This window comes from Lithobates pipiens, unplaced genomic scaffold, assembly GCF_037356315.1.
Source record: "Lithobates pipiens isolate NorthernLeopardFrog02 unplaced genomic scaffold, aLitPip1_a1.2 Scaffold_8, whole genome shotgun sequence".
Taxonomy (NCBI): domain Eukaryota; kingdom Metazoa; phylum Chordata; class Amphibia; order Anura; family Ranidae; genus Lithobates; species Lithobates pipiens.
This window is the reverse complement of record NW_027507903.1, coordinates 128,850,003-129,106,022: the sequence shown is the minus strand read 5'-3', so window position 1 is coordinate 129,106,022 and position 256,020 is coordinate 128,850,003. Positions and strand designations below refer to the sequence as shown.

Below are 256,020 nucleotides of genomic sequence, written 5' to 3'. Positions count from 1 at the left end.
CGGTGTCCTATTTCTACTGGGGCTGCTTATGATATCCCTGTGCTGTGCTGACTTCCTCCTGGGGGTTCTTATTATGAAGGGATCACACTATCCCTGTGCTGTGCTGACTTCCTCCTGGGGGTTCTTATTATGAGGGGATCACACCATCCCTGTGCTGTGCTGACTTCCTCCTGGGGCTGCTTACGGTGCTGCTGTCAGTGCTGTATGTCACGGTGCTGCTGTCAGCGCTGTATGTCACGGTGCTGCTGTCAGCGCTGTATGTCACGGTGCTGCTGTCAGCGCTGTATGTCACGGTGCTGCTGTCAGCGCTGTATGTCACGGTGCTGCTGTCAGCGCTGTATGTCACGGTGCTGCTGTCAGCGCTGTATGTCACGGTGCTGCTGTCAGCGCTGTATGTCACGGTGCTGCTGTCAGCGCTGTATGTCACGGTGCTGCTGTCAGCGCTGTATGTCACGGTGCTGCTGTCAGATGCCTCTATCACGGTGCATGTGTCATTCCGGTATGTCACGCTGCTGGTGATCATCTCCTGCACCCTCTTCTTTGCCTACCCTGGTCCCTGACCTTCCCTCTCCTCCATTGCCTTCATTAGCTCCATAGTCCTGAATTGTTAGAACAATTTCCCAAATAAAATAAAAATGCTTGTAGTTATCGATCCCAAATTCACCTCATACATGTATTATGTCATTGTCCAGATGGTGGGACTACGTTTTACCCCCTAATAATTACCACGTGGCCGCAAATTCGACATGAAGGTTTGCAAAGTTCGCCTCCCATTGAAGTCAATGGGGCCCGCGGCGAACGTTCGGTTTCGCGAACGTTTGGGTCCGTTCGCATTTCGCTTTCGCGAAACGTCCCGTCGGAAGTTCGTCCATCACTACTTCCCTGCACTGATCAGGAGTTGACTACAGTGGAATGTCTCCCAGCTTCAGGACTGGTACGTACAGCTCTCCCTGACTGGCAGGGTGGAGCAGCTGGGCATTCCTTGGGAGGTCGATTTGGGGGCCCCCCTCACGCCCTCTCTCTTCTCTCCCCTGTCCCTAACTCCCTCCTTTCCCCGCACTTGTGATGAGCGATGTGTGTGTGTGTGTCTGGGCTCTCACCTGGGGTTTTTAGCTGTGCTGGGTCCTGAAGCTTAGTCCCGCTGGATGCCTGTGTAGTCATTCCCCTGTGTTGGTTGCAGCGCTGTGCCTGCCACATGTTCTCTCTAGTCCCTCATAGCGCTGTTCGGCAGCCATTTTAAGTATGGCTTCAAGTCAGCCATTTTCCTGGTGATTCCCTATTGAGAACACTGGCGGACATTTTCTTGTAGCCAGACCATGTTTTTGTGCTCTAGCAGCTGCCCCTGTTCCCTCTACTTCCTGTTTGGTCATCACAGGGCACTGGGAAGGTTATCCTGTGTTCTGAACATGTGTGTGTATGTGTTCGCCCATTGATTGTTCACCGATCGTGTGACCGGCCGGCCACCGACGTGGTTTTCTGCTATCTCTGCATCTGGGAGCGCTGGGGATCACCAGGCATTGCGGTAATACAGTGCGGAACGGCCCAGGGTGGTGAGTCCAGTGGGTTAGAGCCCCTCAGCCAGCGGCAGCAGGAGGGTGGGACTGTCATTGCCCTATGTCCCCTTCGGGTGGCAGACAGGGTAGGGTCAGCATGGCTTCAGAAACTGGTGTTTCTGCCCCCGAAATCCAGGCAATTGCAACCGGGTCACCTGCGGACTGCGCGGTCCCTATGGACACCCTTATGGCGGTCCTCAGTTCGTTAGTTGCCAAGATAGAGGCGGTACATGGGAAGAAAGGTGCCTGCCCCCTCGTCCTCTGGGGAGAGCTCTGAAGCAGACCCGGGTCCTGCTGAGGCCGGTGACCCCTGTTCTATCTTGTCAGATGACGCTGACCAGGACCGTTCGGACAGCGAGAATGAGTCCCCGTCTGGGTCCGTGCTCGATACAGAGCTAGTTGGAGCACTTATCACAGCTGTGCGTGATACCCTGAAGAGTCAGGAGCCAGCAGATCCCTCTGCTGATGTACCGGTCCCCTTTGGGTCCTGCAAGCCAGCGTGTTCCCGTATCTGACTTATTTTGATAAGTTCATTTACAAGGAATGGGGTCGCCCACAACGGACCTTTTCAGTCCCCAAATACATGGCGGTGCGTTACCCCTTTGAGGAAAGCCTTCTCAAAAAACGGACGGCTCCTCCGGTCGTGGACCCCCCAGTATCCAGGTTAAACAAAGTAACCACGATCCCGGTTGAGGGGACTCCTGCATTCAAGGATCCCACGGACAGGAAGGCCAAGACGGTGGCTCGTTCCTTGTTTATGGTTGTGTGGTCAGCCATGCGACCTGTACTGGCATCCGCACTAGTGTCGCAGACACTGACTGAGTGGGCAAAAGTTTTGCACCGCGAATTGGGAGAGCAACAGGCCTCCCCTGTCTGCGTCGAACTAGCAGATAAACTAGTGTTAAGTACGTCTGACGCGGCCCTGGATACTCTACCTCTGTTATCCAGGGCTTCAGTGTCAGCTGTGGTGCTGAGGCACCTGATTTGTCTCAAATGCTGGTCTACTGACCAGGCATCCAAGAAAGCCCTGACGGATCTTCCCTTCCTTGGTGAGCGGCTCTTCGGAGCCTCGTTAGATGACATTATTAAAAATGCCACAGGTGGTAAGAGTACTCTACTCCCACAGGCAAGGAAGGCTAAGGAGCCATGAGGCCCTCTTTTTCCGCTCACAAGTGGCTTTTTCGTCCGCCCGGTGCTTCGACAAAACGTCCCCAGCCCGACAGGACGCCCATGGACGGTCAAAAACTTTCCCGGAACCGCAAGCCTAACAAGCCTGCGAACAAAAGTGCTACCGCATGAAGGTATGCCCCCCACCCATGCCTCGGGTGGGGTGTCGCCTTTGGGAGTTTGCAGCCCGGTGGTCCTCCCGGTTATCCGACCAATTGGTCTGCGACCTGATTTCCACAGGCTACAAGATAGTTTCTCTCTTGGCCGCCAAACAGATTCTTTCCCTCCAGCATACCCGTATCCCCGGTTCACCGGGAGGCCCTGTTGGGGGCGGTGAGGGACTTGCTGAATCAGGGGGTGATTGTACCAGTTCCGGAATCGGAACGCTTCCAGGGATTCTACTTAAATCTGTTTGTAGTTCCCAAGAAGGAAGGGGTATGTCCGATCTTGGACTTAAAAGCCCTCAATCACTTTGTAAAAGTGCAGAGATTCAGAATGGAATCTGTTCGCTCAGTAGTCGCTGCACTCCATCGGGACTCCCTGGCATCCTTAGACATCCAGGATGCATACCTGCACATACCCATATGCCTTTGGCATCAAAAATTTCTGAGTTTGGCAGTAGGGGAAGCCCACTACCACTTTGTGGCTCTTCCTTTTGGCCTGGCATCAGCCCCCCGAGTCTTTACTAAAGTACTGGCTCCAGTATTGGCATTGCTGCGACAACGCGGGATCGCGATCGTGGGCTACCTGGACGATCTCCTCCTGAGACCATCTTTCGCCTCGAAATTAGAGGAGGATGTGGCGATCACCATGCAGACACTGCAAGAATTTGGGTGGCTGTTGAACCTAAAGAAGTCGGTGAATGTGCCGACCCAGCGTCTAGAGTACCTAGGTTTGCTATTGGACTCCAGGGAAGCGAGAGTTTTTCTCCCTTCAGACAAATTGCAGACTCTCAGATCTGCGGTCATACTACTGATGAACCGCAAGTGGTCGTCGCTCTACTTTTGCATGCGAGTACTGGGACTCATGGTAGCCTCCTTCGAGGCAGTACCTTATGCAGTACCTTATGCCCAGTTCCACACCAGGGTACTGCAGAAGGAAATCTTGTTGAAATGGGACAAATCTCAATAGATCCAGGTGAGCCAGCCAGTCAGGGACTCTGATCTGGTGGTTGAGGTCCCCAGTGATTCAGTCTGGAAAATCGTTCCTTCCTCTGAAATGGATGGTGATCACTACAGGCGCCAGTCTATCCTGGGGTGGAGTGATGGGGATTCAGTTGGCTCAGAGCCTCTGGTCGACGGAAGAATCTGAGTTGCCGATCAATCTGCTCGAATTGAGAGCGATCAGGCTGTGCCTCCACACATGGTCAATGAGTCTTCAAGGGCGTCTGATCAGGATACAGTCGGACAACGCCACGGCTGTGGTGTACATAAATCACCAAAGGGGAACAAGAAGGTCAGCTGCTGCTCGGGAGGTCGCTCACATACTTCGGTGGGCAGAGCGACACGTACCGGCCCTGTCGGCCATTTACATCCCAGGGTGTAAAATTAGCAGGCGTACTATCTGAGTCGACAGATGCTGGACCCAGGAGAATAGGCATTGCATCCGGAGATATTCAGGCTGCAGTGCCTGAAGTGGGGCACACCAGATGTGGATCTATTGGCCTCCCATCTCAATTGGAAGGTGGCAAGATTTGTGTCCAGGATAAGAGATCCATGGGTAGACGCGTCGGACACGCTGGTGGCTCCGTGGGATCAGTACCAGCTGATCTACGCCTTTCCTCGAGGGGATTCCAGTAATCCTGGTTGCCCCAGATTGGCCTCAGCGGCCCTGGTACGCAGAACTGGCACGTCTGGTGGCAGACGCTCCCTGGCGACTGCCGTTGCAAGAGGACCTTCTATCTTGAGGTCCAATCTTTCATCCTGCTTTACCATCCTGGCTTTAATGGCATGGCTATTGAGAGCCAGGTGCTGAGGAACCGGGGTCTGTCAGACTCGGTGATTCCTGCTGTGTTGAGGGTGCGGAAGTCTTCTTCACAGAAGATATACCATCGTACTTGGAAGGCCTACATCTCCATGTGTGAGGAGAAAGGGTGGCATCCACGTTCCTTTTCCATAGCAAGGATCCTGCTGTTTCTCCAGCAAGGAGTAGACCAGAGTTTGGCATTGAGCACCATCAAGAGGCAAATCTCAGCCTTGGCTGTCTTTTTTTTTTTTCCAACGACCCCTGGCATCACACTCCTTAGTGAGTACCTTCGTCCAGGGGGTACGACATGTTGTCCCTCCGGTGCGCCCTCCGTTGCCCCCATGGGATTTGAACCTGGTGTTGTCGGTGCTTGAAAATATCAGGGAGATTCCCCTGTTGACTCTTTCCCAGAAAGTGGTCTTTCTAGTGGCCATCACATCGGCCAGGAGGGTTTCGGAATTGGCAGCCTTGTCTTGCAAGTTGCCTTATCTGGTCATCCATAGGGATAAGGTGGTGTTGCGTCCGCAACCGTCCTTTCTACCGAAGGTGGTCTCAGCTTTTCATATCAATGAGAACATTGTATTACCATCATTGTGTCCTAAGCCGAAGCACCCCAAAGAGGTGGCCCTGCATGCTCTTGACGTGGTGAGAGCTCTGTATTTGTCTTCCACGGCTCCCTTTTTGGAAGCCAGACTCGCGGTTTGTTTCGGTGGCTGGTCCAAAGAAGGGTATGGCGGTCTTGTCGGCCACCATTTCCAGGTGGATCAGACAGATTGTAGTACAAGCCTACACCTTAAAGGGGCAGGTGCCCCCCTTTGTGGTCACGGCCCACTCTACAAGGGCAATCAGAACAACTAAATGGGTTGTTAGCCCTATCACTGGAGATACTAGGCAAGTTGTAATACAACACTTCAGAACTTTTAGTTCTGCCCATGGGGCGGTCCCTAGGCCACAGCCTGCACAGGCAGGACTCAGTACGTCAACAAGCAGTATAACATAAAGAGAAAAAGGAGGGGCGGGTGCTGTGTCGGTCGGTGAATTACAGGGAAAATGATTTTACGGCGAGTACAAAAATCCTATTTTCTCTATGAGAGCCGACTTAACCAGTCCAACATAACTCGGTCCGACTTATGAAAATGCTCCCTGCACTACCTTGGTCTGACGTCAATAATATTCAATGGGCTGAAGTAGGATCAAAGTCGGATCATGGTCTTAACTGATCCGACTTTGGCTTGCGCCTTGTGCTCCGATGATCTTGAAGGGGAACCCCACTCCCAAATAAATAAAAAAAAAACAGAAGGGGTCCCTCCTCCAAAACCATACCAGGCCCTTTGGTCTGGCATGGATTTTAAGAGGATCCTTCACCCTGAAAAAATGGCATGTGGTCCCTCTTCAAATCCATACCAGACACTTCTCTGAGCATGCAGCCCAGCAGCTCAGGAAAGGGGATGGGGATAAGCGAGTCCCCCCCCCCCCTCCGAACCATACCAGGCCACATGCCCTCAACATGGTGGGTGTGCCCCCCCCCCACCCCAAAGCACCTTGCCTTCATGTTGATGAGGACAAGGGCCTCTTCCTGACAACCCAGGCCGTTGCTTGTGAGGGTCTGCGGGCGGGGGGCTTATCGGAATCTGAAAGCTCCCTTTAACAAGGGGAGCCCCACCCTATGTGAATGAGTATCAGGTAAAAGTGTCAAAAAAATGTCTTCTAGCACTCTCTGGTTCTGGTCATTCTGTCTGCTCCCTCTGTTCTTCTTTTGATGTTGACTCAATGCTCTCTCCCACTCTAATGCTGGGTGTGCGGTGTGTACTACTTTTATTGGCATGGGGCAGGGTCACCGCCCCATCATGCCCCGGGTGTTGATGTCATAAGGGGCAGGCTTCTGGAAGACATGACCCGCCCCACACCAATATGAGTAGCACACCGCACACCCAGCATTAGAGCAGGAGAGAGCGTTGAGTCAACATTGGAAGAACAACAGAGGGTGAGAGCTAGAAGACATCAGCAGAGAAGTGTGAACCCAGCCTAAGAACTACAAGCTGACAGCCACAAAGCTGTTGGTACTCTTAGTTTATCCATTCACAGAACTCTGAAAATGAATGTGGCCGTGGGTGGAGCCCTGCACAATCACACTTTTAAAAAAGTGACATCCTGTTTACGGGGAGCTTCTCATCGTAATGCTGTCACACAGAGGCCTCGGATTGCTGAGTGGCTGCAGGAGCAGGTATATGTTCCACCCTAAAAATGGATTTAATGTTCTCCAAGATAAACATCCTTTAACCACTTCAGCCCCAGAAGGATTTACCCCCTTCCTGACCAGAGTGTTTTTGCGATTCAGCACTGCATCGCTTTAACTGACAATTGCGCGGTCGTGTGACGTGGCAAAAATTTACGTCTTTTTTTTTTTTTTAACACAAATAGAGCTTTCTTTTGATGGTATTTGATCACCTCCTGCGGTTTTTATTTTTTGCATTACTTTTTGCTATAATAAATATCCCCCAAAAATATATAAAAAAAAAGTCTTTTTCCCCTCAGTTTAGGCCGATACCTATTCTACATATTTTTGGTAAAAAAAAAAATCACACAGCCATTAATGTCTAAACTGCTGGCAACAAAAGTGAGTATACCCCTAAGTGAAAATGTCCAAATTGGGCCCAAAGTGTCAATATTTCGTGTTGCCACCATTATTTTCCAGCACTGCCTTAATCCTCTTGGGCATGGAGTTCCCCAGAGCTTCACAGGTTGGCACTGGAGTTCTCTTCCACAACGACATTCCGGAGCTGGTGGATGTTAGAGACCTTACCCTCCTTTACCTTCCATTTTGAGGATGCCCCATAGATGCTCAATAGGGTTTAGATCTGGAGACATGCTTGGCCAGCCCATCACCTTTACCCTCAGCTTCTTTAGCAAGGCAGTGGTCATCTTCAAGTTGTGTTTGGAGAATGTTGTTTTGGAATACTGCCCTGAGGCCCAGTCTCTGAAGGGAGGGGATCATGCTCTTCTTCAATAAGTCACAGTACATTCATGGTTCCCTCAATGAACTGTAGCTCCAGTGTTGAAAGCACTCATGCAGTCCCAGACCATGACACTCCCAACGCCCTGCTTGACTGCAGGCAAGACACACTTGTCTTTGTACTCCTCACCTGGTTGGTGCCACACATGCTTGATACCATCTGAACCAAATCTGTTTACCTTGGTCTCATCAGACCACAGGGCATGGTTCCACTAATCCATCTCCTTAGTCTGCTTGTCTTCCGCAAATGCAGGCTTTCTTGTGCATCTTTAGAAGAGGCTTTCTTCTGGGATGACAGCCATGCCGACCAATTTGATGCAGTGTGTGGCGTATGGTGTGAGCACTGACCCCCCCACCCCCCACCCCTTGAACCTCTGCTGCAATGCTGGCAGCACTCGTACATCTATTTCCCAAAGATAACCCCTGGATATGACACTGAGCACATACACTCAATTTCTTTGGTTGACCATGGCGAGGCCTGTTCTGAGTGGAACCTGTCCTGTTAAACCACTGTATGGTCTTGGCCACCATGTTGCAGCTCAGTTTCAGGTTCTTGGAAATCTTATAGCCTAGGACATCTTTATGTAGAGCAACAGTCCTTTTTTTTCTTTTTTTTTTTTTTTTTTCGGATCCTCAGAGTTTTTTGTCATAAGGAAAATGTTCATCTTCCAGTGACCAGTATGAGAAAGTGAGAGCAGTAACACCAAATTTAACACACCTGTTACCTTGTAACTCTAACGAGTCACCTGAAACTTGGGTGGGAAAATAACTAATTGGGTCCAATTTGGACATTTTCACTTAGGGGTGTGCCAGGGGTTTAGACTTACATGAACGGCTGTGTGTTGAGTTATTTTGAGGGGACAGCAAATTTACACTGTTATACAAGCTGTACACTCACTACTTTACATTGTAGCAAAGTGTAATTTCTTCAATGTTATCACATGAAAAGATATAATAAAACATTTACAAAAATGAAAAGGGCATACTTAATTTTGTGAGATACTGCACATACTCCTGGTACAATAGGGAAAAAAATCAACACAACATCACTTGCTATCTACCCACAATGGTGAGTCTTCAGGGATGGAGACAGGATAATGGTGCCAACTGGAACACAGATAGATTTTTCACTGCTGACCACAGGCACATTACAGAGCACACCAGTGTATACTTAATTAAAGAGGAGCTGCACCTAAAAAAAAAATATTAAAAGCCAGCAGCTACTAATATTGCAGCTGCTGACTTTTAATATCACACTTACCTGTCCCAGGGTCCAGCGATGTCGGCGGCAGATGACGAGCGATCGCTCGTCTCGCTGCAGCCACCGCCGCCATCCTCTGTCAGGGAATCGGGAAGTGAAGCGAGAGGGCTTCACTGCCCGGTTCCCTACTGCGCATGCGCGAGTCGCGCTGCGCTGGTTCCCCGCTGTGTCTCTGGGAACTGTGTGTTTCCCAGAACACAACGGGGGGGGGGGGGGGGGGGCGTCGCCATGCGGGGGTGGGCGGAGCCATGCGGCGGTCTGGCCGGAAGTGGGTGCAGTTACCTGGATTATCCAGGTAACTGCACCCCCCTCCCCCCCCCCCGAAAGGTGCCGATTGTGGCACCGGAGGGAGGGAGGGATAATACTAGCGGAACTTCCCCTTTAGGGTGAAGAACCGCTTTAACTTAATGTTCCTTCTCTAACTGAAGACATTTCTAGGATTTCGAACATCCAGCCTAAATTTACCAGTAGCTGTTGATAGTAGAAGAAAATCTTCCCATTCAGCAAAAAATAAGTAAATAATTATATATATATATATATATCACATACATAGAAACAGTTGTGCTCATAAGTTTACATACCCTGGCAGAATTTATGATTTCTTGGCCATTTTTCGGAGAATAGAACACAAAAACTTTTATTTCATGCATGGTTAGTGTTTGGTTGAAGCCATTTATCATCAATCAACTGTATTTATCTTTTTAAATCATAATGGCAACAGAAACTACCCCAATGAAAAGTTTACATACCCCAGTTCTTAATACCGGGTATTGCCCCCCTTTAATCAATTACAGCTTGAAGTCTTTTGTGTTATTTGTGGATGAGACTCTTTATCTTCTCAGATGGTAAAGCTGCCCATTCCTCTTGGCAAAAAGTGTCCAGTTCCTGTAAATTCTTGGGCTGTCTTGCATGAACTAGACATTTGAGATCTCCCCAGAGTGGCTCAATGATATTGAGGTCAGTAGACTGAGATAGCCAATCCAGAACCTTCACTTTATTCCAGGGTGGATTTGATTTAAATCACTAGTAAAAAGGCTTGATTTAAATCAACTTGTTTTAAATCATAATTTTTAAAGAGTAAATGTAATCACTGCCCCATGGCGGCTCCTCCTCAGACCCACTGTTGACTCAACAACAATCTCATTCACTTTAATGGGACAGCTGGTGATGCAGTAGAGACACAACAAGGTGAGGGACTCCATTTCATGATGAATAAATGAAATTATTCATTTATCTTAAATAGTAAACTAAGTACATCCCATGCGCAGCTTCCTGGCGGATGAATGCAAAGTTTCCTCCAGTATTTTTTGATAACATACTGCATTCAACTTGCCATAAATTTTGACCAAATTTCCTATGCCTTTGTAGCTCACACATCCCCAAAACATCAGTGTACCACCTCCATGTTTCACAGTAGGAATGGTGTACATTTCTTCATAGGCATGGTTGACTGCTCTCCAAATGTAGCATTTATGGTTGTGGCCATAAAGCTCAATTTTGGTCTTATCACTCCAAATGACTTTGTGCCAGAAGGTTTGAGGCATGTCTCTGTACTGTTTGGCGTATTGTAACTTGATACTTTGTGACATTTGCATAGTAATCGCTTTCTTCTGGCGACTTGACCATGCAGCCCATCTTTCTTCAAGTGCCTCCTTATTGTGCATCTTGAAACAGCAACAGCAGTTATTTGTGGGTTTTTCTTTGCATCCCCAACAATTGTCCTGGCAGTTGTGGCTAGAATTGTAGTTGGTCTACCTGACCGTGGTTTGGTTTCAACAGAACCCCTCATTTTCCACTTCTTGATTAGAGTTTGAACACTGCTAATTGGCATTCTCAATTCCTTGGATATATTTTTATATCCCTTTTTCTGTTTTATACAGTTCAACTACCCTTTCCCGCAGATCCTTTGACAATTCTTTTGCTTTCCCCGTGACTCAGAATCCAGAAATCCCCCCACTAATTACAAGCAAACAGATCACAAATGAGGATGGTTACCTTTAATAGCCATTCAAAGCACTTCGTGTCAGCTTGTGTGCATGTTATCAGGCCAAAATCACCAGGGTATATACATTTTTGATTGGGGTCGTTTGGGTAGTTTCTGTTATGATTTAAAAAGAGTAAACACCGTAGATTGATAATAAATGGCTTCAGCCAAACACTAACCCTGAGTGAAAGAAATGTTTTTGTGTTATTCATATTCTCTGAAAATGGGCAAGAAATAATAAAAAAAAAAAATCTGCCAGGGTATGTAAACTTATGAGCACAACTGTGAATAAAAAGGAGGAAAATAACACAAATTCTCCTAAGGTAAACAGAGCATGTGGCAGCAGGGGTTATAGTCTCTAGGGCACCGGCCTTCGGTTTTCTATTTGCTAGCTTTTAATTCTCCTGTAGATGGAATTGATAACCCTAGGTGTCTTATTATCTCCAAGCTGTGTTCCTCGCTGAACAAAATTGCAAGTCAACTCCAGCCCTAATCTTTAGATGAATTTCCAATTTGCAGCCAAATTGGGATAACAACTACTTTAGATTTGTTACATTCACAAAGTATCATTTTAAAAGTATTCTTTTTCTGAAAGCTCCAGGACTAAAAAAAAAAACCTGCCTAATCTTTATTTCAGTGTTTCAGCTAACCCTGTATGTTCTGGCAGATACCTTTATCAGTTGTAAACTAGATCTGTACACTATCCTAACACAAAGTTAAAGTGGTTGTAAACTCTCTGAGGAAAAAAAAGACATAAAAGTTTAGGGATCTGGCAGTAAGGTCTTTGCTGCTGACCTCCATTGTCTGTGACCAGCCTAAAGCAGTATTAAACCCAAAAGAATACAATTATTATATTGCAACTTACCAATTCTTAGAAAGGAACCCAATACAACCAGTAGATACATTTTTAACTGGTTATTCAGTCAGTAAGTCTGTTGTTTTTCAACAGAAAAGCTCTCTTGCAGCTACAGGGATAAGACGGGCTATTTACCACTGACGGAGGTGCTTAAAATGATCAGCTTTTATTTATGTAAACCTTTAACCCCCCCACAAAAAAAAACTACTGTAACTGATAAAAAAAAAAATATTAGCTTCAATTTGTTAAAGAGGAAGTAAACCCTGATGGGTTTACTTCCTCTTTGATTCCCTGCAAAGGTAAAGCATAATGGACTACTATGCATCGCATAGTAGCCCATTATGTGTCACTTACCTGACACAGGAGCCAGCGAAGTCACCGCTGTCCCCTTGTGTACAGAGCCTCCATCTTCTCGGTGGGTCTCGCTGCTCCGGCGCTGTCATTCAACGAAGCCGCAATTACGTCACGGGAGCTGCCGCTCGCGGCATATCGCCGTTTGCAGCGTGCGCTCAGTGCGCCTGCGCGCCGCTGTCTAGACAGTGGTGCCAGTGTTTTGGCAAATATCTCCTAAACTGTGTAGGTTTAGGAGATATTTCTTGGACCTACAGGTAAGCCTTAATCTAGGCTTAACTGTAGATCAAAGTGGTTGGTAAGGGTTTACAACCACTTTAACCACTTTCAGACCGGACCAATTTGCTGGTCAAAGACCAGACCACTTTTTGCGATTCGGCACTGCGTCGCTTTAACTGACAATTGCGCGGTCGTGCGACGTGGCTCCCAAACAAAATTGACGTCCTTTTTTTCCCACAAATAGAGCTTTCTTTTGGTGGTATTTGATCACACCTGCGGTTTTTATTTTTTGAGCTATAAACAAAAATAGAGCGACAATTTTGAAAAAAACGCATTATTTTTTACTTTTTGTTATAATAAATATCCCCCAAAAATATATAAAAAAAACTTTTTTTTCCCTCAGTTTAGGCCGATACGTATTCTTCTACATATTTTTATAAAAAAAAATCGCAATAAGCGATTATTGATTGGTTTGCGCAAAAGTTATAGCGTTTACAAAATAGGGATAGTTTTATAGCATTTTTATTAATAATTTTTTATTATTTTTTTTTTTTTTACTAGTAATGACGGCAATATGCTATTTTTATTGTGACTTCGACATTGTGGGGGACCCATCGGACATTTTTGGGACCATTGTCATTTATACAGTAATCACTGCTATATAAATGCAGTGATTCCTGTGTAAATGACACTGGCAGTGAAAGGGTTAACCAGTGGGTGGCAGTGTAGGGGTTAAGTGTTCCTAGGGGTGTGTTACTAACTGTGGGGGGGTTGGGCTTTCATTTAGTGTACACTGATCTCTGCTCCAATCACATGGAGCAGAGATCAGCGTCACTAGTTGCTAGGCAGAATGGAAAAATTTTGTTTACACAGCATTTCCTCCATTCGGCTGCTCCGTGAGACGATCGCGGGGATGCCCGCGGCGATCGAGTCCGCGGATCCCGCGACCGGACTCACGGGGGTCCCGACCAGCGAGGGAGTGCGCCGGCGCGCTCCTGATGGCTGGGTGGCATCGAATATTGGACGTACCTGTACGCCAATATGCCTGCCCGTGCCATTCTGTCGACGTACATCGTCGTGTGCTGGTCGGGAAGTGGTTAAGATGTAAATTTCAGCAGATTTGAATAAACCTCCACTCCCCCTCAGAGTGACGAGGCTTCTGTTTAAATTTACTCTCTGTGCTTCTTTATCCGGAAGGGGGGGGGGGGGGGCACTGTAATACAGGAGATGTGGTACTGGCCAGATCACCAGATATAAACACAGGGGAAAAAAGCCTAAAAAAGGAAAACTGATGCAGCCACCACATCTTACATTGATGTGTTATATTGCAACTTACCAATGTATTACGTTTTTGATTTAATTCCGCTTTAACTGTACCAGGATCTTGCTATACTATGGGGATTACATGCCCCATATACTGGAGCAAACAGGACATTTACTTAACTTTTTTTTTACCTGAAACCATATCAAATTAACATCCTTACTAGTTCTTTAACAAGAAAAAAAAAATCTGATTTTTCATTACAGTGTTTGCTACTTTATTTCCCATAAACATCTGCACTGCATTTGTAAAGAAGGCTTGAGGGGGCCCAAGAAAGTCCACTAGGACCGTTTCCTACAGTTGATTCAGCTGTGGGGTCAGGGCACCACCAGTGCAGAGCTTACTCAGGAATTGCAGCAGGCAGGTGTGAGTACATATGCATGCACAGTGAGAAGACTTTTGGAAGATGGCCTGGTGTCAAGGGCAGCAAAGAAGCCACTTCTCTCCGGCCCCTTTCACACTGGGGCGGTGGGTGCATCAGTGGTAAAGTGCTGCCATTTTTAGCGGCGCTTTACCATCAATTTCTTGGTGCTAATCGACCACTAGCGGGCGCTTTTCCCCCTGCTAGCAGCCAAGAAAGGGTTAAAACCAACGCAAAGCGCTACGCCGGCGGTATAGCCACGCTGCCCCATTGATTTCAGGAGTGTATACACCACTCCAAAGATGCTGCTTGCAGGAGGTTTTTATTTTTTTTTTATGTCCTGCAATCGCTCCGCTCCAGTGTTAAAGCACTTGGGCTTTCACACTGGAGAGACAGGAGCGGCGCTATGCAGTCGCTATTTTTAGCGATGTAGCACCTCAGTGTGAAAGGGGTCTCCAGGAAAACATCAGGGACAGACTGATATTCTTCAAAAAGGTACAGCAATTGGACTGCTGTGGACATTTCCGATTGTTTCCGGCATCCGGGAAAACAAAGCCTTATCTGGAGAAGAAAAGGTGAGCGCTACCATCAGTCCTGTGTCATGCCAACAGTAAAGCTTCCTCAGACCATTCATGTGTGGGGTTGCTTTTCAGCCAAGGGAGTGGGCTCACTCACAATTTTGCCCAAGAACACAGCCATGAATAAAGAATGGTAAAAAAAACATCCTCCGAAAGCAACTTCTCCCAACCATCCAAGAACAGTTTGGTGGTGATCTATGCTTTTTTTTTTCTGCAGCGATAGGGCAAAAGTGATAACTAAAGGGGTTTGGGGAACAAAACATAAAACATTTTGGGTCCATGGCCAGGAAACTCCCCAGACCTTAATCCTATTGAGAACTTGTAGTCAATCCTCAAGAAGCTGGTGAACAAAATAAACCCCACAAATTCTGACAAAATCCAAGCATTGATTATGCAAGAATGGGCTGACATCAGTCAGGATGTGACCCAGAAGTTGAATGACAGCATGCCAGGGAGAATTGCAGAGATCTTGAGAAAAAAAAAAAAAAGGGTCAACACTGCAAATATTGACTCTTTGCATAAACTTAATGTAATTGTCAATAAGCCTTTGACACTTATAAAATGCGGGTAATTATACTTCAGAATATCATAGGAACATCTGACATAAAGATCTAAAAACACTGAAGCAGTAGACTTTGTGAAAATTAATATTTGTGTCATTCTCAAAAACATTTGAACAAATATATATATATATATTTTTTGTCAATTCTACCAGTAGAAAATGCACGCCAAGTATTTTTAAACATTTGTTAGTTTATTTCTCTGGGTATATTCCTGTTTTCATATATCTAGGCACAAACCAAAGACTGTATGTTTGACACAATGTACAAGAACCGATGTATTCTACAAAAACAGGAAGCTTCAGCCTGAGAATTGTATTATGTACAAAGAGCAGCCATCTCTTAAAATGGGCGCACTAACTGAGCAATTCAGACTCCTGTGGCGGGAAGTGGAGGAATGTGTTAACCCTTTCACTGCAAAGATGTGATGTGCCCAATCGGGTAAGCTACACTTCAAAACTTTAGTTTAAAAATGAATGCCTTAAACAGGCTTTAAAAAATTCATAATTGCTTGTAATTATGAAGGTTTTTTTCATTTTGACTTTTACCACAGTAAAACAAATGATCAAGGAGTGTTTTAGACAACCGTATGAAAAAGTAAGCCATGGAGTGTTTAAGGGACAGAAAAAACTGAATCCAAATGGGTGGATGAATGTTTCTGAAATAGTAAAAATGCATCAGCTTCTCTTGGCTTGCACATATCTAAAACCACCAGGGAGCATCATGAGCATGGTGCAGATTGCATGACCCACGGCTTATATATGAAAGCAGAGGTCTGGCTCTACAGGGTCCATCTAGCACAGGGGATTTTAACCCCTGCTGCAGCAAAAAGCAAAAATGTACATATATATGCAGATTGACTGCATTATGGTAATACAAACGAAGACTTCAACTGGGCTTTAAACTTAGCCAGTCTTTTAAAATCTGCATTTGTTTCCCAATCAGAGAGAAAAGCATTGGCCAACCAATCCTCCTTTCTTGTCCAAGCAGGCCCTGAAAGTGGCATAAAGATGGCTGGCAACAGTCTTGCTAGAGGGATAAAGGTTGTTGTAGACTTATGATTGTGTGAAATGGCAGCCAAAACCTTGTTTTTAATTAAACTCTAGGTAAACAGCTAATACACTGATGAGTTATTCTATAGAGATTTCTAATTCTGTTCAGCCCAAGTGGTAGGGCAGCAACATGGCACAGCCAGATCCGTAATCTGACTGCCCTGCAATTAAACCATACATCCTGGTCTAGGACCTGCCCCAGCCAGCGACTTTCCAGTGAACAGGAGCCTTCTGATGAGGTAATATCTTTTATCCCATCCTGTAAGTATATTCTCGGTAAACAAATGACAGTACTTTGCAATGCAGCAAAGTTCAGCTTTTTGTCCTTGCTCTTTCCAGTAAGGTAAAACGGAGAATGTAGAGGGTGCTAATAACAAAGATTTAAAGAACTTATATAATTCACTTTTTTTTTTTTATGTGTCAAATTGCCATTGGTTATTTACATTTTTACTGAGGGCCGAGTATACTTCCAGAGCTCCAAAATTAGATCCTCAGGTCAGCCGCTCTGCCTGCCCCTCCTTTTTCTTGCCCAATAACGGACCGTTATGTAGTGTCTGAACCCATTCACAAAAATACAAAGCCTTCTGTGAATTGACAGAGGGGAGGAGCGGACAGAGTGGCTGTTGTGAGAAAGCAGCATCTCTCCTGGCAGAGCACAGGGAGTATAGCAATAGCTGCACTACCTGTACTACCTGTGCTTAGTAAAACTGTACATTGTCAACAAGAGAAAAGTCTACAAGGTGACATACAACTCGTTGGACTTAACCCATTATAAACTGTCAGATTTTAAAAAGTGATGGAATTCCTGGACTTAAGTTTTAAAGATATATGCCAACTGCATGGAAAGGTACCCTTTTAATGAATGCAAAACTGGATGAATGTGTTTCCTGCTTAGAGTTGAGCTTTAAAAGTAAATGTTTTGGATAGATAGAGCCTCTAGTGCAGTGATGGCGAACCTTGGCACCCCAGATGTTTTGGAACTACATTTCCCATGATGCTCATGCACTTTGCAGTGAAGATGAGCATCATGGGAAATGTAGTTCCAAAACATCTGGGGTGCCAAGGTTCGCCATCACTGCTCTAATGTGTAGTGTGAGATCTATACCCTTGGTGGCACTATTACCTGGACCAGAAACTCGGATAAAAGAGGGATAAAAGAGGGATATTAATGTTAAAACTAACCATAAGACCCCTTTCACACCGAGGGCGTTTTGCAGGCGCTATAGCGTTAAAAATAGTGCCTGCAATCCGCCCTCAAACAGCTGCTCTATTGTCTCCAGTGTGAAAGCCCTCAGGCTCCCACACTGGAAAGGTGTGCTGGCAGGACGTTAGGGAAAAGTCCTGCCAGCAGCTTCTTTGTAGCGGCGAAGGAACGGAGTGTTTACCGCTCCTCCACCGCTGCTCCCCATTGAAATCAATGGGGCAGCGCGGCTATACTGCCGTCAAAATGCCGCAATTGTGGGCGGTTTTCTCGGCAGCTAGCAGGGGGGGTTTCTTTAACCCTTTCTCAGTCAGGGTTAAAAGCACCCGCTAGGGGCCAAAATGCGCTGCAAATCCGGCGGTAAAACGCTGCTAAAAATAGCAGCGTTTTACCGCCGGCGCTATGGGTGGCCTTTAAAATGATGCTGTTAGGTCAACACTGTTATTGATTTCAATGGAGATGAAATAGAATGACTGCATTAAGGAGTTAGGACAATGTTTTAGCAACTCTTGCTCTTAATACTTGAAATACTGAGAAAATGTGTTGTAGGAGCTTTCTGTGCATACTTTACTTGCTGCCCAAATGGATACATTTAAGGGGAGGTGGTCTCTAGAAGGGAAAATAAATATGATCTTCTATTAGTTAGAAAAGTAAAAATGGATTTTAAGTAGCAGTAGCATTAAAGCTGAACTCCAGGCAAACGTAAAAAAAACATTTTTTCAAGTATTTGTTCATTACAAATCAATCAAAGTGTATTTAAAAAGGATATATATATATATATTTTAGGTACTTCACTGTGACTCCTTATCAGCCTCTTGCAAATTCCCCAGAAACCAGAGTCCGGTGGTGCTGCATTGTTCATGTACTAACATGGGACATGCTGAATGGAGGAAAGATCGGAGATGATCTCATCAGGCTGTTGCTTCTCCTTCAGACTAGGTGTGTTGTTTGGCAGGGGTAGGTAGGTCACAGGAATGAATGGAGAGAAATTCAAACCCTTTTGTGGTTAAAACAACTCTATCTACATGCTTAACTGTTTTCCCAGAGTTCAGATTTTAAACAAGGCTTTTATCTTGGACACCTCATTGGTTATAGCAACAGCGTTAATAAAATGTCAATGTATTAAAGTAAAATAAACACACACCAGTTGCTGGAGCATGTCCAGGAGATAATAGATCTTAGTTGGGGTTAGGTTAATAATTCAAAATAAAAATAACAGGAAAGGGAGAACTTTTTTTTTTTTTTACAGCAACAGAAGTTTAAAGCTTATCTAAACTCCAAAAAAAAAAAAAAAAAAATCTACATTAAAGCTTCCCAAAACTATGATGCAGCGGCTGCAATAGTCTTCTTTTATTTATTTTTTTTAGTTTTACCCGGTGATCCGATCAGTACTACACTTTCTGTCTTTCGGTAGCTGTGCACACTTCTACACTATCTATGGAGGAGCAACAAAGGAACCCTTGAACAGCAGCACTGATAACCTGTAGAGGGGGTAGTGTTCTATGCACCATTCAGAGTCACTTTTCCTAAAGGAAACTAATAAAAAGCATAACTCTAGCTAACACTTAAGCAGTTACAGCAACCATTTTTTTTATTTTTATTTTTTTACTTTTCAGATAAAGGTTTTAACTTAAAGCAGCGTTCCATCCATTTAAAAGTCAGCAGCTACAAAAAGTGTAGCTGCTGACTTTTAATAATCAGACACTCGCCTGTCCCACAGTCCAGTGATGCGGGCACCCGAAGCCCAGCTCCTCTCCCCGGAATTCTAACTGTGGGAGCGCAAGCCGAGCTGTGAATGGCTGGGCAATCTTCTGGGACCTGTGACAAATTCCCAGAAGATTGCAGGGAGAGGTGATCTTCCTTCCGGTGCCAGGGGAAGATGTGGGAGCTGGGTGCCTGTAAAAACAGGGTTACACCCCCCCCCCCCCCCCCAAAAAATGGCATGCCAGCTGTGGCATGTCGGGGGGGGGGGTCACAACACTTAAAGCGCAAGTTCCATTTTTGGGTGGAATTCTGCTTTAATGAATAAAAGCTAACCATTGTAAGTGAGTGCCCCTATCAGTATTACATAGTTTGTCTCAACCCCCTGTTAATTTTGCTGGACAGCTTAGTCTGTTAAAGGAAGTTGAAAGGATAACTGACTTAATTGCAGGATCAACAGGTAAAAAACTATGTTACAGGGGGCTGTGCTAATGTTACTGTCAGTTTGCATCTTTTTTTTTTTTTTCTTTTTTTTTTTTGCATAGTGTGACTTTAATTTCCATTTGGGGTTAGTAAAGTATTCTGTATCTGTAGTTCATGGTCAGTGCATCCAAGGCAGCACTTTCCTTGTCAGTGACCAGACTAAGGCCCCTTTTACACAAGGCGGACTGAGGCAGTGACCCACTTTCTCAGCAGTGGAACTGTCCACTGATCCCTGTTAAGCAGGCAGAGGCGGATGACAAGCCTGTGTCTGTTCCACTTATGCAGAGTGGACACAGACACAGACCGCTCATTCTCTATGGACAATTGGTTGAAAAACAGACTGCCAGTCTGTTTACACCTGAATGCCATCCAATCTGATCCGCTGAACGGAAGGGGAATGGATGCCCATCTGGATAGGATTGGATTAGATATAGACGGGTGTAAATGTACACGTCTATTTACACCTGCCACTCCATAGAGAAGAAGAGAGGTTCCGATCAGATCCAGCTGCATAAAGGACCCGATTGGAACATCGATGTGTAAGGGGCCTAAATTCTCATCCACACAGTATACTCTGGGCTTGCAAATTAAGGTTTTTGTTCTAGTTGGATGCATTTCAGCATTTTCAATTTTCGGTTTAATCACTAAACTATTTCTGCATAGCTGACAACTGTCCCTCACACTCTCTCTTATGCAGTTGTCCATCTTTTGGCATAGCTCCTTATAATAAACTGGACTAATAATACATAGGTTGTAGTAATCAGTTCATTCTCTAGATTACCAAATTTCAGATTTTCCAAAACTAGTTTATGGGGAACGGGGACAATAGCAGTTAGGGGGGTTTAACTGATAATTTTGGCATGCAGGAATTATTTACAGTGCTTTTTCAGAAATACTGGTGTCACATTGTGTCCCCTTACATCTTCACCCTGAAGTCCATACAGTGGTTTTTATGCTTGACCTTTTAAATTCCCCTCAATCACTGGCTATTGTTTGAGGAAATAAAACTGTTTCAATAATGCCCAGATAAATACATATATATCTATGTGTAACAAACAGTGTAGAAACAGGATTTAATAGATGGCTTATGAATCATGATTGGCTGAGTTAGTGTACAATGAATTAAGAACCAGAGCTAAATAACAGAATGAGATCGTATTTTTGCAGTGAAAGTGTTAAAAAAAAACCTCAGTATTCCCTTCCCAGCCAACCTCTCCTTCAGTATCATTGTGCTTTGGACGTTCCTCTATATACAGCAATATACAATAATAATTATTATTAAATGAAGTACAATAACCACAGAGTTAAAATACCATTAACGGTTTAACAATGTTCCTGTTAATCCAAGTGGCACACATAGTAAACACAAGATGATGTCCCTGCTGCGATCTTCCATAGTGCACAGCTGGCTAGCTGCTTCGTTCACAGTCCTGGTGACAGTCGACGTGGTCCAGAAGTCCTTGGGGCTCATGAACAGAAGTTTCTGAATATTTATATTATTTTGTGAAACTGTTTTACATAACAACATTTCCTCCCTTCTTTTTTTTTTTTTCTTTTTTTTTTTACAATCTATTATACATCAGGAAGAAATAAGCAAGCAAAATCCTATTACATACAAGTAGTAATAAAATCCTTAGTGGTTTTCACCTGGTTTCCTAAGTCACAGTCTTCAGAGTTCAAGCTCCAACCCTCCTGGGGCCAGTGCATGAGGACTGGAAAATAAAAATCCTTTGTGCAAATGTCCATCCCTTTGGTGTAGCCCCATTACAGCCGAATGGCATCTTCTATTAAGAAATAATGGATCTCCATGAGAAAAAAAAAAAAAAATGATGGCGTCAAGGTTGTTTTACTAAAAAGTAACTAGAGATGTATTTTATGCTGAACTCTTCTACCTGCAGGGCTTGTTACATGGATGTGTAGGTCTGCTGTCTAGCTATTTATCATTTCAAAATAAGTTAAGATTGAAAAAGATTGCTGAACCAAATATAAGCAACAGGTAAACATTCAAAAGACTAACCAGATGCAAATCGTTTCCAGGATATTACAGATCACTTTAGTTGGGAACCGTGAATAAAAAAAAAAAAAAAAAGTGTTTGGCGCCCATCAACTAAGGACATTTCTTCTCTTCTTTTAATTTAAAAGGGCACCGGGCCATTGAGCTGACAGATGTTCTCAGGAAATACCAAGCACAACTCTGCATACTCTGGCTGAATCATTTCTTGCCAGTTACAGTGTCTACAAATCTTTTCTTTTTCAGAAGACCCGTAAGCCATAGTCTGTGTGTTGCTCTATGATGACTTCAAAGGACTCATTGGATGCTTATATAGCTTGCCGAAAATGTATAAAGAGGCCAAGGTGTTCTCTCTCTGGAAACACTCACTTGACACTGGTGATCAGTTCAGTTTAAGCTGCCATGTGGTACTCCAGAGTTACTAACACTTCAGTGACATATTGACATCTTTGGATGATACTACTACTGAAGCCTCACGCATCGGACAGGCAGTTCTGGATCCTGTCAATCCACTGCTGGGCCAGTAAAGGGTCTGTGGCACAGAAATTATAAACCCGCCGGGTTGTTTTCACCTGCAGAGAAGAAAAGGTGAATGCATTAGGAAATTTGTAAAACTGAAAAGGAAGAAATCATATATGCAAAGTATTATGAGAATTTCTTTTATACTTACATCAAAAAATGACCTTTCATCCACATTTTTGGGAGCACCCAGTGTTGGGGTACCAGCATAGATAGACTCCACCTCTGCCAAGTCTATCTCCCCTTTACATTCAGTGTCTGTACGGCTCTCATAATAGCGCAGCTGATTGGGGGAAAGGAAGGTACAAATAAAGCACAACAATTAAATTATATTTCTTTATAAAACAAGATTAAGCTAAGAGGAGGGGAAAAAAATAAAAAAAAATCTAAAAACTTGTTCTCCTATGAAACACATAATGAAAGGACAAAAAAATACATGCTAACTCTGGTCAAAAGGAGGCATTTCTTCCCCATCTTTGCCCTGAAATGATATGGGAGACTGACAGCTCACACACCACAGTGCACACCTTAGCCCACGTTCACACTGAGGATCAGTTTGAACTCGCACGATTTAAAAACGGCATTTCAATCCGACTTCAGGGGCGATTTGACAGACATCTGTGCGGGTTCATGCACAGATGTCTATTCAAATCGCTCCTGAAGTCGCCAAAATAGTGCAGGAACTTCTTTTGGGAATTGGTATGGTGCTGCAAAATCTATCTGACATGTCAAAATGGCCCAATGTAAACATGGGCTAAAACATAGAAACCGATTGATTACTATGCATAGTTGCACCAGTTTTAGTAAATCTACCCCCATGAGTCCCAACTTCCCATCACCACATTAGACACATATCTGATCACTGACTAAAGCTGGGATTTACAATTATCAACATTTGGCTGGTTCAGCAGGAATTGGCTGAATTTCAATCTGTGTGTACCCCACTCAGCCAATCATTAGATCGGCTTCTGTCAAACGATCCTGCTGGAAAACCAGCATTCGATCAGTTGCTGCAGCACTGATTAGTGGATTTTGACAGAGGGGAATTCCCGCAGTCAGAATTCAATAGCACAATGGGGAGTTTACTGCATCCACATCCCTTGTTTGTATGAAGATCCAAGTTATTTTTTTCCATTTGGCCCGCTGGTTGAACAACAAAAATGAAAAAAAATCTCAGTGTGTACCCAGCTTAAAGTGGAATTCCAGTTAAACATGAAAAACATCCCTTTATTTCTATATAGAAAACTTTTATATTACGCATTATTGTAATGGCTCGATGTCAAATTAGAAACAGCAGTTACATAGTAGGTGAGGTTAAAAAAAGACAAAAGTCCATCAAGTCCAACCTATGTGTGCGATTTTATGTCAGTATTACATTGTATATCCCTGTATGTTGCGGTCGTTCAGGTGCTTATCTAATAGTTTTTTTGAAACTATCGATGCTCCCCGCTGAGACCACCACCTGTGGAAGGGAATTCCACATCCTTGCCGCTCTTACAGTAAAGAACCCTCTACGTAGTTTAACATTAAACCTCTTTTCTTCTAATTTTAATGAGTGGTCACGAGGCTTGTCAAACTCCTTTCCGCGAAAAAGTTTTATCTCTATTGTGGAGTCACCACTATGGCATTTGTATTTTGAAATCATATCCCCTCTCAAGCATCTCTTCTCCAGAGAGAATAAGTTCAGTGCTCGTAACCTTTCCTCATAACTAATATCCTCCAGACCCTTTATTAGCGTTGTTGCCCTTCTTTGTACTCGCTCCATTTCCAGTATTCCTGAGGACTGGTGCCCAGAACTGGACAGCATACTCTAGGTGGGGCCAGACCAGAGTCTTGTAGAGCGGGAGAATTATCGTTTTATCTCTGGAGTCCTTTTTAATGCATGCCAATATTCTGTTTGCTTTGTTAGCAGCAGCTTGGCATTGAATGCCATTACTGAGACTATCATCTACTAGGACCCCCATGTCCTTTTCCATCCTAGATTCCCCCAGTGTATAGATCGCATTCACATTTTTGCCACCCAAATGCATTATTTTACATTTTCCAACATTAAACCTCACTTGCCATGTGGCTACCCACCCCTTTAATTTCGTCAGATCTTTTTGCAAGGTTCCCGTATCATGCGGAAAAGTTATTGCCCTGCTTAGCCCTGCTGACCATTCCAAGTACCCCCCATTTATCACCACCCTCTGAACTCGCCCTTGTAGCCAGTTTTCAATCCATGTACTCACCTTATGGTTTATGTCAACAGACCTTATTTTGTACAGTAAACATTTATGGGGAAGCATGTCAAATGCTTTTGCAAAATCCAGATACACCATGTCTACTGTCCTTCCTTTATCTAGATGGCAACTCACCTTCTCATAGAAGGTTATTAGATTGGTTTGGCAAGAACGATTCTTCATGAATCCATGCCGATTACTGCTAATGATACAGTTCTCATTACTAAAATCTTTTATATTAGTCCCTCATCATCCCCTCCAAGAGCTTGCATACTATTGACGTTAGGCTAACTGGTCTGTAATTCCCAGGGATGTATTTTGGGCCCTTTTTAAATATTGGTGCTACATTGGCTTTTTTCCAATCACCTGGTACCATTCCAGTCAGTAGACTGTTAGTAAAAATTAGGAACAATGGTCTGGCAATTACTTTACTGAGTTCCCTAAGTACCCTCAGATGCAAGCCAAAGGGTCCCAGTTGATTTATTAATGTTAATTTCCCAAGTCTAATTTAAATTCTGTCCTCTGTTAACCATGGAGGTGCGACATGTCATAAGGATAAACACTGCAGTTTTGGTTACTAAAGCCCCCCGATTCCCCTGTGAAGACCGAGAAGCATAAATTCAATACCTTCACCATCTCCCCATCCTTTGTAACCAGATGTCCTTCCTCATTCTTTATGGGGCCAATATGGTCTGCCTCTCTTTTTTTTTTACGGTTTACAAACTTAAAGAATTTTTCTCTCCTCCGCTATATGTCTTTCGTGTTCAATCTTAGTCACCCTAATTGCACCCTTACATTTCTTGTTGCGTTCTTTAAAGTCTGAATGCTGACGATGATCCCTCAACCTTGTATTTTTTTGAAGGCCTTCTCCTTTTATATGCATTTTTACATTGGAGTTAAGCCATCAAGGACTTTTGTTCGCAATGGGATGCATTGGCTAATGCCCTTATTTAATATGCTCCTAAAGCAAACCTATGTCTTCTCCATGTTCTTTGTTCCTTGATTTTATCCCAATTCATGCCTTCTAACAAGGTTTGTAGTTTAGGGAATTTGGCTCTTTTGAACTTCAGTGTTTTTGTATTCCCCTTATGTTTCCTATTTGCGTTATTTATACTGAAACCAATTGACCTGTCTAATCCAGACATTCAGTAATTCCCCTGTGCTTCACCAAAAACAGTGTGCATGTACAGGTGAATGTGGCTGCTCACAGGCACTTCCTGGTACTGTGCAAATAGCAAAGCACAGCCCTGACCCTGTCCTGCCCATGTTTCACCCATGTCTCACCCTACCCACCCCACTCCATCTATGATATCATATATTTTTTCATGAACGAGGGGTGCACAAGCGTCCTCATTCATGAGAGTGGTCGGAGATGAAGAACAGGGGGAAGGAGACATGCACAGGACGAATGGAGACTAGAGGTCGACCGATATATCGGCCGATATTTGGCTTTTTTAATTATTCAGCATCAGCCGATTGTGCTGATAAAAAAAAGGCTGATTATAACTTCAGCACAACTTGCAAATGACTTCTGTAATAGAAGTCAATGCAAGTTGCAACTTGTTTCTCTTCTCTGGGCAGTCTGCCAAGAAAAGACCAAAGAGATGCAATGTTTCTTCTTATCAATGGACTGAACTTGTGTGTAGGAGTTCTCAGTTTAAACATTTAAAGACTTGTTGCTTACAAGTAAAAATCCTGTATTTTCTGCTAGAATCCACAAAAATTATATATATTTTTTAGCAGAGACCCTAAGGAATAAAATAGCGGTTGTTGCAATATTTTATGTCGCACGGTATTTTGCGCAGCGGCCTTTCAATTTTTTGTGAAAAAATACACTAATGATTTTAAAAAATAAACTAAAACAGTAAAGTTAGCCAATTTATTTTTTGTCCAAAAGTTTTGATTACCTGTTTTTTGTGTATTTAATATTCAAGATATATATATATATATATATTTTTTTAAATCTAAATTATACATACAAGTGAACTGATTGGAGGTTTGTTTTGTTTAATAAATGTTTAAATGTAAGAAATTTTCAGTATCAATTATTTAAGGCAGCTTTCACACTGGAGCAGGCAGGCATTGACGGTAAAACGCTAGTTTTAGCGGCACTTTACCGGCATCATATATCGGCCGCCGCGATTTCTAAATATCGGCATCGGCCAGAGAAAAACCCATATTGGTCGACCTCTAATGGAGACTGTAGTACACCGCTATCAACGATTCTCCTTTTTGTCTCTTGAGAATCTTTTCGCCCTTCTTTTCATGCTGCTATGATCATTATCATCATTATTAGTATATAGTTTTCAGCATGTTCCTGGTAAACGATAACATGGCAAGGTAATGTAATCTTCACAATTGTCAGCAGAAGACCGCTACTATCGGGTTTAGCTATCTATATAAGGTTGAAATGGACTTCTCTTGTGCTGATGGAGAGGATCAATCTGTGAAAACCACATAAAATAAACTACAATGCATAAAAGGTACCATTTTCATTTTTTTTACCTGATGTTTTGTCTTGTCCAGCACAAACCAACGTGGTTTCCAAGGTTTCATAAAAGCTCCTCGCTTATACAAAGTCCCTTCATATGACCTGGAATGACAAGACCAATTACCATTCTAGCATTTTCTACAATGGCCATGTGACATGAAGCTTGGTATGCAGAGCCATAAGCACTGCACAGCACACTGAGGGACATTTATTGAGCAAATTAGCAACAAATGAAGCTACAAATCAGGCCGTCTGTCAAAGTCTATGCAACCTGTGACAGATTTTTCACTAGATACAAGGCAAGGTTTTTTTTTTTTTCTTGTTTTTTTTACCATGATGCATTCTTTGCATTAAGGTAAAAACCTCCCTTACCCGAGTCCTCTCTCAATCCCACACTGTCCCGTCTGCAGCAGCACAGCTCCCTCTTCCTGCATTCACATTAAGCTCTGTAAGCCATTGGCACCTTCTGCAGTTAGTCAAATCCTGTAAGGGGGGAGCAGGGGGTGTCTCCAAACCACACTGTGTGTTTCTATAGAAGAACATAGCCTGGCTCTGGAGCGTGCCCGCATGGATGCTCCCTCAGCACTCAGGCTGCTGAGGGGGCACTTGGAATAGAGGAGTGGGCAGTGCTGGCAGGGGACTCCAGAATAGGAGGTAAGGGAACGCTCGTAATAGCATTGCACAGAGCAGGTAACTTTGACATCTTTTTTTAGTTACAAAAATTGTACCTTTATAACCAATTTAAGCAGTTTCAGGGGAAAGTTTTACTTTTTTGCACTGCCATGTGAGCAGCTGAGAGGGAAGTTATAAAAAATACTGCCCAGTTACAATAAATCTGCTTCACTGCTCGTTTCGAAAACGTAAAACCAACCAGTACATAACAGTGATGAGTCTGCACTGAATTTTTTTTAACATGCTACACTACGCCTCAGTCCTTTCCTCCTTTCATACTACTCTTGTTTAGTATTGCCTAGTTGTGTAGCAGAATCTATATATGTCCCTCCCACTGTTTCATAAACATGGAGACCTGGACAGGAAGGAATACGGAAAGCAAGTGTTCCGAATCAAGGCAAGTACACACTATAAAAGGATATGCTTTATTAAATTTTTAATTTCAGAGGTTTACAACCGCTATAACTGCTTGCGACCAGCCATCATCATTATACTGCGGCAGGTTGGCACGGCTGTGCAAATCACCGAAGGTGTACATCAGCCGCTTTAGGAGATTGGCGGCGCACGCGCCACCAGAGCCGATGTCCGCTGGCCACCCACGACCGCTCCACTGAGAGTCAGAACAGGGATCTGTCAATGTAAACAAACAGATCCCCGTTCTGCTGCACGTAGCATACTTCTCCTGCAGGTAGTAACATCAATCCCATCCATCATAAAAATCTGGCTGTGTCCTCCAATGAACAGAAGATAAATTATTTTATTTTTTCCCCTTGGGTTTGGAGAATGTTAAGCAATGTCAGCAAGATAGAGCTGGTGTGCTTACAAACAAAAAACAGAAATGTATCAGCTGGGTTAATATTGAAAATATCACTAACATGCAAAATTCATAAATCACAATAGTGCAAATGATGTGTAAACCCATTTTCCATCTAAATTAATAGTTGACAACAATGTATTGACTTAAGTCTTGGTTCACACTTGTGCGTGGTGCGACATCGCATGTGATTCACACCGCACTGCAGTGCAAATCACATGCGATGTCCATGTGATGCGATTTCAGCCATACAGATAGTATGGCTGAAATCGCATCGCATTCTGACCAAACTCGCACAGGACCTTTTTTTGGTTCGCACCAGAATCTGATCGCATGGGTGTGATCCGATTCATGTCCGAACTGTCAGTTCGCAGTGCGATATGTGAGCTGAAATGGGGGTGTCATTAACATTGTATTGACACTCCCAGTCGTTCACATATGGCAGTGTGAACTGCCGTGTGAGTCGGGTGCGATGCGGTAACCTGCAGTGGATTTGCAGGGTTCCCGCATCGCACAAGTGTGAAGTGAGTCTTAGACTGCATTGATACCAAATGTGTAATGAATTGATCATTTGACATCATCCAGCACAAACATTTACACATTACAAGCCTACATTAGTTGTTATAACAGACTCAAAGCAATTCCCCTCATTTATCTCCAAAGTAGTCAGATTTTATTGCATGCATAGAGGCTACCAAAGTCTCTACAATACCCTAATATGTGTTATAGTGCACACTGTAATGTCATTACCTGTTTTCTCTCTCTGCAGTGTTGAACTGATTGTATAAGGTGCTAGTGCTGTTGCGAGCCCCCATTTTCCCTGAACTTGTAGGCGTACTCGTTGTGCTTGGACCACTTTCTAAGCTCAGGTTCAGCGTAGATCCAACACCACTCTCCTGGAGATATATTCCCAATGACTGCCGCTGAGAGGACACATTTGATGACATTAATAGAGCGCTTGACTTCTGTGTTGGAGGGAGAAAAAAAAAAAAAAAATACTAGTCATGCTATACTAACAAATGTCCTTCCACTTGATCAGAGTAACTGACGTTTGTAGAAAATCACCAGAAACTCTCACTGTCCAGTTATGTTGCAATATACAACATAAGGACACAACAAGCAAGAAAGTCTTGTATAGGTATACTTACTCGACTCTCATGTCGAACTTCTGTCCTATGGACAGCTTTGACCTTATCCCAGGCATCTTTCCAGCGCTCTGGTACAGGCCGCAAATCCATCTCCAAATACTGCAACTCCTATGAACAGAAAATATTGCAGTAAGACTACCATATACATTACAGATCTCCCTCTGCCTAGTGATATTGACAAGCAAAGAAAGAAAAAGACTAATTCAGATTTTGAGTGAGATACTGTATGTATAGCGCTTATGAGTCAACAGTGCTTGAAGAATACTGTAGCATTTGATTCAATTCACAAGTCTCTGCAAGTTTTCCAGCATGTACAACAAAACCTTTAAACATTATTCACACTTTGGTATTATATTTAAATAATCTGACCTCTAATAAGCATGTGATGGCATCGGGCTGAACACGCTGTGGTGCATGATACGAAGGCCAAATAATCTTGCGTTTGGTCTGTGGGGCTGAACTGTCCGTTTTCTCAGGTTCTGCATGCCGAGGTCCCTGTAGAAGCTCCCAGTCATACGAAGGCCCTTCACTCATTGCCTCATGAGTATAATAATCCCATACGCGAAGACCCCACACTGAGCTGTATGGACGCAGCACCTATAGAATGAAACATTTTCTTAGGCCCCTTTCACACTACCATGACTTCAAAGTCACGTGATTTTGCCGTAATTTCAGGGAGACTTGAGGTCTATGAACCTGAACTTGCATCAAAGTTGGACCAAAGTACAGCAGGGACTACTTTTAAGTCGGCACGAATTGAAGTAGTACTAATATGAATGGTTGTCATTGGAAATCATGAGGAACGATTGTCAGGCGACTTTGCAGTCCTAAGTCATAGGACAAGTCATGCAAGTGTGAATGGGGTCTAAAATGACATACAAGTCTACCACACTCTACAAATATAGTATACATTCAGATATGAGACTTCAGAGATGCCCAAATAAAATTTATTCTTTTGTCCTTACTTCTCCATCTTCAGGGCTGAACATGTAGTTGTAAAATACTGGATTCTTCTTATTCAGCCGTTCCATATAATCCCATACTGATCTGCATACTTGGGGGCCCCTTCGATCACCCTTCTCCTCATAGAGAATGCCTAGAAGGAAGACATTGTGACAGCCTGTTAATGTGATTTCACAGACTGGTCAAGATAGCGCAATATACACCTAAACTGCTCAAAGATTAGGCCGCTGCTCTCACCTTTCTCTATTCTCTCACAGTCCGAATCCAACAAGAAGGTGCGGAAGCGGTTTGACACGTAGTGATATGCCAGAAACTTCAGATAATACTGACTGAACTCAAACTCAGAGGGGAACTGCAAATGGATCTGTACAAAATGCAAGCTTTGTTTACTTTCCATGATTTAATAAGGCTGAACCACATAAAAAAAAAATAGAAATGTAAAAAGACAAGGACTACAAATAGAAAACACACCCTAAAGAACTCACCCTCCTGTCCTAAAATAATCACAAATTAATGAACACTTACCTGATGCACACAGTCCAGAAACTGCAGAAAAACAGGAGTAAAACCATTGCTCTGACTGGCTGCAGTATGCGCACCCCGATGGCTGAATCTGTGACCAAATGAAAGCCATTCTTTCTCCAAGAGTAGCCGAAAACCCTCAATAGTCCGGTAATATGGGTCAGAGAGCAGTTGGACTAGGGACACCACCTAACATTAAAAAAAAAAAAAAAAAAAAAAAAAAAAAGAAGGCTGCCTTATGCATTTAAAACATTGCAGTAAATCTTTCCAGGTCATAAGAATATTGAGGTTGTTACCAGAATTGGACAGTGAACCTGATCAATGCCAGTACCTGTGTAGTAAGATCCCACCCATCTTCCAATCCAACCAGAACAGAAGATCCGCTGTCTAGTAACTCTACAACCAGCACAGAGACCTGAAGGAGCTTGTGAATCTGAAAAGAATCAGCATATATATGAATGTCAAAAATCAGGAAACTACAGCACTCAAAACATCATGTTGTATTAAAAGAATTAAAGAGTCCCAACACAAAGGAAACAAAGTCAGCAGATGCTTTACAGAGCAGAAAATTTTGGAAAAAAGTCATAAGTAGCACTCCAGTGTGTACATCAGACAGACCTGTAAAAGCCATTCGGAGTCTTCCAGTGTGCGCAGGTACGACAGGTTGGGGTCTGTGGAGGGGGCACTAGGTACACAAGCTTTCATCAATTTTTTAAAACTAGCCTTCACTTGTCTCACATCAAAAAGCTCAATGGGGACCAGTTCCCACTGCTGAAGTGGGTCTTGCTTTACTCCCTAGGTAATGCACCGAAAAAAAAAAAAAACACATATCAATGAAAAGAACATACATGTAAATAATACTGCATCAGCACTTCTTTTTTAGTTTCAACATAGGTTGAAAGTACTGATTCTTGTATACGAGAGGTTAGGGTTGCACGGATACCGGTATCGGTGCCCATAATAAGCATTTGTATGAGTACATGTGCAAATTCTCTGATACCTTTGCAGTGCAATTTAAGTCCATACAAAATTAATGGGCTCAAATCACATTGCAAGGAACTGCATCTGATTTGAACAGGAATGCGATGCACCACTCCTGTGTGAACCCAGGCTTATCATAGTGACTTCAGCCCGGGTTCACACAGGAGCAGTGCGGGAAACTGCATGTAATTCGGACAGTAATCACACCACATTCCTGTGCAAACCACATGCAATTCTTTGCCATGCATTTTGTATGAGCTCAAATTGCATTGCATGGTATCGGTAATTAGTATCAGCAAGTACTTGAGCACAAGTATCGGTATTCACACTCACTTATAAAAAACAGGTATCTCCTCCCATTTATCTGTGTCCCCTGATCTATCTTTATATGTTCCATCAGTCATATCTGACCCCAGTTCGATTGCATGTAACGCATCGTATACCAACCCCTACCTGCACTAGGTGTACCTACCCACGTGTGGACTTCGCACATATTATGTGGCTTTGCCCAGTCATAGCGAGTTACTGGCAGCAGGTGACAGAGACATTAACTGCAGTTTTGGCAATCCCCGTTCCATGTACACCATTGGTGTGTTTGTTGGGAGTCCTAGACGAAGCGTTGTGAGACATACTAGGACCATGTTAATGGAAACATTATTTATGGCTCGTAAAGCTGTGGCACTTAAATGGATTCAGCCCACTCCTCCATCTATATGTCCATGGCTTGGTTAGTAAATCAGTTATTGCCTTATGAGAAGCTTATTTTTGAACACAGAGGTTGCCCAGCTAAATATAACAATGTGCGGTATGCGTGGTGTCCTTCTGATCTCACTGTAACCAATCCGGATTGGTTTAAAGAGTGCTGTATAATTATACTTATGCAAAATATTAATGCACTGTAAATGTACCTTACTTTTCTATGTGCTCATGTTGAGCGCATTGTTTGTTGTCAGTGTTTTATACCTTTTTCAATAAAAAGAATAAAAAAAAACAAACACACACACACACACACACACACACACACACACACACACACAGTATCGGTGCATCCCTACTAGAGGTTGTTCCTGGTTATGCCAACTTAACCTTAAAAGACTTACTTTGAGCTGTGACTTGTCACCTATGATGTACAGTGCAGCTCTGCGTGGGGTCAATGCGCTCTCTGAGGGTCCTCCATTTTGATGGGTGGTCAAAAGCTCTCTTGCAGCCAATCGTGTTCCTACATCTGCGTTCATACCATAGGCACTAAGTCTCCCAGTGCCACGCATGCTGCCCCATTTACCTATATGGATATGAAAGGATTAGAAAAATATACTGAAGAGATTTAGGTCATTGGCTCAGCAATCATCCAACATTCCTATTAGTAGAACCATCTTGTCAGTACATTAAGCTCAAGCTTAGCAAACATTAGAAAAGGGAAATGAGGGGATGCCAACTGTAATTAGGCAGATTAGATTGTGTTACTGTCAGACTTTGAATAACAATTGAGCTTATTTGGAGCAGTTTTTGCTGGAAGGGAAAGGTAGGGAGGGATATAATGCTCATTTTATTCTCTGGCATCAACACGACATATGCACTGACCTTGCTCAGCATAACTTCGTTTCACTGCGGGGTGCTTAATACCCCGTACAGAATAACCTGGTTCAAGGAGAAAGTGGCATGTGTGTCAAGGAAGAATGTAATAGGGAGGATAGGGAAGGGGGCAACTGAAACAGTATATGACTGGCACACAACAGTAAATTCTGATTTTAAAGGGCAAATGGGACCATATCTCAATTCAGTGATTTTAGCTTATGCATAGGAAGATTGTTATAGCATGATACACTATATAAAACACTAGAAAAATGAAGACCAAGATTACTAAAGTAAATCACAATAGTGGGCAGGATGGAACTCATAGCATAAAAAGCCAAAGAAAAGTATGTGGCCAAACTTAAATTAATAGGAAGCTCTGAATGTGAAAAACAAGGTGAAATAAGCAGAAAGTTTATCCTGACATGCTGGAAAGATATCTGAATAAACCATAGTGACAATGAGGTCCTGAAATTATTTGAGATGAATGGCGCTTGTATCCAGCATTCATTCTTTAAATGCCCTAAACACATTACACTCTAAAAACTCGAAGCACCACGGGTCACTGCTCAGTATAACCTCCCAGCCATCATATGCATTCATGTCCATACAGCCAAACAATTTGGAATCGTACCTCCTCGAACGTCCTCCTTCCCTCCCATCACCTGCTTCATCAGAGAACCCAGTTTTGGTTGACGTTTGTCAGGAGAATCTGCAGTAGAAACACCAGCTTACATTCCTTGGACAGAGCTCAGCTTATTCAAAGCACCACTCAGGATATCCTCATCCTGCTTGTTCATTTCTATTTATTTGTTAAATACATCCTTATGAGAAATAAAGACCTTATACTATTTTCATATACTGTATACTAAAGCCCATCTTTTATATCTTGTAGAGTCAACTGATGCAGCAATAACAGCATTAGAGGGACCCAGTCACGCTCGTGAATAATATTCTGAATCTCTGTTCTAATTGTTAAAAATAGTGAAACCTTACTACTTTGGGAAGGCTTTACGTCCCATTATTTATCTGTTATCTCCTCAGTCAGAGGGTGACCCTTCTGCTCTCTCAGTCTTAAAGGCTACCCTCTCACCAGTCTTTTCAATGTTGAGGATTTACACCCTCTACAAGATACTGCAAGCTCGGGAAACATTGATAAAATGGCCTAATAAAGCTACTAGCAGAATTACAGTAAAGAATATATAAAATGATGTTATGGTTTTACAGTGCCTTGCAAAAGTATTCACTCATCCCACCCCCCCCCCCCCTTATAACCTGTAATAAAAATCTAATTAAAATAATTTTTTGAGGCTTTGTAACATGTATGTATACAACATGCCTATAGCTTGGAATGTGCAAAGTATTTTTTGTGACACGACTATTAAGGCCCTATGAGCTTGTAGCCATAATGTGCTAGTATGCGTAGCATATTAGCACATTATGAAGACTTACTCTTCCAGCTTGACAGGCTGGGCCCGTAAATGTAGACCGAGTTGCAAATGCATAGCTCAGTGTACGCGACAGCATTTTTTGTTTTTCCTATTTCCATTAAACAAAATAAAATAAATACACAGTGTGAGCAAGTATTGCGGAGCAACTCTTTGCTGCAATTGCAAGGCTCTTAAGGTATGTCTCTTTCAGCTTAGCAGACACTGGGACTTTTGCCAATTCTTCAAGGCAAAACTGCTTCGGCTCCTTCAAGTTAGATGGGTTGCGTTGGTATACAATCTTCAAGTCATGCCAAAGATCATCTGGATTGAGGTCTGGGCTTTGGCGAGGAGATTCCAAGACATTTCCTGTAAATATTTCTCTTTAATCCCCTGTAGAGTGGTACGTTCAGGGTCATTGTTCTGTTGGAAGATTAACCTCTATCCCAGTGTCAATTCCCTGGCAGACTAAAATAGGATTTCTACAGGAAATGCCCTGTATTTAGTGCCATCCATTGCATGATGCTGCCAACGTCATGCTTCACTGTTGGAATGGTGCGCTTAGACAGATGGGTAATGTTGAATTTATGTCACACATAGGGTTTCCCATGATGGGCATGTGTTTAGGAAGTCTCCCACATGCTATTTGGTGAACTCCGAGTGTGTATTCTTAGGTTTTTCTTTATGCAATTTTTTTTTTCTGGCCAATCTTCAATAAAACCCCTGTTTGTGGCCTAAAGCAGTAACAGATACCCCCACCTCCATTTTCCATTTTGTTATAATGGAGTGACAATTCTGCGACTGAGCTCAGTGATGTGCGAACTTGGTGCTCTATTGACTTTGGTACGGATCAGGCAGCGCCCCCAAGATTCAATTTATTGGAGCATCTGGTATGAAAGTAGAAGTTGAACACAACAACCCCTTGGCATACTTACAATTATTTCTCACCGATGAGGTTATTGAAAAAATAGTTAATGAGACAAACCAGTATAAAGAGCAACAATTAACTACTCTGCATCGGAAGTTTCCAAGAAGAAAAAAAAGTGGGAACCAGTGACCAAAGATGACATTTGGAAATTTCTGGGCCTAATAATACTTCAGGAAGTGGTGGGGAAACCCCTGCAGAAGTGGTATTAGGACAAATAATAAATTACTTGCCACTCCATTCTTTGGCACTGTCATGTCAGAGTACAGATTTTCCCTGATCGTGAAATTTTTACACTTCGAAAACAATAAAGAATTTGATTAAACTAATTATCCTGCACCACAACTCAAATTCAATCCAAAATAAAGCAACTATGGAATGGCAACATCTTCCGTTCTTTCACACATTGAGCCATTGCTAAATTGGGGCTATTGCGTTACAACTGACAACTTTTATATGTCTCCTGAACTTTAGGAGTTTCTTCTGCAAAACAAAACAGGTGCCTATAGAACCGTTAAGGCTAACCGGAGCGACATGCCGCCAATGCTTGGCAATAAGAAGATGAAGACTGGAGAAATGGTTGCCTGGCAGAAAGGCAAAATGATGGAACAGCGATGGCATGACAAGGAAGATGTGTGCCTAATGAGTACAGTTCATAATACCTCCACTGTTATGGTATGCAAGAAAGGTGGGAAAGAAATCATGAAGCCACAAGTAGTGATAGACCACAATAACACCATGGGAGGTGTTGACAGAGTTGACCAAGCAATGACATGCTACCCAGCAATGAGTGAACAGTAGGGCTGAAACAACTAATCGATTAATCGACAATTAATCGATTATGAAATTAATCGATTACTATTTTCATAATCGATTAATCGGCCAGTAACATAATGGGTTAAAAAAAACTAAAATGAGCCCTTTATAATACAAAGAGCAAATAATCGCTACTGTAAATATTACTTTCACTGTACAGTAAAAAAATGAACCTCTTTCAGTAGTGATTATCTTTTTCTACCATAAAGGGTATGTTACTAAACGTGTTAGACCTGGTTCACATCTATGTGTTTTTTGGTGCTTTTTGCAGAAATGCACTACAGTTCATTTACATGGTTTCCTATGGGACACGTTCACATCTGAAAGGGTCAGGGACTTTTAATGCAAAATAGTGCTTTATTGGTTCAATATACTTCAATGGAGAAGCTGCAGAAAAGCATGTAATGCGTTTTTGCAGCAATTTGTGTTTTTTAATCTGCCCAAAAAAAATGCAAATTACAGTAAAATCACGTGCGCAAAAATCAAAACGCACAGCAAAAGGCACTGCAGAAACAGATCGAAAGCAAACTGCATAAGTGTGTACCGAACCTTATGCTGGTCACACAGATCAATTTTCGGATGAGAATATTCAGATGAAAAATCTTTGTATGTTCGCTGAATGAAAGAATTTTGTTTGAAATTTTCACTTGTTTTTAAAATGAATGTAATATTTGAACGAAAACCACATACACTGTCTGTAAATTCCTTTGACTAAGAAGTTTTCTATTATTTCTAAATTTTCCCGTCACCGTGGTTGAAAATTAACATCAATTTGACCCACTTTTTTTTTTTTAAGGTTATTAACTGATTAATCGAAACAATAATCGGCCAACTAATCGATTATGAAAATAATCGTTAGTTGCAGCCCTAGTGAACAGCAAGAAATCTTCAGGCATCTTCTTGCGCAATGCTTGTGGAATGCCTACATTCTGCTCAAAAAAAGTGACAAGCCTGTGATTCCTTCCAACTTCATTTAGAAAGCTGCTGATATCTTTGTGAACCATTAATGGCTGTGAATAGAACTGGACGTTGTGCTGTTCGCGTTGTCAACCCAGCATGCCTGACTGGTCGTCACTTCATGGACTACATCCCACCAACCGAGAAAAAGTCAGCACCTACAAGGATGTGTGTGGTTTGTTGCTCAAAGTGAGATGACAGTGGAAAGTAAATCAGAAAGGAAAATAGGTTCCATTGTCCCGATTGTGATGTCAGACTTTGTGCAGTCCCATGTTTCAAAAATGTTCATACCCGGTATGTTTGCTAAACAATATGCAGTGTCTAATATTAGTGACTAGTAATATTGCACCCTTGTTTGGACAAATTTCAATGTCCAAGTACGTCCCATGCGCAGCTTCCTGGCTGATGAATGCAAATGTTCCTCCAGTATTTTTTGATAATATACTGCATTCATCTTTCCATAAATTTTGACCACATTTCCTGTGCCTTTGTAGCTCACACATCCCCAAAACATCAGTGATCCACCTCCATGTTTCACGGTATGAATGTTGTACCTTTCATAGGCCTTGTTGACTCCTCTCCAAATGAACCATTTATGGTTGTGGCCAAAAAGCTACATTTTGGTCTCATCACTCCAAATGACTTGTGCCAGAAGGTTTGAGGCGCGTCTCTGTGCTGTTTGGCGTATTGTAAGCGGAGTACTTTGTGGCATTTGTGTAGTAATGGCTTTCTTCTGGCGACTCAACCATGCAGCCCATCTTTCTTCAAATGCCTCCTTATTGTGCATCTTGAAACAGCCACACCACATGTTTTCTGAGAGTCCTGTATTTCACCTGAAGTTATTTGTGGGTTTTACTTTGCATCTGCAACAATTTTCCTGGCAGTTGTGGCTGAAATTTTAGTTGGTCTACCTGACCATGGTTTGGTTTCGACACACCCCCTTCATTTTCCACTTCTTGATTAGAGTAGAACACTGCTGATTGGAATTCTCAATTCCTTGGATATATTTTTATATCCATTTCCTGTTTTATACGGTTCAACTACATTTTCCCACAGATCTTTTGACAATTCAGAATCCAGAAACATCAGTGCAGCACTGGATGAAAGATGCAAGGGTTTGCCAGGAGACCAGAAACTCATTGACTTTTTATACATACACACCAATTACAAGAAAACAGCTCACAGGTGAGGATGGTTACCTTTAATATCCATTCAAACCCCTTTGTGTCAACTTGTGTGCGTGTTATCAGGTCAAAATCACCAGGGTATCTAAACTTTTGATCAGGGTCATCGGAGTAGTTTTTTGTTATTATGATTTAAAAAGAGTAAACACAGTTGATTGATAATAAATGGCTTCAGCCAAACACTAACCATAAGTGAAAGAAAAGTTTTTGTTTTATTCATATTTTCTGAAAAATGGACAAGAAATCATAAATTCTACCAGGGTATGTAAACTTATGAGCACAACTGTAATAAAAAATATTTTGCACCTTTAAAGCTCTTAGGTCCCTTTCACACAGACAGACTGATCAGATCTGTCTGTCAGTTTTTGCAGTGGACCCGATCAGTTCATCCATTGCTCTCTATGGAGTGGTGGATGTCAACAGACATGTGTCCGCAGACATCCAATCCTGTCTGCTAAAAATAGAAGGATGGGGATCCAATCCCCATCCATCTGGTGGGTCAGGTGTAAACGAACAGGTGGTCTTGTTTCCATCCAAGAGCCCATAGAGGACAGCGAGCTGTGTCCGCTCTGATGTACAGTGGACATGGACCTGCCATCTGCCTGCTCAATGGGGATCAGCGGAGAGATACTCCACTGAGAAGGCAGATCCGCTGGCAGACTCCACCATTGTGAAAGGGGTCATAGGCATGTTGTGTACAAAACATCGTACAAAGTCTCAAAAAAATCAATATTAATTCCAGGTTGTAATGCACAAAAACAGAAAAGAAACACCAATGGGGCTGAATATGCTCCTTCTGCAGCAACCCAGCAACTAACAGTAAATGTATATGTAATGTAGGAACAGAAAAAAAAAGGACTCTTGCACACTGCTGCCTAAAAACACAGTGTTCTTAGGCATTTATTTTTTTAAACTGATTAAATGCATACCATTGTTTTCAATACAGCTTTACACATAGAAAAACATGCGTTATGTATTAAAAATAAACAAATAAATCTGCGTTACTGTTTAGTATTTTTACATGCATATGCATGTATGCCACACTATATTGTATAAAATAAAGCTAGGAAGATTTTTATGCATGTGTACACATACGCACAAATATGTGAAAGTGCTATACAGCCCAGCCATATTATTTTTATTCCATGGATGTCTGATGTTCATACATGAGTACAGTGTGCAAGAACCTTAAATATTAGATATATGCAAAATGTCCCCTTTTACACATTAAATAGGAGAGCCGATGTTGTGTCAATTCTGGCAGTTTATGAATGGTGGTTGAGTGGAAACTATTTATGTCCTTTGATGTGAAGACAATTCATGTGTCCATCCATTAAAAATAAAATGATTGTGAGCTGACAGTCACACTCTCTGTTCAGTGAAGATTGAGAACTGAGCGGTCAGTGGTGTTTGATCGCTCAGTTCTCAGTCTTAGAAGTGGCGAGGGACATTGGATTAATGCTGCATCCACCTAGGTAAGTATATATTGTTTTAAGAAACTTGAACTTATTTTTTAACAGATAAAAGGACATTTACATCTATGACTGCAAATTTGATACTCAAATGCTGCCTGTTTTTCTGCCTCAAGCCCCGTTTGTATTAGGGGTGTTGGATATAATCGCTGCATCTCGATTCAGACGTTCCTGATGCTGCAAGTCGGCCGAATCGATGTCTGGAGACATCATCCGTAGCTCCATGCGGTGCTTTGCCTCTCCGGGAGAAACACAGAGGCAGAGCCTGCATGGTGGATAAAGCCCCCTCCCCTTCACTGAAGCAGAAAGTCAGCTGATGAGCCAACAGCCAGTGCAGGGGGAGGAGCTCAAGGAGACCCAACATGGAGGCACCCAAGGAGAAAAGGTAGAATGGAGGAGGGAGAATCAACTGACACTGAGTGCAGGCGAGTGCCAGTGTCCCTGAAACCATTCCCTCCACTCCCAGCCATCCCCCTGCCTCTGATCCCAACCATCCCCCTGCCTCTGATCCCAGCCATCCCCAATTGAGTTTTCCTGACTGCTTGAATTTTTGGATAAAAAGTTTTTAACCACTTGCGCAGTAATCGTGATGCATTGCCAAATCTAATCAAATTGTGGACAGGATAATCATAAATTAATCAAATCACCCCTAATTTGTATACAGTTAAGACTGGAAATGGATCCAGTGTAATGTCAACTAATGCAGCAAGAAACAGGAAAGGAATTAAACATTTTTAAAGTACTGTTTTATAGCTCTTTAAGAAACAGAATCATAACAGCCCTCTACCTAAATATGCAAATACCCACATCTGTCTACAGACTCAAGCATACTGAATACTCAGCACACATGATTATCATTCAGTGAGCCAATGATGAGCACAAGATGTAGCGTAAAATGGAGGGGAAAAAAAAAAAAGAAGAGCGAGAGCACAGTTTCCTAATGTCAAAGCTGTGATTATGGTCCAACAGGAAGACACTAAAAAAGGCTCTTATGCTGTGGAGATTTCACACCCTGACAGACAGTGACATATTAGTGAGACAGTCTATTAGCATGTCACTCAATTATGGTAACTATGTGATAAATCCATACAGGACTTTGCAATATAAATAAAACATGTTGTGGCCACAGAGCTACACCCAGCAGCAAGCTTCATGAAGTTATGAGGCTAAAAATCCCTCTCCTTCTTTTCCATGTAAGCCATGCAGAGGACTTATTTGCAAAGCCAAAGGAAGAACCCTAGGACTGCAAAGCAGACCGGTTAAAGCGGTACATAAACAATATAGTTAACATAAAAATCCAGAATGTAATTTCAATGCAAAGGTAGTTATTTCAGCCACTGACAGTCAGACAAGATCTCTCACCATAGAGATGTGCGGATGGGAATGCACTGAGGGTGTTGCGCCCACTCATTTCTGCAAAGCGAGGCATCGAGGTCACTATGGCTTGGAGGTACTTCTCTTGCTCCAAAGAAGTAGAGTCTGTCTGAGATTGACCTGCAAACACAGATGTACACACAATGCTTACGGCAGTTTTTTTTTTTTTTTTTTTTGCCAAATGAGACCGGCTGTATACTTATTAGGGATGAGCTTATGGTTTGAACGCCTGAACATTTACTACATGACATCTTCCCACTGTCAATTGTTGTTAAAGCTGAACCCAAAAGAGGAAGTTCCACTTTTCTATTTGTAATTTAACAGGTACTCACTCCGCACTCCAGCTCTGACCACCTAGCTCTCCCCCTATCCAGCAACCCCTGCTGACGGACTTCATTTTTTACACACGGACTGAAGCTTCTTTTTTTTTTTAATGTTGCCAGTGGGTGCAGGTACCACCAAGTCCTTAAAAAGAGTAACATTACCAGCCCCAATTACTTACATGGTTGGATATTTCCAGCCGCATAATTGGATGGGTGGGATGGTGGTGACATCGCTGACCAAATATGGCCATTTAGCATTGATTTTGGTGGGCAAGGAGGGCATCATCTCATTGTATTTTCTGTGGGAGCCCTCCCTTCAAAATCCATAACATTTTGGTTAACATGCATAGCAAAAGTGTGACATATAGGAAAAATGGCTGTTAATGTGCGGTTTCCTGCAAATTACATACCAGACCCTCTTCCTCCTTGATGGTTTGGTGTGTATTTTTTGGGAGGAGGGTTTACAAAAAAAAATTTAAGCTTGCCGTTAAATCTAATTTAACCACTTCAGAAGCAGGTGTTAGGGGACTCACCCATACAAAGTTTTTTGTTTTTGTTTTTTTATAGAATAGTGCATTTTTAATGTTGCACTTTCAGCATTCCTAAATTTACTGTTCAATGCCAAATTATTTTTATTTTTTGCACTGGTACAGGTTTCCCAGGGGCAGTGACCAGTACCCATGCACCCCCCTCCCCCCCAGACTAAAGGCCATTACCCTTAAAAATGGAGAATTGATCTGACAGATTTAGCTTCCATTGAAATGAATGGGGTAAGGATGTGGAATCTGAACTTCTGATATGTTCAGTCCAACCTCTACGAACTAAACCCAGGTGTGTTGGGTTCATCCCCAATACCCATACCAATAAAAGATGAGCACTCACCAGTGGCAGCGGTATTGGTAGATTTAAAAAGTCCAACTACGCCTTTGCCATGAAGCCCCCCTGAGCGTAGCAAAACGGCTTTGGTCCGAGGACTGCGCCAACACACTACTGGAAATCTATTTTGCCTGTAGCAGCGGGATATCTTCTGTAGCGTGTTGTCCTGGATACTCTGTGGCACTATAAGTAATCCCGGGTAGCTGAGTAATAAAGACAGAAAAAACAAACACAAGGAAACATAGTTAAAAATGAACAAAAACCTCATTGGCTGCTTGCTGGAGATGCTCTAGTATCCCTGCTGGCTTCCTACATCCCCTGACAATTAGTGACAATTTCCCCTGACAATTAGGGTCTGTCTCCTCGGCCTTGTGGAATAGTTGCCATTAGATAAAGCAATCTACACCCTAATAGGTATCCTACTATTTTATGCAAGCAAGGAAAGCCATAGTACTAAAATGGAAGTCAACCATCCCCCCTACCTTGTCATCATGGAAAACATTAACAAAATGATACCCCTATACAAAGCAACAATTTATCCAGAGGGTGCCCCAAAAAATATGAAAAAGTCTGGCATTTGTGGAAAGACTCAGAGTCCACGATGACCAGCCTGTTGGGGACTGCCCTGGTTATATACCCTGAATTTCTACCTGGTCCTGTTGAGTGTTACATAGTTACATGGTAGGTGAGGTTGAATAAGGACACAAGTCCTGATTATATGTCAGTATCACATTGTATATCCCTGTATGTGATGGTCGCTCAGGTGCTCATCTAATAGTTTCTTGAAACTCTCAATGCCCCCCGCTGAGACCACAGCCTGTGGAAGGGAATTCCACATCCTTGCCGCTCTTGCAGTAAAGAACCCTCTACATAGTTTAAGGTTAAAAGACTTTTCTTCTAATTTTAATGAGTGGCCATGAGTCTTGTTACTCCCTTCTGCAAAAAAAGTTGTATCCCTATTGTGGGGTCACCAGTATGGTATTTGTAAATCAAAATCATTCTCTCTGGAGAAGAGACGCTTGAGAGAGGATATAAGTTCAGTGCTCGCAACCTTTCCTCATAACTAATATCCTCCAGACTCTTTATTAGCTATGTTGCCCTTCTCTGTACTCGCTCCATTTCCAATACATCCTTCCTGAGGAGTGGTGCCCAGAACTGGACAGCATACTCTAGGTGCGGCCAGACTAGAGTCTTGTAGATCGGGAGAATTATCGTTTTATCTCTGGAATTAATCCCCTTTTTAATGCATGCCAATATTCTGTTTGCTTTGTTATCAGCAGCTTGGCATTGAATGCCCTTGCTGAGCCTATCATCTATTAGGACCCCCAGGTCCTTTTCCATCCTAGATTCCCCCAGAGGTTCTCCCCCCCAGGTGTATAGATTGCATTCATATTTTTGCCACCCAATTGCATTATTTTACATTTTTCTACATTGAACCTCATTTGCCATGTAGTTGCCCATCTCATTAATTTGTTGAGATCTTTTTGCAAGGTTTCCACATCCTGCAGAGAAGTTATTCCCCTGCTTAGCTTAGTATCATCCGCAAATACAGAGATTGAACTGTTTATCCCATCATCCAGGTCGTTTATGAACAAATGATATAGGATTGGTCCCAGCACAGAACCATGGGGGACCCCACTACGAACCCCAGGCAAGTCAGTGGTGGTGTTAGTCCAGAGGTCGAATGATTTCACTCGACTTCAGCTGTCCTTGCAACGTCCGGCTCTGACAGATAAGAGGGATGAGAGGTTCTACAGGAATATCATGTTGAAACTGGTTATTAGATATGTTGTTAGTAAGTTTTAACTACAGTTAGATATGTTTAGTTTTGAGATACATGGTGAGTTGTACGCCATTATGCACATGGCTATGTGCACCAATTGGCCGAGGTATGCCCCAATGGGCCCTGTTTTGTACCTCCACAGTGAAATTTTTCAATAAAAAGTATTTTCAAAAAATGAACAAACACGCATTCTACTAAATATCTCAGTGCATAACTAACATCAAAGTGCACAGGTCAAACAAAATCATCATCAGAAAACACAGCTCACCTGTTACAAACTGCGTACATGCGATTTACAGTTGAAATTCTAAATGGTTCATTTTTAGCACGAGTCAAGCTGTTACTCAGCGTACCGAGCCCCATTCTCTGGTAGTCACGGCAGCACGCTCTCTCTGCCAGATTACCCCCTGCCTGTTTGTCAGGAGCCTTCAGTGTGGAAATGGTCAGTGTACTTCTTTCCATATCCTCAGACACTGCAATAAGAAACCATGACAATATATACTCGGCATAAAGATTTGTGAGATCTTGCATAAATGAAGGTAACATACTAATACTATTTACTTCCTCTATATCTTACTGTAGATGGATTTGCATCTATAATTGAAATGAGGTACGCCGCAAAATTTTTGATTTAAGGTTCATTCAGAATTCTCAGTTTTAACATGTGTGCCTACCTCTTAACACCTAATGTGTTATACATAGGTAAGTTATTTGGCTTTGAGTGCAGACATCTCTCCAATGATCAAAATAACATGCCGCACTAAATTCAATTCAACCGATATGAAAAACTGTAACTAGTGATTAGTATGACAGTAAAAACAGCAATAATCGAATAATAGTACGGTTTTGCCTCGGATTGCGAGTAACATAGTTAATGAGCGTTTCACAATACGAGCTATTATTTTTTTTAAATCCTGCGAGTGTTGTCTCGCAAAACAAGCAAGATTCAAGCCTCTGCGGTGTGCAGTACTGCATTTGGCCAGAGGTGGGGGCAGGCGCTGGTGACACACGGAGCCATTCAGATGCACTCGTAAATACTCGGGAAACACTCAGATCCCGAGTGTTTCTGAGGCTTTCCAGGTGCATCCGAGCGGCTCCGAAAGGTCTCAAGAGTCTCTCTAGCGCCCCCACCTCTGGCCACATACGGTACTGCACACAATAGAAGTCAATGTGGAACAAATTATCTTAGTTTCCGTTGACATCTATGGGGAAACTCACTTTGATATGCAAGTGCTTTGGATTACAAGCATTCTCTTGAAACGGATTATGCTCGTAATCCAAGGTTCCACTGTAGTAATGACAGATGATGCTTTCTCTACACTTGAAGCGCAGTTTGAAGGTTTAAAGAAGATCTGTGTTGATGTTCTCTGGATTCACCTTGAACTACCTTTATTGGTGTTGGACACTTTCCTTTTGCACAATTGTTATAACAATCATTTCATAATATTTTAGTTTTTTTCACTTCTTATATTATTAGCTTATCGGCATTTTCACTGTCATACTAATCACAAGTTACAGTTTTTCATATCACTAGAACTGAATTTAGCATGTTATTATGAATGCCTTCAAATATGTACTTTATCCTATACATCTATTGTTGCAGCTTTTCTTATATTTTTATTTACATTTTTACACCATTTGCGCAGTATTTTCTTTGAAATTGTATCTCTCCATTCCTTTTGAAGAAGTACACAGAAACCCAGAAGCAAAGTCACAATCTAATTTAGATCCAGAAAATGTTATGGGATTCTGGTCATCTCTAGGCACTCACCACTGATTAAACTTTAGTGCAAAATAAACTGCCAGAATTACACCCTACATCAGTGATGGCGAACTTTGGCACCCCAGATGTGTTGTAACTACATTTCCCATGATGCTCATGCACTCTGACGTGTAGTTGAGCATCATGGGAAATGTAGTTCCAAAACATCTGGGGTGCCAACGTTCGCCATCACTGCCCTACAGCCTCAAGACTATGGTAGGTTGCAGGGAAAAACATGGCAAACTGAGTCGTCTTTTAATAGTCTTAAGCTGGCAATACATGGATTAAAATTGCCTGCTGAATCAGCCACATTTCGATCCATGTATGGCAGGGTGATTGTACAGAAGTCGATCAACCAAGCTACCACCCTCTTGGATTTTTGCTGCTCAATCAGTACCACTGGCTATAGCCGGCAACACCGATCAGTGTTTTCTAATGGCAGGGAAGTCTCCCCACCATCAGAATACAATAGCTCAGTGGGAAGGATTCCCCCATTTTTTTTTTTTTTTTTAAACATGCTGGCTAAACAAACAAAAAAAAAAAGACCCATCTATGGCCAGCCTCAGAAAACCAAAGGTTGGAAGAAGGTCCCCCTTTTTCACCACATTAGACAGCAATGCAGGAGCTCACAGTTAAGAACTGAGAGGCATTTATTCCATTACCCTTCAGCAGATATACCTGAACACCTACCAGAAATGTCATCACCCTGTTGTTCCAAAGAGTTCTGACTACTGCGGAGATCCCAGGATGGGGGGCTGTACTTCCTGCGTGTCACATACTGTCTGCCAATTGTCTTTTTGGCATTCTTCACAAGGTTCTTAGATAATGTCCTTGAAGAAATAAAGAGTAAATTCCACAAAAAGGAAAACTTTTATAAATGAAGATGAAAAGACGGATGACTGCAGAGACATAGGGATTAAAGCTTGGTATACATACGCAAAATGTGAACTACATAAGAAAGAGTCCAATAACCTGCAGAATAACAGTCCACCATTACACCTTACAGTTTCCACACCAGCAGGAGTAGCCAAATAAATGCAGGATTTATAGAAAAAGGAACCGCAAATCGCAAAGCTGAGGTCAGCTGTACCGCTTACGGTGGAATACTAGCTGATGTTTATGAAAACTGATTCATGAACAGTGCACAAAAAGATGCTTTATCTAATACTCTACAGATAATAACACACACCAGAGGCTTGTATTTGGACATGCTTGATGATTATTGCCTATAAGAAGGGAACAGACAGCTCCGGGGGTTTCCCAAACATAGGGATAGTAAAGTCAGGAGTTATTTAATTAATGGCACCGCTAGTGCCTACGCCTTGAACTAGTTCACACCTTCATGGTGGAAGCACAGGTCACAAAGCACCAGAGTGCAATGTAAATGTTGTGAATGAGTTTTAAACAGCACGCCTATCATTGCACTGTATGTAGACTGCATCGGAGCTGCTGAATGCTGGAGTCTGAGAGCACATCGTCTATGGCCACCTAATGTGATCGCACCAATCTGAACTGAAATACTGAACAACAGGTTTCCCTGGTAATACACAGTATGCCGTGTACCAAACTGCTCAGATGTGAAAAAGCATTTATAATACTTAAATTGCTTGGAGATACAGAAACAAAGTTTCCCACACTAGTTTTCATAAACATCCTCCAGTATACCACTTCTAATTCTATGCAAGCAACATTCAGTTTGGATACGTTTATGTACAAAGTATACTGGTTTCATCCAAACACATTGCTTGCACATAATGCTGTACTGACAGTCACACCACAATTTACACTCTACCATTGTAAACATTTCTCCTAGCGCTAGACATGTTACATTAGCAATGGGTGATCAAGCCAGGTGCAATCAGATATGGCTAAGTAAGCATTACTCTTAAAGGGTATTTGCTAAAAGATCAAAGGATGAAAAAAAAAGCATCAAGTGATATAAAATGGATATGGTACTGCATGAAGCACATAGTTTAGGTTGGTCACTTTATACCACCAGAAGTGTAGGTGCTATAATCCTTCACTTGATACAACAGGATCATATGAATAGTATATATTGTATACAATTAATGTGCAGTATAACGCACGGTTTCTCAACTAGGGTTCCTCCTGAGGTTGCTAGGGGTTCCTTGCGCAATTTCTGCCTCTCAGATACACTATATTACCAAAAATATTGGGACACCTGCCTTTACACGCACGTAAACTTTAGTGGCATACCAGTCTTAGCCCATAGGGTTCCATATTGAGTTGGTCAACTCTTTGCAGCTATAACAACTTCAACTCTTCTGGGAAGGCTGTCCACAAGGTTTAGGAGTGTGTCTATGGGATTGTTTGACCATTCTTCCAGAAGCGTATTTGTGAGGTCAGGCACTGATGTTGGACAAGGCGGCCTGGAACACAGCCTACACTCTAATTCATCCCAAAAATGTTCTATTGGGTTGAGGTCAGGACTCTGCCCAGGCCAGTCAAGTTCCTCCACCCCAAACTCGCTCATCCATGTCTTTATGGACCTTGCTTTGAGAAATGTCCAAATCATTTGGTGGAGGGGGATTATGGTGTGGGGTTGCTTTTCAGGGGTTGGGTTTGGCCCCTTAGTTCCAGTGAAGGGAACTCTTAAGGCATCAGCATACCAATACATTTTGGACAATTTCATGCTTGCAACTTTGTGGGAACTAGTAAGTATGTACTGACTCCTTGGCATAAAATATACACACACACATACATATATATATATATATATATATGTATATAATTTTTTTCGGTCTATCAATCAGATCAGTCACTTACATGTGTTTTATCATATCTTGTTTATGCTATTAGGTAAATATCGTGGCTTAGGATGACATACTAATGGCCAAGGAATCTTTGGCTGTCCTTCCTATCTTTATGCCAATATACCCCTTTTTGTCCCCGTGTCTCCTTCTTTGCCCTGTATCATCCCTTCTGGGCGATATTTTGGTGGCATACGGCACGGTTTGCTGCAATTGACATGACACTTTGCTGCTTTCCATGTGGACACACTCCCTCTCTATTATTGCCTTGAGCAATTGATTTCCAGTACTAACAGCATACTGACATCATGAGGTCCATTTTGGATATTAATACACATGTATCCTTACTGTTTAACCTGTTCTATATTTGCATGAATCTCATAACATGATATGTACATTTATGATGTCTGTATTAATCTTATATATTGCTCGTAGCTTTATGGAAGCTTTTCAACCCTTTCCTTTCCTGAAGAAGACCACAACTCCATATGTCCGACAGTTGGTCTCGGTTTCTTCCATTATTGCATATTCTTATCTCATATGCACTGCAGTATTACCATGTGTTTTAGCTCTTTTTTGATCTAATGTCCATTATTTGTAATAAAATTTGTACTTTTTACTAAATCTTTTTTGAGTGTTCATGGTCCTCAAAAGTCCCGTTTTTTTTGTAGGAAATGTATTTTACATGTTGTACAAAGGATGTGCACCTGAACCTCTTTTTTCCTATACAATTAGGCTCAACTACCTTTCTGCCAGTGCACAAAGCAAGGTTCACTAAGACATGGCTGACCGAGTTTGGGGGGGAGGAACTTGACTTGCCTTGAGTCCTGACCTCAACACGATAGAACACCTTTGGGATGAATTAGAGCGGAGACTACGAGCCAGGCCTTTTTGTCCACATCAGTGCCTGACCTCATAAATAGAAGAATGGTCAAACATTCCCATAGACACACTCTTAAACCTTGCGGGAAGTCTTCCCAGAAGAGTTGAAGCTGGTATAGCTGTAAAGGGTGGGCCAACTCAATATTGGATCCTACGGACGAAGACTGGGATGCCATTAAAGTTTATGTAAATTCAGGTGCCCCAATACTTTTGGTCATATAGTGTAAGTTCCTTCTGACACAACTGTTTTTATTTTTTTAACTATATGTATGGGGGTAAATCTTCCCACTGACCACAAGAATAAGATGCATTCTTCCGACTGACCATCACACTAATGTATCATGTGTTGTAGATAGTCATTTTTTAGCAGAGGTCCCCTAAACCCAGACAGCTAATTGTTTTGAAAAGGTTGCGTAAGGCTGGTATAAGGTTTCAATGAATTAATCACAATACAATGTAAATGCAATGACTTTGAGATCTGTATGTCCCAAAGGATTAGCTGAAAAAATATGATCAACTAATCGTAAATGCTTAAAATTTTACTTCTTTGGTAAGTATAGTCACATGTTCCACAATATTCAATATATAAAATAGAATATTGTGTAAATACATGATAATCGTGAATGAATACCTTAGAAGACCTCCACAATGGAATGATGCAGCATTTATCATAATGGACCCATTACTGGATCAGGGGCATGACTGAATGGTCCAATAAGATTTAAGAACCAGATAATCCTTAATGATGTGATTTAGTAGAGCAGTATTATTTCAGTTCCCTCTTTTGAGCTTTATCCCTATTACTGTTTGTATATCACGTGCTGCCATTCTTCTCATTATTTCTACTTCCCTATAATCCATTCTCTATTGGCCCTTCAAAACTAGATACATAGTCTGAAAAACAACTTTCCAGACAGTATGAAGTCCTAAACTTAGGAATTATAGGGTGTTGAAAGCCGCAGAAAGTTTTTTTTTTTTTTTATTTATTTTTATTTTTTTACAGTAGACATCGCTTACACACAATAATAATGTAACAACAATAATGAAGCCATGACACAGTATTGTTGGCAAGTTTCACCCAATGCTATGCAACAGAAGGACAAAGCTTCCTATTTATATCTCCTTATCCAGTAGGCATTTTACTGTTAACCATTTCCTCCATTGCCCATACAGAAATCAGAGAGTTAAAAAAAAGCTGCGCACCAAGAAGCTTGGTTGGCACCATAAGACCATGACCAGGCTGGGTATAAATGTGCGGTCTTACGTTTCTGAATGGAAGAGGCCAACAGATAAACCCACAGCTAGGCGACCCTGGAACACGTCACTGACATGAAGGGAGCTACAGAGAAACACAGGGATCACTTTACAAAAAGGCCTAAGGTATGACAAGGATCAGGACACAGCAGGATATTTCAGAGTTGGTATAAAATGTAACCTCCATTAGAAAGTTGGAAGAGAGAAGTAGATGGACAATACAGAGAAACATTTATATAGAGACACTAAGGGAAAAAAAGCATAATAACAGGAAGCCTTGAGGGGCCAAATGCAATAAAACAAAGCCTTTTATCTTTATATAAGCATTCATTAGAAGCTGAAAGGGATAAAAGACAAATTGCAGTTCTGCACAGTTGCTGAAGTTATGAATATTAGGACATTTGTGCTTTAAATTAATTGACTGGAGTAGAACCTTTACTTACTTGATAGAGGGGTTCTTGTCCTTGGTCCTGGGTTGGGAAGCATGTGGGAGGGGGAGACCAACACTCAATGGAAAGGTCCCAAGGACATCCTGAGGATACCTAAGCTTGTGAAGTTGCTTGCGGAAACCCTCAGACACTTCAGATGGAACCTCCTCATCAAAGGCCACTCGCAAGAGCTGGAGCCAACAGAAAAATAAAAACGAGGGGTTTAAAACTCAGAATGTCAATCAGAAAAGATTATTTCTGCTATAGCAGCAGATGACCTCTCAGTACTGTCCACAACAACTGAACAGTGAATGTATAAAAGGTGCAATATTAAATATAAGGTGATGGTCTTTATTGACCACCAAATCAATGAAAGACTATATGTCAGAAACATTTACTAAATTTCTCCAATAAGTCAAAGTTCATATCGGACAGCAAAAAGCTAGAGGTCATGACACATATTCAAGTTAAATAATGCATATGATAAAGCACAAGCAGTGCTGCTGTAGCTCTAGTACTGCCCAACAGGGCCCAGCGAATGTGATAAACCTGTCCGAAAGCTGATGAATTACATCACTTTATAGCTTTCTACTTGAAGAATGATCAAAATTCAGCATAATTATTAATATTGCAGACTCACCTGAAAAGTACATGAGCGTAGCTGAAGTCCTTCTTGAACATACTGGTCCAACTGAGCTGGAACACTGATTTTCTTTTCCTTAGTCAGAGAAGCAATAGGAAAGGACCGCACTACCGTCTGCTCCGACACTGACAAAACAAGACACTTCTGTTCATATCTCACTGTAAGTCATTATGTAGATTCTGTATTTTCTACAATGAAAACTATGCTCACATGTTTCTGTAACTTATAAAAGCATGCATTTTGTGTGGGAATTGTACTTTCACTGCACGTTGGCATGTTTTAAGTATAATATATCAATAATATATCATTATAACCAAAAAAAAAGTGACAGCTACTTACTAGGTGATCTACTTTTATTTGTAAAATAGGCTTTCAAATTATTACAACACTTTTCTAGTTACCTAAAGGATCAACTGGAGCACCCTTGAAGATGCAGCGGTAAGTAGTGAGGAACAGGGCCCCTTCGGCAGGAAGCAGTGGTGGACCTCCAAGACTGCCACCCGAGGCCTCCTCTCTTCCATCTGACAGTAAGTAAACTCTGAGGCCCTCCATTAGCACTTCCTCACCAACTAGCAATGCGGGCCGCAAAAGTTTGGGCTGTAAGAGATAAACAAGGACACAAATGTAAACTAAAGACATACACTACTCCTGGGTATCTTAAATGAGGTAGAATTGGGTCGTTATGTTAAACTGTTTATCTTCTATGCTTTTTATTATGCCCGTAGTGAGATTCTCCACAAATGGACATTTCCTCACGCGTCTACTGTTTCTTCCTGGCGTGCCACTATGGATACAGCTTTGCTGATGTATAAATTAAGCTATGCAAGTAAAAATTATCCAAAAAAAGTTTAATAAGATTTGGTCTGCTTGGATTGACTCTTGGGAGTTCGGCTAATCATTGACACAGAAGTAATCCCTGTAGCCCCTCTCTGTCTGCTAAATGATATTTGGGTACAGCACCAGCTTCAGCCCCTATAAGATTACATGCCTGTTTGACTCGTATGACATGTGTGTCCACCCCAGTTGGTAAGAATGTTTATTCATTTACTTTTGGAGTACTGCGGAGAGTGACTACAGACAAGTTGTTTTCCTGCTTTCAACTGTTTGGTGTCACCCCACTAAGAAGAGGTTTTCTTCATTTTCACATTTTCATGGACTGTTACCTCATATTGTTTTATGCACTTTATGTGTTTAAACACTAGTCTTCTAGTGGATATACACAATTTATTTGTCGCATCAAGATAGATGTAAGATGTCACTTTATTGTTCACACTAGGGCTGCATTTTTTGATCTACGATATTTTGTCATTCTCTGGTTATTACAGCTTCTCCTCCTCTTTCCCCCCTCCCTATACCCTTTCCCCTTTGTGTGTTTTCTTCTCATGTCTTCCCTCCGCCATACTTCCCTTCATGCTCTCTTTCTCCTGCTCCTTAGTGAATGTCCTGATATCAGACTTCTAGACTGGTTAAGTGATGTACGTTTTGTTTTTTTCACCTACACCAACTTGATGAGGCTATCTTGTTCAAATATGATGCTGAACAACTGCCAGTATGTTAATGTTTGTTTGTCGATTATATGTACTTCAGTTGTTATGGACTATCCATGTGATTAGATTGGCCTATGCCCATGTCTCCTCTATTGACTATCTGTACAGATCTTGTATGCTGCTTTGTTTGTACTTTGAATATTTAAGACACGCTGAGAAACAAAAAGGAAGCTCAAAGAGACAGAACGCAAATGGTAAAAAGTCTTTCTCAAACAAACAACTGAATATACAGCTAAGGAAAATCTCAAACTATCTTCTTTGCAACACATAGTTCTACATCCCAAACATAAAAGAGGAGCTGCCTTGCTGGGTAAAGTAATTTAGTGACTGGAGAAAATGATGACACTTACCTTCTGAATAGGAGGAAGCCTCTTACTCTCTCGGTGTACTGCATCCAACGTCTCTATGTGCATCTGAACAATATCTATGACAGGGTTACAGAAGGATAAGCTAAGTATACTATATACATTATAGATCAGTCTTTGCCAACCATGTTTGTTGGAGTGATGCTAAAACACAACACTTAATGCCCTCAACTGCAATACATATATCATCACCATATGCATTTATACATTCCCACCATCTTCCATTGCACTGTGCAAGGAAATAATCGGCTTTTGCTAATTACAGTTACCAAACACAACCCCTGTAGCTGATATTTCAGGATTATTTAAAGCAGATTGTCCAGGTTTACTTTAATTTTAAATAGTTTGTTTGGGCCAAGCTGGAATGTGTGCCTGCTGTATAAACTGTATGTAACTAAGGCTACATACAGTATACAGCCCTGTGTTCCTTGTTTTCTCACACCCGGAGCAATAGAATCGGGCTGAGTTTCACTCAGCCATTCATAAGCAGCATTGGATTCTATCAATAAATACAAAGCTTCTTCTGATTGGCAGAGTCAGAGATACTGATATTATCAGCATGCCTCTCCGGCTCAGCCAATCGGAAAAAGTTTTGTATTTATTGATAGCATACAAAGCTGCCTATGAATGACTGAGTGCCACTCAGACCAAGGCTATTTTGTTCCGGGTGTGAGACAGGAAGGTCTCTTCTCACACCCAGAACACAGTGCTGTAGGTAGCTGAGGCTAGATACGGTTTATACAGCTTGGCCACTGGGTGTATGTTAGTGAAGGAAATAGGTTGTTTGGGACAGCTTGGACAAATTAAATATTGAAAATGAAAGTAAACCTGCATGCACATCAGCTTTAATACAAAACTATAAACATTAAGTATTAAAGTGGGACTAAACCCACCGATTTAACAGTTTGCAAAAGCCGGCATATTTAATGCATGCCTTGAAAGTTAATTGTTATAGTTACTAGTGTGCTTATGTTAACGCTCAACCAAACCATCAAGCCATCAATTAGCTGGTGTCATAGCTGATCACACATGTAGTACCATGTCAACTGCAGATCAAAAAGAGGCAAAGATGGTAGCTTTCTTAGCGGTAAAAGACGGGGAGTTTAGTTCTGCTTAGATTTTCAACCTCTATGCCAACCTTGGTGCACCTATCAGAAGAATGGGCAGAGTTTTACTTAACTCAACACTAAGTAGCATGGATATGTGGGATTAGAGGCATAAAAAGCATGTGTATGTGGCATGGTGTCCCCACTTTGAGACCTTGGTACAAATCTCCTGTGCCAACATGGCTTTTTTAGAAAAATACTGCATGCGACTGAGTATCTTACAGCTCAGTGATCTGCTGTTCACATTAAATCTAGACCATTAAACATTCCTTTACTCAAAAGCAAGCCAAATACTCAGGATATTTAAACCGCTTATAGACTGCAATGAATCAGTTGGCAATAGGATATAATTAAAGGAGAGGTCCAGCCTAGGCTCATTAGGCTGGGCTTCTCCTATAGGTCACAGGAGTGAAATTCGTTTGGCACTCATGTGACCCATTTTCACCAGAGAGTGGTCTGAAGTCCACTCTCTGATGACGTCACTGGAATCAGTCCAGGCAACGCGTCATCTGACTCTGGAAGTCTGGATCCGCCAGGTGCCTGGACTGATGGCAGTCTCAGCCACTCAGCGAGCTGCTGAGACGGCTGCTCCCAGCCCCCCCCAAAGCTCAGTGATCCAATGAGCATGGAGGAGCAGAGCAGTAGAGACAGGCAGCAGCTCTCCGCTCGGGGAGTTGAGAGAACCAAGCCATCGGTGATGTTCAGTGGCTTGGTTCTCAATGAAGAGGTGGAGTGGGAAAGATGCAGCATCGGTCTGCATCAACCTAGGTAAGTATGAATCTAAAGATAAAAAAAAAAAAACCCATACTTCTCTTTTAAAGATTACATAGAGAAAGCCAACACAAGTCTGTGTACAGCACTTGAAAAAACTGCAGATAACCACATTATATTATAGCATCCTATATGAATATGACAGAGATTGACCTGCCATATGTATTCCAATAAACCCGATGCATTGACAGTGAGGTATTTAGAAAAGTCAGCTTCATTTAACACAATTGCTACTGTTAAGACTTTGTACAACATACCAGGAATCATGGTGTGAAGCCCTTTCAAATGATCTGATGTGACGCCACTCTCTGTGCATACTTTGTCGACAAACCGTGTGATGAATCTGACCACACAATTTGCCACGTCTGAGCTTTCTGACTCTTCAAATCCACTTTCTGTGTCTGCACTTTCCGCAACACTGCCTGCCATGCTAGAAAATCAGAAAGAACAGTTTTTAGCAGGCGATAAAGGTATAGGAGAAAAATTCCCCATAAGTTTCATGTCAAAGTTTCTAACCTGTTGGTAATGAAGCTGTTGGACACACTTTCAGTATCTCCGAAGCCTGCTCCCCCTCGCAGAAGACGATTTTTAGAAGTATCCAATGGTAGGAGGAGGTAGCTCATACGATTGGCATAGTGGATGGCCTGGCTAAATACTGTGCTCTCCTCCTTCTGGATTAGCTCTAGCTGTTTTTCGCGTGGGAGTGTTGGCCACAACCGACACTGCTCTGCGGCCAGCTCCAGTGCTGACCGTTCTTCCACTTCATCCTTGTAAAACAACAGTATGGCACATAAATAATATACAAGAAGCACTCACAAAAGGGGTTTATAAAATTTCAGACTGACCTATCCACACTAGCTCGGGCCTAATTTGCAAAAGTTATATTGGCAGAAAGTAATCTATGGCACTTGCTACTCTATTTCAAAAAGATTTAAAAAAAAATGTAAGGCATGGTTCTATAGCCGACAGATCCAGCTTTTAGAAATGGGTGGCAATTGTATGACCCCACACACAGGCAGGTCCCTTCAAAGTATGTCTGTGCCTACCATCTTGCCCAATGGATAAACACTGTATGTAAGAATTTATTGGGCTCAAAATACCAGCTTATAGTAGCATTTTGGTTCTAAAATAAACTAAGCCTACATCTTTACACCTCCTGCAGAAATACCCACTGTAATTGAATATTCTATCGCCTCCTTTCACGGATTCTTTCATGATGCATGAAGTGTGTAAATCACTGTACTGAGGTGACGTTATACAATATAATTACAAAACAGGTACTGAATAGTTACCGAGTTCAATGAAGACTCTTCAAAACTTAGGTAAAGGGAGCGAATGTGGTTTTGCACATCCTCATAAAACATGGATTCCCAGAACTGCATGTTGGTCCAGACATGGTGCTCCTGCACACAGCTGTAAGCAAACTGTGTGATGCCAGGGCTCAATTTCTGCAAAGATGAGAGGAAAATAATATAGAGCAAAATAATATAGTAAACAAAACTGAAAATGTAAATGCCTTTGATAATGAAAATGTATTGATATGTCCTTTTAATGTCTATACATGATCAATACTCTTGCTTTAGAGAAGGTAAAGCACAGACACACACACACACCAGGTTTATACTACTAAACTCACCCTGCAGAATGCTGTAACGAGAGGTAAAAGAGCAGCAGCTATAGCATGCTCATCAAGAGGAGTGCAATCCTGTGAATAGGGAAGACATACATTATGAATATAGTACATAAGATGAGATGGGTAATTTTCTCTGTATGCACCATGATGCCAATAATACTTTTCTACCTTACCTGGTGAAACTCAGGTTAAAAAAAATGACACGTCTATGCTAAAAATAACTGCTTACCTGTAAACAGCAGTTCATCAGACGCACAACAAAATCAAACTGTTGGTGATCCAACACTGCTCGATTCTGCTGTACATGAAGATTTAGCTCCTGTGTCAAACACTGTCTAGCTGCTCGTCCCTTTAGTGCCCGAAGTACTGCCGGGTGCAACTGCAAAAGGGAAAAAGAAAAAAAAGAAATCCCAATCAAAACAAACTCAACATCCATACTTATGAATCTGACCTGGCCTAAGGGCCGGTTCACACTGGGGGCGATGCGAGGCGACACAGACTTGCCTCGCCTCGACCTGCCGCGACCTCAGCGGCGATTTGCAAATGACTTCTGTATAGAAGTCAATGCAAGTCGCCCCGAGGTCGCCCAAAAGTAGTACAGGAACCTTTTTTCTGAGTCGGAGCGACTCGAGTCGCTCCTCTCAGAACGGTTCCATTGTACAGAACGGGGGCGACTTGTCAGATCGCGGCGAGGCAAGTCGTGTTGCCTCGCATCGCCCCCAGTGTGAACCGGCCCTAAAGCATTTTAAGGCTTCATGCACACTGGGCAACTCTTCTGAATGCCTTTCCTCCTGGCAGGAGAAAAGCAGCCAGAAAAATATACCTTTTACAAAACGCGTTTAAGTGTGTCAAGGGTTTTGGGTGTTCATTCATTCCATTGGCCAGGCCAGAATATTAATTTATTCCGACCACTGGGATGAACGTACGCTCAAGTGCCAAATACACCTAATGTGTGCATTTACACATGTCTACAGGCATTTAGGCATTTCGAGTGTTTTGTCTGCTAAAACGCTTCTATTCTGAATGCTGATTTTAAAAGTGATTTTAATTTTCAGCCTCTAAAATGCTCCTCTTCTATAACATTATGGACACACATGGATACCTAGGCTAATATAAATGGGGCATTTAAAGGCTGAAAAGAAAAATTGTCAAATGCATGTAAAAGAGAAGTTTTTTACATCCTGTGTGTCTGAGGCCTAAAGGTAACAGTGTAGATACATGTATTGTATAAACAATTCCTCTGCCCTTGTGAAGCCCCTCAGAGATTAAAGTGATTCTAAATTAAAAAAATAAATAAATGTGTTATACTTACCTGCTCTGTGCAATGGTTTTGCACAAAACAGCCCCAATACTCATCATCTGGGGTCCCCCCACTGGTGCTTCTGGCTGATATATATACATACACACACACATACACACCATATGCTGCACTTAAGTTAATTTTATGCATGATTAATTCATTTGTGTGCTGGCTGCTTACACTTAAAGAGGAAGTAAACCCTGATGGGTTTACTTCCTCTTTGTCTCCCTGCAAAGGTAAAGCATAATGGACTACTATGCATCGCATAGTAGCCCATTATGTGTCACTTACCTGACACAGGAGCCAGTGATGTCAGCGCTGTCCCCTGTAGTCCGGAGCGTCCATCTTCTTCCGGGTATCGCTGCTCCGGCCACTCATCGCTGCTCTGGTGTATATCGCTGGATCGAGATCAGCCTCAGGTAAGTATTAGGGGGGCTGCTACACACAGAAGGTGTTTAACCTTCATGCACAGAATGCATGAAAGTAAAAAACCTTCACCCTTTACAACCACTTTAAGAAGGGCAAGTGAGGTTTCAGTTTGAAGTATCTCTAGCCAATTTTTTTATTCAGAAAGTTGGGAACAGTTAGAACCTCTTTTTTCTGTCTGTAACCGTGTCCTTTAATGACCAATCATAAAAATACAAATTTGATTCCAGAATACTTTACTAGTATAACCAGAAACAAAAATTCAACATATGGTGGCAAAATAAAAATGATTACCAGTTCGCCTACAGACCTGTGTAGTGCAAGGATAACCACACAAGCATGTACGAATTGCCTCTTGGTGCACACTTCATGCCTACAATCGGTGGACCCAAATCGAAAAGCTATGGCTAGCCCCTACCCACCAAAACTCTACTGATATAAATCTTGGAGGGTCCCAGCTGTTAGGATCAATGGCACTTGTACGAACGTTGTGGCATTGCGCTAAATCAGTGTATCCACTCACTTCCACAGCATCCCTGGTCACCTCTTTTCTGTTTAGCCCCAATGCCCCAGAAAGCTTGATATCACAGATGTCTCAACATTGGATCAACAGGGCCAAGTTTCGGTACGGTCAGCTGATAGACACTAGGATCAGAACATTAAGGTCATTTCAAGAACTGAAAGACACTTTCTATCTGCCCAGACAAGCTTTCTTTAGCTACCTACAAATCCGACACTTCGCACAATCTTTTACGCCCAATCTACAATTCTCCCCCTAACCGAGTTCGAGAAAATATTCTTGGGGGGTTTGCCAACAGGACCGCGGCATACCTATATGGACAAATGGGAGCGGTATATGGCGGCAGGCCATACCTCTGAAGACATGGCAGCTCATTTGGTCACAGGCCTCTAAGAGCTCCATATGCACCCTATACAAAGAGAATCAATATAAGATTCTACTTTATTGGTACCAAACCCCTGACCTGCTCCACTCTATATACCCATCAGCTGATCCCTGCTGTTGGTGATTTCGCGGAGAGGTGGACACGCTATACCAGAAAAGGATAAGTGATAAAAGGGTAAGAGAGAGGACGACGCCTACCTGACCCTGAGCCCCCTCCCCCACCGGCGGTGCAGGGGCTCAGGGTCGGATAGGCGTCCTCTTCTCTCTTACCCTTTATCTATCAATTATCCCGTTTTCTTCTCTTGCCTTTGTCTCAGCTAGCTTTCTTGTCCCTACCTACTCTCTCTACTCTTCTCTACCCCCCCAGTTTATCTCAGTCATATAATTAAAACAATGTTTGGAAGAGTGGTAATATATTGACTTTGATTCTCGCCTTTAACGTGCTTATATGGATATGCAATGTTTCTTTTTTTCCCCGTGTTCCCATATTGCAGTGATGGCGAACCTCGGCACCCCAGATGTTTTGGAACTACATTTCCCATGATGCTCAACTACACTGCAGACTGCATGAGCATCATGGGAAATGTAGCTCCAAAACATCTGGGGTGCCAAGGTTCGCCATCACTGCCATATTGCATTCCACAGGCTCCTGTAGCCCAGATGGCATTTCTTTACAGGTGAAATGATGTATAGACGGACCGTTGGTTGTATACCACTAACCACGCTGTGAGACTTTATATGTGACATCCTTTTATTTCCTTGTATTCTTGTTGAAAATATTGAAACTCAATAAAATGTCTGTTTTAAAAAAAAAAAAAAAGCATGTACTTGTTTGTACTGCTAACAGAGCTGCAACTATAAGAAAAGCTACAGATGACTAAGGAGGTATTTCAGCACAGGAATCCAAATTCTTTGTATCACTTAGAAATGTATGCTGTCCATAACTGAAGGACACATGTACAACAACTAGTATCCCTCTGAAGCTATTGAATCTATAGCCAAAACATTTCTTTTAGTATTTGATAGCGCGGGAAAGACTCAGTCTTTTATTGCTGTCTAGGTCCCCAATAAGGAGAAATCTTCCATTGGGGGCAGCTGTTCTGGATACAGTGGAGTAATTTAAATTCTCTTTCTCCAGAAGTGAAGACAAATTTCTCCAACAGGCAGAAGGCTCCAAATACTCATTAACCACTTCAGTCCCGGACCATTTTGCTGGCTTAAGACCAGACCACTTTTTGCGATTCGGCACTGCGTCGCTTTAACTGACGTCCTTTTTTTCCCACAAATAGAGCTTTCTTTTGGTGGTATTTGATCACCCCTGCGGTTTTTATTTTTTGCGCTATAAACAAAAATAGAGCGACAATTTTGAAAAAAACGCATTATTTTTTACGTTTTGTTATAATAAATATCCCCCAAAAATATATATTAAAAAAAAATTCCCCTCGGTTTAGGCCGTTACGTATTGTTCTACATATTTTTGGTAAAAAAATAAAATAAAAAATCGCAATAAGCGATTATTGATTGGTTTGCACAAAAGTTCTAGCGTTTACAAAATAGGGGAGTTTTATGGCATTTTTATTATTATTTTTTTTTTTTTACTAGTAATGGCGGCGATCAGCGATTTTTATTGTGACTGCGACATTATGGCGGACACATCAGACATTTTTTACACATTTTTGGGACCATTGTCATTTATACAGCAATCACTGCTATACAAATGCAGCGATTCCTGTGTAAATGACACTGGAAGTGAAGGGGTTAACCTGTGGGTGGCAGTGTAGGGGTTAAGTGTTCCTAGGGGCGTGTTACTAACTGTTGGGGGCTGGGTTTTCATTTAGTGAACGCTGATCTCTGCTCCAATCATATGGAGCAGAGATCAGCGTCACTTGTTGCTAGGCAGAACTTCGAGATGCTGTTTACAACGGCATCTCCTAGTTCAGCCGCCCCGTCAGACGATCGCTGGTATGCCCGCGGCAATCAAGTCTACAGGACCCTCGACTGGACTCACGGGGGTCCCAACCGGCAAATTTAAAGGGACGTACAGGTACGCCCATTTGCCTGCCCGTGCCATTCTGCCGACGTACATTGGCGTGCGCTGGTCGGGAAGTGGTTAAGCATTGCTTTATAGAAACTTATGTATGCATTACTCCTAATCATTAATGTAAAATTTTAAAAAATAAACAAACAATTTAAATAGACCCGTATGAAAAATAACTACTTGTAGTCACCTTCTTGGCATCCAGCATTTTGTTCTCAAAGATGTAGGAAATACAGTTTCTCACAACTTCTAGCCGCCGGTTGCTATTAGCCAGAGCACTGCCGTTTCGATCTACTATTGCTTCTACAATGACAGACATATAAATAATAAGAGAAGGAAGCTACAAGAAAAGACAGAAAAAAAGAAAAGAAAGAATAGTAAAATAAATTAATTAGGGTGGGTTAAAAAAACTTAGAAAATCTGCATAAAAAGTGCAGCAAATGGCACAAGAAAATGTTTGGACAAGTCTGATAAAGTGCCAGAGAACCAATTTACAAACCAATGGGTGGTCCTGGAGGCACCATGCATTTCTTTTCGGCTTTAACAGCTGGAGGTGCATTCTGCATCTTGGCAGCAGCCTGGTCCAAAATCCACTGTATACTGCTTTCATCCAGCAGAGGGAAAGGCTTGTTCTGGGGTCGTAAATGACTACCCTCTGCTGGTCGTTGTACTTTATGCATGCTGACAGCTGGGTAAGGGTTTTCCTATGATAAAGAGGAAATAAAGAACACAATCAAATATTAGGCAAATAACCACACTTTTCCTAATCCTAAGGCAAATATGTAGCATAAAATAAATCAAGTCAGACAATTCATGAATATGGGCCTGCTGAGCATAAGACATAACCGTGGTATGAAAATGGTCAGAAACAAAAAAAGCTTCTAAAAATGTTGAAACTGAAAAAAAACAAAGAGATTATGTAGCGTGAAATATAAAAATACTCTGCAACCTAGACTGATTTTAGTTTCAGCAATCTTTCCTCAATACACTACAGGACTGTTACTGTTATGGCTACAAAAAGTTTGATAAAAATCCCTGAATTCGAGCATAGTGGTGAGCCAGGAATCTACTGCAGGAAACTTTTGAGTGCAGCTCTGGCATTACTGCAGAACATGTGGTCAGGTGCGTGTTTGGTTTGTTATGACCCTTGTACCAATTTCTCAGAACCTACGCTACTCTTTCCTGGTTCCTCCTACCTATTTCAGCTTACCTTCAGTGTCACCTACTGTACAACTCTATCTCCTCCTCTCCCTTCTTCTGTAGGCATCGTCCAAGGCTGTGTCCTCTGGGCCCTTCTATTCTCTAGCTGCACCTCCTCCCTGGGTCAGTTGTTAACCGCCTGAGATTTGCAAAACCATCTCTATGCTAATGACATTCAATCTATCTCTCCACTCTTCAGCTCATCCCTTCTGTCTACTCACTCATCACTGACATATCTGAATGGCTGTCACACCACTTCGTAACACTCACTCTTGCAAAACTGAACTCATAATATCCTACACCCCCCAACCTTCTCCATTGAGATCAACAGCACTGCAATTAATCACTCCCCTTAGGCCAGGGTGCTCAGTGTAATCCTGGACCCTGGCCTCCCATTTTCAGATACATATCATATAATCACTGCCAAAATCTTGCGGCCTTTATCTTCACAATATTTCCAAGAAGTAGCCCCTTCTTAACAAGTGACATCACAAAGCTTCTAAGTCACTCCTTTGCTATCTCTCCTTGTTGGCCTACCTCAACACAGACTATGGCACCTTCGGTCTATCATGAATGCTACTGCCCGATTCATCCTTCTATCCAACTTGTCCATCAACTCTATCGACAATCCCTCCACTGGCTTCCACTCCCCCAACACAAAATTTAAAATACTAACTACAACTATATAACAAGCCTTGCTTTAAAATATCACTAAACTATCCTCTTTGCTACTCCCAAGATCTCATGCACTCTTGCTACCTTGTCACTTCCTCCAGTGCCTGTTTCCAGGATTTTTCCAGATACTCTCCCTTCCTTTGGAACCCTTTATTTCAATGTATCCAGCTATCTCCTACTCTGTCTGCCTTCGGACAATCCTTGAAAAATCATATTTTTAATAAAGCATATCCCACCTTTACCTAACAACTTGAATTTTACTTTCTCCATCAACTTATCACCCCACATTTACTACGTTTTTTGTATCACTTGCTTCTCCCTTTTGTTTGTAAGCTCTCATATATTGAATTTTATTGTAACTGTAATGACTTCCCTTAATTTCCTAAAGTGCTGCACAAACTTTTGCTGCTGTAGACATCCTGTATCATAATGAGAATAAATAACCACATACATTTCGATAGAGCTTCTCGGCCAAGTCCCGAATATACTTCATGAGATATTTCTGACTTCCCTCCTCGTACTGAAGTTTCCTCACATCATACGCAACCAGCTTAAGAAAAAAGAATTTGAATGAAAGTGGTAAGTGCATTATTTTGTTCGACAGCTAAATGCTACCTTCTCTTAGAAATAAATATATGGCCTACCTCATCAAATAAATCCAGTGATCTGTATGGGGGACCTCTCTCAGTGACAAATCCAGCAAAAGCCATGCCCTCCAGAACCTTGGTCAGAAAGTCATCTTCGACTAATCCACGCTGACCTAAAAATGAGGCCTGAAATGGGACATGCAAAGTCATAACATGTGGCATTCAAATGGCACTAGCAAAAATAAAAGATATGAGAGATCTTCATGACAGAAGACCGCATTAACCTTGTGAAATCGTATAACTGGCTCTGGATGTACTCTGATCAATTGCAGACAACAGCGATATCCTTGCAAGATTTGAGCAAAGAGACGAAGGAACACTGCACGTACTTCCATATCCTGCCACAAAATAATGCAATGGCACATAACTCAGGTGTCCTAACATTACAATATAATGCCAATGCATGCAATGCACTGTTTATGGTAACAAAGGTAAAAATTATATACCTGCATTCTAAGAGTGGAGGCAGTGATGGAAGAGGGAGGGAATGCCAAATCGGCTATCTGAAGAGCAGGATCTAGGACCTGATAAAGAAAAGTGCATGTTAGCCGGTCTGACTGAAATGAATAGAGTTGAAAATGTACATATGTCCATTCAGTAAATGCTCACTGGTTAGCATTAGGGATGAGCTCAGACATGTTCACATGGTCCACATGCAGAGCCCGCCGGGAAGTCGGAGCAGTGCTGCGCTAATCACAGGCAGTGAGACATTGCCCCGACTGCCTGTGATTAGCGCAGTGCTGCTCCAAATTCCTGGCGGGCTCTGCACGTGGACCATGCGAACACACCTGAGCTCATCCTTAGTTAGCATCATTAAGATTAAAATCAATGTGAAAACACTCAAAGATTATGAGATGAAGAAAAAATAATGAGAGAAGATGCTAATAGAGCAGCAAACATTACTAATGGTACAGCCTGTAGTTCACATATAGGTTGATTTACTAAAACTGAAGAGTGCAAAATCTGGTGCAGCTCTGCATAGAAATCAGCTTCCAGGTTGTTTTGTCAAAGCTTAAATGAACAAGCTGAAGTTAGAAGCCGACTGGCTACCATGCACTGCTGCACCAGATTTTGCACTCTCCAGTTTTAGTAAATCAACCTCTCAGTTTAAATGCACTGCTTAACACAATTGGCTGAGCATTTACCCCATACAAGGTATCCCCTTGCTAATCTAACCTGAAAATTCTAGCTGGCTGTCTCTCATATTGAACCAGCAACTTTGATCATTTCTAAAGTACCGACATGGAACAAGTATGCAAATTAGGAGTGCTGCAATTACTCAGATTTTCTAATTTGCATGCTTGTTTCAGGTAAATGACTCATAGTACAGAGGCCTGAGAAAGAAAGGCACTTAGGAGTTGCTTTACTAAAGCTAAATCCACTGTGCAATACAAGAGCACTGTAAGTGCAGTCTCTGCAGATCTGAGGGGAAGCTCTGAAATGAGGAGTACCGGTAGCTCTGCTGATTTTATCATCCAATCATGTGCAAGCAAAAATGAAGCTTTTTTCTTTTCCTTGCCTGTCCCCCCCTCAGATCTACAGCGACTGCACTTAAAAGATGACTTGCAATACACTTGTAGTGCAAAGTGGATTTGCCTTAAATAAACCCCTAAGTGTTATTAGGTAATTCATGGAAATTCCCCTATATTTCTCCCAGTTCTATAAACACATCTCACAATTCTGTTAAGCTGTAACCACAAGACCACCATGGTACTGCCCACACCCAACACTCAGACTATATGGCTGTTGTCACAGTGATCATCATAGGAGACTGCTTGGAAAAATCCTATGAAGAGGTACGTATGGGGGCTGCTACTGCCAATTTCCTTGCGAAAATGCTGGTTGCCTGTCTGACATTCTGCTAGCTTTTGTTTTTCCTTTTCTCTCATTCATTTTAATAGCACACTGCTTCCTTTAAAGTCCTGAAACAATAAACGCATTAAGTATATTTGTAAAGTACATTATTGAACTGCTAAATTACTGCTTGTTCTGGGTGACTGACTCAAAGTACTGCAGCCATTGGCAGGATAACAGCCCAGTAACAAGCATCTTTAGGATCCTTTCACACCTTACTGCTCTTAAAAACGCACTGCAACGCATTGGAAATGCATAAGTGTTGATGTGCATTTAACATGGATTTTCAAGATTATTGCATCTTTATGAGCCTGGGCATGCAATTTTATGTTGTGAAGAGACAGGACCCTGGAAGGGTCAAAATACGAAAAACATTATTTATTTATTTTTTTTAGATATTTACTTTCAGTTGTATTGCGTTTACTTGCAATAATGTGCAGTGCATTAAAATGCAGCCAAGTTGCACTTTAACGCAACGCGCAAGCCTAAATCATGAGGTGTGAATGGAGCCCATCGAAAACCATTGTTTTGTATGTGCGCTTGCAGTGACATGCATTGATTCAGTGTAGAAAAACACAACGGTCACTGCACATGGTATGAACAAGCCCTCCTGGGCTAATGCGGCTAACATTATTATCAGCGTTACCACCGCCCGTATTCTTCGCAAAAGGTACAGCAGTAGTTAAAACAGAGGGAAGGCATCAGCTAGGGAGAATTGGTCTGTAAGGTGTTACCAGTGCATCCACCCCTATTGCCAGTGGGACTCTCGTTCCAGATATAACCTGTCCAACTTGTTGTAGAACTTGGAATCCAGTAGATCCACCTGTAGAGTTCCCCAACGTTGGCAGATTGCCCAAAAAAAGTCTCAGGATGCAGGGACCATGTGGTCCTTGCATTAGTCGCTGATGACTGCCATTTTTCAATACCTGGAATACAGTATGTACTTGCGACAGAAACATCCCTATTGTTCTGCCCCAGACAGAATGTGGTTCACCTTTCTGGACCGCATGACTCTGCCCTGGTGGTTGATATATGCCACTGTAGAGGCATTTCCGGATTTAACCTACAACTGGTTCGTCCCCTTAGGGCTCTTTCACACAGTAATGTCCGTTTTCACTGACTCTGCTTGCTCAGCAAGGATCAATCCATTGATCCCCGCTGAGCCGGCGGATGACAAGTCCGTCTCTGCTCGGTGTGCTGAGATGGACCTGTCAGGGTCCCGCTCTCCTCTATGGGGTAAATTGGATGAAAATGGATTCTCCTGTCCGTTTTCATCTGATCCGATAGACGGATGGAAAATAAGGTTTCCATCCATCTGGATTTAGCGTAGCGGATTGGATCAGATGTCATCGGACATGTCACCACTGACATCCGTTGCTCCATAGAGGTACATGGACCATCCGTTCAGGTCCGCCTAAAAAACTGACAGGCGGATCTAAACGGTCTGCATGTGCTTAAGAGCCCTGTCAGACACTGGCAAAAAAAACTGAGGTACTTCCTGTGTAGAAGGGATTCTATAGAGGAGGACTTCCTGTTTGATTAACCCAATTGATCTACCAGTGTCCATTCACCTATAGGTGGCGTATAACCCAAATAGTTATAACCGGCTCTGTGTCCTGTAATGTGAGATTAAAGAAAACATTAAAAAAAAAAAGCAAACTGTGCAATCCACCGACCTCAGTGCTTAATCACTGCGCTGAGCTCAGTCAGATCACACCACACACCAGCCGCTGATGTGAAACAGCCCTAAAACAACCTTGTGTACTACATTTTCCACAAATAATTTGACTTCCCTGTATTTCTACTCTGTAGTGTTGCAATAATTGTACCTTTGTTGACTATTTCCAGTGTTGCATTGGCGACCAAAGGTGCAAAGGCTCCCTTATGTGTCCACCAAGAAATCCTGCTGGAAGGCAACCTGCAGCATATTTATCTTTTTCATCCCTGCAGTTCTGGGATACTGCCAAATACAACACTAGGTGGTGGAATTCACATTCACACAAAGCAATTAAGGGTGTGTTCTGTACAAGGTCATTAACGGTGATATAGAAAAGCTAGTGCAAATGAAAAACAGTAGCACTGTCCAGAGAAAACAGTTGCATGTACATGGCTGTGCTGACCTTCTAAACTGTGCTAAAAAAAACGAGAGCTGGGAACTGACACGTTCCTATGGGCAAGACATTTATTTTTCTTAGGACCAGGATGAGATGATGAGCAACAAGAAAAATACTGTATATGAAGGTGACCAGAAAGAAGCTTCTCCTACCCGTGACAAGGCCTCGTGTGTGTAATGGAGCAAGGGCTCAGGCAACAAAGGAAGCTGAACACATTCTGGGATTGTTACAGTGCCACCGTCTAAATCTGCAATCACCACATCAAGCTGAGGAGGAAGAGAAATGTTAGAGAAGATTAATAATCAAGGAAAACAAAGGGTGAGAACCAGGCTGTCCACAGACAGAAAGATCTCTCACTGAGAACAACCAGCAATGGCACATCTGCCTGTTGACATTCAACAGACACAAATTCTGCATCTGTATTCTGACAGAAGCACATTTTCTGATGTACAACTCTGTCGGCTGCATATGCTTAATATTGCTAGGCCAGTAACCTGCATACAAACCAATTATCATAAATGATTCTCCGATTGGTCATCAATGGATACAATTTAATAACGTACTACGTGTCCAAAGTAAAAAATAAAAATCACATTTCTAACCATCTACAAAATTGTACTAGGAAATTTCCCCACTATTCTCTTTTATACTATACTGACACAGGTGAAACTTAATTAGCAAAATCTATCTTTACATTTGTGAAAATGTTCTACGTTTCTATTTTTCGTCAAGCATTGGCTGAACTGAAAGATTTCAACAAACTGGAGAGCTTGCTTTTTTGACCACATTTGCCATTCTGCAACTTTTCTTCATCTCGTGCAATTTTAAAGTAGAATTCCTGGATTAACCTAACTATTCTTAACCATTTAAGCCCCGGACCATTTTCCAGCTAAAGGACCAAGCCCTTTTTTGTGATTCGGCACTACGTCGCTTTAACTGACAATTGCGCGGTCGTGCGATGTGACTCCGAAACAAAATTGACATCCTTTTTACCCCACAAATAGAGCTTTCTTTTGGTGGTATTTGATCACCTCTGCGGTTTTTATTTTTTGCGCTATAAACCAAAAAAGAGCGACAATTTTGAAAAGAACGCATTTTTTTTTAACATTTTGCTATAATAAATATCCCCCAAAAATATATATAAAAAAAAGTTTTTTTCCTCAGTTTAGGCCGATACGTATTCTTCTACATATTTTTGGTTAAAAAAAATAATAAAATCGCAATAAGCGTTTATTGATTGGTTTGCGCAAAAATAGGGGATAGTTTTATGGCATTTTTATTAATAATTTCTTTTTTTACTAGTAATGGCGGCGATCAGCGATTTTTATTGTGACTGCGACATTACGGCGGACACGGACAATTTTGACACATTTTTGGGACCATTAGCATTAATATAGCAATCGGTGCAATTAAAATGCACTGATTACTGTAAAAATGTCACTGGCAGTGAAGGGGTTAACCACTAGGGGCAGTGTAGGGGTTAAGTGTGTGTGTTTTTTAACTGTAGGGGGCGTGGCTTGGCGTTTGACATCACTGACCATCTTTCCTTATAACAGGAAACAGACGACCAGTGATAGCCTCAGTAGGAAGCACGAGGAGAGGTTTGATTACTTACCTCTCCTTGTTCTTTAGCTCTGTGACCCGATCGCGGGACCCCGGCGGTGATCGGGTCCTGCGGCCACAGTCACGGAGCTCAGGACTGGGTCGTGAGTGCGCCGGCGCACTCACGACCCACAGCTGGGCACTTAAAGGGCAACGTACAGATACATGCTTGTGCCCAGCTGTGCCATTCTGCCGACGTACATCGGTGTGAGGCGGTCCTTAAGCGGTTAAACATGTCCCTTCCACCTCCTAACACCCAATCTTAGTAACCTGTGTGTTGTGGAAATTTTATGATGTGCATTTTATAGATTGTCATTTGTCTCCCTGTGTCTGATTTAACCAAGGAGCGCTTTAGCAGAGAGCACTTGGGTTGAATCGGGGCCAGTGGTAAAACCGTCAGTATGAAAACCTTCTCATAGGCTGTTTTCTGTGTGTGTGGGCGCTTGCCGGTTTGTAAGTATGAAGCGCGATGCGCTGGGCTTCTTCCCTTCAAATGTCTATGCAGATTAGAGAAGCGAAGTCCGCAGAACGAGAGAAACAGGGTATATCTCTGTTGTGGCTACACTATCCCTTTTGGATACATATCTGCTTTAATAAGAGGACATTGATATCAGTCTTGCTGTTATACTCGTATCGTATATTGACAACACCAGTAGCAATGCCCCCCCGCAGACCTTCTCAAGCCTGTAAGAACAAGTAGAATGATCTCACTATATACTGGTTATTCTGAGCAGTATTGAGTGGGCTCCATGCTGACCAAGATGGTGGATGCCCTCCCCTATAGTGTAGTCATTTCCTGGGTAATAATTTTGCATGGAGGAAGCAATTGGCTGTTGGGGCCATGACTTCCTGTTTGTAATTTCCTTTTGTTGCCGATGAATAAAGGTGCCTATGCTCCTGAGGGCAGGCAGTCGATCGATGGAGTGGAGGATGTAAGAGGACAGTGACTATGTTTACTTGGGGAAATGCAGGAGACAGGGATTGATTGCATTATGCCAAGAGGCTGAAAGGGCGCTCAATAGCGCACGAATATAGTGGAATTTCCACAACAGTTAAAAAAGAAAAATCTGTATACTTACCTATTCACAGGCTGAATTTGTCCGCTCCCCTGTTTCAGCCAGCGGCTGGCAATGCCTGGGAGCAGTGAGGTCAATGATAGGCTGCTATGGCCCATCCACTGTCGGCATTCTCTCCTCTCCCCTGCAGTTGCTGCTGGCTGACACAGGGAAGACAGATCATGTGCCTGGTCTGGAGTGGCCTGAAAATAGGCAGATTTTTCTTTCACAGGTTAATCAACATAGCTTTTAGGAGGGAGGGAGCATTTTTAGGATTAGCTAGGTTTATCCCAGAATTCTACTTTAAACACCACCCCCAACATACATACTTTTTACATTTTACAGTTTAATACTTGGCAAGCACAGCTTTCCATTTCACATTTTTATATACAATATACACTCAAAGGCTACTTTATTAGGCACACCTTGCTAGTACCGGGTTGGACCCTCCTTTTGCCTTCAGAAATGCCTTAACTCACTGTGGCATACATTCAACAAGGTGTTCGAAATATTTCTTAGAGATTTTGGTCCATACTGACATGATAGCATAACTCAGTTGCTGTAGATTTGTCGGCTGCACATCCATGATGCAAATTTCCTGTTCCACCACATCCCAAAAGTGCTCTATTGGATTGAGATCTGGTGACGTCGGAGACCACTGGAGTACAGAGAACTCATTGTCATGTTCAAAAAAAAACAGTGGTGAGATGATTGGAGGGTTGTGACATGGTGCATTATCCTACTGGAAGGAGCCATCAGAAGATAGGGACACTGTAGTCATAAAGGGATGGACATGGTCAACAACAATACTCAGGTAGGCAATGGCATTTAAACAATGCTCAGTTGGTAGTAAGGGGTCCAAAGTGTGCCAAAAAATATCCCCCACACCATTACACCAAAACCATCAACCTGAACCATTGATACAAGGCAGGAGGGATCCATGCTTTCATGTTGTTTACGTCAAATTCTGACCCTACCATCTGAATGTCGCAGCTGAAATAGTTTTTCCAATCTTCTATTGTCCAATTTTGGTGAGCCTGTGCAAATTGTAGCCTCAGTTTCCTGTTCTTAGGTGACAGGAGTGGCACCCGGCATGGCTTTCTGCTGCTGCACCCCATCTGCTTCAAGGTTCGATGTGTTGTGTATTCAGAGATGGTATTCTGCATACCTTGGTTGCAACGAGTGGTTATTTGAGTTACTGTTGCCTTTCTTTCTATCATCTCGAACCAGTCTGCCCATTCTCCTCGGACATCAACAAGCCATTTTCGTCCACACAATTTCCGCTCACTGGATATTTTCTCTTTCGGACCATTTTCTGTAAACCTTAGAGATGGTCGTGCGTGAAAATCCCAGTAGATCGGCAGTTTCAGATGTCTAAATGTATTGAGTTTCTGCCGTGTGATTGGCTGATTAGCAATTTGTGTTACCAAGCAATTGAACAGGTGTACCTAATAAAGTGGCTGGTGAGTGTATATAAAGAAAACAAAGATCAGCACTAAAATAAAGTGAATAATATTCCAAACTTTCTAAATAGGCCCCTAAACTGTACAGCAATTCACAGATCTAGTTCTTACCAGGTCTTGCGTCTCTGACCGGAAGAGAGCACTCACTCCAATGATGAATGGTGTGGGGGTGCTGAGGACTTCAAGAAGCTGAGCAGGTAGAATGGGTACATATGTGAAACTGCAAAACAGACAGAACATGTGAAAAAAACATATAGAAGTCCTGTATTGAGACATATCTATCTTTAGTAGGTCTTGCCACTCTATGCCCAGAACAGAAAGCAGGACTCGAACTCCCTATTAATACAGTCGAGTTGTTGGCCACTGTTAGGTCTCTCCCTACTGGAAAAAGCCATGGGCCTGACGGCTTCACCAGGGCTTATTATTTAAAGTTTTTTGATCAGCTCCAGGCCCCTTTATGCACATTTCTTAACTCCCTAGCTACCAATGGGCATCTCCCACAGGTAGCCTCACTGGCACATATCACAGTCCTCCTGAAAGAAGTAAAAGACCCTACCCTACCACAGAGTTACCGCCCTATTTCCTTACTAAACACGGACCTCAAGATATTCTCTAAAATTCTTGCCAACTGCCGCAAACACCTCCTTCCTGAGATGATACATGCTGACCAGACAGTTTTTATTGTGGGACAGGAAGCTAGGGATAACGCTATCAGGGCTCTTCAACTAATCCAATGGGCCTGCACGAGCGATCACATGCCTCCCTATTTTATTCCATCTACAGATGCAGAGAAGGCATTGGATCGCATAGACTGGGATTTCCTTAACGCAGCATTGATGCGAATGGGTTTAGGCCCCTATATGCTAAGCTGGATCTCAGTGTTATACGCATCCCCTACTGCTCAGGAAAAGGTGAACGGCGGTCTCTCCTCTGTTTCCTATCCGGAACAGCTCGAGAAAGGGATGTCCGCTTTCACCAACCACTGTTGCAAAAAGTCAGATCCAACCCGAGCATTAAAGGGGTGCAGGTGGGCTCTCTGGAACACAAGCTCTCTGCCTATGTGGACAATGTCCCTTTTTATGTCGTGGATCCCCTTGTCTCGTTACCAAACCTGATGGGGGAATTGTCCACCTATGAAGAAGTGTCCAACTTCCAAGTGAACTATGCTAAATCTGAGATTCTGCCGATCACAGTTTCCTCTGCCCTGGCCTCCTCCCTGAAGGGATATTTTCCCTTCACATGGGCGTCCCCCTCTATGAGATACTTGGGTGTTTAGGTTTCAGATCGACTATGCCCCTCTACTCAGGAAGATCTGCCAAGATTTGCAGTCCTGGGACAGAGCCTCATTCACATGGGTTTGGCTGCATAACTATCCCTAAAATGACGATACTAGCCCGCATACTCTTTCTCCTGCAGATGGCACCTGTGCATTTGCCCCAGTGCTTCTTCATAGAGCTCCACAGCCTTTTCGTTAAGTTTGCGTGGGGTGGTAAGAGACCACGTCTCGCCATGGTGTTACTACATAGATCTAAGCTAACGGGGGTCTAGGTATACCCAATGTATTCCATTACCAGGTGATTGCACCGCAGCGTCCCCCCTCCCCCCGCCTATATATTGCTACAAAATTTAGTGCTCTCCTCCACCTCATCAATGCAGCTAGACGCCTCATACCAATACTTTGGAAAAGCCCGCACATTCCAAGTGAGCTTGACTGGGTTGGGAAGGTGGGAGAGATCATGGAGGCAGAAGACTGGCTCGTGACTTGTAAAGGCACCCGAGAATGATTTGAACTTACATGGGCATCCTGAAAAAACCATGTACATGACATGACCACAGTTTCATCTAGCCTAGACGTTGCTTTACTGGCCTTAGCAGATCCCTGCTTTAAGAGACTTGTCCAAGCGAACCAACTCCCTACGACTAGCAGCTCTACATAGGATGTGCCCAATCAGCCAATGAACCTGACGAGAATTTTTTTTTTTGGTCTTTTCTTTTAGTACACTCTTGTGACCATTCATGGTACCAAAAGTTCTCCTATTTAATTAATGCACTTTGAGTCATATATACACGCTATGATACAATACGATTAGGATCGCCCTACTCTCGCCCCACACAGGTCAAGGAGGGTACCTTTGCAAACACAACACACTGATATGACTCCCTGCTATTATTGTTGTTTTCACTGGGGCCATGAAAGATGTATTCCTCGTCTCCCTCCTTTATCCATTTCTCTCCCCTCCCTCTCCTCTTTCTTTGTGTGCACGCCCTTGTTGTAATGATAAAATGTTACTAAATTAAAGATTATATTTAAAAAACATAGAATACTACTCCCACTAGACTAAAACAAAAGAAAAAACTGAATAAACATAACAATATCACAACAAAAATGTGTTTAGTTTATGTTTGTTCCTAGGTATGTGCGTTATGAAGTAAATCGTTAGGATAATAAAGGCTCACGCACATGGGCGCTTTTGCTCATATAGCCTAAAAATGTAATAAAAAAAAAACAGCTGGAAGTATACTTGCATACAAACACAAGTAGATGGTCACCCTGGGAGACTCACTCCAGCTGTCAGTGTCCCTTCCCCTCCTAAGCATACTCGCATAACCCAAGGAAAGCTGAAAAACACATTGCCCAGCGCCGCAGCAAAGATGCCCAGCCTGGCTTCACAGAAAAAAACTGCTGCTACTACTTAGCCACCCATACTTGCTAAATAGCTGCCATCAGCTTTTGAGGCTTCTACTTACACTTCCGGTGCCTGGCCTCAGCATGCTTTCATGTGCAGTGCTGGGACAAGGTCATTTAGCACCCAGGGCAAAGATGCCAAATGGCACCCCCCTCAAAATGTATGAAATTATGTGTCAGAAAAAATCTCCCCCTCCCCAAGAAAATTGAGCACTAATCTGCATGCTTATCCCCAAGCATAAATTCCATTTGCAACAAAATTCTCCCCAAACAAAAACTCCCCTTCTACGAGTACAACCACCAACCCAACACAAAGCTTTGCCCCCCACTATCCAGACCCCCCCCCACAACAAATCCTCTACCACTCACATTTCCCCTCTGAGAATTAACTCACTTCCCTCTCTAAATATCCCCTCCCAGCACAAATCCTAATCAAACCTACTAGCACAAATCTTCTCCCCAAATCCCCCTTTAAAAACACAAATTGCATGTCACTGCCCCCCCCCCCCCCCCCAATTTCCTCTTCCCGGTACAAATACACCACCCACCCCAAAATTCGCCTCCTAAAACCAATCCTCTTCATGCTCCCCCTCCTACCACAATTACCCTCAACCTCAGCATAAATGTTTGTTATTCTGAAGCTGCTGTCCTGCCAGCTCGTAGGTAGGAACTCTACATGCAGCGCCACCTACCTCACATGATAACACTGCACCCAGGGTAGTAGCCCCTCCTGCCCACCCCTTGTCTTGGCCCTGCTCGTGTGCACTCCTGCACATTTCCCATGTGCCTGAGAATTTTCCAGGTTGCCCCAGTAATTAAAAGAAAGAAGGAAGATGGCAGCGAGTACATCACAGTAACAAAAAAGTCTTCCCTGCCTATCAGAGGGACACCTGCTGTGTCTAGAAAGGGAACACGGGAGAAGACAGGCAGCAAAAATCAAACAACAGGAATGAGCTCCCCAGGACTTACCATTCCCACCACAAAATCGGATTACAAAAAAAATAAAAAAAATAAAAAGTAAAAAAAAAAAAAAAAATCAAGATCCTAACTTCTCCCATCACAGCAGGCAATGTCTGGCCAGACTTTCAGGGACTCAATCCCCCAATTCCTGGGATTCACTGCCCTGGACATATATAGAACCCAGCCTGAAGTGCCTTGGTCAGTTCTGCTGCACAGGGTTCTGTATATGCAGGGTCCAGCACCAAAAAGTCACATTACAGGCAATTCCCGGACATTTGTCCATCTTCATCAAAGCGGGGCCAGGGTAAAATTTGCTGCAGCTGAAGTAACGGATTAGGGATACCAAACTCTCAATCCCTATAAGGAACCAATGAGAATCTGGCATTGCTTGTGCAGAGTGCTTGCTGCACATCAGCGACCATCACCTTCTCACACCGGCGAAAAAAACGGATGCTCTCCTTGGGAGACCGGGTTATATAGAGGATGATTTTCTGTCTTTTTTTTGCCAGCGTCTATTCACCTATAAGTGGCACATAACCCAGGTAGGCATATTAAGCCTGCTCTGTGTCCCTTGACATACGAAAAAAAAAAAAGAGGGGGGGGGGGCATACTCCAGCACCTAGGAGACGCATGCTGTTTCAAATGGTTCATTCACACTGAATGCTGTATGCATTCAGGAATAATTTCCCCAAATGCAAAATGTCTGTGTTTGGGGCATACATCCCTGAATGCAAGTACCACCTAGAACAGCGTATAGCTGCATATTTCAGCTTGGTATTGATTTGCTAGCAGGAATACAGGCATTTTTTACACTACACTGGCAAAGGAACCCAAGTGCATGAGCACTATAATAAACGTATAGATACAAACATATTGATTAATAAGATAATGTGAAACATTGTACCTGTATCTAAGAGGGAACATTATAGCCAGAAGGGCTCTGCAGCCTTCTGTCAAGCGTTGGTAACTCCGGGAAAGAAATAAGATCTTATGTTCCGTGAGAGCCGCACAAAAGAGGCACAATACATTGGTGATGCCTAGGAAAAGAGGAATTATAACCAAGAGAAGACAGGCAGACACTGCAATTATTTTCTAAAGGAGAGGTTGGATGGTCTATGGTCTTTTATAGGTAGACAAATGACACTTATGTGGGAGCAAGTATGTGAGTGTAATAAGGTATGTCCATCACATAATGGCAAAAGCTAACCATTTACATTAGATCTCATGTAAATGCATAAATGCAATGCATAGTCGCATAGTATGCAGGCATGGGGGGATTTCTGTGACTCTATGTGATCACTTACAGCCCACAAGTTTCTGATGTCACAGCAAAGTTTTCCAGAAGTATTTAAGCATGCTCCTGCCAGTACATAAGATGTCCATTCTCATAATTCACATTATTTACAGCTTCTCAACGAATGACTACCACAGGAAGACATGTAGAAAAATTAGTACACAATATGCTATCTAGCCAACTATAAATGTAACACATTTGTAATACGCTGTTCGGCTATACTGGTTATATGTATATTGTGTGGCTAAGTGTAAAAGACATACCATCATCACAAACAGATATTTACAGACTAGATATAGATGCATACCAAGCTGTCGAAATAACAGGGCCACGCTGCAGTTACTGATTGGAAGAGAGTCACATATTGGGGTTTGGATCACTTGACGATCCCCGGCTCCCAGTGATATCGTTCTCTGCAAATAGCACAAATTGAAACAATCAGATATTGCAAATACAGGAGTGATATCTATACACCTACAGTATAAGATAAAAGGCAGAACAAGGAAAGATACTATATTATGCTAAATAGTACTACAAGGCACAGATTGGAGGGAAGGATGGAAGATTTTACAAAGCAATAAGGCTCAGAAGAAAGTGAGTAAGGACAGGGAGTGTCAGGGTGGACAGCAGAAAACCAATTTACTATTAAAGATCAGCAATAGAGCAGCCATGTAGCTGAAGAGGAATATGCTTATGTCAATTGTGATGGAATGCAATTTTAAAACTTAAACAGAGTAAATAAGCTCTTGTGTTACTCTACTGGCATCACTGACAACTACACTGCCCAAGGGTAAAACTACCTTTAAAAATATAAAAACGTTTTTATTAACAAAGCTCTATAAAATGAACACAAGTATAACTTCATGCAGGTATCTGGTCATTCACTAAGTTTGCATGGAGTATATTCTAACTTTGCTGTCTTCACATTACAGATATGTGTAGGACAGATGGAAAACATTAGGGTGCGGCCTTTACAGCAGAGAATAAACAAGGGAATTTATCAAACCAGGCGCATTGAGAGGCAGGGCAGAATTGCAGCAACCTACTATTAACAGTGAGATCTAATTCAAGTGAGCAGCTTAGTTTGTAGTGAGTAAAAGCCGGCCACACACTATACAATCTCTTGTACAATTTCTGAGCTTTACGAAAACTATAAAAAAAAAAAAAAAAAAAGGACAAACCTAAACAACCCTTTGCATATTTGTATCTAATCAGGCAAGCCCTCATACTTTATAGTTATTGATAGATTGTGCAATCAGATTGAATAGTGCAGTGGTCTCCAAACTGTGGTCCGGGGGCCGGATGTGGTCCTTTATCCGGGCCTTGGAACATTATTCCTCCCACCGATACGAGGCACTAGTCCTCTCACTAAGGCCAATGATAATTCATAATTCCTGTCACTGATACCAACAATAGGACACTGTTCCTTTCACTGACCCCAATGATTGGGCACTATTCCTTTCACTGACCCCAATGATTGGGCACTATTCCTTTTACTGACCCCAATGATTGGGCACTATTCCTTTTACTGACCCCAATGATTGGGCACTATTCCTTTTACTGACCCCAATGATTGAGCACTATTCCTTTTACTGACCCCAATGATTGGGCACTATTCCTTTTACTGACCCCAATGATTGGGCACTATTCCTTTTACTGACCCCAATGATTGGGCACTATTCCATTTACTGACCCCAATGATTGGGCACTATTCCTTTTACTGACCCCAATGATTGGGCACTATTCCTTTTACTGACCCCAATGATTGGGCACTACTCCTTTCACTGACCCCAATGATTGGGCACTACTCCTTTCACTGACCCCAATGATTGGGCACTACTCCTTTCACTGACCCCAATGATTGGGCACTACTCCTTTCACTGACCCCAATGATTGGGCACTACTCCTTTTACTGACACCAATGACTGGGCACTATTCCTCTCACTAATATTAATGATGGGGTACTCTTCTTCCCACTAACACCAATGATGGGACACTCTTCCTTCCACTAGTACGAATGATAAGGTACACTTCCTCCGATTAATCCCAATGATGGGGCACTATTCCTTCCCATGATACTAACAATGGGGAAATACCCCCTCCCCAAATAATACCAACGATGGGGCATTTTCTACTCTAACTGATCATAGCTCAGCCCCCTTGAAGTCTGCAGGACAGTAAACTGGCCCTTTGTTTAGAAAGTTTGGAGACCCCTGGTATAGTGTATGGCCACTTTCAGGCCTGCCCCTTATCACACCTACCATGTGCACCTTGCAAACACTTTCAAGTGCAATAATCATTTTTTTCTCTAATAGCAAACATATATGAAATAGTTACAGATGGATTTTTAGACATTCTGGCCCAAAGTTTGCAAAGCCAAAATAAAAACGTTAACCCCTTGAAAAATGGCTTATAGCTTAATAGCAGTTGCCCGGTTTACTTTATTAATACTCCACCTAGATGCTCAATGCCTACTTTAATCTCTTTATATATAAAATAGAAACATGTTTTATCATCTAGGCCCATTTAATTGTTTGACCCAAGCATTCCAGTAAATTATGTGATTAAATGACTTTCCTTCTATCTTTCAGTGACTCCAGTAGTGAGATCCCAGTGTGTGAAATTCCAGATCTGCTGAACCAATTAGGAAAGGTACATTCTCCCCATAAGGAATTTGGTATACTACTAAAACATTTGTTTTAGCAAGACAAGTATAAAATTAGGAACTATGGCAGGGAGATCTCCATGGTGGAGACCCCAAAACATTTACTGTAAAAAAAGTAGGTGAGCCAATCAGACTTCACCATTAACTGAAAGGCATCTGTGGGAAGCCTTTTAAAATGAGTATACAATGAAGATATTAAAATGTAATTCTAGGCAAAAATGCTACTCTTCCCTATATTTCTATGATTACTTATCTCTATTTTTCGTATTATCCACTTTTTAGCTTTATGAATGGCCGATTTGTAAACAAATATCTAATCAAGCCATTTAGAAGCCCTCTTTTCTCTGTCCCTTTTCTCTCCAGCAAGCCAAATCCACCACTTAATTCCCCCCCAACCCCCCCCCCCCCCGTCTTGTGGCGTATGCACATCACATACTTTCTCACGAATGAGGGTGGTAGAAGAGAATGTACATGCCCACTGGTCGCCTTGTGTTTGCCAATGCAGGGGAATCACGGTTACATTAAAGGGAGCAATAATACCTTTTGGGATTATTGATTCAAGACATTTAACGGTATACAACTACTTTAAATGCTGTGCAATGGCAAAGTTTTGTAGGTGTAGAACATATTGTGGCACTAGAGTCATTGGTTCGAATCTGAACGCACAACCCTAGCTAGGGTTTTCTGTTCTCCTTGTGCTTGCATGGGATTTCTCCCACACGCCAAAAAATATGCTAATAGTTTAATTTGCCCCAGTATGTGTATTTATGTTAGGTAGGGCCCCTACAATGTAAGTGCCTTGAGGGTAGGGACTGATGTGAAAGTACAATATATGTAAAGCACTGCGTAAACTGTCGGTATATAAATACCTGTAATAATAATTTTAGGAGCTGAAATCTAACCTCCAGGCAAATGCCTAGTTAAAAATATATAATTCTTTTGTGTTTTGGATTTCCACATCTCTACCAGAGAGAACAGCTCTAATTTTCACTGCTGCAGTTAGGCAACACATGTCTTGTCTCTGCTACAGCATGTGATTGGACAGTGAAGGAGAAGTAGAAGATGGAGGAGCCCCTTTATCTTGTCACTTTGCTCTCTCCTATGTGACTGGACAGTGAAAAAACGTAGAAGATGGAGGAGCCCCTTTCTCTCATCATCCTGCTCTCTCCTATCAGCATGTCCCTCATGAGTACTACATGACAACAGAATGGCTTTATATGCTGCTCCTACCTCTCCCAGTCTGAGCTACTGTGCAGCAACTGCAAGAGGCTAATACCAGGTCCAGTTCAGGTTCTTACATAGCTTCCGTTTAAGAACATGAAGAGTCTAATACCTGTGCATGCGATGCCAGTGTTTTTGTGTGCCATAGAGGCAAGGGTCCAGTCTGTTGCCTGCAGCCAGACAAAGTCTATGGCATGCTGAAGTACACGGGACAAGGCTGAATGCTGTACTGTACTCATGTTTAGGGCCTTCTGCATTCTGGGATGTAATCCTCTAAAAGGAGACACCCGTTTTTAGTGATAACACTCTAAGATGGAAATGTTGTTCACCTTCCCATTTCTTGTTACATCTCCAAAACAGGAAGTAAAGGGAAATCTCTCCAACAAGAAGTAATAACCTGATAGGGACTTTAACCCTTCTTAAAGAACTCTTGATTGTGGAGCAGAGATATACTCATCGAATCCATCAATTCTCCAAGCACCAGACTGGTCCCTGCCTTACCAGCACCCCCCATGCTGTGAATGGACTGTTCCTGATGCCCTTACACCCATAAACTGGCTCTGGACATGAGAACGGCAGGAACAGTCCACTGCTGGACAAGGGGGAACACAGTTTTATGAAAGATCAAAGGATCCGGTAAGTATAGCTTTTACTTGCACCCCCAGACAAAACGAGCAGTTGACCCATGCAGTGAGGGCACAGCACCACAGCATGGGAGAATACAAATTTTCATTGAGTTAGGTTTCCTACGTCTTTCTGTGATCCATGAAGAATTTTCCCCTACCTTTTTACCTCTGTGACACCAAGACAAGAAATGGAAAGTGGAGATGGAGGGTAGGTGTCAACAAGAAAGGAAGGTACAGTTGTAGTCAGAGTAATTTTTTATCACTTCCTGTCCCTCTGCCCCATGACCAGGACATGAAGTGAGAAGAAAGCAATAAAACCATGTTAGGTCCTAACCCTTTCACTATTATTAAAGGAAAAAAAAGTTTTAGCTGTAGTTTAGTATTTGGCTAAACCCCTTATATTTTATAGCCCAACCTTGCTTAACAACCAATCTGATAATAGCAGTTATTCCTGCAGCAGTATAAAACAAAGAGGCAGAGATGTTTGGCTTCTGTGGTCAAGTCATGTCTATCTCCTCTAGTTTTCTAGATCTGTTGCACTAAGGTTGCAGGTAGATGTTTGCTCTTCTTGGAAGGGGCTTCAGAAATAGGATTTTTACAGAAATGACATACTTTTCTCAATATAACGAGTAACTGCTAAAACTATATAAATGTTGTTTCTGTTCTTATGTTTATTAAGGTTTAAAGCAAATTCTGTGGTTCCATGTTAGTTAGTGGCTCTTATGCCTTCCCAAACGTCTAATTGAAATCTTAGTGCTTGGGGATAGGATGCTTCCCCCATAACAAAGGATGTGATGGAAGAGGAGAAGCAGGCAGTGTGCAGTGTGGCAGGAATTATAATGAAGTGCATACCATACCATCCTGCTCCAGGTCAGACTGGGAAAAAAAAAACATTAACACGGAGTCAGAAAGCAACAGACACAATCTTGAAGCAGCTAACAACTACTAGGTCCTAAGAGGTAGAAAGCGAATGCTAGGAGAAGCCCCTTGTGACAGATCTCTGGAATAATGAGTAAAAGATTCAGGAGAGAACACTGACCTGGGACCCTCCAGCGACCGGGACAGTGCAGGTTAGCAAATTTCCAACAACATTCTCCAGAGACACGCTTAATCCATCCGTATGAATGGTATAAATCAGGCCCAGGGAATCCTGAAAAGTAAAATGTGCTGCATCAGTACATCTTTCTGTTAAATATACAAGGCATTAAAGCATAAATTAAGACAAAAAAAAAAAAAAAAAAAAAAAAAAAATAAAACTTAAAATGCAAGTTAATTTCCTCTCTCAAAAAAAATAAATAAAGTGATCTTCCATTTACATTTTTATTTTTTATTTTTTTAGAAAAAATGAAAAAGGTGAACAACCCTACTGACTCCCCACTGTACTACAGTGCACACACAGTATGTAGCATTCCAGAGAATTTGGAATCCATACCCTTTTTACTCTTTCTGTAAAGCTTCCAGGACAGATCAGAGCAATTCTGACTGGCTAAAGTCGTCACATGATAGTGATGACCAATCAGACGTACTCTGATCTGTCCTGGAAGCCCTACAGAAAGAAGGGCAACAATAGTGGGAATTTCATTTCCCCACACCTATACACTGGCTGCATGGGCACTGACAGCTCATTGCTCATGAAGGTAAATGCTGCAGGGATCGACGGGGTGGGAGAAAGGCGGGTGTAGGGCATTAGTTCACCTCTTCATTTTTTCTGAAAAGGTGAACTAACCCATATTAAGAGCAGGTAGGCTGTTTAACTAACCCCATATAACTAACCCATATTAGCAGGCAGGCTGTTTAACCACTTCAATACAGGGCACTTATACACCTTCCTGCCCAGACGAATTTTGAGCTTTCAGCTCTGTCGCACTTTGAATGACAATTGTGCGGTCATGCTACACCGTACCCAAGCTAAATTTTTATAATTTTGTTCCCACAAATAGAGCTTTCTTTTTGTGGTATTTGATCACCTCTGGGATTTTTATTTTCCGCTAAACAAATAAAAAAAGGCTGAAAATGTTGAAAAAAATTTTTTTGTTTCAGTTAAAAAACTTTGTAAAAATGTAAGTTTTCTCCTTCACTGATGGGCACTGACGGGGCCACAGTGACTGGCACTGATAGGCGGCACTGATATGTGACACAGATAGATACTGATAGGTGGCACAAATAGGCACTGATAGGTGGCATGGATTGTCATGGCTAGGTGGCATGGATTGTCATGGATGGGTGGCACGGATTGGCATGGATGGGTGGCACAGATGGGTGGGATGGGCACTGATAGGCGGCACGGATGGCCATGGATGAGCACTCATAGGCGGCACGGATGGGCACTGATAGGCAGCATAGATGAGCATTGTAGTGTAGAGTATTGTATAGGGATGGATGCCAATCAGTGCCAAACGCACAGCACAGACCCCCCGTCAGAGGAGCAGCCGATCGGCTCGCCTCTACTCGCGTCTGACAGACGCGAGTGAGGAAAAGCCGATCACCGGCTCTTCCTATTTACACTGATCAGCCGTGATTGGACACGGCTGATCACATGGTAAAGAGTCTCCGTCAGAGACTCTTTACTGAGATCGTAGTTGCGGGGTGTCAGACTGACACACCGCAACAACGACCACCGTAATGCACGCCCCCGGGGGCTTAATATCCTGATCACGTCATATGACGTCCGGTCAGGATATTAAAACCACTTTGACACCGTCATTTTGCTATATGGCGGGCGGCAAGTGGTTAACTAACCCCATATAACTAACCAATATTAAGAGCAGGCGGGCTGCTTAACTAACCCCATATAACTAACCCATATTAAGAGCAGGCAGGCTGTTTATCGTGCAGTACACTCTTGGAGTGGTATCTGAGTGCCGGGTAAACAAACTCTTGTGAATGCGCAGTTACATTATGCCGCACCAGCCAATCTAGGCGTCAAATGACCCAGTACCTAAAAGAGGCTAGGAAGATCATGTCTATACTGGTGAGGGACTTTGCAAACATTGGAGTGGAGGCAGGTACTGCGGATATTAGTTCTGCTTTGGAACAAAGGGAATAGAACAAAAGATTTCTCCTCATCCCCCAGCCAAAGCACATACAAGATTATCACATATACACATTTTTCCTTGTTTGCCAATACACTTCACAATGCTACAGGCATATAGGTCCGATTTAAAAACCTGATGCAAAGGGGGGGGGGGGGGCAAATTTTATGTTTCACTTTGTCAATAGGTTGTCACTGAACTTTGAGCAAGGCTATATGTAATTTTATGTACATCTCATCACTGACACTAGTTAAAACACATAATGCTTATGTTTAGCTAGTAGGAAAATAATGCGTTAATGTTTATTCATTTATTTTTTGCATTACAAACTCGCAAATGAGAATCGTGGATTCCACCGTGGGCTTGTAATAGAATGTAGTACACAGGTGCTTAAAGTGGAACTTTAACCATAACAAATTGATAAAAAAAAAAAAATGTTCTTTAGCAAGGAACATACATTCTACATTAATAATTATGCTAACAAAATGAAAGTGTGCTGTAAATTGCCTCCAGCATTGATCCTGTCTCTTCTTGCTGGGGGCTGCCATTTTGTTGAAGCTCAGAGCCCGTGAACATTAGTGAATCTTTGGGCTGTCAACAGATCGGCCTCTACAATTTCAGAACAGTCCCTAAGAATAGAGAGCAACTGAGCATGTGCAGAGCAGGGAGGTAGAGTGTATTACTGTATTTTTAACAGTATAGGCACTTATTTTTTTAACGTTTTGCATAGCTATACCTGCAAAAGGAACCAGTCTAAAGTGATCTAGCAGGACTAAATTTTCTGACTAATGTTCCACTTTAGATTAAGTGTCATAAACAGTGTAGCTTATTACAAATGTTCATATGTTTGTCATACATAAAACGTAAAGGGAATCTTATAATGTAAAAAAAAAAAAAAAAATCAGATGCTGCAATTGTGGACATGCTTGTTTCACTTTTTACTTTGAGTCACTGGTCCAGAATAAATAACTATCAAAGACTGACTCTCACTTTCCCGATCTGCATACTTGCCCCACGTCAGCAAAACAGACAGGTAATAAATCAGAAGGAAGTTAAGCAGGCCATAGACGGTACAAACTTCTTTTCTGCAACCACAGGTTGCAGGAAAGAAATTCACACAATTCCCCCATCAACACAGACAGTGCTGACAGGGGAACCCCTATTGCCAAGAAATTGTCTGCCACCCCCACTGGGAGAAGACAGTGATTAAAGCAAAATAATATATTAAAAAAGAAAAAAAAAAGAAAAAAAGCTTCCTCCATGCACAGAATCTAGGTGGATACACTGATCTGCAGTCACTGATCAAAAAAATATTTGAACCAGGTCCGCTTGACAGAAGTCAATCGTTAAACCAACATCTGTGAAGCGGATACACAGCCAGCTTTACTCCAACAGAGATGCTAGGAAAGTGAAGTATGTGTCTGAATGGACCTTTTTGTTATGAACTAGTGCAAGGCACACCTTCCTCTTGCCATCATTTACTATATGGGGCGAGAAAAAAAAAATCAAAACTGCTAAGATCTCAGCGTGCCAAAAGGTTCAAAACAGGCTTTTCTTTAAAAAGTATCATTATATATTCACTATATCATCATCATCAGCTTCAACACACTTCATTGCTAAATGCACTGAAAACAAAACTTACCAACTTATACATGGGATATTATAGGGCTACCTTTTCATAAAATATAGGTGTGACTACTGATCACAAACAAAAAAAAGGAAGGCCATTTAAAGCCACAAAAAGCTGCTCACCCTGAAGACTTCCGGATGGTCCAGACGTGATACAAGCACCAAAGTCTTAGGAGCATACAGTTGAGTTGTAGATGGTAAGGGGGAACCTTCTTCTGCTTCTCCATCCCTCTGATCAATAAGATTCTAATATAAAAACATTTACAGACAAATTGTCACAGAAAAGCATGTCCAAAATATAAATATTGGAGGGGTTATGATTTTTTTTTGAAGATTGAATGAAGAATTATTATTTTTTTTTTTACCATAAAGGCCTCTTTTTCCTGAGCATACTAAAGTGTGCAGAGGGCTGTTTTTGCTTGCACAGGTGTTCCGTGCATTTGCACGCAGGCAGTCCAAACCACCGATATGTAGAAGCTCCACAAGCACAGTTGCTGCTCCTAGACGGTGTGAGTTTGGGGGGACACAACCATATGGATATCCAACTGTGAGTCTGTGTAGCCACTGCATCCTGACAGACATATGTGGTTAGCACTTCCACCTAGCAGTACTAGGGTCAATGGTTCGAATCCCAACCACAGCACTACCTACTTGAATTTTACATGTACTCCCTGTCCCTGCATGGGGTTCCTCTGGGCACTCCAGTTTCCTCCCACACTCCAAAGACATGCTGGCTCCTGTCTAAATTGGCTCTAATATGTGTCTATATGAATGTGAGTTGGGGACCTTAGATTGTAAGCTCTTTGGAGGGCAGGGACTGATGTGAATATCTAATATATGTAAATTGCTGAATTGATGGACCTGTAATAAATGAATAAATATATGGGGCTGCCTGCAGGGATGCATGGCAGACTTGTGCTTATTGTGCAGGCCCTTTACACATTATGCCTGTGTTAACAAAGCCAAATGCTAAAGAGTAGATAATTCTGTACACAATATTCACAGGCTAATTTTTAATTTACAGCAAGCGAAAAGGGGCATAGCAGGGACACAGCAATTATCCTGACCTATTATTATATCCTACAATATACAATGTCAAGGCAGTGGATCTAGCCAGGGATAAAACTTCTGAGACGGTATCTCTGAATATTAATACGTTAATCCAGTTGCTTCCTTGCATGCCAAAGCCTCTTAATTTTCTCACAATGGTTGGGAGAAGAAGCTGCTGTGTCATTTATACTTAAGCTATATTTCATAGCTAAGCTCCATCAGCTGCGTTTCCCTGTCAAGTGTCCTTACTGTCCAATGAGGCAATCTCAGAACAGACTTCCTTGTGTAGTGCTACAAACAATGCAAGCAGAAACAACCTATTCCAGGAAGACGAGAACCATGGGTGGAAAGCAATGGGATAAAGAATACATACCGGTGCACACTCTTCCCAGAAGGTGAAGCAGCTACAGTAATGACGTTCTGAATTGATGTCTGTCAGAACAGCGATGAAGAATGTTGGAGCGTTCTTCTCTGTGCATAGCTGCCATCCACTGGGCTGACAAAACTATAATAAAAAAGGTGTGAGAGACAAACAAGGATCACAAGAGGACTTCAAATTAACTACTAGTAAATATCTAAATATCACAATACAGAATATTATATACTAAGAATAGTCCGATTCACATAGTGATATATGCGTGTGTTAAAGTGGTTGTAAAGGCACAAGTTTTTTTTTACCTTCATGCATTATATGCATGAAGGTAGAAAAACCTGCATGCAGCATCCCCCTTCATACTCATTTGAGCCCCCTCTCGATCCAGCAATGTCCACGAGAGCTTTGCCTCTTCAGGGACTCACACTCCTGACTTTTGGCAGCAGCGGGCACTATTGGTTCACTGGCTGTGATTGACAACAATGGGAGCCAATCAGGAGACAGAGGGGGTGGACCCGAGCCACGGCTCTGTGTGTAAATAGACACACAGAGCCCTAAACAAAATTCAGGAATACTAAACATACACCTGATCCCAGCGCTCTATGGAATATTTTTTTTTTTTAATTACCATGAAGAGATTACTCCTCACACACCTACAGCAGCGGTTATAAATAAATTTGTATAATAAATGGTATACAATTAGAGGTCGACCGATATGGGTTTTTCTCTGGCCGATGCCGATATTTAGAAATCATGGCGGCCGATAGCCGATATATGATGCCGATTTTTTTGGGCCGATATGTTAGGCCGATTTTTATTTTATTTATTTATTTTTAATCCCCCTTGATCTAACACACCTTTCCCACTGGGGCGTTTTTTAAGGCGCTTTTGGGCTAAAAATAGCGCCTGTAAAGTGCCTGCAAAATGGCTCCCCTGCAGTCTGTGTGAAAGACAGAGTGCTTTCACACTGAGGCGATGCGCTGGCAGGATCTTAAAAACAAAGTCCTGCAAGCAGCACGTTTGGAGTGGTGTATACCGCTCCTCCACCATTCCTGCCCATTGATATGAATGGGCACCACTGCCGAAGCGCATGCAATGCGATTTGGCAGCGGTACTTCATGGGCGCATTTAACCTCTTCCTTGGCCGCTAGCTGGGTTATATGTGCCCCACTAGCAGCCAAATAGCACCGCTAAAATGATGGTAAAGAGCCGCTAAAACTTGCGTTTTACCATCAACGTCTGCCCGCTCCAGTGTGAAAGCAGCCTTCATAAGTGATACAGAAAATTTCTTACACTTAAAGCGGAGGTCCACCCTAAAATGGACCTTCCGCTCATCGGATTCCTCCCCCCCTCCGGCGCCACAATTGGCACCTTTCAGGGGGGAGGGGGGTGCAGTTACCTGGATAATCCAGGTAACTGCACCCACTTCCGGGCTAGCTATCTGCGGAAAGGGGCGTACATTACGCCCCTTTCCGCAAGTGCCCGCCCCCTTCCGCAAGTGCCCCGCTGCCTGCTGGGAAACACACAGATCCCAGAGGCAGCGGGGACCGTCCTCATTGCGCAGCGCGGCTCGCGCATGCGCAGTAGGGAACCGGGAAATGAAGCCGAAAGGCTCCATTTCCTGATTCCCATACCCAAGATGGCGGCGGCAGAACTCGAGTGTCGATCTAGAGATCGGCTTCGGGTGCCGACATCGCGGGCGCGCTGGACAGGTAAGTGTCACTATTTTAAAAGTCAGCAGCTGCAGTATTTGTAGCTGCTGGCTTTAAAAAAAAAAAAACGCGGAGTCCCGGCGGACTCCCGCTTTAAACATTTATTAAACAAAACAAACCTCCAATCAGTTTACTTATATGTATGATCTAGATTAAAAAAAAAAAAAAAAAAAACTATATATTAAATAAAAACGGGTAGTCAAAACTTTTGGACAAAAAAAAAAATGGGCTAACTTTACTGTTTTTATTTTATTTTTATTTTTTAAATGGTGTATTTTTTTCCCAAAAAAATGCATTTGAAAGACCTCTGTGCAAATGCCGTGTGACATAAAATATTGCAACAACCGCTATTTTATTCCCTAGGATCTCTGCTAAAAAAATATATATAATTTTTGGGGGGGTCTAAGTGATTTTCTGGCAGAAAATACAGGATTTTTACTTGTAAGCAACAAGTGTCAGAAAAGATTTAGTCTTTAAATGGTTAAACTGAGAACTTCTACACAGAGATGACTTCATTCATTCAAGTGTAAACATTGTATCATTTTGTTCTTTTCTTGGCAGTCTGCCCAGAGAGGAGGAAAGTGTTGCTATGACGACTCAGGCAACTCACACTGACTTCTTACAGAAGTCATTTCAAAGTCCCGCTGTAGAATCGGCTTTTTATCAGCACAATCGGCCGATGCCGATTATTTAAAAAACGGCAAATATCGGCCGATATATCGGCCGGCCGATATATCGGTCGACCTCTATATACAATGTGGCTAATTAAGAAATCAGACACTAACAGCGCTAAATATATTAACTAAGAAGTGATTATATTAATATATTTAGCGCTGTTAGTGTCTGATTTCTTAATTAGCCACATTGTATATCATTTAGACACACAGAGCCGCTGATTGGGAGCACGCCTGCTTGGTTGCCCCCCCCCAGAGCAAGCAAGAGGGAGGAGCCACGAGCACCAGCATGGGACCCGAGAAGAGGAGGGTCCGGATTGCTCTGTGCAACACCATTGCACAGAGCCCGGTAAGTATAAAATGTTTGTTATTTAAAAAAAATAAAAAAAGGGCTTTAATAATATCACTTTAAAGTATGAAGAGCTTGTCAAAACTGAATATACCGTAATTTTATAATTAGAAAAATATTATTATTTTTTTTACTTACTATAAAATCTTTATCTTGAAGTCCAATGAGGGGCCCAGGAAGGCAGTAATTCACAGTCCTGTATGATCCCCACGTCTGTCATGTCTCACTTTGGTGAGAAAGCAGTTCATAAGGCCATAACACAGAGGAGCAGGACCCATGTACCTCAAATAGACTTCAAGAAAAATATATTTTTATGGCAAGTTCAAAAATCTTCTTTGCATTATCGTCCAACAATGAGGGACACAGGAAAAGTAGTAATTCTGAGAATTTGGGATGTCCAAAAGCAGCCCAACTGTACGGGTGGGCAACAGCCAATGAGAGATCCAGAGAGATTCCAGACCAAGACAGGTAAGCACCACTTATTAAGGTAAACGGTTACATGACACATCTCAACTAATGTTAAGGACAACCCACTGTTCATCAAATGGAACAAAAAAAGGTGGAACAAACTACCATAAATGGAAGAACAACATAGACCAACAGCTAGAGAGGTCAAGAAAACAGGATGTATACTGGGGTACAGTTCGAAGCTTAAAATACTTAAATCTTGCCTGCGCAGAAAGGAAGGTTGGACAGGCAAAGTACAAAAGTATCAACTGGTTAATAGCCATAGGCTTAAATGGAACACCCTTAAAAGAGAAGTATGGCCAAAGCATTTTCTGGGTCACAGGAGTGCATTTACTTTGCACACACATGACCCAGAATTTAGCCCACTGTTGACTGATGTCACAGTGGAATTCAAGGCCCTGGAAGAATCCCAACCATATTGTTAGGATACACCCAGCTGCCTGATCAACAGCAGGCTTTGGCTCTCAACGTGCAGCCGAGAGTCAAAGCCAGCTGTGATCGCCCCCCAACTGACCCAGCACTGTTCCCCTGCCACTGTTTCCATACACAAGCTGAGAAAGAGCTGGGTCATGTGACAGCTGTATATCATTAGGAAAAAAGGTACTTTGATGCTTTTTTATTAAAATAATTCATTTTGTGCCATCATCCACATTCTGAAAGAGAAGGGATAATGTAAATTAAATAGTGTGGGCTTAGCTTCACTTTACCTGTTTTTCTGCAGTAATGCCAAAAAAAGTGATTTGATTCTCATCTAAGGCATAACAATAGACAAATACAATACCCTGAAGCTGAAAGTATGCAAACAATTCTAATTCCTGCGTCTTTTTTTTTTTTTTTTTTAACACACCCATTAAACATTCACAGTGCTGGGAGGAACAAATAAATTAACCCATAGACTAATTTTGTCAATGAAAGCTAACTGGAGTCAGTTTGCACACCTGGAGTCCAGTTGATTAAGTCATTTTCGAGGTACAGTTTAGAGCTACTTTGATTGATAAAATACGCTCAAACATTTTAAGATTGCAGTTCATAAGAAGCACCAGCTAATGTAAACCATGTTTCACACAAAGGGGCTCTCTGAAGACATAAGATCAAGAGTAGCTGATCCGTATGAGGCTGTGAAGGAATACAAATCAATTTCAAAGCGTTTAGGCATCCACCAGTCGACATATAACATTTAGACCTCATGCACACGAGGCACTGTTAAACGCGTGTTCAGATGCAGTTGGACACTTTTTTCAACTGCCCCTGAACTCATTCAATGTAAAGTTGATTGTTATTTAAAAAAAAAAAAAAAAAAAAAAAAAAAAGCTTTTACAAACATATCATACTTACCTCCACTGTGTGCAGCTCGTTTTGCACAGAGTGGCCCTGAACCTCGTCTTCTGGGGTCCCCCGGAAGCTCTCGCAGCTCTGCCCCGTATCAGATAACCCCCTAGGAGAAGCACTCTCCCGGGGAGGTTACCTTGGGGGCGCTCTCTCGTGTCCAGCATTTGCGTCCATAGAAACGAATGCCGGACTTGGCCCCATCCCTCGGCGCTCGCGTCATTGGATTTGATTGACGGCAGCAGGAGCCAATGGCTGTGCTGCTATCAATCTATCCTATCAAGAGCCAGGACCCCATGGAGAGAGGGAGAGCGCATCTCTGCTGACAGAAATACAGGATTCAGGTAAGTAAAATGGGGGGAGCCAGTCACTGCCAAGTGTTTTTTTCACCTTAATGAATCCTATTACAACCCCTTTAAGTACTGTGGCTACTCTTTCTATAAGTGGGCACTCATCCAAGATGACTTTCAAAGCACAATCCTCAATGAAGTAAAGAAGAATCCATAAGTGATAGCTAAAGGCTTGAAGACATCACTGGAACTGGCAAACATTCCTGTTCAAGAGTCTACCATACAATAAGTCTTTGAACAGGCAGGGTTGTCTATGACAGAACTCCATGAAGGAAGCCACCGCTCTCCAAAAAAAAAAAAATATACTAATAAATATTGCTGTCCGTTTTCCAAAGAGTAGCTTAGCAAACCACAATTCTACTGGGAAAACTATTTGTGGCTTTAGGCACTTTACACAAAAGTCTAATTGTTCCGGAAGAGTACTCAGCACTATGTTAGGCGCAAAAAGGGCACAGCTTACCAAGATCAAAACATAATTCCAATGGTGAAGTATGGTGAAGGGAACATCAACATTTTGGCTTGCTTCTCTGCCTAAGGGCCTGGACCACTTGCCATCAGGGGGAACATTAATTCCAAAGTTTACCAAAATTACTGGATAATGTCAGGGTGGCTATCCACCAGCTGAAGCTTAGACAAAGTTGGGGGATGCAGCAGAACAATGTCCCTAAACATCAAAGTAAATCCATCACAAACTGGCTTCATAAAAATAGGATTTTTCCTACAGCTTACCTGTAAAATCCTTTTCTTGGAGTACATCCCAGGACACAAAAGCAGCTATAGTATTTACTATCTGGGTTATACACCACCTATAGGTGAATGGACACTGGCACACCCAAAAGACAGGAAGTCCCCTCTATATAACCCCTCCCATACAGGAAGCACCTCAGTTTTGTAGCAAGCAATTCCCAAAAGAGGGGAGGGACCTCTGTGTCCCATTATGTACTCCAAGAAAAGGATTTTACAGGTAAGCTGTAGGAAAAATCCTATTTTCTTTATTGTACATCACGTGACACAGAGCAGCTATAGTAATTACTATCTGGGATGTCCCAAAACAATGCCCCTGAGGGGAGGGAGACACCATCATAGAAACTGCCACCAAAGAAGCTGCTACTCTGCTATTTTTAATACGCTGAGGCCAAAGGCAGTATCTTCTACATGAGTGACATTGACCTGGTAAAAACCCTGTAGATGTATAAACAAAAGACCAAATAGTGGTCTTGTACACCTGAGCCACTGACACCCGATGACGGATGGCCCAAGAAATTCCCACACCTGGTAGAGAATCTCTCCACAGAAAAAAAAAAAAGAGCTTTTTTGTCATTTAAACCATGGACATCATTGATAAACTGGCAGATCCACTGCTAAATATTCAACCTTCCTGGGCTCTTCTGGCAGCACAAACCAGGATTCCTGACTTGTGCCGGCCATACATAAGAACCAGCCAAAATTTGAACCATTAATGGGCAGGCTGAATGTATCATCTTGGGTACAACCAGCCTGTTGGATTATTGCACGCGGCTGCTATAGCTGCCAGCGATAATCACAGTCTTCTCCTGTCGGGAGAAGGCTTCCCCCGCCCACTCGCGCCCCCTCCTAGGGAGCAGATAATAGCTCAGCATGAGGGATTTCCCTGTCGGCACTGTCTGTGCTGATGGAGGAGTCGCACAAATTTTACACTGTCTATGGCCAGCCTTAGATGAGGAGCAAATCTGATTTTATGGTAAATAACTGCAAAAAGCCAGTTAAAGCGGAAGTAAACCCATCCATAAAACTGCTTCATTTCCGGCACGTGCCGGAAATGTAACACTGCCATTGGTTGTGCTCTCAACCAAACTGTCAAACCCTCCAATGGCTGGTGTCATAACTGATCACATGTGCAGCATCATGGCAGTTGTAGATTAAACAGAGGCCAAGATGGTGGCTTCCTTAGCTGAAAGCTATAGGAGGGTTTACTTCCACTTTAATTCCAAAGGGTTCACATACCTATTCTTGCCACTGTAATTTGAATACATGTATATTAGCACATACTGATTTGCATATACTTGAGTGAGTTCGGTATTTAGTGTTGCTTTTTTTAAAGGAAGCACTGTACATTTGAAAAAAATGATATCATTGTAAATTTGATGGTAACTTCCTCTGCTCTCTGGCTGTGATATTATAGTTACAATATTCTCAGCTGTTGTTATGCACCACAAAACACTTCCACTTGTGCTATGGAAGAGAGATGGTGGTGTTCTATAGTCCTGTTCTAGGGTGACAATGATGTTTCTTGATTGAATCTGTTGAGTAAGCATTGTCAGCCTAGGACAGAAAGTGTTTTAAAAAGCAGGATAAGAAAAGGAAAAAAGACGTTAAAAATGCAGCCACAACATCTAAGGACTGGTAAGCTGAAATATATGTAATTTTTGTTCTGGACTCTAAATATACTTTAACTTGACCCGCCAACCTGCTTTTACATCAAAGCATGCTGCAAAACCACTAAGCAGAAAAGCTCTTCTAATGAAGTCCTGCCGAGATAGATGGCCATTCTTGAATTACACCAGTGGATGCGCAGAAGAAACGATTCTTGGCGAACCATGCATACTAGAACAGGATGAGCATTTACAGTAACAAGATGATGTAAATTGATTTTGCTTTTAGAGACCATCTAAGTGCAAACCATTTTTGGGAAAAAAATTAAAAATGTACTTCTTAATGCTAACATTTAACACTCGATTACACTTAAAGTAATACAAACGGATGGTTAGAGAAGACCTAAGTAATGCAGTCAACTGAATCAGAGATTACCTATTGAATGTAAAAATTAAAAAAACAGCTACTAAATTACTACTAATGTTACCAGTTAGAGCTGCACAATTAATCGTTAAAAAATCGTGATCTCGATTCAACCCCCCTGACCATCTCTATTGCAGAGTTTGCCGATTCTTTCATATAACAAGTGGAGAGAATTATCTGCACACTCAGCTGTCAAAAGAAAACATCGGGGCAGCCTGCCAAGTTTTTAACATGAAACATTGTAACTAAAGCCGCGTACACACGGGCGGACTGTATGGCCTACTTAGTCCATCGAAACACATTTCAGCGGACAGTCCGCTCGTGTGTGGGCTTCAGCGGACTTTTTCAGCGTGCAGTCTGGCGTACTAAGTATTTCGGAATTTCCGAAATACTGTCCGTCATACTTTGGTTTCAGCGGACAATCCGCTCGTCAGTAGGCTAGTTCGACATACTAAGGATGGCGCATGCTCAGAAAGGATTTACACGGCGAAAGGTTGCATTGCTGTGTATTGGACTTCCTATTTCTAGTCCCGTCGTACGTGCTGTACACGTCATCGCGCAAGCTTTCGACGGACTGTTTGTGCATCCGTGTGTGGTCAAGTCCGTTCATTCGAAAGTATGACGGACTGTCCGTCGGATTGTATGACGGACTAAGTAGGCCATACAATCCGCCCGTGTGTACGCGGCTTCACTCTTCCTTCTTAGAACAAAGGGAAAAACTTCTGCGCATAAAGAAAAAATCCAGGCAGTCTGCCAAGTTTTTAACAACATGTAAAATGCAGGAAGTTCAACCACTTAAAGTCTAAATCTTTTTCTGACACTTGTTTCTCAAGTTAAAAACAATATTTTTTGCTAGAAAATTACTTGGAACCCCCATCCCAACATTATATATATATTTTAGCAGAGACCCTAGGGCATAAAATGTCAATTGCTGCAATATTTTATGTCACACTGTATTTGATCAACGGTCTTTCAAATGCAATTTTTTGGGAAAAAATACACTTCAATGAATAAAAAAAAAAAAATTAGCCCAATTTTATTTGTTTTAATGTGAAAGATGATGTTACGCTTCTAAGCAAAAAAATTGTGATTCTCATTTTAGCCAGCATTGTGCAGCTCTATCACCAGTGTAAGCATACAGGGACACAATGATGGGTACATGCTCACTCACACACAAAGTTACATCTATCCAATGTCTACCTGTAATAAAAAGTGTGAATATTGCAGGAATTGTGCTCTCAAGAGTGCCAAAACAATGCATTCACTGCTCAAAAAACAACACCCCCAGCCTGGTGACTTGACTTACAACGAAAGCTGAAAGCATCATGGGGCTAAGGTTATTTAAAGTGATATTAAAGTGGAAGTAAACACCCCCCCTATTGTTTTCAGTCAAGGAAGCTGCCATCTTGGCCTCTAATAATTCTTCAACTGCCATAATGCTGCGCATGTGATCAGTTATGACACCAGCCATTGGATGGTTTGAAAGTTTGGTTGAGAGAACAGCCAATGTGAAAGTTAGCATTTCCAGCATGCTGGGTCTGTAAATGTTTTTTGAAATTGGGTTTACTCCCATTTTAAAGCTTTAGGATAAAATAATAAACATATACTTATCTTCTCTGTGCAGTGGTTTTGCACAGAGCAGCCCCGATCCTCCTTTTCTGGGGTTACCTGCCTGCGCTTCTGGTTCCTCCTCTTCGGCAAGTGCCCCCATAGAAAGTCACTTTCTATGGGGGCATGTGTGCAGGCTCGCTCCTGAGCTGCCCTTTCTGTGTCTATTGGCATAGACACGGCGGCTCGGCCCCGCCCCTCGCTCCCTTATCAGAGGATGTGACACACAGCAGCGGGAACCAATGGCTCTCCCTGCTATCAAGTCTGCCCAGTGAGGAGGAACAGAGCCAGCAGAGCCTCTGCTCTCATGCACAGCACTGGATTGGGAATGGGCTTAAGTAAGTATAAGAGGGGCTGCAGGGGATTCTGTGACACAGAAGGTTTTTTTATCTTAATGCAAAGAATGCAAGTAAAAAACCTTTAGGCTTTAGACATGTTACACAATTTGCAAAATAAAACAATAAGCAAATTTTAAGTGAATGCCTGATACAGGCTTATAGAACACTGCAATTATTTGAACGTGTTAATAGAATATGCATGGTGGAAGCCATATTTGCTCATACTGTATAATTAAAGTGTTACTAAACCCATGACCCTGCATTTACTATATCTGGTCTCTCACAGTACACAGAACATGGAAATGCAATCATGTTAGTATATATAAACTGCTAAATACCTTTTCTCACACGCAGTTAGAGCAGTCTTGTGATGTCTATCGGTGCCCACCCAAGCACTGGTTAAAACTTGTAGGAGGAGTTTTCAGTCTCCTCTGACCATCCTATGAGGCTGCTTGACCCCTGACCCTCTGTCTGGACAGTGCTGATTGGCCCTGTGCTGATCACATGTACACGCCCACAAAAAAAAAAAAAATACTCTCGCTAGCAATGCACAGCAAACCCCAAGGCTCTGCAGATGAATGGGAGACTGTGGAAGAAGGGGAGGTTTATAGAAGACAGGATCAAACAGCCTTTTTACACAATGCGCAGGATTAACCTCCACAGTGAGTATAACAAGCACGCTTTACAGTATACAGACTGACTTTGCTGTTGTGGGTTTAGTAAGACTTTAAACGTTAGAAATAAAAACAGCGACATTAAAATGATTTACATGATTTTGAGCTCATGCATATATGCATCTTAAAACAAATGATGATTCATATAGTTTACAAAACATGCTAAACGTACTCAAAACTATTGCATTACTCTTACCAGTTCAATACCCTGGGGAAAGGGGTTATCTTCCCAATCTTTTTCAGGGAACCTCTGCAGAATCTTGCCTTGTCCAATGCCGCTGCCTGCAGAAAAGAATATGAAAATACTGAGCATAACAAGAACAAAATACATCCCTGCTACATTATAATTTGCCAAGACAATGGTCACATATTTTTAAAATGACAACAGAAACCTAGTAATAAAATATACAGTTAACACAAGAGTATTTCTTCCCTTCGTTTTACAAATTCAAACTGTTTAAAATGAACTTGTGGCTTCCCCCTTGCACCTCACTTAAATTCCACGAACCCCCCAGATTTTCACAAACATCTTTTCTTTAATCCCGGTTTGCCCATAGAAGAGAAACAAACTCTGTAAAAGGCAACAATGGAGCTTACACGGGGCTCTGGGCCTAGTGAATCACATGGAAAAAGGGAAGAGAGTCTGATTCTCCCCCATACCCTGAAGTACTAGATATGTCTCAGAGCTTCAAAGGATGACTCCAATGGTGGGACAGTAAAGTATAGGCAAATAATGGCAGCAAGAGGAGAGGCAAGTAAAATTGGATAGATTTTTGTTCACCATCTGTGTCCTATTTTGAAGATTCTCCTTCACTTCCTGTCCCATAGTCAAAACAGGAAGTGAGAGGAAATCCCTGCAAATTATAGGCATCTCTTGGAGCCCCCCCAGGTCACCAGAACCAGTTTCCCCATTAGAAGATTTCCCCTCTCTTACTTTTCTGGGGACAACCCAAAATTTGTGATTTCCTTTACTTTCCTTGATAATGGTACACAGGACAAATAGAGAAGGTGAATCTCCTTAACTGCACAGACAGCAATACAAACTGACAGCGGTTTTAATCCCTCTCCATTCTGTCCAAAACTTAAAAAAAAAAAAAAAAAAGTTTTGCCTCGATTTAAAACCATAATCTTGAACGACGATCTCTCTGCTGTCGAGAAAATTCTGTTAAAGGAGAAGTTGGTTGCCCTTTATGGAAACTATCAGGAAGAACAAAAAAAAAAAAAAGTCAATCTTTCCAATAGAAGCAGTGGCTTTAGAATGAACCCACACAGCACAAACTACATACAGCCAGATAATGAGGAGAAATCTGCAGCTGCAATGGAGCTGGATAGAGACGTGGAAGAACAATGCCCTGGCTGAGTCGAAAGTCTGAAAGCCACCTTTAGAAGAAAGGAGGCTCTGTGCCTCAACACCATCTTGTCCTTGGAAAGGCAAGCCACTAGTGGAATGCAAATTCAAAGAACCTCTTGTTATAGCAAAACTGTTCCCTATCGTGTCTGGGATGTGACCAGTTGTGTTGCAAGGAATAAACAACACAGGGCACCAATGTAAACCTTGAGTACTCACGAACCGGCTGCTAGTGGCAGGAGAGATTCATATGGCAGGAGATGACAAGGTCACTTGCAACAAAGAACAGTAGCGGGAAGCTGTTGGCAGGAACAGCAGTGCAAGATACTCCACTAAATTGCGTATTTCGCCCATTTCTTCAGCATCAAGCCCTTCCATGGTAAATCAATGGAAAATAAGAATAATAGCAGGGTCCAATGGTCTTGATAGACAGGTAACTCCTGATGTTGACCCAAGTGGCCTACGCACAAAGTGGGTTATCAGAGACTAAGCCACACTAGGAGGCTGTGCCACAGTTCTGGATGCGGAATGCGCTCCACAGCTAACCAACACACTACACCAAGGTCTGGAAATTGCCACAATGCAGAGTCCAATGCATTAAGGACATGTTCCTGGCTAGAAGCACAGTTAAGTAGTCCAGATGAGCCTGGCCTTCAAATCAATTGCTGAGGATATCCCGATCCAGATAGATGCCTATGCCAGCTGGTCTTCGCTTTTTTTTTTGCCAGTGTCCAAATCCTCCTGTAGGTTGCAGTATAACTCAACTGTTTTTGAACCCAGAGTCCCTCGACGAGAAAGAAAATACTGATTGTTATGCCCTGCATTATATGCAGCTCCTTTTAGACATTAAATGAATCCTAACAAAATTAAGCTAAACATATAACATTTTTCAAATGTTTTCTTTGAAATTTACTGGTCTCTTCTTTTTATGGTTTTTCTCTTCTTTCAAACTCTTAATGCATCAGAGAATATCTGCACAATTCCATCACTTTATCATGTCTTTTGTCCAACCTTACGGATGCTGTAACTTTGTTTCTGGGGTCCAAGGGCAATCCTGGCTCCCGAGCATTAATCTGTATCACATAGAGCATGCTTCGGCCCCACCTACTGGTCTCTCTCCTCACTGGCTGCGATTGGCAGCAGCAAGAGCCAATGAGAAAAGAGAGGGAGCCAAGAGGGCCGCTGCTCTCATGCACAGTGCTGAATCAAGATCGGGGCTCAGGTGAGTATTAGCGGGGTTGGAGGTGGCCAGAGAATGTCCATCCCAAACACTGTCTAATGACACCTTAAAAAGGACCAGCTCTCACATTACATTTGTCAAAATCACAATTAAAATGCATGCTACAAAGCTAGAGAACCCTGGTTACCATGAAAACGTGAAATAGTATAGTGACAAGAACGTCATACCAATAATCCTAACTGGATTCAAGCCCATCCCAGAGTCACCACTTTCTTTGGAGGTACAGTGCTTGTGATTATCCTATGCCTTAAGCTGCCCATTGAAAGCTTGAATTTCAGGCAATTTCCTGCTGAAAATGAAGCCATGGGCAACCCTGTCAGTGCCATCCAGTTTAAAAATGTACTGAGCCAGGTGGAAAATTATCAGCCAAACAGTAACCTAGATGCAGTCACTGTTCATGTTTTCAGGACTCATGGCATAAAATGCTTAGCATGGTTGGAGGAATCTATTGAAAGAGAAATCTAGCCATGTATGGCTAGCATTACAGCATAGCAATGATCATTGATCACCATCAGCACACAGCCAGGAAGTAAGACCTGGCATCTGCTGCGTTCAGTGGGTATTGCTGCTGTTTAGAATGTATTGTGGGACAGAGGACCTCTGTACACTAAAATTAGTGGTTTTCCATTTATACTGAAAATATCACTTTGAATATTAAAGTATTAGCCAAAACAAAAATAATAGGTTTAGTTACACGTGGTCTCTGGTTTCTTATGGGCTGTTATCAATGAGTTTGCCTTTATCATCTGTTTTGGGACACTCACAATTCAAAAAGACAGGTGCATTTTACCTGCTTCAAGCTGCTCTTATATTCCTGTAACTTTGTATGGTCAGAACAGCATTTCTGGCATGAACAAAGAAGTCATCAAAGCTGCCCCTACAGGTCTCAAATACCCCAACAATGAGATACCCTTATCATAATTCCAGACTTGGTTTCTGTCCACTTACAATTTTAGGTGAACAATGGTGCCAGTGTGCTGGGATTAATTATTCCAGGTTAATCAAGATGGTCGAAGATTGGCCCCCAGAAGAAACTGGGAAGATAATGTCAGAGCTAGCAAGGGGCCTTGCAGGTGTTGGACTGTTGGAATAGAGCTAGTCTTGCTGAATTTAGTTCCACTTTAATAAAGGAAATGGAAGAGAAACTTGTTACAATTACAGATGAGCTTTATTAACCACTGTACATCCCCTTTAATTGGCGTCCAGGGTGACCGTGCCCGTGGGCCTCCCAGCGATAGTGTCACGGAGCCGCAGAACGGGGAAGTGCCTTGTGACATGACAGAGATCACTGCTCCCCGCTTTTTCAAAATGGCCTCACTTTTTTGTTTATAGCGCAAAAAAAAAGAAAAAAAAAAAAAAGAAAAGCAGAGGTGATCAAATGCCACCAAAAGAAAGCTCTATTTGTGGGGAAGAAAGGACGTCAATTTTGTTTGGGTGCAACGTCGCACGACCGCGCAATTTTCAGATAAAGTGACGCAAAAGTGCTCTGGTCAGGAAGGGGGTAAAATCTTCCAGGGCTGAAGCGGTTAATCTGAAAACACCTTTATAAGCCCAGCAGGAAGTTGGCACTGTACTGGGCCAATCATAAGTATCTGAGATATCTACCACTCCCACATGTTAACATGCAGAGCCCACAAGGAATGTATATGCGCCACTCCCACAGTTTACGTGCAGAGCCCACCAGGAAGTCAGCACTGCGCTAGTCACAGGCAGTGAGACATTTACTGATCTCTGCAGCCGCGCATTGGGACAATGTCTCCTAGCCTGTGATTAGCGCAGCGCAGTACCGACTTCCTGTTGGGCTCTGCACGTGGGGTGTGCGAACACGGCGGAGCTCATCCTTATTACCAGGAAGGAAATGGCCTGGTTACAAACTATTGGCTCAATATATCTCAGGTAGAATCGAAACACGCCTGAGCTCATCCCCAATTACAATGCACAGCTACTCAAGATTCTGTCTCCTCCAATTTTGGTAAATCTGCTCCCACGGTGCTCAAAAGGAACACTCTGCACTTGGTTCGGATATGTAAAAAACACAGCTGCAAGTATTTACCTAAACAAATCATACCATTTATGATTTCATTATTAAATTAGCTGTCCGATATTCTCCCATCTGATTGGCTGAGATACAGCAGTGGGAGCCGCTCTGTCCCACTGCTGTCAATCAGGAGAGAGAGGTGGCGGGCCGGAACAGGGCTCTGTGTGTGAATGGACATGGAGCAGTAACTCGGTTTGGGTGCCCCCATAGCAAGCTGCTTGCTGTGGGGGCACTCAACAGGAGGGGGGGGGGCAGGATCACAGAAGAGGGACCCAAGAAGAGGAGAATCTGGGCTGCTCTGTGCAAATCCACTGCAACAGAGCAGGTAAGTATAATGTTTGTTATTTTTATAGAAAAAAAAAAAAGTGAGACTTTACAATCACTTTAAAGCTGGTAGGAGGAATTTTAATTCACCTCTGCCCCTATGGGTCTCAAATACCCCAACAATGAGATACCCTTATCATAATTCCTTTGTTTCTGTCCACTTACAATTTTAGGTGAACAACGGTGCCAGTGTTGCCTGGGAGGCCCTATGAGTTGTCAGTCTGCCCCTGACACAGACTGATTTGTGGGTTTAGCAATGCTTTAAGTAATATTCTGTTAAATATAGGAAAAAAATACGGCTTAACTAAATACGTTTTTAATAAGAGCTACTTTTTTTTTTTTTATCACATTCATATGTATGGCAGGCCTATCACGCAGAAACCAATATTGCCAGTTGGGTTTTCCACATTGTGAGAGGTCTTAGTTATGAACTGCAGTTAGGGAATTAGGGAATGTGTTGGAGCATATACTAATATATTTCTCAACATACCCCACACTTTTCTCTATAAAAAATAAATAAATAATCTGCTGCTTTGTGCCAGACTAAACCATAGCATATGCCAGGCTTGAATCCAATATACCTTAAGGCATTAGGGTCTCTGAGAAATTTCTAATTAAAGTTTGTGTTACAGAAGACAATACCATTACTGTTATTTGTCATGCCTGATACCTTAATTGACAATCACAGCAAAGATGGAATGGTTCAAGGACAGTATGAATGTGAACCTCTCTAAGCTCACAGTGGTCTTTAGATTTTGTTAACAGTTCAGCCTCCATAAGATATTTTTTATTATATATATATATATATATATATATATATATATATATATATATATATATATATATATATATATATATATATATATATTTGATGGACATTCTGCAGACTGTGAAGTATGATGCCAGATCATCTGTGCAATGCCGGTCAAAAGGGAATTCACTAAATATTTCTAATTTGCATGATCAGCCATTCTTACCAATCTGGACCAACGTAACGATGCAAAGATAGCATAAAAAAAAAATAGCATTCAAGAATTCAGCTTTAGCCCCGGGTTCACACTATGCAGTGCAGGGAACTGCATGTGATTTTGAACAGGAATTGCACAGCATTCCTATTCAAATCACATGTGAATCTTCAGCAGTGCGATTTGAGACATTATTCTGTATGGCTCAAATAGCACTAAATTTGCATCAAAAATGTGCAGGACCCTTTTTGTGGCCGCACTGTGTTTTGCAATACGATTTGGGGGTGTCGTTAAAATACACACCCGCATCAATATGCATGACCTGAGTGCGATTTGCATCCGCACTGAATCAGTGTGAGCTGGGGCTAATAGTGGTTGTAAAGGCAGAAGTTTTTTTTTTTTATCTCAATGTATTAAGATAAGAAGCCTTCTGTGTGCAGTAGCCTCCCCCAGCCCCCCCCCCCCCCCCAATACTTTCCTGAGCCCCATCTCAATACACCAATGTACACACGTGCCTCGGCCACCCAGGACTTTTCCTCCTGAGGGCTGAACCACGGCTCCGTGTCTGAATGGACAGACTGAGCTGCGTATCGGCTTGGGTGCCCCCATAGCAAGCTGCTTACTGTGGGGGCACTCGGCAGGAGGGAGGGGCCAGGAGCTCCGGCAAAGGACCTGGTGTCTTGCAGAGAAAGTTCCCCCGGCGGATAAGGACCCCACCCTGTACTGCGCTTGTGCAGTACGAACGACTACAGAGCCGCCGAAAATAGCCGACCCTGAACACAACGAGTCAGCTGTACACGGCGCCTGCGCACTACATTCTGCCCCGAGTCCAGGTTCAAGCCCCACCATCCAAGTAGACATAGAGTTAGAATAATAATATGCCGAGTGCAGCGAGACCACGCCCGAAGCGTGGCGAGTGAAGCAAAACCGCGAGGGGCCCTTTTACAGGCGCCATGTACAGCTGACTCACTATGTTCAGCTTCAGCTATTTTCGGTGGCTTCGTTGTGGTTCGTACTGCGCAAGAGCGGCGCCTGCACAGTACAGTGGGGTCCTTATCCACTGGGGGGAACTTTCTCGGCAGAACACAGGCAAAGAAAAAAAGAACAAGACTATAGGGTCACTTTAATGCATAAATAACCTCACTTGGCCCCTCCACTTACTTACTAGAGGTATTACAAAGAAAAATCGCTTCTTTACGTACAGTCCCCTTTCTTCTATACTCCTCCCCTAACTGAAGCCAAATTTGTAGGAGTGTTAGTTGTTGAGCTGTGGCAGTGCTCAATTGCCACCACCGCTTTACAGACGCAAGCTAAATAGGACCATACCTATTCCCATAACACACCTCTTTGTTCTGAGCTGTGCTCAGTACAATGCTGAAGGCAAAAGAAGCAAAGCAAATACCAGTGACAGGGGAAAGTTAGCATTGGCAGCCCCCGTATTTCTCTCAGTACAGCACCTCTACACCCACAACTTTTGGGAAAAAAATATAAAAATTTGAAAAATTCTAAATTGGCAAATACCAATTAAAACACATGTGTGATTTGCTGGGTGGAATACATGTACAACCTACACCATGTGCACAGATTTTAATGCCAGCAAAGTGCAGCTCTTCCTGTGATGCTTTAGTAAGTGTATCCTCTTCAGAATAACAGAGGTGTCAAAACCACTTCCCCTTTAAGCAGATTCCTCCCACATCTAAGCACTGTCAGATAAAGAGTAACACAGTGCTCTAACGCTTTCTCTATGGGACAGGAATTAGCGGGTAAAAAATAATTCTGTATAGACATGACTAAAGCCTAGTACACACGACCAGAAAATGACGCTTTTAAAGCGATCGTACGATAATCTGACCGTTATTACACAGCTTTCAAGAGCCGGTGATCGGCTCACTACAGTTCTTCGGAAATTATCCAAAACATAAAACTTTTTCTTGTACAGTATTGGTCTGAAAAATAATCAGAAGAGCAAGACCACGCATGCTCGGAATCAAAAAATGCATTACAACACATTACATCACTTCCAAAATTGTATTATGTCGTACGAGAATTTTCATAAGTTTAGTAATCTTTTTATTTTTGATAGGAAACAAGCATGAAAAAAAAAAAAAAAAATGAACGATCATGTGTCAGATATTTTTATTGTGTGTTCGATATTCTCATCGAGGCTTACAGCTGGCCATACATAGAACGAACACTGTACATGCGTTCGTAGGCTAGCTTGTGTTGTATACAGCCACCTCTACAAATAGATTACAGTATACGGCTGAATGTGGGTATATGCAGCTGTGAACATAAACATGCGTACGCATATGGATGCACATTGCTAGACTTAGATTGTCTGTACCCGGGGGCAAATGTCCCTAAGCATGTTGTGTACCTGTGTACAGCCATGGCCAAAGTTTTGAGAATGATATAAATATGAAGTTTCACAAAGTATGCGGTCTCAGTTTTTACGATGGCAACTGGCATATACTCCAGAATGTTATGAAGAGTGATCAGATGAATTGCAATTATTTGCAAAGTCCCTCATTGCCATGAAAATGAATGAATCTCATTAAAAAAAAAAAAAACATTTCCACTGCATTTGTGAAGGAGGCTTCAGGCCGCCCAAGAAGTCCAGCAAGTGCCAGGAGTGTTTCCTACAGTTGATTGATTCCACTGGGTGATCGGGGCACCACCAGCACAGAGCTTGTTCAGAAATGGCAGCGGGCAGGTGTGATGGCATCTACACGCACAATGAGGTGAATACTTCTGGAGGATGACCTGGTGTCAAGAAGGGCTGCAAAGAAGCCACTTTTCTCCAAAAAAATCACCAGGGACAGACTGATATATGCAAAAGGTGGATTGGACTGCTGGGGGGTAAAGTCATTTTCTCTGATGAATCCCCTTTCCGATTGTTTGGGGCACCTGGAAAAAACCTTGTCCAGAGAAGTAAAGGTGAGCGCTACCATCAGTCCTGTGTCATGCCAACAGCAAAGTATCCTGAGACCATTCATGTGTGGGGTTGCTTCTCAGCCAAGGGAGTGGGCTCACTCACAATTTTGTCTAAGAACACAGCCATGAATAAAGAATACAAGAACAAGAACATCCCCCAAGAGCAACTTCTCCCATCCGAGAACAGTTTGGTGATGAACAATGCCTTTTCCAGTGTGATGGAGCACCTTGCCAAAGGGCAAAAGTGACAACCAAGTGGCTTGGGGAACAAAGCATTGAAATCTTGAGTCCATGGCCAGGAGACCTTATTCCCATTGAGAACTTGTGGTCAATCCTCAAGAGGCAGGTGAACGGGAAAAAAAAATAACCCCCAAAAATTCTTCCAACTCCAAGCATTGCATTATGCAAGAATGGGTTGCATCAGTCAGGATGTAGGCCAGAATTGGTTGATAGCATGCCAGGGCGAATTGCAGGGATCTTGAAAAAGAGAGGGGTGAACACTGCAAAAAATGCATAAACTTCATGTCATTGTCAATAAAAGCCTTTGCCAATTCTGAAATGCGTGTAATACTTCAGTATACTATAGTAACATCTGACAAAAAGATCTAAAAACACTGCAGCAGCAAACTTTGTGAAAATGACAATGTGTGTTATTATCCAAACTTTTGGCCACGGCTGTACAACTGTATCTCCATATTCATTTGTACAGATGGCTGTATGCAACATCTGTGGCTCCAGGGTGCTGAAATAAAGCCTGGTAACCACAAATCTTTTTTTTTTCTCGTTCAACCCAGGGGGCTGAACAGAAAAAATGTGAGCACTCGAGAGGAGATCCTGTACTAACTATCTGACATTAGTACAGCGATCACCCTTGCTGAGCTATTGTGTTCTGACAGGGGGTCGCTTCCACGTGCCCCCGTTAGAACAAACTGGTCAGCGCTCTCTGCCATTGGCTTAGAGTCCTGATTGGCAGACCTTTTTTGGTCATGCAGACTGAAAACAGAGGCTTCGACAGAAGCCTCTCGTTCGTCTGGCTTATGTCAGGATAGACTGCCATACAATTTATATTAAAACCGGCTGATACTGCCTTATATTCATCCCTTGTATTTTCCACGATATACCTAAAAACACAACTACGTGCCGCTGCAGATTTCTGAACCATGAGGTTTCCGCTAAGCGGTGGTCCTTAGCCATGGTTCACGCTAGATGCGGTGCGAATTCACAGCAAATATCGCTCTGCATCAGAATTGCAATCCGTTCATGCAAACCAATTGCAGAGTGCATGGTAAGTGAACGCTACCCTGCAATCGGTTTGCAATGAAATGAAAAATCTGATTCTGGTGCGGACAAAAAAAAAGGGTCCTGCACGAGTTAGGTGCGATTTGAGCCATACAAATCCATAGCTAAAATGGCACCCCAGAGACACTGCATGTAATTCGCACAGGAATGTGCTGCGATTCCCTTGCAAATAACATGCGGTGCCTTGCACCCCATCAGTGTGAACCCAGGTTCAAACAGCAGATGTACTCATTTTCTCTGCATGAAATGTCTTCTACAGGGTCCTAAAACATTTCACTGGAGTGGCAACCATTATCAACAGGCTGCTGTCTATAGGAAAAAGCCCAGCTCCTGTGTACACAAAGTCCTGGGTTTGACCTGAGCTTCACTCAAAGGATAGCAGCAATCTGCTGAGAACTGTATAAACAGTGTTATCAGGTGTTGCAATGAAGTGCTTCTTTTGGCTTGTATCCAGAGAAGACACACTCTGCAATGCTGTACACAAGTAAATCGAGCTACGGTAAAACCTTGGACTGCGTGCAGAATTCGTTCTGGAAACATGCTTGTAATCCAAAGCACTCTTATATCAAAGCAAATATTCCCATAAGAAATAATGGAAACTCAAATGATTCGTTCCACAACCATTTATTCATAAATCCTTCAGTTTATATAAAAAGATTATAGCAATGTGATAGATTGTGTAACCATAAAATGTCCATCCACAAATGGCAACCTCTAAAAGGGGATAAGAAGCAAAATCCAGTAAGAGCTACAGAGTATAAAAAGAAGAGAGGCGCCTCTAAGTGTAGCAATATGGTTTAATGGAGGTACAACATTTAGCAACTCACACGGTTGGTGATTAAAACAGCCACATCCAAGTATGCAGCCATCCGTGGTAAAGCTGTCCACATAGACCATCCCCGCACCACCGGCTCTCACCGCTGTCAGTCTGCAATCGTGACCGGGAAGACTACCCTGCAGTAGAGCGATCTGAAAGCGAGGCTTCAATCGCTCTCAGAGTGCGGAAGGGATGACGTTGATGGCAGTGCGGAGGATGGTCTATGTGGACAACTTTACCCGGATGCCTGCATACTTAGATGTGCTTGTTGTAGCCTCCCTGGCAGTAGGATTATATCAGATTTTTGCATCTCAAAGCGGTACAATTATTTTGCATAAAAATTTAGCATTTTATATTGTAGGCCTGTAATTCTTAACAATAACACACTTAACCACTTCCTAACTGGGCACTTACACCCCCCCCCCCCCCCCCTCCTGCCCAGACCAATTTTCAGCTCTGTTGCACTTTGAATGACAATTGTGCGGCCATACAACACTGTACCCAAATGACATTTTTATCATTTTTTTCCCACAAATAGAGCTTTGTTTTGGTGGTATTTAATTACAGCTGAGAGTTTTATTTTTTGCTAAGCAAACAAAAAAAGATGCAAAATAAAAAAAAATAAAAAAATCATGTTTCATAGTTTGTTATAAAATTTTGCAAACAGGTCATTTTTCTCCTTCATTGAAATGCGCTGGTGGGCACAGTTAAGGCGGCACTAATAGATAAGGCAATACTGATGGGCACAGATAAGGCGGCAATGATGGGCAAAGATGGGCACAGATAAGATGGCATGGATGGGTGGCACTAAGGGGCACTGATAGTTACCACTGATAGATGGGACTGATGGGCACTGATAGGTGGCACTGATAGGCACGGATATGTGGCACTGGGGTGCAGCATTGTTGTTGAGGAAGATTGTGGGCACTGATAGGTGGCACTGTGGGCACTGATAGGTGGCACTGATGGGGGGCACTTTTTTAATACTTAGGTGGCACTGGCAGGGGGCAGGTGGGCACTGATGAGCTGGCCGTGATCGGGACTGAAGTCCCTCTCACGGCCGCCGGTGATCGGCTTTCAGCGCGAGGAGGAAAAAATGACCAGTTACACTTACCGGTAACGTCTTTTCTAGGAAATCTTCCAGGACGGCACACCTGAGAGATGACTGGTCCACCTGACAGGAAACACAATCAACAACGAGTTTAAAAGTCCCCACCCCTCCCTCAGACCCTCAGTTATGGTAAAGAAAATCCCACACCAGTGTCAGAGGGAACATTCTGTGAAGAATTAATATATCACCAATAAAACAAGGGTAGGGAGTAGGCCTGCCGTCCTGGAAGATTTCCTAGAAAAGACGTTACCGCTAAGTGTAACTGGTCATTTTCTCCAGTCATCTTCCAGGACGGCACACCTGAGAGGATAAGCAAGAAGTTCAGGCCTACCTTTAGGGCGGGACAACCGCTTGTAGGACCTTCCTGCCAAATGCCAAATCCTGAGGGGACAACAGCTCCACTCTGTAGTGCCTCAGAAATGTTCTATGGCTCGTCCATGTTGCTGCCTTGCAGATCTGGTCAATTGAGGCGCCTGCCCTCTCTGCCCAGGAGGTCGCTAGGGATCTAGCTGAATGCGCCTTAAGGCGGGTTGGTACTGGTTTACCTGCCTGTCTATAAGCGATGGATATGGTCTGTCTAACCCATCTAGCTATCGTAGACTTAGATGCTTGAAGACCCTTTTTCTTCCCTGAAAAAGTGACCAATAAATGACTGGATCTCCTAAAGTCCTTCACCCTTTCTAAATAGACTAGGAGACAACGCCTGACATCTAAGAAATGAAATCTTTCCTCTTCCTTATTCTTAGGATTCTGGCAAAAGGACGGGAGAATAATCTCCTGTGTTCTGTGAAATAATGAAGCTACCTTTGGCAAATAAAGAGGATCCTGAGTGAGGATTACCCTATCCTCTAGGATGCGCAAAAACGGCTCTTTAATCGACAGAGCCTGTATATCACTCACCCTCCTGGCCGTAGTGATAGCCAGGAGGAAGGCCAACTTAAATGATAAAAGCTTAACCGAAATTTGAGCCACCGGCTCAAAAGGCCCCCTTGTTAGGGCATCTAATACCAGGGACAGATCCCATGGAGGGCAACTGACCGACCTGACTGGAACTACCCTTTCCCTGGCCGACAAAAATCTTTTTATTAGCGGCTCCTGTCCTAGCTTCCTATCAAAAAACACGGACAGGGCTGCCACCTGGACCTTTAGGGTGCTAACTGCCAAACCCTGGTCCACCCCCTCCTGAAGAAAGTCTAGGATGGTGGGTATCATCTGGAGAGCCCCCTCCTTAGACTGTAGCCAGTGGGAGAAGACTTTCCAGACCTTTGCATAAATCTTTCTGGTGACGCCTTTCCTACTGAGGAGAAGAGTATCTATCACTTTTTCCGAACAGCCCCTGTCTCGGAGTATTTCCCTTTCAATAGCCATGCTGTCAGAGAGACGACCCGGGTCGGGGTGAAAGACTGGACCCTGACTGAGTAGGTCTCGTTGCACCGGCAGACGCAGCGGGGGAGCTATCGCGAGACTCTGAATGGTGGGAAACCAAACTCTCTTGGGCCACCAGGGTGCTATCAGTATCAGGACTGACCTTGAGTAGGTTAATTTTTGTAGGACTCTGGGAAGGAGCACCAATGGGGGAAAGGCATAAGCCAGTCTGAAATCCCACACTTGTACAAGAGCGTCTATCCCTTCTGCTTCTTGATCCTTGTAAAGGGAGAAAAACCTGAGAACCTTCGCATTCTCCCGGGAAGCGAACAAATCTATTTCTGGCTTGCCAAAATGTTTGCACACCAGGAAGAAGATTTCTTTGCTCAATCCCCATTCCCCTTGAAGGATGGGCTGTCTGCTTAGAAAATCTGCTTGCAGATTGAGTGAGCCCTTTATATGAATCGCTGACAGTGAAAGGACCCTCTTTTCTGCCTTCACAAGGATCTGTTGCGCTAACCGTCTTAGTTTGTCCGACCTTGTCCCTCCTTGGTGGTTTAGGTATGCCACCGTGACCAGGTTGTCCGAGAGGACCTGAACCTCCCTGTCCTGCAGTTCCTCTCGGAAATAGTCTAGGGCTTTGCCTACTGCCAGAAGCTCCCTGAAATTGGAAGACTCCCTGGCTTGGCTGTGGTTCCAGGACCCCTGGGTATATCGGTCTCCCAGATGAGCCCCCCAACCCCAGGCGCTGGCGTCCGTGGTTAGGACCAAAGGGTTTACCTGAGACCAGGGGCGACCATTCAACAAATTCTGTGGGTCGAGCCACCACCGCAGAGAACGAGATACCTCCTCTGTGATGGGTACTCTGTTCTCTAATGTTTCTCTTTTTCCTCCCCATGAGGCAAGTAGAAAAGACTGAAGCTCCCGAGAATGGAGTTGTGCCCAGGTTACTGCCGGAATGCAGGCCGTCATGAGGCCCAGCAATCTCATTATATATCTCAGAGAGGCTTCTCCTCTTTCGAGAAGGGTGACAACCGCATTCTGGACCTTCGTTACCTTTTCTGTTGGTAAGAATACCTTCTGTGCCTGCGAGTCTAACAGGTAGCCTAGGTATAGCTTGGACTGAGATGGAGTCAGTGAGGACTTCTCCTGACTGACCATCCAGCCCAAGGTCTCCAGAGTTTCCAACACGATGTCTCTGTCTATTACTGCTTGCCTCTGATCCACACTGTAGATCAGCAAGTCGTCCAGGTAGGGTATTAACCCTATCCCCTGCAGGTGTAGGTATGCCACTACTTCGGCTAACACCTTTGTGAATATCCTTGGACTTGCCGCCAGCCCAAAGGGAAGAGCCCTGAACTGCCAGTGTTGTATCCTCTGCTGTATGCAAACTGCGAAGCGTAGGTACTTCTGGTGTTCGGGAGCAATGGGTACGTGTAGATAAGCGTCTTTTAGGTCCAGGGTGACCATAAAGACTCCTCTCTGCAGATGCTTTCTTACTGAGTAAATACTCTCCATCCTGAACTTCTTGTGAAGCAGGTAACGGTTGAGTCTTCTCAAATTTATTATCAACCGAAATTTTCCTGAGGGTTTTGGAACCACAAATACGTGTGAGTAAAAACCCTGGGTAAGCTGATTGGTTGGTACTGGAGTAATAACCCTTTGCTCTGCTAGCTCCTTTAGATTTTTCAGTAACCCTTCTGCCTTGGTTGGGTCCCTGGGAGGAAAAGTAACCAGAAATTCCTGTGGGGGATGGGTCTGAAATTCCAGTCTGTACCCCACTTCTAAAAGGTTTAGAATGTATGGACTCTGCGTAATCCTTTCCCACTGTGGAAGGAATTCGCTGAGTCTTGCGCCTACCTTTACGGTGGCGTCATTTACCTTCTTTCTGAGAGGCTCCGGAGCTGGAGAAAAGGATTGCACTTTTTTCTTTTCCTTTCCCCAAGTTCCATTTCCTCCTTGGTTCAGTTTTCCCCTTATGATGGGTCTTTGAATAGGGGCCTCGAAAAAATTTCTTACCCCTTTCTTTCTTGGGCCTTACAGGAAATTTCTTGCCCTTCTCCGTAGATCGGGACAAAACCTGATCTAGGCCTGAACCAAACAGCAAGGAACCCTCAAAGGGGATGCCGCATAGGCGAGACTTGGAAGTAAAATCCCCATCCCAGGTCTTGACCCATGGAGCTCTCCTGGAAGAGTTCAAAAGTGCTGCTGCTTTAGCTGTGGTCCTAACAGTTTCTACAGCTGCATCTGCCACATATGCTACTGCTCGACTGATTACTTCCAGCGAGTCTACAATCTCTTTAGCCTCCCTACTGCGGGAAACATGATCCATTAATTTGCCCAGCCAGGTGTCAGCATTTCTGGCTACACAGGCGGAAGCTAGGGCAGGCGCCATTGCTGCCGCATTCGCCTCCCAGGCTCTTTTGAGTAAAGTTTCCGACTTTCTATCCATCTGATCCTGGATATTTCCGGAATCTTCAAAGGACAAATCGGACCTCTTAGATACTTGCGCTAAGGCTGCATCCAGGCGAGGAGCTTTAAAAAACTTTTCCTCCTCCTCATCTTTAAAGGGACACCTCCTTTTCCAAGCTTTCAGTTTGAGAAGCTTGCGTTCAGGTTCCTTCCATTCTCTAAGGATTATCTCCTTCAGAGACTGGTGGATGGGAAAGGTCTTGGTCTGTAACCTTCCTAAACCTCTATATACTCTATCTTGAGCTGAGACTTGAGCAGAGGGAACCTGAATATCTTCTGAGGCGTAAATGGCTTTTAATAAACCCTCCATGTCCTCACTCGGGAACAAAAATCCCCCAAGCTTAGCCTCCCCCTGGCTATCTTGGTCTGAATCTTCCTCTCCAGAACTACAATCTGGTACTTGGCCTTCCTCCACCTCAGATAATAGGGAGACTTGGCCCTGGGAACTTTCCGCATAAGATGTGGAAAGGTTTTCCTGTAACTGAGGAGTCTCTCTCTCTGACGGTACTTCCTGCAAACCCTTCACAAGGGTGGACTGAAAAGTTTGAAGGGTAGCCAACATTTCTGCTTGTAAGGCCCTACATTCCTTCACGACCTGAGCGGTCTCCCTGCCTGCGAGCTTGATGATACATCGATCGCAGAAAGGTTTGGAGTGGTCTTGTGCTAACTTAGCGTTACAGTAACCACAACGCCTGGACTTTGAAGTAACCTTCCCCTTAGACCTAGCAGCTGACCCCTGGGCAGAGCTTTCGGTCCCTGGGAATAGTCAAAAAATAGACAATTTAGCTACACAAGTCCTAAAAGGGGCACAGGAGCTCTACCCCGAGAACCCTGCCCCTAAATAAAGTTGGATCACTCACCCCCAGTGGCGACCTCAACGATTGTCTGCTCAGACTGACCTTCTTCTTCCATAGCGATTTGCTGCCCTGCAGGATCGCTGGATCAGGTCTCGAGCATCCCCTTGTTGTCTTTTCCAAGTGTTCAGGAAAGCGCCTTGCAGGACGAGGAGACTGGGTGTATTACAGCACACCCGTTCTGTTTGAAAAAACGCGCCGATCGGCGCCATCTTTAAGGAGGTCCGTCGCCCGGAAATGACGCACGGCCTCTTCCGGTCCTGCGCACTGAGGCTGGAACGCACGCCGGTGCGTCCAGCCATCTCAACTTCCGGAACTCGATACCCGGAAGTGACGCCCTTGGACTTCCGGACATGCGCTGTGGCGTTGGAACGCACGCCATCCGCGTCCGCATAAGGAAAGGCATCACCTCACCACTCCACCAACGAATGTGCAGGTAGGCCAATACAACAGGGGAATAGCCTACTGGGACAACTCCCCTGTCCCACGAGGCTCATACAAGGCTCCCTAAGGAGACCTTGAGTGAGGAATACCCCCCCAAGATTTCTCCTGGGGGTATACAAGGGAGCACCACAGACCCTGTCTGTTCAAGTCCCTAAAAAAAAAAGAACCTCACGAGAAAAAAACACGGGGTCCCAGACCCCAAGGAAAAAACCTTTTAGAAAGAAACTTGGTTTCGCTGTCATCCTGTGGGAAACACAATCAAGAACTGAGGGTCTGAGGGAGGGGTGGGGACTTTTAAACTCGTTGTTGATTGTGTTTCCTGTCAGGTGGACCAGTCATCTCTCAGGTGTGCCGTCCTGGAAGATGACTGGAGAAATAGCTGATTACCGGCTCTGTTGTGTCACATGATCAGCTGTCATTGGTGACAGCTGATCACGTGGTAAGGGGGTCGGGATCGACCCCTTGCTCCAATCTGTGATCAGGCGAGTCTCAGACTCGCTGATCACAGAGCGGGGCGCGCAAGCCGCTCGTGCACGGGACGACATCAATAGACGTAGTCCCGGCAAAGCAGGTCCGCGCTGTAGCCGTCATTTGGCTATAGCGCGGATCTCTAGTGGTTAAATCTGTCTTACAGATATCCCAGGTATAATGAAGTCTGAAACACAAAATCATAAATTATAATATAATAAATAAATATAAATAATTATAAAATGAATTCCCCCACAATTCACTAATCGCTCAATTCTTCAAGTGTTCTAATTTATTATCGCCTTTTTCTAGCTGGTCTAAAACTACTTTTGACGTAAAGGGATACTTTTTGGTTGCTATGGACAATCTCCAGTTTCCAGGCAGAAAGAACACTCTATATATCATATAAAACTGCATGCAGGGCATTTTGACAAAGCACTGGGGACAAAAGGTATGTGAAATAATTTCATACAGTAATCTGTAAGATTACACTGTACTGTATGTATTATGATTTTTCACTTTTTTGAATTTGCCGCTGGGCTCCGCCCCCGTGAGTCGCAACGCTCGCAGGGAACGGAGCCCCACACAGAGAGCCATTGGGGCGGAGGACAGAGCCCACGGACACAGCAGGGAGTGACATCGCAGGATCCTGGGGACAAGGTAAGTATACCGCACTAGGATCCTGCAATGCAATCCCGAGTGTAGCTCAGGGTTACCGCTAACAGTGATGAAATTTAACCCCGAGTCACACTCAGGAAAACCGCCAGGGAGGTTAATAATCAACCATGTGAGTTGCTAAATGTTGTACCTTCATTAAATGTAACCATATTGCTACACTTAGAGGCGCCTCTCTTCTCTTTTATACTCACTTGTGACATGAAGCTACTTGTATATAAAGACGTCGCTCGTTTACGAAGTCAAAATTTATTTAAAAATGTTGTTCGTCTTGCAAAACGCTCTCAAACCAAGTTACTCTCAATCCAAGGTTTAAAGTGGTTGTAAACCCTTACAAACCACTTTGACCTACAGGTAAGCCTAGATTAAGGTAAGCCTAGCTTACCTGTAGGTCCAAGAAATATCTCCCAAACCTATACGGTTTAGGAGATATTTTCCCGAAGACGGGCACCACTGTCTACGGCGCATGCGCCGTAGACAGCGGCGCGCAGGTGCACTGAGCATGGCATCCTCGATGCCGTGCGTCTCGGCTCCCGTGCGCATACGCGGGAGTGACGTCAATGCGGCTTCGCCGAATGACAGCGGCGCAGCTGCGAGACCCACCGAGAAGATGGATGTGGCAGACTACAGGGGACAGCGGTGACTTCGCTGGCTCCTGTGTCAGGTAAGTGACACATAATGGGCTACTATGCGATGCATAGTAGTCCATTATGCTTTACCTTTGCAGGGAATGAAAGAGGAAGTAAACTCATCAGGGTTTACTTCCTCTTTAACTGTGGTAGAAAAACAGCATGAAAACCTGCCAGGACAATCAAATATCCAAGTCGCACATAAAGGAGTCAGGAGCCGCAGTACATCACTACATTTCCTCTCGGCACCAGGCATGTTATTCATTGAAGGCCCTGCTCAGAAAATACACACCAAGCCAAGGAGTGCACTGTGTACAAAGTGTTCCATGCACAGAGCCGTGCCAGGGCTGTCACCAGTACAACGTGGCTGTCTCAGGCAGAGCCTGTTATTCTGGATCTTATTATCTCATCCTGGAAGGGATTTAAGATCATGATTCAGCATCACACACCAACATCATTGAAGAATGTTTGACTAGGGTGCAACCGCTAAACACAAATAGCATAAAGTTACGTATACCTGACACCGACTACTGCCGACGGTGTATAAAAAGCAACAGTATTCCATCAGTTCCAATAGCTAAATAGCCCAAAGTTTCCTTTCTAGTTTGAACCACTAGTCAACCGGCCAATTCTGACACTTCTTACATACATGTAATAATATACCTTTTTTGCTATAAAAAAAACAAAAACATTATGTATCACACACACACACACATATACATACATACATACATACATACATACATACACACACACAATATATATATATATATATATATATATATATATATGTTTTGGGAAAAAAATTAATTACCGGTAATGAATGTTATTGCACACAAACACAATATAATACCCAATTGTTTGGTAAAATGCGAAAGATGATATTTCGCCCAGTAAATAAATACCCAATATGTCACGCTTTAAAATTGCGTTTGCTCGTGGAATGGCGCCAAAACTATGGTACTTAAAATTCTCGTGATAAAATTCTTGTGGGCGTGAACACCCATGTGATCCAATTCCAGTGCTGGGAAAAAAAAGGTGGGGGGCCCTGCACTATTTTGGTGTGGATGTGGTGCGATTTCAGCCATACAAAATAAATGGTTGCATAGGGTGAGGTGGGTATATGGATAACAGGGTAGGGGAGCTAGGGAGAAAGATTGGGGGGGGGGGGGGGGGGGAAAGAGACCACAAAAAAAAAAAAAGGAGGGAAAGAAGAGGGAGGATGTAGGTTTATTGTGGGAAAGTTGGGTGTTCCTCAACATTTTAGGGTGTCTACATGGCCATCTTAACTGATGGTTCTGTAAGGGCTTATGTTGTGATTGCTATTTAAGTGGCCATCCAAGCCCTATTGCATCAGGTTGTGCTCTGTGCACCTGTGGTGCCAGCCCCCCCCCCCCCCCACCCACTCACTACCACCACCGCTAATGGGATTCGTCAAACAGTGGTCCCTCAGTGTGCACATTTTGTCTGACTTGTTTTGCCAAGTGCAGTGCAAAGCGTCAGAAAAGAAATGTATTCTGATAGTTTTCATGGTGTCAAACATTGTGATAAAGGTGGGACGACATCTCATCGCAACGATGAAGGTGGGACGACATCTCATCGCAACGATGAAGGTGGGACGACATCTCATCGCAACGATGAAGGTGGGACGACATCTCATCGCAACGATGAAGGTGGGACGACATCTCATCGCAACGATGAAGGTGGGACGACATCTCATCGCAACGATGAAGGTGGGACGACATCTCATCGCAACGATGAAGGTGGGACGACATCTCATCGCAACGATGAAGGTGGGACGACATCTCATCGCAACGATGAAGGTGGGACGACATCTCATCGCAACGATGAAGGTGGGACGACATCTCATCGCAACGATGAAGGTGGGACAAAATCTCATCGCAACGATGAAGGTGGGACAAAATCTCATCGCAATGAAGGTGGGGCAACATCTCATTGCAATGAAGGTGGGTCAACATCTCATTGCAATGAAGGTTGGACAACCTAAAGAAAGTCCCTAAGTACAGTTCAGAGAGCACCAGCAACAGTGAAAACACATTACCATAGAGGCTCAGGTGTGAACACTTCTCTTAACACAGGACCAAGCACATCAGGCTTTAGTAGTTATCAAACCATTACGTCATTCCTACGTAATGCGACCATTTAGCACCGTGTAGTAAAGTTGATGGATTACATACAGTTTTGGCCTGTGGTTTACACAGAATGTACAAGTTTCCTGCATATCCTGTGCTTTAGTGTTGCATACAGCAGCAAGGGGTCAAGTGACCGCTTCAAAAAGCTGAAAATCACCACAAGCAGCAAACCTCTATGCAGGAAAAGGGACTGGGCCCCCCAGAAGTTCCTGTTACAGCCCCCACCCTGTATTCAGTCCAATTCAGCACAGGAGCTTGCAGTAGCATGAAGACAGGAAATCAGCAAAGGAGAAACAGTGAGACTGTATCTACGCATCAGATGCAGACAGATTGGCTGTTTGTTCTTCTATTTAAAAGAACACATTTATGACTCAGAATCTCAAATAGCATGTCGAACACAAAAAAAAAAAAAAAAAAAAATGTGGCATTCTCAAGTACAGCTAATGGTGCACCTGCTTTATCATGTAACTATTAGAATTTGACAATATGTTATGGTCTAGTTAATGTTTTTGAAATATACAGGTTAAAGTGATTAAAGTAAAACATGATAATCCTTGTCCATGCTTTAAAAACTGCGTCTTTGTATAATTTGTAATTAACCTAATCAGTACCAAGCTAATTTATGACTGTTGACTATTCATGTTCTTGTTCCCACTACAAGTGAAAAACAAAAAAGGAACGACTGGAGTATTACGTATCAGCATTACCTACAGCAAATGTTTATCCTCTCTGTTCATTTTCATTTTTTTTACTGTATATCAAGCTGTAATACCCTGTCTCCTATAAATAAAGATTGTTTAAAAAAAAAAAAAATCTCCCCTCAGGTCCATCACTTCTGCCATTTGAGACCCCAGTAGTACCAAGGAGCCCAGAATTGCGGTCTTCACTTCCCTTCACAACTGACAGCCCTCTTCTGGATTGTGAGAAGACCCTAGCCAATGGACATTCAATAGGAAGTGTCCAGGTAATGCAGGTAATGACATGAAGGACACAAAGAAGGCAAAACAAAAAAGGGCATTTAGAATGGATTTTTTTTTTTTTTAATCCATCAATCAGAAGGGGTGAGATTGGGGGAGGAGGTATTAAAACAAACCATTAGATCCAAAAGAACCTTGCACTATTACATCCCTCTCCCCACCCCTTTTTTAATTCTATTTTTTTTTTCTTTTACATTGTTATCTTGCCTGCCCCCCCTGCCTCCATTCTCATCTAGGCAAGGATGACTTAGACCTCATTCCTTGTGATCCTGGGATATGAATGTCACATATCCCAGGAGTCATCATTATTCACAGAGCTGCTGAAGGAAGGCGAACGCAATGCTGGAGGAGGCCAGATCTCACAGCCTGTCATCAGGGGACCACCTGCCATCTAGGCATTCTGATGAAGTCAGAGAAGAAACTGGCAATGCGGCACCTGGCGCATGGCCTTGGATCAGCAGATCACAGCAAATCAAACACTGTGTCGCTGGTCACATGGGGTTGTTTTTTTGAGTATACACCAGGAGGAATGGTAAGAGGGGGCTTTGTTTAAAAAAAAAAAAAGGGGGGGGGGGACGACGACTCCTTTTTAGTAACTGCCATTGATCGGCAGTTTTTTTTCTCTATGAAGTATAGAAGCACATGTTCCTTGGTTTCTTAAAAGTGTCTGCGGGCTCCTTTAATAGACCGTATTAGTCCTATATTCAAAGACATATTTTCCACATACACATTCCTTCTATAACATTTATAGACTGTAGATTACTATAGTAGAGTACAATAAAGTGCTTCTTTTACTCCCTCACCATTTATCAGTTTTCAGCGGGAAACACATCCGGCTTATATTCATGTTAGGAGGAACTCATTTTTACCACAGCGGCCACAATCGCCTAGCTTTAAATGATTTTTGTGCACATGATTCAACATTATGGACTTTTGGAGTAGTGTGAAAGAAACCGTCTAAGGCTAAGGCTGCTAAACCTTAGACTTCTCCTCTCAGACTAGGTATCGCAATCGGCATGACAGCGATAAACCTTTGTCTTGGCTGTCAATTTTTCATCTGAATTTTAATCTCTGGTCCAGGGTTTGTGATTCTGGCCCTAAAGGCCTGGTCACACTAGAAGCTGTGTTAGAACATAGCCGCTGATGAGCAATGTGAAGACAGCAGTGCGGGTATACTGCAAATATAGCATTGCACTGTATACTCTATTTTGGGCAGACTTTATTGAAATGTCACAAAGTGGCATTTTATTTACTTCTGTCGGTTGCAGTGTGGGGTGATGGACTGCATTACACCACGCTGTGATGAATAAACATAGTGGAGTGAACCGGCATGATGATTTTTGTCCTGAGCAAGGCTGCAAAGTCCCAATGCACCTGGTGCGAACAGGCCCTGAAGCTTTGCGCAAGACTAAAAAAAGTATAGAATTTCGGATATATAAAAAATGTATAATGTCTAGTGTAAACACCCCAATAATTAAAGCTGCCACTGACATTTCATTAACTAGAACATCTATAATGCATGAAAACTATAAGGGAAGTTTAAAGAACCACTCAACCTAAAACCAATATTAGTACAAGCTGGAAGAAGTTCATTAGGAAGGCGTAACGCTTACAGTGGGAGGAGCCGTTGTCTGTGACATCATTACTTACTTTTGTATCAGCGTGGTGAGCTGAATATATGCTTGTATTTGCACATATTTATGTGAGTGTTTGTATTCCCTTTATTCAGTTTTAATAAATATTTGAAGCAGAGAGCACTATGGTTTCTCCATTTCTATGTCATGTCGCGTGATTGATCAAAACATAAGAAGTGGAATAGAGGGTTTCAGGGATGATTGAAAAGTCCTGCCAGCAGCTTCTTTGGAGTGGTGAAGGAGCGGTGCTTTTAACGCTCCTCCACCGCTACTCCCCATTGAAATCAATGGGGCAGCGCTGCAATACCGCCTGCAAAACGCTGCTATTGCGGCATATTGCGGGTGGTTTTAACCCTTTCTCGGCCGCTAGCAGGGGGTAAAAGCACCCCGCTAGCAGCCGAAATGCGATGCAAATCCGACGGTAAAACGCTGCTAAAAATAGCTGCGTTTTACCGCCGACGCTATGGGTGCGACAGTGTGAAAGGGGTCTTATATTGTCAATGTGATTGCGCTGCACATCTAATTTTCAATTTTAAAAGTTTCCTCCGCTGCTTTCTGCAACCTCCCCTCCCCTCCCCACCCTAAACTCATCCCGTGTGCCTTTCTGGGTAACACCCAAATTCACTAGCTCTAAATGTGGCCATAAACTTCTAAATTAAGTAATAAAACAATACTCATCATTATGCAACATTAATTAAGCAACATAGGAGTAAGCATAAAAATGATAATGAGTGCAAGGGTTGAAAAGGATCATTATTGCTGCAAAGATTCTCCAGCAATTTGGAATGAGCAACATGAAAAAGGAAATGGTTTTATCAATGGCCATAAACTTAAGTGTGTCCCCTGGTGCTACCACAATGGCCTACACCAGTATTCACCATAGACAGTGGAGAGACTATCCTTTAGTGTTGAATATATTTTTTATTGAAACATTTCAAGTAAAGACAATAAACAATAAACAATAACCATCATGAGGCAAATGCAGACAGGAACAGTAACAGGAGTACATTTACGGGAGGCCGGCTAACGACTATCGGCCACAGCCGGTCCCCGACGGGAAGCTTGGAAAGTAGAGAAGACGGCCTGCTCACCGATCCACGAGGCCACAGTAGTAAGAAATACTCATGGGTTACTACATGAGGCAATATTTAAACAACAACATAGAAAAGATAGAAAGAAAGAGAGAAGAGAGAGGAGCAAAGTAAAAAAAGGAGCAAGACGGTATAGGGGAAAGCTAAAAAGCGAGAGGGGAGGAGAGGAAAGTGGGAGGGAGGGGGGAGGGGGAAGGAATATGGGCAGGGGACGGGGGGGGGAGAGACTATCCTTTAAAGCGTTTGTAAACCCAACATTTCATATTCCTGTTCCTGCTGTACCATGCACTTGTATGGAAATGTATCCTGTTCTTGTATTACTTCCTTTGTGTGAAATCCCTTGTGTTCCTGCCAGTCCTTCTGCTTTCCTATTCAAAACTGACCACACTAAGCAGGAGAGCACATCATGGGCAGTTCTCTAGCTATGCTGAGAGCTCAGCCTGCTCTCCTCCAATGATCAGATTTATCCTGACACCTCCCCCCCCCTGCACAGACATTCACTAGCAGGATCGGTGTACTGCCGTTCCTCTTCCCCCAGCTCTTATGCAGCTGAGAACAGAGGGAATGTGATTACTTATTAAAAAAAAAAGGAAAATAAAAAGTAATTATATTTTTTATATCTATACACAAATGTTTTCCCTTTCATTTCTATTTTAAACTGAATGGATTGTTTTATGCGGTAAGGGTTTACAATCACTTTAAGCTTGCTAAGTTGTGTCTATAGAAGTTTAGTTTGTTACCCATTAGAGTCTTGGGGGGGGGGGGGTTACTAAAACTGCTGCACACAAAATCTGGTGCAGCCATGCAGAGTTATCCAAGCAGCTTCTAAATTTTGCTTGTTTCATTAAAGTGGGAGTAAACTCCCATAGATGATTTTTACCTATAGACAAGCCTATAATAAGACTTAACTATAGGTACAGTAAATAATGTGCACCATTTAGGAGATATTTACTTGTGAAGCTGCTGGTGACATCCCCGGCTCATGCACTCTGAAGTAAAGGCATACTCCCCCGTGCATACGTAGGAGTGACATCATCGCGGCTTGTCCAATCAAGGGACCGGGGCCCGCTAACCCGGAAGGAAGACCGGGTGAAGATGGAAGCCCCATTAGCGGTGACAGCGTGCAGCTGGATGGCTTTGTTTTAGAGTACGTTTCACATAATGTGCTAGCATGCGATGCATACTAGCACATTGTAACTTTGCCTTGCAGGTTTAAAATTTAAAAAAAATGATGGCTTACTACTGCTTTAAGCTTTGACAGTGAACCCTTGAAGCTGATTGGTTAATATGCATAGCTGTACCAGATTCTGTGCTCACCAGTTTTAGTAAATCTCACCTTTGTGTTCATTACACAATGAAAACCATATTGTTACCTAGCATTATGTTTGTATGATGAAAGCTCACCATTAAGTATCCAATGAGTAGGACCCTCTGATCCCTTCTGTATTGTATTGTAACTGTACTGTCATGTTGTGAATGAATGAAATACTTGTATAGCGCACAATGTGAACTGAATCGCCTCTAGGCGTTGTAAAGTGCTGTGCAAACTGTTGGCGCTATATAAATCCTGAATAATAATAATAAAGTAAAAGTTAAGTTATATTTCCTAGCAACAAGAACCACAGAAAAGCTCTACAACTGTGAAATAAAAGAAAACATCTTTAAGTACCCGAGTCATAAGAGAAATGCGTGGGCTGCCATTGGTCTCTTTCTGTATACATTAGCTGCCTGGCTTCTAACCTTCTTGAGTGTTCAGGACAGATTAAGAATGTAGCAGAGAGAAGTCAGAACTCCATATACTTAAATGAAACTAAAGGCTAAAAAAAAAAAAAAAAAAAAAAAAAAAATTGCTTACAGGCAGGTTCTTTGATTTAGATGAGACATGCAATTCTGTAATAAAATACACTTACCTGCCACCTGCCTGTTCTCAATGCTCTGTCTATATTTTGGGCACATTGCTAATGTGCCAGAATGTCTGCATTCCCGCACATGTATGACAATGACGTCTTCCCACCCCAGCCATTCAATATGATCAAATATGGCACCCGGAAGAAGATGTTGGTATTTGCGAATTACCCCGCAGGCATTTAACTGTTAGCGAATATCCCTGACTTCACTGGGTCAGCAAGCAGGAAAGCATTTAGGGCACATGATCAGTATTAAAGCCAGGCAAATAGCATTTTTGGAAGGCCAACAATATCAACCACAAAACTTTTCTCAGTAAAAGTTTTCTTTAAACGTCTCTAATAAAATACTAATGCTAAACCTACTCTTAGCTACATTCTAAAGCCAATCTATCTAACCCTGTAAAGAAAAAAAAATATGTACCTTTTCTGAAGCAGATCCGCTTCAGTCTCCAGCGCCAGCTATTGCTCAGAGAGAGCGACAGCCGACAACGACTGTGAAATGCCAGAGAAGGGACGTCACCTAAAGACTTACTATGGGGCTTCCGTTGTTGCTGCCTTTCCTAAACACTGAAGTTTCTGGGCTGGGACACGGCTGAAGCGGATGCAGAATAAGCAATAAGTATAGCGATCTCTTCTTTACAGGGCTAGATAGACTAGGCTTGGAATGCATCAGGGAGTAGGTTTAGCTGAAAGTGGTTGTAAACCCTTTACAACCACTTTAAACTACAGGCACACCTATAATTAGGCTTACCTGTAGCTGCACTGGATATCTCCTGCACGGTTTAGGAGATATCCCTGTATTTGCATGCGCCAACGTCATGCGGCACATGCGCACTTAAGCCAACTGAAGCAATGGCAGTACGTGCCGTTGCTTCAGTTGTACTGTGCCATTTGCGGCGGCGGCTCCTACGCACATGCGTGGGTGTGATGTCCTCGCAGCTCCGGCCAATAACATCGCCGGACCCGTGATACCCGGAAGCAAGCCCCATGCGACATGTCGATGGCCTGAGGGGGAGACGAGAACGGCTATGCATACCAGCTCATTATGCCTTTATCTTGCAGGGTGTGTTTTTATTTTATTTTTTGCAGGAGGGTTTACTTCCTCTTGAACTTCAGTAACATATTACTGATGGGCCGAGTCTCGGTTCACACTAGATGCGGTGCGAATTCACAGGAAATTCGCTACGAATTCCTCACCGCATCAAAATCGAAACCCGTTCATGCGAATCGATTGCAGAGTGTATGTTAACTTAACGACACCCCAAAATCGGTTTGCAAACGCAGTGCGATTACTTTAGTACTTTAGATTCTAACACATGGAGATTTGTTAAACATGAACATACTTTATGCCATGCATTTGCTTAACCTCCCAGGCGGTATTCCGGAGTCTGGCTCGGGGTGAGATTTCAGTACCATAAGCGGTATTCCCGAGCCAGACTCGGGATCCCATCGCTGGGTCCATGGAGGGGGTTACTTACCTTGTCCCCTAGATCCAGAGATGTCTCGCTCGATCTGTGACAGTGCCAAGCTCCGCTCCCTGTGAGCATTGCGACGCACGGGGACGGAGTTCGGCGCCAAATTCAAAAAGTAAAACACACAATATAGATACAGTATACTGTAATATTACAGAAGTGTATCAAATAATTACACATCCATTTTGTCCCTAGTGGTCTGCCCAGTGTCCTGCATGCAGTTTTATATTATAAATACTGTTCTTTATGCCTGGAAACTGGAGATTGTCCATAGCAACCAAAAAATGTCAGTTTACATCAAAAGTGCTTTTAGACCAGCTAGAAAACAGCGATAATAAATTAGAATCACTCGCAGAATTGAGCAATAGTGATTAGTGGGGAAATAAGTCAAACACTAAAAGTAATGACAGCGATAATTCTGCAACTCAGCACATTTCAATGTTTTTGATTCGATTACATTATTGAATCAATTTTATTATTTGTTATAAATTATTTATAGTTAATAAATATATATATATATATATATATATATATATATATATATATATATATATATATATATATATATATATATATATATATATATATATATATATATATATATATATATTATATTAGAATTTATGATTTCGCATTTCAAATTTTATCATGCCCGGGATGTCTATTAGACTCTTGTTTGGATGGATTTAAGTTAATTATTTCTAAGAATTACAGGTCTACTATATAAAACACCAAATTTCCATGCAAAATAATGGTACCGCTTTCAGCACCTACAATCTGAAATAATCATACCGCCAGGGAAGTTAATACCACATATGATTGACTATTGCTGCTTCTTACTGCAGCTCTACGATCATTTTGTTAGGAATAAAACCCAGTTTAAAATAAATAAAAATAGCCCAGGAAACCATACTTCCCTTCAATCCAGAGCTGATGCCCCCACAGTACTACTACTCCACCACTAGCTGCAACCAACCGGCCTTTCATGATGAAAAGCAGCGACTTCCTCCAAGGTGAGGCTGCCATAGGCCTGACCCAGGAGGTCATCACACCGCCTGTGCTCCAAGTACTGCAATGATCAGAACTCACGCATCATTATATTTAACCATCTGAAGAGCGTGCTTAGAAGAGAAAACCCTCCTCCTCTCCTGAAGGCTCCTGGGTTACCGGAAAAAAGAACTCAGTTGTTGACCCTCCTGAAGACTTCCGGAAAGTATGACATCATTTGCCTAGGCAAAAAAAACAGGAAGTAACTGAAGAAATAAAAAAAAAAAAAAAAGTTTAACTGCTTCACCCCCGGACCATTTAGCTGGCCAAAGACCAGAGCACTTTTTGCGATTCAGCACTGCATCGATTTAACTGACAATTGCTTGTGCGACGTGGCTCCCAAACAAAATCAACGTCCTTTTTTCCCTACAAATAGAGCTTTCTTTTGGTAGTATTTGATCACCGCTGCGGTTTTAATTTTTTGCTCTATAAACAAAAAAAAAGCAACCATTTTGCTATAATAAATATCCTCAAAAAATATATAAAAAAAATTTTTTTTTCCTCAGTTTAGGCCGATACGTATTCTTCTACATATTTTTGGTAAATAAAAATTGCAATAAGCGTATATTGATTTGTTTGCGCAAAAGTTATAGCATCTACAAAATAGGAGATAGTTTATGGCATTTTTATTAATAATTTTTTTTTTACTAGTAATGTCTGCGATCAGCAATTTTTATCGTGACTGTGACATTATGGCAGACATGTTGGACAATTTTGACACATTTTTGGGACCATTGGCATTAATACAGCAATCAATGCGATTAAAAATGCATGGATTACTGTAAAAATGTTGCTGCCAGTGAAGGGGTTAACACTAGGGGGCAGTGAAGGATGTGCATCCTAGGAAGTGTTCTAGCTGAAGGGGGATGTGGACTGTGCAAGGAAACTACTCTGTATGAACAGAGGATCTGTCGGTTCTCCCCTCAGAGAATCGGAAACTGTTTACACACACAGCTCCCGCTTCTCCGTGTGCCCCGAGCGATCGCGGGAGCCCGGCAATGATCGAGACCGCGGGCACTCACATCGGCTCCGTGGGCAAGCTGAGGACAGGCACATGCCCCCTAGTAGCCGTCTATGGTACCGACGTACCATGACAGCGATTTGCCTGCATGTGCCATTCTGCCAAAGTGCGGCGGATGGTTGGCAAGCGGTTAAAACAAGTAAATATGGTACTAATGGTCGCAGCATGAGGATTAAAAATAATTAATGTTGAATGAGAGAGTGAAGTTCCACTTTAAGAACACAGAAAATATGAAAGCATAACTTCAGAATCTTATTATGGCTTACAGAGTCTTACCAGGTGCAACATTGGAGCTGGATGCTGTGATTCAGGTGCTAAGATTTAAAATGGTTGTAAAGGCTGAAGGTTTTCTACCATTCTATGCATGAAGGTAAAAAAAAACAAAAAAAAACTGCTGTGTGCAGGAGCCCCCTAATACTTACCTGAGCCCTATAGCGATCCAGCGATGTGCATGGGAGCAGTGACTCTCCCAGGTCTCTTCCATCTCATTGGCTGAGACAGCAACGGAAGCCATTGGCTCCTGTCAATCACAACCAGTGAGCCAACGAGGAGATAACAGGGGCAGGACCGAGCCACGCTCTGTGTGTGAATGGACACAGAGCAGCGACTTGGGACCAAGCCTGCTCAGGTGCCCCCATAGCAAGCAAGGGGGGAGGCGCCAGCTGCGGCCCTGAGAAGAGGAGGATCGGGGCTGATCTGTGCAAAACCAACTGCACCGAGCAGGTAAGTATGACTGGTTTGTTTTTAATTATTTTTTTTAATTCTGCCTTTATTATCACTTTAAGCCTGTTTTTGGTCTGAGCTGGCCCATGTGATCTTTGTGGGGGTCTGATGTGGAGATGTGTGCCCTGGAGGACTAGAGAGGAGACATCTGGATTTTAGGATCTGGCTGAATAAACTGCCTATGTACAACTGATATAGTAGCATACCCCTACCCTGAGGAAGATAAAGATTTGAAACGCGTTGGATTACCCAGTCAGAGGACTAAAATGAAGGCAGAATTTAGATGTACACAGCCCTGTCTGGGTTAAAATTGGGGTTGGCTACAATGTAATATCTTGTACAAACCTTTCAGCCACTTTTGCTTGTTTTTATTATATATGTTTTATAATGTATATATATAAAAAAAATAAACTCGTTTAAGACCCCTTTCGCGCTGAGGCGTTTTTTCAGGCGCTAAAGGGCTAAAAATAGCACCTGTAAAGCGCCTGAAAGACGCCTCCCCTGCCACCCCAAAGCCCGAGTGTTTTCACACTGGAGCAGTGCGCTGGCAGGACGTTAAAAAAAGTCCTGCAAGCCGCATCTTTGGAGAGATGTATAAACCGCTCCGTCCATTGAAACGAATGGGCACCGCTGCAAAGCACTTCGGTAGCAGTACTACACAGGCACGTTTAACACTGGCGCTACACGGGTGCCTTTCTCCAGCCGCTAGCGGAGTTAAAAGCTCCCCGCTAGAGGCGGGATAGTGCCAGCTAAAACAGCACTAAAGCACCACTAAAACTAGAGCCGCTTTACCACTAACGCTGCCCGCTGCTCAACTGTCATTTAAATGTTGTTGCCCTTACAGCCCCATTGGAGAAATTATGAAAATAGAATGTGCAGCCTATTAAAAGATAAAATAACTAAAAGAGATTTTGACACAATATTAATTCCACTTCTTTTAAATCTGGGATCTTTCTGGACCCACCCCAGCCTGTGAATGGACAGTGAAAGGAAAAGCAGCACAGTGATGAGCTCTTCTGTCACCCTGCTCTCTCCTCCTATCAACATACATCAACACATGAACAGATTGTCTCCTTATACTGCTTTTTCTTCTGAAACTCCAGCCTGCTGTATGATGACTACAGGCTGCTGATAACCAGGTCATATACAGGTACTACACTACACTACTTCCATTTAAAAAAATAAAATAAAATTGACAGACTTCCACGCAACCTCAGCCACGCTTTCATATATTAGCTTTAGTGGCTCCTTGTAGAATTTTTAATTCCTTGCTATGAAATGAGACACTGGAATGCTTTCATGCACAAATGGCCGGTCACCAAGGTCTCAAATCTGGTAATGGAGTTATTACACAAAAATATCCAAAATCAATAAATAAAACGATTGCTTCTCCTGACCTCTTGAACCCGTCGCCCTCTCGCTAAGTAAGGCTTAGGGCCGGTTCACACTGGGGGCGACACGAGGCGACACGACTTGCCGTGCCGCGACCTGACAAGTCGCCCCCGTTCTGTACTACGGAACCGTTCTAAGAGGAGCGACTCGAGTCGCTCCGACTTAGAAAAAAGGTTCCTGTACTACTTTTGGGCGACCTCAGGGCGACTTGCATTGACTTCTATACAGAAGTCATTTGCAAGTCGCCGCTGAGGTCGCGGCAGGTCGCGGCGCAGCAAGTCGTGTCGCCTCGCATCGCCCCCTGTGTGAACCGGCCCTTACTCAGGGCTAGAAATGGCTGTTGATCAGGTAGGATCCTTCAACTAGTGGACTAGTAGAATAAGGTAGAGCGCCTCTAAAAGCTGGAACTGTCTAAGGCCGCGTACACACGCGCGGACTGTTCGCCCAACTTTGTCCGCTGAACAGTGTTTGGGCGGACAGTCCGCTCGTGTGTGGGCTTTCAGCGGACAGTTTCAGCGGACAGTTTGACGAACAAGGTTTTACGGAATTTCCGAAAAACTGTCCGCTGAAACCTTGTTTCAGCGAACAGTCCGCCCGTGTGTAGGCTTGTTCGTCAAACTAAGTTCCGCGCATGCTCAGAAAGGATTTACACGCCGAAAGTTATAATGCAGTGTATAGGACGTCGTATTTTTCGTCCCGTCGTACGTGCCGTTCACGTCATCGCGCACGGTTTCAGCAAACTGTTCGTTCGTCGTGTGTGGCCATGTCCGTCCATGCTAATTTTGAGCGGACTGTTTGCCGAAACTGTTGGACGGACAAAGTTGGGCAAACAGTCCGCGCGTGTGTACGCGGCCTAAGGCCTCATACTTCAAGAGGAACTGCAGTCTACTCACATCATTTGTAAATAAAAACATTTTTGCCATTCCGAAGCTTCCCTCCAACCACTTTGCTTATTATTTTATATATACTGCGATTCTGTACTTGGCAAAATATGCTGCAGAAATCTCCCTCAACCAAATCATTTTAACTGTGGGCAGATGAAGCTGCTGCCTGTTCACTTCCTGGATATACACAGACACACACCTCCAGCTCTGTAGCTCTCATTGGCCCTCTTATGACTCACCCCCCCCCCCTCCCTCCTGGCAAACTCTCACAAGAGTGAGAAAGAGAGCTGTGCATGATGTCATAAGCCTAGGCTAAAGACCAGGCAAAAAAACAGGACGTGGGCAGTATAAGGTATTTACTGGCAGTAAAAAAAAATGTTTTACCATCCAAAAGTTAAAACAAGGAGAAGATTTAATAGATGGAAAGATGAAACAATGACTCAAGTTCCATCCTAAAGTGGAACTTCAGCTCATCGGAACCCTCCCCCCCCCCCTCCGGTGCCACAATTTGCACCCTTCAGGGGGTACGGGGGTGCAGATACCTGTATAATACAGGTATCTGCACCCACTTCCAGGCATAGATATCCGCAGAATCTGCGGGTATTTACACCACTTCCTGTCCCTCCCCCCCCCCCCCCGCTGTCTGCTGGGAAACACACGGATCCCGGAGACAACAGGGACCGTCCTTATTGCGCAGTGCGACTCACGCATGCACAGCAGGGAACCAGGAAGTGAAGCCACAAGGCTTCACTTCCTGATTCCCATACTGAAGATGGCGGCAGCAGCATCCGAGAGCAGAGCGACAAATCGGCTTCGGGTGCCGACATCGCGGGCACGCTGGACAGGTAAGTGTCCTTATTTTAAAAGTCAGCAGCTGCAGTATTTGTAGCTTCGGACTTTAAAAAAAATAAAATAAAAAACGCGGAACTCCCCCTTTAAGAGCAAGCCCATGTGAGGGCCATGTTTGCCTGCAGGGGGACAGTATTCCATGCATGCAGTCCTATTCATGTCAATAGGGACCACAGTGGCTACACAGACACTATTGCTACAAATCCGACAGCCGTGTGCCCACACCGATTGTCCACAAATATGAAGTCCAGGGGTGGCTGCACATCATTGCTCTGGCTTGGCTTCCTAAAGCTGACAAAAGTGGACCCTGGCTGTGCTGTGCAATGAGAGTCAGAGCGGCCACTTACAGTCTCCAATAGAGGCGCACATGACAAGGTAACAACAGGCGCACAATCTGGAAACCGCCGTCACCCCAAAAACAGGAAGCGCCTGAACAAGGACCTTGGTGGCAGGATCACCAAGTATTTTTTTAATAAAAGTTGCAGATTTAAACCAATTGAAAATAAAGTGCTACTGTCATTTTCAATGTTAACAGCTTCTTTTCTTTTTTTTTTTTCACATTTAGCAAGAAATAGCCAGAACCCTTGTCAGGCCCCTGAAGACACAACAGGAAATAAGAGGAAATTCCGATGACTACAATAAAAGTTTGGATTTCCCATTACTTTCTGTTCAGGCAACAATGGTCACTTATGCCCCGTACACATGTTCCGATTATCGTAAGACAGATCGTTCACATTTTGTTGCATACAACTAAGATCGAATACAACAGTGCAAAATGTGTGTAAGATTTTTGTCGTACGATTCTGGAAAAATCTTCCGTTGTGCGTAGCTACGTATTTTAAATAATGTCAAATACGTGTGACCTGTGTGTCCTTCTGGTTTATTTTTGTGTTTCTGATCATGTGTGGTGTTTGTCGAACGACTTTTATCGGACGCATACTGTACTGACTACACGATTGTCGTACGATGGGCTGTCATCCAACCAAAGTTTTCCTGTTTGTCCCTTCGGATTTGGTTGGACGGACTGTCGTGATCGGCTGTGTACTAACGATCAGATTATCGAACGATCTGTCCGAAAGCGACTTTTGTGGCCTGATAATCGGAACGTGTGTACGGGGCATAAGGGGTTTATTTACTAAAGCTGGAGTGCAAAATCAGTCTCACTTCTGCATAGGAACCAATCAGCTTCCAGGTTTTATTGCCAAAGCTTAATTGAACAAGCTGAGGTTAGAAGCCGATCGGTTTCTCTGTAGAAGTGAGCCTGATTTTGCACTTTCCAGCTTTAGTAAATAACCCCCAAAACACACAGAGAAAGCGAACCTCCCCAGCGGGGGTCACACACAGCAATACCTAGCAGAGGTCCTAACCATCCCTACTCTTTCCAATGCTAAATAAAAAAAAGTCTCTTAGCCACCTACCTGCAAGGTTTCATAAAAAGTCTTAAGGTCCCCTTTAAACCACAGACAAAATCAGGTTCATTTGGCCGCAACGATTATAAAATAATTATCTTAGAGTTAAAAAAAAAAAAAAAACAATCCAAAGTCTAGCATGGGGATTCTTTAAATTCCTTTTCCCCCCATCTGCAGACAGCTTAGAAAAAATGTAGTGTACAAATCCCAGACACAGCTACAAGTATAGCAGCACACACTTCCAACATGAAACTTGTCAACCAAGTTTATGTGCCAGGCCACCTTTCTCAATGTACACACACACTGTACTGTTGATGTAGACAGGTGCCCACTCCCCGTCTTAGGGGGTACTGGAAAATCTCCTTGAAAACAACACAAGGACAAGATGAGAATGTCAAACGGATGACTGTCCGTTTTTTTTTTTTTTTTGCTTTTTAATGCATTCTAGTCTCATGTGTAAAATGAAGTTACTAAAGTTATGAAAATTCTCGTATGACAGCATACAACTTCGGAAGTGATGTAATGTGTTGTCAATTTTGGTGCCGAAAGCGAAAATGCAGGATGCACTTTCGAAAACGACAGTTTTTAACCACTTGCTGACTGGCGCCTGTACATATACGTCGGCAGTTTAAAGATGGATATCTCAGTAACAGCTGCTGCCACAACCGAAGTATCCATCTTTTGAGCCGGCGGTCCCGTTTACGATAATTGTGGTCTCTGCGGCGGATTCATCACGAGATCACCGTTATCAGCGGTGGGAGAGGGGCCACCCCCCCCCATGCACCGCTATCCCACTTACCGGAGCCATCGGTAGCGGCGGAGGCGATCGGGACCTATCCGTGGCTAGGTATGGAGACGAGTGAGGGGAAGATGGCCCACCCATCTCTATAGCAGGGCGGAAGCGAATTCAAAACGTCACTTCCACCCATACGTCTTAAAAGGGACATTTTTCTGTTGTCAATATAAAAGATCTCATATTTAAGAGGACCTGTCATGCTTTTTTTCTATTACAAGGGATGTTTACAAGTGACCCAATTTTTATTTTTTTCTTAAAAACAGTGAAAAAACTGTGATAAAACAGTAATAAACAGTGATAAAATTAACAAGAACATTTTTTTTTTAAAGCGCTCCGTCCCAACAAGCTTGCGCGTAGAAGCGAACGCATACGTGAGTAGAGTATGCATATGAAAACGGTGGTCAAACCACACATGTGAGGTATCGCCACAATCGTTAGAGCAAGAGCAATAATTCTAGCCCTAGACCTCCTCTGTAACTCAAAACATGCAACCTGTAGAATGTTTTAAACATCACCTATGGAGATTTTTAAGGGTAAGGCCCCTTTCACACATGCGGATGGTATGTCCGTATTTCATCCATCCGTTTGCGGATGAAATACGGGCATACATTCATCCCTATGGGATAGCGGGTGTCTGCGGATGAGCATCCGCAGACACCCGCTATTGTCCGCCTCCGCAACTGTCCGATTCTGCAGACGGAGGAAAATCCTATTTTTCTGTCCGTCTGCAGAGCAGATCGGATGAACACGGGCAGACGGTCCGTGCTAATCCGATCCCCATAGAGGAAAGCGGAGAGCTGACAGGGTGGTCCCTGCACAGTGTGCGGAGACCGCCCTGTCCGCCGCCGGCTCAGCGGGGACAACGGAGCGATCCCCGCTGAGCGAGCGGATCGTCACGGGGCGGATCATTACTGATCCGCCCCGTGTGAAAGAGGCCTAAAAGTTTGACACCATTCCACGAGCGGGTGCAATTTTGAAGCGTGACACGATAGGTATCAATTTACTTGGCATAACATTATCTTTCACAATAATTATTCATTTTTATTCAAAAAAGTTAATTTTTTCAAACATTTTTTGACAAAAAGTATTGCAATGACCGCCATTTTATTCTCTAGGGTGTTAGAAAAAATAATGTATAATGTTTGGGGGTTATAAGTAATTTTCTAGCAAGAAAACTTGGTTTTCAACGAGTCTGAAAAAGGGGGCTGGTCTTTAAGTGGTTAAAAAAAATGTTTAAATTTGTATATACAATTATATTCAACTTTTTAATGAATATTCTCAATTTATCGTCAGCCAATGTATTGGCACCTTAAGAGCCCTTTCACACTGGGGCGTTGGAGGTAAATCGCTGTTATTTTTAGCGGTGTTTTACCATAGTTTTTGCGGGGAGCTTTTAACCCACGTTAGCGGCCAAAAAAGCGTTAAAAGAGCTGCTTTGCCAGCACTGCCCATTGATTTCAATGGGCAGGGGGCTTTAGGAGCGGTATACACCACTCCTAAAGCACCTCAAAGAAGCTGCTTGCGTTTTTTGACGTCCTGCCAGCGCACCGCTCCAGTGTGGGAAGCGCTTTGCAGGCACTATTTTTAGCCCTATAGCGCCTGTAAAGCGCCTCAGTGTGAAAGGGGCCTGATTTTGAATTATTGTTTGTGAGTGTATTCTTTGTTGTATTTAAATAAATCGGAGTTTTTACGGTATCACACTATATATATATATCTTTTGATTCTCCATTCACGTTACAATCATTGGGACGGTTGAAGTAACAGACACAATCATGATCTAAGGGAGGATGATGTAAAGAGAGGACCCCGCTGTGTATATGTGAAGCGCTGATTTGACCTATATATTCCGGTAAGAGTTTTACCAAAAGGGGGTGTCTTTCCACCTGTCACTAAGAACCCCTGTTTGTGGAAACCACGTGTGGAGGTGTGATAAGAAGAACGGTGGCGGTGATTAATCTGTTCCAACACTAAAGAGACTATTCGTTTGAAATGTGGGGCTTTTACTCTCCTGGAATGAATTGTGGCTTGTACACACAGGCGACATCGGTGCAGTGCCTCCTGTAGTGACATTGTGTTTGATTTTGGGAGAAGAGTAATAAAGGGGAGAGTTGAAATACCCTCACCCGGACTGTATAATAATATCGTATGTGATTGCACAGTGTATGATATATGTGACGGTCATACACATCTCGCACATGTATACACATTTTATGATTTGAACGTATTTACAGCAAAGGTGCACTGTTATATAGCGCTGCTTGCCAGTGTACCAGTGGTAAGCTGTGGCTGGGTGGTCACAGATTGCTTCTTCTGGTATATGGTACAATAGTTTTTCAGTGAAAGGGGCGTTAGTGAAAGAAAAATGTATCCCTTTAAGTTCTATGTATGACTTCGCACTGGTCCATTGCGCTTCCATTGTGGTGTTAAAAATCACGATAATGGCACAGCTGGGCAAAACATGTGGGGTACGTTGTTCCCTTTAAGTGCTGCTGGGAGCTCAAGCCAAGTGGCCAGCGCACGCGATTCCCTTGCCAGCCACCCGCGATCATGGGCATGAGAGACAGCATGGGGATTTGTGTGTGTAAACACACATCTCCGTTCTGTCAGGGGAGAGGAGACAGATTGTTTGTTCCTACCAAGTAGGAACAAACGATCTGTCTCCTCCCCCAGTCAGTCAGTCAGTCAGGAAGGGAGTAAAATCTTCCAGGGCTGAAGTGGTTAAACATTCGAATTAAACCAACCACTTACGTCTTTTAGTTGAAGTATCTTGAATTTTTTTTCATATAATGATCACTGTGGCAAACATCTTAATAGCTTTGTGATACATCTTAATAGCTTTGTGATACATCTTAATAGCTTTGAGATTAACCCTATTCTTTCCCTTTCACGTATTACAATAGTCATACTACAGTCAGCACTAAACTTCCTCAATGCCTTTTCTCTTTAGTTTAAGAGTTAACTCCGAATCAAATTCCTCGGCATCTTGACAGATTTGGCACTATAGCCTGCACCTGCTGTTCTTTTGCCAAATGTGAAACAATTTATCCAAAGGGGGCTTCATTTATATACGATCGTCTTCCTAACATGTAATTAATTTAAGGAACAGTATTCTATAGCATTAAACATGAGTCACAGACGCCAGTGAACACTTTTTTTTTTTTTCCATTGAACAATGTTACTGGCTGAGAAAACATCATCTGCTTGACATGCAAGAGCCCAGTCGATCGTACCACTTAACCTACTGCCGATTTCTGTCATTTATAGGTCCATGTTTTATTTTTACTTACGCAATGTCACTTACCTTTGGTTTATCAATTTTATACTTTGTAGGGTCAAAAAAAAATAAAAAAATCTATGTTAATAATTTTAAAGTAGAGCGCTCACTTTTTTTTTTTCTTTAGTGTTCTGCCCTCCAGGGGACAAAGCATATGAGCATTTTTTCCCCCATGTTTTCATGTGTTTTGTGAGCCTAGCTACAAGGTTGTATAGGGTGGCCTCCTCCACCTGAAGCTGCCCAACAACGCAGAAAGCAAGGAGACAGCTGCTTCATAACTGGTGGTTGTCTTTACTCCAAGCACTTGCCTGAAACAAGCCACAGTAAGCCCCCGTACGCACGGTCAGACATTCCGACAACAAAATCCATCGGATTTTGTCCAAAACTGGTGTTGCATACACAGTCGGACAAAGTTGCCGGAAAATCCGATCGTTCGTAACGTGATGACGTTATTTCATTACGATGGGACTACGTTCAGGCTAGTAGCCAATAGCTTTGGTCTAGGAATTTGATCTGAGCATGTGTGGTACTCTGTCCGATCGGAATTCTCTACAAACGATCGGACAAAGTCCAATCGGATCATGTTGTCGGAAAATTTTATATCCAGCTCTCAAACTTTGTTGGTCGGACATTCCGACAGAAAAAGTCATATGAAGCCCACACACGGTCGGATTATCCGACAACGCGGTCCAATCAGACATTTTCCGTCGGACAAGGGCTAAGACAGCAAGAGGAATGCAGAGAGAAGGCGGGCCTTTGTGTCAACCTCTGGTCTTACATTTTTCTCGCCACTTGTCTCAGGAAATGTTTGGAGCCGAGAGGAACACCAGTTATCAAGCAGCCGTCTCTTTGCTAGCTATGTTGTTGAACAGCCACGGGGTTGGAGGTGCCCTGTCTGACTTTGTAGACTTGCAAAGCAGGCAGAAACATGGGACTGCTGTACTTTGTCCCCTGGGAGAAGTTGCAGCTGGTGCTAAACTTGGGGGGCGGCAAACAAACCCCCCCCCCCGCGCAGGTCCGCACTCACCCCTCCATGGTCGCGGCGCCACGGCTTCTCCTACTGGCCAACCTGATCCGCCTCTTGTCCTCATTGGCCAGGAGGAGAAGCCGTAAGACAATAGTGAATACTGATTCGCTAATGTCACAAGTGGGTGGGTTCGGGGGCAGAACAGCAACCTTTTTCAAGCCAATTCGACCCTCAGGCTCCAATCATGTGGCTTAAAAAAATAAAAAGAAACCTATGAGTCCGACGCCCCTTAAGAACCGGCCCCTCCTTCTGCCTGGGAGAGTAAACACTGAAAAACACTGAAGTGAGGGGTTATCCTTAAAGTGTTACTAAACCCAGGACTCTGCATTATTATTATACAGGATTACAGTGCCTACAGTTTACACAGCACTTTGCAACTTGAGAATAGACAGTACAAATACAATACACTTTAATACAGTATTCAATATATCTGATCTCCCACAGTACACAGAACTTGGAAATGCAATTATTTTTGTAAATATAAACTGCTAAATACCTTTTCATCAGCAGTATATAGAAGTCTTGCGACTTCTATCAGTGTCGGGCCGAACACTAGTTAAAGCTTGTAGGAAAAGTTTTCATTCTGCTCTAACTGTCCTATGAAACTGCATGACTCCTACCTTTCTGTCTGGACAGTGCGGATTGGCCCTGTGCTGATCACATGAACCCCCAAAAAAAACAACGCTCAATACAGCAATACACACTAAACTGAGCATTTGCAGAATGCCTCCTAGGGCTCTATATTATCAGTAGATGGATTGGGGAGTAAAAGAAGGGGAGGATCACAGAAGACAGGTTCAAACAGCCTTTCTACACAATGCACAGGATTAACGCCTTAGGTTCCACAGCGAGTATAACAAGCATGCTTTATCACATATACAGACTGATTTTACTGTGGGTTTAGTAACACTTTACAGAGAGGTTCCAAAAGGATCTGTAATATGCACTGCCAATCTTCTAACGCATTTTCCACATTGTACAGCCAAACAAATGACACACATAATCCCTCATTAAGCATGTCATCTCCCTGGGTCACCTCTCCACCTTCAGTCTCTTAATTAGAGGGTTAATCATCACCTCTGTTCAATGAGATGACATTAGAAGCGGTTATGCTAAATAAAAAAAATAAAAAAAAAAAGTGAATTTTCAAGCCCTGTACCCACGATCCGAAAATCGTACGAAAAATGCCGCATTCGAAACGATCGTACGATAATCGGATCGTTAGTAGAGAGCTTTCGAGAGCCAATCGGGACAGTTCATCTAATATTATTCTATCGGACATTCACGGAATTTTTTTTCGTATGATGCCAGATGGTACGATTTTCGTTTAAGCAGTACAGCTGTCATTTGAAAATGCAATACAAATGCATTACAACACATGACATCACTTCCCAATTTTTATCCTGTCGTATGAGAATTTGTGACTTTACGCAAGCTTAGCATGCAAAAAAAAAAAAAAAGTACGATCATTCGTCCGATAATCGGATCGTGTGTACGGGGCATCAGACTAGCAAAGCGAGTGCACTACAAGTCTTCATTCACAGAGATGCTTACAAAATGAGGTCTTTTTCAGCCTGTATAAGTACCTCTGTGTGAGCCTATCAGGTTAGTTTACTGAAACTGGAGTGTGCAAAATCTGGTGCAGCTCTGCATAGAAACCAGTCAGCGTACATTTTTTTTTTTTTTTGGTCAAAACTTAATTGAACAAACTGAAGTTAGAAGCAGATTGGCTACAATGCACAGCTACACCAGATTTTGCACTCTAGTAAATCGACTACACACGGGCATTTACAGGCGTATTAGAAGAGAAACATTAAAGAGGGATTCCACCAAAAAAAAAAAAATATTAAAAGCCAGCAGCTATAAATACTACAGCTGCTGACTTTTAATAAATGGACACTCACCTGTCCCGGGGTCCAGCGATGCCGGCAGCCGAGGCCGATCGATCGCTCGGCTCTCTGCTGCTGCCGCCACCATTCTAGGTGAGGGAATCAGGAAGTGAAGCGAATCGGCTTCACTTCCCGGTTCCCTACTGCGCATGCGCGAGTCGCGTCGCCCAATAGGAAATCTCTGCGCTGTCACTGGGAGCCGTGTGTGTCCCAGCAGACAGCGCGGCAGGGCAGGAAATGGCGTAGACTCCCACGGGAGTCTATGCCTGGAAGTGGGTGTAAATACCTGTCTTTGACAGGTATCTCCACCCCCCTCCCCCCTGAAAGGTGTCAATTGTGACACCGGAGGGGGGGAGGGATCCGATCAGCGGAGGTTCCACTTTAGGGTGGAATCCCGCTTTAATGTCTGGTACACACAATGAGATTATCGGACGAACGATTGTCTTTTTTTTTTACATGCTAATCTCATATCAAAAATCAAGAGGTTACTAAAGTCACGAAAATTCTCGTACGACAGAACATTCAGAAGTGTAATGTATTGCATTATCAGATGGAACTATACTGATTAAACAAAAATCGTACGATCTGTTATCATACAAGAAAAATGTTTATTTGTCCCATCAGATGAACTGTCACGATTGGCTCTCGAAAGCTGTGTTCTAACGTTTAGATTATATTAAATTCAATACCTTCGTCATCTCCCCATCCTTTGTAACCAATGTCCTTTCTCATTCTTTATGGGGCCAATATGGTCTGTCCTCTTTTTTACCGTTTACATACTTAAAGAATTTCTTGGGATTTTTTTGCTCTCCTCCGCTATTTGTTTTTCATGTTCTAGCTTAGCCGTCCTTATTGCACCCTTACATTTCTTGTTGTATTCTTTATAAAGTCTGAATGCGGATGATGATCCCTCAACCTTGTATTTTTTGAAGGCCTTCTCCTTTGCTTTGATATGCATTTTTACATTGAAGTTCAGCCATCCAGGACTACTCTAGCAAGGCTCGTAGTTTAGGGAAATTGGCTGTTGAAATTCAGTGTCTTTGTATTTCCCTTATGTTTCCTATTTGTGTGATTTACACGGAAGCCAATTGACCTGTGATTGCGGTAACGCCGTATTTCCACATCCGTGATCAGGTCTGTATTGTTAGTAATCAATAGATCCAGTAACGCTTTATTTCTAGTTTGTGTGTCTACCATCTGACCCATGAAAATGTCCTGCAAGACATTTAGGAACTGGCGAGCCTGAGATGAATGTCTATGTCTGAATAGGTTAAATCCCCCATTATAACACTTCCCATCCTTGCTGCTAATCCAAATTGTGATATATATATCTATATATTTTGAGTGAAAATTCCTAAAAAAGGTCTGCATTATCCCAAAACAATTTTCGTATGTGTGCTAATTATGATGTATATTATACCGAAAAATATTCAGGATGCTGCAAGAAACAAAATCAGTGACACTCAGATTCAAACATTTACAATAAAGAATGAAGAAGTTCTCTGAAATGAAATGACCGGAAACCTTGGAGGCAGAGAGTAGACAAAAGTGTTATTGTTCCAATTACAATTTGAGTGTAGTAATTGCAAATTCACTGGGGTTTTTGATTTTTTTACATTGTGCTTTACAGTGAAGCATTTAGAGCCTATTGATAGAGGAGTGTGGATATCTGCAGTACATTACAGAGATTCGCCCACACACTTCACAAAATTCAAGCTACTATGTGGAGCCGGTGTCTTGTCAAATAGGGTCTTCCATCAGATGCTGTCCCCTGCGTACTGCGCATGCGCAGTACACAGGAACAGAGATTCCGAAAATTGCCGAGGATGAACGGCGCCTGCGCCGTGAGTCCAGGTTCTATCCCCACTATCCAAGTGGACATAGAGTTAGAATAAAAAAGAGCCGAGCGCAGCAAGGCCGAGCCCGAAGCGTGGCGAGCGAAGCTCGCCCGCGAGGGGCCCTCTAAAATTCTCAACCCTATGTCCGCTTGGATGGTGGGGCTACCACCTCCACTCACGGCGCAGGCGCCGTTCAGCTTCGGACTTTTTCCGAAGCTTCGTCTGCTCCTTACTGCGCATGCGCAGTACGGAGCGGACACATATTGGCCGGACTCTATTAGGCAGAACACCGGCGGTGCCCAACCCTGCAGAGAACTTCCGTGATTGGAAGAAAGGCCAGTCACATGACTGACAGTTGACTCCCCTCCTCCTGAAACTTTTTCTTCTTCTTTCATCTACACAAGTGGGGCAGTGATTTTTAAATGTACAGTGTTTTCTTTGTAAAGCAGCAGTATGGATGCAATAAGGTCATAATGCTACTTTATAACTGGGCACAGGAGAATCTGAGGGCAGTGGAGCCATAGATTCCTGCTGCTGTCAGCCAAACTCCTGTGATGAGAGAGAGAGAGGGCATGGATTACTGGTCCTGCGTGTGTCTATGGATGCACACAGCCCGGTTCAGCAGAGCGCATGCAAGGGTGCGTCCTTTACCACTCAGGTTGCTGAGAAAGAAGTTGACGGCAGCGGGGGGACTGCTAGAAGAGGAGGAAACCAACCTTTTCTGTGCAACATCATTGCTCTGTTATTTAAAAAAGGCCTTTAGTGTCTCTTATTGTGTATGTGTGGGCAAAATAAAACCTTAAAGTGTTACTAAACCCAGGAACCTGCATTCACTATATCTGGTCTCCCACAGTACACAGAACATGGAAATGCAATAGTTCCAGAACATGGAAATGCAGTAAATATAAACTGCTAAATACCTGTTCCGTTTTATTACACACAACTTAAATTTATGAACTTGTTTTGTTTTCTTGTATATATGGACTGCATGGGTTATTACAGACATGTGGTGAAAATGTCATGCAATAGCACCTTTAGAGATAGATTTACCTAGAAAAAGGCGACGTATTCAATACTTATTTTGCCCGCTGTATCTGGACTCCCACAGTACACAGAACATGTAAACGCAATTAGTTTCGTAAATATAAACTGTTAAAGCGGAGGTCCACCCTAAAATGGACCTCCGCTCATCGGAATCCCCCCCCCCTCCGGCGCCACAATCGGCACCTTTCAGGGGGGAGGGGGGTGCAGTTACCTGGATAATCCAGGTAACTGCACCCACTTCCGGGCTAGCTCTCTGCGGAAAGGGGCGTATGTTACGCCCCTTTCCGCAAGCGCCCGCCCCCTTCAGCAAGTGCCCCGCTGCCTGCTGGGAAACACACAGCTCCCAGAGGCAGCGGGGACCGTCCGGATTGCGCCGCGCGGCTCGCGCATGCGCAGTAGGGAACCGGGAAATGAAGCCGAAAGGCTCCATTTCCTGATTCCCATACCCAAGATGGCGGCGGCACGAGCGAGCGATCGGCTTCGGGTGCCGACATCGCGGGTGCGCTGGACAGGTAAGTGTCACTATTTAAAAGTCAGCAGCTGCAGTATTTGTAGCTGCTGGCTTTAAAAAAAAAAAAAAAAAAACGCGGAGTCCCGGTGGACTCCCGCTTTAAATACCATTTTTCATCAGCAGTATTTAGCAGTCTTGTGACTTATATTAGTGTCTGGCTGAGCACTGGTTAAAGGTTGAAAACAGGAATTGTCATTCACCCCCGATTGTCCTATGAGGCTGCAGGCCCCCTAACCTCCTGTCTGGACAGTGCCGATTGGCCTTGTGCTGATAACATGCTACCTTCCAATAAAAAAACAAAAAATCTCTAGCAATTCACACCAAACTGAGCATGTGCAGCTTTCCCCAAGGCTCTGTCATATCAGAGGAGATTGCGGAAGAAGGGGAGGATCAGGGAAGACAGGATCAAAAAGCCTTTTTTTGCACAATGCAAAGGATCAACCCCTTAGGTTCCACATTGAGTATACCAAAGAATTCTTACTACATATACAGACTGACTAAACTGTTGTGGGTTTATTAACCCTTTAAGCATTACTTCTATTCAATACCTGCACGTTTCCTATGTTGTACTCCTACAAGTACAGAAAAAAAAAAAGGTTAAACCTGTCAGAAATCCAGTGACCTCTTGGCTTTCTGTTCTGGGCCTTCTACTCTGCCTCTGCTGCACTGAAATTCCAAGCAGTGGTATGGGTCCAGCATTAATTCCTCCCTTTTGGACTACAGAAGGCCTCCCCCTCACTTTGTTTCCATATATCCCCATTTAGATTCTCAGCACTTGCTTCCCTCCCACACAAGCTGTCTGCTGTTTTTTCTGCTCAAGGTTAACAGTTTAGCAGCCTGTAGTGCTTGTAGTGTCCCAATACACTCATGAATACATTGATTTTGTTCCCAGCAAAACAATGTGGCTACTGTGACTCCCAAGACCATGGACACATGCTGTGTGTAGGGAAAGGGCTCTCTAGATGAATCAGTCCTGAAAGGAGTGCCTATGACAATAGGAACCGACATGGAGCACTCTTCTGATGCCGTCTCCCAGCGGCTGGCCCTGAACTGGAACAAGTATACAAACAGTTCTGACTTCACTAGCTATATACTTGATATAGAATAGTGGCTTGAACTACTCAAGCCAAAGACAGCCAGGCAATGAACATTCTTGAATGTCAACAAGAGAAGCCCATGTTCCCTCAACACAGGTTACCTTAGTCTCTGGAAAATGCCTTCCCACAAAAGTGGTCCAAATCCTCAAAAACGTAGAGAACGCTAAAAATCCTGCCTAACAGCAGACCCCCCCAAAGCCCCCCGCTATTGTTTTCAGCCAGGAAAGCCTCATTTGTAGGCCTCTCGGATTTAGTTTTATTGAGCACTAGGAGCCTGGCTTTCTTTATTTGTAGGCCAAGCACTAGCGATAGGGCACCCTTATCAGACAAGATGTAGGAAGACAAAATCTGAGACCTAGCCCAGGAGTCAGAGAAGTCATACTCAAAGTAAAAAAGTAAATACATTGGAGATGCCTACAGAGGAGATCTGTCTGATAATATTAGGACACATTGTGGTGCTTGTTCTGAAGGGTAAGACTTTTATAGTTAACGCGGACCTTCACCCTAAAGGCTATGCTGTCCCACCCTACCACCTCACTCCTCCCTCTCTTACCAATGTATTTATAATTTTATACTTTTTTTTGCTGTGAAGCACAAGGCCTAGATGAGAAGGTCTCCTCAGCCCCTCTATGTGTGCAGATGTGCTGCAGGGCTTGGGTCCCGAGAAAGCTCTGTGGCACACTTCGCATGCACTGATTTCCCTGCTTATCTGCACAAACACAGGGTTTTCCATGTATAGACTGCTAGCTGGGAAGTCTGAAAGCTTTCCTGTCTTTGCATGTACAAGGAAATTAATTTGCACCTGCAGAGATATGCCTACGGGCTCTGTCAGGACCCGGAGGCCGAGCAGAGTCCAAGGGAGCATCTGCAACATGGGGTTGGCACCAGGGAAGGCAGATTGAACTTCTGTTTTTACCTTCCATTATCACAAACGAGGCATGGTAGCCAAAAGTGGGCTCAACTTTTCTTTTCCAAGTTGGCGTTTGCATATTAATCGATGTCTGATATTTTTAAACATTTAAACTTTTAATATGCGTGCTAAGTTAAAGGGTTAGTTCATCTTTACCAAAAAACTGCCTATGCAGGTAAGGGACGTCTACAGGTAAAAACAAACATAGCAGTTTTTACCAAAGTTGAATAATGCCCTTGCTATAGGTGTAGGCCTCATGACGAAAAACTGATAAATTGCATCATTCTGTCGTGCTGTTACTGTTCACTTTCACCCTTACAGGAGCGAGCTCTTTCTTCAATTCAAAACACCCTCACATGCGCTCTCCCCCTGATGTAGTAGCTCTGAGCTCAGAATTTGAGAGCTCGCTGCTGTGATGGTGGAGGAGAACAATAACAGCTGGGATTGCCTTAGCAATGTCCTAGCAACCAGGCCGGATAGGGAGATGCAATCCCTGGGAGCTTTTCAGTCAGGCTTCATAAGGTACTTAAAGTGGATGTAAACCCATTCTCATGATTTCTAAATGACTTGCATAGTGCTGACCTATAAGGATATATTTTTCTCCTGCATGTATCCTTACCTGTCAAATATCTCCCCTTTAGCTGTTTGGAGACCTGCAATACTACGCATTCTGTGGGCAGGTCTGTTGTCCAGGGCTCGGTGGGTGGAGTCAGGTCAGTAGAATCCCCGCCCACCTCTACACTCCCCTTGGCCAGGCATCGATATTTCTTACACTGAACTTCTGCTGGTCTCGTGGATTATGCTCCATGATCACCAACACCCAGTCAAAATCAAGGAAAGTCACCACATGACTTCAGCATGCCCAATCATGCTGAGGTGTGGAGCAGCCAATCCTGGGAGAGCTTGAGAAGAAAGGAGGAGGGATGTGAAGCTGGAATCGTAACACACTCTCTACTCTCATGCTCATTCGTAACATAAAGAAATCAGATGTCATTCACAGAAGTGAGGGATGTGACAACACCCATTTATCTGTGTGTAGGTTTTATCTTGGTAAAAAAAAGGCAAGAGGATTGTTCAGAGCTGGGTTAACTCTTTGTGGCAAGACTGAGCACAGATGATTTGACATCCTCTACTGTACCGGGTAGAAGTCTTCTTTAAAGCCACTTGCCGACCGGCGCCTGTACATATACATCAGCATTTTGAAGATGGACATCTCAGTAACGGCAGCAGCTGCTGCCACAACCGAGGTATCCATCTGTGGAGCTGGCGGTTCTGTGTATGATAATGGTGGTCTCTGCAGCGGATTCGCCGCAAGATCAAAGTCATAGGCGGCGGAAGAGGAGCCACCCCCCTTCCCGCCACTCACCAGAGACGTCAGCAGTGGCGGAGGCGATCAGGACTTGTCCGTGGCTGGGTATGGAGACAAGTGAGGCTAAGATGACCCCCACCCGTCTCCATAACATAGCAGGGTGGAAGTGACATCAAAATGTCACTTCTGCCCATATGTCTTAAAAGGCACATTTTTTTGTCATTTTTTTTTAAATAACAATAATAACAGTCCAAATATGAGATCTGAAGACTTTTTGACCCCAGATCTCATATTTAAGAGGACCTGTCATGCTTTTTCTATTACAAGAAATGTTTACAATCTACTAATTAGTAGTGAGGTCTCATTTGGAAAAAGCTCCTCATCAAGAAAACCCAATATGCAAGTCTTAGGATCCAGATCAGTATGAGTACAGTAAACTCCATTGATTGTGGTCACCACCTCTTGCCAATATCTGACCAGTTTGGAACACATCCACAATAGGTGAAGTAGGTCAGCCGGAGATTGTTTACACCGTGGGCCTTTCAGGTATAACTCCATCCCGACTTAAATAACGAATAATAATTTACCGGATTCCTATATGACCCGTGTATAGTAAACAGCCGAGACAGGCATTGTGCAGATGATAAGGATACAGAAGAGACCCTCTCCTAAATAATTTGCCAGTCCTCATCTGATATAACACCCAGGTCTGTCTCCCATCCCCTTCTACCTGGGCTATCAAAAATATCCTGATAATTCGTCATAAGTTGGCTATATAAAGATGAGATAAGACCCTTTTTTCTCTATAGCCCCTGCCAATGAGGTTAAAAGTAACAAAGGTCTTATAACATCCTGGCACATTTAGACTGTCTGTACCGCATGCCATAGTTGTAAACATTTAAAGAAATGATGACAGGGCAATTGATAAGACTCCTGTAAATCCTGAAAGAACCGCAAAACATTATGAGAATAAAGCTGGGCAATATATTGAAGCCCTTGAGAACAACAGCGTGCAAACTCCTCCAGTTTACAAAGTTCTTCACAATGCCTATTCCCCCAAAGTGGTGAATATTCTGATGCCCCTTCATATTTCATTACACGTCTCATTTCCTGCCAAACTTTATTCACAAGTACCAATGTTGGGCTATAATGGGCATATACGAAAGTTCCCGATTCTAGCTGGGTGAAAAGGTTACAGCAAGAACAATGACTCAGAAGCAAGACCTGTTTATGATCTCTCCAATCTATCACTCCCCAACCGGCGAAGTGCTAAAGTTGGGAAGCTACAAAATATAGTCTAGGCTGTAACCCAACCAATTCAATGCCAACCCCCCCCCCCCCCCCCCCCCTCATAGTTAAGCTAAAGGGTAGAGAGTTTAATCCTTGGGATATTTCCCATAATAACCTTCGAAATAATGAGTCTATTTTTTTTAATCCATTCAGGCTGGGTTCATACTAGAACACGCAGCGGCTCACAGCGGGAGTCCGGTACGCACCCATCCAAATTGTTGGGCTGAATTCAAACCTGAAATGGACCAAAAGACGCAAAGGGTCCCTATGCAATTCGCACCAGAGTCGCTGCAGAGATGTGTGAACCAGCTCCATAAAGAGCCGATCTCAATCTCCCGCTATGCAAAGTGGATGTGGGGAAACCTGTATCTAAATTCACATAAGAGCAAACCCAGCCTTAAGAGGAATCCATATAGGCGAGTTTTGTAAAACATAATAATTGCTGGGACCAGATCATTTTCATGAGATTTGCTCGGCCCACCTCTGATAAAGGCAGCTTAGTCCAAGCAAGACTCTAAGTGTAAATTCAACAAAAATGGGAGCCAGATTATATCAAATAGTCTTTCATCCTGGGGTGTATCCATATTCCCAAGTATTTAAAGGGCGACACCATTTTAATTTGCTGAGCCTCTCTTGGGACGGATAAATTAGGATCCTCTAAAGAAAATAGGACAGATTTGTCCCAAATAACGAGGCCCGAAAATGAGCATCTTAAGAGAAATTAAAGAATCGTCCATATCTCAGAGAAACAACAAGGCGGTGTCCACATATAGGGAAATGTTCTCATTCCTTACTCTAATAAACGCACATATAGCATCAGACCGTCATTCATTTTTAATATTAAAAGAAAACTCCCCCATCAATGTCTCCATGCTTTATTTTGTTGAGAAATCACTTTGAAAAACACCTATCTAGCATTTCTGGCTGTGACCATCTTGAGTAAGGGCAAATTCATGTTGCATTTACTTCCTGGAATCCATCTGCCCTTAGCTTAGGCATGCATGCAAGAGGGTGAGCTTAGCCGAGAAAACCCCTCCTCCCCACCTGAAGACTCCTGGGGTGTAGGACATTATTTGCATAGGCATGGAAACTAGGAATTAACTCAAGAAATTTAAAAACAAGGTTTTAGGCCCCTTTCGCACGTGCGGACAGTATGACTGTATTTCATCCATCCGTTTTCGGATGAAATATGGAAATATATGCATCCCTATGGAATAGCGGGTATCCGCTGACACCCGATATTATCTGTTCCCGCTATGGTCTGATTCTGCAGACGGAGCAAAACGGACAGACGGTCCGTGTTCATCCGATCCTCCCATTAGGGGAGAGTGGAAAGCGGAGATCTGACAGGGCCGTCATCCGCCGGCTCAGCGGGGATCAACGGAGCGATCCCCGCTGAGCGAGCGGATGTTCACGGGGCGGATCATCACAGATCTGTCCCGTGTGAAAGGACCCTAAAACAAGTATATATATATATATATATATATATATATATATATATATATATATATATATATATATATATATATATATATATATATATATATAATACTTTCCTATCTATTTAATAATACTAGCAGCATGGGGATAAAAAATAATCCATGTTGATTGGGAGAGTGAAGTTTAACTTTAAAGTGGTTGTAAACCCTTACAAACCACTTTTGACCTACAGGTAAGCCTAGATTAAGGCTTACCTCTAGGTCCAAGAAATATCTCCTAAACCTATACGGTTTAGGAGATATTTGCCCGAAGACAGGCACCGACGTATACAGTGGCGCGCAGGCGCACTGAGCGCAGCATTTCCAACAACGGAGCTGCCGCGCATGTCGGCTCCGGTGCGCATGCGCGGGAGTGACGTCATTGCGGCTTCGCCGAATGACAGCGGCGAAGCTGCGAGACCCCACCGAAAAGATGGATGCGCTGGACTACAGGGGACAGCGGTGACTTCGTTGGCTCCTGTGTCAGGTAAGTGATACAAAATGGACTACTATGCGAAGCATAGTAGTCCATTATGCTTTGCCTTTGCAGGGAATGAAAGAGGAAGTAAACTCATCAGGGTTTACTTCCTCTTTAAGGTTTACTTAAATGATGATCAACAGAGAAACACATTTAGTGTAATATTGAACTGACGACAAACATTTCTTGATTTCGGCACAAGTAGCCCATGTCAATCTTTTCAAATGTCCAATCACAGTCCCAGTATCAGAAAGTGAGAAATCCTTATTAGAACAAGAATAAGTCAAGTGTAGTTTAACTAACACAAATATGTCTTCACAACTGAGACGTTTACATAAATGCAAACAGAAGTATGCATACTATGTATACATCCTCCCTTCATTGGTCCATGTCACAGACATTCCTGACCTTGCTGTGAGATAGGAGGAAGAGGCATTCTCCACTCAACCAAACCGAGTCAGGAAATACATAAGCATGGAAATGGTTTATACAGAGCAGGAGCCATCTTCCAAGATCCATGTCGCTATTCCAGTTCTTGTTCAGTACGTTAACTAGTTAAGAACTGGAAGGATTTGCCCCCTTAATGACCAGGAATTTTTTTGAAATACGGCACTGTGTCGCTTTAACTGACAATTGCGCGGTCATGCGACGTTGTACCAAAACAAAAATGTATGCCTTTCTTTCCCCCCACAAACAGAGCTTTATTTTCGTGGTATTTGATCACCTCTGCATTTGTTTTTTGTTTTTTTAGCGCTATAAAAACAAAAACAAAAAAAAAAACAAAAAAAAGACTGATAATTTTGATAAAAAAATAAATAATATTTTTTACTTTTTGCTATAATACCACCCCCCAAAAAACAAAAATGTAAAAAAAAAATAAAAAAAAAAAAAAAATAAAAGTTTCTTCATCAGTTTAGTCCAATATGTATTCTACATATTCTTGTAAAAAAAATAAAAAAAAAGAATCCTAATAAGCGTATATTGATTGGTTTGCGCAAAAGTTAGTGTCTACAAAATAGGGGATATATTTATGGGATTTTTATTATAATTTTTTTTTTTTTTTGTACTAGTAATGGCGGTGATTAGCTGCGACATTGCGGACAGATCAGACACTTGAAACTGTTTTGCGACCTCTTGGGACATTTATACAGAAATCAGTTCTAAAAATAGCCACCGATTACTGTGTAAATATCACTGGCAGGGAAGGGGTTAACACTAGGGAGCGATCAAGGGGTTAAGTGTTCCCTAGGGAGGTGTTTCTAATTGTGGATGGAGTGTAGTGACTGGAGAGAGATCGCCGTGCCTGATCACTAGGAACAGCAGACCTGTCTCTCCTCCCGACAGAACGGGGATCTATCCATTTACATTGTCTCTCAGGAGTGATTGTGGGTGGCCAGCAGATATTGCAGCCGCCGGCCATGCTCATCAGCTCCGCCTAGAGCTCTTAAATCGCTTAATGTACAATAACCGCGATTCACCCAGGAAAGCCAGCCTGGCTGGTCTTAAAATGGTTAAAATATTCCATTCTTAAAAAGAAAAAAAAAACCATTTATAATCAGTGCTCAGATTCCCCTTAGGTTCCTTTCAGAAGAGTGGTGTTCATTCCGCAGGGGACATCCCCTACTAAATCAGAGCAAACTGAATGGGACAGATATGACATCCGTGTACCTTCAGTCGTTTCTTCACGTGAGCAGTAAGGCTGCTTTCACACTGGGGCGGTATTCAGGCGTTACAGCGCTATAAATAGCGCCTGTGTAACGCCTGAAAAAAACCGGCCCCTTTAACTCCAGTGTGAAAGCCGGAGGGCTTTCACACTGGAGCGGTGCGCTGGCAGGACAGTGAAAAAAGTCCTGCCAGCCGCATCTTTGCAGCGGTGAAGGAGCGGTGTATTCACCGCTCCTATACCGCTGCTACCCATTGAAATCAATGGGACACCGCGGCAATACCGCCGGCAAAGCGCCGCTGCAGCGGCGCTTTGCGGGCGGGTTTAACCCCTTTTCGGCCGCTAGCGGGGGTTAAAACCACCCCGCTAGCGCCCGCACACCGCCGCTAAAACGACGGTAAAGCGCCGCTAAAAACAGCGGCGCTTTACCGCCGACGCTGCTCTCGCCCCAGTGTGAAAGCAGCCTAAAGAAAACCTGGAGGAGTACGAGTTATGTGTATTCCAACTTTAACCACTTGTCGACCATATACTGTACATATACAGCGGCAAGGTGGCTCACAACAAGAGCCGAACAGCAGACCTGGTAGACTTGATGTCCGCCGGGACCCATCGGTTGTTCGGGACAGAAGCAGAACGGTGTTCTGCCTATGTAAACAAGGCAGACTGTCATTCTGTCAGTAGGGAAGGTAGCAATCCTGCGTTTCTGGAAGCAGGAACATTGACCTCTTCATTCCCATAATACAACCACCTCCCCCACAGTGAGCAAGTACATTTTAGGCACACATTTAACCCTTTAAATGTCATTAGTACAGTGAGAGTGCATATTTTTTTGCACTGATCACTGTATTGGTGTCACTGGCTCCCAAAAAAAGCATCAGAAGTGTCACTTCGTGTCCAATTTGTCTGCCGCAATGTCGCAGTCCCACTATAAGTCACTGATAACGGTCATTACTAGTAAAAATAAACAATCCATAAATCTATCCCAAAGTTTGTAGACACTAACTTTTGCGCAAACCAATCAATATACGCTTATTGGGATTTTTGTTTACCAAAAATATGTAGCAGAATACATATTGGGGTAAATTGATGAAGAAATTAGATTTTTTTTTTTTTTTACTGGATAGGTTTAATAGCAAAAAGTAAAAAACTTTTTTTTTTCAAAAATGGTCTTTTTTTTGTTTATAGCGCAAAAAATAAAAACCACAGGGGTGATCAAATACCACCAAAAGAAAGCTCTATTTGTAGGGGGGGGGGGGGGGGGGACACATACATTTTATTTGGGTAGTGTCGCACAATTGCCTGTTAGGCTGCTTTCACACTGGGGCGGGAGCGGCGTCGGCGGGAAAAGCGCCGCTATTTTTAGCGGCGCTTTACCGTCGTTTTAGCGGCGGTCTGCGGGCGCTAGCGGGGGGGTTTTAACCCCCGCTAGCGGCTGAAAAAGGGTTAAACCCGCCCGCTGCAGCGGCGCTTTGCCGGCGGTATTGCCGCGGTGTCCCATTGATTTCAATGGGTAGGAGCGGTATAGGAGCGGTGAATACACCGCTCCTTCACCGCTCCAAAGATGCGGCTAGCAGGACTTTTTTCACCGTCCTGCCAGCGCATCGCTCCAGTGTGAAAGCCCTCCGGCTTTCACACTGGATTGAAAGGGGCCGGTTTTTTTCAGGCGCTACACAGGTGCTATTTTTAGCGCTGTAATGCCTGAATACCGCCCCAGTGTGAAAGCAGCCTTAAAGTAACGCAGTACCGCATCGCAATAAATAGCCTGGTCATGAGGAAGGGTAAACCTTCCGAAGCTGAAGTAGTTAATCGCTGTGTGCTTCATGCATTTCTTCCAGATCAGTGCTGTAATCCTATGTGAAGCTTTACCTTTCTGTATTAGAGACCAGTCACTGCTGCTCCCTGCTTATGCACAGTGGCTGGTCTTGTCTCCGCCCCCTCCTGTAGTTTTCTGCAGGCAATCTGTAGTGGACTGACCTGCTGGACCCCTCCCACAGCTCTGCACAGCACAGTGATGTCACTGCTTGGTAATATCTGGGTTTGCAAAGGCATTTGGTGCACACAATCTATATATTTATTTCTAAGATATATAATCCTTTACCTGTCTATACAGGTGAGCTAGCATCAAGACAGTTACACAATGCTGTGACGTCTTCTCTGGCCTCCACTGCCCTAGCTGTTGTAGGAAAAAAAAAAAGAAAAAGAGTTCCCTCCTACCAGCCTCAGCAGTTGCTTATTTATACTCAGGAGCCAGAGCTTAGTGGTATTTATCATATCTAAGGTATATGGTATTTAAGATTTCTTACAACCTGTATGCAGCATGTATAAGAGTTATGCAAAAGTAACAGTTTAAACATGGACTATTTTAGACTTGACTTTTTTTTCATTTTGAATAGAGTAAGAGAGGGTTATATCCCCTGTCTTTGTCCCCATGTGTCCCATTGGGCAGATTTCTCTTTACTTCCTGTCCCACAGCCAAAACAGGAAGTGAGAGGAAATCCCTGGTTGTCTCCAGGGTCACCAGAACTAGTGTCCTCATTGAACATTTTCCCTTTATTCCCATTTATGTGACAACTCAAAATGTGGGATTTTATTTTACTTTTGTTGATAATGGCAACACTCCCTAATGGGGGCACAGACTGCAATAAACACTGACAGAAAAGTTTTGCTTTTAGTTATATTTTAAGGACTAGATTACAATCAAAGATTTTTGCTCCCGGAGTTTGGCTTTAACTGTACCAACATAAAATGTAAATAAAAGATTGTAACCTGACTGTATGATAAAGCTGTAATCTTATAGTTTACATGAAGGGCGCCCAGAACCTCTATTAAGCAACCTAAGAAGTCAGAGAACAAAAAAGAAAAAAACAGTAGCTGCATTCTTAGGTAGATATAAATCCTAACTATGAACTGCTCTTTCAAAGTAGTTTGTTATAAACCAATCGGTAATAACTTTATGGCCGCTGACAGGTAAAGTGAATACCACGGATTATTTTGTTATAGTGGCATCTGAACGTCGGTGGGATATATTCGGCAGCAAGTAAATATGTTGTTCCTGAAGTTGAAGCATAAAAAAAAAAAAGGGCATTGCCGATTCGGTGTATGGTGCTGCCTAGTCACAGACCAGCCAGGGCTGCCATGCTGATCTGTATCCACAGCCAAAGGGGCTACAATAGACATACGAGCATCGAAATTGGACCACAGAGCAATGGAAGAAGAAGGCCTGCTCCGAATCACATTTTGTTTTATTTTTCTTTACTTTTAGTTTTTATTAATACAGTGGAAACTAACAATGGCATGGTAAACAAACCACATAGGTCCTGGTATACAGAACAAGGACTCACAACCCTCTACATCATATCTGTCAAACACAAGGCCCAAGGGCCGAATCCGGCCCACAAGGCCATTTTATGTAGCCCTCGAACCTCCCCTGCAGCTGCGTGCCGCAGCCCTCGTCTCCGCCCCACCTTGTTTCAGCCGTTGGCAGCAGAGAGGACAACAGAACTCCTCCAACTGGTCATGCACTTATCAATGCAGCCATGGACAGCCGCTAGTTTGTGGTGTTGACCCCACTGTGCAGTGTGTGATGCCAGAAGGGCATTCTGGCATCATACACTGTGCCCACACCCATCTAGATTATGGCTTCTTGTTTAAGTATTGGAGCCTATACACATTACCTCTGGCCATTCCTTTTCTGTGGAAGTTCCTTTTATGCTCCTGTTCCACTGCTTGGGTCCAGGTACTTCCGCTCCCGTGGCAGACGCCTTGAGCAACACTTTTGTTGCTATCTCACCACTTCATATTTAGCTCTTATATAATCAATGCATTTGCCCCTGAAGAGTGAATTAAATCCTCGAAACGCGTAAGACTTAGTCGATGCATCCCATCTCCATTGGATGGTTTAACCAGTTTCATATATACAGATTTTATCTTTATACTGCTTCTGAGGTGATCCATGTCATCTAGGATGGCTGATAGAGAGAGATATATATATATATATATATATATATATATACATACATACATATACATGTACATATACATATACATATATATATCCCTACAATGTATTATCTTGATGCAGTGGTCATATATTTATTATACAATGTTTCATTTATTGTTGTTGCCAGTTTTTTTTTTACATACAATGCTTGTTACATGTTGTCATAATACACACAAACCTATGAATGGATTTTTCTAACTCGTTATGTAATTATTTAGCAATCAACATTGTGTTTTTATATTGACTCTGTTTCTGTTGCCGCACATACCTCATATAAAAAAGTTAGGGCTGGGCGATTTCCCCCCAAAAAATTATTCACAATTTGAATAGAGTTTTTTTTTTTTTTTGATGGACACCGCGCCGGTCCTGGGGAGCTGCAGGCAGGAGTATTTAGGTGTCCGCAGCAGCATCCGGCCTTGTGAACTAGGCCAAAGCTGCGGCCTCGCCTAAAAACTCCTGCCCACAGCACCTCAGGACCGACACGGTGTCAATGCCAGTCCTGGTGAAAAAGAAAGCCTGTTACCTGTAGTTACAGTGAACATTTCCTAAACTTGTGGTGTTCAGACACCATCTGATCTAACGGCATACCTGTGCTGTCCCTTCAGAGCTCTGTGCCATAAACTGTGACTCCCGTGCGCATGCATGGAACTGAGGTCATCACAGCTCAGCCATTCAAAGGACTGGAGCCAGTAAACCCGGAAGACAGAGCAGGAGAAAATGAAAGCCCTGTCAGCGGGACAGAACACTGCTGGAGGGTTTGGTTCTGGGGTAAGTATTTTACAATGTGCTAGTATGCAATGCATACTGGCACATTATGCCTTTGCCTTGCAAGGGATTTTTTTTTATTTTTTTTAAAGGCTGTGGTTTCAGACCATTTGTACAAAACTTGCCTTCAGATACTGTGTCAATAGATTGTAAGATCTTATGGTTGCAAAAGGAGATACTACTTGCTAGCTTCAGTGTAGAGCAAACTGGTGGCCCTCCAGCTGTTTCCATACTACAATTCCCAGGAGGCTTTGCAAGGCTGGCAGTTACAAGCATGAATCCCATAGGCAGAGGCATGATGGTACTTGTAGTTCCGCAACAGCTGGAGGGCTGCCAGCTTGAGACCCCTGGTGTAGAGGCATCGTATAGGTATATACACGGGGCATGACCTAGGTATAAAAGCTTGAAAAAGTTTTTTGGGAAAACTGAGAATTAAACGTCTTCATAAAAGGGGACCTGTCACTGCCCACAGCTATCACATTCCAATTGGAAGTATTTCTGGATTTCTTTTTCAACAAGCAGTAATTGCCCACTGCTAGACGACTCTGTCCTAATGCATTTATGACAAAAACACGAGGCTTTGGTACTACTTTATTAAATCCACAACATGGTGTGTAAGAGCCAGAGAAAGAAAACAAAATCCCAGTGTAGTCATTGTCCCAGGCTGAACTGTTCAAGCCGATTAACAGATCTTCAAGCAAATGTCTAAATTGCTTATTTACATCTCACAACAATTAGCTTATGCAAGACCTACGACCAAAACAAAAACAAAAAAAAGACCTCAGTGTCATATTCAGTTTTTGTACTTAAAAATTATATTATAGATATATATATATATATATATATATATAAAAAACGAAGTAAATTTATTATCCCATTGACAAATCCATACTTCTATGCAAATCCTACCTACCACGTCATTGATACGGTGCCTCTAAAGTCCCAAATTTTTTGGTCTCTCTTGTTCTATCTACCGCATTTGTCCTACACAATACAAAATGGCGCCTAAACCAGAGCTTGTTTTGATTAAAATGACTACATTCATGGTGAATCACAACGGGCCAACCAGAGATTAGGTTATCATTGCGATATTCTAAGCATGCTTTATTTTATTAGAAAAAGTGATAATACTGCTATGCATTTTTCTTTTATCCAGTATCTACAGAGAACAGCTATGCTTAAAATCAAGAGCGTAACATCTACATTTTTCACATGTCGCTTTTTTCGCAGGAAGTTGACCAATGAGGAAAAATGTCAAAGGCCTACTGAAGATTAAAAGGAATTCTTTGAAAATGGAAAACAATATTTTTTCTTAGACTCTGGATGAGATCATTCCATAAAATATTTGAATTATGATATACCACAAACTGCATGACAAGATCACATGCAGACAAGCTATGACACTGCCAGGGGTGCTCACTGTGGTTGTCTTTTATTCACATGGCTTACATTTGTTTTGAGTAAAACAAAAAAAAAACAAAAAAGTGTTGGTCAGCTCTGTCTGCACCAATGTTAACAAATATAAATAAAAGCACATGAATTTAAAGGGGAGGGCCAGCTGAAATTTTTTTTTTTAAAGTCAGCAGCTACAAACACTGTAGCCGCTGACTTTTAATAAGCACACTTACCTGTCCAGGGTGCCCACGATGTCGGCAGCCTGAGGCTGACCTGACCATCGGCTCTCGGGGCCCAGTACTGCCATTCTATCTTAGGGAAACAGGCAGTTTCTACTGCACATGCCCGAGTCGCGCAGCGTTTTGTGAATGGGGCGCGCTGTGTTCTGGGACACACACAGTTCCCACAACACACAACGCCTCATTCCCCAGAAGACAATGCGAGGAGGAGAAGACTGAAGATTATCGCCGAGTAGGAAGAGTCCCACAACAAGGCGAGGGACGTGGCGGCAGCAGGTGAGTGGATGCCCGCTAACAGGCGCTATCATGATGAATCTGAAATGACAGGTGCTCTTTAAAAAGGTAAGGACTTATTCTTGCTGGTAGTTAGAATCTTTAATATTTGCAAACAAAATGAAGGTTTCATATTTAGAAAAAGCTGTCAGGTTAGTAAAACAGCGATATCAGAACCAATTCAATCATACAGTTTGTAGTGTACATAGATTTACAAAACAATGGGATAAAGGAACATTCCTGAACTTTGGTTTATCTCATGGTTACTGTGAAATTGTGTGAATGCATCAATGCAGTGTGTGTTACCTTGGATTCATTGAATGAGTTTACTAAAAATGGAAATCTTGCAGAATATACAGCTTCATGCTACATAACTAAGCTCCATTTCATGCTGAATAAACTAAATTACTAATGTATCCTAAAAATAGAAAACTATCTTTGGATAGATTTTTGCTCCAAAAGGCATTAAAATAAATGATAAAAAAAAAAATTATATATATATTAGATTTAAAAATCAAAAAAATCTGATTTAAAATTAAAAAAATCCGATTTAAAATCAGAAAAAAATAAAGTTTTTTTTTTTTTTTTTAATTATCAATTTATATCCACCCTGGTTCAAAATCAGCAGGGGATCAAATATTTTTTTTCTCGCACTGTAATGCCGCGTACACACACGACCAGACTTTGACGTACTAGGTCCGACGGTATTCCAGACAGACTTTCGGCGGAGGTCCGACAGACTTTCTGAACGACTGGACTTGGCCACACACAACCGGACTAAGTTCGTTTGACAGTCCGTTCTTTTGAACATGATGATGCACACAAACGAATGGTTTTCCCGGTTTTTAGTCCATCGGACTTGAGTCTGTCAGATAGATTTGAAACATGTTTTATTTCTATGTCCGTCTGACTTTTGGGGAAAAAAAGTCAGCTGGAGCCCACACACAATCGAATTGTCCAACGGATTCCAGTGCGCCGGACCAAGTCTACCGGAAAGTCCAATCATGTGTACGTGGCATTAGAGGAACAAAGTCTGTCTTTATACTGTTTTTCGGGTTCCAATAAATTTGTAATAAACAAATCATGGAAAATATGGCTATGATGGCTTAGCATCATTCCAGTTTCCATAAAAAAAATTTGCGCCTAACTTGAAGTACATTACAAAACCAGGCTAATTGTTATAGAAAGTATACACAGATTTAGCAAATACATGCCAGCTTAGACAATCACAAGGAGCACCTCCCTGATGAACAGAGTACGCCCACAGAATATCTAACAAAAACTGTGCCAACAACTACATAAAGAATATAAATCAGCAGCTAACATTACATTTGTTGATTACAAATAAACCATATATCACAATAACACGCAGTGCTTGATACAAGTAGGAATGAATAACATGACATTAAAAAGTCCTCATGGAGAACAAGCCAGAAGAAGAAATATCCCTGCACCAGCGTCAGTGTGACAGATGGAACCACACAACTCCACTGTGATCAGGCAATTCCTCTTACCGGAAGGAGTGGACCCTTAAATTATAGTGGTCAAACTCACTTGGTAGGTATCAAATGGAATCCTCAATCCAAAGGAACTGTAACCACTTCACATAGAAAACTCCAGCAGGGATTAGAAAGCTAGCCCCTAAGGACAACCACATAGATCTTCAATCACCAGTAACAAAGCACACATTGCCTTCCAATGCTGTTGTGGTTGACCTCACAAAAGTATTAAAAAGTACCATAGTGCAATATGTTCTAAAATCAATGGCATCCTTTATTTAAAAATGCACACTCACATGTAAGTCAAACAATAAGCGCTTCACATAAACAATCAACGTGGCCATGGCGTCCATCACGCGAAGGGTCCCGCCTTATGCATCATCAGAGGCGTCAGGGTATACATACATTCACAGGGTGTACTATGCCAGAGCTTGAATAACACTGAAAAGTGATGGTTCACCAAGTAGGTTCCTTGTTAGTTTTTAAACACTGGGCCAAGGCACCAACCAAATGGAAACGTCATCACACAAGTCCACATGGCTGCATACTATGATAACATACAGTACTGAGCATCACACTTTTGTTATGCTTCGTCATAGGTTACAGTGCATTGCATTAAGGCACACGACATTACTTTTTCTTCTAATGCTAGGCTTGGGTGTTGCCCACTATTCTCATCGGGGTGCCGTTCTAAATAAATGGCACCCAAACACAATGCAGTACATTCTGGAAAAACCTGCAGTTTACTGCTCCTTAACACACCTGAATCGGCCCCAAGGCATTTTAGATTAGCTTAGTAACATATTTGACTTATTTGGTTATGTTTTCTGTATTAGTGTTTCAATAGAAAAGTATATTTTAGCATTGAAAACATCACTTTTGCAAAAGAAAGGTAATACAAAAAGGAAACGGCTAAATACACAAATGAAATACATACATTAGAAGTGTTTCACCTGCCAAAAGGATTTGTATTTCTGTTCACCTAGTACTGAAACATACACAGGGGACCCGATCTTTCTATGCTGAAGTTTCACTTTCACTTACAGGCCTTCTCCCCCCAACCCAGTCCTGTGATTGGATGGTGAAAAGAAAAGCAGCACATCCCCCTTCTCCAATCAGCAAGGCTCCATGCACTGCAGCACACCCAACTGCTCCTAGTGTGCAGCTCTCTCCCCTTGTTGAGTTATTTGTATAGACCTTACAGCAAACTGCAAGAGGGTAATATACCAAATAGTCAAATTCAGGTACTTAAACTGAATAAAAAAATAAATAAACAATGTGTAATGAAGGAGCTGCATAAGGCCCCTTTCACACATGCGGATGATATGTCCGTATTTCATCCATCCGTTTGCGGATGAAATACGGGCATACATTCATCCCTATGGGATAGCGGGTGTCTGCGGATGAACATCCGCAGACACCCGATTTCCTCCGCCTCCGCAACAGTCCGATTCTGCAGACGGAGGAAAATCCTATTTTTCTATCCGTCTGCAGAGCCGATCGGATGAGCACGGACCCCATAGAGGAGAGCGGAGAGCTGACAGGGCGGTCCCTGCACAGTGTGCGGAGACCGCCCTGTCCGCCGCTGGCTCAGCGGGGACAACGGAGCGATCCCCGCTGAGCGAGCGGATCATCACGGGGCGGATCCTTACTGATCCGCCCCGTGTGAAAGAGGCCTTAATGTATGCCTCTAGCTGTCTGGAGTTCAACTTTAGAAGAAACCCAAAACATAGTAAAGGCTTCCTAGTCAATAAATCATGAGAACTTTCAGCAGTGCTTGGCTACGCAAATACAACAAACTGATGCCAACAATCGATGGCATAACACAAAGGTTGATCCAAACTGATCAACTGAAATATACTGTTGTGTAGAAATAATAAAAATGGCTAAGGAACAACCATACTAAAAAGGTGAGGTATCTGCCTGTATATACTGGTCTTTATGGAAGATTTGCAAACTAAAAGTCATCCATCCAATGTGGAAAACCAGCCAGACAATTCAGCTACACACAAAACACAAGGAGGGGGGTTAGAAAATGGCTCTGGGCTAATGAGAAATATGTAGAAATCTGTGGCTCTAACAGGAGGCAGTTTGTCTGCTGAAGGGCTGGAGAATGCTCCATGGATGATCTGAAGGCAACAGTAAAGCACAGTAGGAGGTTTTCTGTTGGTTTCGGGATGCGTTTCTACAGACAGTTGGCAATTTCATCTTTAACATCTCCTCCGCAATCATTTTCAGCGACCAAGGGGTCCATGTTAAGATATTTTATTTTCACTGCTTGCAAAGCAATTCCTAGATACTAGAAATCTTCTGGAGAGCTTACATTAACAGAATAGCTAGAGATACTTAATGTTAATGACAAAAAGCAAATGGATGGATTAGTAGCCCCTGATCAAGACAAAAGTTGAAAAATGCCATAATGTCTGGTCAGCCTGGTCGATAGAGAGAGACTCCCAACAACTAGAAGGTTTTAAAAGATTAAAACACGATAAAAAGAATATAAAAACAATGAATAATAATAATAATATAAATGATGTGAATGTACAATGTATATGTAAAGTGCTGCATAAATTGACAGCGCTATAAGTGCCTTAAATAATAATAAAACAATTAAAGATTTAAAAAATAAAATAGACTACAATACGGTCATGGGATCCCCTGTGTCAGGCAGTGGTGGCCATAGGGGAGAGGAGAAAGCACTCGACAATGGCTTCTAAAGTCTGGAGCAATGACGTCACCCAAAGGCTCTTATGTTCCAAGCCATTGTCCACAATCCCTCCTCTCCATTGTAGCTGCTGTTGGCTGACATGGGGGTGCCAGATCACGTGACCAGATGGGAGTGGGCTGAAAATAAGCAAGCATATACATCTTATTTACACAGGTTAGTTCGCATAAGTGTTGGGGGTGGCGAAGGGGTGGAATGAGTATTAAGACTAGTTATGTTTAGGGTGGAATTCTACTTTAATCCCTAAGCACCAGCAGTACGCAAGTATACAAGCTCTTGGCAGGTGGGCCTTGGCGTTGAGCACCTGCGTATTTGCGTACCAATTTGCAGACACAGCTGTGCCAAAGAGTGCGCGCCCCCGACACAGTTACTGGCGGCTAACGGAAAGCTCCTGATTGTTTCTCACAATCAGCAGCTTTCTGACTATGTGATTGCTGTGACAGCCAATCGTGACAGTCACATAATCATAAACCCCACCTCCCGCCAACTGAAACCTTTTAAAGGGCCGGGAGGCGTTGGCACAAAGAGGTTAAAGACTAACATTTGTCATGGTTTTCATGGCTGAACGGTTTTATCTACCATTGATACTCCCATTCTCACCTCTTATGAAAAGGTCAAAAGATCCCTTGGAATCTCTCTCTCTTTCACAGAGAAGACCTCATTTATGCTATGCAATTATAAAATGGACACACAATGGTTTACATTTCTTGCTTTGTACTTTAAAGCTTTAACCAAATATATTGAACAAGAAAAGCATCAAGTAGCCAGCGAACAACATGGTGTCCTCAGATGTAAGCAGCCACAGTCTCAAGGTGGCCTAGTGTGCATATCTTATTGGTTGGCCTGAAACTTTTATAAGATCACATGTTTCAAGGTAAAAGCTATTTGCTTGTAAAACTCAATGAATCGCTCAAATCATATCGCAAACCCTGACCTAAAACCCGATTCACAGGTGTAATTTGGGTCCCAGCCAGAAAGATCCTCTACTATAAAAGGCATTCTGCCTCACGCAGCTAAGCATACACAGGATATAAACACAAGGCCAAACAATGATCATTTCATTATTAGAACAAAACATCAGTACTGAAGAAAACAAGAATACAAATAAACGGTATAGCAACCAGGAACTTCACGTTAAGAGATGCAGTCACCACAACTAGATAGTATCACTCTTAACTGTACAAATGCATCCTGTGTATGTAGTCATAGTAGTTGTGTACATAAAATTACCGAGCTGGGACTGCAATGTAATTGCAGCCTCATAACTTGGTGTGTTACAATTTCGTGGTGTAGACAGGACGCCGTTTTTTTTTTCTTTTTTAGGAAACATAGAAAACTCAGCAGAAACTCTTACATCCCTTTATAAATCCACCAATTTCTAACGGCATCCAGTTCGTTTCAAAGGGATCGGCTTGTTTAGTACACACACGTCGCCAGCATAGCACACCAAACCAGAAACGGGACCAGAGCTATTTTTGGTGACAGCTGCATGCCTGACGACAGTAATGTATGCGGCTAGGAACATGGTTCCCTGTAAAACTAATTAGATGTACTACACAAAAAGGTAGCAGCCTACTCCTCAAGGTAGTCATCGTGGTAAAGGCCATGATTACACTATTAAAGTATCTTGCATTCCAAGTCTTTAATCACGAAGTTGACATTACGTGCCGCAGTATTAGTAATTGGGCAGAATCTAAATAAATCGTCTAAATTGTCAGTCGTTTACAGATTAAAAAAAAACATGCATCATTAAATTGGTATGCTAATACTATGGTATTTTCACCATATGATGGGAAGTAATTGAGTTATAAAAGGGTTTGTAGGTTAGGCTTCATTTAGATAGGCACTGACACCCATTCAGATCCATGGCTTTGCCCAATCAGCAGCTTCTCCTGCATCCACCTCTATAGCCTGCCTGTGTGCAGGTCGGAACAGATGCAGGAGTATTAATAAACACAGCCTGCATGCAGAACAAAATGTCAACCCCTGTCCGAATGAAGCCTTGCACTGCAAGACCCCACCAATTATCAGTTGGGCAGAAATATTCAGTGTTCTTCTTTAGGTCTGGTTCACACCTATGCAGATTGCAATTGATGCTCTTTCCGGGTGCACCATTATTTTCCAGCACTGCCTTAACCCTCTTGGGCATGGAGTTCACCAGAACGTCACAGGTTGCCACTGGAGTCCTCTTCCACTCCTCCATAACAACATCATGGAGCTGGTGGATGTTAGAGACCCTGCGCTCCTCCTCCGTTTGTGGCTGCCCCACAGATCCTCAATAGGGTTTAGGTCTGGAGACATGCTTGGCCAGTCCATCACCTCAGCTTCTTTAGTAATGCAGTGGTCGTCTTGAAGGTGTGTTTGGGGTCATTATGTTGGAATACTGCCCAGTGCAGGAGTATTAATAAACACAGCCTGCATGTTGAACAAAATGTCAACCCCTGTCCGAATGAAGCCTTGCACTGCAAGACACCACCAATTATCAGTTGGGCAGAAATATCCAGTGTTCTTCTTTAGGCCTGGTTCACACCTATGCAGATTGCAGTTGATGCTCATTCCGGGTGCATTTTGCGTTTTTCATCCCTTGAAGTCTATGGAACCAAAAACACAACCTGCTGGTCCCTGGACCTTTCCATAAAATTGCACGGATGTGAACATGTCATGTTAAATGCACTTTTAGTGCGTTTTCAGTTTTGCAGAAACACACTAAACAATGCATAGGTGTGAACCAGGCCTAAAGGGTTAGTTCACCCTTACAGAACAAATGTAAAGGTGAACACTGGCTACCCTTTACAGCCCTGCCCCTGACCAATTGGAATCCCTCTGTTCTGTCCTGGAAGCGCTAATAGAGAAGAGAGAGATGAGCGGCGATTTCAAATCCCCCAACCGATGGAGCGGCTGCAGTGCTGACAGTTCGGCAACCCCGGAGGTAAGTGGGGATCGGCAGGGTGGGGAGGATGTCCAAATGCCAGTTTATCTTTACATTTAAAAAGGTGAACTAACACTTTAAAGTACAACTAAGGTCTATCCTTCTGTAATCCATATGGAGTTCCACTGTTTTGAAAGTTTATTAAAAGTCAGCAGCTACAAAAAGGGTAGCTGCTGACTTTTAAATAAATAAACACACTCACCTGTCGCGCGGTCAAGCAATGCGGCCGCCTGAAGCCTCGCTGCTCTCCCCCTCCTCTCTGCAGCGCCATCATTACTGCCGTGGACACCTAGCTGTGATAGCTTGCAACCTCACAGCCGGCCACGCACTGCGCAAGCGCGAGTCACACTGTGCTCTCCTGGCCACGTGTCCCAGAAGATTTCAGAGAGGGAAGGGCCACCTAGGAGGAGAGGAGTCGCCGCCTAGGCAGCCAAGTGACGGAAGCAGGATGTGTGACAGGCAAAACCTGTCAAAACCAGGTTAAAATTATATAGAACGTCATATGAGCCTCCGCTAACAATAATAAACCAATAAATCCTCTTTGAATCAGCTGCAAGCGGTAAACATGTCTTATAAACTACGTAAAAGTACTAAAATCACATTAAAAACACTGCGCTATCAAAAAGGTATAAGCATAAAGCCTCTGAACTGGTAAGAAATATATCCTCTACACCGCAGTAAAAATATATAAAATATATGATGAAAAATATATAAATCAACAAGTGCTTAATAGCCAAATAATAAAGTGCCAATGTGCATTCATGTCACTTTATTATTTGGCTATTAAGCACTTATTATTTTATATATTTTTCATCATATATTTTATACATTATTATTACCATGTTGTAGGGGATATATTTTTACCAGTTCAGAGGCTTTATGCTTACACCTTTGATAGCATAGCGTTTTTAATGTGGATTTTGTCAAAACCAGGTTCCCACTCCCCCCCCCCCCCCCCCGCCAAAAAAAAAAAAATAATTCTAATAATATAAATAAAATAAAATTATAATAATATAAAAATAAAATATAAAAATAGGACATGCCAAAGGTGGCATGTAAGGGACGAGGGGTGCTTAAAGCGGAAGTTCCACTTTTGGGTAGAACTCCACTTTAATGCACTAGCTCTACTCAACCCCGTTTACATTAATGTAATGTATAAAATGTGCCTCACCTTGGAAGATTGTAATAAAACTGCATTTTAAACCACTGGTCAGCACTATTGCTGTAAATCTAAAGAGATGTGGTCGGTGGGTTTCATCTGCTCTTCAACTTGCATTCAGGAAATCCCCTGAACAACTGGGGATACTACACTTCCCAACATTCTTGGCACCATTTCCAGGTGACATTGCATCACTGAGGATTTGAATCATGTGACACCAGACTGCGCACATCACGCTGTAGCCTCAGAGAACAGTGCAGACACACACAGTGACTACATACAACATGGGGACACTTTGCTTGTACTGACAGAGGAACAGAGAGTAATATGGGCTTTGATTCTGTGACCCTATCAAAATAGAGCTTTCCATGGCCTCCCCCGATTGCTGCTCTCATTAACATGATAATGAAATTTTAAATAAAAAAACTCAGTGTGCAGTAAAATTAGAATAAGTGATAAATAAATAAAATAAACGGGGAGGAGCCTGTGCAACTACAAAAAAAGAACAAAAAAAAAAAAAAGAAACGGAAGCGCTCGCTGTATGTTTGTACCATACTTTCCCCACTAATTTATTGAGTCCTGCCAGGGGGACTTCCCCACGCCAAAACACACTGGTCAGAGATTGGATGCAGATCAGTTACTGTTTTCCCAGCATGCCCCTTCGACAGAAGCCAGACGTTCGGCCAGCTTCTAGCGGACAGGCTGCTGTACATTTGGGCCGAATGTCAGCCAGTTTCTGTTGAACCAGTCGATATTTGGCCCGAGTGTACCAGGTTTAAAGACTGGAGTTCAGCATTAACAACCGACTTTTATATCATATCAGGGCTTACCAATAAAGGGTGCACCGAATGGAAATTTTGGTGACAAAACCAAAAACACAGGATGCACTTGGCCGAAAACGACAGTTTTTAAAAATATTTATATTTTTATATACAATTGCATTATATTTGGACATTTTAATTCATATCATCAATTTAAATTAATATGAATTTATCGTCGGCTATTATTGGCACCCGTGTTATGTTTTTGATGTGGTTTTGCGTCAGATGACCTATGGAAAACACACCATAAGCACAGTAGATCATGGTAAAATGGTCACAAAATCAAAGAAAACATAAAAAAAAGGATGCGAATTCATGGTAAAAGCACTTGCATTTTACCGACCCCCTTTTCTCTTATCGGCCGTTTGGAAAAGTGGTTGTAAAGCCTTAAAGTGTTTGTTACCCCCAACATTTCATATTTCTGTGTAAGAAAATATCCTATTCTTTTTGTATTGCTTATTATGTGTGCAATCCCTGGTGTTCCTGCTAGTCCCTCTGTTCTCCTAGTAGAAACTGACCATACTATGCAGGAGAGCACATCGTGATCAGTTCTCTAGCTATGCTGGGAACTCGGTGTACTCTCCTTTAATGATCAGACTTGTTCTGACCTGCCACTCCTGCACAGCCATTCCCTGGGAAGCTCAATGTGCTGATGCTTCTCCTCCCCCAGCTCGTATGCAGCTGAGAACAGAGGGAATGTGATAATTTACAAAAAAGGAGAAAAGGGGTATTTATAATTTTTTTTTACATCTATACAAAAATATGTTGCTTTTCATTTCTATTTTAAACGAAATAGGTTGTTTTACAAGGTGATCGTTTAAATCACTTCAAGGTTTTTCAATTTAATGCATTCTATGAGTGCTGCTCTATCAGGTAAGTATAGACACGTTTGTTATTTAAAGAAAAAAAAAAAAAGAAATGTTTACAATCACTTTAAATAAACTGACACAAAACAATTATAGTTTGCTTTCAATATACATTTAAAATGACATTGTACCCATTGCCAATTTCGTCTACTGCCTTGCCTAAAATACAGACGTCCAAATTGTCAATATTTTGTGTGGCCACCATTATTTTCCAGCACTGCCTTAGCCCTCTTGGGCATGGAGTTCACCAGAGCTTCACAGGTTGCCACTGGAGTCCTCTTCCACTCCTTCATGATGACGTCCCAGAGCTGGTGGATGTTAGAGACCTTGCGCTCCTCCACCGTTTGTGGCTGCCCCGCAGATCCTCAATAGGGTTTAGGTCTGGAGACATGCTTGGGCAGTCCATCACCTCAGCTTCTTTAGTAAGGCAGTGGTCGTCTTGGAGGTGTGTTTGGGGTCATTATGTTGGAATACTGCCCTGCGGCACAGTCTCTGAAGGGAGGGCATCATGTTCTGCTTCAGTATGTCACAGTACATGTTGGCATTCATGGTTCCCTCAATGAACTCTAGCTCCCCAGTGGCGGCAGCACTCATGCAGCCCCAGACCATGACACCCTCAACACCATGCTTGTACTCCTCACCTGGTTGCCACCACACACGCTTGACAGCCTCTTCTTATAACCTAGGCCATCTTTATGTAGCGCAACAATTCTTTTTTTCAGATCCTCAGAGTTGTTTGCCATGAGGTGCCATGTTGAACTTCCAGTGATCAGTATGAGAGCGATAACACCAAATTTTACACACCTGCTCCCCATTTACACCTGAGACCTTGTAACACTAATGACTCACATGACACTGGAGCAGGAAAATGGTTAATTGGGCCCAATTTGGACATTTTCCCTTAGGGGTGTACTCACTTTTGCTGCCAGCAGTTTAGACATTAATGGCTGTGTGTTGCGTTATTTTGAGGGAACAAATACATATACAAGCTGTAGACTCACTACTTTACATTGCAGCAGTGTCATTTTTTCACAATCTAACAGGTTTTTATCCTTGCAAAAAATGTGTGGTATGTCAGTTTAATATAGCTGGGAGACATAAAACAACTGAGTTTGTATCAACAACAACTAATAGAACACATACTATAAAATCATTTTGTACCTGTAGTACCCGGTATGTAGTATATCTGATCACTTGCCCGTGTGGTAAACAATATGTGGGGAGGACGACAAGGACGTTTGCGATTAGAGTGGGGGAACACATAGCCTTAATAAAGAGTAAGGTCTCTAAACACACTGTCCCGAGACACTATAGGGAACATCATAACAGTGACCCAACAGGTACCCAATTTTTAGCTATTGACAAATATACACCTCCGTGGAGGGGGGGTGCTATGACTCGGGGTGTTTCCAGATTAGAAACCTACTGGATATATTTGATTCGTTCTTACTCGCCATTTGGTTTGAACATAGAATGGGATATTAATGCCTTCATTAATAATGGTTAATATGCACATTGATAATATTTTATTTTAGTGCTTTATTTTAATTTGTTTATCTGTTTTAACATTTTTTGATTTTTTGATTTTTATGTAAGTGGCAGCCTTTCTATTATTGCTGTTTATGTTATACTAATAATATTGGTCTTGGGACAGAATTCTATCTGCCTTAGGTGCTATCAGTACTTGTCACAGTGCTTGTCCGGGCATGTGTTGTGTCGGTGCTGATATATATTTTGTATAAAGATTGTTTTAAAAACATCTTTTCATTACATATACATAATCGTTCCCATCCCATACTTATTAGTATGGGTGTACTTAAATGTACATCCCCTCTAGGATGTATGGTCCGGCGTATGTTTACATATGTCCCACTTGACACCGGAGATGATGTATTTTCATTACATCACTTCCTGTTGTCGGATACATCCTGGCCGGATGTGTTGTACCTTCCGTTCACGTCACTTCCGATGTTCGACGCTCTCCGATGGGTTGTGACGTATTTCCTCTTACGCCGCCCCTTGCGTCGGACGTGCGTGTGGTGCTGGTGCTTCCGGTACGCGGTGCGTTCCATCGCCGCTTGACGGGGGCATCAGTGCTCTCTATGTACGACACGCCCACTGTGTTGGTGCCTCCCTGTGGTGGGTGTGGCTTTGTCGGCATAGGTGGCTGGGTATGATAATGATTGGATCCGTACCCATGCCCCTTATGCGTTTAATCATGACCCGGAAACACTACTAACGGTATTACAGAGTGGAATAAATCACAACGTCTGGCTAATTTTTACGTTGGGTATGTTTCTAATGTTTGGGCCAACCTAGTTTTCATTTATTGGTTTATTTTACACATGTTTGGGCATGGTCTGTCTGCTGATACATGCTGTAACATTGTAATGAGGCGTGGAACGCACGCCGGGCGCCATCTTAAACCGGAAATGACACGCGGTGACACAGGCAGATGGAATTCTCGCCCAAATTGACTGTTTACTATATAAGTGATGATGCTACAGTGTAGTGCTACCCCAGATGACGTCTGTAGAGGACGAAACGCGTCGGGACTACTGCTGTAGCACTGTTTTTATGGATTAAGCGCTTGATTTCTTTGGTTACATTTCAACATTTTGAGCTGGAGTATACTGATGTGGATTTAACAACTAGTTGGGACAACTTTATGAGGAGTCTGAGTTGATACTTCCTTGAAAATCTACACCTGCAAATTTTGGCTTCTAAGTCATAAGCTTGTATGATCCTTCGAATATAGATTCGTTTGGATCCATACTATCCGGTAAGCCTTTAATTCTAAAGGTGACGGGAACATCACAGGGTGCCTGCATGCTAGTCTCATTTAAGAAGGTGGATGGTGACCTGTATTTCACGTTTGGACTGGATCAACTCCTCACATAGAGACTTTTAATTTATTTTTATTCGTTTGGACTGTATTTTTTATTTCTATGCAAGTTTTCAAGAATTGTCACACTTAAGGTGTTTTGGTTAAACTGTATGATGATGCACTAACTAGACTATTCATAACTTTGTTAAGCGCTACACTTTGGTTTGGTACTCACTTTTGCTGCCAGCAGTTTAGACATTAATGGCTGTGTGTTGCGTTATTTTGAGGGAACAAATACATATACAAGCTGTAGACTCACTACTTTACATTGCAGCAGTGTCATTTTTTTCAGTGTTGTCACATGAAAATATATAAGATTACAAAAATGTGAGGGGTGTACTCACTTTTGTGATATACTGTATATATTATCAAACATATGCCACTTACATAATAACAGTAAAATAATTATTCTACAAAAAGGTAATAACCCAGTGGGCTGATTTATCGAATGACGTCTTTCATCTCTTACGGCACTCATTACAAGAACCCTCTTGATCTTGGTCTATCCCTCCATATCAAGGCATTACAAATAATACTTGTCCTTCTGTTGCTGCATGCTCCATAATATAAACTAAATGGAAAGCACAGCAGTGAAAGAGAATCCATTATAATAAAGAGCTGAAACAGATGGGTAGAGATAGGAAGCGACAGTCGGAGATCTCACCAGGAGAAATATAAGAAGTCACACGGGCTGCTATGAACCCAAAGTAGGATATCAGTTTTTGTTGGATTGGCCTTTAGGAATCTAAAAGAAAGCATGGCCATAAAGTAAAGCTGGGTACACAAAGGAAATTGGGCGAACAATCGTCCGCTCTTCGAAAGCAAGCCAAAACCAAGGAAGGAAAAAAGGTTCTTGCACGACAAAGGCTTCATCTTTTTGTGGTTTATTGTTTCTAAACATGGGCAGTCTTTCGTATATGATTTTTCTCGTGCAAAAACAGTACACATTAAATGAAAATTGTGGCGTTTCCTTTGGAAATTTACGTTAGGAAAGTTTGAATCGGATGTCGAAAGTTGTGTACACACTATACGAAAATCAAGCAATCGTACGGAATTTCTTATAAAGCTTGGGTACACACTATATAGGTAAATTACTTCCCAATTCAAGAGGAAGTAAACCCTGATAGGTTTTACTTCCTCTTTTTATCCCTGCAAATTAAAAGCATAATGGACAAGGATGCGTCGCATACTAGCCCATTATGTGGCACGTACCTGCAAACGAAGCCCTCGCTGTCCTCGCCAGTGGCCGCATCCTCCCCCCTTTTGCCCCTGGGGACACGAACTCCGGCTCTGTGACTGGCCGGTGCCACTTAACGTCACTCCTGCACATGTGCGCAGGAGCCGTCAATCACAGCACTTGCGAGTGAAGAAACGGCACGGAGGTCCGTTTCTTCACAGCACATTGCGCCCACGACCTCACTGGCGCACTACAAGGTAAATATCTCCTAAACAGTGCATGTTTAGGAGATATTTCCACTACCTATAGGTAAGCCTTATTCTAGGCTTACCTATAGGTAAAAGTGACAATCGGGGATTAACAACTACCTTAAGGCCCTTCTTGACCTGCTGTGTTTCAACTGATCCCAGCTCGATGTCCTCAACAAATAATGGTACTTATGGCACCGACCAAGGTGGTTAATAAAGAATTAATTTTAACATACAAGAAAGAAGAAGCACGATGCATACCTTTAATACCAAGAGCAATGCAAAGGGAATAATCCGTTTGGAAAGAGAAAGTAAAAAGAAAACACAATGTATATTTTTAGATCTTTTCAATGGCGTCAAAGCATGTAAAATCCTCTAATCTGCCCAGAATCTTCAAATTCTCAGGGGCCCATACAGCAAACAATACAATAAATACTCAATACATCACTATGAATATATTGTCTGCATTCTCGCTATTCAAAAGCCCTATATTAGGTTCCTCATATTAAGATGGGCAAGTTATTTTAATCCCATACCTTATTTTATATGTTTATATTCTCCTTCCAAAGTTTAACCTCTTCATCATGAAAGTAAAACAAAATCTTAATGCTTGAACGCAATTTGTACCCACAGTAGGGCCAAGGAACCATAGGGCGCATTTTGCTTTTTTTCCTCTACTTAAAACATACTACAACTGATACTAAATTAAAAGTCCTTTTCCCCCCCTTAATCCTACTTAGAATACATGGACCTTGACTTTTACTCTAAGTATGACCTTTGATCCTAACATAGTTACATATGAGGTGTGTCTAAAAAGTTCTGTGAATGGTCCGATATCTCACCGGTAACATGGGCCTGTTGCTAGCACATGCACATGGCTATCAGAGAAGCACCACCTAGTGTGGAGTACACATGACCGTCAGGGTAAACAAGCAGCTGCGGGCAGTTGAATGTAGTCAGTGTGAGAGGTAGGGTCACGGTGCAATGGAGTGAATATCAAGTTCTGCTACCAATTTGAGAAAACGGTGATGTGTGAAACGATGGTGCAAGTGTATGGGACATGAGCCATGAGTAGAGAATGTGTTTACGTCTGGTTTAATTGCTTTCGCAATGCAAAGGAGACAAATGAGGATGAGCCATGTTTGGGGTGGCCATTGACAAGCTGAACTTCAGACATGCTCAAGCAAAAAAGTGACAAATGCTGGTACGAGATTGGTGACTCACTCTAGATAGATGGTGGAGGAATTGGGCATTAGCTAGGACACAGCATGCACCATGGTCCGCAAAGATTTGGGCAAGCGGAGGATCTGTTCCTGGTTTGTGAACCAACGTCACAGGAGATGAGACCTGTGCTATCAGTTAGAACCGGAAGCCAAGCGGCAATCGATGCAATGGTGTTCACTGTCTTCCCCGCAACCCAAAAAGAGTTGCCTGCAAAAGTCAAAAGTCAAGACAATGTTGATCATCTTCTTCGACAATGATGGCATCATCCAAGAATGTATGACAGCAGTTCTGTGATCCATTCCTAAAGAGGCCGTTGCTAACAGTTTCCAGAAGCTTTATGAACGTTGCCAAGTGTTTTTTTTTGAAGGATGGAGATTATTTTGAAGGCCAATAAAGATAATTTGATTGCATCTTCTGTATTGTTTGTTTTCTGATACCATTAACCAAACTATTTAGACACACTTCATAGTTATATTCCTTGTAACATTTAGTTACATAGATAATCTAGTTGGAAAAAAAAAAAAAAAAAAAAAAAAAAAGACACTAGCCCAACCAGTTCAACCAACATAGAAAAAAAATAACCACACAACACACGCACACAAACAAAACCTCCATATACACTATCCAATACCCACAGTTGATCCAAAGGACGGCAAAACAAAACAAAAAAAAACATTAAAAGCAGGGGTGCCCAACCAGTGGCCGGGAAAGCCATAGGTGCACTGCGCTGGGGTAAACCCCCCTGCGCATCAGCTTGAAAGCAGCCTTAGACCCCTTTCGCACAATTGATCCGACAAAATTAGACCCTCTACTCACCTCTATGGAGAGGCAGATGTAAACGAACTACTGTCCATTTACACCCGCCTACCTCCAATCTGATCCGCAAAAAAAAAAAAAGAAGACGGGGGGGGGGGGGGTCCGTTCCCTTCCATCTGAGCAGATTTGATTGGAGGGCCCATAGCGCAGAGTGGGCTGTATCATTGTCCACTTTGCATAAGCATAGTCCACTCATTGTGGCCCACGACTGGTTATCAAGTGGCCCTCGCTCTTCAAAAGGTTGGGCACTCCTGCATTAAAGCATTATCCAATTTGCTCCAGCGGGAAAAAAATCCTTCCTGAACCCCCAACAAGCAATCACATATTCCCTGGATCAACTTTACCTATAAATATAAGTATCCAGTTAGTTTATGTGTATTTAGGAAAGAATAAAAGAATAAAGAGTGCCCTCTTGTCCTCTGATGACCTAACAATGAACTAACGATTTTACCTGCATTATTTTATCCTTTTGTTGTTTTTTTACACATATTTTTTATTTTCCCCTCTAGCAAGGAGAAAAAAAAATGGAATTCATCTTAGTCCCAATTCAAGGAGAAAAAAAACCAGGAGCAGGCTGTAGCCTATAGACAGCAAATCACAGGCTATCACAGTGATCAGGTGATCGGGAGCCGGTCCTCCCAATTCCTGTTTGTTACTACGTCCGTAACAGCTTGGTCTCCATGCTGAGAGTGTGTGGTTGCTGCCACCCTCAGCACAAAGTAGTGCATACTTGCTGCCCCATGGATAAAGACCCAAATCCGCGAGGGTACATAAGTGTGTATGCTAGGCGGGAAGAGGTTAATATTGTGCAAAGCAATTGGTAAAATACCAATGCGAAAGTTTGTACACTTTCCAATGAAGAGTTTTAGCAATGGCATCTACTTGTATAAAAAGGTTTCTGATTTTCAAGCCCAGATTTATTTTTAATTTAAAAATTAAAATTGTATGTCTACGTAAAAAAGGAATAACACATCTGCAGAAGATCTATGGAATATATGCAAAATTCCCAACAATTTGTCCCTTTAAATATGCTGGAAGTACAGAACGAAGATATGCCACAAAATGTATTGTGCTCCTACCAGTCACTTTGCAATGACAACGCAGCTCTGAGTTCCTCATACTCATTCCGTATCTCAGCCCTCAGCGCAATCATGGGTGCGGGAACTTCAGGGAAACCGTATGGTCAAAAAGACTGTGGCCAGGTTTTCAAAAAGGCGCATGCTCCTTTACAAGAAATCTCTTTCCAGATTAAAGTATAAAATGTTTTGTTTTAGTGTTCTGCAGCAGGTCTCCATCTTCTACCGGTAGCCATTCCAAAGTTACACCATACTTGTAGCTTTTAAATATTGAAAGACTATGACAGAAAAACTGTCCTTGTTGCCATGGAAGCCAAACGCTCCCCTTCCAGTCTCTGAATGCAGAAGAATGAGAGTGATAATCAATTGCTTGCCTGGAGAAGACTAACTTTGTTTTTCCGTTTCAGATGCTTTGATAAATAAAGTCCAATGGAGCAGATGAAAAAAAAAAGTAGAAGATTGAATTTTCTAATTTGCTAAATTATTAGTATTATACAGGATTTATATAGAGCCAACAGTTTGGGCAGCGCTTAATAACATGGCAGCTGGAATCTTTTTTTTTTTTTTTTTTTTTTTTTTTTTTTACACCCTGGTGTCAGAAAACAGCCCAGTGTTACTCCTCGTTACATGGATGTACTATAGCATACACACATGCAAGACTGTTTGCCCTCAGAAGGATGCACAGGAGTTCTGTGCCTCCCCTTGCAGGCAGCCCTATTCATTTTATATAGGATGCAGTGGCTGCACAGACACGGCCAGTGCTCCCAATTTGACAGCTATGTGTTAAGGGCCGCGCAATCGCATGGCTGTCAAATTGGGAGCAATGTCCGTGTAGCCACTTATATTGAGGTGGACCGCCTACACCAGAATACACCGAACCCCTGCGCATCCCTATGTGAGCAAACACGGCACCCACACAAGTGTAATCTATAGTATGCCCATGTGATTGAGACCCTACGATCAAATTAATGGAACAAGCACCTTTAGAGGTGTGCAGGAGACAACATGTAAATCATAACTGAGAACAAATATCCATCTCAAATTTTATGTTAATCAAAATTTTACGGCCTGCCGGAGCATTTTTTTTTTGGCCCCAATTCCATCACTTATAATCAAGTCTTGTTATCTGGGAACCCCCTGCCAGAATACACAGCTAAAGTCACCACCATGCTTTTGTCTACTCCAGTTAAAGTGATATTAAACACACACTGTTTAGTTTACATTGTCCCTTCTAATTTCTGTATGCGAGTGATGGCACTGATGGGTGGCATTGATGGGCAGCACTGACTGGCTTCACTGATGGCCACTGATTGCTGGCACTTGTGTGCCCCCGGGGGCACGCAAGAGGGGTCATTCTGGGAGGCTGTCATATGACATCCACCCAGAACAAGAGCCACGCTGCCCAGCCGTCTTTTCATGGTGTGCGGTTGCAAGTGGTTAAACTATTATGCAAATATATTTAAAACTAAAAGGGTTTTTATCACCTTAATACATCCTATACATTAAGGTGAAGAAACTTCTGACAGCAACTGTCTCCCCAGCACCCCCGTTTTTCTTACCTAAACCCCATAATTCCCTCGGTGGAGAGGCGCTCTCCCTCTCTGCAGAGGGTCCCAGCTCTTGATTGGATAAATTGATAGCAGTGCAGCAATCGGCTCCCGCTGCTGTCAATCAAATCCAGTGACGGGGAGGGGTCCGAGTCTAGCATCGATGTCTATGAATGCAAATACTAGACTCAGAAGCATGCGTAGCTTTGTTATTTAAAAATAAAAAACAGGAAGGTTTACAAATCACTTTAAATACTTATTTTGTGGAAAGAACATGGTGTGGGGCCAAGCCCCTCCAGCCTGTGTCTTAGAATAAAAGGGAGGCAAAGCCTCCATTAATTTACATGTAATATCCCACCCACATTGCATTTAAAGGGGTTGTAAACCCTCACGGTTTTTCACCTTAATGCACACTATTTCAGTGACGTTCTAAAGGCACAGATGAGGCAAAATGTTTCCATTGTGCCAGTGTTTATTTCGTCGGTGAAATCGTTTGTCAAAATTTTAGTCAGTGCCATTTTTACAGCGATGAAAACTCAATGAAAAGTACAGCACATTTTCGTCCATTGGCGTAAACTAAGACGAAAATCAATTCAGTTTTCGTTAATCAACGAAAACGTGAGGCAGGGACATTTACCCTCCTGAGCCAACTTCCGGTTTCCATGGAGCTCCGTCTGCTTCCGCTCCCAGCAAGCAAGCAACTGTGTGTAGCCAGTATTACAGGCCTCCGAGTTCTCAAACCGTGACGACTGCCAGAGACCAGAGCAGCACTGTGCATTACAGGCCGCCCGACCCCCAACAAGAGTCCCACTGTGAGTGTGTACATTACAATTACAGCATGCCTGAGGTGAGGCCTCCCCTTAGACCACCGTCCATCCAGAGCAATGCGTGTGCATTACAGACCTCCTCTGATCACTGGCAGTGGCATCCAGGGTACTGTGCATTACAGGACATCCCTCAGACCTGAGCCCACTGCCCAGAGCACTGTGCAGCATTACAGACCTCCCCAGACCACCGCCCAGAGCACTGTGCAGAATTACAGGCCTCCTTAGACCACCATCAAGAGGACTGTGTAGCATTACAGACCTCCTCAGACAACCAGCCAGAGCACTGCATTACAGGCCTCCTAAGACCACCACCCAGAGCACTGTGCAGAATTGCAGGCCTCCTCAGACCACCATCTAGAACACTGTGCAGCATTACAGACCACCACCCAGAGCACTGTGCAGCATTACAGGCCTCCCCAGACCACTGTCCAGAGCCCATAAAAAAAAAATCTGAAACCCTGGTAGGCCGCGCGAGTCCTTCTAGTGTCACTATTAAGACACATTTCAACAAACAAGTTCTTGAAAACTGTTTTGCATTGCTATTACCTTACCACTCAGAGCACCTGATTAGACAGGAAGCTGAAAGTATGAAGTATGTTTGGAGAAGTGAAATTCGCCGTGTTCCAGCAAGGTAACTGCCAGAGGCTGTCAACACACAGAACAGGGAACACAGGGAGGCGTGAGGCCTCAGCAAACCTAAACATTAAAGCCAGGAATGAGGGAGACGTACACACAGGAAGACTGCGGAATGAACGAACATGTCAGAATAACTACTATAAACAACACAATGTGTATAGTATACGTATATAAAAGGATAAACCCCCTCACGCTTTCCAAATTCCCCAAATCTTCCCATGCTGGAGCTTGTGAAAATCCCCATCTGTCTCGTGAATTGCTTTCCTCCCCAGTGGTAAAACACAGAGTAAAGAATGGGTAAAACTCCTTTCATTTATTTTTTCCTTTTGCTGTGTCCCTTTGGGGGAGATTTTTCTTTACTTCCTGTCTCCGGACTCAACAGGAAGTGAGAGATCTTTACAACAGAAGGGAAACAGGTAAATAAAATTTTCAGAGGCATTTGACGGGAGGTGGAGGAGGCAATGTCGCCTCCTCAATGCCCATTTTAACTCTGAAAATGCCAATCACAGCCCCAATCCCTTGAATGCAACCCTTCAAGCAAAGAATTCATTGTGACATGTGCAGAGCCCTGAGTGGCTGCACAACCTTGTTTATGTGAGCAGTCGAGGGGGGGGGGGTGAAAATGCAGGCCCCCTGGCTGCACATGTTAATGAGACCCAAGCCCCTATTACACCTGAGTGATCTCCAATACTAAACACCAGATTTCTATGTTATTCTATTATGACCAATCCATCTGTCACTCAACATTCATCACACTCAAATTTGTTTGGCCTGAGCAGATTTAGACCCCATTCACACTTGTGCAACTTGTCCTGCGTCGTGGGAGTCGCATGACAAGTCATACCCCATGATTTCCAATCAGTACCATTCATATCTGTGCGACTTCAAGTCAAGTTGTACTACTTGAGGTCCATAGAGCTCAGGATTACACAGGCATTGCTTCAAGTCGCTGCAAAGTCGTGTGGCTTTCAGGTTGCACAAGTGTGAATGGGGCCTTATGGTGACACAGTTTTCAAGCCCAACAACCGCCTCCTCCTCCTATTGATTAGCTTTCCATTTGCTGAAACACAATTGGTGCAAAATAGACTCCAAGAATCACAAACTTGCTCAAGTGTGAATACAAGCTTAGATGGTTGTTACGTGTGATATCAGTAAGAGTATAAAGCTCCCCAATGGTGACACAGACAGCAATAAAAACTTGACAGAGATTCTAACCCCTCCTTAGAAAAATGGGGGGGGGGGGGGGGAATACCTGCAGTTACACTTGAATACCAAGAAGGCCTGTTGCTAGGCAGAAGCTAATCCAATTATCTAATTAGCTCAAAAGCAAGAAAATGCAACACAAAAGCAAGCCAAAGTAATAGAAAATCATACGTATTGTGTGAAATTAACAGACACCCCCAGAATGAGTGATCAAAGGGGGAGGATCCAGACTTTCCTGGACAACCCCAAGGTGAAGAGATGAGGAGGTGGATTTACTAAAGGCAAATATACTGTGCACTTGCTCTAGATCTGAGGGGAACGAGACCTGAAACAAGGGGAAGATATGAAATGAGAGAGAGCTCATCTGATTTCTATCATCCAATGCAGTGTACAGTATATTTTCCTTTAGTAAAACAACTCCATGATGGCTGCACAGGACATACATGTTCAGCTGGTGAAGTCATACATGTTTATAACCACATTCTACAGTACAGCTCTTGTCGGGTTTCCATAATTAAAAGCTCAATTCTGGGAATTAGATAAATGTAACAGGTTAAATGCTGTTTTAGTCTAGAGGTGGCAGGGATAAGGCGCCAAGCCTCGTTCACATGGGGCACACTATAGCAGATAGGTTTTTGCCTGCATCCTGTCCTATTCAAGTATATTTGGACACAACCGCTGTTCCCAGTTTTACATCCCTGCGGGTGCACAGCCCCGAGCGCATACTGTCTGTACACAGCAGTAGCCGTGCCTGTGCTGCCACTGAGTGCCAACTGACTTGAATAGCCCTGCTGACACAGCGATGCATGGAACACCTGGGCATCCTCATGGGCCCTTGCACGAGCATACGCTATAGTACACCCCATGTGCATGGGGCCTAATACTTTATTCCTGGCCCTAGAAGGGTCCCTCCATCCGTGCAAACATTCCAGCTCTGCTGCCGTGTTAAGGCATTTCAGGCTGTGGTCACATGCTTGCCTCCTCTCTGAACGATAAAGGGTTAATAGCCCTGCACTGTATGTGATGAGGCCGAGGGACCGCCCACAGACCGGAGCTTCAGGTAGAAGAGCACAGTTCTGGAGCAGGGGATAGGGCAAGCAATACAGTTCAGCTTTAAGTCCTTGTTCACCCCGGTGCGACTCATGCAATCTGACAGGTCGCACCCTATTGTGGGCAATGGAACTATGCAAATCGGTGCAATGCTGATTTGAAAAAGTAGATCCTGCACTACTTTTAGCGATTTCAAGTGCGACTTGCATAGACATCTGTGCATGAAGTCACACAGATGTCAGCCAAGTCGCACCTGAAGTCACACTGACATGCAGCTTTGAAATTGTGCGATTTCAAGTGAAGTCGAACGTTTTAAAGTCGCATTCAGTGTTAACTAGGGCTAAAACACATCACGCACCTATCAGTATATAACGCATGTGAATGGTTTCAGCACAAATCCAACTGCGAGGTTACATTTCAAAGGAATACATGAATAATGGTGAATACTGTGGGGTATTCAGGGTTTACCCTCCTCATCAATATGTGGAATATTAAAGTACATCCACAACCTTTTTTTTTATTTTTTTAAGTATGTTTTTTCATTATGCTTCACTGTAGTTTTTTTTAACCCCTTCCCCTTTTTTAACCCATTTTAAACCCCGCCCACAACAGCATTCAACAGTCCTGAATGACCATGTGCAGGAAGAATTGGCAATCATGCGACCATTGGAGCGCACGTGAACACAAAAGCAACTCAACAAGAAGAAAATAAAAAAATATATAAAAAAATGGAATGCCAACATACATTACAAATGCATATAACCACATGGGTTGTGTAAACAAACTCTAAAGGCCTGCTTTAAATCCCATCTCAGAATGCCCCAGGGTGGGAGGATCGACAATCATTGGACCACTGTCACAGCGGTCGCGTGATCAGATGCCAGTCACTGATCTGTAATCTGGACCAAGAGCTGTCTTTGTGCTGGGAGTGCGCTCTCAACACATAAACATGGGCCGCCCAGCGACACAGAAGTGCTGTATGTGGGCTTTAAAGCTAACCCTTTTTCCTCTGCAGATATGGGGTTAGGCCAATCACATTTCCTGTTGCAAAGTTTCTTACCTGTAGATCCTGCCAGTGACAGCACTTCCTGTTGGAGGCTGACAACGTTAAGCATGTAATTAGCAGTAGCGTTGTCAGCCTGCCGTGCAAGCTGCTTCACTTCAGTGCTGAGCTGACTATCGAGTCTGCGGGAGCCGGCATGTGCGGACCAAAGAGGCAGACCCAGTGAAGGAGGTCACATGGTGGGCTGACAACACTGTTCCTTATTACTTAGCAGTGGCTTGGCGTTGTCAGCCTCTAATGCACACTCCTTCTCTTGGCTGCAGAGCTGATAATTTGGTCTGCAGGAAGCATGCATGGTTCAAGCTGAAGCTCACATGGCAGGAAGAGAACGCTGTATTGTCAGCCTACAATAGGAAGTGCTGTCACTGATGGGATCTAGAGGTAAAAAACATTAACAGAACCTGATTTTCTTAGCTATAAGCATATTCAGTGATATGTGATGCCATCAATTGGGGTTTTCATACAGCCTGGGGCTGCTGACCAGATCACAGCGGGCACACATATTCCATGTACCAGGAATGTGATCACAGTGGGCACACATACTCCATGTACCAGGAATATGATCACAGGGGGCACACATACTCCATGTACCAGGAATATGATCACAGGGGGCACACATACTCCATGTACCAGGAATATGATCACAGGGGGCACACATACTCCATGTACCAGGAATATGATCACAGGGGGCACACATACTCCATGTACCAGGAATATGATCACAGGGGGCACACATACTCCATGTACCAGGAATATGATCACAGGGGGCACACATACTCCATGTACCAGGAATATGATCACAGGGGGCACACATACTCCATGTACCAGGAATATGATCACAGGGGGCACACATACTCCATGTACCAGGAATATGATCACAGCGGGCACACATACACGTACCAGGAATGACATGGAGGAGACAATTTGATCCTTGTGCATTGTATGGCACCAGCTGGGGTCACACAGAAGCCCTCTATATATAGATCTATGTATGTGATTGTATAGTGGAGGATGGTGCTGGGCTCTGTCAGCCCCTCTCCTCCTCCATCCCCCAGGTATCCCTCCTCCACCCTAGGGTGTACATTCTTTCCCCCCACCCTCAGCCCCTCCCATCCTCACCTCTCTTGTTCAGGTCATATCCCACCAGCAGGAAGTAATCTGCCAATCTCGCCATGTCCCCGTTCCCCGGGCCGCTCTCTCAACCCCGGACTCCTCCCGCCGCCGCCATCTTTCCTGCCAGCACCGGCCCGGTATTGCGCATGCACGAATCAGGACTGACAGGGTGGGGTCTACAGGCGTGACGTAAAGGGGGCGGGCCGGGGTCAGGAGGAGGGCGTAGAACGAGACGTCAATGGTGAGGACTTCCCCGAACATGTACTTCGAGATGGCAGTAAGGCGGGGCTAGCGAAAGAATGGGGTGGGGGTGGTCGCGCAATAAGCTAATTAGGAGGCGTGGCCGTTTCTGGGGCGCTGTCATGTGCGAGCCGCTGCTTCGGTAGCAGTGTTATTGGGCGGGGCTTAGGGGGCGGTGACGTGTGAGATGACAAGAGGGGCTGCCAAGTGTCAGGGGGCCACCCTTTGGCTCATCAGTGCTGAGATTTCCCGGAAACCGCCGACTGAGCACTGGAATAGGAAACAGTTTTCGTGTTGAGTGCAAGCATGTTATGTAATGTGTACATGTAACACAAGGGGCTAGTTATCAATTGTTGCTCTTGGGATTCACATAGCTTTCAATTATTAAAAAAATAGGTGAATCTTGGATGAAAGTTGCAATGGCTAACGGGAGCTGGGGACATACTAAGTGGAAAGACAGAAAGGAATGCCCATAGACTTTCACAGGGAGATGGTATGCCCATAGACTTTAACAGGGAGATGGAATGCCCATAGACTTTAACAGGGAGATGGAATGCCCATAGAGAATAATGGAACAAAATGGAATGTCAATAGAGAATAATGGAACAAAATGGAATGCCCATAGAGAAAAATGGAATGACCATAGAGAATAATGAAAACAAACTGGAATGCCCATAGAAAATCATGGAACAAACTGGAATGCCCATAGAGACTAATGGAAACAAAATGGAATGCCCCTAGAGAATAATGGAACACAATGGAATGCCCATAGAGAATAATGGAAACAAACTGGAATGCCCATAGAGAATAATGTAAACGAACTGGAATGCCCATATAGAATAATGGAACACAATGGAATGCCCATAAAGAATAATGGAACAAAATGGAATGTCCGTAGAGAATAATGGAACAAAATGGAATACCCATAGAGAATAATGGAACACAATGGAATGCCCATAGAGAATAATGGAAACAAACTGGAATGCCCATAGAGAATAATGGAAACAAACTGGAATGCCCGTAGAGAATAATGGAACACAATGGAATGCCCATAGAGAATAATGGAAACAAAATGGAATGCCCATAGAGAATAATGGAACACAATGGAATGCCCATAGAGAATAATGTAAACAAACTGGAATGCCCATAGAGAATAATGTAAACAAACTGGAATGCCCATATAGAATAATGGAACACAATGGAATGCTCGTAGAGAATAATGGAACAAAATGGAATGCCCGTAGAGAATAATGGAACAAAATGGAATGCCCGTAGAGAATAATGGAACACAATGGCATGCCCATAGAGAATAATGGAACAAAATGGAATGCCCATAGAGAATAATGGAGCAAAATGGAATGCCCATAGAGAATAATGGAACAAACTGGAATGCCCATAGAGAATAATGGAAACAAAATGGAATGGCCATAGAGAATAATGGAACAAAATTAAATGCCCATAGAGAATAATGGAAACAAACTGGAATGCCCATAGAGAATCATGGAACAAAATGGAATGCCCATAGAGAATAATGGAAACAAAGTATTTCAATTAGTGACAGAATCTTTAGACTTATCAAATGAATCCTTAGCAAATCTACTTTTAAACATCAGTGACGATGTTTAATATTGCAATTAGGTGGGATTCATTTTGTTTTCTATGGCATGACAAAGGTGAATTTATTTTATTCAAATGTTTAATTCTTATCACATTTCATTTTTATTTCATTTAATTTATTCACCAACTATTTAGGTGTTCACATATTTTTTGGATATATTTACAGCTCACAGTTCATTGGAACAATTTATTAAAACAAAATAAGTTATTTAGGCACTTTATTTTAGTTGGTTTAAATTTAATTGAATTAATTATAAAAGCATTTGTTTCATCTTTGCACTGAATTCACATGTTCAGGTCTATTCTCCCAACTCACACACGTTGAACACGTTTTTTTTAATTAATGGTTTCTTTAAATTGAAGATCTAATTGAGTAATTAGACTCAATTAACTACACATGGAGTCACATGTTTGAAATATTTTTGTATATATATTGCACTGTTTTTGGTGGTAGGGTAGCTATGACTAAGCACTGTTAAGTGTAAAACGCGTCAGCTCGTTTGTCCCATTTTTTGCCGTGACTTGTATATGTTGGACTTTTTACAAATAAAGGCTATATTCCAGAGTACGGCTGTCCTGAACTTCCTTTTTGCCTCATGACAAAGGTGAATGACAGAAGGAAATGCCCATAGACTATAGCGGGAAGCAAAATATAAACTCATTTGTAGGCAAATTTAAGAGACATACCAATATGGGCATCCCATTCTGTCATTCCCTTTAGTATGTCCCCTGAGCTGCTATAGTGTATAGTGGTATAACGTGCTAACTATTCAGAATAAATGAACAGCAGCGACAAAACCATGAGATATCTTCATAGAAAACATAAGAATACAAATACAAAAGCCGTGCTTGTCCCAAATGAACCACAAATGCTTAAAAATGGTGTTCAGTGAAAACAAAATACAATACAATACAAATGAGTACTGGGTGATTACAATACAGGCGAGTGTTAAAAATTTGTGAAAACAAAAAAATTAAATATATAAAATCTGAAATAAGGATTCAGTATCTATAAAAATAAAAATTAATCTTAAAAAACATAAAAGAGTTCTCAAAAAATTTCAACACCACCACCACCAAGGAGATGAGAGTTTCCATTTGGTAATAATGGTTCGGTTCCAATCATTCGGTAATAATCTGATAATCACACAGAAACTCTCATCTCCTGGGTGGTGGAACGTTTTGGATTGTTGAGAACTCTTTTATGTTTTCTGTTTTCACAAATTTTTGACACTCACCTGAACTGAGCTGCTGTGCACAGAAATGAGTGAAATGTAATTTTGACAGTTCAATAAAGTTAGAGAAAGAAAGTACACTGTGCAATGTTTTGGCCTCAAATGCAGGGGAGCAGCTATGCGTACATCTGTGCGGGGGGCGCTATCTTTGCGTACAGGGTCTGCAGAGGTGATCCATGCATCCGTGTGTAGGCTATCCCATTCATGTCCCAGGGATGCAGCAGCTGTATGGACACAGCCACTGGTCACTGTGTGACATCTGTGCAGATGTATATCCCCAAACAGACAGTGTGGCCCTAATGTGACTTGCACCATCCCCTCCTGGCCCTCACGTTGCCAAATTCTGAGTTTACAATTCCAGATCTAAAATTTTGAGTTCCAAATTCTGAATCTCTTAGTTCCAAGTTCTGAATTCTGAGTTTAAAATTCCAAATCCTGAGTTCCCGAGGGGGAAGCCTAAGATCTCCAGGTACTTCACATCATTTCTGCGTTCTGGATACGTTTCTGCATGTACATTTACATGCGTTTTTGATTCCAGTATGTTTTTGATGCTTTTCCCCCCATTTCTTTCTTCATCTTAATTCCAGACATGTGTGTTCCGGTGCTATTCTGCTATGTTTATATACATTCTGGTGTGTTTCCCATGCGTTTTGCAACGTTCCAGATACGTTCCATGCAGAAAAAAATCAGCCAGTTCTACTTTGGTTGATTTCACTGAAACACACTGCACTGGTGTGAACTAGGGCAGTGATGGCGAACCTTGGCACCCCAGATGTTTTGGAACTACATTTCCCATGATGCTCATACACTCTGCAGTGTAGTTGAGCATCATGGGAAATGTAGTTCCCAAACATCTGGGGTGCCAAGGTTCGCCATCACTGAACTAGGGCCACTGGAATACATAGAAAACAGTGTGCTTGCCTTTTTGATGCAAATTAACCGGTTCTCGACCGGCACACGCCGATGTATGTCAGCAGAATGGAACAGACAAGCAAATGGGCGTACAGGTAAGTCCCTTTAAATTGGCTGCCGTGCCATCGTGTGTGTGCTGGCCGAGACCTCCGTGAGTCGGGTCACAGGTCCCGCGGACTCGATCGCCGTGGGGATACCTGCGATCGTCTCACGGGAGGAAGAACGGGGAGATGCTAATGTAAACAAGCATCTCCCCATTCTGCCTAGTGACAGTGTCACTAATCTCTGCTGCCTGTGATCGGGAGCAGAGATCAGTGACGTGGGACACTTAGCCATGCCCCCCCCCACAGTCAGAAACTTTTGTGCAAACCAATCTATAAACGCAGCAAAATGTAAAAAATAATGAGTTTTTTCAAAATTGTCGCTCTTTTTTTGTTTATAGCGCAAAAAAATAAAAACCGCAGGGGATCAAATACCACCAAAAGAAAGCTGTATTTGTGGGAAAAAAAGGATGTCAATTTTGTTTGGGAGCCATTTCGCACGCAATTGTCAGTTAAAGCAACGCAGTGCCGAATCGCAAAAAGTGCTCTGGTCAGGAAGGGGGTAAAATCTTCCGGGGCTGAAGCAGTTAAAAACACACTCGACTGCATCTGGTGTGAACTAGTCCTTAAAGTGGAACTAAAGGGAAAGATACTCACCTAAGCTCCAATGCTCCAACATTCCAAATTCCCAGTTCCAAGTTCCAATTTTCTAATTCCAAATTCCGAGTTCTGAATTCCAAATTCCGAGCTCTCAATTTCAATTTCTGAATTCCAAGTTCCCAATTTCAAGTTTCAAGTTGTGAATTACAAAATTCAAGTTCCAAATTCCAAGTTCCAGAATTCCTAAATCCATGTTCTGAATTCCAAGTTCCAATTTACAATTTCTGATTTCCAAGTTCTGAATTCTAAATTCCAAATTATGATTTCCGAATTCTAAATTCCCAGTTCTGAATTCAAAATTCCAAGTTCCGGATTACAAATTCAAAATTTCGAGTTCCAATATCTGAGTTCGGAATTACAAATTCCAAGTTCTCCGAACATAAACATCGACCACCAAGTGGACCACCCTTTTGCCTGGACTTGGATTAAAGTTGAATTCCAGGAATTATCTGTATCAGATACTTACATTGGTCCTGCTTGGTACAACGTATGTATGCATTACCAGTGGCTTAACTAGAACTTTCAGGGCCCCGGTGCAATAAACCATGAAGGGCCCCCCCCCTTCCATCCAAGCCCTGGGCTTCCAGTTCTGGGAGGGCATCCATGGACATCCTCCCAGAACCCTCCCTCCCACGTGCTGCCTGGGGCATGCATCCAGCATCATGGTAAAGGGCCAATCACAGCGGCCCTTTACCATGTGATCAGCTGATTACATGTAAACAGACTTGCCGGTTATCTGTAGTCTTTTCTTCCCACGCTGTGTATGTGTGAAGAAAGGAGAGCCGTTAACCAGCACGACTGTTAGTACATTGTTTACACTGATCATCAGTGCCCTGATTCAGTGCAGCCCCATCAGTGCCACCGATCAGTGCCCATCAATGTCACCTATCAGTGTCCATCAGTGCCACTATCAGTGCCACCTATCAGTGCTCATCAATGCTGCCTATCAGTGTCCATCAGTGCTGCCTATCAGTGCTACTTATCAGTGCTCATTAATGCTGCCTATCAGTGTCTATCAGTGCCGCCTATCAGTGCCACTTATCAGTGCTCATCAATGCCACCTATTAGTGCCCATCAATGCCACCTATCAATGCCCATCAATGGTGCCCATCAGAGCTCATCAATGCCCCCTATCATTCTCACTAAACAGTGCTGCCAATCAGTGCCCTCTATCAGTGTCCCCTATCAGTGCCCATCAATGCCACCTATCAGTGCCCATCAATGCTGCCTATCAGTGTCCATCAGTGCTGCCTATCAGCGCCACTTATCAGTGCTCATCAATGCTGCCTATCAGTGCCACTTATCAGTGCTCATCAATGCCGCCTATCAGTGCCCATCAATGCTACCTATTAGTGCCCATCAGTGCTGCCTATAATTGCCACTTATTTGTGCCCATAAATGCCACCTATCAGCAGTGATGTAAGTAGCTGAGTTAAAATAAACTGAACTGAACGAACTCAATACAGTTAAACAAGAAGTCCATCTTTTGTCAGATAAACTTACAGCAGGTGAGAGCTCTCTGTCGACACTTGATCGCAGGGTCTCTGACTTAGAGGCACTCCACCGATCACCGGCGGAGAGATCGGTGGGCTTACAGCTCCATTTGGAAGAGATGGAGGACAGAAGCCGCAGAAACAATCTGTGGCTTCGTGGCCTCCCTGAAGCTACTGACCCCTCTGACTTGGAGGTGACAATGGCAGATATCTTTCGCCGTGTGGCGGGTGATCAATTGCAGGGTCGTTTGGAATTCGACCGGATTCACAGGGCACTGGGCCTGAGATCGGAGGATCCCGTTAGACCACGGGACGTGATTTGCCGGCTACATCATTATTCCCATAAAGAGATCTTAGCCTGCAAAGCATGGGATGTCCGAGACTTGGAGCTGGATGGGGCACCCCTCAAGATTCTGCCGGATATATCAGGGCTACACTACAACGCAGGGCTCTGCTGAAACCCCTTCTGGATCTGGCGCAGAGAAGTGGTGTTACATATCGATGGGGCTTCCCCCTCTCTGTGACCTTTCAGAGAGACCAGCGCTCCTTCACACTCCGTTCCCCGGACTCAATGCCGGCTCTTTTCACTTTTCTTGGGACAGAGCCCATAGAAATCCCAAACTGGCTTGATTACCTCCCTGGTTATCAGGGTTGGAGAAATATCGCCCCCCAGACCTCCGAGGAGCCGACGTCGGTCGCAAGCTCCGTCCTCGGAGGACGGACATGAGGCATGAGCTATTGAGATCATCTCTCTATTTCACGGCCGCATCAGGTAATCTGTTTCACTCCTGTTGCCTAGCGGAACTGTTTTGTTTCCCTGGATGTGTGTGCCCCTGACTTTGCTGACTCCACCCTCATCAGTATGGGAATCTAGCTACTGAGTGCCTCCCTGGACTTGACCTCCCAGACCCGTAGGAGTTCGCTGCCTTGGGTAAAGCTATGTTCACCCGGGAATCTCGACTGACAGCGCGAGGAGTGGGTTGCTGCCTCTTAGTGTGTCCGGGTCGTGATTCATTGTGCTGTGTTGCTGAAATTACCCTGGCTGTCCCCCTGGCAGGCAAAGCCCCCCTGCTGGTCCTGTGCCCTCACATTGGGGGAGAGACACTTTGCACCTCCCCTCTGAACCCGCAGAATTCAACTCTGGGAACCCTACCATGAGGGAGATGCCTGTGCCCCTGCTACACCTGCCATCTTCTTACGGGCCTTGGCGACCTCCCTAAAGGTTGCGTGCAGCACTTAATTTGCCCTACAGGAGGGAGTGGAGGGGAGACCCATGGGCGACTCCCAGCTGGCTGCAATTCAGGGTGGATTGCTGCTTATTCCCTGCAGACCCAGGGAGCACAGGGTGGGGGAGGGTTCGGTTTTGCCAATAGAGGGGCACGTGACTTGTGGGACTTGGAACATTCACTGTCTAAGAAGACTTATTTGATTTATCCCATACCTCACCTACTATCTGCACCATCACTTGCTTGCTTGCAGGCTGAACTGGACACATGCGAACCCTGGAGAGGGAGACACTGCAGGTTTGGTGCTTGAATGCTCCTTCCCTGGGGGGCGGGGTGGTTTGGTTAAGAGGGAGTCAGACTCTGGTGGCTGTCGGACACATTCTGTCCTGTCGGCACTTCGGTGCCCATAGTTTGGGAAGTTGGGGGGCCGATGCCCAGCCTGGGGGCTGTTCTAACGAGGGGTAGCGGCCAGGGGGGTTGGATTGGATGCGAGGTGTGGGGGAACGTGGGCTGATTAGGTTGAAGATGGCGGGTACAGCTGTGCCGCCGATTGGAGTGATCCGTGCGAAGTGGCGACGTGAAGGAGATTCAGAACCGCATCTCTAGTCTCCCGGTTTCCAACGCAGTGGTGAGTCACCAGGACACGGAATTGTACACCATACAGGAGGGAACAGAGGGAGTATTTTATACATTTTTGCCTTTGTTATAATGGTATGTTTGGCCGGGGAGTGGGAGAGGTTTTCGGAGTCTTGAGAATGCCCCAGATCGGTGGGGTTATACACAGTTGAGCTAATATGTGTTTGATATAAAGGTTTGAATGTTTCTCATTGTTATTGTTATCATTTATATTTATTGCAGTTCTTATACGCTTCCTGAGCTGCTAAATCTAGGACTCGGGTAGGTGGGTCGGCTGGGGCTCCTCTTTCTTGGTCACAGTCCAACCCATCCCCCAATTAGGCCCACACGCACCTCTGAGTTTCTGGGGATGACGTGTTATTTCAAGTATTGACTTGTTTTCCATAGATTGCTAGGTCTTCTAGTTGAGACCAGACCTGTACACTACCTTTCCTTGCTAGGGAGAGTCGCCTCTTTCTTTGACAGGGTCACTCTCCAGTCCACATATTTTCCTCCCCTCTTCTTCTTCCTTCCTTACCCATCCTCCCTGCTCTCCTCTCTCACTTTCCTTTCCTCCTTTACCCCTATTGTGCCCTCTCCCTCCCTGCCCTCGGCCGGAGCGATGGACTCCATAAGAATAATTTCACTTAATGCTAAGGGCCTAAACATCCTGGAAAAAAGGCGTATGTTATTAAACGACCTTTGGAAATCTGGGGCGGATATCGCCTTTATACAGGAAACTCACTTCCAACACGCTAAACTCCCACTACTTAAAAACAGATTCTACCCCACAACGTACCACGCTACCAACCCGTCAGCTAAAACCAAGGGGGTTTCTATACTGATCTCTAGTAGGCTTCCCTAGAAGTGCCAGACAGTACTTGGAGACCCAGATGGCTGTTACCTGTTCCTTAAAGGGCTGGTTGGCGAACTGTCCCAGTCAAGTTTGCGATGGTGTATTCCCCTAACGAACGTCAGTGTCACGATCGTCCTGGCGTCCCGGTCGCACACGGGAGAATTACTCACAGAAACCTGTTGTCGAGAACCCGTCGTTCCCCTTTGACGTGCGGTAGCGCGAACGGACGCACTCGGGTGCGCGTCGGCACGAACGAGCGCGCGCGTGTGCGCGGGGTCACGAACGGGCGCACGGCCACTCGCGGGGGCACGCTGACTCGTCGTGTGACCGTTTTGGCGCCCTAAAGGCTTCTTAAGGTCTCCGCTCCATTCCCTTCTTGCTGTCCAGTCTACAGCGTGTTCGGAGATTCTGCTATTCTGTTACCTGTTACCCGTTGCCTAGATTCCTGTGACCCGGCTTGTTCTTGACCACGATCCATTGCTGCCTGCCTTCGACTAACTGCCTGTCTGACCACGTCTCTGCCTCGTCCCCTTGTACTGTGTTGACCGCCTGCTGCCGACCCGGCCTGTACCCGACTCCGCTGTTCCTGCCAATCCGTTCGGATCTCCTGTGCCTGCTGACTCCGCTGACGATCATCTGCTTGCCAGCCTAACACTTGTGCCTGCCGTCACCAGCCGATTGTCATCTGCCTTTACTACCTGCTGTCTGTGTGCTGCTGACTATCCGGATCTGCCTCTACCTGCCAGGCACTTGTGCCCTCTGAACTTTTGAATCCCTGTTACCACCTCCAGGGGTTCTTGAGCCAGGGGATATGAGGGGCCGCTCCCTGCATTCCAGGCTCGCCTACTATTTATGTGACAGTCAGCATATTTTTATTGCGCACACCCTGGATAAACTTGGAGAGTTTGCGGCGGGCCACTTGATTCTGGGAGGAGACGTTAACATTCCTCTTATACCTTCCTCAGACACCTCTTCAGGACATTCGTCGGTACCTTCGTCTCACAGGAAACGGGTAGCCAACTCTCTACATAAAGCACAACTGGTTGACATATGGCGCTTACAGCACTCTGGAGAGCGCAATTACACCTTTTACTCACAAATTCATAAACTCTACACTAGAATCGACTTCTTCCTTATTCCCCACAATCAGCTACACTCGGTAATAGATTCCTCAGTAGGACACATTACATGGTCAGACCATGCACCTATATCCCTTACATACACACTCACGGGGAGGTCCACAGCTAGCTCACAGTATTGGCGGCTAAACAAGAGTCTTCTTCAGAGGCCTGAAATACTGGCAGAAGTGACTAAAATGCTAAATCTATACTTTCAAGAGAATGATACCCCAGATTGTGATCCTGGATCACTTTGGGAGGCTCACAAGGCCGTTCTTAGGGGACTCTTGATTAGCCATGGAGCACGTATCAAGAGAGAGCGGACTGCACATCTTTCTCAGCTTTTGGCCGCTTTGACATCCGTAGAGGCAAGGCACAAACACGCCCATTCCCAAACTCTGGAGTCAGAATTGGGAACCATACGCAAACAGATTACAGACTTATTGCACTATAGGGCCAAGGCGGCAATACAACACAGCCGACAAATAACTTACGAATCCGGTGACCAATGTGGAAAAACGTTAGCTAGAGTGGTCCGTGAACAAAGGCAGGCCGCCTACATCCCCCATATTGCAGACCCAAATGGACAGAGAGTGACTCTCCCAAAACAAATTGCACAAGAAATCAGCGACTTTTATACTAAGCTGTATAATTTACCACACAAACGGCCCCCCAAACAGTTGTTGACGACTACATCAGGACCTCCGAAATGCCAACCCTCCCCACGGATGTTTCAGTTGAGCTAGAGGCACCGATAACTCTAATTGAGCTCCAGACGGCCATCGGAACCATGAAACTAGGTAAAGCCCTGGGCCCAGATGGATACACCATCCAATATTACAAAACGGTCCTCCCCATAGTTGGCTCGCGTATGGTGTCGTTTTTCAACGCTGTCGGAGCGGAAGCAGTTAATGCCAGGGAGATGTTGAAAGCTCATGTCTCCTTGATTCCCAAAGAGGGTAAGGACCCTGCCAGCTGTGGAAGCTATAGACCTATTTCTCTGTTGAACACAGATTTAAAAATATTTACCATAATACTTTCCACCCGACTGGCACATCAGCTCCAGTCTTTAAAACACCATGGTGGGTTTTATACCCACTAGGGAGGCACATGACAATACCATCAATGTTCTGAATCTCCTTCACGTCACCAGCACCAAGGGCTCCCCGTGCGTATTCTTAAGCACTGATGCTGAAAAAGCGTTTGACAGAGTGGATTGGAACTTCATGCTTTCAGTACTCTGTCATATTGGTCTAGGGGACAAGATGCTTACCTGGATTAACAAAATCTACACTAACCCTACGGCACAAGTAAAGGCAAACGGCCTCTTGACGCCGCCTTTCCCCATCTCAAATGGTACAAGACAAGGGTGTCCACTATTACCCTTGCTCTTTGCCTCTTTGCACTCTCGCTAGAGCCTTTCTTATGCAAAATCAGAGGGAACCCAGACGTTCGGGGCCTCCGCATAGTGGACATTGATTGTAAAATATCGGCATATGCGGACGACCTGCTATTCTCCCCGACTAATCCCATGATCTCTCTGCCCAATCTCCTTAAAGAATTTGACACATATGGTGCGCTGTCAAACTTAAAAATTAACTTCTCTAAGACAGCAGCCATGGGAATAAACATACCTCCCTTAGCTATGAACTCCATGCAAACCCACTTCCACTTTAAATGGACCAAGGTGGCTCTAAAATACTTGGGGACCTTCATCCCCATGAATATTAAACACACATACAAGCTGAATTTCCCTCCCATTCTGGCCAGGGTTCACTCCCTGCTGGAGAAGTGGAACAGTGGCTTACACTCCTGGTTCGGCAGATGCAACCTCATAAAAATGTGCATCCTTCCCAAAATTCTTTATTTACTTCAAGCCCTTCCCGTCCACATACCACTCTCATTCTTCAAACAAATACAAGCCCTTTTTACGCCATTTATTTGAGCCAACAAAAAGGCGCATTTAAATAGAAACCCGACGTCACTCCCCAAAGATCTGGGAGGCTTAGTGATACCGGATATGCAACAATACTTCCAGGCCACTCAATTAGGCCGAATACTAGACTGGAGACGTAATGAAACAACTAAGTTGTGGGTACGGGTAGAACAAGAGCAGACGAGTATCCTACTTAAGAGTGCGTCGTGGTGTTATGACTCCCTCCCTTCGACACTGAAATCCCACCCCCTCCTGGGAACCACAATACGTCATGAAAAACAAACCACTACACAATATTCTCTCACCTAGAACAGGTACCCTCTCTATCCAATACTGGGACACCCAGACTATACGCCAGGCCTTCATCCTACTGAGTTCGGGTCATTGAGGAGTGCGGGTTTTGATCATGCTGCCAAGTTTGCAGTGACGGGACGTTTGGCCCACCCTGCCGGAACTGACTGACATGACAGGCACGTACCGCCTCCCTTTTTGGAAGGCGGTGCAGCTTCACCACTTTCTTCATTTGATCCCAGATCCCCAAGCCCACGTACACACGGTCGGAGATTTTGGCAACCAAATCCGTCGGATTTTGCCCGTCGGATTTAGTCCGACGGATTGTGTCCGAAACTGTTGCATACACACGGTCGGGCCAAGTTGTCTGATTTCGCGGTTGCCAAGAACGCGGTGACGTAAGCCGTGTACGGCGGGACTAGAAAAAGGAAGTTCAGCACCACGTCCGGCACCCTTTGGGCTCCTTCTGCTGATCTCGTGTTTTAGTAGAAGTTTAGTGAAAGACGATTCGCGCTTTTCAGATTAGTGATTCAGATCGCTACTGCTCTTCAGTTTCTGCTTGTCTTTGCGTATCTGATAATCAGTGCGTGCAGTCATTAAGTATTTGCTTCTCATTGTGGACTCTATCTTGTTATAGTACGCTTTGAAAGGCATTTTTTATTGTCTGCTTGCTTCTGCTATTCAGGTCGTCCTTTCAGGCCTTGCTGTTTAGCAAATAAAAATAAACTGCGCTCAGGAAAAAAGTATAGCTATTAAAAAATGAAAAATTAAAACATATAAAAAATAAATAAAGGCTGCAGCTCTAAGTGGGATACACACACTGGAATGAATATAAGAAAGTTTGGAAAGCTGCGCCAATAGTCCTATTCAATAATAGAAGACAAATGAAATATCAATAAGGAGTTAATAACACACACAGAAAATGAATATTTTGTTGCCAAAAAATAGCATTAACATTACACAAATAAAACCACAAAAAATTATAAGAAGTGTAAAAATAACATATAGCAGCTTGCAGAAAGCTGGGACTGGAAGATAAAGTCCAATATATCCGTGCTTATCAAGTCACCGCGGTGAGTCCAAACAAAGCTGCAAACCAGTGCCCGTCACCAGAATTTTGATGCGCTTACCAGATGCAGATTAGATAATAGCCTTAATGGTATTTATCCGAGACAGATTGTGGTCTTAGTAATAAAAACTCTGTATCATAATTCTTGCATCACGATTCCACTATCACCGGTATATGGCAGCATCACAGCACTAAAAACTTCAAATATTACAGGCCAATACAAGCATAGACTTCCTAACGTGTTTCTCCTAAACAGGCATCATCTTGCTGTTTAGCGTTGCTTTCTGGTGTCCGTTCTGACCACCCGACCATTTTCCAAACATGTTTCATCTACGTACTCATCATACAGTTTGTGCTGTGCAGGGGTTCTTACTTTGACTTTGACACAAGCCAAAGGGCTTGTGTCAAAGTCAAAGTAAGAACCCCTGCACAGCACAAACTGTATGATGAGTACGTAGACGAACCTTCAGGACCTCAAGTTCTCTACAGGCATCTCCCCCCAGGCTCTGGGGATCATTATTCCAGAGACCTGTTCTGCCATCATTCAGCTCCTGCTGAAGGACTATATTATGCTAATTTTTAACCTTAAACATCACATTCTATGTATTTCATGATTGCTAATGTCTTGCATTTCTTTCCTCATTCCCTAATTACCATCATTGCAATATGCTCTAATTCATATGCTCTGCCCCTTTGTCCTCATGCGGATTTGCCTCACTAACTTCCCCACCATGCTCTTCTTGGCCCCTAAAACTATAGTCTAGTCACTTGACAATGTCTTTTGGCAGCACCATAGTATTGCTTTCCCCTAAACACCCCCTAAAATGTCTACAAATGTGATGTGTGTGCTTCAATTCATGCAAAGTGACCTTTTTATTGTTTTTTTGGAGTTGTGCCAAACTCATTAGGATCCCCCCTCTCCCCAACTGTTACCTCAGCTGATAGCAATCTTCTATCTGATGACTTGACCCAATCCAATACACACTCTAAATACCTTTTTCATGATCACATTTATGGAACAATTCACCAAAGCATGTAGTGTAAGGGCCTCAATACTTTCAAATGCTAGTTTTATTTTTTTAACACCTTAATTTTCTTGCTATGTAATAGCAGAATGTCAAAATGTCCTTCCATTTTGTTATTATGACACTTCTTACCTGTCCGGTGGGCTCCCAATAGTGTAACTAAGGAGGGGCTTCACAGGAATGGCAGACTGTGGCCTCCCACTTTGCCATTTTTCGTCAAGTTGTGCCCTTTTCAGCAACAGTGCAAACCCAAGTTCAGAGTGAGATGAGGGGACAGTCTCTTCTTCAGATAATCTTATTATGTTGTGGGTCTGCTACACACACACCTTCTTTTTGTTAACTAATGTGTAGTGCATTACTGATCTAAATCATGCTCATTTTCAGCACCATGGCAGGAAAATGGCATGATTGTCCAAATTTACAGTGGTGTGAAAAAGTGTTTGCCCCCTTCCTCATTTCCTGTTCCTTTGCATGTTTGTCACACTTAAGTGTTTCGGAACATCAAACCAATTTAAACAATAGTCAAGGACAACACAAGTAAACACAAAATGCAATTTGTAAATGAAGGTGTTTATTATTAAAGGTGAAAAAAAATCCAAACCATCATGGCCCTGTGTGAAAAAGTGATTGCCCCCCTTGTTAAAACATACTATAACTGTGGTTGTCCACACCTGAGTTCAATTTCTCTAGCCACACCCAGGCCTGATTATTGCCACACCTGTTCACAATCAAGGCATCACTTAAATAGGAGCTGCTTGACACAGTAAGGTCCACCAGAAGATCCTTAAAAGCTACACATCATGCCGAGACCCAAAGAAATTCAGGAACAATTGAGAAAGAAAGTAATTGAGATCTATCAGTCTGGAAAGGGTTATAAAGCCATTTCCAAAGCTTTGGGAATCCAGCGAACCACAGTGAGAGCCATTATCCACAAATGGCGAAGACATGGAACAGTGGTGAACCTTCCCAGGAGTGGCCGGCCGCCCAAAATTACCCCAAGAGCGCAGCGACGACTCATCCAAGAGGTCACAAAAGACCCCACAACAACGTCCAAGGAACTGCAGGCCTCACTTGCCTCAGTTAAGGTCAGCGTTCATGCCTCCACCATCAGGAAAAGACTGGGCAAAAATGGCCTGCATGGCAGAGTTCCAAGGAGGAAACCACTGCTGAGCAAAAAGAACATCAAAGCTCGTCTCAATTTCTCCACAACACATCTTGATGATCCCCAAGACTTTTGGGACAACATTCTGTGGACCGATGAGACAAAAGTGGAACTCTTTGGAAGGTGTGTGTCCAAGTATATCTGGCGTAGAAGGAACACTGCATTTCATAAAAAGAACATTATACCAACCGTAAAATATGGTGGTGGTAGTGTGATGGTCTGGGGCTGTTTTGCTGCTTCAGGACCTGGAAGACTTGCCAAGATAAAAGGAACTATGAATTCTGCTGTCTACCAAGAGATCCTGAAGGAGAATGTCCGACCATCTGTTCGTGTACTCAAGCTGAAACGAACTTGGGTTCTGCAGCAGGACAATGATCCTAAACACACCAGCAAATCCACCACCGAATGGCTGAAGAAAAACAAAATGAAGACTTTGGAGTGGCCTAGCCAAAGTCCTGACCTGAATCCTATTGAGATGTTGTGGTATGACCTTAAAAAGGCCGTTCATGCTCGAAAACCCTCTAATGTAACTGAATTAGGACAATTCTGCAAAGATGAGTGGGCCAAAATTCCTCCAGGACACTGTAAAAGCCTCATTGCACGTTATCGCAAACGCTTGGTTGCAGTTGTTGCTGCTAAGGGTGGCCCAACCAGTTATTAGGTTTAGGGGGCAATCACTTTTTCACACAGGGCCATGATGGTTTGGATTTTTTTTCACCTTTAATAATAAACACCTTCATTTACAAATTGCATTTTGTGTTTACTTGTGTTGTCCTTGACTATTGTTTAAATTGGTTTGATGTTCCGAAACACTTAAGTGTGACAAACATGCAAAGGAACAGGAAATGAGGAAGGGGGCAAACACTTTTTCACACCACTGTACATGCTTTGGGGCTGCAACCCCTTCATCTCAGACACTTTCCACAAAACATGTACATTGATCACCCATGATGTGAGATAGCGCATGTTTTCACACTCTGTGCATCTTCCAAATTTGGAATTATGCAAAATACACCTTTTTTAAAAAAAAACTAAAATAAAACTCTATCTAGTTTTTTCGTTTTCACACTCTCCCCAAAACATCAATGATGTTCTTCATTTTATTTTTAACATCATTGATGTTTTGTTGTACAATTTCCAAATCCCTATTGCACCCCATTCTCTCCCCGATCAAGATCTGGGCACTTTCACTGGTAAAACGGGAATCTTCCTCCACATCACCTAGAAAAAAAACAAACAAACACACCATGTAATCCAAATATGGTGATATACATTGATGAGCTTACCGGAAGCTGTGTTCTCCGACACTCACCTGTTGTGGTGACAATTGGCCAACCTCCACGATCTCTCCTTCTTCCTCCTCCTCCTGCTCCTGCTCCTGCTCCTCTGTTTCTTCTTTTGGAAGTTGCCCTTCTTTGGGAGGGGTGTGGTCCCTGGTGTCCTCATGGTCCCTGGTGTCCTCATACTTGCCGAGTCTTCTCTCCCCCTATGAGAATGTAAACAAAGATTAATTAGCACACAGAGGGCAGAAATATGAATATGAAACATTGCTTGGAAGTGTTCTACAATTGTTTTTTTGGGCCGAGTTACAAGGTGAGAACATTATTGGGGCCACTTTGTTAAGCTGGAATACTTCCCTGCAGAACGATGTTTCATACGAACGAACGAAACCATGACCTTGAAAGTGGCCATTTTAAAATGCACAACATGAAATCAAAGCACATGGAGCATGTATGCAAGCAAGAATAATCATATGAACACATGACAACTACTTACTTTTTTTAAGAACACGCTTGATCCTTAGGTACTGCTCGTGCTCCCTCAGTTTCAGGTCTGACCAGCGTTTTCTCAGTTGATCCTTGGATCGGCATACCCCAAAATTCTTCAGAAGACTCTTCACAACTTTATTCATGATCTTGGCCTTTCTGATATTTGGGTTTGGGTAAGGTCCATACTTCCCATCATAGTCGGTCCTGTTCAATATGTCGACCATCTCCAACATCTCTCCAATAGACATATTTGAGACCTTAAATCTTGTCTTCCTGGATCGGGACGTTTCAGGCTCCGGGCTTTCCTCACCCTCCTCCTCGTTAGTGGAACTATTATTGCGCACCTGCGTTCTCTCCGCCATGTGCTCTCCCCACTGCGCGGGAAGCGAAGGGGCGGGGAATAGTCTGGAAAGAACGTCAGGGGCGGGCGGAGTTTCACGCATGCGCACTGTATATAAAACGCCACACATGTGTATAGTCCGTACGATCTGGGAGGAGAGTGTGAGTCACGGACGCGGCGAACGTCGAAACGAAGGTAACATTTTTAAATTTGTGCTTCACTAGACTAGACTGCTTGTATCTAGGCCGCTGTTGGGACAAGATTAGGAGGGATTTTAATTGCATTATTAGTATTTGAGGGTTTGTCTTGTGTTGTGTCTTGCAGACAAAATGGACCTATTCAACAATCCCAACTTTATGGGGCTCTTCCTCGAGCTCTACATGGAGATGCCCTGCCTGTGGCAGTTCCACAACAAATTTTATTATGACAGATCAAAGAGGAACGCAGCACTGGAGAAACTGCTTGCTTTGGTGCAGATCAGGGTCCCCACGGCAGACATGACATATCTGAATCGCAAAATTGTGGCCATGAAGCTTACATATTTCAGGGAGAGAAAGAAGCACCTGGAGTCCTTGAGAGCAGGAGATCCAGATGCTGTTTACTACCCCAGGATGGTGCACTTTGACAGGCTGCATTTTCTGGTAGACCAAGGGGTACCCAGGCCACCACTCAGGCCACCACTCTCCAGGCTTCCTCCAAGGCATCCTTCACCCCCAGCTGAGGCTTCTGATGTACAACCTGGGCCTTCCAGGCAGAACCATGTGGTGGGGCCCAGCTTGAGACAGGTATGGCATTGTTGAACATATTTCTTGTGTTACATTTAATGATGTTAACTAGATGTTCTTATTGATCAGTAAGATTTCTCAAAGTGGTTTACATCTCAGTAGACAGTAGTGACCAAAAATGATTGGGACGGGAAAGAAAAATGCTGGTGTCAGAATGATAGTCTGTTCTATTTGGTAACAGTCAAATAGCAAAAGCCAGGAGCACAAAATGTTGTGATTGATGATCAAAAAACTAAAACTATGTCCCCTTTTCATACACAGGAAGACCTCAGTCGGGGGGAGGCTGTGGCAAGTGGCAGCCAGGAGGTCCAACAACGCCCTCCTCCTCCTGCCCCAGCTACAGGAGCCCAGCCATAGCCTGGAAGGATGCCTGGTGGGAAGTCACAAAGGAAGACCAGAGAGTGATGGCCTGGGATGAGTCTGGTGTGCCAGAAGATGCAGCCTGTTCAAGATCACCATCCTGGGGACAGAAATGGCATCTGAATTTCCTGCTCTCTAGGACTTCAGGAGCAGACTTCTCTCCCTGAGATATCTACTCCTTAGGCCACCAATTTTTTTTATATCTCATTTAGTCATGTCTGCCCTGGGGGCCAAAGGCTGCACCAAAGTTAAGAAGTTTCTCCAGTGCTGCGTTCCTAGTTTTATTTTCGAGCAAAAAAAAAAATTTTTTATTTTTGTTTGATGAAATACTTGTGTAATGGGTTTTCCTTCAAAAAGTAGAGTTTATTTGTGAGCAGGCAGGTACATTTCCAAAATACAAAGTGAAATAAATAACAAGGGGTACCAACACTAAACAACCTCCTGTAGATTAAAAAAGCAAAAAAAAAAATCTAAAAAATACAATAATGTTGTTGTAAGTTTACACACAAAAAAAAAAGTAAAAAAAAAAAAGGAGAAATGAGCAGTGTCTTTAAAGGAGATTTTTAGGGAATCCCCCCCCCCCCCCAAAAAAACATCCAAAAAATAAAAAAATAAAAAAAACATTATGTAGATGTGACTTAAACTAAAATTGTATTGCTGAAATGGTTAAAAAAGAGTAATGAAATCCGTTCGGGAGAAGTGTGTGTGACTATGAGCATCAAAAGAAGTTGGTTCTTGCAGCATTGTAAAGAACAAGAGAATGCGCTTGATGAATGATTTTTTAACATTGCAGCGTGACGAATGTGCTATATCGCTTACGAGCAGTAGTTTTACCTGAACGAGCGCTTCCGTGTCGGAATTTGAATGTGAGCATGCTTGGCACTTGGTCCGATGAAAATGCTCTACACATGATCGGATTAGGTCCGTCCGGCCCAGTTGGTTGGGAAATCTTTCCAACATGTTGGAAAATTGGGTCGGACGGAGATTCGGACGGAATCAGTCCGATGCATACCACACACAGTCGGATTATCTGACGACACGGTCCGATAAGACTCATTCCGACAGATTCTCCGACCGTGTGTACAAGGGCCAAGACTTTACCCACCAACTGACATCCTTTGAAGAGTACTGCACAGGTACAGAACCCCTGGCGAAAATCCTTTCCAAAATGTACGCTCTTCTTAACTCTCCCCCGTCTCAGACCTGCTTACTTGGGGTAGATAAATGGGAGAGAGATCTCGGACGGACGTTCTCTGACACACAAAAACAGAAAATTATTTGTTGCGCTATGGAAACATCCATATGTGCTAGAATTCAAGAGACAAACTATAAAATTCTGACCCGTTGGTACCTTACACCTTCCAGACTACACAAATGCTTTCCCAATACCTCAGATAGATGCTGGCGCTGTGGGGAGGAGGAAGGCACAATGCTTCACATCTTCTGGTCCTGTTCATATCTCCAGAGCTTTTGGAGCACAGTCAGATGTATTACTCACAGACTATGAAATACCGAATGACGCTGCCTTCTTCCTCCTTCACCTATCGCAGATTCCCCTTAAAAAATACAAAAAAACATTGCTCCGCCACCTCCTAAACGTAGCGAAGGCATGCGTTTCGCTTTACTGGAAGCAACACTGTGTGCCCAAAGCATCGGATTGGATGCGTAAGGTGGAGGAAATCAGGAAACTAGAGTACCTTGTCCTCACGGCGCAACACAAAAGTGACAAATACGCTGCTACCTGGGCCATATGGAACCTTTTTCTATATGCGGATGAGGGAAAGTCCCTGTTAGGGTCATAGGTGGTCATTTACCAAATACGACACAGGAAAGAGTACGCTACTCGCCTGTGGTGGCCTTCGCTCCGGCTGAGACTCCCCCTCCTTCCCTCCTTCACCCCCACTACTTCCCACCCAATCCTCCTTCTGTTCCTCCCCCACTTCAATTCCTAATCTTTCACCCCCCCCCCCTTTTTCCCTATCTTCTCCATCCTTGATTCGCAGAGAAAATGTGGAAAATGTAGGGAGGTGCCCTGATTGTCTCCAGCCACATTGATGAAAAAGGGTACTACATAGCCTTATATGTTACTGGTTTATTAAATACTAATTAGGTGATGTGTGCCGTTTGGGTACTATATGCAAATTTACACTGATGAAGCTGATAATTATGCATGATTGTACCTTATATTTGATTCTACTGTCGGAATCTTCCCTGGTTTGGTGTTTAAATAAAACTTATATTTGAAAAAAAATCTGAACTTACTGATCAATAATAACCTATATAATCTAGTTAACATCATTACATTTACGACAATAAATATGTTGAACAATGCTCTACCTGACTCCAGCTGGGCCCCTCCACATGTTTCTGCCTGGAAGGCCCAGGTTGGACATCAGAAGCCTCAGCAGGGGGGGAGGAAGCCTTGAAGGAAGAGTGGAGAGTGCTGGCCTGGGTTCCCTCTGGTCTGCTAGAAAATGCAGCCTGATATAGTACGACAGCCTGGGTACACAGGAAAACATCATCTGCAGTTCCTTATCTCAGGGAATTCTGGACCTTCTTGTGCTCCCTCAGATATGTACTCCTCATGATACCAATTTTGGCCTTCAAATAGGTGATGTCTGCCGTGGGGATCATCGGCTTCACAAATGCAAGCAGTTTCTCCAGAGCTGCCTGCCTCTTTCTTAGGTTCTTAAAAAAAGGGGTGGTTCACCTGCCAAAGGCAGGGCAGCTCCCTGAACATATTAATGAAGATATGGATAAATTCCCTGTCTTTTTTTTTTAACAACAAGGTTGGTCTTTATTGAGAAGACATCACATAACAATTAACAGACATAAATGGAATTCCCTGTCTTTGAATGGATCCATATTTTCTGCAAGACACAACTCAAGAAAAACCCTAATGTCAGGCTAAACTCTTCTAATCTTGTCCCAATATAAGCATCAATCTAGAAGCAGTATAGGCACGTGATGTACCAAGTTAAAATTGTACCTTCGTTAGAGCGATTGGTGCTTCTGCTACTCCTTCCTCTGATCACAGATCGTACGTACGACGCACGCATGTTACGTTTTATATACACTGCGAATGTGTGAAACTTCGCCCTCCCCTGCCGTTATTTTTTGTCTATTACCCTCCCCTTGTCTTTCGGCGCAGTGGGGAGAGCACATGGCGGAGACACAGCAGGTGCATGCTAATTACAACAACGAGGAGGGTGAGCAAAGCCCGGAGCCAGAAACGTTCCGATTACGGAGGAGAAGATTTAAGGCCTCAAATATGTCCTTTGTAGAGATGTTGGAGATGGTGGACATATTGAAGAGGAATGACTATGATGGGAAGTATGGACCTTACCCAAACCCAAATATCAGAAAGGCCAAAATTATGACTAAAGTTGTGAAGCGTCTTCAGAAGAATTTTGGGGTGCGAAGATCCAAGGATCAACTGAGGAAACGCTGGTCAGACCTGAAACTGAGGGAACATGATCAGTACAGAAAGATCAAGCGAGTTCTTCAAAAAAGTAAGTAGTTATCGTGTGTTCATATTATTATTATTGCTTGCATACTACTGTGCTTTTCTTTAGTGTTGTACAGTTTAAAATGGCCACTTTCATGATCATGGGTTCAATCGGTCGTAGTAAACTCGTTTTTTCGCCCACTAAAATACGATGTTTTGGGAAGTTGCAGTTAATTACATTTGTTCAGGCCCATTTCCAGTCAAAGAAGTTTGTTGTTTAGATGGGTTTGTAATTAGAATGAAATGCAAACTTGATTCAGTATAAAGAAGAGGACACTCAGCAGCTGTTTACACATCTGGACTCAGGAGCACTAGTGTGGGACACCAGAACACCCTTTTTATTAGGGTGTCCCACACATGTGCTCCAGTGGATATTATAGGGGTGTCTCCATCTGTGAAACTTGCACAAAACAGGTAAGTATTCCAGCTTTAGAAAGTGTAAAAAATAATGTTTTCAGCTTTGAACTCTGCCAAAAAACACAATTGTACGACACTTCCAAGCAATGTTTCATATTCCTATTTCTGCCCTCAAATATCGGTGTGCTAAGTATCCCTTTTTTACATTCTCATAGGGGAGAGAAGACTCGGGACGTCTGAGGACACCAGGGACCCCACACCTCCCAAAGAAGGGGAAATCCCAAAACCAGAAGCAGAGGAGGAGGAGGAGGAAGGAGAGGTTGTTGAAATTGGTGAAATTGTCACCACAACAGGTGAGTGTCTGAGACCACAGCTTCAGGTAATAGCTGTATGCCTGCATGTTTATAATACATGGTGTGTTTTTTTGTTTATTTTTAGGTGATGTGGATGTTGTGGAAGAAGAATGTAATTTTACCAGTGAAAGTGCTCAGATCCTCATCGGGGAGATAATGGGGTGCAATCGCGATTTAGAAAATCTCAAGAAAAACATCTATGATGTTGAACAAAAAATGAAGAACATCATTGATGTTTTAGGGAGAATCTGAAACACACAAAACTAGCTAGCATCGATTTGCAATTTTACAAACCAGTTTTAAATTTTTTCAAAAGTCATATTTGGAAGATGCACACAGTGGGGGTTATTTACTAAAGGAAAATCCACTTTGCACTGCAAGTGCACTTGGAAGTAAAGTCGCTGTAGATCCGAGGGGGACATGCAAGGAAAATAAAAAACAGCATTTTAGCTTGCACATTATTGGATGATAAAATTAGCAGAGCTTCCACTCATTTCAGATCTACCCCTTAGATTTAGAACTACTACACTTCCAAGTGCACTTGCAGTGCAAAGTGGATCTGCCTTTCGTAAATAACCCCCAGTGTGTCAACATGTGCTATCTCCCATCATGGGGGATCAATGTACGCATTTTATGAGTGCAACCCCTTCCTCGCTACTAAAGTGGCTGAGATGAAGGGGTTGCACCCCTAGGGGTGACATCACCCCATCTGCTGAAGGCAATATCAACACAGTTTGGACATACTCATGTCTGATATTGTCTTCACTTTTCAAAGTTGAACTTTGTAAGTTCCTGAGTTGTGTATGTTATGCTTTGAAACATAGCTGTTTTAACAAAAACAGCTAGTTATATTAATGTTACCAAAAATAATGTTATATATACCAAATATGTTGGTTTGTTGTAAAACCCTTTTATAAACGCACATGAATGTGCTTTGAGTAAAATGTTTTATTTTCATCAACAATGTGTGGCTTCTTCTTTCAATGCTCAAAACCAGTTTTTGTAGTAAAGTTGGTGTTTTCTGTGGCAATGGGGGTAATTTACAAAAGGCAAACCCACTTTGCACTACAAGTGCAGTTTCAAATGCACTTTTGCAGTGCACTTGTAGTGCAAAGTGGATTTGCCTTTAATAAATACCCACCACAGTGCTTTTTAATTTGCCCCAATCATGCCATTTTCATGACTCCACACATTTCTGTCATGGTGCTGAAAATGAGGAATATTTTTGTCAGTAATGCACTACATACATTAACAACAAAAACAAGGTGTGTGTGTAGCAGACCCACAACATAATAATATTATCTGAAAAAGAGACTGTCACCTCATGTCTCAAAGAAATTTGGTTTGCACTGTTGAAGAAAAAGGCCCAAAAACATTAAAAATAAAAACCTAGGAGACTGCTAAAACAAACCCAAGCAGTAAATGAAAACAAATATTATTGCAGTTTCAAATATAAATTTATTTGAAAAATGTCTCTCAGACATTGTCTGGAATATCAATGGCCCCCCTACCCGCAAAGTACTCCGTGTATCTGTTTATGACCTCACGGGCCCTTTGGGGGGGGCGGGGGCAAGCCAGGACAGCCAGCTTCAAGTGCCATCAGGTTGGAAAGTTGGCCTCAGGCCCAACTGAGGCCACATAGTTTGGTGAGTTTTTTCTGAGAAAATTGTGCAAAATGCAGCAGGAAATCACTATATGATTCAGTTTATATTCCGCCATATGGGTCGGTGTCAAAAATAGGCAGAACCGGCCGGCATGTGATGTAAACAAACAGCCGGTTGCTAGGCAATCGGCTCCTCCTCTCCTCACACAGAAGTCATCGCTGAGGAGAGGAGAGCAGATCGCTGTAGCCGGCTGATGATCAGTGAGTATGAGCTGTTTTTTACAGCTTTTTACTCACTGATCATCAGTCTAGTGTAAGCACACAACACACCACACAGTATAAACACAATGTCCCCACATATGTCCCCAAAACACACATGTCCCCAAAACATACATGTCCCCAAATAATAAAAACACACGTCCCTAATAATAAAAACATGTCTACCACATATGTCCCACTAAAATCACATGTCCCAATGATTATCTGCACACATATGTACGTGATCACCTGCACACATATGTACATGATCATTTGCGTACATATGTCCGTGATCACACAAAACAATTATTATACACTTAACGGAATTTTTTTTACCAAAAACATGTAGCAGAATACATTTTGGCTTAAGTTTATGACAAAATTTGATTTTATTGGATTTCTTTTAAAATAGAAAAAAGAAAATATAGTTTTTTTTCCAAATTTCCGCTTTTTTTGCGCTTATATCGCAAAAAATAAAAAACGGAGTCGTGAATAAATAACACCAAAATAAAGCTCTATTTCTGCAAACAAAATGATAAAAATTTCATTTGGGTACAGTGTAGCATGACAGCGCAATTGTCACTGAAAGCGCTAGAGCGATGAAAGCTGAAAATTGGGCTGGGAAGGAAGGGGGCGAAAGTGCCCTGTATTGAAGTGGCTAACAACAAAAACAAGGTGTGTGTGTAGCAGACCCACAACATAATAATATTATCTGAAGAAGAGACTGTCACCTCATGTCTCAAAGAAATTTGGTTTGCACTGTTGAAGAAAAAGGCCCAAAAACATTAAAAATAAAAACCTAGGAGACTGCTAAAACAAACCCAAGCAGTAAATGAAAACAAATATTATTGCAGTTTCAAATATAAATTTATTTAAAAAATGTCTCTCAGACATTGTATGGAATATCAATGGCCCCCCTACCCGCAAAGTACTCAGTGTATCTGTTTATGACTTCACGGGCCCTTTGGGGGGGGGGGGCAAGCCAGGACAGCCAGCTTCAAGTGCCATCAGGTTGGAAAGTTGGCCTCAGGCCCAACTGAGGCCACATAGTTTGGTGAGTTTTTTCTGAGAAAATTGTGCAAAATGCAGGAAATCACTATATGATTCAGTTTATATTCCGCCATATGGGTCGGTGTCAAAAATAGGCAGAACTGGCCGGCCATTATCCCGAAAAACCCTCTGGTCCAGGGTGAGGGTCCTCATAGGGAATGGCTACATAAGATGGTCCCCCAGCGCAAACGCTTCATCCACAACAAAGACAAAGGGGAGTCCTTACACATTCTCCTCTGTAGGTGGCAAGCCCAAGCTGCCATTCTGGAGATGCCAGTAGAACTCCATCTGGGCCATCACTCCACCATCTGACATCTGGCCATTTTTCCCCACGTCCACATAGAGGAACTCATAGGTAGCTGACACCACCGCCAACATCACTATACTATTATACCCCTTGTAATTATAATAGTAGGACCCCGACTTGGGGGGTGGGACGATGTGGACGTGTTTCCCATCAATTGCACCTCCACAATTGGGAAAGTCCCAAGGGTGGAAAAGTGGGAGGCCACAATCTGCCATTCCTGTGGCGTTGAAGGAAACTGTGGAGTCAAACAAGAAAAAAAAATTAGTCATTTTGCACATCAACACTGTAAGCAGATTAGACGCAAACATTTTTGGACAACATAAGTATAACATGTTTTGAAATTAGTATTTAACCAGTTCCCGACCAGCACACGCCGATGTACGTCGGCAGAATGGCACGAGCAGGCATATTGGCGTACAGGTACGCCCAATCTTCAATGCCGCCCTGCCATCTTGCGTGCCGGTCGGGACCCCCATGAGTCCGGTCGTGGGTCCCGCGGACTCGATCGTCGCGGGCATACCCGTGATTGTCTCACAGGATGGCTGAATGGAGGAAATGCCGTGTAAACAGCATTTCTCCATTCTGCCTAGCAACTAGTGACGCTGATCTCTGCTCCATGTGATTGGAGCAGAGATCAGTGTTCACTAAATGAAAGCCCAGCCTCCCCACAGTTAGTAACACACCCCTAGGAACACTTAACCCCTACACTGCAACCCACTGGTTAACCCCTTCACTGCCAGTGTCATTTACACAGGAATCACTGCATTTATATAGCAGTGATTACTGTATAAATGACAATGGTTCAAAAAATGTGTCAAAAATGTCCGATGTGTCCGCCATAATGTCGCAGTCACAATAAAAATCGCTGATCGCCGCCATTACTAGTAAAAAAAAAATAATAAAAAATATTAATAAAAATGCAATGAAACTATCCCTATTTTGTAAACGCTATAACTTTTGCGCAAACCAATCAATAATCGCTTATTGCGATTTTTTTTACCAAAAACATGTAGAAGAATACGTATCGGCCTAAACTGAGGGAAATTTTTTTTTCTTATATATTTTTGGGGGATATTAATTATAACAAAAAGTAAAAAATAATGCATTTTTTTCAAAATTGTCGCTCTATTTTTGTTTATAGCGCAAAAAATAAAAACCGCAGGGGTGATCAAATACCACCAAAAGAAAGCTCTATTTATGTGAAAAAAAGGACACCAATTTTGTTTGGGAGCCAAGTCGCACGACCGCGCAATTGTCAGTTAAAGCGACGCAGTGCCGAATCGCAAAAAGTGGTCTGGTCTTTGACCAGCAAAATGGTCCGGTCTGTAAGTGGTTAAAGACAAAAGTATAAGGTCCACTTATCAGATTTCTCACCCCATCTGATGGCCCATTGCAAAAATTCAGGTGGGGGGAGATGTTTTGGACAGGTAACCCTCTCCACTTCATTGAGAGCTAAATGTATAAATAATGTTGTTACTTTGGCCAGCCCCTCCTTACACTACTGGCAGCCCACTGGACAGGTATGAAGTGTCATAATAAAAAAAAATACACACTGAACAAATGGAAGCACATTTTTACATTCTGCTATTACCTATCAAGAAAATAATAGGAGAAACAAACTTCAAGCAGTACCATTTGAAAGTATTCAGACAGGCACTTGCACTACATCCTTTGGTGAATTCATCCATAAAATATGACCACAAAAGAGGTAGGTATAGTGTGCATGGGTTGGCAAAGTCAGCAGATAGAGGATTGCTATCAGCTGACTTAGCGGTTGGGGGGCGGGAGGGTTCCAAATTAGTTTGGGACACCAATAAAAAGCCTCTGGCACTGTGCATGAATTTAGGGACACACATAACATTTGTACATATTTTAGGGGATGTTTAGGGTAAAGCACTACTATGAAGTTGTCAAAACACATTGCTAAGTGACTAGGCTATAGGTGTAAATGGGCCCAGGAGAGCATGCTGGGGAGGTTAGTGAAGGCAACTATGCATGAAGGACAAAAACTGAACTTTAAAAGCTTCCAGCATGCATGAGGACAAAGGGGCACAGCATATTACAGCATATTACAATCATGGTAATTAGGGAATGATGAAAGAAATACAAGACATTAACAAACATTAAATACATATAATGTGATATTAAAGGAGAAAACTTACCTTAATATAATCCTTCTGCAGGACCTGAATAATGGCAGAACAGGTCTCTGGAATAATGATCCCCAGAGCCTGGGGGGAGATGCCTGTGGAGAACTTGAGGTCCTGCAGGCTCTCCCAGTCGCCAAGTACCGCAAGGTGGCGACTAGCCTCTGCTCCAGAGTGATGGCTTGCCGCATGCAGGTATCCTGCCTGCTGATATAAGGGGACAGAAAAGCCAACAGATGGTGAAAAAGGGGGTCCTTCATCCTGAGCTAATTCCTGAAATCATCAGGATTATTCTCCTGGATCTCATGAAGCAAAGGCATGTGCGAGAATTGGTCACGCTGGAGTAACCAATTCTTGCTCCATGAACTCCTCCTCGCCCCGGTTCATGGACTGGGCTTGTGTCAATGCTAAAAGCCCAACACTAAGCCCCTGCACAGCACAAACTCTACGACGAGTACATACATGGCTTCAAAACGGTTGGCTGGTCAGAACGGATTAACAGAAAGCACTGAAAAACAGCAAGGCCTGAAAGAACGAACTGAAAATCAGCAACGCGCGGACAAGAACACACTGAATATCAAATACAGTACTATAAATAGCACGCACTGACAAACAAATGCAAACTGACTACACGCACTGAAAAGCAGATACGAACCCACAAGCACAAACTGAAGAGCAGTAACGATCTGAAGCCCAAGTCTGAAAAGCGCGAATCGTCTCTAACCAAACTTCTACTAACACGCGATAAACACGAGATCAGCAGAAGGAGCCCAAAGGGTGCTGCACGTGGTGCTGAACTACCCTTCTATAGTCCCGTCGTACGTGTTGTACGTCATCGCGTTCTTGACGATTGGAAATTCTGACAACTTTGTACGACCGTGTGTATGCAAGACAAGTTTGAGCCAAAGTCCGTCGGAAAAAAGCGATGGATTTTCTTGTCGGAATATCCAAACGTGTGTACAGGGCATTACTGTAGTAATGCGACTACTACAGTGATTTGTAGCTTTTCCTACGGCCCATTAGATATGAGACAAGTGTACTTATATTATGCCGAGCTGGACGAATATAAGTATGCAATATGAGTAATTCCTGGAGTTCAGCTTTAAATCCTTGTGACAATGTCACGTGTAGCTGCGTGTCCTTGTGAAGCGTTTCTAGTGTGACCAAAGCATGCATATTTCAGGGCTATGTACACAGGGTTCCCTGATATGGGAATGGCTGCCAAGAGTCCTCACTTCCAGTAACAGCCTCGGCTTTTTAGAAATGTCTCTGTAGAATGCAGTCACAGGATATCGGGTTAGATTCACACTAAAGTCTTTTTTTTTTGCTACGTTATTTTATCTTACTGTCTAAATATGTAATGAGAAAGCAAATAGAAATATTTTATAGTCCAGCACACCCTGATGATGGCGTTTGGTTCATCTGAACTGTAATGTGCTTAATATGTTTACATACAAAGTAGTTCTGGAAATATTGTAACCACTTAACCTGCGGAAGGGTTTACCCCCCTTCATGACCAGGCCATTTTTTGCTATTCGGCACTGCGCTACTTTAACTGACAATCGTGAGGTCATACAACACTGTAAGCAAATGAAATTGAAATAATTTTTTTCCTGCAAACAGAGCTTTTTTTTTTTTTTGGTGGTATTTGATCACAACTGGGTTTTTTATTTTTTATTATTTACATGAAAAAAGACTGAAAAATAAATATAATATATATATATATATATATATATATATATATATATATATATATATATATATATATATATATATATATATATATATATATATATAGATATATATCCCCTTCCCGTCGAGCGTACGCCGATGTGCGTATTCGGCTTCCGGGGGGTATACCGGGATGATGCCCGCACCTGCAGGCATCATCCCGGTACCGTTTTTCTGAGCGGGCGATTGGCTTTCCAGCCATAACAACCAATGAGGCTAAAAGTCGCTTGGCTGTTATGCCGGTGGAGCAGGAGGGGACTCCCCCCCTCCCACCACCTCCCGCCGCTCTTACCGGTGCTCTCGCTCAATCGGGAGCACCGATCTCACATCCGCCGCTTCCAGCGGCTAGGGAGGGACTGGAATGATGCCGTAAGTGGCGTCATTCCAGTCTCCTAATTGTAAACACGGAAGCGACGTCATGGCGTCACTTCCCGTTTACTCGGCTGCCAATGGCGCCGGATTTAAGAAAATATACAGTATTTAGAATCGCCATTTTCGGCAATCTGAATACTTTGAAGTGTAAAGGAGGGTCGCCGCGAGCTCGCACAGCAAAGAAAACGCATACGGAAGTCACTCCCGCATATGTAAACGGTGTTCAAATCACACATGTGAGATATCGCCGCGATCGTCAGAGCGAGAGCAATAATTCTAGCACTAGACCTCCTCTGTAACTCTAACCTGGTAACCAGAATTTTTTTTTTAAAGCGTTGCCTATTGAGATTTTTAGGTACTGTAGTTTGTCGTCATTCCATGAGTGCATGCAATTATAAAGTGTGACATGTTTGGTATCTATTTACTCGGCGTAACATTATCTTTCACATTAGGCAAAAAAATTGGGCTAATTTTATTGTTTAGTTTTTTTTAAATTCATGAAAGTGTCACTTTTCCCAAAAAGTTGCGTTTAAAACACCGCTGCACAAATACCGCGTGACATAAAATATTGCAACAATCGCTGTTTTATTCTCTAGAGTCTCTGCCAAAAAAATATATATAATTTTTGGGGGTTCTAAGTAATTTTCTAGCAAAAAATATGGATTTTAGCTTGTAAACACCAAATGTCAAAAATAGGCTTAGTCATGAAAGGGTTTTATATATATATTTATATATATATATATATATATATATATATATATATATATATATACAGTATCTCACAAAAGTGAGTATATCCCTCACATTTTTGTAAATATTTTATTGTATCTTTTCATGTGACAACTCTGAAGAAGTTACACTTTGCTACAATGTAAAGTTGTAGTAGGAGTGTACAGCTTGTATAACAATGTAAACCGTTTAAATATGCTGTCCCCTCAAAATAACTCAACACACAGCCATTAATGTCTAAACTGCGGGCAACAAAAGTGAGTACACCCCTAAGTGAAAATGTCCAAATTGGGTCCAATTAGCCATTTTCCCTCCCCAGTGTCATGTGACTCATTAGTGTTACAAAATCTCAGGTGTGTTAAATTTGGTGCTATCGCTCTCACTCTCTCATACTGGTCACTGCAAGTTCAACATTGCACCTCATGGCAAAGAACTCTCTGAGGATCTGAAAAAAATAATTGTTTATCTACATAAAGATGGCCTAGGCTTTAAGAAGATTGCCAAGACCCTGAAACTGAACTGCAGCATGGTGGCCAAGACCATACAATGGTTTAACAGGACAGGTTCCACTCAGAACAGGCCTCTCCATGGTCAACCAAAGAAGTTGCGTGCACGTGCTCAGCGTCATATCCAGAGGTTGTTTTTGGGAAATAGACGTAAGAGTGCTGCCAGCGTTGCTGCAGGGTTTGAAGGGGTGGGGGGTCAGCCTGTCTGTGCTCAGACCATACGCCGCACACTGCATCAAATTGGACTGCATGGCTGTTATCCCAGAAGGAAGCCTCTTCTAAAGATGCACAAGAAAGCCGCAAACAGCTTGCTGAAGACAAGCAGACTAAGGACATGGATTACTGGAACCATGGTCTGATGAGACCAAGATAAACCTATTTAGTTCAGATGTGGTCAAGTGTGTGTGGTGGCAACCAGGTGAGGTGTACAAAGACAAATGTGTCTTGCCTACAGTCAAGTATGGTGGTAGGAGTGTCATGGTCTGGTGCTGCATGAGTGCTGCCGGCACTGGAGAGCTACAGTTCATTGAGAGAACAATGAATGCCAACATGTACTGTGACATAATTAAGCAGAGCGTGATCCCCTCCCTTTGGAGACTGGGGTGCAGGGCAGTATTCCAACATGATAATGACCCCAAACACACCTCCAAGATGACCACTGCCTTGCTAAAGAAGCTGAGGGTAAAGGTGATAGACTGGCCAAGCATGTCTCCAGACCTAAACCCTATTGAGCATCTGTGGGGCATCCTCAAACGGAAGGTGAAGGAGGTTTCTAACATCCACCAGCTCTGTGATGTCATCATGGAGGAGTGGAAGAGGACTCCAGTGGCAACCTGTGAAGCTCTGGTGAACTCCATGCCCAACAGGGTTAAGGCAGTGCTGGAAAATAATGGTGGCCGCACAAAATATTGACACTTTGGGCCCAATTTGGACATTTTCACTTAGGGGGTGTACTCGGTGTACTCGCTTTTGTTGCCAGCGGTTTAGACATTAATGGCTGTGTGTTGAGTTATTTTGAGGGAACATTTATTATACAAGCTGTACACTCACTACTTTTCATTGTAGCAAAGTGTAATTTCTTCAGTGTTGTCACATGAAAAGATATAATAAAATATTTACAAAAATGTGAGGGGTGTACTCACTTTTCTGAGATTCTGTATATTTTACTTTCTGTTATAAAACATATCCAATAAAAAATCGAATTCCTTCATAAATTAAGACTAAAATGTATTCTGCTACAAGTACATGTCTTTGTATATTATCAGGATGGGCATGCCAGTAGACAAAATGGATTCTCTGGGTGGACTTCCGTGCATCTTCACAGGCTAATCTACATTCTTTCTTGTGCACTGGGGACATGCTCAAGCATATGTGAATGCACACGCATGCATTCACATGCGCATTGGCATGCTCACGTTTGCCCATGATAGATGGTTGCACCAACTAGGCTATTTTAACTAAGCGAGTGCTCATGTTCAGTGCTGCCTTTTCTTTAGCCTTCTGTGTGTCCTGAGAACCAGTTACTGACCCAGCTCATCTTGACTACTACCTGAACTCGGTCTGTACTGACCTCAGCTTGTCTTCTGACCACCGCTTCTGCCAGCTCCATTTGTTGCTGCTCCACTGATCAGCGACAGACCCGACTTGTACCTTGACCATGCTTTTACCTGTGCCTATGTACTTGATCTGTCTTGTCAGTGTATGACCTGATTTGCCAGACTATGCTATTCCTCCTGCTGTCACCAGCATCTGCCTGCCATCAGCCTGTGTCTGCTTATCCACTGTCTACTACCAGCATATGCCTTGCCCATAGGTGTGTACAGCCTATTGCATTAGGGTGTGCACCCCAAAGCTCAAACACATATGCATGTATGTGCATGTGCATACTGTATATACTGACGGGGTGTCAGTAGAGCAGTGAACAGTGTCAGAAGGGCAGAGATTGGTGTCAGCAGGGCAGTGGACGGTGTTAGTAGTTTTTATTTTTATTATTTTATTTTTTATTATTTTTGCCAATTTTTGTTTTTTAAATTATTATTTTGGAAGTGCAGTCGCTCTAAATCTAAGGGGTAGATCTGAAATGAGTGGAAGCTCTGCTGATTTTATCATCCAATCATGTGCAAGCTAAAATGCTGTTTTTTATTTTCCTTGCATACCCCCTCGGTTCTACAGTGACTTTACTTCCAAGTGCACTTTCAGTGCAAAGTGGATTTGCCTTTAGTAAATAACTCCCACTGTGTGACTGTGATAGTGTGGTGAGCAATCTGGCGCTAAGAGCCACTGGCTGGGAGGGTCACTAACTGATACTGACATCACTAGTGACACTAATACAGGGATCAGTCATAATACTGTACACTGTAATAATGACAATGACTGGGAAGGGGTTAACTGTGTGCCTAACAAGTGTAAAGTATGTAACATGTGCTGCTTATACATACTGATTATTATTATACAGGATTTATATAGAGCCAACAGTTTGCCCGCTTTACAACATAAGGACAAACAGTACAGTTACAATACAATTCAATGCAAGAGTCAGAGGACCCTGTTTGTTAGAGCTTACAATCTAGAAGGGAGGGTCAAGTGATACAAAAGGTAATAACTGTGGGGGATAAACTGACGGAGAAAATGAAAGGAGAGTTGTTAGGTGGGGGCAGGGCAGGCTTCTCTGAAGAGAAAAGTTTTCAGGGATCGCCTAAAAGTGGATAGAGTTGGAGATAGATAGATTGGGGTAGGAAATTCCAAAGGATGGGAAAGGCTCGGGAGAAGTCCTGGAGGTGAGCATAGAGGGAGGTGACAAGGGAACTAGAGAGTAGGAGGTCTTAGTCTCGATTACTGCAACACCCTCCTCATTGACTTACCTCTACATAGGCTAGCCTCTATTCAGTCCATGATGAATGCTGCTGCCAGCCTCATCCACAAACCACTCAGCGTCTGCTACCCCTCTCTGCCAATCCCTTCATTGGCTGCCACTCACCCAACGAATAAAATTCAAAATACTAACAAAAACTTGGAAAGTCTAGTCTAGTCTCAAAATACCAACCAAATCATATTTTGAGACTAGACTAGACTTTCCAAGTTGTTGTTAGTATTTTGAATTTTATTCGTTGGATGAGTGGCAGCCAATGAATGGATTGGCAGAGAGGGGTATCAGACGCTGAGTGGTTTGTGGATGAGTCTGGCAGCAGCATTCATCATGGACTGAATAGAGGCTAGCCTATGTAGAGGTAAGTCAATGAGGAGGGTGTTGCAGTAATCGAGGGGAGAGATGACCAGGGAGTGGATTAGGAGCTTTGTATTGTCATTGGTTGTTAAGGGGTGTATTTTGGAGATGTTGCGCAGATTGAAACTTTGGAAAGTGATTGGATGTGGGGCTGAATCTGGCTGTTTTTTTCTCTCTGCTTTTCAGGGAGAATAAACAGCAAGCCTGCCATCCTTTGTACACTGAGTTCTGTGTATTTGTAAGCACAGAACTCTGGGTTGTGGTTGGACACAGCCAATCAGCAGGTTTCAGACAAAATCATTGGCTGAAATCTTCTGCCAAACTCATGCTGTGTCCAACCACAGCACGGGTCAGCAGGGAGCGTGCGTTTCCACCCGCTCACAGTATATTTACTAAGACCGGTCAGCAGGTCATTAAAGCCCAACCTCAGGCAACTAAAAAATGACCCCTTGTATTGGGGCTGTGCCTGCACTGCATGGGTTAATTAATCATGTAGGTCTAGGGGAACAAAATAAAGAAGATTAGGGGTTTTCACGCTAACGCATGTGACTGCTATTTTTTCTGCACTGGAAAATGGCAGTCGGTGCTAGGTCACATAGAAAACAATTGTTTTCTATGTGCCCTGTTCTCACTGCACACAGCCCAAAGCTGCAGTGTATTGAGATGTAATAATAATATGCAGACATTCAGGTCTCTTTGCGCACTTCAAATAAAGTTGGCAAAAAAAAGGAACGGTGTGATGTATAAATAAATTAAAAGTCAGCCTATACAAACACTGTAGCTACTGACTTTTAACCACTTCCCACCCGGCCAATGCATATATACGGCCGGGTGGGAGCCGTCTACTCCTGATAGGCCGTTCAGGAACGTCCTTCAGGAGTAGCGGGATCGCGCGCGCGCGCGCGCGCAGCGGCGCGATCCCGATGTGCTCGTGTCACCCGGACACGGCACATCTCAGATCGGCAGGAGGGCTCTGTGATTGGCCCTCCTGATCACATGACGGCCATGTCCAATCACGGCCGTCATGTGATGTAAACAAACAGCCGGTTGCTAGGCAATCGGCTCTCCTCTCCTCACACGGAAGTCACCGCTGAGGAGAGGAGAGCAGAACGCTGCAGCCGGCTGATGATCAGTGAGTATGGGCTGCTTTTTACAGCTTTTTACTCACTGATCATCAGTGTAGTGTAAACACACAACACACCACACAGTACAAACACAGTCCCCACATATGTCCCCAAAACACACATGTCCCCAAAACATACATGTCCCCAAATAATAAAAACACATGTCCCTAATAATAAAAACATGTCCCCCACATATGTCCCACTAAAATCACATGTCCCAATTATTATCTGCACACATATGTACGTGATCACCTGCACACATATGTACATGATCATTTGCGTACATATGTCCGTGATCACACAAACCAATTATTATACACTTAACGGAATTTTTTTTACCAAAAACATGTAGCAGAATACATTTTGGCTTAAATTTATGACAAAATTTGATTTTATTGGATTTCTTTTAAAATAGAAAAAAGAAAATATTGTTTTTTTTCCAAATTTCCGCTTTTTTTGCGCTTATATCGAAAAAAAAAAAAAACGGAGTCGTGAATAAATAACACCAAAATAAAGCTCTATTTGTGCGAACAAAATGATAACAATTTCATTTGGGTACAGTGTAGCATGACCACGCAATTGTCACTGAAAGCGCTAGAGCGCTGAAAGCTGAAAATTGGGCTGGGAAGGAAGGGGGTGAAAGTGCCCTGTATTGTAGTGGTTAATATAAGGACACTTACCAGTCCAGGGATCCAGCGAAGTCCTCCCCTGAACCGATTCTTTAATTGACTTTGGGTGCAAGCGCTGGCATAGCAAGTTAGGGAAACAGGAAGTGAAGCCTTGCAACTTCACAGCCTGTTTCCTACTGCGCATGCGCGTGCCATGCTGCGCCTTGTAAAGGGTCCCATAGTCTTTTGGGGCCTGTGATGTGTCCCAGAAGACTGTGGGGGAAGGAGGGGGGCCAAACCAGTTACCCCCTGCTCCCCCCCAAAAAGAAGTGCCAGATGTGGCAGTGGGGGGTGCAAACAAGTGGAGCTTCCCCTTTTGGGAAGAGCTGTGCTTGAACCAATTCTCGACCACTTCACACACATATGCTGCGGCAGAAGGGCATGTACAGGCAGAATCACATACCTATAAGTTGCCCTTTAAGAAGCAGCGTGTGGGCCCCCCCGCGAGCTCCGTGAGTGTGATCGCGGGTCCCGCAAACTCGATGTCCGCGGGGATACCCGCGATCCTCTCACGGAGAAGAAGAATGGGAAAATGCTAATGTAAACAAGCACTTCCCCTTCTGCCTACTGACAATAACACTGATCACCGCTCCCTGTAATCGGAAGCGGGGATCAGTGTCGTGTCACACACGGCCCCCCCCCCCCACTGTTAGAATCACTCCCTAGGACACACTTAACCCCTACAGTGCCACCTAGTGGTTATCCCCTTCACTGCCATTCACATTTACACAGTAATCAGTGCATTTTTAATTGCACTGATCGCTGTATAAATGTGAATGGTCCCAAAATCGCACCAAAAGTGTCCAATCTGTCCGCCATAATGACGAAGTTACGATAAAAATCGCTGATCGCCGCCATTACTAGTAAAAAAAAAAATATTCATAAAAATGCCATAAAACTATCCCCTATTTTGTAGACGCTATAACTTTTGCGTTTTTTTTTTTTTACCAAAAATATGTAGAAGAATACGTATCGGCCTAAACTGAGGAAAAAAATGTTTTTTTATATATTTTTGGGGGATATTAATTATAGCAAAAAGTAAAAAATAATGTGTTTTTTTCAAAATTGTTGCTTTTTTTTGTTTATAGCGCAAAAAATAAAAACTGCAGAGGTGATCAAATACCACCAAAAGAAAGTTCTATTTGTGGGACAAAGACGCCAATTTTGTTTGGGGACGACGTCGCACGACTGCGCAATTGTCAGTTAAAGCGACGCAGTGCAGAATCGCAAAAAGTGTTCTGGTCTTTGGCCAGCAAAATGGTCCAGGACTTAGGTGGTTAAAAAGGAGGCCTTAGAGTACAGCCCAATATAATCACCAAGCAAAGTTCATATTTTGGAGTCTTTTGTTTTTATGATAAAATACAGTAGGGATCTACGCCAGGACACCTTAGTATAGTGATAACCCTGTCCATTATTCATATAAAGTAACAGGCATCACATGCCTGTGGTGAAGATCTAGATGCCAAGGTGTGCTGGGGAACATCTCTATTTTACAGTGACTGTGATGGCGCCATTCACCAAGTCACTACACACCTTACATGAAATTTGAGCAAGCCTCTAAGGCGTACGATGGATACAATACAACTACTCTTTTGTTTTTATGAGCCATCAGTATTGTTTGTAGTAGAATGTGAAAGGGACCAGGATATGTGCCAAGTTGCCCTTAAAGGGGAACTAAATTATTCAATTTAACCATTTCCTAAAACCATTACATTAAAAGCATGCCGTGAATGAAACTGTCACAGTTGCTTGTGCTCTCAAACGAAATGTCAATTCATAAAATATACAGTTTTAACCATTTGACCTCCGGAAAATGTACCCACCTTCATGGCCAGGCCATTCTGCGGCACTGCATTACTTTAACTAACAATTGCGCGGCCGTGCGACACTGTACACTAATAAAATGTATGAATTTTTTTACACAAATAGAGCTTTCTTTTGGTGATTTTTATTTTTTGCGTTCGGTCAATTTTGAAATAAAAACAATATTTTCTACTTCCTGCTTAAAAACACATTAAAACAAAATAAAAAAAAATCAATGTTCTTCATAAATTTCAGCCAATATGTATTCTGCAGTAAAAGTTGTATAGGGTGGTCAGCAAGCGGTTAAAGCTGAACTCCAGGCAAACAGCTAAAAACCCAAATACAAATACAAAATAAGGGAACTGTTTTACCTGCCTAAATGTTTGCATTTCTGTCCATCCAATCCTGATAGATACACAGCTCTGCCTCACAGCACAACCTTTCATTGCAGAGGAGGGAACCTGAACTATCTCTGCAGCAGTTTCACTTTCATTTACAGGTTTCCTGCCTACCCCCACCCTGTGACTGGACAGGGAAAGGAGAAGCAGCACATAGATCATGGAGCTCATCTCTTTGCCACTCTACTCTTTCCTACTATAAGCATGCTACTTGCATTGCAGTAAATCTGACTGGCTGCTCATGCTGCTTCTCTCTCCACAACTCTAAGCTCTGCAGCACATGGACTGCAAGAAGCTGATCCCAAATCAAATTCAAGTACTTATCCACTTCCCATCCAAGGTACGTCCAGGGGCATCCTTGATTTTGCAGGGGTATATCTGACTGATGGTGCAGCTACAGACATCATTCAGATATCTTCTTTTAGTGCCGGCGATTCCCTACACCATAAGAACGATCATAGCGGCTGTTCTGCTGCTTGATCATTCTTATGGGCGGCCGCCCTTTGGTGCTTCTACCGACTCACCCGACTCACCGATTCCATCGGTGAGTCGGACAGAGGATCTGCTGGCCCCGGATGGTGATCATAGAGATTTCCGGTGGAGCAGATGGTCGCTGGAGTCTCTATGATCGTTCTGAAGCCGGACGCGATGTTATGACGTCACACCCGGCCTTTGCATTCAAACGAATGGCGGCGCCTCGGCTGGGAAGCCAAGATCGTTAATTTTTTTTGGGGGGATTTCAGGATTCCCAGCCTAGAGGTGAGATGTGGGGTCTTATTGACTCCACATCTCACTGTAAAGAGGACCGATCGTGCCATATTCCTATTACAAGGGATGTTTACATTCCTTGTAATAGGAATAAAAGTGATCAAAAATTTTTTTTTTTTTTTTAAAGTGTCAAAATAGAAATAAAAAATAAAATGAACAATAAAGAAAAATTTTTTGAAGCGCCTCTGTCCCCCGTGTGCTCGCACGCAAAAGCGACGCATACGTTAGTCCTGCACACATATGAAAACGACACACATGTGAGGTATTGCTGCAAACGTTAGAGTGAGAGCAATAATTCTAGCCCTAGACCTCCTCTGTAACTCAAAATATGTAACCAATAAAAAAATTGAAATCGTCGCCTATAGGGATTTTTACGTACCGAAGATTGGCGCCATTCCACAAGCGTGTGCAATTTTGAAGCGTGGCATATTAGGTATCTATTTACTCGGTGTAACTTCATTTTTCACATTATACAAAAAAATTGGGCTACCTTTAATGTTTTTAGTTTTTTTTAACCACTTGCCTACTGGGCACTTAAACACCCCTCCTGCCCAGACCAATTTTTAGCTTTCGGTGCTCTCACACTTTGAATAACAATTACTCAGTCATGCAACACTGTAATGAATTTTTTGTCCTTTTTTTCCCTCAAATAGAGCTTTCTTTTGGTGGTATTTGATCACCTCTGGGTTTTTTATTTTTTGTGCTATAAATGAAAAAAGACCGTTTCTGGGATAAAATTATGCAAATTATGCAAATTATACATTTTTCTTCATACATTTTGGCCACAATTTATACTGCTACATATCTTTGGTAAAAATAACCCAAATTAGTGGATATTATTTGGTCTTTGTGAAAGTTAGAGAGTCTACAAGCTGTGGTGCAAATAATAAAAAATTGATCACATCTGATGTACTGGTGGCCGATCTAATTTCTTGCAACCCGAACAAGCCAGGAAAGGACAAATACCCCCAAATGACCCCTTTTTCGAAAATAGACATTCCAAGGTATTTAGTAAGAGGCATAGTGAGGTTTTTGGTGTTGTCATTTTTTTCCACAATTCTTTGCAAAATTAAGATTTTTCAGTTTTTTTTTTTTCCCCCACAAAATTGTCATTGTAATAGGTTATTTCTCTCACATGGCATGTATATACCACAAATAATTCCCCAAAATAAATTCTGCTACTCCTCCTGAGTATTACTATACCACATGTATTTAGGGCGGCACAGTGGTGTAGTGGTTAGCACTCTCACCTAGCAGTAAGAAGGGTCGCTGGTTCAAATTCCAACCATGACACTACCTGCCTGGAGTTTGCATGTTCTCCCTGTGCCTGCATGGGTTTCCTCCGGTTTCCTCCCATAATCCAAAGACAAGCAGGTAGGTAAATTTGCTTCTGTTCACAATTGGCCCTAGGATATGAATGGGGACCTTGGATTGTGGGCTCCTTGAGGGTAGGGACCAACATGAGTGCGCAATGTATAGGGATGGGGACAATTGTAGACACTCATGCAGGTTGAACTGGATGGACTGGGGTCTTTATTCAACCTAACAAACTATGTGTGGGACTTTTTCACAGCCTGGACACTTAGAGAGACCCAACATGCAGGGATCGCCATCACGTGTTCTAGGAGCATAAATTACACATCTAACTTGTTGACTACCTATTACACTTTTGAAGGCCCTGGAGCACCAGGACAATGACACGTGACACTGATGTGGCACTGATGGCAGATGGCACTGATACGTGGCACTAGGGACAGGTGGCACTGGGGACAGGTGACACGGATAGGTGGCACTGGGGACAGGTGGCATTGATAGGTGGCACTGGTGACAGATGTCACTGATAGGTGGCACTGGGGACAGGTCACACTGGGGACAGATGGCACTGATCGGTGGCACAGGGGACAGATGGCACTGATAGCTGGCACAGTGGGCAGATGGCACTGATAGGTGGCACTGGGGACAGGTGGGCATGTGTGTGTGTGTGTGTTTCACTGTGAGTGTGTGTGTTTTACTCTGTGTGTGTGTGTTTTACACTGTGTGTGTGTGTGTTTTACTCTGTGTGTGTGTGTGTGTGTTCTCACTGACGCTGCAGCTGCAGCATGGAAGCTCTCCCTCCTCACACGCTGTCTCTGTGTGAGTAAGGGAGCCGGCGATGAGAGACTTCTCATTGGACAGGCCGATCGAGTGCTAACGGAGCTCGCGGGGTGGGGGGGGCCCGCACGCTGCTTCTTAAAGGACAACTTATAGGTACGTGATTCTGCCTGTACATGCCCTTCTGCCGCAGCATATGTGTGTGAAGCAGCAGCATATGTGTGATTGGCCATTTAGCGCGATGTGTGATTGGCTGTGTCCGAGGGACATGGGCAACACAGAATTTCCCCGATGCGCGCCCGCAGCGGCGCGCAGAGGGGAAGTAAATGGGAGGACGTCCAGGGACGCCCTCCCAGCAGATAGCGTCCGCTCTGTAGCCGTCTTTTGGCTATAGAGAGGGCACGGAGTGGTTAAAGCATGAAACTGTTATTTTTTTACTAAAAAAACATGTTCGAAAAATTGCTGCGCAAATACCGTGCGAGATAAAAAAAATTCAACAACCGCCATTGTATTTTCTAGGGTCTTTGCAAAAAAAAATATATAATGTTTGGGGGTTCTATGTAATTTTCTAGCAAAAAAATTATGAATTTTACATGTAGGAGAGAAATGTCAGAATTGGCCTGGATGCGAAGTGGTTACAGTGCCTTGCGAAAGTATTCGGCCCCCTTGAACTTTTCAACCTTTTGCCACATTTCAGGCTTCAAACATAAAGATATAAAATTTTAATTTTTTGTGAAGAATCACTAACAAGTGGGACACAATTGTGAAGTGGAACGAAATCTATTGGATATTTTAAACTTTTTTAGCAAATAAAAAACTGAAAAGTGGTACGTGTAAAATTATTCGGCCCCTTTACTTTCAGTGCAGCAAACTCACTCCAGAAGTTCAGCGAGGATCTCTGAATGATCCAATGTTGTCCTAAATGACTGATGGTGATAAATAGAATCCACCTGTGTGTAATCAAGTCTCTGTATAAATGCACCTGCTCTGTGATAGTCTCAGGGGGTTCTGTTGAAAGCGCAGAGAGCATCATGAAGACCAAGGAACACACCAGGCAGGTCCGTAATACTGTTGTGGAGAAGTTTAAAGCCGGATTTGGATACAAAAAGATTTCCCAAGCTTTAAACATCCCAAGGAGCACTATGCAAGCGATCATTTTGAAATGGAAGGAGTATCAGACCACTGCAAATCTACCAAGACCTGGCCGTCCCTCTAAACTTTCAGCTCAGACAAGGATAAGACTGATCAGAGATGCAGCCAAGAGGCCCATGATCACTCTGGATGAACTGCAGAGAACTACAGCTGAGGTGGGAGAGTCTGTCCATAGGACAACAATCAGTCGTACACTGCACAAATCTGGCCTTTATAGAAGAGTGGCAAGAAGAAAGCCATTTCTCAAAGATATCCATAAAAAGACTTGTCTAAAGTTTGCCACAATCCACCTGGGAGACACACCAAACATGTGGAAGAAGGTGCTCTGGTCAGATGAAACCAAAATCAAACTTTTTGCCCACAATGCAAAACGATATGTTTGGCGTAAAAGCAACACAGCTCATCACCCTCAACACACCATCCCCACTGTCAAACATGGTGGTGGCAGCATCATGGTTTGGGCCTACTTTTCTTCAGCAGGGACAGGGAAGATGGTTAAAATTGAGGATAAGATGGATGCAGCCAAATACAGGACCATTCTGGATGAAAACCTGTTGGAGTCTGCAAAAGACCTGAAACTGGGACGGAGATTTATCTTCCAACAAGACAATGATCCCAAACATACAGCAAAATCTACAAAGGAATGGTTCACAAATAAACGTATCCAGGTGTTAGAATGGCCAAGTCAAAGTCCAGACCTGAATCCAGAATCTGTGGAAAGAGCTGAAAACTGCTGTTCACAAACGCTCTCCATCCAACCTCACTGAACTCGAGCTGTTTTGCAAGGAAGAATGGGCAAGAATTTCAGTCTCTCGATGTGCAAAACTGATAGAGACATACCCCAAGCGACTTGCAGCTGTAATCGCAGCAAAAGGTGGCTCTACAAAGTATTAACGCAAGGGGGCCGAATAATTTTGCACGCCCCACTTTTCATTTTTTTATTAGTTAAAATTTTTTCGAAAATCCAATAGATTTCGTTCCACTTCACAATTGTGTCCCACTTGTTGGTGATTCTTCACAAAAAAATTAAAATTTTATATCCTTATGTTTGAAGCCTGAAATTTGGCAAAAGGTTGAAAAGTTCAAGGGGGCCGAATACTTTCGCAAGGCACTGTATACTGCTTTCATTTTTAAAAATACTTTTAAAGTTTTAATGACGTATTCCTGGATGCAGAACTACATTATTGTGTGCTGAATTTTATCTGCCTAGAATTTGGTTAGAAATCTAGGCAAAAAAATGAATAGAGCCCATACTGGTTTAGTATTTTAAACCTTTAATTGCCCCATTGCTTGTCCTATTCCCCATACACACGGTCGGACATTCCTTTTTTTTTTTTTTTTTTATTATCAAATTTTATTAGTTTTAAAAGAAGTCGATTCCACATAGTATTGCATTTCCAACTTCTTATTTACATTTACCATATCTAAACCACCCCCCCCCCCCCCCCAAGGAAAAATAAATAAAAAAATAGTCCCCTCCTCCCTTCCCGTCGCCCCCTCCCCGCATCTCACCCCACCCTCTCCGCCACGCCCACGAAATCACATTATTCAATCTCTATTTAGTAGAGCTCCCATTTTCTCAATTTTTCCCTAAATTCCTCCTTTCTATTTTTAACTATATATATCCATCTCTCTGCCTCCATTATCCTATCCACTTCTTTCTTCCATGCTATTAAAGTTTGTTGTGTGGTTTGTCTCCATAGTCTGGGTATTAGTAGTTTTGCTGCGTTTAATAAATATGGTCTTATACTATCCTTGTATGTTCTAACTGATGTCATTGTCCTGTGGAATAAGAAGTTTAGAAGCGTTAATTCTATTACTCCCGGGTATAACCTTTCTACCCAAGGGGCAATTTCCTGCCAGAAGCCCTTAATCAAGGGACACAGCCACCATATGTGGAGGGGGGGGGGGGGGGGGGTGGACACTTCGACCACAAAATCCGCTGGATTTTTTCCATCGGATTTTGGCCGCAACTTGTCTTGCATACACACGGTCACACAAAGTTGTCGAAAAATCTGATAGTTTGGAAGGAGGTGACATACAAAATGTATGACGGGACTACGTAGAGGCTAGTAGCTAATAGCTTTCGTCTCAAATTTTTTTCTGAGCATGCGTGGCCATTGTGCGTCGGAATTCTCTACACACAGTTGGAAAACGTCTGATCGTATTTTGTTGTCGGGAAAAATTTTAGATCCAGCTCTCAAACTTTTTCCATCGGAAATTCCCACAGAAAAAGTCACATAGAGCCCACACACGATCGGATTTTCCGACAACATAATCCGACCGTGTGTACAGGGCATTACAGGGAACTGTAAGGAGGTGAGCAGTGAACCGTTCCCACCACATGTTCATCTCATGACATCTGTGTAGAAGTATCTATAATTTAGTAGGATTCCATATTTTTAATAAAAATGTCAGCAAGTAATTTGCACATGATGTATAAAATGTCAAGAGGCAGAGATTTCTTCTTCTGGTACCAGGAATATATCACTCCACAAACACCCCGCAGAGCTCTGACTCACAAGCAGCTTTTAGGTTTTCTAACAATTTCCAGCATCCCAGCTGAAAAGAAAGGGTGGTCATGACAAGCCATGCCAAGTATCAGAAGAGGAAAAGAAAGCCTTCCAGTATTTATTTCTCACACTTAAAGCAGTACGAATCTCCTCTTTAAGGGTGGTTTATGCCATAATGTGAGAGTAGGCACAGCATATTATCACATTATGACACAGACTTACCTGTCAGAGCACTAAGCTGTCATTGCTCTTAGGCCACGAACACACGGGCGGACTGTCTGACGGACAATCCGCTCGTGTGTGGGCTTCAGCGGACTTTTTCAGCGGACAGTCTGGCGGACTAAGTCTTTCGGAATTTCTGTAATATTGTCCGTCCAAACTTGGTTTCAGCGGACAGTCCGCTCGTGAGTAGGCTAGTTCGACGGACTAAGTATGGCGCATGCTCAGAAAGGATTTGCACGGCGAAAGGTTGCATTGCAGTGTATTGGACGTCGTATTTCTAGTCCCGTCGTACGTGCTGTACACGTCATCGCGCAAGCTTTCGGCGGACTGTCTGTTCATCGTGTGTGGTCAAGTCCGTTCATTCGAAAGTAGGACGGACTGTCTGTCGGATTGTCTGACGGACTTAGTTGGGCAGACAGTCCGCCCGTGTGTACGCCTTAGTGCTTCCATCTTAACAAGAAAAGAAAATCCCCCTTAGTTGGGACTTTGTAGGCAATAACCACACATGGGTAGATTTGAAAATATATTTCTTAACCACTTAAGCGCCGGACCATTTGGCTGGTCAAAGACCAGAGCACTTTTTGCAATTCGGCACTGCACCGCTTTAACTGACAATTACGCGGTCGTGCGGCGAGGCTCCCAAACAAAATTGACATCCTTTTTTTGCCGCAAATAGAGCTTTCTTTTGGTGGTATTTGATCACCTCTGCTGTGTTTATTTTTTGCATATAAACAAAAAAATAGCGACAATTTTGAAAATAACGCATTATTTTTTACTTTTTGCTATAATAAATATCCCCAAAAAATCTATAAAAAACATATTTTTTCCTCAGTTTAGGCCAATACGTATTCTTCTACATATTTTTGGTAAAACAAATCGCAATAAGCATATATTGATTGGTTTGCACAAAAGTTATAGTCTACAAAATAGGGGATAGATTTATTGTTTTTTTTTTTTTACTAGCAATGGCAGCGATCAGTGATTTTTATTGTGACTGTGACATTATGGCGGACAGATCGGACACTTTTGGTGACATTTTGGGACCATTCACATTTATACAGTGATCAATGCAATTTAAAATTAAAAGATTACTGTGTAAATGTGACTGGCAGTGAAGGGGTTAACCACTAGGTGGCATTGTAGGGGTTAAGTGTGTTCTAGGGAGTGATTCTAATTGTGGGGGAGAGGGGCTATGTGTGACATGACACTGATCACCACTCTTAATCACAGGGAGCTGTGATCAGTGACAGTGTCATTAGGCAGAACGGGGAGATACTTGTTACATTAGCATTTCCCCGTTCTTCCTCACCGTGAGACGATCGCGGGTATCCCCGCGGACATTGAGTCCCTGGGACCTGCGACCATGCTCATGGAGCTCCCGGCGGGTGCCCGCAAGGCGCCTCTTAAAGGGCAACGTACTATATATATATGTACAAAATCAAGAAAGACAAAAAACACGACAGGTTACATGATTTGCATGACAATTAATTTTACTCTCCAGTAAAGAGTGGTCTCCGGTACCCGACGTACCCTTTTCTAGTTCAAGCACCTTCGTCAAGGGTATTTGGTAAGAGTATATGCAGTGCTTCCATCTTCGCCCGGTCTTCCTTTCATGTTCATGCCCTCTGGCCGCTTGAATGGCCAGGCCCAAGATGAAACTGCTCCCACGCATACGCACGGGAGTCACCATCACAGCACGGCTATCTCTGCAATCATGGCACAAGCAGTGTGTCATGAATACAGAGTGAACTGCACTTGTATGAGGGATGCCATTGCCTGAAACCAACATGTATTGTATATCTCGATAATGACATTGTTGTAGATTTTCAGGATACTAACAATTTTTACCTATATACATTCTATGCATGAAGGTAAAAAAACATTCTGTGTGCATCAGCCCCCCTATTACTTACCTGAGCCCCATCAGGATCCAGCGATGTCCACGAGAGCCTTGCCTCTTCGGGGACTCACACTCCTGCCAATGGCTCTCACTGCTGTCAATCACAACCAGTGAGCCAATCAGGAGACGGAGGGGCGGGGCGGAGCCGCGGCTCCCTGTGTGAATGCACACACAGAGCCTAGGCTCAGGAGCACACCTGCTTGGGTGCGCCCACAGCAAACTGCTTGATGTGGGGGCACCTGGCAGGAGATGAGGAGCCAGGAACGTTGGCGTGGGACCCGAGAAGGGGAGGATCCGGTCTGATCTGTGCAAAATCACTACACAGAGCAGGTAAGTATGGCATGTTTGTTATTTAAAAAAAAAGGCTTATATATAGCTTTATATGCTTCAGTAAAGGGGAAACTAAAAAGGTTGAGTTTAATATCACTTTAATCCCAATTTTATTTTTAAAACGATAAAAGATAAACATTCTTTATGTTATATTTGTGCTAGAAAAAGCAGAGATGAAAGGTCTAATTAAAATGGTCTCCATTAAATAGCTGAATGAAATGTCAGAAATGTGAGCTCCTCCTTTATTTACACAAATTCTACCCTCCTGTACATTTGTGGCCAACTGTCTTAACACTGAAGTTAAGCTGAAAAAAAAATCGCCAGAGTTTTAGTCACATGACCTGTAATGAAGTATGTCCCTTGCTGCGCAGACAGCTGGATCCTGGAGAAGTCTTCACTGCAGGGATGCCTGTCCTCTTCCTGTCTCTGAACTTCTGGCACACTTCTACATGCATTTTCTATAATATCCCCATGATCAAAACTTTACCCCATTGTTTTCATTGGTACTCATTTAGAGCACCAAATACATTTGTAATATGTAATGGTTTATATTCCCTTAGCTTCAGGATGCTGCTTGTTGTAAAAATCTTCACTGCAGTGCCTCCTTAATAGCCATCGGATACAGTGTCTGTCCTCCAGCACTATGAGAGTGGATGTAAAGCCGATTCATTAAATTTGACCTGGGCACATAGATCTGTAGTGTTTTCTTATCTCTCTCCAAAGTCCCATGTCTTTCTGATGCTCCGTTCTTCTGTTATCAGCATGATAACTTCTGACAAGTTCTCCGAAACTGGAGAGAAAAGCAGCTGAAAATGTGTGTCGGGGAGGTTGCTATAAATAGATTAGCAGAGAGCTGATCTATTCACAGCACAGCTCTGCGTATTTCTTTCCTCTGCGAAGGGGGTCGGGGGGTGCCTTTCCTCCAATCAGCTGTCACAAGCTGTATGCCAAGACTCTCCTCCCACTGCTGAAAGAGGAAGTAAAAATTCTAACATGACGTTCACTTTCTAAAGAATATATAAAGCTTGACACACACTGTTGCTGGTATGTTGGCCCATTCCTCCATGCAGATCTCCTCTAGAGCAGTGATGTTTTGGGGCCGTTGCTGGGCAACATGGACTTTCAACTCCCTCCAAAGGTTTTCTATGGGGTTTAGATCTGGAGACTGGCTAGGCCACTCCAGGACCTTAAATTGCTTCTTACGAAGCCACTCCTTTGTTGCCCAGGCAGTGTGTTTGGGATCATTGTCATGCTGAAAGACCCAGCCACGTTTCATCTTCAATGCTCTTGCTAATGGGAGCATGTTTGCGCTCAAAATCTCATGATACATGGCCCCATTCATTCTTTCATGTACACGGATCAGTCGTCCTGTTCCCTTTGCAGAGAAACAGCCCCAAAGCATGATGTTGCCACCCCCATGCTTCACAGTAGGTATGCTGTTCTTTGGTTGCAACTCAGCATTCTCTCTCCTCCAAACACGATGAGTTGTGTTTCTACCAAACAGTTCTACTTTGGTTTCATCTGACCATATGACATTCTCCCAATCCTTTTCTGGATCATCCAAATGCTCTCTAGCAAACCTCAGATGGGCCCGGACATGTACTGGCTTAAGCAGGGGGACACGTCTGACACTGCAGGATCTGAGTCCCTGGTGGCGTAGTGTGTTACTGATGGTAGGCTTTGTTACATTGGTCCCAGCTCTCTGTAGGTCATTCATTAGGTCTCCCCCCCCCCCATGTGGTTCTGGTATTTTTGGTCACCGTTCTTGTGATCATTTTGACTACACGGGGTGAGATCTTGCATGGAGCCCCAGGACGAGGGAGATTATCAGTGATCTTGTATGTCTTCCATTTTCTAATTATTGCTCCCACAGTTGACTTCTTCACACCAAGCTGCTTGCCTATTGCAGATTCAGTCTTCCCAGCCTGCAGGTGTACAATTGTGTTTCTGGTGTCCTTCAACAGCTCTTTGGTCTTCACCATAGTGAAGCTTGGAGTGTGGCTGTTTGAGGTTGTGGACAGGTGTCTTTTATACTGATAACAAGTTCAAACAGGTGCCATTAATACAGGTAATGAGTGGAGGACAGATGAGCCTCTTAAAGAAGAAGATGCAAGTCTGCGAGAGCCAGAAATCTTGCTTGTTTGTAGGTGACAAAATATTTATTTTCCACCATAATTTGGAAAGAAATTCTTTCAAAAATCAGACATGTGATGTCTGGATTTGTTTCCAAATTTCGTCTCTCTCATAGTTGAGGTATACCTATGATAATTACAGGCATCTATCATCTTTTTAGGTGGGAGAACTTGTACAATTGGTGGCTGACTAAATACCTTTTTGCCCCACTGTACCATCACACATATTTAATGTGTTTGCTGCTGTATTACCCCCCTCCCCCCCAAAAAAAACCTAAAAACTAAACTCCAGCATTTAAAGTGTAAACTGTAATTTCTCCACAGGAGATTGTTACTGGCTCTCTATGGAGCTGGTTCACACATCTCTGGAGTGGCTACGGAGTGGATTGCACAGGAGTCCTGTGCATCTTTGGCTCCGTTTCAGGACTGAATTCAGGCAAAAATGTAGGCCTGATTCATCCCTGACGTAGAACAGTGGTGCACGGAACCCCCTGCTGTCAGCAGCATCTGTCTGCAGTGTGAATCCGTCTTATACTGTAATTAAAATGCAAATCTTTAGGTAAGAAAACTGTGTATCTTTCCTTATAAACAAACTTAATGAAAATGTATTAGTGTTAATTTATAGGAGCAAAGCTAATAAAAGGTGTAAAGTATAATTATTGTAACTATGTATAATTTATTGTTTTTGGCTCACTGGATATGCAAGCTAATTCAGAGATCACTTTTAGTACAACAGTGACACACTGTGGTAAAAACTAGAAATTACATGTATATTATATATTTTACTGGATGGTTGATATTGTCCTTGTTTATATTGTATACCTATACTGAATAAATTAGAGGCTTGGACGGGGCTATTTGTACAAACCTGCATGCCACCCCTTCCTATGACCCACAGCCTCAATGAGAAGACCACATAGGTTATTGAAAAAGCTTGAACTTAAGTCATTTTTTCAACTTTCCATCTATTAAATCTAGTAAAACATTTTTTTTCTACCAGTAAATACACAATATACAGCCCACTTCCTCTTTCGCAAGATTCGCACCAACCCCAGCAGGAGACTGCTTTTTATTAGCACTGCTCATACTAACTAACCAATTGGACCAAAGTTCCCCTCATGACACCTACTGAGGCTGCAGAGGAACAATATTCATCTTAGTGTCCATTTCCCATTGCACAGCATCAGCACCACCTACAGCATGGAGGATATACTGCACTTGGGAAACAAATGCAGTCACCACATCTAAAAATTGGTAAGCAGCATTATAATATTTTTTTTGTTTTTGGGTTTAATGCCACTTTAAGGCTGCCATACTGTTGATAAGTCACAGGTGGGTTCCATAGTGTGAAATACCTGAACAATGCTTGTCTGAAAGGATCAAGCTGTACGCAAATATGCCATCTGCCTTGCCCTCACCAGCTCTGGACAGTTTCTCCTCCCATTTAACTGACCTACGTTTATTTTCATAGTCCCATTCTTGCTATATAGCCCATTCTCTGCTTCTGGTAACATTTTAATTGTAAAATTTGAATGTTAGTTTATTGTTTTTTTTTTTATTGACATTATGTTGCAACAGAAGGAAGTATATGATGATCCAATGGTAACGCTCTATCTACTAATACTTGTGTGCAAGCAAAATAAAAAAAAATTTGTTTTGTTTTCTCTTTATTTTTGCTTGCATGTGATGGGGTATTCTTTGAAAAGGGATTTCCACCACATTCACTAAGACTCCTTTCACACTGGTGTCGGCCTCTTTCGCAGAAAAGTGCAGCTCATTTTAGCGTCCCTTTACAGTTGTTTCAGCAGCGCTTTTGCACCACTTTCTGGCCACTAGCGGGGGGCTTTTAACCCCAAAAAAGGGGTTAAAACTTCTGTTCTGTGGCGCTTTCAAAGTGCTTTTAAGGCTCTTTGAAAGTGCTGCTCATTCATTCCAATGGGCAGGGGCATTTTGGGAGCAGTGTATACATCGGTCTCAACCCGCCCCAAAGATGCTTTTTTGCAGGCCTTTTTTTCCCGTCCCGCAAGTGCACTGCCCCAGTATGAAAAGGCACACTGGAATGAATGAGAGGCGGTTTTCAGGCACTTAGCAGAGGCTATTTCTAGCGCTAAAACTACTGAAAACCGCCCCAGTGTGAAAGGGGTCTAAGCTAAGTGAAAATTCCCATGCAAAGTAAACAACCTATTTTGTATTTAATAAGTCAACTCAATGTCTAATGAATATTGTCTTAGGCTCACCTCGCCTTTGAAAATACTCGTCATATTTCACAGAGAAAAACAAATGACCAATCTATCACGTGCAAAGGATATTAGTTATCTCTGTCTCCAGAACAGGGGTTCTCCAAACTACAGCATTCAGGCCACATGTAACCCCATACTAAATTTAATCCTGCTTACAGCCAGTGTATCTTCAGACTCAGTGAAAAGACTGAGGATTCAGATCAGTTGGTCTTCACTTCTGAAGGGGACCCTGATGAAAGGGGGACTCTGATAGGGACCCTGGCGAATGAAGGAACTCTGATAGGAACCCTGATGTAAGGAGGGTCAGATATGTAAGAGGGCTTCTGATGTGATGGGGAACTCTGATGTGAAAGGAGGCTCTGACGTGATGGGGAGGCTTCTTATGTAAAGGGAGGCTCTGATGTGAAGAAGGTGGGGAGGGGGGGCACTCTGATATGATGGGGAGGAATGGATGTCAAGGGGGAACTTCAGATGTGATGAGGGGCTTCTGATATCAATCTATTTTTTGGCGTGTATTTTTTTAAATTCATATAAATGTTATTATTTAATTTCTAAAGAAGGTTTTTCTTTTCCAGTCCATGAATATTTGTAAAATATACCACTAGACACTGCCTCATGATTCCTGCTCTACTTACTAGTGAGTAAGTTCTAAAATACATCAAATGTATATATATTATATTTATATATAGTAGTGTCATTTCTTCAGTGTTGTCACATAAAGATATAATAAAATATTTACAAAAATGTGAGGGGTGTATAGAGAGTAAAAGAGAGCACAGAGAGTAAAAGCCTGTTTACTATGATATATAAATAAAGGTAGATTCCTGCACAGATTGGCAGAGGTTTCCATTTTTCCTAGCTGTGAAGCTCAGTATTAGTTTAGATACTATACTAAAATCTGTATCACTTGGCATGAATTAGGTTTTTGTAGACTTTAGAAGTTTGGAGTGTGTATCAATGATATGATATGACATATCCTATGTTATCTTTTTCAGGTTTTATGTAATCTGCTGACATTAAAGTATGGTGTTCTATGCTCTGATGCTTTTTAAGTGTTTTCCATGTCTCCTTCCTAAATTATAAAAGATTGTTAACTTCATATTTGTTATTAGTTTATTTTTTATTGTAACACATTGGACGAGATCCCAATGGCCCTTTAATATAAAAACCTGGCAAGAAAGTATTTATTTCCTTATCTTGAAGAAACAAATAAGTATGATACATCTTAAGGGCCGGTTCACACTGCAGGCGATGCGAGGCGACACCGACTTGCCTCGCCGCGACCTGCCGCGACCTCAGCGGCGATTTGCAAATGACTTCTGTATAGAAGTCAATGCAAGTCGCCCCGAGGTCGCCCAGAAGTAGTACAGGAACCTTTTTTCTGAGTCGGAGCGACTCGAGTCGCTCCTCTCAGAACGGTTCCATTGTACAGAACGGGGGCGACTTGTCAGAATGCGGCGAGGCAAGTCGTGTCGCCTCGCATCGCCCGCAGTGTGAACCGGCCCTTATTGGGGTAATGGCAGAATAGAGTGGGAGCTTCCAATAAACGCAACTAGAAAATTAACTTTTTTTTGTTGTTGTTGTTAAAGTGATTCCAAAGGTTGTATTTTTATTATTTTTTTTAAAGTAACAAACATGTTATACTTACCTGCTCTATGCAATTGTTTTGCACAGAGCAGCCCCAATCTTCTTGTTTTTGGGTCACCTGTTAGCAGTCCTGAATCCTCCTCCCTGCCGCATGCCCCCAATAGCAAGCTTCTTGCTATGGGGGCACTTGAGCAGGATCACTTTCGAGCCAAACTCCTGTGAATGGACATTGCTTGGGCTCCCGTTCTTATTGTCTCACTGGTTGTGTAAGCCAATGAGGAGAGATAGACCTGGGAGAGGTGCTGCTTTCATGCACATCGCTGGTTCAAGATGGGGCTTGGGTAAGTATTGGGGGGGGGGGGGGGGCTGGACTGGACCCAGAAAGTTTTTTACCTTAATGCATAGAATGCATTAAAGTAAAATCCCTTCTGTTTTTGGAACCACTTTAATAGTAAGGGTTTACTTAGAATTTTTAATACACAGCAAAACCGAAACATTTTTTCATACTTTCTATAGACTTCCTTACCTGGTGTGCTCCGTGGCAGCATACTCATGGTTAGACTCCCCCCCCTACCCCATAGGACCATTTATCTATACATTTGTACCCGTCCCCAGACACACTAGCTGAATTCTACAGGGCAAGATACTATGCTGTAATGGAGCTCATCAGGAAAGTAAAATATCAGTAATGCCATGTACACACGAGTGGACTTTTTCGATGGACTAGGTCCGACGGTCTTCCCGACGGACTTTCAGTGGAGTTCCGACGGACTTTCTGAATGAACGGACTTGGCCACACAAAATCACACCAAAGTCAGACGGATTGGAACGTGATGACGTACGACCGGACTAGAATAAGGAAGTTCATAGCCAGTAGCCAATAGCTGCCCTAGTGCCAGTTTTTGTCCATTGGACTAGCATACACACAAACTGATTTTTTGACCGGACTCGAGTCCGTTGGAAAAATTTGAAACGTGTTCTATTTCTAAAGTCCAGTGGAACAAATCCATCAGACCTAGTCCGTCGAAAATTCCGGTCGTGTGTACGCGGCATTAGTCGTCATCTCCGGTTTATTGTCCAATAAAGAGTGGCCCTCGTAGGGTATTTTACACCTGTCTAGAACAGTGGTCTCCAAACTGCTGCCCAAGGGCCAGATGTGGCCCTTTGCTTGCCTTTGTCCAGCCCTTCAGGCACTATTCCTTCTGTTGACACCAATGATGAGTCACCATTTCTTTCACTGACAACAATAGTGGGGCATTATTCCTCCCACTGACACCAATAATGGGGCCTCATTACTCTCACTGACACCAACAGTGGGGCATTATTCCTCCCTCTGACACCAATAATGGGGCATCATTCCTCTCACTGAAAACAACGCTTGTGCGCTGTTCCTGCCACAAATACCAATGATGAGGCACTATTCCTCCTTCTCTTGACTGCATTTTTATAATCCCACTGACCACCAACCCTGAGACATTGTGGATTACCATGGATGCTGGGGCATTTTCTACTCTCAATGACCACAGTCAGTCCCCCTAAAGTCTGAAAAGCATTAAACTGGCCCTTTCTTAAGCAAACCCTTGGTCTAGAGTATCTTTGAACCATACTGTGTCATCCAAGGGCAACGTCACATGTCTAGCCAAATCGCATCTTTGATAGAAGAACTGTTGAGGTCTTTAATATAACTTGAAGGGATAACAGTAATAGGTAATTATTAATCTGTCCCACTCAATCTAAATTGGTGGATTCACTCGCTCAACGAAGCAAAAACAGAGCTATTTTGAGATTACATAATGTACTAAGCAGCACATGAAATTGTGTCTATTGGAAAGTTTGTTCAAATAAAACATGTACACTAGGAGTGGGCACAACAGCCACCTCTATCAATGAAATTGATGTTTAATGGACCATGAAAAATCCAGATGAACAATGAAGGATTAACCTCAAGAAGCTTTGCGTAAAGGTCTGAATAGAAAATAAGTCTGTAGGTGAAACCTCATGTTGCCCATATAATAAGGGTAATCTCCCTTTGACAGATGATGTATAGTTATTTCCTGTATTAGCCAATCTTGTCAGTTATGTAAGCCTCAATAACTGCATATATGTTGTTATGCAACAATGCATTATATTGTTTTTTTACCATTTACTTTACATAACCATGAAATACGGCACTATTAAATTACAAATCCCAGATCTCTTTTATGCTGTGATATAAAGCACTTTCATGAACCCGTGTCATAATGACAATGCAGCAAAGCTTAATATTAGCTGTCCTGTGTTCTAAAAAAAGCTTAAAAGCATAGCCTAACCTATGCATTCTATTTGTCTTTATTTACCCTAAAGAATACCCATGACAATCCTATGCTTTAGGCTTAAAGTATAACTAAGGGAAAACGTTTTTTACATTTTATTTTGGAAAGAGTGGAGAGGGATTAGAACACCTGTCAAGTCTTTATTGTTGTCTTTTTCCACGCTATGGAAATTCACCCTTTCTAATTGTCCCATTTACCATTATCACTGAAAGTGAAAATGAAAGAACTCCTTAATTTTGGGGTTTCCCAAGAACAGCAACATATGGCAAACCTTCCAATGGGGACACTAGTTTTGGTGGAATTCTCTCACTTTAAAGGGATTTCCTCTGACTTCCTGTTGGGACATTGGGACAAGAAGCAAAAGGCAAATCTCCCCAATCAGACCCAGATGGCAAAAAAAAGACTGACAGAGATTATAACCTTTCCTTAGTCAATCCAAAATGAAAAAATACATTTTGCCATTAGTTCTACCTTAAAGTTATATTAAAGCCTTGTTTAAAGTGGTTGTATATCCCATTTTTTAAAATTTTCCCTACAGGTAAACCTATAATAAGGCTTACCTGTAAGTAAAATTAATATCTCCTAAACCTACACAGTTTAGGAGATATTCACCCTGCATGCAGTCACTGACATCAGCATTGCATGCGCAGTGAAGGTCTGAATGGAGGACTCCCATGTGCATGCGTGGGAGTAACGTCATCACGGCTCCAGCCACTCACAGCGACGGAGCTGCAAACCCTGAAGAGACACCGAGGGGAAAATGTCAGCTCCCTCGGCAGTGACCAGGATGCGATGACGACGCTTCGTTCTAAGGTAAGTATTTCATAATGAGCTAGTAAACGGTGCATACTAGCTCATTATGCTTTTGCCTTACAGATTTTTTTTTCGTTTGCGGGTATATAACCTCTTTAACGACAAAAAAATTAACAAATATGTTATACAATATGTTATACAAATATGTTATACTTCTCTGCTCTGTGCAGTTGTCTGTGCATGCACACTAGACATTTAGCCCTGATGCATGTGGTTCTGTCAGCTACAGCTACAGTCGGAGGGCACATGTGCACCATCCAGCCCTGCTGCCAGCAGCCTGTCAAACTCTATGCCCTTGTACACACGGTCGGACATTCCGACAACCAAATCCCTCGGAAAGTTGTCAGAAAATCCGATCGTACTTAATGTGATGATCGTACTTAATGTGATGACGTTATTTCGTTAGGACGGGACTACGTTCAGGCTAGTAGCCAATAGCTTTGGTCTAGGAATTTGATCTGAGCACGCGTGGCACTTTGTCCGATCAGAATTCTCTAAACATGATCGGACAAAGTCCGATCGGATCATGTTGTGGGAAAATTTTATAGCCCAGCTGGAAAACTTGGTCCGTCGGATATTCAGATGGAAATAGTCCGATGGAGCCCACACACTGTCGGATTATCCGACAACACGGTCCTATCGGACATTGTCGCTGGGCACCTGCTGCCTTAAACATTTATACTGCTACTTGCACCATCCAGCCCAATCCAGCTGTAGCAGCTATCAGACTCTCTCTGAGAGGCTGTCAACAGCGGGGCTCAATGGTGCCCATGTGCACCGACTAAACAGCCAGTGTGCATGGAACCTACATTGGCAGAGACCTATAAGCAAAGGACAATTAGTTATAGTTTTAAGATTGATGTCCACTGATCTGACTACAAAATAAATAAATACATTTAAAAGACATTACAACACTTTTCACATCACTACGGTATTGTTCTTAAATAGCCTATGTAAATAAGTATGCAAATAGTAAAAATTTAAAAGTCTTAAACAGGGAATGCTTACAAATTGCCAGAAGGTTGTAGTACAGGTTAACTCAATTGCTGACCTTATACAGAGCAACTGTCTGGCACTGCAACTACATTGTAATAAGTTTTGATTGCATAAACGATTAATAGGATTGAGGCAATGTTTACCCTGTGTTTACCCCCAAATGGGGCCACTGAAAATGCACCTAGGTCTCCCAAAATAGTACAGAGGCTGCTAGTCACAAACACAGTTCCATGCACATCGTCAATTCAGGCTCAGCCTAGAGCAGTGATGGCGAACCTTGGCACCCCAGATGTTTTGCAACTACATTTCCCATGATGCTCAACTACACTGCAGAGAGCATCATGGGAAATGTAGTTCCAAAACATCTGGGGTGCCAAGGATCGCCATCACTGGCCTAGTGGATGTCTTTTGTCTATTGCTGAAGAACTTTAACAGGAGAGGGGTTTAGGGTCACAGGATACTCCAAACAATCAACTGCAATAATGGGAGGACAAACTTCTCACTAATCTTCCAATAACAGCCTTTCCTTGAGGTAACAGGAAATGGCCAGTAAATCTAGGACCCTATAGCAGAAGTCCCATCTCATATAGCAGCTTCTGGAACTTGGTTCTCTTTTAGTACTTGTACAACTAATAGTTCACAGCAAGGTATTTACATTGTCCCAGAAGCTGTCTGCCACCCAGTATCCACAGTTAGTTTCAGTGAGGGAGATAAAAAAAGATCCTTCTTCAGACCAGAACCTCAAGCTTGTGCTCTCCAGCAAGTATAATGGTTTGGCAATCTTCTCCAGACTCTGATCCTAGCAGTTGCTGAGACCCAGACTGTAATCATTGGCTCAGTGAGGCTGCTTACAGGGACAGCAGCCCCCAAGAAAGCTGGAATAACCCTGGAGAGGAAATTACACTCTGGCTGTCAGGGAAATAGGCGCAATCTCACGAGGTACGGTCGTGTTAGCGCGCGTCGGCGCCTACGAAAGCGCAAAGTAGTTTCTAGACGAACGACCGACGCTACGTCTAACCGGGCGGGCATATGCGGTGATGTTACGAATACACAACGTACTCGACGTAGCCGTACGATCGCCCCGACGCGCTCACGACGTGACCTGGTTACCTCGCCTATTTAAACGTTCACCTGACAGTGCCGCATCGCTGGATTATCGTCAGCTCTCCTGTGAACCTGTACCCGTGTTTCCTGTTATCCGACCTCCTGTGTACTGACCCGGCTTGCTTGACCTACTCCTGTTATTCTCCTGGCTCTGACTCCTGGCTTGCCCCCGACGCTCCTGGTCTGCTTCCTGCACCTGATCCCGGCTTGTTTTGACCACTCTCTGGACTTCTGCTGCCCACTCTCGGACTTCCTAGCACGGTTGCCCCTAGAGACTTGCTTACCCGCTACCTGACCTCTGCTGCTGCTACCTGGCAACCTGTGCTACTGTGGGCACTGCATCCCTGTGTCAACTTCAGGGTTGTGCTGCACTCGGCCGCAAGGGGAGCCCTCTCAGCATCTCGGCCTCGCTCTTGACCGCGACACTGGCACTCTGTCTTGAAAAGGACAGGTGGTGGCCGGGGGCCTGGACAAAGGCATGGAGGAATGTCAGGTCTCCATAGCTGCTTTTTGTCAGTCTCTGTGTGTGCGGCTTTCTTTCTGTCCTTTCAAGTCCCCTTTTTATATAAGATTGTATTATGTTAAAAAGGCTGCATGCATGGGTTAAATGTGTAATGGTTTCTTAGCCTGAGGGTGTGTTAGGTGAATTATTGAATGAAATATTTGTATAGCGCACAATGCGAACTGAATCGCCTCTAGGCGCTGTGGCGAGCTTTGATCATCTGCTAAAAGAGGAAGGTCTTGAGTTTTTTCTTAAAAGCCAGGTGATTTTCTTCCAGGCGGGTGTTGATTGGTAGAGCATTTCATAGCCGAGGCCCTTGGACAGCGAATCTCCGATCCCCCTTGGATTTATACCGGGCTTTGGGCACGAGGAGGAGGTTTTTGTTGGCTGATCGAAGACTGCAGTTTGGTGTGTAATGATTTATTTTCTCCATTAGGTATTGCCGAGCTTCTCTATGCACGCATTTGTGGGTGAGACAAAGGGTCTTGGACATGATCAGATTTTTTACGGTTAGCCAATGTAAGCTCCTCAGCGAAGGAGAGATGGATTCCCAGGTTTTTTTTCCTGTTATCAGCCTTGCCGCCGTGTTTTGGATCAGTTGTAATCGCGCAAGTTGATATTGTGGTAATCCTATATAAAGCGAGTTTGCGTAGTCCAGTCTTGAATTAATGATTGTTCCAACTACCACTGCTTTGTCATTATTTGGGATAAAAGGGATGAGTCTGCGAAGCATGCGCAGCAGATGGTGAGATCCACTGACTACTGCTCCTATTTGCGCATCCATTGACATTTGAGCGCCTAAAATAACCCTGAGACTCTTCGCTTTGGTGTTTGGGGAGAGTCTGCCCAAAGACGCTTGGTGGAGACCAGGAGGTTTTGGTTGCGGGCTTATGATTTGGGTGTAAGATAAGAAGCTCTGTCTTTGATTTGTTCAGCTGGAGGGAGTTATTGGTCATCCAGTTCTCTATTGATTTGAGGCAGTTTTCAAGTTGTTGTTGGTGATCTTTTTTTCCATTGATCTGGAAATAAAGTTGCGTGTCGTCAGCGTAAGAGTGAAAGCAGAGATCTGAGCATCTGATGAGTTGAAGGAGTGGGCGAATGTAAATGTTGAAGAGAACGGGTGACAAAGGAGAGCCTTGAGGGACTCCGCAGGGGACTGCCCGAGTTTCGGAGAGGAATTTTTCTAGTTTCACTGTCTGTGACCGATTTCCTAGGAAGGACGCGAATCATTGGATATCTATGTCTTGGACTCTGGCTACTTCTGTGAGGCGGACGAGTAGAGTATTGTGATCTACTGTATCAAACGCTGCACTTAGGTCTAGCAGTACAAGGAGACACGGCTCTCCGTCATCTGCTGCTTTGAGGGCGTCTTCCCAAATCTTAAGGAGTGCTGTTTCTGTTCCATGACCCGGGCGGAAGCCTGATTGCAGCGGGTCCAGGAGTATCTGAGTATCCAGGTGAAGTTGTAGCTGATGTACTACAGCTTTCTCCATGATCTTAGAAATGGTGTTGAGGCTTGTAATTGGCCTACGGTTGTTTGGATCCTGAGGGTCCAGGTTTGGTTTCTTGAGTAGAGGTTTGACGATGCCTTGTTTGAGGATGCTGGGAACAATCCCTTTGTGGAATGATCGGTTTATGAGGTGGGTTATGGTTGGAGCCACGATGTCGGAGCATTCTATCAGAAGTTTTGTGAGGATGATGTCAATAGGTGAGGTACTGTCACACAGTTTATTAATGATGTTTTTCGCTCTGTCTACGGTAATTGGGGATAGTGAAAATTTCGGCGGTTGCGGTATGTTGGTGCAGACATCCTCTTTATGTATTTGCTGGCCGAGGTTGGATGTTTTCTTCTGACAAATTTTTTGCCTGATGGTTTTGACTTTATCAATGAAAAAATCCGACAGTTTGTCACAGTAATCCTGGGATTCACTTTCTGGGGTTCTAGGCACACCGGATTGATTGACTAGTTTAAACAGTTCCCGTGGTTGGTTTGCGGCCGTTGAGATTGTATATGAGAAGTGGTCCTTTTTGGCTTTGAAGATTGCTTTCTGATAATTCTCTGTGAGACCTTTGTAGTTAAAGTGGTTTTCCTCTGTGGGATTTCTTCTCCATGATCTTTCCGCTCTTCTGCGTTCTTGCTTTAGTACGGCGAGGGAGCTATTAAACCATCCAGAGTTTTTTTCCCTGATGAGAGCCCTGCGTTTGGTGCTACCGAGTCTGCTGATTGCAGCAATGCCCTGTTCAGGGAGTTGAGTGTTTCCTCCGTAGAGTGGTTTAAGGTTATTGTAGTTATCTTGTTGGACAGAGTGGATTTGAAGGATTCGGAGTACAGTTTTCTATGCGATCTGGTCCAGTGCGTTGTTGTTACAGGATTCCGTTTTTCGTTGGTGATGTTGGTAGTGATTTTGAATTTGATGGCGTGGTGATCCGTCCAAGGCAGTGTTATGTTGTCGAGTATGTTGACGTCAATGTAGAGGTAGAGGTTATGGCTTTGTTTAGGTTAGTATATTTAGTTTTCTTTATGTTTTTACTATGCTGATGTAAGCTGTTTTTATTTATTTTGTATATATGTAAATATATTTTTATTATGTCTGTCAGATTTTTAGTAAACAAAAATGTACACTCTGGCAAGGCTTTCCAAACATTTATCACCCCCAAGCCACCTTCTGAACACCTCCCTTCAGGGATTGGCTGGGACATGATAAATATTTACACTGGTCACTTGAATCTACTTGCCCTATACCAGGGATATGCAATTAGTGGACCTGTTGCAGAAATACAAGTCTCATCATGCCACTGCCTCTAGGTGTCATGCTTGTGGCTGTCAGAGTCGTCCTATGCCTCATGGGACTTGTAGTTCTGCAACAGCTGGAGGTCCGCTAATTGCATATCCCTGCCCTATACTCTTAAAATGCATTTCAGAGGCAGGTGGGAGAAATCAAACCCTCAGCTCAGGAAACTTTGAAAAGAACAAAACAATCAATCACTTCTCCAAAGCCAAAAGCTAAATGTAACCTAGCAGCCTAACTAGAGGAGGGTGATACATTTATATACATTTTCTGTGGCAGGGATGTTGGTTGTTTGCCTTTATCATATTTATTCTTTGTGAAAACTGTTTGAAAGTGTTTACAATTGCAGACTAAATGCCTTGTGTGTATGACTAGCTCTTGAGCTTTCATGGAGTGCTGGATTTGTCTTCAGTGAAGTTGACCAGACACACATGCAAGATCCAGCCATAAATGAGGGATGAACAAACCAATCTCTACAAGTCAGAACAAGCTTGTTCCCAGCTGAGGTTGCAAGGAAATGGTTCACTTTGCTTGGTGAGCTAGTAAAGTGGTTCAAAGAACATCAATAAGAAAGTACTATGTATGTACTGTTGTATGAATATATATATATATATATATACTGTATGTAATGTATGTATGTATATAAATATTTGTTTAGCCATACCTGCTCTCTTTGGGCACTGTCTGATATGCTTGAAATCCTTTTTCCATACATTTTTTGGGGGAAATATTTTTTTTTATTCCATTGATCAATAGGTCTTTCCTCAACACTCCTCAATTGATCTGCTTTGGGCTGGCATACAGAATGTAATAACCCATACGCGTAACCAATTAGTATATAAATACTAGGGTCAGTGTAGGCAGGAGCCAATTCATCTACCAGCATGTCTATGGAATGTGGGAGGAAACCAAAATACATGGAGGGAAACCTACATCAACATAGGGAAAATAAGCAAACTCCAAGCAGAAAAAAGCACTATTGGGCCAATAAGCAACAATCATTCCATGCCATAATCCACTGCCATGTTACATTCCCATTGGATACCCATGCCAATTGGATCCTGCTGGGTAGGGAGCCCATCATCTTTTTTCAAGTTTACTTGAACCATTGTGGGTAGCCACATTCAATTTTTACCAAACCCATCCAACACCAGACAGATTATGAAAATATAATTTAATAGAGATGGACACCTTTTTTGGGTTGTAAGACTTAGCCCCCTTTCACACTGGTGCACTTTTGCCATGCTAAAACAAGCTACAAAAGCACGTGAAAATGTTTCCCCTGTAACTGTTTACATTGCTGCACTACATTTGCACTGCATTTTGAAAAGACCCACATAATGTATCTTTGGTGTGCTTTTCAAAAGCGGTGCGTTTTTGGTGTTTTTTGAGTCACATGTCCAAGTTTTACACATGCACTAGAATACAGGAAATGCACCAAAAACACATTAAAAGCACATACAAATCACGAAATGCACATTTTCAAAACACATACCGCAGTTTTAAGCATACCAGTGTGAAAGTGGCCTTAGCCCTTTCAAACCTCTTAGACCACACAGCTTTAAAACTACAAATCATCTAAAGTTCCTCAAAATAGAGTATTACTTATGATGACACATTTAGTTTTCCAATTTCCTTTGACTAATGGCCTCTGGAAAGTTTGTAAAATATTCCAGGTTCATTATAAAGATTTTTTTTTATTATCAACAGTAACAATAGACCTTCAGTAAATCTGTAATTTATTTCTTATTTTCTAGTACTAGTACTTCCACTTTCCACTTCCAATTTTTATTCTGCTTACAATGGAATCACATTCACAGTCTTTTCAGCCAATTTAAAGTAATTGTTCAGTAATACGACTGATCTTAGGCCTTAAAAACCTGTATATACTGTATATAGCATACAGTATTATCAGAGAGAGAGAGAGATATGGTGATTTACAGATATACAGATGTTATCTTTTTCGAAAACTGATCTCTGGTGCCTATGGGGTGCCTTCCCCAAAATATATCTTCTTAAAGCGGAGTTCCATCCAAAAGTGGAACTTCCGCTCATTTGTCTCCTCTCCCCCTCCGGTGCCACAATTGGCACCTGTCTTTGTCAGGTATCCTGTTCCCACTTTCGGGAGTCCGGGCCGTGGCCCGTGATTCCACCGTGGGGCTCCCTCCTCCTCCTCTCCCTGATGCCAGACCAGTAGGAGAGAGGAGCAGGGCGCAGTAGGGTACTCTTACCCGCAATGGTGGCAGCAGCACCTGACAGCTGATGGAAACATCAGCTGCGGTGCCAACATCGTGGGACTCCAGAACAGGTAAGTGTCCTATTGTTAAAAGCCAGCAGCTGCAGTATGTGTAGCTGCTGGCTTTTCATTTTTTTAATTTTTTTGGGCAGAACACCGCTTTAAGCTTTAGCTAAACTGGTATTTCAATTTTACATGGCTGTGGTCACTTTGAATTGCATACTGGTTTCTTTTATTTCTTGGAAACCCAGTGGAAATATTCCCACCAGAATTCCCAATGTTATGCATATTAATAATGATGTCATTCTCCCAAAATAGATTTCCAAAATCAAGAATAAACCAATAGCTGGAGAATCCAATTTTGAAAGGTTGACATCTTTCTTATAATGTTTGGGAAGGGTTTTGGATAAATTATTAAGGGGATCTTTTTTTTACCACTGGAGTATCTAGTAGGGATATTAATCAAATGTGTGATTCAATCCACTTCTGCTCACCCAAAACAGAAATATCCTTTTTGAGTGGCGTTGACGTTTAAGGCTGAGTACATATGGATAGGGATGAGCAAACCGGGGCAAAGTTTGGTTCATCAGACATTCAGCGAACCTGGTGGGAAGTCTGCAAATTCTAACCATAGTTCCGTATGTTTTAATTTTGTAATCTTTTTTCTGGCCCTTTAATGAAGCATGGCAGATGCCCTGTGTGTGTTGATATCTTATACCTGCAATACCACCAAAACAAAGCAAGGCTAAAGCTGAATTAAAGCCTCTCAAAAGCTTCAGGTGCTTCAAGCAAGCTGTGTCATAGACTTCTATGGAGGCTTTGAAGATGCTTTGAAGCACCACTTAAAGAGGAAGTAAACCCTGATGAGTTTACTTCCTCTTTCATTCCCTGCAAAGGCAAAGCATAATGGACTACTATGCATAGCATAGTAGTCCATTATGTGTCACTTACCTGACACAGGAGCCAGTGAAGTCACCGCTGTCCCCTGTAGTCCGGCGCATCCATCTTCTCGGTGGGTCTCGCTGCTCCGCCGCTGTCATTCGGCGAAGCCGCGATGACGTCACTCCCGCGAATGCGCACGGGAGCCACCACGCGCGGCATCTTCGTCGTTGACAGTGCCGCGCTCAGTGCGCCTGCGCGCCGCTGTCTACAGCGGCATGCGCCGTAGGCAGCGGTGCCTGTCTTTCGGCAAATATCTCCTAAACCGTGTAGGTTTAGGAGATATTTCTTGGACATACAGGTAAGCCTTAATCTAGGCTTACCTGTAGGTCAAAGTGTGTTGTAAGGGTTTACAACCACTTTAAGCGACATGGAGTATAATTTTTGAAGCAAAGTAAAGCAAATGCAAGGTGTAAACAGGACTGTAAGCTAACCATTGTATTTAGTGACAGGTGCTGTGACTGGTATTCAGGGAACTTTAAAAAAGCATGTCCAAAGCCATGTTTTGAAACAAGTGTAACCTAGCCCTTACACTCGCTTCAAAGCATGGCATTGGACATGCTTTTTGAAAGCACTCTGAATGTCAATCAAAACACCTGTCACTAAATAAAATGGTTAGCTTACAGTCTTGTTCACACGTTGTGTTTGCTTTTCTTCAAAAATTATACCCTATGTCGCTTTAGTGGTGCTTCAAAGCCTTCATAGAAGTCTATGACAAAGCTCGCCTGAAGCATTTGAGAGGAGTTTATTCAGCTCTAGCTTCGCTTTGTTTTGGAGCAATTGCAGGTATGTGATATCAACATGTGTATTCAAATAAAATCTTGCAAGCAACTAAAATATATGAAAGCAGGCAGCGAGGAACACATTGCCAATACAAATGTGTAAAATAATATCTAAAAGAATTGCTGTGCTAATATAGCTGTGAGATATCAAACAACATAAAACATAAATATTTTCACATCACTCTTAACGTGTAAATAACAAAGATCAATAATAATTATCATGTCTGAACAATATTATTTCTCATAAAAGTCCAAATAAAGTAGACCCAGTACTTCAGTGCAATCAAGTGAAAGTCAAAATAAGGGTAAGACCTGTTGAATCTTCAAAAGTCCTCATATTAATTAAGGTTAATTAATTTAGGTATGTCACCTCATGATGTGTGACCTCACAATCAAAGGCCTTGTAAAGGTTTGTGTTTTTTCACTTCCTCTAACCCCCCCCCGTTTTACTTACCTGAACCCCTTCACTCAGTCGGTGGGGACGCGCTGTCTCTCTCTCTCCACAGGCTCCCGGCTCTTGATTGGATAGATCGATAGCAGTGCAGCCATTGGCTCCCACTGCTGTCAATCAAATCCAATGACGCCTTCGTCGAGGGCCGAGTCCTGCATTTGGCCTCTATGGACACTGGACTCGGGAGTGCGCCCGCAAGGTAATCCCCCGCGTGAGTGCTTCTCCCAGGGGGTTATCTGATGCGGGGAGGAGCCACGAGAGCTGCTGGGGGACCTCAGAGGACCGGGTTCAGGGCCACTCTGTGCAAAACGAGCTGCACAGTGGAGGTAAGTATGATATGTTTTTTATTTAAAAGAATTAAATAAAATTACCCTTACAATCACTTTAGGTTTGGTCAAAATTTGCCTTTTTAGTCACCTTGGACTAATTAAAAGCACTTTCCTCCTTTGTGTCCTGTCAGTTTTTCTCCACCATTGCTCAGTATATGTAAAAAGAAAGTAGTTCCAAATAGTGCTTATATCCTTTTTAAAATCAATAACGTTTATTAAACAGATGATATCAAACTCACATTTGCCAGGTGCTCCAGTGCACCAACTATGTACAGCATATAGAAGTTATAAAAATCCACCACACTGGAACAATTCTGTGCTGCTTCGAAAATAATCTCAGCGTCTCGTCTGACCATATGCCCCATTATGTCACAGGGTCATGTGACTTCCTCAGGGGGATTCCCGGGATAATTAGATATGTGATATCAACACACACTCACAGGGCATCTGACAAGCTTCATTAAAGCATCATCGAAGCACCACTAAAGCATCATGAAAGCACCACTGAAGTGCTTCAACTTCAACACAAATTAGTGTGTTGAAGTGCCTACCACTTCAACATGCTTATTTTATGTGTTTTTGATGCATCAACAATGCTTCTGTGATGCTTTGATGATGCTTCGGTGGTGCTTTTTTGAAGCTTTAATGAAGCTTGGCAGATGTCCTGTCTGTGTGTGTGTGTTGATATCTCATACCTGCAATACCTTCAAAACAAAGCGAAGCTAAAGCTGAATAAAAGCCTCTCAAAAGGACATATGAAGTGTCCAAAAAAGTCTAAATCTAAAATAGCTTGCTGATGACTTCTTCTGTGTGACAAATGCAAATGTCACAGAAATGCACCTACAAAATATTGTACCTGTGCTGGCACTCAGTAAAAATCAGCCAACCAAATTGTGCAGGGAGGGGTCCCTGCTCTGCTTGCTTCCTGAAGCCAGAGTGCGCTCCAGAAGTGATGTCAGACAAGAAGTCCTGCCCCTACACGTCTTTTCATACACCAGACATCCTCAGGAAGCCACGTTAGATTTGGATACTTTATAAGCATTTTACACACACTTTTTTTTGGGCACAAAGTAATATGGACAAACATTTATTTGATTGGAGCACTTTATAACTGAATTTGTTAATTGCACATTGTTTTGGTTTAAGCATTTAGCAGAAGGAATAATCTTGAATTTAGAATCATTTTGATTTTAAAGCAATTTGGAAATTATTTGTGACAGCACTTAAGCAGCTCTTATAATAACAATGAATTTTTAGAATCAAAAAGTTTTTATTATTCAAGATCGGTATACATAAAGTATCAACTCTACAATATGGTACATTTTAATGCATCCATATAACACAATTATACAGCAATAATAAACGTCAGACAGTACCAGTAAAACTTTTACATTAACCCTTGTAGACTGTTTTTCAGACAGCATTTAATCCAAGTAATCTATCCATGATTAGATGCACCGGGGCACGCACCAGAAAAACCAACCACGGTGACCATAATCTCACATATATAAGTGTGCTTCCCCTATGTTGATATATAAGCTTCTCCATGTGTAATACTTCCCCAATATTGTGAATCCATTCCCATATCATTGGGGGACATTTCCAGATAGAACTCTATGAATGGCCTCTCTAGTATGTATGTCCCAATCATATTCTTCCAATACACCTAACAGACAAGCTCTCGGGTCCAGAGGTAAGGAAACTTTAAGGCTTGATTAACACCTATGAATTTTTTGTGTGTTTTGCATTTTGCAGATTTGCACTACAGCCCATTTAAGATGGTTTCCTATGGAACACGTTCTGTAGAGCAAATCTGCAAAATGCAAAAAGCACTGAAAATGCATAGGTGTGAATTAAGCTTAAATACTGAAATAACATTCTTCACCACTCCAGCCCAATAAACGTGCAATTTAGGGCACTGCCATAAGAAATGAATGTCTCCATGATCACGTTTACAACATGCATGTGGACTCAGATTGCAAGTTCATCAACTTGAGCCCATGAGGTTTATAGTATATCCGCAACAATATATACAGCTGAGTAAGTCTTTGTGATACATTCAATGAACAAGTGCCCACCACCTGAAATACCCCCTCCCATTGCTCCCCATCCAACTGGCCCACATCGCTCTCCCATTTTTTCCCGCACTATCCGAGGATGCTGCTTCAAATAGGATTGTAACAGTATGGCATAACATTGTGAAATAAAACCCTAGATGAGTCAGCATCCATAATGAGACTAAACACTGGGGTCGTGGATAGATACCATTCTGAGGACCTACTTTGTTTTGTAACTGCATGTTGGAGTTGTATGTAATAAAACTGCATTGAAGATGGCAAGTTGTACTCCGTCTTTAAAGCCGTGAAGGTCCGGAGCACCCCATTCTGAAATATTTTCTTAAGGTGTGTAACCCCATATGCTTTCCACCTAGCCCCAGATTGCAGTTTGGCCAGTTCAGAATAACCATCTGCCTTCTGGAGGTATTTACTGTTTACCTTTTTAGTAAAACTGTGCTTTCTGTATGTACAGTTAGGTGTAACCCTCATTGGTTTTAACAGAACACAATATCTCAGCTATATTGCGTTTCACATACAAAAAAGTGTCAAAAGGAATACAAAATATGTGTACATCATGAATCACATACATTAAAAAAGACATCATTATGGAATTAAGACACTCTGGGATATCATGCCTACTGGTGCCTTATTATCCTTCTGGGATCTCTCTACCAAATTTGGGTTCTCGAGATGGATGTATTTTGGCTACCTTAACCTATGTCATGCTACCTGGCCTCAGTTATCACCCCCCCCCCCCCCCCCACATTGGCGACGGATCCCATTGAGGACCTCCTTGCCTCCTTGCTCAAGAGTCTTTACCAAAGCCACTTTCCTCTCTTTACTTGACTTTACTTAGTATTGAGTCTCCCAAGATGGAGAGACTGTGGGAGGAGTGGAGGGCTGACATCCCCACCCTGGACAGGGAAGACTGGGAGGACTGTTTCGAGGACAGCCCAAAACTAGTTATCTCCTCTAGGGACAAATTAATTCAATACAAATATTTGCATAGGGTGTACTACACTGCCCAGAGATTGCACAGAATCTACCCTCATAGTTACATAGTAGGTGAGGTTGAAAAAAGACATAAAAAAAAGTCCATGAAGTCCAACCTATGTGTGTGATTTTATGTCAGTATTACATTGTATATCCCTGTATGTTGTTCAGGTGCTTATTATTATTATTTTTTTAAATTATCGATGCTCCCTGCTGAAACCACTGCCTGTGGAAGAGAATTCCACATCTTTACCGCTCTTACAGTAAAGAACCCTCTACTCAGTTTAAGATTAAACAGATTTTCTTCTAATTTTAGTGAATGGCCACGTGTCTTATTAAATTCCCTTTTGCTGAAAAGTTTTATCCCTATTGTGGGGTCGGTATTTGTACACTGAAATCATATCCTCTCTCCAGTGTCTTTTCTCCAGAGAGAATAAGTTCAGTGCTCGTAACCTTTCCTCATAACTAATGTCCCCCAGTCCCTTTATTAGTTTTGTTGCCCTTCTCTGGACTCTCAACAGTTCATGCACATCCTTCCTGAGGACTGGTGCCCAGAACTGGAAGGCATACTCCAGGCGGACCAGAGTCTTGTAGAGCTGGAGAATTCTCGTTTTATCTCTGGAATGAATGCCCTTTAAAATGCATGCCAATATTCTGTTTGCTTGCTTGCAGCAGCTTGGCATTACATGCCACTGCTGAGCCTGTCATCTACTAGGACCCCCAGGTCCTTTTCCATCCTAGATTCCCCCAGAGGTTTCCCCCCAGTGAGTAGATTGAATTCATATTTTTGCCACCCAAATGCATTATTTTACATTTTTCTACATTAAACCTCATTTGCCATGTAGTTGCCCACCCCACTAATTTGTTCAGATCTTCTTGCAAGGTTTCCACATCCTGCAGAGAAGTTATTACCCCGCTTAGCTTAATGTCATGCAGAAATACAGAGATTGAGCTGTTTATTCCATCCACCAGGTCGTTTATGAATAAATTAAATGGGATTGGTCCCAGGAAAGAACCCTGGGGGACCCCACTTTCCACCCCGGCCCATTCTGACTTATTCCCCATTTATCACTACCCTTTGCAAAATCCAGATACGTCACCTCTACGGGCCTTCCTAGATGGCAACTCACCTCCTCATAGCATGTTAATATATTGGTTTGGCCAAAACGATTCTTCATGAATCCATGCTGATTACTGCTAATGATACCGTTGTCATTACTAAACTCTTGTATATAGTTCCTTATCATCCCCTCCAAGAGCTTGCATATAATTGATATAACTGG

The 256,020-nt window shown here is 43.0% G+C and overlaps 1 protein-coding gene across 8 annotated transcripts; it reads right to left on the bottom strand.

Moving 5' to 3' along the window:
• Positions 1 to 15,362: 15,362 nt before the first annotated feature.
• Positions 15,363 to 184,776, bottom strand: SBF1 (SET binding factor 1). Of its 8 annotated transcripts, XM_077472032.1 has the most exons (44): positions 184,619 to 184,776; positions 99,125 to 99,210; positions 88,655 to 88,786; positions 87,355 to 87,477; positions 83,610 to 83,720; positions 83,423 to 83,446; positions 78,366 to 78,471; positions 77,669 to 77,801; positions 73,230 to 73,338; positions 69,151 to 69,264; positions 65,477 to 65,554; positions 65,255 to 65,368; positions 65,028 to 65,156; positions 64,835 to 64,933; positions 63,008 to 63,212; positions 62,699 to 62,811; positions 58,070 to 58,219; positions 57,844 to 57,912; positions 57,500 to 57,655; positions 56,724 to 56,974; positions 56,465 to 56,637; positions 54,316 to 54,389; positions 52,820 to 53,015; positions 52,416 to 52,543; positions 51,791 to 51,966; positions 51,358 to 51,432; positions 47,131 to 47,270; positions 44,947 to 45,151; positions 42,902 to 43,098; positions 41,685 to 41,816; positions 34,176 to 34,253; positions 33,551 to 33,607; positions 33,070 to 33,251; positions 31,607 to 31,783; positions 31,320 to 31,421; positions 30,992 to 31,177; positions 30,704 to 30,830; positions 30,469 to 30,599; positions 29,873 to 30,100; positions 29,504 to 29,611; positions 29,106 to 29,320; positions 26,884 to 26,971; positions 22,308 to 22,439; positions 15,363 to 22,209 (listed from the first exon to the last, which is right to left on the bottom strand). In XM_077472032.1, exons 1-44 carry the CDS (start codon positions 184,671 to 184,673, stop codon positions 22,111 to 22,113), a joined length of 5,763 nt encoding a protein of 1,920 aa, XP_077328158.1. In that variant the 5' UTR covers positions 184,674 to 184,776; the 3' UTR covers positions 15,363 to 22,110. The 8 variants fall into 8 exon arrangements, with proteins under 8 accessions (XP_077328158.1, XP_077328160.1, XP_077328161.1 ...); XM_077472034.1 differs by lacking the exon at positions 33,551 to 33,607 and having other exon boundaries at positions 184,619 to 184,775; XM_077472035.1 differs by lacking the exon at positions 51,358 to 51,432 and having other exon boundaries at positions 184,619 to 184,775.
• Between the last annotated feature and the right edge of the window lie 71,244 nt (positions 184,777 to 256,020).

Excerpts from the sequence above, each read along its gene's own strand:
- SBF1 (XM_077472032.1), bottom strand. The coding sequence starts at position 184,673 with ATGGCGAGATTGGCAGATTACTTCCTGCTGGTGGGATATGACCTGAAC. Across the intron at positions 34,254-41,684 it reads CCCATCCGCACATCTCTATG|ATTCTCCTGACAAACGTCAA; the intron begins GTGAGAGATCTT and ends TTTCTACTGCAG. Across the intron at positions 31,422-31,606 it reads ACTCCGAATGGCTTTTACAG|ATTCACAAGCTCCTTCAGGT; the intron begins GTCTGTCTGATG and ends GATTCTTTTCAG.